General features: G+C 39.5%; 5 protein-coding genes and 2 long non-coding RNA genes across 7 annotated transcripts; 5 read left to right on the forward strand and 2 right to left on the reverse strand.

Annotated features, from left to right (window-relative positions):
* The first annotated feature begins 27,013 nt into the window (after positions 1–27,013).
* LOC134223642 (oxidative stress-induced growth inhibitor 1-like) lies at positions 27,014–137,509 on the forward strand. Its single transcript, XM_062702829.1, has 7 exons — positions 27,014–27,409; positions 82,007–83,129; positions 120,092–120,297; positions 120,381–120,464; positions 133,443–134,200; positions 134,585–136,198; positions 137,256–137,509. Exons 2-6 carry the CDS (start codon positions 83,060–83,062, stop codon positions 135,717–135,719), a joined length of 2,253 nt encoding a protein of 750 aa, XP_062558813.1. The 5' UTR covers positions 27,014–27,409; positions 82,007–83,059; the 3' UTR covers positions 135,720–136,198; positions 137,256–137,509.
* Positions 44,727–47,640, forward strand: LOC134228140 (uncharacterized). Its single transcript, XM_062709916.1, has 3 exons — positions 44,727–45,679; positions 45,882–45,923; positions 45,984–47,640. Exons 1-3 carry the CDS (start codon positions 45,316–45,318, stop codon positions 47,237–47,239), a joined length of 1,662 nt encoding a protein of 553 aa, XP_062565900.1. The 5' UTR covers positions 44,727–45,315; the 3' UTR covers positions 47,240–47,640.
* A 43,549-nt stretch (positions 137,510–181,058) lies between the features above and the next one.
* Positions 181,059–210,804, forward strand: LOC134228145 (uncharacterized). The gene is made up of 3 exons (XM_062709930.1): positions 181,059–181,509; positions 209,758–210,495; positions 210,577–210,804. Exons 1-3 carry the CDS (start codon positions 181,106–181,108, stop codon positions 210,650–210,652), a joined length of 1,218 nt encoding a protein of 405 aa, XP_062565914.1. The 5' UTR covers positions 181,059–181,105; the 3' UTR covers positions 210,653–210,804.
* A 9,665-nt stretch (positions 210,805–220,469) lies between these two features.
* LOC134228148 (uncharacterized) lies at positions 220,470–222,553 on the forward strand. The gene is made up of 3 exons (XR_009983848.1): positions 220,470–220,619; positions 220,723–220,854; positions 221,704–222,553. It is a non-coding gene; the product is annotated as an uncharacterized LOC134228148 (long non-coding RNA).
* Positions 222,554–236,097: 13,544 nt separating this feature from the next.
* LOC134222408 (uncharacterized) lies at positions 236,098–238,225 on the reverse strand. The gene is made up of 4 exons (XM_062701560.1): positions 237,868–238,225; positions 237,436–237,805; positions 236,344–236,644; positions 236,098–236,288 (listed from the first exon to the last, which is right to left on the reverse strand). Exons 2-4 carry the CDS (start codon positions 237,745–237,747, stop codon positions 236,098–236,100), a joined length of 804 nt encoding a protein of 267 aa, XP_062557544.1. The 5' UTR covers positions 237,748–237,805; positions 237,868–238,225.
* Positions 238,226–253,249: 15,024 nt separating this feature from the next.
* Positions 253,250–273,583, forward strand: LOC134223645 (tubulin beta-1 chain). Its single transcript, XM_062702832.1, has 2 exons — positions 253,250–253,587; positions 272,085–273,583. The coding sequence occupies exons 1-2, from the start codon at positions 253,531–253,533 to the stop codon at positions 273,369–273,371; spliced, it is 1,344 nt and encodes a 447-aa protein (XP_062558816.1). The 5' UTR covers positions 253,250–253,530; the 3' UTR covers positions 273,372–273,583.
* LOC134223646 (uncharacterized) lies at positions 273,568–274,967 on the reverse strand. The gene is made up of 2 exons (XR_009982652.1): positions 274,289–274,967; positions 273,568–273,881 (listed from the first exon to the last, which is right to left on the reverse strand). It is a non-coding gene; the product is annotated as an uncharacterized LOC134223646 (long non-coding RNA).
* Between the last annotated feature and the right edge of the window lie 13,391 nt (positions 274,968–288,358).

Raw genomic sequence — 288,358 nt, forward strand, 5'->3', positions numbered from 1 at the left:
ATCTTCGAGTTGTGGGGCTTGCCAGGATGTGGTGGGGGGGACAGTGGCCTTTCCTATAAAACGCTGCATGTATCCGCGAGCTGGCCCTGCCAAAGCGACCGTGTGCCGCTCAAAGCGCATGCCAAGTCCCGTGTGTTAGGGGGACGCAAACAGCCCTGAACGATGGCCCTCCGACGAGACAGGAGGTTTGCGCAGGCCCAAAGCCGCCTGAAAACCAATAATTACGAACAATATAAGAGATAATGAGACTCGATATAATCGACAACGACCAAGGCGAGAAAAAGGATCACGATTGGAAGCTTGGAACATGGAACTGTAGTCGCTAGGCTTCGCAGGTTGCGACAGGATAATCTACGATGAATAACATCCCGCAACTTAGGCGTCGTAGCGCTGCAGGAAATCTGCTGGACAGGACAGAAAGTGTGAAAAGAGCATCGAACCTACCTTCCACCAAAGCTGTGGACCACCAACGAGCTGAGAACGGCTTCATAGTGCTGGGAAAATGCGTCAACGGGTGATTGGGTGGCAGCCAATCAAGGCAAGGATGTGCAAGCTGAGGATAGAAGGCCGATTCTTCAACTATAGCATCATCAACGTACAGCCCACACGAAGGAGAAAGAAGCTTTCTGCATAGCTGAGCAGGCATAGATGGATGTCCACTGCGGGACGTCTAACGTCATCGGTAACATGAACGCTCAGGTAGGAGGAGAATGTATAGACCGGTCATCGGACCGGATAGTCTTCATACCGTATCGAACGACAACGGCCAACAATAGCAAACTTTCAGCCTACCGCGGAATGGTAGTCCGAAGCACTTTCTTCCCCCGCAAGAATATCCACAGGGCCACATGGAAATCGCCTAATCAAGTAACGGAAAGCCAAATCGACCACATTCTAATCGACGGCAAATTCTTCCGACATCACGAACGTTCGCACTTACGCTGCGAATATTGAATCCGACCACACTCGTGCGTATGTCTGCGCTCAAAACTCGACGGAGTCGTCCATCGCGCTAAACATTGGGCGGCCTCAAGACGGAGACTAGCCCAAGACTACGCGCAGCAGCTGGAAGTGGCACTCCCAACGGAAAAGCAGCTAGGCGCAGCATCTCTTGAAGATGGCTGGACAGATATTCGATCCGCTATAGCACCGTAACCGCTGCACTAGGCACGGTGGCCCGGATCAGAGAAACGACTGGTAAGACGGCAAGTGAGCAGTTAGTTGAGGACAAGAATGCAGCATGGGCGAGATTGCTGCAACACCGCACGAGGGCGAACGAGGCACGATACAAACGGGCGCGAAACAAACTCGATTTTTTGGAGGAAAAAGCGCCTGCAGGAAGATCGAGACCATGAAGAGATGGAGCAACCGTACTGCGCTAAAAACGCACGAAAGGTCTATGAGAAGTTAAACCGTTCACGTAGGTCACGGCCAGCCGATATGTGTAAGGACATAAACAGGAACCTTCTTACAAAGAGCGAGGTAACTACAGGTGGCGGCAGCAGCGCCAAGAGCACCTGAATGGCGATGTTGCAGACAACGTGGCGGTATGGTAATGAACCGGACACGCGCGCAGGAATCGACTTCCGGCTGCGAATCTCCAGAAATCCAGGAGGATATCGGCTGAAAACAACAAAGCCCATGGTGTTGACGAACTACCAGGAGAGCTGTTAACACGGGGTGAGGCACTGGTTAGAGCGCTGCACTGGGTAATTACCAAGGTTTGGGAGGACGAGGTTGCCGCAGAGTGGATGGAAGGTGTCGGCCCCATCTACAAAAGGGCGATAAGCTGGATTATATAACTCACCGCTGAACGACGCCTTCAAGGTACTTCCAAATTTATGCCGCGACTAACACCAATGCAAGAGAGTTCGGCGTACCAGACGGATTTATGGATGAACGCTACCACAGACCAGGTGTTCGCGTACGTCAGTATTGCAGAAAAGCCGCGAATACAACGTGCCCACATCATCTATTCATCGACTTCAAAGCCGCGCGATACAATCGATCGGGACCAGCTGGCGAGCTAATGCACGAAAACGGATTTCCGGATAAACGATACGGTTGATCAAGGTGACGATGGATCGGGTGATGTGCATAGTTCGAGTTTCAGGGCATTCGAGTCCTCTGAAACGCGCAGAAGGTTACGACAAGGTGATGGTTTTTCGTGTCTGTTTTCAACATCGCTTTGGAGAGAGTAATACGAAGGGCAGGGATTGACACGTACCATCTATGAAGGGTGCAGATGGCGGACGGTACGTGGAGAGGCGAATGAACCACGAGTTGCATCAGCTGTAGAGAACCATCCATCGTCTACCTGCGAAAATCGAAGACTGCGGTGGGGCACGTAGCCAGAATGTCCGACATAACTCGGTGAAAATGGTTCTCGACAACGATCCAACAGGACAAGAAGGCGAGGTGCACAGGACAAGGTGGATCATCAGGTGGAGGATGATTTGGACCCTCCGCGACTGCGTGGTTGGCGAAGTGCAGCCATGACCGAGCCGAATGGAGAAGACTTTTATGTATTGCACAGGCCACTCCGGCCTTAGTCTGGTAATTAATAAATAACAAGGGCCCTTTTCCAAACTTTTCCTTTGTACTCCCATCTACATTTCTTTCCCTACTGTTTACTTCTGTGGGGGCAATGGTAGAAATCCCCCAAATTGAGGTGAACGTGCCCCTGGAGCCGACTTTCTGAAACCTGAATGCTTTTCAACTTACGACTGATTTGAATCGTTCATGAGTTTCCTAACACTGATCCTGGGTTAACCATGTCAAGAACTGGAGAGTGAACGATAACAACATAGTGACCACTTAGAAATTCGCCATGAGGGCGCCATGACGTACACAGCGTCTCGAGGACTTTAAGGAGGAATCCTCGCCGTAGCCCTTGAGCTAGAGGACAACACCCTAGGGCTAACTGAGGACGACCTTATGCAGTTCTGTCACATTAGATGGCCCAAAGGCATGAAATCCAGAATTTCAAACCTTGCACCCTTAAATGACAGTTTGGGGGTCCCAGCTCTGAAAATTTCAGCTCATTCGGTCCAGTGGTTTGAGCGCAAATGGCTCCAAAGTTTGTATGGAAAAGTGATCCAAATGCTGGGGAAACGCAACCGTTTCAGTTTTTGCTTCTAGGTGGCGCTGTAGTCGACGGATTCCTGTTGTGGACAAATGTAGAACCTTTTTATATAAGGAAGGCTGACGTGAAGACCGGTAAACCCTTTGAAATTGGCCAAGTTATAAGATCCAAAGTCGAGGGTTTCGAATGTCTCCCCAGGGTGTTTAAAATGAGAAACGTACCACCGACCATTGCGGCGGCAATGCAGGCGTATTCGGTGCCAAAGAAATTAAATTCATGATTATCACGCAATCTCGCGAATTTTATCCGATTGGTAAATATTTTCCGTACTCTGTACAGAGTGTAGCTAGAGAGGATGTGGTGAATAGGGGACAAGGGGAGGATCTTTTTAGTAGAAAACACATCCGATATTGTTCCATGTTTAATCTCGCAATTTTCTGGCGTCGATATCTTCGAGCTAAAACGCTAATTACTCAAAATTGACATAAATTGAAGAACCCAAAATTTGGCAAGTTTGTTTATGCTATAGTTTAGAGTTCAATTTTCGAAGCGTGAATGTAAATACACGAAATAAATTAAGTACTTCTTCCATTTATTTTGTTAACCTCAAATAAAAATATACAGTTATCCAGTTCCAACTAAAAAGGCTTCCCAAGCAGCACAACTTGTTTCACTACTAAACATTTCATCGTGTTGCAACTATTCGAGAAGAAACCATCTTTGCGTATGTGCCATAATATAACGCTCTTGCAATCTAAAAGCGCAAGAGGTGGAGCCTACGAAACATCCTTCGTTTGCAGTAAAATTGCAATAAAGTAAAATACTAAAGGGAAAAAATAAAATAAAAATATAAAACTGGATTCGATTTATGGGTCTTGTGATTGATAGTCCTTCACTCTACCAGAACCATTCAACACTTCGAAGGGACTACATGTTGACTCGCAATAAAAACTATACGATTATGAAGTTTGTACTTAGGTTTCCTGTTACTTGATTGCACCATCACAGGAAAAATGAGTTGTCAAACGTTGAACGATGCTAAATTAAACATGAAGACACATTCAACTTATCTGCAATCTAATTTAAAACAAAATAAAATTTTGAAAGACGCATTGAAGTTACATGGTGAAAAATATGCAACTTAATGATTTTGTTTCGTATTTGCAACATGAAGGGCAGTATTCTTTTTTGTTTGTTTCAAATGTCAAACACGTACTGCATTGCAATTTAATGAAACATTGATCACAATTCGAACGTTTTTGACATCTTGATGCAATTTTTCGTGCTTTGATGTTTTTCCAGCGCCTTTAATGAAACGAATAGGAACAAGGAGCTTTAGGAAGATGTTGCGTGTGCTACTTGGATTGTACCTAATCGAGAAGCCCTGACACGAATGCACCTTTCTGGTGTAAAATGTCATAAAAAATAAACAAACAAACTAATCAAGAAGCGGATTGGCAGAGATCTTTTATGGCTGGCGGTAGGCATCATTTAAATCGGCATGGCTTCTATAGATCAATACATTGATGAAAATATGTAGACGAAAACATTATTGAGCAATACGTAACTGAACGAAGCATACTGATCCTTCCTCAGGAATGTACCCGAGCAACACACATGTTGTAAATCAAATTGAAAACGTGCTTGAACTATTTCATATATGATGGAAAACGTGACGCAGCCAATATTCTCGCAGCTGTTATAGATGCCATGCGTATGATTTACAATTCAGATATGTTCAAACCGGATGTTCTAAGTCCTCTAAATCATTCTGTATTTCAGTACAATTGGACTACCAGGTCAACTATGTCCGGAAAAAAAAATCTATAGCAATCCATCATGTCCATTCAAGATTTTTAGGCCATGCGTATGATTTTTGATTTCGAAATAGACGATAATAGCTCATTGACAGTAAAACGTGATATTGATAACAAAACATGATATAAATTTGTTTGAAATAAGAGTAAAAATAACAAGCGAAAACAACAAAAAAAATGCACCGAAATGTCATAAAAATATCAGGCTTTTATATTGACGAGAACTTATCAATATCTTGAGCTATTAGTTTGTTCTTGTTATTATCAGCAGAGCGAGTTTGGTTTTTCGTTGGTTTGGCAAGTGGTTTGGAATACTCAGTCAGCAACCGTTCGAGGATTTCGCCTGAGATTTTGTCTCAAGAAAGTCGGGCAAATCAACAGACTGGTGGTCTCTCGCACGCGAGAGTGGCGCTAAAGCGACCAAAGTAAATAAAAACCTCATACGATTTTGCGAACGGTTACATTTTACGTCAACTCTCAATGTGCATGTACTCTTTGATCTTCCATGCCGCATGATGCTTTTTCCCAAAATTGATCCTTGAACCTGTACTCGGTAAATCCGTATATCGGTTCCAATCGGTTCAAATACTGTCCAGGAAGTACAAAACGATCTGCCATAACTTTTGAAATCATGAAGTTTGATATGCCGCATGATGGGTTGATGGGTTTTACTTATTTCCCAAGATTGTCCCTTGATTCGGTACTCTGTAAATCCGTTTACCGGACCCAATCGGTTGAAATATATTCGATCAATCTCGTTGCGTCCTGAGTTTCATTTTTCTTTGTTGCTTCATGATTGTTTCCCCACTGTGCATTGTTTGTAGCATCATTATCCTGAATATTACACTAAGGTATAAGCCATCTACCTTATAAAACTTTCACAAGTTACATCGACTACTACACTCGCTTACCTTATATCGATTAACGACTGGCAGTTCATTGATTTCAATAGTAAATTCATTCATTAAAGCCGAATCTGGCTCAAGGCCAATTGTGTTCGTGCGACAATTTCCAAACTCGAACAGAGCAAGAAAAATCCCATTAAATTTCTAATTGATCACTTCCGTTCGATTGCCAGCATCCTATACAGTATACGTACATAGAAGAGTAGTAAAAATACTCCATTAAACCTACTGCCGCGTGCACTTTTTCCTGACAGCTAGCCAGTGATTTATGTCTCCATTTCTCCATAGCAATTAGAATCGATTGTGCCAATCTTCGCAGGACTACGTATGAATCACAGGAAAAAAGTACATGAACTCTGAAAGCACTCCCACGGCCACCAGTCTGTTTACGTTGATGTGCGAAGCGGAGAGAAACACTCTGCCAACGGAAACAGATCAGACGTGGAAACCCCTAAAAAATCTTCTGACGCCACCTGCAATATCCATGTCAGCAATCACGCCTCGCCATGCTGCATTGGCACATGCCCTAGTCCTAAGGACTGCATCAATCTGCAGCAGCGCCAAAAACTTTTAGGTTATGACCCAGAAGAAACCACACATGTCCTTCATGAAGTAGATTCCGTCCTAAGGTCAACTAATACGTCTATTGCCGTCTGATTGCGACAGCTAATTATTGCTTAATGAGTATCAAAATGAACTACGTGAGTTATGATGAGCGACGAAAAAATAAATGGTCTGCCATTCCTCACAATGGACCACTTGCATTAATACAAAAGGCAGCTGTGCTCTGCCATAACTATTCTCTAAATCCCCGACATGCACCTCGGGTGCTGCTCTGGTTATAATCGCACTCTCATATGTGACTGTGACAGAAATATGACTAATCTAGCAAGATTTTGGCAAACATAAATTACATTTTGCGCCACACTTACACTCCGCGTCTCATTCTCGCCGTTACCATCTCCATAACCATCATCATTTGGAACACCGAACTAACGGCGACAGTGTCAGCGGTGCAAGGGATATTGGATTTTGAAATTGCGACAATTCAACATGTACGTCATAACCGAACGAATGCTTTGAACGAGTGCCAGAAAAGTCCGGCCCAGCTCCGATCAGCCAGCAGTAGGAGGCAGCCAAAAAACTTCATAAACCATTCATGCAGATCGGCTAAAGTCTGTCGAATGAAACTCGACTGACGTTACGACGACGATGCTGCCGTGCCCCACACCAGCACCATCAAATGCGAACAACCTACACGGGAGCTATATTATTTACTTTTTTTCTCATTTAAATGATGGGTATTTTGGTAACTGAATAATCAACCATCCCGATGTCGTAGATTTACGCCACTCTGACACTTTGATCTAAATTTTAGCAGAATCAGTTGATATGTATGTAACAACGGGAGTTGAAACATGCAAATACTTTTGAGAAAATCCATCAAAATGTATTGAGCATTACTTGGCATCATAATAACCGTCCGGGCGTCTTAACACCCAAACGGTGTCCAGTTTGAAATTCTGGAATGATGGTCCTTACAATGTAAATAATGTATGCAACTCGTTGTAAAACTCGAATTTTTCAGCACTCGTAGTATTTATCCCACTCGGCAAGCACCGTACGAGAGCGAACAAAGCAAACTACAAACGGGCGCGGAATAGACAAAACTCGATTTTCCGGAGGAAAAAGCACCAGCAATGGAGAGCGCAAGGAGGCAGAGCAACTGTACCGCGCTAACAACATACGAAACTTCTATGAGCAGTTGAACCGTTCACGTAAGGTCCATGCAGACACGTGTAGGGACATTTCTTGTGAAACTTCCTACGAATGAGCGTAAGGTGATTTAGAGATGATGGCAGCAGCACCTGAATGGCGATGGGGCAAACAACGATAGCAGTATGGTGACGAACCTGGCAGCACGTACGCAGGACATAGGTTTTCCAGCTCCAAATCTCCAGGAAATCCAGGAGGAGGTTGGCCGACTGAGAACAAAGTCCCTCTCTCAAATTTATGTACCGTCGACTAGCACCAACTGCATGAAAGTTTGAGACCAGATTCTTCTTCTTCTTCTTTGGCATTACATCTCTCACTGGGATATTGTCGCCTCATTAAGCACTTCCACAGTTATTAACTGCGAGGTTTCCAAGCCAAGTAATCATTTCTGCATTCGTATACCATGAGGCTTACACGATGATATTTTTATGCCCAGAGAAGTTCAGATAATTTCCAATCCGGAAATTGCCTAGACCGGCACCGGGAATCGAACCCAGCCACCCTCAGCATGGTCTTGCTTTGTAGCCGCGCATCTTGCCGCACGGCTAAGGATGGTCTTTGAGACCAGCTATGGCAGCTAATGTACGAACACGGCTTTCCGGACAAACTATCATCGGGTGATTTGCGTAGTTCGAGCTTCAAGGACATTCTTGAGTCCCTTGGAAACGCGCATAGTTACGACAATGTGATGGTCTTTCGTGCCTGCCATTTCAAATCGCTTTAGAGGGAGTCACTGTATAGAAACAACTACCTTGTTATTCGTAAGAAAAATGACACTTCAAGAATGACGCATATTTTATCGTCGTTAAGCCCGCAGTCCACTGTTTGTCATATTGACAAATATTTGTCAAGTTTATCCGGACATCTATCAGACTGATTAGAAATCGACATGGATTTCAGGCTGACTTGACAAATATTTGTCATTATGACAAACAGTGTACTGAGGGCTTTAGAGTACAAAAGTAAGCATGCTGAGGCCGTTGAGTATCATCTCGGTTCAGCTTGTGTGAACATAGTACAGGGTGTCTGCAAATTATTCGTACAACAAGACAGGTTTTTAAATATTTTTTTGAAATAAATTAAAGAACCAGCATGCATTGCATGTTATTATAATAGGACTACATAAACCAAGCTGAATTTGTTCACATTAAAATGACCCCTGTATCCTGAGTTGTACGCCTTCGATCGTGTTGGAAAAAAATCACAATGGCCGCACGTTTCTATACAGATACTTTTCACACATTTTTGACGATTGTGACATGATTTCAAATGTCTCGATAATATTTTCGGTGTTTTGATGGCTGTTGATTTCAAGATGGACCATACCGAATGATAAATTCAATCCAAATCGGGTGAGTCGGAAGGCAATTCCTTTTTGTTTTTAAAACCGGGAAAAAAGCATTCACGAAGACTTATTTTTTTTTCATACATGAAATGACGCTCAGTGTTTTTTTAGGGTGATGTCTTTAGGATTGTGATGTCCTCCACTGCAATCCAGTTTATTATTGTTATTATACATCAACAGGCTTGTTGCTGCCCCATTGATGTTATGGATGTAATACAATATAATACAATAGTCATAATAAAAACATACAGATAGTCAAGTCATGGCAACACACATTAATATAGCTAATAAGCTTTATCATTAAAAAACAATAAAATTTACGCCTGAGAACCTCTCGGGACAAATGGGAATCGAACATTTGGGAAACAAACAAACCGCCTAAAGCTCCTTCGTGACCGTAATTCGTTTGATGGTGTCTTGGCCTCAACATTACATAGTTACGAAGCTCTCGGACGGGCGTTCAGGTTGATAAGCTCAAGAAGAACCTTAGAATCAACCCTGCCTTGTACGACGTCAGCAATGGTCAATGCTCTGGTGACGTTCCTTCTAACTTGCAAAGTGTCAAGGTTGATCAGGCGACAGCGGATCTCGTAGCATGGTAACCGGAAATGGTTACTCCAGGGCAGCCTCCGAAGTGCGAACCGAAGAAAACGACGCTGAACGGATTCCAATCGTTCCACACCATTGTTGTAGTATGGGGTCCAAACGGCTGAGCAGTACTCTAGAGTGGGCGCACTAAGAAGCAATATAGCGATTTCAAGCAATATATGTCAGAGAAAGTTTTAGCGATCCGAAACTGAAAGAGCTCTTAAAGCTTTACCGACGACGTATGCGATGTGCTGCTTGTAAGTCAGTTGTGAAGCCCCGAGATCCTTCACATGATTCATGCGCTCGATTTTCGATCCTCTCAATTCATAGTTATACATAATCGGCTCTTTCTTTCGAGAAAAAGTAATAGCGGAGCACTTTGCCGGATTGCTCACCATCCGATTCAATGAACACCAATTTGCGACGGCGTCGAGTTGGCGTTGCAAGTCTACGTAATCTGCATATGAGCGGATCTTCAGATAAATTTTGAGGTCGTCTGCATAGCACAACCGTGGACCTTCGATAACAGAATTCACATTGTTGAAATAGAGCAGAAAGATCAATGGTCCCAGGTGACAGCTCTGCGGAATGCCAGAGGTGGCACTAAACATAGGTGAATAACAGTCTTCTAAAGTAGCCGTTAGTTTCCGATTCGTAAGTTTCCGATCGTCGTAGATTCCGATTCTCTCGAGCTTAGCGATTGCAATCTCATGGTTCACCTTATCGAAGGCAGCAGATAGATCGGTGTAAATAACATCCGTTTAAGCTCGTTCTAGTAAGCTGTCGGTAACATACGAAGTTAGGCACAGTAGATTTGTCGTGGTGGATCGACCGACAATGAACCCATGTTAATCATCGCTCAGGTACTGCTTACAATGGAAAGCATTGGATCCATGACAACCAACTCAAATAATTTTGAAACAGCGCTCAATGAAGTAACTCCCCGGTAGTTATTGACGTCACGCTTGCTGCCTTTTTTGTAGACTGGAAACATTTGCGCCTTTTCCCAGCATGACGGGAACAAACCGGTTGACAGAGAAAGCTGGAAAATGCATCGAAGTGGAGAAAGCAGGGAAACGATGTGTTTCTTGAGTAATGAGGACGGAATCCCATCGGGGCCTGGATGGAATGAGGATTTCAGTCTGGTTGCGGCATTGGAAATTATCGTGTCTGAAACATCCACGCTGCTTAGCGTCTGATTTGTGACCGGAACATTCTCTGCGGCAAGTGAGATGTGATCTGCAGGGAGCTCTTCATTTGAGAAAACGCTGGCAAACTTAGCAGAGAACAGGCTACAGATATCTTGTTGCGTCGAGGCCGATACGTCGTCCAATACCATAGATGAAGGCAATCCTTTCTCCTTGCGTTGCTTATTTACGTAATTCCAAAAGGATTTTGGATGTGATCGGAGCCTAGATTGAATTCCCTGCTCGTATCGGTTATAAGAGGTCTTACTCAAGCGTTTGTATTCGTAGTTAAGCCTGACATATAGTGTTGTTTCAGCGGGAGTGTACGATATTTGGTAAATCTTTTGAGTGCGGCCTTCTTTATTCTTTTTAGCAAACGTAATTCATTTGTCATCCAAGGAACCCGGGAGCCATCGCGAACAATCTTCTTCGGGACATGCCGATCTACCTATAACATAAGCCAAGACGTGCGAGAAAGTTAGTGCAGCGAGATTGACGACGTCTGAAACCAGATTATGCTCCCAATCCAAATTAGACAACACAGCTTCTATACTACGATGGTCTACCTTCCGAAAATCGTACGAAACTGCCGATGAAGTGATGTATCTGCAGATCGGAAGTAATCACCATCTTTGCAGGGTTGCTGTTCGGCATTATTGAAATATGATCTGCCCATCGTACCCTTCCATCTTTAGCTACCTTCTGGGTACTAGGTTCGCCGCAGAGCTGGGCGAGCTTGTGATTCATCCTTCGGCGTCACAAACCATTATCTTGCACAGCGCCAAAGATGGTCCTAAGCACGCATTGCCGTTATTAGAAAAGCGGGATGATGTGGAACGAGCTTTACTAATGGTGTGGGTGCAGTTGAAATGAAAGGGGCAGTGTCGAAGCCGTTAACAAAGCAAAGATCCAAAATGCGATTGTTGTCATTAGTCACGTTGTTGATCTGGAACATATCTGCAGAACTATAGCTGTCAATAAACGTGATGGCTCCAGGATGAAAAGTGGAGAGTGCATGATCTGGACAGAGGAAACCACTATGAATCGGAATCCAAGCGACGCCCGAAAGGTTGAAGTCCCCCAAAATCACAATTTCGTCACAAGGGGCCGCGTTGCTCGACACAGTACTAACTGACCATCGTGTGACCCGTGTGCATCGATGAGATGAAGATCTCGCGAACCGTCTGGAGGAATGTAGTCAGCAGAGTAACAGGTGACGGGTTTTGAGTGCGATGGATACCCAAACCTGCTCGACGGAATTCCAAGCATCATCCACGATGGCTTTCGCCTTTAGTCTCATCCTAACAGCGACAAGCACTCCTCCTTCTATAGCTTTCGCGCTGTTGTTTGAGTTGCGGTCACAGTGGAATACCTCGTACCCGTCCCCGAAAACGTAACCAGAAAGCGTTTTATAATCTAGCCATATCTCAACAAGCACGATGATGTCGTAGCATTGGTCCAGAGCGGCAAAATGATAGTCTTCAATACGATTATTCATCCCTCCAACATTTTGGTAGTATATGTTGAAATCGGAATTCGGATACCCGGATGATGGAGCACTGGAAATCGAAACACTATCAGGTAGGGTAACGATTGCACGCTCGTTGTACTTGCCTGACGATGGAGTTCGGAAGACCTCATCTCCCAACTCAGACGCAGGACCGGGACGGCTGTTGGTCGCTGGCAGGAAGGGCTCGACTGCGCTGAGAGGGATAGAGGCTTCCTCAGAGCTAGCGGCAAGATTGCGTCCCGATGTCCGACTTGAAATTTCCAAGTGATGTTGGCTGAAGGAATGACTGAGAGCGAGAAACTGATCAGAGAGCGGATTGTTCCGTGTACTTGCCTGTAGACGGAAGTCGGAAGACCTCGTCTCCCAACTCAGACGCAGGACCGGGACGGCTATAGGTCGCTGGCAGGATGGGCTCGACTGCGTTGAGAGGGATAGAGGCTTCCTCAGAGCTTGCGGCAAGATTGCGTCCCGATGTTCGACTTGTAAGTTTCAAGTGAGGCTGGGTTGGGTTCGTTTTTTGGGTTGGGTTCGAATGGTCGGAAAGAAATTCCTTCCGGCCAATACCATGAGTCGCTGACTTCACTAGTTGCAGATTTAGGTACAGTCACTTTAAAGGACACGAAAGACAAATCGTTTATGTGCTTTCCACGAGGAACGAGCTTTGTCACTTTTACAACGGATGAACTGGTGTTGGAGATATCCATTACGTACTTTTTCACGTCTTCTTCATTTTGGTCAGGTTTGAAGGGAGTAACGTAGAAGGGCTCCACACCGTCAGTGGCAGCGTCACTGTTCGCCACTTTTAACATCACGCGATTCGCATCATTGTTGATGGAAGATGCAGATCTTACTTGAGCAGTGGAATGCCTAGAAGATGTTCCACCAGCACTCATGTCACTTCCGGCTAACTGAGCAGATCGGCAACCAGGGTTCGAATGAGAGCTCTCATTGTTCTCAGAATATACATCTGTTACAGCCTGCTGAGTTGTTATCCCCATATAGCTACCGATTCAGTCCATTATTGCCTGTTTTTGCTTTGTAGAAGCAAACTATCAAAATATGTACGGATAATTGGCCCACGAAATTTCGAAAGTGGAATGTAGCCTTGAAAGGAGCTCAATTTTAATTATCTTTGAGAGGCAATAATGATATTGTTTTATTTTATAAAATTAAAATGTTCACTCAAGTACATGGAATGCATCGGCCAAAAGTTTTGGTTCACCCACTATTATATGGTGTACCGGTCACAAGTTTGGGGTCATTCTCCTGATGTGAGTTTTAATTCAATTTTGTTCGAATTTTGCCTGAGATACAATTTTCGACGTTATGTTAGGAAACTCATTCTCTTCAATATGTATTTTGCCTGAATTTGAAATGTTTACTTCAAAGATTAACCTTCTTGCTGTTCCCAAAAAATACACTTAGGAGTTTGGGGCATATCGACCTGGATTTTACTTGGCAATATTTTAGGCATTTATCAGCCAAATTAACATGTTTATATACCCAACATAATCGTCAGCACATCAATTGCTCAAAATTGGCCTCAGATTAATGGTCGTTCACCCTTCACTCTGTAATTGACAATGGATGAAAATAGCATAAAACCGCGCATCAACCTTTATATTTTTATTTTTTTTTGTGGAAAACGTGCTAAAATTATTCAACACGTGATGGAAATCGTAACGCAGCCAATATTCTCGAAGCTGTTCTAGATTCTTCAAATCATTCTAGAATTTAATTCCTTTGATCTGATGTATTTTTGGCAAACATGAATCTTGTGGTAGAGTCCACCAAAAGTTTTCTTTGCATTCAACCTGCTCCAGCGATGCACATAATAGAATGCGTTCACAGAATATGTTTTAGGTCATCCAAGAAAACCCTGGAGCTAAGGCCTTTGGGTTCGTGCTTTGGGTCTAGATGCGTAACCAAAGATCAGTCAATTTTCCGCTTATTTGTAAAATTCCTTTTCGGCACATATATCGGAATATCTTGAGTAGTCTAAAATTATGAATTCAAATATACCACCACCTAGCGGCCATGTTCTAAACTAATCAATACCTCATGTCAAAGCACACGCCTTTCTGCATAAGCTTTTTGAAAAGTGCAGTTCAAAGTGGGTAGGATTTTGAGATATAAGTTTAATAATCTTAAAAAATCACTGTTTTTGTACCCTTTTTCATGGAAAACCCCTCCGTGCGAGGTACCCGCCCACCAATAGTTAATCTTTGGTTACGACTCAAAAGACGATAAAATTATCTTTTGAAAAACCAAAAAAAAATCCAAAATTGGCCAAACTATAAAATAGTTATAGAAATTTCTTTTTAGGGTCAATTTGACCCCGGAGCACAGACAACGTATGTTTTTTTTTGAGCGAATACAGAAGGTTATGGAGCTTTACTAATCACCCAAAAAAAATCTTTGACGGTTTGATTTGCATTATGAAAACGTCATCTATTAGACGTGGAGCCTTACATATGATCTGGATTTTGTTTATTTGCGAAGTCTTTTTCATGCTTTACTGCATGACATGTAGCACAATAAAAATATTAAAATTCTATGCCATCTTTTTTCGACCCATGTGTCTATTGATTGTTTTTTCATAAACGGCTAGCCCATCGGGGAACGATGCGAATATTGCCTTGACATGGATAACAATGTATACATGTGAACTATTATGCATAAATGAATACATGGATTGCCTTCAACTGGGAACAACCGATATGGCACTGTTGGAGATGTATGAAACAGAGGTCATGGATGACATTTCAGGCTAAATTTAGGGACCCTTAGTGAATAAACCAGTTAACAAGGTAAAAAAATATTATCATTTCTTCTTCTGATATCGTATCACACATTTTGGATATTGCCGCGTCATATCTTTTATTATTCATTAAGAACTTCCACAGTTGTTAACTGCAAAATTTCTATACCAAGAACCATTTGATGAATTTAAACGTAATACTTAAGTCAATTTGCGTTAAGCAGAGTCAAGTCTTTGTCTTGTAGTAAGTAGAGAAAAGTATTACTTAATCTAACATTTGAAAACACAATCCATCCCATAGTTCGAACAAAATGTGTATTACTGGCGGTGCGAATGATGATAGGAGACGCATCTATTATTCAGGCAACTGCATGTCCATAATTCATGCGTTGCTGAATGAATGCAATTTGCGACATATGGATATCGAATGCAAGTGAAACAATACTGGTGCATCATTTAGAATGGAGTATTCCTTATTGGGGATTTTTTTTTCATTACATAAATCAAAATAATCTTTTTTTTTAATATACTAATATTAGTTTTTGAAATATATTTTTATTTTCAATCTATTTGGTTTGTTTATTTCTTCCGGTTATCAATGAACACTGAACAGTCCATTACGTGCGAGATAATGCTGTAATTTCAAAAGCTATCTTTCACGTAGCTACGGACAATAAATATATAGCAAAAAATATACTCTTGCTAATTTGATAGCTGTGTATTTGGCTTGTCGTGTTGCCATGTTAGTAACAATCTTTGTTTTTGTGGAGACGAATTCGGACATAGGGTGTAAGCCTCAAAGAAAAGCTTAGTCCTATATTTATAGTTGACACTCTCAATTTTATCTTAAAGCATCGAAAATTGAAATTACAAATAATATTATGTCATTATAGATACGGTTGTATGGATATAAGGTATACTAATTTCTCGATCTACCTCAATTTCCAAAATACCTGATCTTGCTTCGATTTTTGTGTGATTTTTTTCGTAAGGTCAACACATTTTTATTAATCTAAAAAATAACCAAAAATAAACCGCGTTAAGCAACCCTAGTGTATTCCTGAATGTTAAGTTTCACTTCATTAATATTATTCCTCGTCAACGTTGTCGCATTACTTAAAAGTATTTTCTACTTCGTCTGTGTTGTTGGCATTATTTATGTTACCATGTCATCCTTACAGGTGACAATCTCATATCGTTTGTTTTGTTTTTGGTAGCCAAACTTCCGAGCTGACGTTGTACCTACTTTAATTTAAAGCAACTCACAATTTTTAGTTCCTTGTGCACCTGGTGTTCACATGTGAACCTTACGCCCATACCTACCGTGTGAAGTGTTATGCCGTCATGAAAAGTACAATTCCCAGCAAGTGGCAGTTTTCCTCTCGTTGGCTGTTTCAACATCATGCTATTCCTGCTACAGCTGGGATTCCACTCCTAACTACTGGTTCCTTCTTCAACGCATTTGGCTAACCACGAGTTTGCTCTTGCTCAACACAGTTTATCCGCTGCGTCGTAAACTGTTGCTCTCTTGGAATTTTCTCTTGCCGTGCACGGTGGGTTTGCGTACTGATACTATTTTACTATTTTCTACATATGTCGTGATGCTATTTCACAATTTCATCTACATAAGCATAATCTTTTTTACATTTTGTGGAAGATATTTATTTGAAAAATGTATTGGAGGGCCCTCTTCCTTAGCCGTGCGGTAAGATGCGCGGCTACAAAGCAAGACCATGCTGAGGGTGGCTGGGTTCGATTCCTGGTGCCGGTCTAGACAATTCTCGGATTGGAGATTGTCTCGACTTCTCTGGGCATAAAAGTATTAGCGTGTTAGCCTCATGATCAGTGTTGTAAAATGTCATTTGCATTCGTGTGTATAATTTTCCCAGAACTTTTTCCAGAAGGTAGTATTAATTCATGATGTACGACGAACTTACAGCGCTTGAATGTGCCTACAACTTTGTCAAACAACACATTGCTGTAAATATGTAATCTGGGGCGTGGGAGGCAAAATGTCATTCAAATGACATTATGTCAAATGACACGTGACATTTTAGAGAGTTTTCACTCTCCAGCCTCAGATGTTATATTTAGAGCAATGAACAAAAATATAGCCCTACTCAAGCGTTATCAGTACATCTAAAATCATGGAATGAATTTGGCTTCTAAAGAAAGTTATGAACAAATCAGTCAAATGACATGCAGATGACATTTTACAAGCCTGCATGATATACGAATGCAAAAACGGTAACTTGGCTTAGAAACCTCGCAGTGGAAGTGGTTAATGAACACTAAGCTGCGAGGAGGCTCTGTCCCAGTGTGGGGATGTAATGCCAATAAGAAGAAGAAGAAGAAGATGTATTGGAGGTAACCACTTTCCACCCTCAGGGTCGTGGGTTCGAGTCCCATCGTAGGGAAAGTGGTTAAGAATTGTTTTTGTACTTATTCTAATCTTTCTTCGTGTGTTATTGAAAATGGAGACAATACAATGCTGCAATATTCCAGTACCGACCTTACATAAGCAAAATATAATGTTTTAATTGTGTATGGGCCATGAAAATTATAGCAGAAACGTTTTATAAAACCCGTCATATTAATTGCTTTATGAACAATGGTCTTGTAGTGGTCGCTGAGCTTTAATTTGAAATCTAAGATAATTCCTTAATCCCTACCTCTATCGCATTTGTCTACAACCTCATTTCCCAATGCCATTGATACCTTGGAAGATGTTCTTTTTCTGGAACAGTAACTTTTGTGGAAAACTGTTCCTCAACGCTGCCTATTAAACTCTTATACTATATGAGTATGTACATTGCATTGGCAACATAGGAATTTTCACAAAGCAACAGTCTTTGTTGCGAAACAATTTGTTGCTTGCAAGAAAAGTTATTAAGGAAATACTGAATCGTGGGAAATTTTAAATTACACGTAAAAGAATAACATCAATATCAATAATGAGCATTTTAGTTTACTTCTTAACTTTCCTTCCAAACGACAGATCGCTTCGCAACAACAACTGGCTTTCAACATAGGAAAGTATTCTATGCAGTCAACGTGTTGATTATATTAAAATACAGTTCATGGGCCAGCTCGATTTTCACAGTAATGTCCATACAAACTTCAAACTGCGCGTGCTTATAAGCCCTAAAGAGGCCGTAAACTCATTTTGAAGAAACTTTGGAAATATAGGTATCAATACTCATGAAATTGTTTCGGAAGCATGATCTCATGAGTAATTAGGCCATATGATGGTTTAACAACGGACCGGTCACCCTGTAATAGGTTCCCGTGGGACCTAAAGTGGCCACATACTCATTCTGAAGAAACCCTGGCAATATGGGTATCAAAATTCACGAAATTGTTTCGGAAGCATGATCTGCTATGTAATTGGACCATAGGATGGTTTGACAATGAACCGGTCATCCTGGAACAGGTTCCCGTGGGGAATAAAGTGGCCACAAACTCATTCTGAAAAAAAAAAACCCTGGCAATGTGGGTATCAAAATTCATGAAATTGTTCTGGAAGCATGATCTGATGATTAATTGGACCATATGATGGTTTGACAACGAACCGGTCATCCTGAAACAGGTTCCCGTGAGGTCTAAGGTGGCCATATTCTTATTCCCAATTTTTAATTTAAAATCGATTTTATTCAATGTTCAGGGGTAAAGTTCATATTTTAGAAAGGCCAGATAATACAGATTTCAAATTGGAACTCAATGCAATTCAATTGTATTCTTTCGAAGAAAAAAAAACGACTTCAAGAATCAAATAATATTCACGTTTTTCTCGGAAGGTAGAGAACCCTTTTGGAATATATGATCGCCGAGTCCGAGAAGAATGGTTCGCTGGCGGTTAAAGTCGGCTTGACTGTTTGCATTGTTTTGAATATGAATTGGGTTTAGACAGTTGCTGGGATTGCATTCAATACCCTAGTGACGAAAGATGGAAGATGCGCAGTAGAATCGTACTGTGCCCATAACCTATTGGATATATGGGAACCCCCTCACAAAGAAAACACAATACTAGATTATCCTCCAACCCATGGCAGGCTACTAATTGATACTTTTGCCAAGAGCTGCAGCTCTTCTCAATCTTGATGTTAATCTTTAATTTATCGTTATCGCCGATAAAGTTAATTGTGTTCAACATAATCGCTTGCTGCGAAAAGATGAATCAACTCAATTATTATGGGGTTAGTTACGCGATTAAAGTTGGTATACAATTTTGGTAGAAGGCGAGAATTGGAAAACGATTGATTGCAGCCTGTTGACCAGAGTTGATTTTGGAAAAAAATAGGCAGAGCATCGGGGTCGGACCACTCGTACTTGCGCATGTGCTGGAAAGTTTGGACATGAATTGGAATGGAAGGACATGAATTGGATCAAGAATTGTTTTGGAGGCAAGAAGCTCAGGAAGACTGACTCAATGTTGGGCGGCGCGAGGAGATTAGCAAGGCGAATATCAGCTAGTGTGCACAGCCTCGCTGTAGACGGGAGATGGGTAGGAAGCAGGCGTCAAATAGATGTAGCTGATCTTGTACTGTAGATACTTGTCGTTTAATTAATAGAGAGCGGTAGCTGCTGGAAAAAGTATCAGTCAGTAGCCCTCCATTTAGTAGTATAGGGGAATCAAATATTTTTTGTGAAGGTGTTTTATTAACTATCTCCGATATTTTCATGTCTGATCCTTTCTTACTAATTTAATAATAAAATGATATCGATTGTGCATCACAAACCACCTTGGCTCCGTATACATGACTGAGCCTACCAAATAAACGAACTTGGAAAAAAATCATGTCTGATGGGAGGTATAAAAATATGATATGAGTTTATCATCTGAGTAAGGTTTCGCGTTCAAAACTTTTGTAACTAAGAAGAAAAATTACACTGTTTGCGAACCGGAAATGAAACAGAATTTTTTGTCCCGGGTATCCCGGGATGTTCGGGATTTTGAAAATAATATCCCGGGAATCGGGAAATCCGGAATTTTCCGGGATTTTTGGTCCCGAGATGTCCCAGAATGGAAAGTAATTGATATAATCAAGGATGTTATCGATCATTTAGTAATTTGCGTTCGATCATTTAGTAGTTTGTCAATAACTCATTCCAGAAGCTGAATGCAAAAATGTGTTGTATGGTGGACTTCTAGTGCGAAGGTATATTTACAACTTTGCCTAATGATTTGTTGTTAGAATTCAACTAATAAGGGAGCTATAGCGCAAGTTGCAGTAGCTTTAACTAAATGATTGTAATTTTGTTATCATTTAGTCTAAGTTACTCAAACTATGGCTATAACTCCGTTACTAGTGGAATTCAAACAGCGAACCATTTGGCAGAGTTGTAGAAAAACCTTCGCACTAGAAGTCCACCATACAACACATTTCGAAATTCAGATTCTGGAATGAGTTATTAACGAACTACTAAATGATCGAACGCAAATTACTAAATGATCGATAACATCCTTGGATATAATATGATCGTTTGACAATGGATGGGAATCAAAATTCATAAAATTGTTTCGGAAGCATGATTTTTTGGGTTATTAGGCCATACATAGGACGGTTTGACAACGGACCGGTCATTCTCAAACAGGTCTCCGTGGGGCCCTTCATTTAGAAGAAACCAGAAGTGTTCTTTATCTCAATGCGGGCTTGTCCTTATTCGACATTGAAGTTATCGAGTGAGAGGGGTAAAATCTACCTGCCCGACTATTTTCAATTACTTTTGCTGGTCTACCGTTTCGATGGCAAACCTTCTTGAAGGCCCATCAGCTTATAAAAGCATGCTTCCGGAACAGTTTCAAAAATGTTGATACTTATACAGTTTTCCACGAGCGATAACGACAGCCAACTAGCCTGAAGGTCAACCACCCCCACTGCTCTGTGCAATCTGAACAATGAGGTAAATAAGAAGCTGTGGATGCAATAGATTAACACTTTCTTGTAAGAAAATTATTTTGAGCTTTTTAGTGGAATGTCTTCACTTGTCATAAGACGGGTTTGTACAATCCCATTTAATTCCACCACTTAATTGTACCTTGACAGATACGTATTTCGACCTCAACAGTAAGGTCGTCTTCAGTGTCTCGTACTTGAAGTCGAGTCAAGTACGAGACACTGAAGACGACCTTACTGTTGAGGTCGAAATACGTATCTGTCAAGGTACAATTAAGTGGTGGAATTAAATGGGATTGTACAAACTCGTCTTATGACAAACACTTTCTTATTTGCTGCATTGCTCAGATTGCTCCTTCTCACTTTTTTCTTCTTTCTTTTTTTCTCTTTTCCTTCCAGCTTCTTCCTTCTTCTCCCTTTAAACTTCTCACTTCTCGCATCTTACTTCTCACTCTTTACTTCTCACTGCTTACTTCTCTCTTCTCACTTCTTACCACAGTAATATCCTGATTTTTTCATCCCCTGAATTTTGGGGTGATAAAATAGAGAATGTGACAAAATCAGATTTTTTTAATTTTCAATTTTTTTAATCCATTTCACAAATTTGAATCAGGGTAGTCAGGCTGCCCTGGGGGCAGCAGGGACTATGTCCAAGGGCTTGACGATCCCTCCCCAGGCCATCTGCGAGTTGTGGGGCCCGCCTAGGATGTGGTGGGGTTTGACAGTGGGCTCTGTTAAACCTCTATAAAAAGCTGCATCTATCCGCAAGTAGGCTCCGCCAAAGCGACCGTGTATCGCTCAAAGCGCACAAGCCCAAGTCCTGGTGTTAGGTGGGACGCTAAACAGCCCTGACACGACGGCCCTCCGACGAGACAGGAGGTTTGCGCAGGCCCAATAAGCCGCCTTTGAAAACAACTATTACGAACGACATAGAAGATAATACGACTCGATACAATCGGCAACGACCTAGGTGACGAATAAAGGATCACGATTGGAAGCTTGGAACATGGAACTGCAAGTCGCTAGGCTTCGCAGGTTGCGACAGGATAATCTACGATGAATTACATCCCCGCAACTTCGATGTCGTAGCGCTGCAGGAAATCTGCTGGACAGGACAGAAAGTGTGGAAAAGCGGGCATCGAGCGGCTACCTTCTACCAAAGCTGTGGCACCACCAACGAGCTGGGAACCGGCTTCATAGTGCTGGGAAAGATGCGCCAACGCGTGATTGGGTGGCAGCCAATCAACGCAAGGATGTGCAAGCTGAGGATAAAACGCCGTTTCTTCAACTATAGCATCATCAACGTGCACTGCCCACACGAAGGGAGATCCGACGACGAGAAAGAAGCGTTCTATGCGCAGCTGGAGCAGACATACGATGGATGCCCACTGCGGGACGTCAAAATCGTCATCGGTGACATGAACGCACAGGTAGGAAGAGAGGAAATGTATAGACCGGTCATCGGACCGGATAGTCTGCATACCGTATCGAACGACAACGGCCAACGATGCATAAACTTTGCAGCCTCCCGCGGAATGGTTGTCTAAAGCACTTTCTTCCCTCGCAAGAATATTCACAAGACCACATGGAAATCACCTAATCAAGTAACGGAAAACCAAATCGACCACGTTCTAATCGACGGTAAATTCTTCTCCGACATCACGAACGTACGCACTTACCGCAGTGCGAATATTGAATCCGACCACTACCTCGTTGCAGTATGTCTGCGCTCAAAACTCTCGACGGTGTACAACACGCGTCGGAGTCGTCCGCCACGGCTAAACATTGGGCGGCTACAAGACGGTAGACTAGCCCAAGACTACGCGCAGCAGCTGGAAGTGGCACTCCCAACGGAAGAGCAGCTAGGCGCAGCATCTCTTGAAGATGGCTGGAGAGATATTCGATCCGCCATTGGAAGCACCGCAACCGCTGCACTAGGCACGGTGGCTCCGGATCAGACTAACGACTGGTATGACGGCGAATGTGAACAGTTAGTTGAGGAGAAGAATGCAGCATGGGCGAGATTGCTGCAACACCGCACGAGGGCGAACGAGGCACGATACAAACGGGCGCGGAACAAACAAAACTCGATTTTTCGGAGCGCCAGCAGGAAGATCGAGACCGTGAAGAGACGGAGCAACTGTACCGCGCTAATAACGCACGAAAGTTCTATGAGAAGTTGAACCGTTCACGTAAGGGCCACGTGCCACAGCCCGATATGTGTAAGGACATAAACGGGAACCTTCTTACAAAGGAGTGTGAGGTGATTCAAAGGTGGCGGCAGCACTACGATGAGCACCTGAATGGCGATATGGCAGACAACGGTGGCGGTATGGTAATTAACCTAGGAGCACCCGCGCAGGACATGCGACTTCCGGCTCCGAATCTCCAGGAAATCCAGGAGGAGATCGGCCGGCTGAAAAACAACAAAGCCCCTGGAGTTGACCAACTACCAGGAGAGCTGTTTAAACACGGTGGTGAGGCACTGTCTAGAGCGCTGCACTGGGTAATTACCAAGGTTTGGGAGGATGAGGTTCTGCCGCAGGAGTGGATGGAAGGTGTCGTGTGTCCCATCTACAAAAAGGGCGATAAGCTGGATTGTAGCAACTACCGCGCAATCACATTGCTAAACGCCGCCTACAAGGTACTCTCCCAAATTTTATGCCGCTGACTAACACCAATTGCAAGAGAGTTCGTGGCGCAGTATCAGGCGGGATTTATGGGTGAACGCTCTACCACTGACCAGGTGTTCGCCGTACGTCAGGTATTGCAGAAATGCCGCGAATACAACGTGCCCACACATCATCTATTTATCGACTTCAAAGCCGCATATGATACAATCTATCGGGACCAGCTATGGCAGCTAATGCACGAAAACGGATTTCCGGATAAACTGACACGGTTGATCAAGGCGACGATGGATCGGGTGATGTGCGTAGTTCGAGTTTCAGGGGCATGCTCGAGTCCCTTCGAAACGCGCAGAGGGATACGGCAAGGTGATGGTCATTCGTCCAGTTATTTGGTTTCGCCGACGACATTGATATCATGGCACGTATTTTTGAGAGGATGGAGGAAGCCTACATAAGACTGAAAAGCGAAGCTAAACGGAATGGACTAGTCATCAACATGTCGAAGACGAAGTACATGATAGGAAGAGGCTCAAGAGAGGTCAATGTAAGCCACCCACCACGAGTTTCTATCGGTGGTGACGAAATCGAGGTGGTTGACGAATTCGTGTACTTGGGCTCACTCGTGACCGCCGATAACGACGCCAGCAGAGAAATTCGGAGACGCATCATGGCAGGAAATCGTACGTACTTTGGTCTTCGCTAAACGCTCCGATCGAATATAGTTCGCCGCCGTACCAAACTGACTAAACGCTCATTAGACCGGTAGTCCTCTAAGGACACGAGACCTGAACGATGCTCGTGGAGGACCAACGCTCACTGGGAGTTTTCGAAAGGAAAGTGCTGCGTACCATCTATGGTGGGGTGCAGATGGCGGACGGTACGTGGAGGAATGAACCACGTACGAATGAACCACGAGTTGTATGAGCTGCTGGAAGAACCATCCATCGTTCACACCGCGAAAATCGGACGACTGCTGTGGGCTGGGCACGTAGCCAGAATGTCGGACAGTAATCCGGTGAAAATGGTTCTTGACAAAGATCCGACGGGAACAAGAAGGCGAGGTGCACAGCGGGCAAGGTGGATCGAACAGGTGGAGGACGATTTGCGGGCCCTCCGCAGACTGCGTGGCTGGCGAAGTACAGCCATGGACCGAGCTGAATGGAGAAGACTCTTATGTACTACACAGGCCACTCCGGCCTTAGTCAGGTAATAAATAAATAAATAAATCAGTTCTAGACCAACATTTGAAGAGGGCGTAACTGTCAAAATTTATTCCTTTTGATTCGTCGTGTACATACAAAGCTATATACATAGACAAAAAACTGGAAGGATCAAATTTTGGCTGTTACGCCCTTTTCAAATATTGGTCTAGATTTTAAAAGACTGGAAAACATCCAAAACAGTCGCGGTCACGAACATTTTCAGAAAATGTAGAATGGATTTCTAGGAAAAAAAATCTACAAAAGATTGTAGTTCTTTTCCGAGCTATCTCCAACCTTACCGTCAAGCTACAACAGTAATAGAAAATTACTAGATTTCAATTTAGTTTATACGTAATTAAAGAAGTTCTCTGGACAGGACTTTATTTTGCTTTCAGTTTTTGAATTGTAACCTTGAAAAGTGACACTGATAGCGCAATTCAGCTGATCGCATCAGTCCAAGTAAAATAATAAATTTTCATTATTGTTATGATTTTTGTAAACTTTGTGTACCTTTTGCTTGCGATTTCTCAAGTTCTTAATTTGTCGGTTATACCAAATTGGGTCTTTATTATTATTATGACGCCGTTTTCGCTTTAGTGGAGTTTGGTGGGTGTCAAATTATTTCAGTTGATGTAAAAAGTGTTAACAGCTGTTTCGACATTTTCTTCATTTCTTAAAACTATTTGCCAGTTTACACTGTTTAATAAAGTGGACCACTCTTATATGAAAAAATCAAAATCATTTTTTCGAAACGTATACCCCTGAAAATTAAGTTTTTTGCTCCCAGAAGCTACTGTAAAAAAATCAGCCAGATCCGTCAAGTCTAAGTGCATGCTCAACGAGCATGAAGTTTATATGGGAAAATAAGATCAAATATATGGAAAAATGCATACTTTTCACTTTTTTTTACCTCTATGTGGCGCTGTAGTCATTCAATTTCGCTCATTAGTGACATTTACAATCTTTACATTATTACGAAAAGGCTCCCGAAAACCGCGAGTGATTTTGTAAAAAAAAATGATTTAGAATTTTTTCATATAAGCCTACCTACCTACCTCGAATATTTTCATAATTTGCCAATTTGTACTCAAAGACATCTTTATGCTCAAAGTCGTTGAGCTTTGTTGGTTATGTATGAATAGCTAGTATTCGATTGGAGTGTGGAACGCTTTATTTTTCTACAATGAATTTAAAGGTTCTGTTACACAAAAATCTTCCTTGTGTCAACAAAAAGTCCAAATGTGCAATTGTTTCTATATGATTAATTTGGTACAAATCTAACCTTGCCGACTTGTCAAAAATTAATTGCAAAGTTTCGGACAGACAGACATTTGCTCATTTCATCGAGCTGAGTCGATTGGTATATTACACCATGCTTGCCCATGATTTCATACTTAACGTAACAACCATTGCACTTTCGCATGTATTTGGAATGATTTAAAGACAAACATCGCAAATATAAAACAATTAAACCCCTAAACACTTAAATGAGGTTTGAAACATGCAACTTATCGATGTTACAGCGGTTGAATTGCCGTAAAAAACGCGCAGTAAGTAAAATTCGCTGAAATTTTGGATGGTTGTCACGTCAACTATGAGATCATGGGCAGGATGGGTCGGTACAACTATATAGTCGTATAGAGAAAGATAAAACATTAATAAAATCGCTCATGCGCGATATTATTGTGCAATTTTCGTTCATATAAAAATAGCAACCGACGATCATTCTTCCGACGACTACAGGATGTAGTTGTGGCCGATCAACAATTTGTTTTTGGACTTTCTGAAAATGTATGAGCTGACAATTATTTTGGGTATATAAACATGCGAATTCAGCTGAGAAATACCTGAGATATTGCCAAGTCAAATCCGGGTCAATATGACCCGAACACCTTAAGTGTGGGTTTTTCAAGCATTGTATAAAGGTTAATATACGTTACTTTTTCTACTGAAAACTAAAAACAAACAGAAAATGGCATCAATACAGTGTTGTTTTTTACTTCAATTCTTGGGTAGCAAATAAAGCAAATTGATTGTATTCACCTGTCATAACACGAATTTAGTCTTAAAATAAATTAACTTGTATCCTACTTCTATAATACTGTATATTTCAATTCTACTTCCACTAACCCCACCGTTCACCTTCACGGTGAGAAACATTAAGTGGGTGGATGGGTTGGAAAACTCGAGAGCATGACACTTTCCTATACCTACACATATTTCGAGCAGCCAGACTGTATTGCGCGAGAGTGCAGAACATCCATGCTGCCTTCTCCTTTGCTGTCGACGTTTTTTCTTGTTTGATCCTCAGTTGGGTGCCGAATGCGCATCAGTGCCGACCGAGGTGGAAGTGCTTGTACCAGTAGCACAATTTTCTAAGTTCTGTGTGTACCGACCGCGACCCAGAAGTGCAGCGTTGGAGCACACTCGAGTGATTAGTTCGGATATTGCTCAGTAAGGTGGTGCAGTCGTGCAGTTTCTAGCAGGGATTGATTTGCATTAGCCCGCTAGCGATTGATGGGAAAACGTACGAGCCGCGTCTTGCAGAGTAGACTGTGTGATTTATTCGAAGTGCTTTCATTAGCTAGTTCTCTAAACATTTTCATTACGTTCGAAGAAGGCGTGTTGCCGAGCGGGAAAATTAATCGATTGCCAATTGCCGAGAGTGTGCTACAAATATGCGGATTTTTCCTCCGGCCATTGCGAGTAAGTGTCGATAATTAATTAGCTCTAGCGGGGTGAAAGGATCCGAAGGTGGGAGATCACAGCGAAATGGTGACATGGGAAATTGATAGACACACGTGCCAGGAAAAGTGCGATGAGTGCACTCCTCTGGTCGTTAAGTTTTCTCGGTATGGGTTTTCTTCCTCCGCCCACAGACCGCCAGACTAGCAGTGGCATGTCGCTCTGCTGTTCGACATTTCTGTGATGCCCAGACACATAGTGTACCAGTTGATATATCTACATAGGGTAAGTGAAGAAACCTGTGTTTATCTCCGGGGTTGCTACGGAGGTCGCCATTCTAACGTGCCGGACGGGTATGTTTTCGAATGACAGTGAAAAACATAAAAGTGAAACATTCCTTTGGCGCACTAGGCACAACGATTGCATGGGGAACGAACAGAGGGAATCAGAAGTGTGAAGCATTCAAGGCGTTTGTTTGTAAGACCTTGTGCAATGGATGTCAAGTAACATAGATTCATAGAGTTATGAGTAGATGAAAACTTTTTATAGAACAGAGTGGTTGAGTGAAATATGTTGTTAACGACTTTTTTGCCACTCTTCTAGACCAATATTTACCGATAGGCGAAAAGATCCCTCCAATTCGAATTTTTATAAATTTTAAAACTATGCATGAGCTGTACAAGTGTTCACTAGAAAATAAATTACAAGTAAATTATGTCCGAAGGACTGATACTAATCGATTAATTGACAATTTTCAATTGGTATTTGTATTTATATGTAAAAAGATCAGACACAAGACGAACAATTCATTATTATTTGAGAAAAAAGTGCGCTATATTAAACATTTTGTATTTCAGTCTCAGCCGTACACTACATCGGTACACTGGTCGGAATATTAAAACTGATGATTTAATTGCTGACAAATTTACTATGAAATTTAAATGATTGCAATGAACGTAATCCTATTTTAATAATCGTAATCGGTTCTACACCTTTCTAATATGATTTATTTTCTTTTAATTAATTTACCTATTTTGAAATATTTGTTACTGATGGGTGTACTGATCCTGGTTTTTCAAGTAACGATGGCGCTACAGCGCATAGAATACATAACTAAAATGGTGACGTAAACCACAGAACATCCGGTTCATTTATTTTTTCTTTTCTTCTCCACTTAGGCTACGTCCATATGATCCATATGGTTAACATTATTTCCTTGTAACTTAATGTTCTTCAATCACTCCTACTGTTGATATGTTTTTAAGTTTTCATGATATTTTTACCATTTGTTAATTCATACATTACGTACTTATCGGTACTCGGTATCGGTACAGTATCATTATTATAACTTATTATTATAATTAGGATGTGTTTGAGTAAAATTCACGACGTTTTCGATTGACACCTTCCATTGACTTACTTACTTACGTAGCGACAATGGTTTTTGATCGTGCGGTCTTAAAACCGGCAGAAGGCAAACGTAGGTAGCAAACGACATTTAGGGGAAACCGCCAGATGTCGGAACTTCCGGAACATTGAGAGTGCACCAGAGGTCAATAAGTGGTGATTACATTGATTTTATTCTCACATTGCTACAACAAACGGTTTAGAAGAAATCGCAGCTATCTGGGTCGAATTACTAGTCAAAAAGCTGAATGCATCGTAGATTCAACATCGATTCGGAGGGGATGATACGAAGGACAGGAATTGACACGAGTAGTACGATTTTCACGAAGTCAGTTCAGCAAACCAAATTTGCCGACGACATTGATATAATTATCAGTGTTTCGATGAGACCAGGTGACTTTCTTAGATGAAATTCCTTTTTTTCGTTTCATCGTTTGTACCTATCACCAGGCTTGTAAATATTCGGCAGTACTGGATGAAAGTGATGTTTTTTATTTCATTTTTTAATTTTCTTCCTTGAAATCGATGTCACATTTCCGAAGAGGGAGTGGAGTAAACAATAGAACTCACACCACCCAGTGCGCCACGAACATAAAGTTCATCACAGTAAAATAAATATACACATTCACCCAGCAAATGACAAAAATTCACCACGTGCTCAAATGGGCCACTCACATTCATGCGGTAACGCACGAATTGATCAGCCTGTCAGAGCGACTTGTGTTGGGATGGTAAATGAATGGTTCGTGCTGGAATGATTTTTTGGCTGACCTACAGTCGCACTCATGACGGTGGCAATGAGATTGACCGGAGAATATGCTGAGATCCATGCTTTTCAATGCATTGACATTGACATATTTCAACCCTGCCTGTTACTCACTTTTCGCAAGAATTATCGTAGAACAATTTTAAAAACTGTATGGCCGCCTCGGTATTCAAACCCAGAGTATTAATAATAATAGCCGTAGGGATGCGCATACTCCAGCCACATTACCACGCTGTCTTCATGTAGGTATTTTATTATTTGTTCCACATTATTTATTTATTTCATCTAACAAAGTAGACTACCGTACAGAACCAAAATCCGTACAGCACCGACATCCGGCCACCTTATGAGACATCAATAAATTTAAAAGGCTTTAAGGTAATTAATTTTTCAAATAATTTATCTTATCTTGTTCATATGCTTGACAGCAAGCTTTTTGGTCATTGCAATAGAAAGTAGGCTTTGAAATAAAAATAATAAAAATTAAAAACAAATCGCTCCCCATCAAACGCGAAGTTTCAGGTGCCATTTGCTCGCTTGTTGTCTTTAATTGTACCAAAAGTATTGCAAATTTTGCGCCGTCTTAGACTCCCGTTCAAACAATATTGTCCCACCAAAATATGTTCCCACCAGTTTCTCCATATATGGATGTCGTCTCAACTGCAAGAAAGGCCTTTTTAGGTTGTGACGAATGATGCAAGAACAATGTTTTGGATTGTGCCTTTGATAATTTCTATACAATTTGACGTGTGCACATTTGTTTTAGTGTCTCAATAAATTTTCACGGTAGTCTATTCTTTGGCGAAAAAGCAATATCTGTGTTCAAATTTCAAATCGCAATGAATAAAGTAAGATCAGCGGAATGAAAAACGAAGACATCGTTTCTCAGGGTGCGTATTGAATTATTGGTAGTAGGAGTTTAGTTAATCGATCCAATTCAATTCGAATAATATATTTAGACAAAAAATAACTGTACACTCAGCGAACTGGACTATCGAAATTCATAACTGGCGTCTTATGAATCTTCGATTGATTATTCCACCAACAGTGCTTCTTATACGCAGTTACCTTCCCGAGTAATCAAGCGTCGATGGGCGTGTGGTCCACATACCGGCCTCCCGACCCCGACGTCCATGGTTCGAATCCAGTATGCCGCACTTCACTTTTTTCAAATGAAAATCATCATTCATAAGGCAACATATTGAAATTCATACCGATTCCTTGTGTCAAATTTTCATAAGGCGTTTGATTAAAAATCATACGTCCATTTTCCTCAGTGTACGGATTTTGATTCTATGATTTAAATTCGTCCACGGTGGACGGATTTCCATTCAGAAGGTGTTGATTTGATTAATTGTTTTATCATGTTTTTTTTGTAGTTTTTTTTGGCGCGAAATGCGGAATGCTTCAAAAGACCTCTACCTTTGTGCACCTGCATAAACGACAAAAGTTTTATTTGCATTCGATTTTCTAAAGCCCATGTACTGAAGTGCTCAAGTGTACGGATTTCGATGCAACACGGTATATACATAATACATAGATGCATAGAGGTCGTTAACAAACCAGGTAGACCGAAATTTCACATCTTCAATCCCCCGGGTCCCCTTTAGTAGACTTTCGTAGACTTTTTCGAAACCCCTTCCCCCCTATGAAGTTTACGTAGACTTTTCCAAATTTCACAAAATATCATATGCGAATAGAAAAATATGGAAATTAACCACGTTTTAAGCAATTCAGCTCTTCAAATCCATTACAGTATGTAAACATTACAATAAAATTCGAAATTTAAACATAACAAAATAAATTTAAAACGAAATAAAATTTAATCCTCTGTCCACAGCTCCTTAAACCAAATCTCAAACCCAATTAATTTAATTTCTGTTGAATTCGATTTCTCCTAGAGGTGTGCGCCACCCCGCCGACACTTTTGCATCGGGGTGCCACTGCTGAAAATCTGTTCCGCATCTGACCTATAATTCTCCGCGCTGGTTCAAATTTGTAGAAAATCGAAGAATTTTTAGAATTTCGAAAAATGTCGACTTGAAATTCCGAGAATGTCAAGTCTACATTCCAATAAGTTTTGAGGAAATTTCGTAGAATTTTCCGATAACCTTTAAAGTTTCTCGGTAATATTCCAAAGAACTCACCGTGCAAAATTCCGATGTTTTTCTTGAAAATTCCATGCAATTGAATAATCATCCGTTGAAATCCCGAGAATTTCCTACTAAATGCCAAAAGTTTTCCCTTTAAAATTCCGAGTAATTTTCCATGAAAATTTAGAATTATTTAGAAAGCTTTCTACAAAAATTGCAAAAAAAAAAAATTTCTCGTGGAAATGTTCAAGAATTTCTTTAGAAATTCCGAAGATTTTCCATCGATAATTCTAAAGAATTTGCATTAGAACTCCATAAGTAAGGAGGTGATGAACTTATTTACAATAAAAAAACACGTTAATATAGAGTAAAAAAATCCATAAGAAATGCTTTATATTTTTCTGAAGAAATTAAAGAGATTATTTCGGTGCACGCTTGCAAAAAATATCCAGAAAAATCCTTAAAAAAATAAAAAAAGTGAACTTCCTACAAAGCTGCTGTATAAATTGTTTTCAAAAACAAATAAATAAAATATGTAAGAAAGTATACGTAGACTTTTGATATACCCCCTCCCTCCGTCCCCTTTCCTAGACTACCGTAGACTTTTTCGAAACACCTCCCCCTCTCAAGAGTCTACGTGGTTTATGGACAGCCCCATATTACATTATCTGTGTTATTGGATGAATATCCTCCATTCATAATTTTCCGGTGTATTTGATGTGCGGCGTGCGCCATTTTGAGAGAACGAAGTGACATTTAGAAAACTCAAACATCCATCTATTAGTTGTACTCACTGAATGAATTTAATTTAATTGTAAAAAAATGTGAAAAATAAAAGAGCAGAGTTTTGCCAATTATGTAGGATAACTCTGGTGCGTACTCTGGTGGTACCTTTTGTCCCGTTCGACGTTGTGTCCTTTTCGACCATTTGTCCCTTCGACCTTTTGTCTTTCGACCTTTTATCTTTTGACCTTATTTCCCTAACCCACAAATTATAACCTTTATTTTTATAATCAGGGTTGTTTTTATTTTTTAGATTTTTTATGGAGGGTTGAGGGCGTTCAAACTGGCCCCTCCTAGAAATGACATTTTTTCGTTTTTTGGGAGAACAGCTTTGCCATATCAAAAGAAGCGTATTTATATACCGTTACAAGACTCTTAAACAGATCTTTGCAATAGGCTTGATAATGTAATAATAGCTCCGTCCAGAATTTAGCTTTTAGTAGTCTAAGACGAATTAAGTACTCTCCATTTAATTCCACCAATTAATTTTCGATATCTTTGCAGATACGTATTTCGACCACAACGGTGTGGTCGTCTTCAGTGTCTCGTACTTGACTCGACTTCGAGTTGTGGTCGAAATACGTATCTGCAAAGATATCGAAAATTATTTGGTGGAATTAAATGGAGAGTACTTAGACGGTTGAATACATTCCACTAAAAGAGCTAAATATATTTTTCTAGCTTTTAGTAGTTTTGTAAAAGCATATTTTACGAAAACTCTAATCTTCTCGCGGTTTTCTGCATAACATTCTGTATAAAATTCTTCAAGATCTGAATGAGTATCATAGTTTTTCATCGTAAGTTGTGCCTGCAACTGCAATTCACTGTTTTTGGATGTTTCTGCATACATTCTTGCATATAAACTTCCAACGAGTTTAGCACCGCCCAAACGTTGACGGATTTGGCTAAAATTTTGTCCAGAGCATCAGGGCATCAAATAGAATCGAATAAGAGGGCGGCCCAACAAAAAAATTGAAGAAGTTTTTCCCATATTAATTTGAGCCACCCTCATGTGTGTTCGTGTGTGTGAATGTCTGTATGTGTGTGAGGAAAAATGATCTTAACTCTTTTTTACGCACTTACCTTGAATGTTGTTCCATTGTTACCTGTCTCAAAAGTCTTGACCAAAATACTTCTTCTTCTTCTTATTGGCATTACATCCCCACGCTGGGACAGAGCCGCCTCGCAGCTTAGTGTTCATTAAGCACTTCCACAGTTATTAACTGCGAGGTGTCTAAGCCAGGTTACCATTTTTGCATTCGTATATCATGAGGCTAGCACGATGATACTTTTATGCCCAGGGAAGTCGAGGCAATTTCCAATCCGAAAATTGTCTAGACCGGCACCGGGAATCGAACCCAGCCACCCTCAGCATGGTCTTGCTTTGTAGCCGCGCGTCTTACCTCACGGCTAAGGAGGGCCCTGACCAAAATACATTTTATGCGAATTTTAGATTTAACCATAACGTGTTGGATGAATAGTGTGTTGAATAACTTCTTGACACAATAGCTTTTTATAATTATCAAAGAAATCTTAATGAAATAAAAAATAAATGAAATTTTATTTCGTTGATGTCACAATATGATGCTAATTGAATTTGTTAGTTTAATAAGTTCTACTCAGTGAGTTTTTAACACCAAAAGCTAATAGTGATTTTTTGATCATTTCATGAAATCTGTGTTGCGTCCATTTGCCTGTGAAACGAATATACCGTTAAAACCTTTATATGACCATTAGTATTTTATCCAGCATCAAACGGGCTTATTGCAAGCCAAAAAGTGACCAAATTCCGTTGGCTTTGTAGAAAATCGAAATTATGCCGAATATTGGTCCCATACCCCATTGAAGTCTCAGAAAAATATTTTTCTTTTCTATCTATGTTTTTTTGATGAGTACCACCATTTATTGCAGAATTCATAATTTTGGCCAAAATATGGATTTAAAGAGCAACCTGTTCAACTACTACATACTATGTAAAAAATATAAGCAGTTCATTTTTGAAGAATATTTTAAGTCTTGGTTTAACGTGGTGTTTAACACCGAGATGTTTTAGTATTGCAAACTGGTGAGGTGATGTCTTTTGTGTGTGTATGTATGTATGTGTACAAATTGTTTTAGACACACTTTTTGGAACTTAACATTGGCCGAATTACTCGCAACAAGTTCCATTCGACGGGGCTTTTGAAAATTGGCCAGATTATTTTATATGCGCAAAACACGCTAAGAACACTCACTCATATTTATTAATATTTTTTCTTTGCTCAAGAAAGGGACGAATACCGCTAGGTGGATTAATCAGGGTTTTTCCATTCAAATTTCTATCGAATTTTATCATATGAAAACTAACTTTCTCGACACCCTGAACAAAGTGTATCCATTGTACGTACCACACAAGATACATAGGGTACATACACTAATTACTTAAGCACTTATGGAGGGAGGAGGGGCCTGTTATTTTCTTAGGTTCCATATAAATAAAAAATGATTTATATGGGAAATATCTTACATAGGGGAAGGGGGGTTGAAAAACACAAAAAAAAATGCTCACCTAAGTAGTGTACGGCACATTATCATATCTAGACCAACATTTGAAAAGGGCGTAACAGCCAAAATTTATTCCTTTTGATTCTTTGTCTACATATATAGCTATATATGGGGACGAAGAATCAAAAGGAATAAATTTTGGCTGTTACGCCCTTTTCAAATGTTGGTCTAGATATGACCTAATCTGCCATCACACGCATATTCGTCCCATATTTGCTGGAATTTCCGATGTACATGGGACAGTTATGCGTGTAACGGTAGTAATGTCTATTCGGCGTCATGTCTAACGACGAAAATTCATTCGACTACTTTTTTTTTACCAAGTGATATAGATTCAATGTGGCCGGTTAAAGGGGTTCGCGGAAGTCAATATCCAGTCGGGAATAATATCGGAATATTCACCGTTTTCATATTACTTATTCTTTTTGTCAACCCATCATTCTTTGGACTATATTGGAATAATAATTATATGACTTTTAGGAACACCACAATAAATCATTTATTTTTAAATTGTTATTGGCTTAAGTTCTTTTTTTTTTTTCAAATATTCATTCAACGGGTCGTCACACTGTGGTCGGATATCATGAAATCATGGCATTAATAAATAACTCCTTAGGGTTGCCTCATAGAAGTTTGGTGTCTTTCACAAAGTATTTGCTTGATAAGTAGGCCTTCATATGGTAATACAAAAATAGTTCAGAACTCTGCCGCTAGGGCAGCGCTTCAGCTAACTTTTTATATGAGCATGACAGGATGGTGGTGTCTTCTGCAAAGTTTTAGAATTTGATATTATGAGCCACTCTTGCGAAGAAACCATCTTTGAAAAGGCTTTTGATTCTGAGATACAATGCCTTTTTTGTATAAAATGTGCTTTTATTCCCAAAATTTGATTGTTTTCAGTTTAATTTGGTATCTATGTATAATATTTATTTTGGCATAAACTTACTGAATCCCAGAGAGTAATATATGGTAGTGTCTGACCCGATTTAACCGACAAAGAACCTAAAAAATGTCTTAATTATTGTAAAATATTTAAAATATATAGAAAAATCGGTTTATTTTCCCACTCCCTCCACATCCCACCGAGATTTTATCTCGGAAAGAATCTTTGGGTTGTAAAGAATGAAACAGAGGGGAATTTGGTTGCAGAAACTTGCCGTAACTCTCAATCGACCTACTTTTATTTGTTCAACTGAATGATTTTGCGCTCAATTTAACATACGCCACGAATTCCTTGGATGTAGTCCTACTATTACTACCATTTATAGTGCCATGCAATAAAAATTTTATGCTGGTACTATATTTTTCTTAAATAATAGTTGTAAATATTTTAATATTTATTTAACGTTGGCATACGAATTGTTTATGCTGAACGTAATATAAATGCAAAATGTTTTGTACATTAATCATCAAAGAACGTAATTATCATTTTCAGAACTAGGAGCTGTTTCACAATTTCCGGTGATGTTTTATGAGAGCCCATCTCAACGATTTAGATATTAAAGACGAAAATAGAATAACGCCAAATATACTGACACCAGATGGTATTTCTGACGAATCTTATCAAATACACATTTTCTAATTTTTATGATTTACACACTCCTCGAATTAGACATAGATTTACGGACAACGTTAATTAATTTACGTTTTGATATGAACTAGTCAGAGCTTGTTAAGAGTATAGTTAAAATCAAACCTTCTTGTTTCGAAATCCGTCCAGAGTGTACAAACTTTAACTTTAAGAGAACCAAATAAGTAGTGCCATATAGTGATTTCTAAGCTAAATTTCCGACTAAATAACCAAAACAAGACACAGAAAGTTTATGTGCTCATTATAATATGAATTTTACGGCCTACTTTGATTGAATAAGTGACAGGTTTCCGTCAAACACATGCGGAACTCAATAAATATTAAGGCACTGTGGAAGATTTACGGCAAATTTCTGCAACCGAATTCGCGTCCGTTACATTCTTTATAACCCAATCTAAGCGGGAAGTGGAGGGAGTAGGAAAACACATCAATTTTTCATCATATTTTTGAATATTTTACAAAAATTAAGGCGTTTTCCAAGTTATTTCATGGTCAAATCAGTCCAGACACTACTATATATTACTTTCCAAGATACAGAAAAATTATGTGAAAATAAATATTTCACATAGATACAAAATTAATCTAAAAGTAATCAAATTTTGGATATAAACTCACATTTTTTACATAAAATGCATTATATCTCAGAATCAATAGCCTTTTCAAAGATAGTTTCTTCACAAGAGTTGCTTATAATACTGAATTCTTGATTTTTGCTGAAGACACCATCATCCTATCATGCTCATATAAAAAGTTAGCTGAAGCGCCGCCCTAGCGGTAGAGTTTCGAACTATGGTTTTATCACCATATGAAGACCTGCTTATCAAGCAACAACTTTGTGGAAGACACCAAACTTCTATGAGGCAACCCTAAGGAGGTATTTATTAATGCCATGATTTCATGATATCCGACCACAGTGCGTCATTAGACTAAATGTACCAACATTATTAATTCGAAAATCCATTTTCGACCAAACGTTATATGACCAAATGTACGAAGATTCTTCTTTCTAAAATCTGATTTCGACCAAATGTCAATTCGACGTAGTGTCCTTTCGACCAAACGTCATTCGACCAAATGTCCTACGTCTCTACTGGATTACAAATTCATTTTCGACTAAATGTCCCTTCGACCAAATGTTCATTCGACGTAATGTCCTTTCGACCAAATGTTATTCGACTAAATGTCGTTCGACGAAATGTCTTTCGATGAAATGGTATAGATTCGCGGACATAGAAAGCTTACAATTAATGGAAATGCTAATAGAATACTAAGTTGAAAATCAGACAAAAGTTCCAGTTGGAATGTAGAGTCATTGACTAGTAAACTAGTAAACTCTTCAAGCGTCATGTACGAAGGAGAATTATTTGTATTTGTCTTTGTCTTAGCCTAGCGTCTTACCAGCAGCTACAAAGCAAGACTATACTGAGGGTGGCTGGGTTCGATTCCCGGTGCCGGTCTAGACAATTTTCGGATTAGAAATTTTCTCGACTACCCTTCTCTGGGCATAAAAGTATCATCGTGTTAGCCTCACGAAATACGAAGGCAAAAAAGGTAACTTGGCTTAGAAACCTCGCGGTTAATAACTGTGGAAGTGCTAAATGAACAAGCTGTGAGGCGGCAAGGTCCCAGTGGGGGATGTAATGCCAATAAGATGAAAAAGAAGGAGAAGAAGACGATATTTTTCATTCTTCCATAAAAGATAATGGGCTTTGTCAACAATGAAATGTTCTGTGTAGTTTGTAAATAATAAATTCAAGTAAATATTTAGTTCTTTACGTGCATGGTTTACTTGGTCCAACCCATATTGACTAGTTTTGTCAAATATTAACGGCAAGGTTTCGTTCTCACCTGTAATAGCAAGCAATATCGATTCATTTTCTTCATATTCCATAAAATTGACTGATGTCCCCGTAGATATGAATTTTATGTTCAGGTTCCATGTCGTTTAGAATTTGGAGATTCTAAATTCCCCCAGGATGTTCTCTTAGATCCTTTTCTCGGGAAAGTCTTTTGAATTTGTGAGATGTTACTTCGATTTACTACGAGAATTCTTCTAGATTTTAATGGAAAATCCTTCAGAAGTCCCTTAAAAAGTAGATAAATTTCCGAAATAAAAAAGAGAAACTGAAAATTTGAGTTTTTTTTAGGGAATTATTTTAGGTGTTTTGTTTTGATTTCCATCGTTTTTGCCTTTCTCGTATACAAAGTATACGTAAAGGCTATATGATCGCTCCAAAAACAAACTTTTTATAGAAGGCCCGGAGACCCATAGTGTTATATACCAATCGACTCAGTTCGACGAATCGAGGTGATGTCTGTGTGTGTGTGTGTGTGTGTGTATGTGTGTGTGTGTGTGTGTGTGTGTGTGTGTGCGCAAAACTACTCAACAAAATGTCACTCATTTTTCGGGCACTTATCCTCAACCGATTTGCTCGCAACAAGTTGCATTCGACGCAGAATCCTGTCCCATTAATTCCTATTTGAAATTGGCCAGATCGGACTATGGGATCGAAAGTTATGGCCAAAATACAAAATCATACGAAAAAATCGCGTAAAAAATGTCACTCATTTTTCGGGCACTTATCCTCAACCGATTTGCTTGCAACAAGTTGCATTCGACGCAAAATCCTGTCCCATTGTTTCTTATTTGAAATTGGCCAGATCAGACTATGGAGTCGAAAGTTATGGCCAAAATACAAAACCCTACGAAAAAAATCGCGTAAAAAATGTCACTCATTTTTCGGGCACTTATCCTCAACCGATTTGCTCGCAACAAGTTGCATTCGACGCAGAATCCTGTCCCATTGATTCCTATTTGAAATTGGCCAGATCGGACTATGGGATCGAAAGTTATGACCAAAATACAAAATCATACGAAAAAATCGCGTAAAAAATGTCACTCATTTTTCGGGCACTTATCCTCAACCGATTTGCTTGCAACAAGTTGCATTCGACGCAAAATCCTGTCCCATTGTTTCCTATTTGAAATTGGCCAGATCGGACTATGGAGTCGAAAGTTATGGCCAAAATACAAAACACTACGAAAAAATCGCGTAAAAAATGTCACTCATTTTTCGGGCACTTATCCTCAACCGATTTGCTCGCAACAAGTTGCATTCGATGCAGAATCCTGTCCCATTGTTTCCTATTTGAAATTGGCCAGATCGGACTATGGGATCGAAAGTTATGGCCAAAATACAAAATCATACGAAAAAACCACGTAAAAAATGTCACTCATTTTTCGGGCACTTATCCTCAACCGATTTGCTCGCAACAAGTTGCATTCGACGCAGAATCCTGTCCCATTATTTCCTATTGAAAATTGGACAGGTCGGACTATGGGATCGGATATTATGACCAAAATACCTTTTTTCATAAAAATCACAAAAAATGTCACCTATTTTTCGGACACCTAACCTTAATCGATTCACACGCAACAAGTTGCATTCGACGCAGAATCCTGTCCCATTGTTTCCTATTGAAAATTGGCTAGATCGGACTATGGGATCGGAAGTTATGGCCGAAACACCATTTTAGCCTTTTTATACGAAAAGGCTGTATGTTCGCTCCAAAAACCAAACTTTTACAGAAGGCCTGGAGACCCATAGTGTTATATACCAATCTGTCTCTCCCACTTCATACGGGAGTTTGACAGAAAGACGGTCATGAGATTTATATCATAACAAATATTGCCCTCCGCTCGCGTGATGGGAATGACATTTTCGTTTTCTTTTTGTGTAGTCGGAGCTTCAGTTCAACTAACATCCAAAAGTGATATCCTTAAAATATATGACTGGGTGAAATAAAACAGGGTTATGTACGTCAAAAAGATTGGAAAAGGAAACAAAAATGTCGAAATTCTTATTAGCATATTGTAGATCAAGCTGAAAACCGAACCGAGGTCCCGCGAAATCGCATTTTCTCGCATTTCCGGATGTTGCAACTGCATCGCGAGTAGTGCGCAACTGTGCCATAGTCGGGCACCACTCGCGATGCAGTTGCGACATCCGGAAATGGGACAAAATATGATTTTCGGTTTTCAACTGGATCTACAATATCTTTGCCATAAATAATCTGATTTTCATAGAACGGACAAAGAAATTTGTCTTTTTTACTCCTAGCCACTAGCTCACCTTTTTTCAAGCACACACATTTTACGAAGGTCGAGAAAGGCACCATCACCGCTAGGTGGATTAATCTGGGTTTTTTATTGAGATTCCACTGGAGATCCGTTTGAACATCTGTGTGAAACTCTTAAATTTTAATGAGACATTATTGTTATTCCAACTACAATTTCTGTTAAACTTCCACGGATTTTTTTGTTTAAATAAGATCGAAATCTCTATCGAGTTTTAGGGGATGAACTTATAACATTATAAAAAATCACAATCACATCACAAATCACAAAAATCTATCGAGTTTTTCTATTATAGATTTTTTAAGATTCTTTGTAATTCAAACTGCTAAATGAAGCAAATTTCGCAAACTCATGCTTGTTCTTAAACTGTATTCAATAAGGAATTTTTAAGACTATTTTCAATAATTAAATCTAAAATTTAAAACTTTTGATGCACATTGTTCAAATTTTCATGGATCAAATCCACATTAAATAAAATGAAATTGCTAAAATACTAAATCAGAATCGGCCTTATGAGGAAATTTGTTATCTAGATTCAGAATTATTCGCTCCTCACAATTTTAATCATTTCTGATTTTACTGTTACTGCGGAAATCTACATCTTTGTACAAGCTCGACCAACAATTGAAAAGGGCGTTATAGGCAAACAATTTTTTTCCAGTTCGCTATTTATGTGTATTAGCTATGTACGTAGATAAGGAAGCGGAAATATCAAGTGTTTTTCTAGATTTATCAACGCGCCGTAGAAGAGGTATTTACGTCTTTTAATTTTTAGCGTCTGGTTAGTCCAAAATTCCTTTTATTGATGTTTCGGTTGACTACTGACTCATTTGGTTATGGTGCTTATTTGCTTCCTCTTGCAACGTCCTACCCGTCCGCCAGTGAATCGACACGCGCTTAGTAGATATGCCTAACAGCACTACAGTACACGCAACAGTACTGAACATGGTGAGAACATATCGATTCCGCCGTCGATAACATGTAGGGTAGACGTTCATCTAGCTGCGCTTTTAAATGGGGTTATTTTTGGAAGACTGGTAAAATGTGAGACTTGGTTTTGATTGATTGTGGCAATTAAAAAGTGCATCACTCTTCCGACTACAAAAAAATCCCCAATCGCAATAACAGGCACATCAACCCTAAAGATATTCACTGCAGCGCTCAATAGCTTACTCCATCAGTCAGGTGTCGAAGTCGAACTCTGCTGTGTATAAACATGCAGTCCAACGCTACTGGATGAACCCTGTATGGCACCCTGTGCGAAGGTGAAGGACACATACTGCATTAAGAGTGGCTCGCGTCTAGATCAAGGCGAGTTTGCCTCTACGAGAGGTGTTATGAGTTGTTCAGTTCGAAAGGAGAGCATTGACATACAAGCTTATTTTATCCGACTATGAAAAATTATAATGACGTTTCTTTTCTAAGAACGGAAGTTTTACGAACTTCATATTGAAAGGAGACACTCCAAATTTTAGGTTCTCCCGCGTTTAACAAAAATGAGCAAAATCTTGTTTAGATAATAAAGATAGTAATACAATGATCGTGTTCAGAATATCTAACATATAACTTTGAATAGAAAAATTATTTAGAGCTTTTAACCCAACAGTAAGGCTTATCAGTATCTGTGAAGTTATAATCAAGTGGTGGAATTAAATGTCTTATGACAAATGATGTTACTTTTGTTAAATCAGTTCACCTTATATGTTTGTATGTAATCTATCTACCCTGGTCTAGATGAAACGAACGATAGTACGAGTAATATAGGTTAATTATACCTGATTACTGTAGCCACTGATTGGAGTGCGCATTATGTGGTAAATAAAAAAGAGATTCGTGAGAGTTTCATGAGTCGTTCCAAATAAATGTTGTTATGGTAAGAACAAAACTTGGTGGAAAATGATGATTTATTAATCTATTACTGTCATGTCGGTGGACTCTATTAAGAAGACCAATTATACTCGAAGCTGGCGTATTGTGGTTGAATTACCGAAAGAACAAGCAAAAACTTTCGTTACGATGCACAATGGTACTGTGTGGCAGTGAAATGGCACTGGGTTTTAATTATGGAAAGTCCAATCCAATAGATTTGACAGTATCGAAGTAGGCTTTATATGAATGACAACGGAGAGCCCCCAAAATATTAATCAAAGCAATCGTGGCAATTTGCCGTCAGTCAAATACATGTGGTGAACCATCGCAGACAGCAGTGATAGTTTTCCAGCAGACTCCCGCTTGCCTATTCCCACAATAAGTTCCACATTTGGCGATCTTGCGGATTTTCACCATTTCTGAGTGTGTATGGACAAAATATAATTGATTTTTTATACGTGGGTGAAAGTGAAAAAAAAATGTTACATAGGTTTTTATGCTGCTGTGTTTTTATGCATCTTTATATAATGGTAACCCAAGTAACATTTTAGGTTTTATAACGCTCTTGAAGACCATAATTTACTCTTCAAGAGTGTTATAAAACCAGCATAAAACTAAAATGTTGCTAGGGAAGTGCATACTAAAATACATATTTTGCGAGAGGTGCAAACTTATTCTTTGAAAAGTCGGATTAGAGAAAAGGCATAGGGCGACATTAGGCTGACTATTTATCAAACGTAACTTTTGTTCATAATCGCATCGTAACTATAGTCCCGGTGTAGGGGGAACATGACCCCAGCTGTTGTAATTTTCTTAGCCGATTTAGGGCACTGCACCCATGGTTTGCAAAGGTTTCTTTTATTCCTTTGTTGCTCATTTGTCTTGTTATTATATTACTCAACTGCTTTTCAATAATGTGTGATTGCATCAACACGATGACTACTTTTGATATCGCATTATAATAATTGTAGAATAAATGAGTGAGGTAGATTGAGGCTTCGTAATCGAGTTGTTTATAAACTGCATTTGGTTCGAGTGTATTTTATTGCAGCATTTTTACGATTTATGCCGAATCATGGGAGGATGTAATGCCAATAAGAAGAAGAAGATGAAATCAGATTAGGATACTTTTCTAGAATTTCGAAATTAGGTTATTTGAAGAAATATAGGTGATTGAGAGTATTATATTATGGTAGAATTTTCTCTACAAAATTCGAAGAGATTGTTAGGACGTTTTCTGAAATAGGAAATCATGAATATTTTATGTAATAAAAAAAAAAAAAAAACTGATAGCTTTTGGGAGTTTTAGAACTCTCTGATCTCTCTGAACTCTAAACTCTCTAAGGAACTCTGACCGTAGTTGACAGTATAATAGAAAAGATATTTACAATTTATCAAACAATAAAGTGAAATCACCAAACCAGAATGCCCACCATACTTGAACTTTACATTGTGCAACGACAAGCTAATACACTGCCGAACAGATAGCCTTAAAAGTCATTCGATTCAATATGTGTGAAATAATGGTGATAAAATTCCAAACCTGAATAAGGAAAAATAAAAATTGTTTTTTTAACTCTCTTTTCAAAATTTCTGAAGGGGGCCACAAGTGGGTCTGGAAAGGGTCAAACCCTCCTGACAACCCTTATATACGCCGATTCTATTAATTGTAGTACCAATTTTCAAACTAGGACTCTATTGGAAAATTACCATCTTCAACATGCAGACTTACTTAGTGTTCCTTGATTTTGTAGTGGTGCTCGCATAAAGTGCTCAGTGCGACCAAGTGTTGCTTGTTTTTTGTTATGAGCGCGAGTGGTGCTCGCATAAAGTGCTCAGTGCGACCAAGTGTTGCTTGTTTTTGTTATGAGCGCGAGTGGTGCTCGCATAAAGTGCTCAGTACAACTTAGCATTGCTTGATTTTGTAATGAGCGAGAGTGGTGCTGAGTACGATTTTTACAATGCACGGGTACGATTCAGCATTCTAGCAGGAGACAGTAGAAACTCTTTGCCTTCTTCGTACAACAAAGTTGTACTGAAAGGCTATCATTTTACTCCAAAATCAAACGTAGGATTACGTCTGTGTTTTCTATATTGGGGTACACTTTGCGAGTGCAAAAATCAGAGTTCGTATCGGAAAGGTGATAGGGTAAGTGATCCCATAGTTAAGGTAGTACCAATAGTTGCGGTACATACCTAAAAAGCAAATATTTGGTTCATTCTATAGCGAGTAGTTGCTCGATACAGTACTCAGAGCGCATATAGTCTACATTTGTATGTTTTAGAGCAACCGTTTCATGCAAATATACATCGTATGGATTTCAAAAAGAGATTTTGTGAAGTTGGCGCACAGGTTCACCTGCCACTAACACTTTTCTTCCACTATGTCTTCAGAATATAACGAAAATACCCATATTAATACGAATGTTTCTAGAAGTTTGAATTCCTCAAGCAGAATGATACATTCTATTACTATTTCAATGATGATACACCGTGTTAAAGCTCAAATAACGTGAAAAACTACTCCTCCACTATTGGTACACACGGCATACTATGTTCCTTTTGTTGCGATATGCATTTCCTATGCATTCTGTGCCGTACTTCAAAAGTAAAAGTTTGAATTTCGCCGCTTTGGAACGTCAACATTTTTCGCGTTGTCGATCAGTTTTCTCTCCAATTCGTCTGTTGATCATTTGAGATATTGAATGTAAGTATAAAATATAATACAAATTAATCATGGCAATGAAGATTTTTCTTTCCAGTATGTCAGGAAAAAAGAATCATGAACCGAAAAATAAGCAAGGCAAGAATCAGCACCATAACGATGAAAGCATTGTGCAGCAATGCATTTTAAATGTGAAAACTGGCCGACAAACTATTTACGGTGCGTCGAAATCTTTTGGTATCCCTGAATCTACCATAAGGTATAGACTGAGTGATAAATGGACCCAGAAAACTCGAAAAGGTCCGTCAACAGTTTTGTCGAGTGAAGAGGAAGAAAAACTTGTGGCTTGGTTGAAAGATAGACAACAGAGGGGGATTCCAGTCGTCAAAGAAACGCTGTATTCGAAAGTGAAATCCTTTTTTGATGCTAAAGCCTGTCCACGTTAAATTTCGGACACCCATCTTCCTATGCGATTTTTAACATTTTTTACAAACCACTGAGACAATCCATTGACATGGCAGCTAAATGTTTTTGGTTTATGTGCTGCTTTCAGCATGTTTTGGTACTCGTACAAATTGAAGAAATCGTGAAAAATCATTCAAACACTATCTTAGTGTCCGAAATTTAACGTGGACAGGTTTTACGCCCAAACCCAATCCATTTCGAAACAATCGTCCCGGTTAGACAAGCTCTTTCTTCTTACTTCAAATGAATCTAATATCTTGTAAACTTGTTTTAGGCCGTAAGTGGTTCAACAGTTTTCTAAAAAGAAACAAATCCATCACACTACGAACACCAGAAGCAGTGTCTGCAGCGAGTGCAAAAGTCTCCGAAGCTGACATCCGTGGCTGGTTCGATAAAGTATATACGTATTTTGAAGAACGTGGACTTTCGGAAATCCTTCAAGATCCGTCAAGGGTATACAACGGCGATGAAACATCCTTTTTTCTTCATCCAAAAACCAAAGCTGTACTGGCGGCCAGAGAAAGTCGCAATGTATACGAAGTGGAACATGCCAACAGTCATTTGAACATAACGGTCATGTTCAGTTTTGCTGCTGATGGATCAATTGTTCCACCTGATGTAATATTACCGATGAAAAGACTTCGCACGGACTTGTTACGGACATTTCCGGCAGATTGGGGCGTTGGTAAAAGTGCAAAAGGATGGATGGATGCAGATAATTTTGCATTATATATACAAAAAGTATTCTATCACTTTTTGTTGAAGAAAGGTGTAACATTCCCTGTCATATATTTTGTTGATGGGCATTCTTCGCACATGGCTGCAGAAGTGGCAGATTTATGCCTTGAATTGGAGATATTTCTTGTTGTTCTGTACCCTAATACCACAAGAATCACTCAACCCGCTGATGTAGGCATTTTCAAACCGTTGAAAAATGCTTGGAAAGCAGCTGTATCAGAATGGCATGACACACATAATGGAGAAATCCTCTCCTTGGATCATTTCGGCCCAGTCCTTCAAGAGGCAATGAAGCGTGGAATCCTTGCGAGCAGTGTCATTAACGGCTTCAGAGCTTGCGGTTTATATCCTTTCAACGCAGACAATATCGATTACTCTAAATGCATTGCAAAGTCAGCAGCATCCGCGATTAACCAAGAAGTTTCGGTCGAAACGCCGGTGCCAATCGCCTCACCCTCTTCCACGAGCCTACCGGCACAAGTCAGTGATAATTTGATAGCGCACCCTTCCTATATTACAGACTCCGTCATCATCCCTTTCACAACAATTAAGCAAGTTTTGAAAGATATTGGAGAAGAGCGGTTAAGAAAGATAACCACTTGTTTGGAGCTGAACAGCGATGAAATTGTTATTAAAACCATTTTTGAAAAATTATTAAGACCCTTCCACAGCCGATTATCACACATGACTCAACCTCACGACGATGTATCCGTTCCAGTGAATCTTTCCGATTATGATGACAATCAGCCGTCACTTACTGCTGAACAAATACAGAACATGCCAGGTAATTAGTTCAAAATTAGTTAAATTATAAGTTACACTTCATTTTCGTTTTTTAGTCGACCTTGCATCATCAGACGGAAATTTCCATGACATCTCGAATGATGACTCATCTCAGGAAGATTTTGAAGAAGTTTTATTACTTCCAAACAGCGATCTTTGGAACACGCCTCTCGTAACTGTCGGTTGCCCAAGCAGCTCTCGTTTGGACGAAAGTATGGATTCTTCTTCTAATTTGATGAACATCTCTGTATATCATACAGATGTTACACCAGGTGAATCACGCGATATTAGATCATTTCAATTTTTATAGCTAATGCTCATTGTAATTACAGTTGAAATAATACCTCCTGATTCTGAATTTCAAAAAGAAAATGCGTCGAATGGCTCAGAATTACTTGACCATGAACCGCTGAATCAGTTGTTGCGAGTTTCAGAACAATTGGATATTTATTTATTTATTTATTTATTTATTTATTATAATTCATCTGATCTGATCTGATCTTAATGAATAACGTGAAACGTTACTAATCTATATGTAGTCTTCTTATCCGATTAACAAATTGAGATGTAGTCAATCCAAAATCAAACACAGATTCAACTGATTTGAAAGCTCGTATCATCGCGCAAATGGGCTGGTTATATGCATAACGAGTTCGGTGAAATCCATGCTGCATCAAAGTGTGTTGCCTTAAAAGTCTTCCTGATGCACGAAAGTTCAGCAAAGATAAAAGATGCGGGCAGTCGACGTCTCCGTTGAGTAATTTGACGATGAACGATGCTTGCTGAATCTTGCGCCGCCGATCGAGAGTTTCGAGACCAAGTAGTTGGCATCTATCGGGATAAGCTGGTAGGTTCAATGGGTCACGCCATGGTAGACTCCTCAAAGCAAGCCGCACAAACCGTTTTTGGACTCGCTCAATTCGCAAATTCCATGCCACGTCATTTGGAGCCCACACAATTGCAGCATTTTCCAGGATGGGTCGTACAAGCGAGCAATAAAGCGCCTTGAGGCAGTGCGGGTCTGTAAATTCTCTGGCGATTTTAGAGATGAAACCGAGCTGACGGTTTGCCTTGCTAATTATTGCAGCATAATGCGAGTTGAAGGAAAGTTTTGTGTCCAATGTAACGCCAAGATCTATTGCTTGATCAACTCTGCTTAGTAGAATGTTATCTATGTAATATTCAAAAATAATCGGGTTCTTCAAACGATGAAAAGTCATTACTTCACATTTACCGACGCTGATCATACGCTTATTTTTGCTACACCAGTTGACAAACATGATCAGTGCTATAGTCGAACCTGAGGAAACAGTGACCTGTGAACAGAGGAGCCAGAAAAGAAAGATGAGTATCTCTGCATTTCTTGATAAACATCGTTGCAGTTGCAAACATCGGAATTACAAACGAACATTCTATCCAGTTCTTACCGCTGGTGAACGTCTTCAAGAGCTTCGTAGAATTGAAGAAGAAAAGCAGGGCAAAATAAGGCAACGAAAAGAAAATGCTGAAAAGCGGGCCGCGAAGAAAATAGAAGTGGAAAGGTTAAAGGCAGTGTCCCGGGAGCAGAAAAAAGAGAAGTCCGAAAAACGAGCCCAAAAGAAAATTGAAGCTGAGCAGTTCAAAGCAAAAATGCGCGAGCAGCGACGGAAGGAATTAGAACTTAGAAAACTGGAACGAGAGAATTTACGTAAAGCCAAACGAGAACAAAGTATAACTTCAAAGCGTGAGAAAATTAACTTGTTTAAGGCATTACGACTTTCAAATACAGTTCATGAATAGAGGAGTTGTGCTTTTCATATTATGCTAGTATAAGATTAGATTAGACGAAGTGTACTTTTGAAATGGATAAAATATATTAATTAAATGTAATGTAACGAGGATTTACTTATTTTGAAACATAAATTGATAGTGGAAGAAAACATAAACCCGATTTGACCAGAATTCCAATGGATCATAACATAAGTTTGCTTGAATTTCACTTTCTGATCAGACTCGAATACAGTGAAATTATAGCTAAACACTATGGGATCGTTCACAAATTACGCAACGCAAATTTGGGCATGTTTAGACTTCCTCCCTCCCCTTCGTAATGTTTTTTGTATGGATGATTTAATTTATTCATATCAACCATAACACTTTACCTGACCCCCTCCTTCCCCTTATAGGATTACGTTATTTTTGAAAGGTCCCTATTACATTTTGGTCTTCCAGCACCTAGATCTAGGTTGCCAACAGATACATCAGCCATTATACTATACATTAAGATCAGCATTCAATTTGATTCACGGTGCTGTTATTTTAAATATCATCCACCGAGTTTTTTTCTTGTTCAGAACATAGCACTTGGTTAAATTCATATATCATTTTGCAGTGCCATGTAAGGGATGGTACACGTATTACGCAAGCAATTTGTCTGGGTTTTTCGGTCCCCTTCGCCCATTTGAGATTTCTTCTATACAAATGATTTTTCATTGATAAGGTGCGTAAGAAAAAGACAAGCTCCCCTCCCCCAATATGTGCTTACGTAATATGTGTATGGACCCTAATTATTGATTACCCATATATGCACAGTTATATACCGCTATTACGATATAATCGCAATAGCTTGTGTATGTCTGTTGATCGTTTAGAGGTAAAACATATTACCCCACAACTATTGGAACACTCATACGCAACTATAGGAACACTATCGCAACTATAGGAACAATATCATGCTGAATTATTCATGATATTTAGCGAAGTAAATGCACATTTTCTTTGTACATCAATATTTAGGATGATGCACAAGGCCTCATGAAATCTGGATGCTATCAAAAGTACATTAGTTTGTATTATTTTCATCAGAAATGACGCTAATTATGAGATTGATATGCTTAAGTCCTCCACTATTGGGTCATTTACCCTAGTATGGCGATGATTTTGTAGAAGAACTAGACGAACCTGCCCGATCTCGCTCATGATTTTTTTTTCATCTAACTGTCAATCGTTTGTTTGATTGTAGCGTCGCACTCTAGATCAATTTCGATTTTAGCTGATGGCTTTCTCCAGAACTCATGAAAATACAATGCTTTTGACAAATTCAGAAGAATTTCCCGTGGAAAATCAAAAGAACTATGCTTTACTTTTACTCAAATTCAGAATAGTTTTAAATTACCCTTCGAAGTTCTTATGAATTTCCATCGATATAATTCATTTTTATTGAAAACTCTCCTGAACTTTCATGGGAATCTATACAAATTCGAATTTCCAAGAAAAGCTGTATCAAAATTCTATTAAATTTCCATTGATTTTTCAGTGCAGTTAGCTGTGATACGGTGTTGATTAATGTAGGGGATAACGGTCCAAAATGCACCCCTTAAGCTTTTTCGCCCATATGAACAAAAATACCCAACCATTTCAACGTATATGTGCAAAATTTACAAACCCAGCTACATTTCACAATGTAGGAGATCATTAAAATAATAAGGTTTTCATGACTTTCTAAAGCATTTAAGAAATGTTTTAAAAATAGGCCTGGGCCAAAACGCTCGAATGATGGTCAAAAATGACTCAATTGCATGTAAAATGATGGTGAACCCATGGTTGTTTGTTTTTTCTTAAGGTGACACGGGAAGCACGAACAATCATCAAATAGTCATCATTTTCATCATTGAATGCTTAATTAATTATCTACAACAAATATGATTTTGAAAAAGTATCACCGGCGCGTGCTTACTCGCGATCTACATTCTGATACATTTACAGTTTCATTAATCAACTGAAAACCAAAATACGCCACTCCAAAGTTACGAGGTGACAATGCTAGAAAGAGACAAAAGATAGGAAAAATAACACGGTGTTTAGTGCCTCCCCGAGTCACCTTAATGGATTGAAGTACAATCTTACAGATGTGGTTGAAGAATATCAAATCGGTAAATTTGAATGAATATGAAGGGATTTTGCTAAATTTTTCTAATGGAGCTCAATGATGGATAACTAATTATGAATTGTAATGGTAATATTCGTTCATAAATGTACTACAACAGATTATATGAGTGGTTTTATGAGTGAGGCCATTTTACCCCAGGGGTGCATTTTGGACCATTCTCCCCTATACCGTTACAAACTTTAACCGGCGTAAGAAATTACAGTTCAGCAGCGTGAAGAATTTTGAACGGTGGCCCGCCAATACAAACAAATATTGGCAGCGGTGTGTTGCCAAAAATTGTAATTGGTGGTAAAACACCAAAATCAACCATGCGTCTCCACGCACGTGGGATGCCTCTATTGTGGATGGTTTTTGCATATGTTTATTATGTACTCGGGAAATCGAAAATGCTACGCACCTAAAGAGCATCCTAAAATTGAACCATGCTTACAGAGCTACCTGGAGACCCCGAATATAACTGACTATAATTAGAATATTATGAGAGAGATATTTTTTTAAGCGATGCATTCAAAATGTGTTGGTAACAAATTTTCTGAAAACATGACTTTAGGATATTTTTATCAACTTGATTTCAAGCAACCCAAAACTCTGACATCATAACGAAATCATAATTTATTTTCAAACTTTTATCTTCATGATTGATTATTTCTTTTTCGATTATGTTTTGCTGTGAATATCTAAACTGTATGATAAGACATAACTACATAATTACATAACACTAATAACTAATTTCGTTATCGCTTTTATATCCATATCAGTTATCAATTTACTCTCAGTCACTGTAAGATATGCATGCTGATAACGTTACCCGTTATCAACCTGAGTAATCCAAATCAGTGACGTCACAATAACAAAACAAGTTATCGATTTGATCTCAAGCTGTGCTCGGGCACCGGATTGCAAAACTGTTGGGAATTCCGCACATACGAAAATTCTATATAATTCTTTGCACATCGTAGCGTGCAGATAACATACCCGTCCACTGACAATACCTATAGGTTCCAACATACTGAAGGTCAATTGGTGTTTATTGCTGTGTGTAGAGCAGACCGTCTAGTTGCTACCGAGTGATGTCTGGTTGAAAAGGTCATCGTTGTCTAACAGCAATTTTAATTACATGGTTGTTGGTTCCGTAACGACAATGCGGTGGGACATCGCGGACAGCTGACGTACATACATATGTGTATCCGACATGGTTGGGGACAATTAATTGCATGAATGATTTTTGCGGTAACAGGTTGGGCTGCTTTGAAAAGCTTTGACGTTTTCGTTGTATAAATATTTGAAATTCCTTTGCTTACATCCTTTTTTACAATCGCCTGATTACACTCAGACATTAACTCTGCCTATTTTTATTGTAAACTAGACGAACCTGCCCATTTTGATATATAGAGATATTTTTATATTATTAATTGTGTACACGTCAATAATTGCTATTCTGAATTTCCACTTGTAGGAACCCAAACTACATCTACATTCACTTCATAATATTTTATTATTTTTTCATTATGTTTGCAGTGCATTGAAGAACACACTTTCTTTGTTACTGCCATCCCACTTGAAATAGATCTGACAATCGAACAGTTTTCGCCAGGGCGATAATCGTCAGAGTAGGTGCCTATTTAAGTACCACCAACAGAAAGAACCGTACAACTAAATAGATGGATATAGATAGACTGTTAGAGCGACTGACCTTAGTTTCATTAACCCTATATGTATGTCCATTGAATCGCTGCACTTCAATTAGATATAGCTTGAATCGCAGAGCTATAACGAAACCTTTCGCAGGAGTCGACGTTTGTAATTTCCATATTTTTCACTGTCTTGTGCAATGCTTTTCTTATGTTTGTTTCCGTTCATTGATGATTTACATGTTTGCAGAACTTGTCACCACTCTAACCTTCATATTTCGGTCTGCATCATTCAACCTTTGCTCAGCAAAACTTCTATCATTTTTGCAAGTCATTTTGTAGAATGATGACATTTGTGTAATAAAAATCACTTGATTGAAATATGTGCAAACAATAGGGGTCAAGGTTGAGAATAGCGGTGCTGCCCTAATAGATATTCTGCCTATATGCAAAGCCACTGGCTATTTATGGAAGACTAGTAATCTTGTCCGAATACAAATTAGATAGTCGATAACGGGTTTCTCATGCCTTGGGGTTTTAACCTTTTTGTTTTGTGAACAACATGTTCATACACAGGTAATACAGCTTCGTACACGTACACTTAGCAAAAAGACTATTTAGTCTTTTCCATAAAGTTTTGCACTTCTTATCAAAACGGTGATAGCTTTCACCTATCCCGGCGACAAATAGGTTTATCGTCTATTAAGATTACGATTTTGTATATTATAAAGAGTTACTTGATGCCAATGATCATTCAATCAATTTTGTATTTACACTTTCTCATATTCTGAATAGGATAGGCTCTGTGCTTCGTATTTCCTTTCTCTGGAACACCATACAGTATATCTACGGTGATATTGCATGTGGTAGAATATTTTAGGGGGGTCTCCAGTAACCTTGCGGTCAAAGGCGTAGGATTGCCAATCCGGAGATGGCAAGTTCGATTCTCGGTCCGGTCTAGGATGTTTTCGGATGGAAAATATTCTCGACTTGAACTTGCCATACAAGATACATACTCATGCAATGGCGGGCAAAGAAAAGCTTTTAATAACCTAGGAAATGCTCATAGAATACTAAGTTGAAAAACATGCCAAGTTCCAGTTGGAATGTAGAGCCAGTGAAAAGCATGAGCATGAGCATTATTGACCGTCCACGGTTGCTACTCCGTTATTGCCAGGTCAGCTGTAATTACACAGAAAACCAACAGATGAAGTTTGGGACTAACAGCTCGTTTAGAGCCTTCTTAACCTTGTCCAGCGTTGGTGATTCCACAGCCTGACCGTCGCCGACTATGTCCATCCTGCTCCTATACACCTTCATTTTCACCGTTCAACAAATCTTCGAAGTGCTTCTTCCACCTGGCTGCCACCATAGTCTTGTCTGTCAGCAAATTCCCCTCTCGGTCATTGCACATGGCGGGCACTGGCGCAGTCTTATGCCGCGCGCCATTGACAGTTACGTAAATCCTCCGCATATCGTTTCTATCCATGTTCTCCTGCGCTTCAGCTATCACACTCACTTCGTGTTGCCTTTTTCTTCTGCGGTGGATTCATTTCTCTTCTGCCCTTGATACACTGTACCGCTCTCTGTTGAAACGGGTACGAGCCACTAGCATTCGACTCCTAGCAACATTTTTCTCGTCCGTCACTCGCTGGCACTCCTCATAAAACCAACCATTTCGTTGGCGTCGCTGTGCAGTGTCTAACACTTCCTGCGCTGTTGTAAGCACAGTTTCGTGGATATGTTCCCACAATCTGTTGACGTCGCCAGATCCGGTGGCATCTCCTATCCGCTCGTCCAGCTTCTGGCGGTACTGTTCAGTAACTCCTTCAACTGACAAGCGTTGGATATTGAAATGCATCGTTCTGTTGTTTCGTGAATTCGCTGGAAAGTCGCGCCCGAATTTTCGCAACTACAAGATAGTGATCCGAGTCGACGTTCGGACCTCTGAAAGATCTTACATCTATAACATCGGAGAAATTTCGTCCGTCGACCAGCACGTGGTCTATCTGTGAGCAAGTGTCTCCACTCGGGTGTTGCCAGATGTGTTTGCGGATATTCTTACGTACGAAGTAGGTACTGCTTATTGCCATCCCTCTAGCAGCAGCAAAGGTTACAATTCGTATACCATTATCGTTGGTAGCGGAATGAAGGCTTTCCGTACCAATGACAGGGCGAAAGAAAAATGATACAAAAATGGAAAAGCAACGCGGGTCTAACGTATTTTCTCGAAGGCTGATTCGATATCTTAACTACTTCGCGACGACTAATACATGCACTGCACTTGCTTGCTCGATGACAACTGCAAACTTAATAACTGAGGAAACGCTAATAGATTCACTTGTCATAAGACGAGTTTGTACAATACCATTGAATTCCACCACTTAATTGTATCTTGACAGATACATATTTCGACGTCAACAGTAAGGCCGTCTTCAGTGTCTCGTACTTGACTCCTTACTGTTGAGGTCGAAATACGTATCTGTCAAGATACAATTAAGTGGTGGAATTCAATGGGATTGTACAAACTCGTCTTATGACAAGTGAAGACATTCCACTAAAAAGCTCAAAATAATTTTCTTAAGCTAATAGATTACTAAGTAGGGCCCTCCTTAGCCGTGCGGTAAGACGCGCGGCTACAAAGCAAGACCATGCTGAGGGTGGCTGGGTTCGATTCCCGGTGCCGGTCTAGACAATTTTCGGATTGGAAATTATCTCGACTTCCCTGGGCATAAAAGTATCATCGTGCTAGCCTCATGATATACAAATGCAAAAATGGTAACTTGGCTTAGAAACCTCGCAATTAATAACTGTGGAAGTGCTTAATCAACACTAAGCTGCGAGGCGGCTCTGTCCCAGTGTGGGGATGTAATGCCAATAAGAAGAAGAAGAAGAAGAATAAGAAGAAGAAGAAGAAGGAAATTACTAAGTTGAAAAGCAGGCCTAGTTCCAGTTGGAATGTAGAGTCAGTGAAGAAGAAGAATATGTTTTAGGGGGAGGCTGTTTGTGCTTTTCATTACCAAGTCTTTGCCTTTGGCCTTGTCTCTTGCACTATTGGCTGATCTCCGGTACCCGATTGCTGATGGTCCCTTCATTTCCGCTGCAGATCTGACATGATCTGGTTGGTTGCTTTGAGAACGGATTTGTGTCTGGCCAGCTAGAGGTGAATCTTTCATTCGGAATCATATTGAACCTTGGACAATGGACAGTCGGATACTACATCTTTGGGTGTCTCCTCAATTGTATACACTCTGTGCTCTGAACATATTTTCGACTTTATTGTATGGTTCAACCTGTTATGATTTCTATCGTTGCCTTGATAGAAACTGCTTCATATGAAATCTCGCGTCTCCATGAGATCCATTTAGCCATATCGATTAGATTTGTTCACCATTTTCAAAAGTATTCCAGATTCAAAGTGCCACCCCTCCATTTCAATCAGTCTTAGATTGAGTCTCCTGACCAAATTGTAGCATCCATGGAGATTTAGAGGTGCATCGAACTAGATTTGTGATTTTTAAGACTTTTTCATAGAAATGTCTGATTGTGATCAATTTTACTCCACATAAATAATAGAAGCATTAGTCGTTAATAGCTTTTTTAGTCTACCGTGGACCCCCGATAGTTTGAACTCTGGCTCATTTTTTTATTTGAACTTCTGGTTGCTCTATGGGCATCAGATAAAACGGTTTCTGGCTAGGGGAAGAGGCACCAAAACAACACACCCACTGATTCTGCGTTCCGTTTCACGATGATCCATTTTTTTTCTCCAAACCACGTGCTAAATGACGTATGGACACTTTTTAATTCGAACGATGTTCAAATCAACCGGGGTTCAAATTAAAACTTTTCAGTAAAACGGCATGCGTGGCATATGGTTCTGAAAAACTCAATACTGTAACTCTTTAGATTTCTGCAGGATTTGCTTATAGGTTGGCCAAACTCACTTGACGATATGTGACACCAATAAACGATAAACGGCACCAGTATAACCAAATTTGTAACTGTCATTTACTACCCATCGGGACCGATGCCAGGTTTACCACCTGAAGGTGGTCATTCTCACTTAAGAGTTTGGCACCAATATGCTCGACTTCTTAACTGTCCTTTTTAGGTCCGCACTATAGGTTGGCCCAAGATGAATACACAGCCACTTGAAGGCGATAAAACTGACTAGGAAGTATTTGGCATGAGTTTCATTCGCTCTTAGGGAAACATCTGGAATTTTGAGTATCCGAACAGCACCAATATGCTCGATTCCGTTACTGCCCCTTTAGATCCTCACCGGGACCCGTTCCAGATTGGCCGCCTGAAATTGACTTTCGGGACGCCAATACGTTCATGTTTTGGAGTGTCCACTTAAGGTTCTTACCGGAACCGATATCAAGCAGCTATGTACTCGAAAACAACATATCTACTTATGCGATAATTTTACTTATGGTAGTTTCTTCATAATCGGTTCCGATCGTAGGTTTTAAAAGACTGAAATAAAAATTTCCTCCTGCACAATTAAAAAAAATCATAAAAAATAAGAAATTTCAAATATAGAAATCAGAGTAGAAGCAATTAATGATTAATGAACATAACATTACTATGAACATTGTAAAATTTGTCATAAGACGAGCTTGTATTACTCCATTTAATTCCACTAGTTTATTGTACCTTTGACAGATACGTATTTCGATTTTCTAGTCTAGACAGTCTATACATACACAGCCATCAGTCGGAAGAATCTTGGAAAATGATTGAATTGACTATTTCTATCATTAGTCTTGTCATTGTCTTTATTAATGTTTGAAGCACATAAAAGCTGCCAGCCTGGTCAATACTGTGCAGCGTTGTTGATTTTTTTTTCTGTAAATCAATACTTCACTTGAATTCACATTTCAGACATCGAACGGGGACATCTCATTCCATACATTATTAAGTGGTAAATAATCAGTCGTTGGGAGTGATTTATGTAGAGAATTAATGTACACCTGAGTGGTGAGAAAAGAATCGATTTGGTTGTCAAACTGAAGTCAACATTTTCTATTGTGCCGGACATTGAAGATCTAATATTGAGAAGTTTTGTTATTATTTGGGGAAAAAATGAAACAAACTTAGTTTGAGTTTTATATTCTTTGTAATAAACATTTTCACATTATATTTCGAGTGGAAATTTGGCTCCACACCTGTACCACGAATGCCAATACCCCGAATGCAATTACCCCAAAGGCTACCACCCCGAATGATATAGTACCCCGAAATCCATTACCCTATAAAACCATTACCCCGAATACATTTCGAATCTGTAGTTTTCCATCATTTTTTTACACCCATAGATACCGATGAATTGTAGAATGACAATCTCCGAAAAGAATTTATTCAGAATAAAATTATACACTACTTAGAGTTACTTAGAGAAACGCAATAAAGGTTCTGTTTAACCAACATTTGTGATTTTTCGTCTAATTAACTTAAACTATCATTCTACGCTATTATTACCTGGGAAAGTCTATTCTATGAAATGGAGTAAATGAGGAGATAACACCTTCTTTTAATTAATATAAGGCGTACAGTGAAAAAAAATGCCTTCTTCAAATGAACGCTAACAGTTTAAAGCAAACAGATGATATAATGCCTTTTTTAAATGAACTAGTATAAGGCAAACATAAGAGATAATGCCTTCTTCAGATAAACGGGTCTGCCCCATATAACGCAGAAAAAAGAGATAACGCATGCTTAAAATAAACGTATTTGCCCGGTTTAAGGCAAACAGAGGAGATATTGCCTTCTTTGAATGAACGCATTTGCCCGATATAAGCAAATGTAGGAAATGACGCCTTCTTTGGGTGAACGCATTCTGTATAAGGTGAATATAGGAGATAATGCCTTTTCGAACGCGTTTGCCCGGTTTAAAGCGAACATATGAGGTAATGCCTTCTTTAAGTGAACGAGTTTGCTCGGTTTAAGGCGGACAGAAGAGATAACACCTCTTTCAAATGATCGCGTTTGCGAGGTATAACGAAACTATGCCTGTTCCTTTCTAAAGGAGGAACAAGCATATTTGATGAACAGAAGAGATCCTTTCATTCTAGGGTCTTGTCGTCATGCCCTTCTTGTCACAGTAAGGTTTACCGCCGGCTTTCCGCAAACTTCAGAAGCAACATTTCCACGCCTTTATTCTGTTGAAATACATGTTCGCGAGCCGTCTCAAGCCCAGTCGACGTGGGCTGAAATTTCCACCATGAGAACGTGCTGCGACATTATCACCTTAGCTTTAACAGTTTTCAAAGATAGCACATGATATGTAACGGGATTTTATGGACCGAGAATTCGTTCTATACTGTTTCCAAATATTTCTAGTTTAATATCTAGGCTGTGCATATGCACAGCACATGTTTCGAATAATTAACAATGTGAAGACTGGACAAATCAAGCATCCGGAAGATATTCAATTTGCAAAAAAAGAGCTAACCGCGGTGGAGGTTGGTACTCGGATTCTGATGGCTTTTCCGCAAACGTGACCTTTAAGTGGTCTTGTTGTGTAGGGGTTATCACGCGTGAGTACTAGAGAGTACGAGGTTGGATTCTTTATACGTGGATTCTTTTTCGCAAATTTCATATCAATTTGTCCATTTCGAAACATGTGCTGTGCATATGCACAGCCAAGATATTTAACAAAAAATTGTTTTCGTACGGCCGAGTTGCCGAATAATATGCAATTAATTGTTAGTTCTAGTTTGATAAAACGATTCGCGAGTCCAACACGGTGAGCCTTGTCAAAGGGCTATCGGCTCGAAAAATAAGTACGGAGCAAATTTTCCTTGTGTAAATTGTTTAATTTACTTAACTGGAGTCGCCCTGCTATTGAATAAGTCCTAGAACAAGTAGAACATTCTTATGAATGATCCCTTTAGGGGTGATGGCATTCAGGGTAGTGACTCATTCGGGGTAATGGCACTCGGGGTAGTGGCCATCGGGGTAATGGCATTATGGGTAGTGTCGTAGACTCGGAAAATTAGTAGGAATGCAACTAAAAAGCACTTGTTACGAAATTTTACGAGATTCTGCAGCTGGTTGGAGCTGGAATGTATGTAAACCATATAAAAGCCATCTGCAGTCTCGCGCATTTGTGCGCCCTCACGCAGCATTGAAAAAGAAATTCGAAAACCTGGAAATGTTTGACAGCCAAATACTGCAAAATAATTTTGCTTATGGGAGTGATTTCAAAATATCCCTCTACTCGCTAGAGAGCAGAGAAGCGGCTCTATCCGCAACACCCAGATGTACACTCCATGGGTCTTCCTTTTTTCAAACTTTATTTCTGTGATTTTAATTATAAGTTATATATTAACATCATATATCAGAGATCTTCGATATCTTGTATGGGACCTAGTTTTTAGTCTAGTCCCCTGGCTCTTACTGCCCATAAATCCATTACAGTCCCATGAAGATAGGAAATTAAGCAAACATGGGACTGTTATGAATTTATGGGCAGTTTACAACATTTACACACATAATGCAGCGTACACACGGTCAAGCAGTTTGACCATCTCCCTACAAATCGACGTATTATTTACCCGTAATGCTGGGTAGACACCTTTACGTGGTGTGTTACGGGGTAAGATCTACCACGGTTACATTGCCAGTTACAGGAAAATCCTGACCCAACGAATACCTTCCTCATTATCCAACTCCGTAGTACTTATGAGGGTGTCGCTAAGTCGGTGGCCTCTCGTTAAGTAAGTACTACATCAACACTTCCCTCCTCTCCCTAGTTACGGTGAAGATGGGTGTGGCCAGGAGTAGTAATCCTCATGCTTTTGTTATTTTTGTTTAAGACTGGAATCAAGGACCACTCCCCTTCTTGATTTCTGATAGTATTCTAGATAAGGATCTCAAAAGTAAAACATGAGTATCACTAGTGTCCAATCTACGAATTACACCGTTTTTTGTTGTTATCTCGAAATTGTGTAAAATGGATATCAGTTTCTCAAACAAATGATTCATTTATATTTTTTAATTTTTTTTCGCCATTTTTTTGTATGGGTGACTAAAGAGGGATCAAGTGTACTCATATTGAGGCAATAACTTCAAATCCAAATATCCTAAAACTTTGATGGAATGTTGACATTTTCATAAGTACAGATCATTAAGCATATTTAGGGCTTTGTGCTGTGAGAAAACGAAAGCATTTGGTCATTGTTATGAAAAGTTGTTCAAATTTTGCGTGGCCAATAAAACATCTTTAAGAAGGTCAAAACATACATAATAAATCTCTGCATAATAAATAAGGTTGTTAATCCAAAAAAAAATAACTCACCACATAAAGGTCTATACTAAAAAATACGCTAGAACAAAACTACTTTAGTTTTCGTTATAACAGGGGGTGATCAAGTCTCCCCGGGGATCAAGTCTCCCCACTTTCCCCTACTGTATGCGATTTCGGGCAGTAGGAGCAGTAAGTATTACCAGTAACACGTATCATTGTTTTGATGTAATTTATTTATTTCATAATGTCAGAAGTAATTCATTTTTATTTATTTCATAATTTCAGAAGTAATTCATTTTTATTTATTTCATAATGTCAGAAGTAATTCATGTATTCCTAAGTTAATCAAACAAACAAAACGTGCCTAGTTATGCATCCATACATGACCAATTCCAAGTTAATGTAAAATCAGATACAGTAATGTGTTTTCCAAAGTATTTCATCATTACTGATTTGCCAGTGACTTTCATAAATAGTCGAAATCAACTCGCAGTTCATCACGTACGCATTATCAAAGCAATCACGTGATGATCATGTCCACAATAGTCGCTTCAGATGACAATATAAATAACAGGAATTCGCCAAGATAGACATGTACGTACAGTAAGCTTTTTTTTTTAGTAATTATCATTATTTTATTCGTTAGACTCATATGTCATTAGGTGTTATGAAGTCGACATTAGTGGCTTGCTCAGAGGATGTAACTTGATTCTTATACAATAATGTCCCATTTTTTGGAAACTCGCAATTGCGTCGAAGTTTGGGAATATCCAGCGGATTTTTTTTATCTTTATTAAAATGAAATTTATTTTTTTTTCAAGTTCTTCGCTATAAAATTTATTTTTTCTAAAAGCGTTTTGCCGAGGATCCTCAATCGGATCCAGCGTTTATTTATTAAACATTATTAAGAAGGCCTTCCTTCTTTCAACTAATTCTAAGAAATATAGTTAAAACTCCAAAATAGAATCAGTTGTCCAAACTAATCCCATCACCCTATACCTACTCGTCGATCATTTCGTATCAAATTGTATTGATAATAAGTTCGTCTAAAGCTAAAGGCAAGACAAGTGTCGATGTAGTTTTGTTTCCACAGAATTAGTAAACAGTTTGCTATAGGTTACACTTGAATGAGTGCGTGTGAAACGTGAATGATTCGCGATTTCACACACAGAGTGATAATTGCTTCTAAACCCTGCGAGGCAGCTTTTCAGAACTGAAGATTTAGACTAGCAACGTGGTAACTAACCGAGCGGACGCGGGCTGTTAACGGCGCTAGAACTATCACTAGAGTCGTAAACGTGACGTTATGGGTTTCGCGAATGTAAATGAAATATCTTTAATATATAACCCCCTACGAAATGCTTTTAGGATATAAAAAAAGTTAATTGCTCTCATTATGATTCCATCCATCGTTTATTATGTATTCTAGACAAAACTGGATTGGAAATCATCAAAAATGAATCCCATTTAATAGTAAAAATGCGAGGTAGAGCGCTTTGTGGAGTTTAGCAAAATTGAAAAATGAACCTTTAACACCATTTGATACCAAAAGCGAAAAGACACTCAAGGATGGTTCCGCTGTTTTAGTCCGATTAGCAAATATCTCTTTCTTGAGGCTAAATTTTGAAATGTGTACAAATACATAATGGTTTTAAATTTCAATAGTGTAGTGTAAGTCAGTGTAACTAGCGTTTCAGCTTCGTATACAGTGTAATTTAATGAATAGCAAAGCAATTGAAGTAAAATACAGTGCCACAGGTCCACCATATGACCCAAAGGCTATCATTGCCCTTCGTCTCTTATTTCCCATCGATAGGTAATAATGTTATGAGTGCATTACCATCGGTTGAAATAAAATCCATAGGCGATCAATAAAAATTGCGACTAATTCTGTTGAAATTAGCAGACGTCACTTTTCTCACAGTTGGATGTAACATTTGTCGTGAGCTTCTTATAATATATTCCCTTTTCTACTGTCAATCACATATTTCAAAAACCGGTTCCCCATGTGATGATTGCCACCATTCATCGGTGCACATGCAAGTTGAAAAACCCCTCGATGCAGGTATAATGCATTAATAAATTTTTGCACTCAGTATCAAAGCTCAAACCGATCGCCGTACTGACACAGAACACAACTGTTGATGAGTTCGGTATTATCCGGCTTGTCGGTTTACATCTTTTATTCTCAATGAATGCACCAGGCCTGATAAGGGACGTTTGCGGTTGCTATTTGTTTTGAGCCGGCTTTTTAATGGGTATACATTGCGAACTTTTTTTTGTTGTTATTGATAGATTCGGTACAGTATCAGCTTCCAGAATTACGTCGAAGATACTATTACGACACGACCTATTTTTAAATTGTTAAATTCTGATGGTTTTGTTTCTGTAAATTTTATATTTCTTGGTATAAATTTTCTTCATCCGTTAGTGCTTTCACATGTACAAGAAATAATATTTTATTGCAGTTTGGGATGGATCATTATCAAATTCTCGTAGAAAAATGAGGTATTCTTCTTCTTCTTCTTCTTATTGGCATTACATCCCCACACTGGGACAGAGCCGCCTCGCAGCTTAGTGTTCATTAAGCACTTCCACAGTTATTAACTGCGAGGTTTCTAAGCCAGGTTACCATTTTTGCATTCGTATATCATGAGGCTAACACGATGATACTTTTATGCCCAGGGAAGTCGAGACAATTTCCAATCCGAAAATTGCCTAGACCGGCACCGGGAATCGAACCCAGCCACCCTCAGCATGGTCTTGCTTTGTAGCCGCGCGTCTTACTGCACGGCTAAGGAGGGCCGGCTAAGGAGGAAAAATAAGGTATTATAAAAGTATAATCTGGGGAAGTAACCCGAGAAACTATAAACCTCTGCCTTCTCCTCTGACATTACATCCTCCAGTGAAACATTGCCGCCTCGCCGTTAATATCTGCGAAGTTTCTAAGCCAAGTTACTATTTTTGCATTCGAATGTATATCACAATGTTAGCGTGGTGATACTCTTATGCCAGTGAAGTTTAGAAAATTTCCAACCCGAAAATTTCCACCCTTTTCAAGCATGGTCTTGCTTTGTAAATGCGCATCTAACCTCTGGACTAAAGAGGATCCTTGCATTAAATAAATTTTATCTGCTAGAAAAATACATCAAGGATTGACCTTCTGCGGAAATACAGTTCTGCCACCTTTGCAAATGTTTTTTTTTTTTTAATCTTGCTTTTATTCAGAAGGCTCATTTGGCGTTACGGAGCCGGAAATATGTTTTTTTTTTTGTACAATTTATTTTACAATTCTTGTGATTCTTACAACTAGAGTTAGTTTGGGTAGCCGACGTACACGCGACTGACTCGAGGTTAGGGATCACAAATACACAATAGGAATAGGAGGGGGTAGGGTTTTAAAATTATTGATTGCGATGTTGTTGCTTTGGTTTGATGGTGGTTTTTGCATTGATCTGTAATGGAAGCGAAACAAAAAAAAGGAAAAAAGAGACAACGGAAAGAAGAGGACACTTTTAAGGGTAAATGCTACATACAGGGGACTCACAAAGATTCAAATTCTAACATCAATCTTTTTCAAAAACAGATAGATAAGGTTCATATACTCTAAATCAAGGCCCGCCAACTTTGCAAATGTTCGGCCAACAATATCCATGTTGTTCGTGAAACAAATAAATTGACTGGATCTGTTAAAAATCATACCCCAGCTGTTACACCTGGCTCTCCACATGACACCTTCTAGCGCAATGTTGAACAACAGCCCATCACCTTGTCTCAATGCTCGGCGTGATTCGAACGACATGAAGTGTTCGCCCGAAATCTTAACACAGTTTGGCAAACCAACCACCTTTGTTTTGATCAGACTGGTGAGCATATGACCCATTTCTTCCACTCATCCGGTAGCTGTTCAGTTTCCCAGATTTCGACTATCAGTTTGTGCAGGCAAGTGGCCAACTTTTCAAGGCCCATCTTGATGAGCTCAGCTCCGATACCATCCTCACCAGCTGCTTCATTGATCTTCAGCTGTTGGGTGGTATCCTTAACGTTCTTCAAGATGCTGGCTGGTTGGCTTCCATCGGCCGCTGATCTGACGTAGTCGAGTAAAATTGTTCTTAAGGTGAAGGTGGGTTGAGTACCAAAACAAAGCTTTGATAGTATTGGTACAATAAAAACTTTCATATACTGTAGTAGTATTGGTGTCGTATTTATAGAAAAACAAAGAATATTAGTAGGGTGGTTCAAAAAACGACCCAGCACCACTCACTCGATTCCGTCCCTCGATTCCGTCCCATGCTCCGAGTGTCCTCAAAAAACCGATTTGAACAAAAACTGGTTGAGCGCAAGCCGGTTCAAGTTTGTATGAAAACTAGTATGGGAAACTAAACCTTTTATTACACTGGCTACGGCGCCTCCCCTCCAAACGCTGGCGAAAAGATAACCCACATGGCTGAAAGCAACATTCCAGAGACTTCAGTGAACGAAAACCGCACCGCAGGAAAAATCCATTGATTACGTAACGCAAATATAGCATTTTATACTCCACTCACCCTTATGTCACACTTTTTGTATGAAGTATCTGCCCCTGGTACGATAGTGTAGACTAGACTAGACTGGAAGTATCTGCCCCTGGTGCGATAGATATCACAGACAAATTCTGGGAATTTTGTTGAATTGCACGTTTCACTGATGCCTTCTGAGAAGCCTAATTATCATGCGAAAAAATCGCTACCTCGATTAAAATCGACTCCCAACTATTGGAACGACCATTCAATATGGATTGTCTACGGAGTTGAAGCTCTTAAATATTTCATCCAGTCATATGGTCTCCCCCCTCGCCATCGCCCAGTGACGGAGTGCCAGAATCAGTATAATGTTAAATTCAACCTCGCCATATCAACTGTCATACAAACCTGAAACGACCTGCGCACGGTAAGCCTCTATTCAAACCAGCCCAAACCATTGGATGACACCCAAATTATAAATCATAATCAACTGAGCGTGGCGAAGCAAAATTATTTTTTGAACCACCCTACTTATTAGTTTGCTGCTGCCGGTGCCGGTGCACCGCGGTGTTTACATTCGCTCCGCGATCAGTTTTTAATCGTTTTTTTCGGGCAAAACTAGCAGTTTATACTAAGTTTTCGGTTCAAATAAGTGACTGATTTCAAAAAGTGGTGTTTAATTTGCATTCTATCAACATTTCGGGCTGCTCATGTGCGGAGCAGTGAGTAAAAACTTGATTTTTCCAATGCCCTTTGAGAAGAAGTGAAGTGCAGTGATGAACCCACCAAATCGCGAACGGCTATTAAATTGGCACGAAACTGCAGATTTATGCTACAATTCGAGCCGGAATACATAGGATTCATTGAAGAAACATGTTCATTATCACGGGAAGTAAGGAAATATGCTGTAAACAGGTTAGTAATTTGAATATTAAACTTTTGTTCGATGCTGTTCGATGCATTCGAATGTTGGTGGGAGAGGAGTGCGGAAGGTGTGGGGTTGGCCCGTGGAAGGTCCGGTGCCATATTGGCTGCCATCGTGGTACTCTTTCAACTATGTCCTTAAAGTCTAAAAAGGAATTCAACAAATTTTCTGTGGGAATTCTAAACAATTGGCTATGAAACTTACGAAATATACCCGTTGGAAATTCCTAATGATTTCCAGTAGATAAACAGTAGATAATGAAATCGGCGGGAAAGATTCTCCTTGCAGCAGTGTAATCCAACAGATGAATCATGATATTCGAAATACTTGTTGGGCTTTTCAAGGGATGGTTTCTTTAAAGAAGGGCGCGTCAAATACATTACAACTGTGCGGGTAAGTACCCATCTTAATGATGCCCATGTAATATGACCAGTGTTGTGCTGAATCATTTTCAGACGATAATGATTGTAATTTTCATGTGAAAAACAGTAGGTAGGCGAGTTGTCGCCGGCGACCACTTCCCAAATTTTGTGCTCAAACGATAATAAACACAGAATTTTCATTCAAACATTAATCTTTACTAATATCAGCTAATTGTCAATAGTCCCGTTATTATATCTATTTGGCGTTATGGTTTCATGATAGTTAATGAAAAGAGTTCAAAATGTAACGGTAAATGCTTCAAATCAAGATATGATTTTCAAACGATTCTTAATTGCAGGCGAGCTTTTATCACTTGATAATTTAAAAGTAAGATCGCGAGTAAGTTTGATCATCCTCGATTTTGAAAATTTGATTTTTCCCATCCCTGAATATAACATTTATTTATATAATGCAATATAATACGTAAAATATTAAACGATAGAAAGATGTATATAAATAAATATGATGGAATATTTATTATTTAAGCAGTGATGAACTTTATACCTAATTATTTAAAAAATCACTCTAAAAAAGAAATTAAAGAAATAGTTTTTTATTTACTGTTCTGCATATCCTTTTGCAATTAGGAATGTATTTGGAAGCGGAATCAAAATCAAGTTATTATGGGATGTCCTCATGCGTGTATTGCGGTAATGATAATTTTGTATATATGAATAACTAAATTAATCATTTACTATATGAAAAAATGTGATCATCGCCTTGTTTCATGGCATTGAATTCCTTGAAACAATAAAATGTTCTAGTCATCTAGGTTCAAATAAAAATATGATTTATACAAGATTTTATTATTATTTTAATTCGTTCGATCACCCTCATCTGACCTACGTTTTAATATAATATGATATAAAATAATAATTAGCATATAATATAATACAAGATTTTATAAGATGTGCTAAATCTGTAAAGAAATGTCAAATCCATTACAAGTTTGAAGCAGGATGTTACAGGTTACATGCTAACGTCTTCCGATTGCAACTTCAGTTCACCCACCCAACTCAATTATATTCATATATACATATTAGGTACACTGGGGGAAGTGGAAAAGGAAAAATCGATAGTGCATGTTTGAATTAGTATAAAACCAGTTTAAATGATCTAAATGCGTTCAATCAAAATGGGCTATCAAAAACAGTCAATTTTGCACCAGCTGTGCGGTAATTCATATCATTTTGGTCGCTTGAAATCTATGGAAATAGATTTTAAAATTAGGAGTTGTTTTTCCACTTACCCTAGTGGGATGGGGTAAGTGGAAAACCCATGTTACCTTGACCTTCAATAGTGATGAGTAGTTACATATAATTAAAATCAATACGATAATTGCTCTGAGTATCTTTTGTGGAATAATTTCATTACCTTAACGGAATAGATCCTCAAGGAATTCTCGTAATAGCTAGGGGAGGGCTGGCTTTGCCTTCTCGAACACTAAGTGTACGTAAAATCTATATGTTCGCCAAAAAGATGAACTTTTTCAAGAAAAAATGGGACTTTCAAACTAATCAACTTAGTTTAATGAATTGAGATGATGTCTTTATGTGCGTATTTGTATGTAAGTGTGTGCGCAAAGCACGTACAAAATTATCAGCTATTCTTAAGCACTTGTCCTTAACCAATTTGTTCACAAAAAAATTGCATTTAACGGCGAAACTTGTTATGAATAAAAATTAATGTGAATTATACAATATATTTACCTATCAGTGCTATTTTAACTTTCTTATAAATTTTTTTTTCATATGTAAAACATGTGAAAGGTATCAACACCGATAGGTGGATTAATCAGGCATTTTCTCATTTATATTAGTCCAATCACCACTGGAATCACAATGATAACAAAGAAGGAACATATTTAGATTCACAGCTATCGAAATAAACCCTGGAGGGAAGAAAAAAATTGCGTAATTAGAATATTATCCACTTCCCCCACAGTGTTTAATACCTGGGGTAAGTGTAAAATCTTTGAATTATTTGCTTTCTTGGTACAAACCACTACCAATTGAATGGGATAAGTTTAATTGTATTATAATGGTCACCTGTGATATAAATTCACTTGAAAAAAGGACAATTGGTGCAAATAAGAATTGATTTTATGAATATAAAAATCAACTTTTCGCGAAACCTTAAATTACAGTTCAAGCGTTAACCGTGTTAGTGTATGTATTATAAAAATTTCAACATAGTTGAGCATCAAAGTATATTGTTGCATAATGTTATGAAGTGGTTAAAACTGTAAAGTATGTAAAATTCAAGTTTTTCCGAGTCGATTTTTACACTTACCACCTTTTTCCACTTCCCCCAGTGTACCTTACACAATATACACCTGTGTTCAGAATAATAGCAGCAGAAGCTGTTTTTCATACAAAATATGTGTCTGTGGTTCACTGGTCAAGTTCACCCTTTTTGTCCTTGAGCTAAACCACCCGTCGCGGACGATCGAGCAGGTGCAGGTGCCTCTGTGATATTTTACCGGATGCCACCAAATGTCGCTTCAGGACTTGCGCAAAAAACACGATGTCTTCGAGCAGACGCACAGTGCTTTGTCCCTTGGACAAAAATGGAAAAATCAATTCTCGTATTTAGTCGAAACAAGTAGACCATGCGCATTAGTATCTTTGTGACGTGACTGGGACGATCAAAACAATTCATGTTTGTAAATATTTCCATCGCTGAAAATGGATGATTTAGCCTGTTAGCACCTGTTAGTAAAAAACATCTTTTGCATTGCCTTAGTTTTCGAACGGTACCTTTCACTGTGAAAATTGATATGGAAAGCGTAAAATCAAGTAAGTAAGATCCAATTTAATGTATTTCAGTTGGACATATTTCGATCATTGTGATAAGTAAAGCTTCCAAGTCATGAGCATGAAGTTATATAGGAAGAAATAATCTACAACTTCAAACAGCTTTTCAAAAAAGGACATCAAACCTCATCTCTGAAAATCACACCAGAGCTCACTTACAGTATTTTTAAGAGAATGGAAGTGATTCCAGCTGCTCTTATTTGCTCTATTAATAGCTGTTAACGATTTTCTAGGTGATACTCTTGTGCTCAATAACATAGATATATACAAACAATAGCTTTCCATTGATCCGTCCCAACGAACAGCTCATTAAGGGTATGCGATAACACACTTTTTCCTAACGAAACGAAACGAAACGAAATTTAAAATGTCTATGTTGATTCGGATCGAAACGAAACGAATTATAGATTTCTTTCGAGACTTTGAAACGATACGAAATCAAGGTTCATTCAATTCGAAATTTTTCGAAACGAAACGAAATTTTGATTTTTTTTCCGCGGAATTTTTATTGAATTGGTTTTACATTATGTACGCAATTCTGATTCCACCTTTTCAAAGTCAAATAACTGTTTTGCGACCAAAAGAGTTATAATAACCGAAGAACAATGTATCCACATCTGCCAGGCGTATACGCAGTTATAGAATTGATATTACTAGATCAACATTTGAAAAGGGCGTATCTGCCAAAATTTATTCCTTCTTATTCTTCGTCTACACTGCCGCTAACCGCAAGTCGAGCACATCTGTATATGGACGCCATATACAGATGTGCTCGACTTGCGGTTAGCGGCAGTACATATATAGCATACATTTGCTCACTAGAAGAATCCTGTGCACCTTTCTACAATGCACAAAGATATGTATTTCAGATTGAATTTCACAGACCCATACTGCCGCAAACCGCAAGTCGAGCACATCTGTATATGGGCGTCCATATACAGATGTGCTCGACTAGCGGTTAGCGGCAGCATAGTCTTATATACAATCAGCTGCAATGTTCCTCACATATTGTGCAAATAGTCAAAGAAGAGCTTATTAGCTTAATTATCTGTACTCATCATAGTTGCTAATCATGATTGGCCGAGAAACAGCAAATATGCCAATTAAATAATATTCTTGTGATACAAAAAATTATTCTTATTGTATACTTGCTTAGGAGTTTCCAATTCATGACCAATAACGATGCTGGTCACGTGCTTATAGTCAATTTAGGATTAGGAGAGGAAAATTAGTTTAAAACTCATTGTTTTAAGAGAACGAGGAATGCTCAGCACCTCCGTAAGCGCTACGGAAAAGGAATCGTTGGTTGAGAAGGTAATTCATGTGAAACCCCTTGGTAAGTGACACAATATTTATTGAAAACGAAATTATTTTGAAAACAAGAAGACGAAAACTGTGTTTCTAATCAATCCAACGCAAGATCAATGTGTTTCGTATAATAATCTTCTACAACACGATTGATTCTGCACCAAATAATTTTGAGCTCTTCGATGCAGACATTAGTTTTATCACTTCGCGTTCTCCCACACTAGCTGGCGTGATCAGCACAGCATCAACACGATCGATTTTTCAAATTTCTGCTACGCGAGGTAGATTTTTTTTCATTTCGCGTTCTCCCGGACTAACTGCCGTCCCATGACCAGCAGCAACACGATCGATTTCGCATTCATATTGTGCAAATAGTAACAAAATATCACAAAATTTAAATCATGGAAACACTGAAGATGTTTTATAAAAAAAACTACTTACGTATTTGTCGACTAAGAATGGAGTTATGTAGTAAGCGTTAATAGAAAAAAATGTATAACCTAAAGATTTGAAAACAACTTAATGATTTTGTTCAGCGGCGCAGCCAAAAATTTTTATAATATAAAGTGTGGATTAGTTTAAATTTGTTTCGAAATTCCGCGGAATTCCGTTAAATTTCGTTAGAAGCTAGTTTTTTCTAGCGAAATTTTTGTAATTTTACGAAACGAAACGAAATCAAGAAATCAGATTTCGCCATGCTTAAATTCCGCGAAATTCCGCGGAATTTCGTTTCGAACCACCTGAAACGAAATTTTTCGAAATACCGCATATGCTTACAGCTCATGTGTTGAAGTTTCTGTCGGATTTATATAACCCAGATAATTTTTCCGAGGAACTTGAAAAAGAACTAAAGCAGTTTTGCAAATTCTTTTGTTTGAGAATTGATCAAAAATCGTCACAGAGCATTTGATCATCCGAGAAATTCGAGAAGCATAACTCTCGCTGGTTGTCTTCGTTTGTAAGTCATCCTCGCTATCCGAATACAAATATTGAAAGAATTGCCGAGTATTCATTCAACATCGCGAAGGGAAGACCTCAAAAACCGTTTCAGGAATGTTCAAATAAAACAAAGAAACAACATGCTGAAGACCTCATCAATAATAATGAACCTGAGGATTGCGGCCAATATATCAAGTAGCTCAATCGCAAATCAGGAAAAGGTTATGACAGTGGCACAAGCACTGGCGTTGTACATTGACTTGGATTTATTGGAGAGAAAGTACAATCTGCATTTTATTAAAAAACGGCTACTCAGTCTAAATTTAGTAAAACGAGTATGTTATTTACCCAACGTTTCGACACGGGGATTGTGTCTTCCTCAGGGGGAAAATATTTTCTGCTTCGAAGTACTTTAAACGAGGTACATGCAAATCTGCTTCCTAGTCTTTACGCGTTGAAACGTCCGCTGAGGTTGATTTACAAGACCTAATGAATTGTATCTCGCTAAGGATTATGCAGTAACTTTTGGTAGAGATCTCAAGGACGGTAAAACTTGTATGCAAATGGGCTTTTGATGGAAGCTCAGGACATAGCACCTACACACAAAAATTGTCGAAGGCTGAGAGCTCAGATGAGAGCCTGCTTGTCGTGGCTCTAGTTCCATTAAAAAGTATAGACATTTTAAAACAACACTATCCTCTGATCAAATCCGCGGCCATGTCCGACATCCTTCATTTTCTGGCCATCCGGAAAATGCTCCCAATTGAACCATGCCTCGAGCACGACGACTCGCCACATCAGGTATCAGGTATCAGAACGTCGGCTCAGGAGGCACGTTCCCCTCAATTTGGGAGATTTGTGCCATCGCCTTCACTGGCCTTTCTCATCATTTACCTGACGGAAAAGGAAGTGAAAAGGGGAAAGGAAGAGGAAGTGAAGTTGGAAAGGAGAATGGAACCATCTATAGGAAAGCCAATTATGTAGACTCACACGCATTCAGCTAGGGACTAAAGAGAGGTGTCACAAAAACATAGAGGATGTGACAATGGACGAACGTCAAAGACGAAACACAGAGTGCACTGTGAAAAACGTATAATGCGAATCCTTATAGGTAACATACATAAAGTACATTGTAAAAAACGCATAATGCGAATCCATATAGGTGACAATTTGTTGAAAACTAAGTAAAACACATATCCATAACCCCACTGTTGGCGACATTCGAGCCATTGCGGTACCTTCTGTGGTATGTACGCTGATCTGCCAGGAAATATACGAGGAAAAAGGTGAAAGCTGAGTCGTGAGTAATTGGAATATGCGTGACCAGTCTACAGCTGTAGGAGACGTCGTTGATAATATGCGATGTAAACAAAAACAGATAGATGGAACGACATAGCAGAAAATGTGTGATATAGAGAACGATCAATTTAATTGTATTCGAGGCCTAGCTGGATTATTTTTATTAGTGCGCTAAGATGACTAGAATCCGGGATCGCTGTATAAGGGCAAGAAGCAACTATCTCTTGCGAGTAAATATTTATTGTTCTTATTCTCATGATTATATATGAAATACATTCTAGTTTAAGTACGCCGCAAAGCTACTATGAAAATCTAGTGAGTCTCTTCTAATTCCGAACAATCTTAAAAAGAGATATACGGATGTGACCTCCAAAAACGATGTCGGATGCTCAAGATAGGACGATGAAGGTCTGTGGCGCCTGTGGAACAACTTCCGAAGTGGATGTGGAGATAATCGAATGCGAAAGCTGTGACAATTGGTTCCATATAAGATGTGTGAACGTTTTGAGAGACGAAAGGGTAAACAAGTGGTATTGTCCAGCCACTAAGTGTCAGCAGTGTTATGGTGAGCATCTCAGAATGGTAGAAAAGGAAGAAAGTAAGAAAAAGATCAGTAAGAAAACAGTAAGAGATGAGCCAGAAAGGGCTAGTAATAAGTCTAGAATTAAACCTGGTCGGGATCTAGGATCCTTTTTAGAGGAGCGTATGAAAGAGCTAGAAGAGGAACACAGCATAAAGGAAAGAGAAATGGAAGTCGAAATGATTGTTCTAGAGAAACAAATAGAAATGGAATTATCATTAAAAGAAAAAAGATTGCGGTTACAGAACGCTATCAAGGTTAAGCAGATAGAAGAAGAGAGAGCGTTTCTGGAAAAATGTCTGGAAAACGAGAAGAAACACTTAAATACTTTATTGAAGATGCGAAACTCATTCAAAGTAAAAATAAGTAGGGTGCGAACGCAAATTAGGCAAATGGAGAACAAAGAAAAGCAGAAGATGAATGTCTTATGTAAACTTGATAAACTGAAGAAAAAGAAGAAGCCAGAGAAATATTGTTTTGAACTAGGGTCAGAAGATAACGACGAAAGTGATGAAGAAGATGAGGAAGAGGAGGAATTCGAAGAAGAAACGGAAGAAGAAAATGAACAAGAATCCGAAGAAGATACAGAAGAAGATGAGTTAGCAGATGGATGTGAGGAAGAAGAGAAAAAGGAGAAACCAAAACAGAAGAAAACAGCTTCAAACGGGCTGGGGCAGAAGCGATGTGGTCCAACGAAGACACAGTTAGCAGCGAGAAACGGAGTAACGAAGAAGTTACCTGTGTTCACAGGTCGACCGGAAGAATGGCCACTGTTTATTGGATCGTACGAAGCTTCTAATGAAGCATGCGGTTTCACTGAAGTCGAAAACCTAGTACGTCTGCAGGACAGCTTGAAGGGTCAAGCGTTAGAGAGTGTTCAAGGTCAGCTTTTCTATCCAAAGTCGGTCCCGAAGGTCATCAGCAAGCTGCGACAGCTATATGGTCGACCAGAGCAGTTATTGCAGTGCCACTTGGAGAAGGTGCGAAAATTGGATGCTCCGAAAGCAGAGAAATTAGCAACATTCATTCCGTTCGTAACAGCAGTGGAGCAGCTATGCGAGCATTTGGAAGCCGCTGGGTTGAAGCAGCATCTGGTAAATCCGACGTTGGTGCAGGACTTGGTGGACAAACTTCCGACGAGCGATAAGCGTGCGTGGGTCCGATACAAGAGGAGGAAGAAGAATGTCACGCTGAGCACGTTCAAGAACTTTTTGTCTAGGATTGTTGCAGAAGCTTGCGAAGCTAACATGTCGGTCGACTTTAGAAGTGAAATGAAACCAGCAAATTATAATTGTAAAGGGAGAAATGTAGAATTTGCACGTAACTACAACTGTAGAGGATTAGAGACAGTTGCTACTTTAAAAACAACTGAACCAAGAGCATGCATAGTCTGCAAGCGTACTGATCATCGATTAAGATTCTGCCAAGATTTCAAGAACATGACTCCAGCTGATCGTATCGAAGTTGTGCGGGACTGGGAATTATGTGAGATATGTCTTAATTATCATGGAGAAGAAATTTGTAGGATGAAGACGCGGTGTCCGATTGATGGGTGTATGGAGAGACACAATCCGCTGCTGCATGAGTTCCCCGGGTAGTAGTGATGAATGCTCATATTCGATTGAACAGCTATACGATGTTTCGAATTCTGCCGGTGACGCTAAGCTTCCGTGGTAATTGCATTACTACGTTAGCATTTTTAGATGAAGGAGCTTCTGTCACTATGATTGAGAGTTCATTGGCCGAGCAATTGAGAGCCGATGGTGTCCGCCAGAGGTTAGAGATTCGATGGACCGGAGACGTTGCACGCATAGAGAAGGATTCTAAGCGAATCAGCTTAAAAATAGCAGCACTAGAAGGAACAGAACAGATGCTGATGAATGATGTTTGTACTGTACAGAAGTTGGCACTACCAGAGCAAGAGGTAAATGCACAAGAAATAGCAGCGCGGTACGCGCATCTTCGACACATCCCTATTTCTTCATATAGCATGGGTCGCCCGCGAATCTTGATAGGATTGAATAACCTTCATACGATTGCGCCTTTAGATGCGCGAGTAGGTCGACCCGGAGAACCTATTGCAGTGAAATCACCACTAGGATGGTCAGTATACGGACCGAATCGTGGAGCAACGGCATCTCTTTAAAAATTTGTTAGTGTTCACTGTGGAGACAAGTAGATGATGAACAACTGGAGATAATTCCGGAGTACCCGCTGTACGGCTACCGGAGTTACGGGCTGGGGATTGTTGGCGACATTCGAGCCATTGCGGTACCTTCTGTGGTATGTACGCTGATCTGCCAGGAAATATACGAGGAAAAAGGTGAAACCTGAGTCGTGAGTAATTGGAATATGCGTAATTCCTAATGAATAATTAGTTCCTGGTTCAGGTTCGCGTCCGTTTTATTTCGCAACTTGCTTGGATTTTGTCCAGCCATATTTGCATTATTACAGCATAAAACAACCACTTTTCTTTGAAATCCCATCGGAAGGGCTGGTAGCGATCAATGCTGTTCAAAATAATGACTTTAGTGACCAACGCTGACGAAAAAAGAGAGCACATAGTGACTTTCAGTCGGTGTCAAGTGACCTCAAAACTCGTATACGATTTGTATCAAGACAAAATCTTACATGATTCTAATCATACAAATGACTTACCATAGGGTTTTTTTTAATGTATGTTTGCCTCGATTGATTTTTCGGTAAATGAGTGAAACGAAGCGATTTTGCATGAAAAAGTCATGCTCTTTCAAAATTGCAGGCCTGGAAGCGGGTCATTTTTTATTGACTTGGCCACTTTTTTCGGACTCAAGTCACTAAAGTCACTTTTTCTCGCGAAAAGTCACTATTTTCAACTATTTTGAAATTATTGACTTAGATTTTTTTTTAAATAGCTTTGTGTACCCGTCCGTTCATGGCAGAAATGATGTTACGGATCTTGAAAAATGATCGCTCTGAAAGTGCGCCAGCCATTAAACTTGCTGCTCTTATTGGCATTTCACCACTAGCTAATTGAAGGTGTTTTACGTCACAATTTATAATTTGGCATACAGTCATGCAAGCAGGAGATCAGCCGATTCAAAAAAATTAACTCAAACTTTATACTAGAGGAGAGGGGAGGTGAGGAGACTTGATTTCTTGGGAGACTTGACCCCTTGGGCCCCTCTCACCTATTTTTCCGAGAGCTAAAGTAGTATTGTTATAGCGTATTTTTATAATAGATCCTCTAGACAAATTATTTTTTTTATTGACAACCTTATTTACTCTATTATTTACTGTGTTTTGTTCCTCCTAAGGATGGTTTTTAGTGGCAACGCAAAATTTGAACAACTTCTCACAACTATGACCAAATACTATCATTTTTTCACAGAACAAAGCCATAAATATTCTAAATGATCTTCACTGATAAAAATGCAAACATTCCACCACAATTCCAGGTTATTGGATTTTGAGTTGTTGCCTTATGTGAGGAGACTTGATCCCTCATTAGTCATCCATACAAAAATTTGGCGAAAAAAATCATTTTTTTTAATTGATCTCAAGCGGCTATTTTTTTGTATATTTGACAGATGTAATGGAGGGTTTGCTAAAAAAATATTTATTGAGCAGATATTCTATGATCAAGTCTCCCCAATTTTGAAGATTGCATGCGCTGTCAAATTCAATAGCAAAAATCGTTCATAAAGCAAATCGGAAAATCTGCGTATTTTGGAGGAAAAATATTTAAAAATTAAGAGAGCATGGTCCTCCATTATAAGCATGGGGGCCGAGCATTCAATCCCAGGCTCGTTGTACCTGAACTGTCATAATTTTTGTTTCGTTTTCTACCAAAACGATCCGTACTGTTGTTAAGTACTTTCTTAAGTAGGCTAACTAACTAACTCAGTTAATCCAGTCATCGTAATTTTCAATTTTCATGGGATAAAAAGAAAGGGCAATACAATTTTACTTAGTCACTGAGTAGTTTCAAGTTAGCGTGTACGATTTTCGTTTCTCTTCTGAGTTCGTTCTAAGAGAAAATAGTGATAAGTGAATCTTCCGCCATAAATTACTAAACAAGATTCTCCTTCGACCCAAAAACGCTTGATTTCGTTTTATCGAACTTGCAACTGAAACTGAAAGTCAACAATTTGTTCTCTTTTTTCGTCAGCTTTGGTAACTTAGTTACTATTTTGAGCGACATCGGTTGCTACCAGCCCTGAAATTGAAAACATTTTTACTCGCGCGTGGGAACTTTATGAATAAGTTTTGGAATGATTTTACCAGTAACAATTGTTTTTCGTATTTATATGAAGTTAATAACTAGGCAGTGAGTTACAAATTGTTACACATAATAATATCTTAAACTTAAGCAAAAGTTTTTCAACAAATCCTACATTATTGTGGGAAGTAATGTTTTGTATGATTTCGTACTTTTCCCTGCAACATCTGTATATGAAAATGCCTTTTTATGTTTGAAAATTATGTAAATAATTGCTAACTATCGAATCATTTCGATAAGTTTAGACAAAGCTTTAAAATCTAAAATAGGTCTCTCTGTTGGTTTGAAAAGCTTTGAAAAATTGAAAAAATACTGCCATTTAGAAAATAATGATAATCAAAGAGCGTAGTAACAAATTTAAATTTTTTTTTTTTTTTTGAGATTTAAGGCTCGAAATATGATGAATCTCCTATACTCAATATAGGAATTTTAGTAAACTTACCACAGATTTTGCTGGCTAAAGATGTATTTTTAACCTAAATTGGTTCGTTCGTTCAGGCTTCTAAAACTCTTTATTAACATGAAGTTTCTTTGTAAAATCAAACGCAAGTATTATCAGAATATATTTTGTGAAATTCCCAAGAACTGATCGTTTGATCATTTGCGCAATTCCTCGCTCACTTTTGGTTTCTTTTAAACACCAGGAAGTTCGTGTAGAATTAAAAAGGTTCAATATGATTAAGGACCCTAATAGTTTTGTTTTAAAAAAATATCACATTCTACTTACCTCACAGTATAAATATTCATGAATAGTGACATAGAATCTGTCCATTAAAAGGTTGGCCAAGTTTTAGTGGGTTTGAAGGCAAAAAGGATTTTTTTTGTGTCTTTTTTAAGGAGACTTTTAGCCCGGGGCTGGCTCGTCTCCGCCTTGTCAAAAAGAAGTTAGGAGCGACTTTCGGGCTAACAAGCCTTAGGAGTTGGTTTTCTGTACATCCATCAGTTTATTATAACACAACTTTATCGACGATTGCCATTGCCATTGCCCTAACTTTTAATTTTGATCAAAATAGTCGAAAATAGTGACTTTTTGCAAGAAAAAGCGACTTTAGTGACTTGAGCTCGAAAAAAAAAGAGACCTTTTAGGGGCTTACCAGAAAAAAGTTTGGTCACTAAAAAGTAACCTGTTACCAGGCCAGCATCATGAGCACCTACCTTACATTTTAATGATTTGATTACATGCATTGGAAATGCTATGGAAAGTAAAAATATATGTATTTTTTGCAATTTTGTAAAAAAAAAACAAACACGAGAGTCCATTACTGCCGTAACCTGAGAAAGTGACGTATGCGCCAAATTACAACATGCATGTTTTCCATTTTTCTGTTAAAGAGCTCGATGAGTACTATTCGTTAACACCATTTTTGGAATATTTCGTATACGTCACCTTTGCAGATTACGGCAGATTATAAGAATATGAAGGAAACATCCCGAAACGGAACTGGCGAATTCAATCAGACTATGAAATATTAATTTCAAAGAATAGCGTCGTGTATTTGAGTGTTTTATGTATGCATCGTAAAGGGAAGATGCAGAGCCTAATATTAGATCACGCGAATTTATTACATTGAAAATTTCAACTTCTTATGGCAGGATTCCACTACTAGAGGGTCCACTATTGGGCATTTTACCCTATACAAATCACAGAACTACAATAGCACAATAAACGATATGGACTTGGGGGAAATGTTAATTATATTTGACATATTTTCCTAATCTTAGCTCTGGTGGTGGATGCCTTTTCAGCCCATGAAAGTTTTGTACATTATTCACTATGAATCGTTTGTATAATCTGTAAGGTAGGCAATTATGACGTGATGCTTCAAATGAAAATCGTATGCTGAAATTTAGCAACAAGTGCTCCTAATATTGTCCCAAAAAAATTGGTTGATCGTGTCGCTATACTAATGAAAGAGGTGAATTTAATATGAATGCAAAAAAGTGGGATTGTTATCCGTTAATGTAATGTGCGAAAATAGGTAAATCCATTCAGAAAACTACTTTATTGGCCAAAGAGAAAAATAAATTGCAGGGTCTACCTGCACGAGTGGCTGCTAAAAAACGAGTGAAGGTGATTTTCAGGCAAATTTATTGCGTTTATCAATTGAAAAAGTGCGAAAATCTAGTGTCATGTAACTAAAATACACTTTACACTATAGATAGTAGAATCTATAGATGAGAAAGCATGGCTGAGTTGTTTTTTTTGACCGTGCACAGGCGCATATGACATCACAGCCCTTAACATTTTCATTGAAAACGTGATATCATGCTCGTTTGGAGACCCGTTTGACTGTTCGTTTGGTGACAGAGGATTTATCTTCGCTTATCTATATATGCCACTATCTATACTTTACACTAGATACACTAGATATTCAGTGATAAGTGATAAGCAGTGATAAATATCTCTTTACAAAACGATGTATTATCGCTGAATAATGAATCGACTGCTTTGAGTGTGCTTACAGCGGCACACTAGGAGTTAACTTTATGAAATCAGTATGGCGAAAGGCATCTAAGGTTCGATTTCTCAAAATTAAGCACTTTAATCGAAAAAATATTTGGTAGGCGTAGTAGCGGACACCATCCCTCATAACCGGTACCAAATAGTTTTTCATTAAAAGTTCCTAATTTTGAGAAAACCAGCGTTAGATGTCTTTCGCCATACAAATTTCTGGCGGTTAACTCTTGCTGGCTATTTTGTGCATATACTATAGCGCCTGGATGTGGCTGCGGCGAGTAGAAAATCAGCCACTGCCAATAATTCATTGATTAATTTGCGTGATGAGCCAACGTTACATCCTAGGCTAACATTACCTCGCGTTACCCTACATAAAAACTGTACACGCGCATCAGGATACAGACATTTTACAGTCGTAATCAGTGTCTAATTTACAACAAAATAAGTTTTCAGTCATGTCATACAATTTTGAAATCTTCAGCAAAACCAGATTAAAAAAATATGTAATCAATCGTGAAGATTGAAATTTGTAAACAAATAATGATTTCAATTTGATGTCAACATCAAAATATGTTTACTACTTGCTTTTGTTATGATGCAAGGCTTTGCTCGGGCACGGCTTTCATTAAGCCCTCTCCTTTAACAGAACATAGAACTTGCTGGGTGGGGTAGCTGAATATTCCAAAACACCGAAAAAGGAGGCAAGCCTAAAACGAAATTAAACGCGTTCACAATCATGGCACAATGGGATCTTTTTCGTAACAGTTTTCCGTTTCTGCCACACTTTCTTCAAAAGTGTGATGAAAACTGCCTGTTAACACTAAACTTACAATCACTTTGCCAGATTACGACAGTATGGAGGCCAAATTTCCATAGAATCTACGAAGAATATACTATTCACAAGCCTGTCGAGCACGTGATGTGTAACTGTTCCTTATGTCAACGTCCCAGAGAACTTTATGGAATTCCCTCTAGCATTCGTGACGTGTTCGTGAATGATCCCGCAGTGGTGGCTCATCAGTTTCATCAAGGGCGGGAGGCAGTATTCTGTAAAGTTACCTGCCACCTTACTTGCCATGCAGAGATCGGCAGGCAATAATTTCATTTTTGTTTTTTTTTTCTTCGTGGGAAAACCCCCCGGCGTTCTGTTTCATTTCAAGAATTCGAGCTCTTAGTTGGCGATCTGTAGTACACTATTTCCCTGCCAATATCAGTCCTCGGCTTTTTAGGACTTGCGATCAGCACGAGTGACCACATTGAAAAACCAATTTCGGTATATCTTGATAATTAAAATTAAAGTTAAATCGTAATAAATAACTCCCAAAAAGTTGGGTTGGTCTGGACTATAGTGTATTTTTTATCTATTTGATGAATGAAGCTTTCCAATCATTTAACAAAATGTGATAAAAATTATGATTGATTATATTTTTTACTTCTTCTCTATTCCAGATTACTAGGAATGTAGTACCAAAGTTTTATCTGTGACCGGCTTTCCTGTATGAATCAAATGCATATTCTGCCCGTCATCCTACGTCATCAACTGTAGAATTGCGTTCAGCGAATTATATGAGTTTGTAGAAGAGCAGAATACTCAAAGTTATCAACTGGAGTGGCACCCACCATGCGATATGCATAAATAGAACCATCGATTCTTATCTCGACAATATCGATCAGTGATTCAGTGACACCGAAGTGATATATGCCCAGTGCTCTTATCCGTATCAAAACGAACCATCGGGAACGCTAGCGCTCTTCTCTCCGCGTCGGCGGAGTGGTGCGTTGCTCTCTCTCCTAGAGGTCGTCGCGTCGTGACTACGGAATCTCTCATCGTGGAACCGCAGGCTGCCGGGCCAGGCCGGGGCGGTTGTGTATATTTGTACAACCACTGCTAAAGTGGCCCCCTCGGGTGCTGGTCGCGCTTCGACTTGCTCCATTGAAGCTCCCCAAAACGCGGAACGAACGTGTGTGATGGTGTGTGAGTGTGGACGCGACGCCCGCGTAAATAAATATATACGGGATCCAAACGCCACGAGCCAATCAGTCCAGTGCCGGCCGCGAATGAATACAGTCGCAAGGTGAACTCGGGAAACACCACACAACTCGGAAGTAAACCACATGCTGATTTGTTGTATCAAGTCTGTTCCGAGTGATATAACTGCAAGCGAATAGCTTCAGCACATTCAATTCCCTTCTTTCTCTTTTCTGTTTGTTGTAAATCATCGCAAAAGGAGACTTCACTCCGCAAAAGGCAAAAGTGCAGGAAAAGATCTAGACGACGACGCGTTGAAAAGTCGCCTGTTTGTAAACCCTTCGTATACGAAAAGAGTTGCAATACGTTGTCCAAAGTTGCTTCCTTGTTTTTTTTTCGGGGAACCATTAGTGTTTTATGTAGTGTATAAGTTTTAATTAGTGAGTGTTTTACATCAGTTCGATTTCAACGTTCTGCGATCCAAAACTGGAGTGGTTTTCACACAGAATATCGCGAAATCGTAGAGGTTCAAAATGAAGGATATCATCGGTAATAGGAACTTAATCAATAAGGATACAATCTACAAAGAAGTTGTTGTCATCGGTGAGTATGTCTGAAACATGGTTTGAACATTCATCTATTTCAATATATAATACACGATAATCTTATAGGATATTTGAAATTTACCACATGGTTGTCAGTGGGGAACGGTCTGTCAGAGTAGAATTTGCCTGTCATTGCCAATGGAACACGTTCATTCATGACGCCTTTTACTGGGGGTAGCCCCGCCGAAAGGGTAATACGATCTAATGGTTTACGCTACCTACAGTCTCTAATTCAACACACTGATACCGATACTTGCTCGGCTACACAGTGGCGAGCGTAATTTCATCTATGCGAGATTTTGTTTCTCGCAATAAAAAAAGATGTGGTAAATCTTTCTAAAACAGTTGATTAGCATGGAAGTACAAAAGGAATATCTGGGATACCTATCACGATTTTTAACAGATACATTTTTCAATTACTTACAGATAGACATAATATTTTTGTGCGATAGGAAAAAGCTGGCAGGTTGACCTAATTTTCCATTGGAATATTCAGAGAATGATTGAAACATTGATTGGCGGCTGCAGAACGAAAAATATCCCATAATTGAGTACCTATTTCGATTTACCGAAGATTTAGGTTTTTTTCGTGGCACATTATATTATAATGATGCAAACAAAATTTGTCTTTACGCGATAGCAATTAAGTCTACTTGTATTGGGATCACTGACTCTGTAGATGGTAATGAAAAAGTCAATTTGCTGGCTCGACTATACGATGATCGTGCCAGTTTATAGGTCCGAAACCTTTTTGCGGCTTATCTACTTCTCCTCCTTGCATGGGTCTGGTTGTAAGTATTACAAACAATCTATGAAAGTAGGTGTCAGTTTCAGCCCCACAGCTAAGCAATCGAAGCGTAAAATTAGTAAAATTTTAGAATGATTCTTGGAGCTAAAATCTAGCACATTCGTGTATTTCATTGCAGGTTCAAGCCGATGTCATTTGAAGCTTAGGAAACACTGTAAACGTGCTGTTGTCCTTCCTATTTTTTTTCAAACCATATACGTTAGTTCTTTATCGAAAGGCTGATAAAAACCTCAGAAATTGGGTTACAAATCCTTAATCGGCGGTACAGCCTGCTTGGAAAGGTTTCAGATACATGATTGATGAGAAAAATATGTCTTGAGATTGTCTCATTCTTGAGGTCGAAAGACTGTAATGAAACATTTAAAAATGTCAACCCCTGGACATAGTGTATCATTTAAAACATAATTACCGTAAGAATAAAACATTATCTTGAGATAACATACTTTTGTTCGATACTGTAGTACAATAATAAAAGAAATCGATATGAAAGGGTCCGGTTGACGTAAAACCATCAGGAGGTTGTGGTTTGCTTCTAAGGCCTAATAAAGTGGCGCAGAACTCAGGAACAATCGTTTAAAGCAGTGCTAAGATTTATCTAGCACACAAGATAGCCTAGTACGGGTTTATACGTTTACCACTCAACTTTTTTTTCACTGGTGATAAGGCATAAGAAGCCTGCGGAGCTGTTATTGCTAAAGATTTATGGCTTTGGTCAATAGAATTAGTAAACATAAAAAAAACCACGTTGTTGAAATAGTTTATGATTTAATACTGAGAAAAATTTCATCATCAATATTTTTATGATAAATAATGTAATTGTCATCATTATGCAGTCAAAATTTTGGCACATCATGGATTTTCAAACTTATCAGCATGTTATCTTTAAAACTAGCTTAATGTACCCGGCCTTGATTGGAAATAGGGTATTCGTTCCGTTGTTAATAACATGCTTATATATCAATAACATTCGCTTTTCGGTCAATTTAGGCTCAGTTTGTGTTGTTTTTTGTTGTTATCTGTGCTCACTGCTGAAAAATAACAAAAATAAGAGAAAAACAATTTGCGCTCCAATTTTTTGTTTTCGATTGTTAGACGAGCTCGGTGGTCTAGTGGCTACCGCTTCTGCCTTATAAGCAGGAGGTCGTGGGTTCCATTCCAGGCTCGTCCCTTTCCTACTTCGAATTTCTATCTTAGTTCTTTCTTTGTTTCACGTTCTACCAAACCGATTCCTACTGTTATAACCTTTCACACAAACCCAAAACCTCCCGTGGCATCTATGAGAGGTCGTAGAGTTCTCTACATCTTTCTTAAGTAGGTGTCCAACAAACCATCCTTCCCTTCCTCAGCATTCGCAAGGACGTGGCCAGGACAGATCTCGACTATTGGAAAGTGCATTGCTTCCACCTAAGAGATAGTGGTTAGTCCCAAATCAATATCTGTGGTAACGGATGAAAATAATGCTACTCTCATACCATAGTCTTGGCTTGTACCACCTACGAATTTGTGCGAATTGCTCAAAGCTAAAGCTAAGCTAAAGCTATTTTTTTGTTTTCGATTGTTATTGATTTGGGTACATGGTATAAAAGTAACAGTAACCCTATCAAATCTATTTTGTGGCTCAAATGTAAACGTGTTAACAAGAAACTCGAGGTTTTTTAAATTTTTATTTTTTCATTTAAATATTTATTTTTTATCATCCCCCTTGACCTTTCGGAGACCAGTAGAACATAATTTGGTTTGCGTGGGAGTTGAAAACTTAATGAATGCCAATCGTTACAAATTTTGACCGATTCCCAAATGAAAGCAGCATCGAAAAAAAAGAAAATGATGTCAGACGTAAGCGTATGCTGGCGAAGGATTTTTTATTTTTTTAATTCTATATTACCGTGATATGCCCTATTACCGTGTGGTTAAGAACGTGTCCACAATAAATTCGCTACATAAATTTCATTTTGCAATCTTGAAATCTATGTCGCTTAAATCAATAATAAATGCATTTGAATTGAAAAACACTATCGACATTTGACTTGTGAATATGCCTAATACCGCGTACATTCAGAAGACGACTCCAAATACCGTGCAGAAAATTGCCTAATACTTACTTACTTATGAACTTAAGTGCACATAATAAAACATGTAAATAATTGAATCATATACATATTTGAATCATATACATATTTCAATTGAATTATTAGGTCATACTAAAGAAAAACTTAAGAAAATTATTTTGAGCTTTTTAGTGGAATGTCTTCACTTGTCATAAGACGAGTTTGTACAATCCCATTGAATTCCACAACTTAATTGTACCTTGACGGATACGTATTTCGACCTCAACAGTAAGGTCGTCTTCATAACAAAAATGGTCGGTCTAAAGGTAGAAATACGTATCTGTCAAGGTACAATTACGTGGTGGAATTAAATTGGAAACTCTTATGACAAGTCTTATGACAAGTGAAGACAACGTCATTTAAAATTACTTTTTTTTACAACGATACCTACTGGAAAAAGAACCATTTTCTTTGGAAAGTGCAACGCTTTAGAAGTGTTTATCGATTTATCAAATAATTTACTCCACACTCCACATTTATTTAGATTTTAGATAGGGTAAAACGACCTATTATGGAGGGCTTAAGCCGCATTGAAACAAAATTAATTTCGAAAATTCTTTAAAAATTAACTATTTATCTTTTTTCATATTGCAGTAGTCAAATAGGATGCTGGTTAACTCTAGTTTCGTAAATATTACGTCAATTGTGCTATACTTATGTTGTTTTGATTTTATCACAATAAAAACAAAATACCGCAATAATAGGACGCAATTGCCTATTGTTGCGGTATTTTTTGAAGGTCAGTCCTATTGTTGCGGTATTGCCTGTATTTCTTATGGAGAGCGATACCACAACAATAGGACCTTAGCACTACCGCAATAATAGGCTCAAAGGAAGCAATTTTTTAATGGAAAACGTTGATTTTACATCATTTTGAACGGAATTTTGTCAAACAAAAGGTGTTCTAGAGGTTGATTCGAAGAGTTTTAGCGGATCCATAATTGTTTTTGATGCTATTATATCCAGGATGGACTATTTAAACACTACCGCAACATTAGGACATACCACAACAATGGGACGTTTTACCCTAGGTGATATCCAGTTTCTACATTGATTTAAAAGCAATGGTACATTTGTATGCAGATGCAGAATACTCTACTTTTATATAAGAAACTGTACAGGATTTTTATTAAAATATTGACGTTAATAGTCTGTGGTAAATATCGCAGAAATGATATCGTACTCTTATGTGCCGAACGACATAATGAAGACGTTTTGTGTGTTCATTAGATGTTTATTATCTTCAAGTCTTCTTCAAGAAGTTTATCTTTAGCGTAGTACTGGAATAATACTTATTGGTATATGTAATTCATTTGGATGATGCTTCCCTTGTTATACGCATAAAATGTCTTAGCAGCAGTTTTGATATAATTTTTGAATATATTATTTTTACGATCTCATTAGTTGAAAGATTCGCTATTGTTCGTAGTAATTGTTTGAATAGTAAAAATGCTAGCATCAATTTGTTTTTCAGGCAAATTTAATACATTTTTGTAAAAAAAAAATGCTTTATTAGAAAAACTACGGCTGGGGCAAGTGTGCACAGCACTTTTGGGGAAAGTGTGCAGATTGAAGCAATAAAACGTTTTTGAATTGCCAACTTTACGGGTGTCAACCAACCATCATGAAAATAATTTCAATAAGTACAAGGGGAGGAATCTAGCTGGGCATAACCTTGACCTGAATGGCTGAATGGTTCATGAATAGTTGTTTTTTTTAACATTATTGCAAACGGAATGAAAATTGTCACAATAATTATGAACAATCAGCTAATTTTTCCCGTGCGCACACATAGCCCAAGCAATGCGCACACATACCCCTAACACGGGGTAAATATACGCATTTGTTTCTTTCCATATAACACTCTTTTACTCAAATTCAAATGGAATATATCAGAAAGCTAGTAAGAAGTTTCGAATACAATAACATAGGGAACATACTGGTTGTTTAGTCCAACTCATATCAAAAGTTATTCTAAGGCAATAGTTAGGTGTTGATGCTGAAAAGACAAGTAAAGAGTGGAGATTTTTACGTACCAATCTACACATTACACTACTCTTTTACGCTTATTAACATTTTTCATTGATAACCGTAACCGTGCTGTGCAGTGGCGTAGCCAGAAAATTGGTCTGGGGATGGGGTTTTTTTTCTGAACATTTTTTTAATTTCGAGAAGGTTCGAAAAAAAAATTTCTTCTAAAAATTTTGTCGGGGGGGGGGGGGGGTTTATGTCCAAAACCACCCCCGTGGCTACGCCACTGGTGCTGTGCTATTATTTACATTTTTAATTGGTACATTTGACGTGTTTCACTTATTTCAACAGCCCTGGGGTTGGTTGGCCGATTTTTCCGACGCATTTGTTTTTTTTTATAAGTAGTTTTTTTTTAATCTTTATTTAGGTGTTTTATAAGTAGTGAGAATTTCGAGAAAAGTGATAAATTACTCTGTATTTCATTTCTCTTTGTTTTCCTTATTCTTTCTTTCTTCTAAGAACTTCTTTCTTTTCTTGCTTCCTTTTTCCATGTTCTTTCATCCTTGTTCCTTTTTCCATCTTTTTTCATTCCTCTTCATTTTTTTGCATTATTTTTCCTTTGTTCTTCATTCTTTCATTTTCTTGCTTTCTTCTTCTTTCTTTTTACGTTTCTTCCATTTCCTCCTTTATTCTTTATCCTTTAGTCTTTCCTAATCCGTTTGTTTTCTTCCTCTATTCTTATTACTTCTGTTTATTCCTTTTTCTTTCTTCCTTTTTTTTCATTAGTTTTTTTTCTCCTTTTTTGTCCTTCCTTTTTTCCTCTTTTCTTCTTTTTTCCTTGTACCTTCTTCCTTCTTTATTCTTCCTTCTTCTTTTTAATTCTTTCTTCCTTTTTTTCCTTCTTTTCTCCTTTCCCTTTTTCTTTTCCTTCTTTGTTATGTTTTTACCTGTCTTGTATAGAAAGTATACGTAAAGGTTATAGGAAGTTGAGCCTACCAAATAAACGAACTTGAAAAAAAAGGCTAAAGGAACACTCTAAAAACGAACTTTTTATAGATAGCTCGGAGGCCCATAGTGTTACAAACCAATCAGTCTCAACGAATTGAGATGATGTCTGTATGTGTGTATGTGTACACAAATGTGAGATACATTTTTTGGTACTTAGCATTATCCGATTTCGCGGAATACGGTCTAGTTGTTGCCTATTAAAAATTGACTCAATCGCCCATTGCGTTCCGAAAAAAAACCCAAAATCGAGAAAAAAATACATTTTCACAAAAACTACTGCAATGCACTATGAACGCAAATAGAATTGAATTAATGGAATTGAGTGCATCAAATGCAAAGGAGTGTAAGTGACAAAAAGTTAGCTTTGAGAAAAATTGGTGCAAAGTTTTTCAATATTTTTTCGCTTTATACAAATTATATGAAAGTTAAAAAAAAAACACTAATTTTCTGTGAACTTTCACATTTTTTATAAACATCGTACAAACTATATCAACATATTGCCTCAAAGTTAGAGAACCAAACCTTTTTTGCTGTAGTCAACTCAATTTTGACCAAAATGTCAACTACACCCCTCTGCTTCTATCTATCCCCCTAAAGCGCTATTTCTACCTCTCTCATGCATTGTTCTTATTTTTATAATGCACAAGAAAGGCTCCACCAACGCTAGGTGTATTAATCTGAGTTTACTTATTGTTTCTTTTTTCTTCTGTCTTTTTCTATCTTTTTCTTCCTTCTTCTTTCTTTCATCTTCCTTCTCTCTTCTTTCTCCTTCTCAATTTTTCTTCCTTTTATCTTCATTATCTTAATTCTTCTTCCTTTATCCATCTTCCTTTATTTTTATACTTTTTCTTCCTTCTTCCTCCTTTCTTTTTCTTTTTTCTTTCATCCTTCTTCATTTGATTTATCTAAGGATATAGAAAGGCTATAAAATCATTTCAAAACCAAACTTTTGTCAGATGACTCAAGATCCATAGTGTTATATACCAACCGACTGAGCTCGACAAATTGAGGTGATGTCTGTATGTGTGTATGTATGTGCACAAAAACATTAGATACATTTTTAAGTATTTATCATTGTTCAATTTGCTCGCAACAAACTACGGAAAGCGGTCTTGTTGTTTCCTTGTTCTTTTTTCATTGCGGGCCGAAGTTTTAAAAAAAATCATTATTATTTTCGAGGACCCTTTAAAAAATTCAAAATCGATTTTTTTTTAGAAATTGCTGCAATGCATTTAAGTTAACGCGAATAGCTTTCTTTTTATTCTTTCATTTTTTCTTTCTGCCGTCGCCAAGCGATTCTGTTTTACACTTTGAAGGAAATTCATTTCGGATCAACCTTTTTCTAGTATAAAATGATGGTCCTGAAAAGAACCGATTTATTTACTACAGCCCTTCTTTGCAATCCTTAACAGTAACAAAACCAAATCTAGTTGGAAATTTTCACTTTTCGCTAACGACAGCTGATTCGATGAAGACGACACCATATTGAGTACATTTTCTGGGGCAACCACCCAACGCTCGTACTGATACTGGAGCCATCGAGTTTTATTTAGGCAACATGCGAATAAACTTATTGCATAATCTCGCTCCGACGCGTGCTTGTGATTCTGCTATTGATGCTATCAATCGCTATTCGTAAAATCGTAAAATCTCGTTCTAAAATTATGTCCGTCAATGAATGAACCGTTTGTTTGAGAAACTGCATATGTAACATTTTTGACCAAAATGAGATTTTTATATATTCTGAATCCTTGTTTAAAAATACGTATTCTGACAAAAAATACGAAAAAAAAATTGTTCATGAATGTAGGGTAAAGTGCCCAATAGTGGACCCCCAACCAATAGACACTCCAGCCATTTTTCATTATTATATCACAATAGAAACATTTTGCTATGAAATTCCATTGGGAGAACCTACCTTACAGTGCTATGATTTGATTACATGCATTGGAAATGCTATGGAAAGTAAAATTAGATGATTTTTTACAGTTCTATAAAAAATAAACACGTGAGTGTCCATTATAGGAATATTTTGGGGGGTCCATAAAAGAGAAGAAGAACGTCCCGAAACGACACATGAAAATCAAATGAAGTGTCGACTATAGGGAAGTAATTTCCTATTATGGACACCCAGGGGGTCTACTATAGGGCGAATTCAGTCCGACTTTACAATGTTAATTTCAAAGAATAACGCCGAGTATTTGAGTGTTTTATGTATGTATCGTGAAGAGAAGATGCAGAGCTTGATGTTAGATATCACTCAAAATTAATATTTTGAAAATTTCCACTCCTTATGCTAGGAAGAGCAAAATTTCGCTACTAGGGGGTCCACTATTGGGCATTTTACCCTATGATTTGTTTTTCGTTTGTTTGAGAAACTACATATGTCCAGTGTCCACGCACTTTGAAGAGAAATTATGGAGTACTGCTTACAGTTATCGCACCGGAAGTGCCCCAGGGTGTTGAGTATTGCCGAAAATTATTGAGCTGTATCGAAGAAATCGAAAGATTCGGTGCCAATTTGTTCAAAACCAGTTTTTTGATGTTAAATATCCTGGCTGTGCATATGCACAGCACATGTTTCGAAATGGACAAATTGATATGAAATTTGCGAAAAAGAATCCACGTGTCTTGGAGGGATGTTTTCTGATGTTTTCTCGAAATTGTGTAAAATGGATATATGCAGTTTCTCAAACAAATGATTCAAATGTTCTGAATGCATGAACGAGATTGATTGGTTATGAATTTTTTAGTGGGCTTGTCAAGAATTGCATTTTTTTCAGTTTAACTGACAAACAGAACACCATTCTATTAGAGAAGGCATCTTCTTCTTCTTCGATGGCTCTACATTCTAACTGGAACTTGGCCTGCTTTTCAACTTAGTATTCTATTAGCATTTCCTCAGTTATTAATTGAAAGCTTTTCTATGCCCGCCATTGCATGAGTATGTATCTTGTGTGACAAGTACAATGGATACACTATGCCCAGGGTGTCGAGAAAGTTTCCAACCCGGACCGAGAATCGAACTCGCCATCTCCGGATTGGCAATCCTACGCCTTTGCTCGCAAGGCTTCTGGAGACCCTTTTAGAGAGGGCATACAGCACGAGTTTTCTTCAAAATTAAAACATCCACACATTTAGCCATATGGATGGCGGTCTTAAAAAGCCCATTGCAGTTTCAAAGTTCAAAGAGGCCAAATACTAACACTAATTGCGTAAAGGTTTAGAGCTATTATTGTCTTATGCTTCATATAAAACAGGGGAAAGTTTAAAAACCCGAAAAATTCCTTACGTATTTTGTGTTTAGAATCAAGCCGAGGGGTAAAAAGTAGTCACACTCTGTAGTATATGTTATTTTGTTCCTTTCTTAATGTAGTCATGATCTTACGACTTGGAAAATATCAACAGCAACGACATAGATAGAGCCAAGGCCTGTGTTGTAAAATGTCATTTGCATTCGTTTGTATAATTTTTCCAGAACTTTTTTCAGAAGTTGTCTATTGATTATTGATTTATGACGAACTTATAGCTCTTAAATGTGCCTACAACTTTGTCTAACAAGACATTGCTGTAAATATGTAATCTGGGGCGTAGGAGGCAAAATGTCATTCAAATGACATTATGTCAAATGACACGTGACATTTTGGAGAGTTTTCACTCTCCAGCCTTAGATGTTATATTTAGAGCAATGTACCCTGGAACAAAAATATAGCCCTACTCAAGCGTTATGAGTACTTCTAAAATTATGATGTGAATTTTGCTTCTGAAGAAAGTTATTAACAAATTAGTCAAATGACATGCAGATGACATTTTACAAGCCTGGCCTAAGGCACGCTGAATTGACGTACAGGCATGCTTACTACCACTCAACCAACAGCACCACAACTATAATTTTACATCTGCATTGCCAGAATTCTTCGGATCGTGAATGAAAAACAATAAGCAATCAATACGTACTTGGCTTGATAAAACATCCCTCGTCTCGCCTTGAAACCAGTTACCTTGAGCATGATCTGCTTTGTATCAATGCATAATTTTGCTAAGCTATGGAAGGAACATAGAAATATCATAATCTCTATTTCTCAATTGACCTTTCCCGTCAAAAAATGTATCTCGTTTTATTGTCTCAGTCGATTCTTTGGCTTATTTAAGGTTAACTTTCCCAAAGAACCCATATTTTTTTAAGCCTCTAACTATTTAAAAAATCGAAAACAAAAACCGAAAAAGTGCTGCACATGTGAACCGGCCTGAAAAATTCACCCGATGTTCGTACAAAATTGGGCAAAAGTTAGGCCAATCTTGAAAACAGCACTTTTTCGTTTTTTTTGTTATTTTTTTAAATATTTGGATGCGTCAAAAAATATAAGTTCTTTGGGAAAGCCGTTCATTCGGAAAGTAAAATGAAGAATCGATTAGGCAAACAAAAATTTTTGACGGGAAAGGTCAATTAAGGTCCCAAGAATCTTAATTCTGGAAAGCTCCATCAAATACTCCTATAATTTTTCTGAGGACATCAAATTTCTTAACAACTGACACCTAGTAATATTCCTAGAAAGGTCTGAAGAGGTACCACTAAAGGAAAGGGTTGATAACCGTTGATGTACATTAGGCATACATTTATTTGATGGTTAATGATAATAAAGTTTTTTCTTGAAATAATCCGTGAGAAGCTATTTTTGATGCTTATTAAATTTCTAGTCGCATGTAATAATCATTATCAATAAATCTAAGTTCGTAATTTTTAAAATTATTTTCAATTCCAATTCCATTTCTTTAACTATACTTTTCTTTTGATGACAGCGTTCATTCGGTTCTCCATACATTTGAACTCGTGCATTACTCTATTGCCTGAATCCGGAATTGAACTTTAGTTGGGTAAATCGAGCATAATAGTAGGTACTTTTTTAACTTTGGTGTGAAGACCATTTCGCCTATTTGGCTTTCCGCACGCAAATATATTTTTCGAAACAAATCTTTCACATCCTATACATATGCACATCGAGTTTTCAAACATTGTAATTAGAATTTAAAACTGATGTTTACAAATTTACATTCTAGATTTGAGTTCATATGCAATCCATATGGCAGTAAGACTTACATTTCTTCGCCCAACGACTCGCACAACCTATCTTTGTGTGATGGTTCACTTTGATGCAGCAGTTTCACCCGCCAGACCCGTACTATAACTACAATGCCTGGTGGATCACGGGAAAAATACGTTATTTTGTTGATAATCAAATTGCAAACATCACATACCTTGCTGGGAGTACTGCGCAAATACTATACCAAGCGCAGTAAAGTATGCGCTAGCACAAACCTTCTTTTATTGATCGATGGAATTGGAACACAGTTTTATTTTTTTGTATTCCTGTCATTAGAGTCTTATTAATCATTTAGACATTCTGGCCGGTACGTAGAAAACAATAAAGCCGGAAAATACACGTCTGGGGGGTTCGAAATGTCATGTAAATTCATCCTTCCCCTCGACCATAAGCGATTCGATGTCACTAGCGATAAGATAAGCAGCGGCAGTTCAGTAGGGGGCTATTCCTGGAGCTACAATGGCTGGAATTCAATAAACTATGTTTCCTTTTCTCTCGTGGTTGTATATTCCTACTGATACTTGACCTGCCTTTCAACTTTATGTATCTATGTGTGAGATTACCACCCCCAACGATCCTAATCAAGGATGTTATTGGTAATAAAACGCTTTTACTCGCCAGGCCAGATGAAAACCACCCATATATTATTAAACTTAAATATGATTAATAAAAGATCGTTATAGTTCCATTGATTTACCATCGGAATCGTAGACTAGGTAGCTATTAATGGTGCCCTATTTGTATATATATACATACAATATTACTCCTATGGGAAGTTGGTTAATCAATCATTCATGATCTATAACGGCGAGCTTGATCTGAAGTTTCGGATGATTATAAATATTTAATCCGTGGTTTAGTGATTGACGCGCAATATATTTTGTCTATCTATGAATTGGTACTTATTTTTAACCCGCCAGTTGTTATGATTGAATTATCGCCGACAAAACCAATTCAAACTGACCATCATTATCATTTTTGCCTTTCTCGTACAACAAAGTTGTACCGAGAAGGCTATCATTTCACTCCGAAAACGAACTTTTTATAGAGGACTCGTAGACCCATAGTGTTATATACCAATCGACTCAGTTCGACGAACTGAGCAAATGTCTGTCTGTCCGTGTGTGTGTCCGTGTGTGTGTGTGTGCGTATGTGTGTGCACACTGAAACATTAGCCAACTTTTCTAGTACTAAACCTTATTCAATTTTACCGCAGCAAGTTGCATTCGATGGAGAATGTTTTCTTTTTGTTCACTATTGAATTTCAAAACGGTTGAACTTCGCAAAAAATAGTAAATATTCAAATAGTTATAACATATGATGATTTCGGTATGAAATGCTCTCGGATGAAAAGGTTATGCTCTCCCAAGACGCACAATTCGAAACTGACAGCATTCAGTTTTATAACAAGTTCAGGCTCAGCATCATGATGTCACATGAAAAGGCCTTTTCCATCGTACACGGAAGAATAAGTAGCTACACAGAAAAACATAAACCCATAATGAGATAAAAAATACCCATTTTAAGGTTTTATACACATTAAAATTGGAATACTAATTTTCGGAGTACTTTTAAATTAATTTGGAGAATATTGCTCATACCTGAAAAATACGATCCTTTATATTTATTATTACCGAGGGGTATTTTTCACGTTTTCGAAATTGTATATACTTGACAAATGCATAAAAAGTAGCCTTTTGCGAAGGAAGACATTTCCAGTCTCGTGTCATTGCCAAAATGGGATTTCACAATTGTTCTTAATTTAATGAACTTAAAATGTCTAATGTTCACTCAGATTTCCCTGAATTTTCCGAAGCATTTTTCATTTACACTAATAGAAATCCACACATTTTTATTGGCAAAAATCTAAAGAAATTTACAACTAAATTTGATGTGTGCGTTAATAACCACCCGCTATTGGAAAATCCACATAAAGGTTATTAGTTAACAAGGTTTATGAGTGTTTCCACATATATGCTATGCAAACTCATATAGCCGTTATGTGGGAAATGCTATAGTCAAAATTTATGTGTGCTAGGGTCTGTTCACAAATTACGTAACGCTTTTGGAGGTAGGGGGAGGTCCAACTTGCGTTATACTTTGTTACACTAAAAGGTGGGGGAGGGGGTGGGTACTACCAAATGTTACGCATAACGCGAATGAAAATCTATTTGAATGTTTTGCCTTTCTCGTACAACAAAGTTGTACTTAAAGGCTTTCATTTCACTCCCAAAACGTACTTTTTATAGAGCGCTTGTAGACCCATAGTATTATATACCATTCGATTCAGCTCGACAAACTGAGCAAATGTCTGTCTGTCCGTGTGTGTGTGTGCGTATGTGTGTGCACATTGAAACATTAGACAATTTTCTAGTACTAAACCTGAATCGATTTTGCTACAACAAGTTGCATTCGATGGGGAATGTTTTCTTCTTGTTCGCTATTGAATTTCATAATGATGGCACGGCGCAAAAATAGTAAATATTCAAAGAGTTATGAGACATCATTATTTCGTAACAAATAAGCTATCGATTTTCTAGGTTATGTTCTCCCAAGACACAATTTATTTATACACGGAAGAAAAAAAAATTCACAAAGAAACATAGAAACCCATTAATGAGTTAAAAAGTACCTATTTTAAGATTTCATGTATACACTGAAAATTCTAGTTTATTTTTTCAAAATGACCTAAGAAACATATTTTCATGAATGAATTTTAATATTGCGATCAACAGACCAATATGATAGCTTTTGATTGCGGTACACAAATTAATTTATGAAAAAAGGTGACATATGTTCTTTTTAAAAGTTAAGCGTCATTTCTGCCATTTCTTTCCCCTATGGGCCGATGTGAGCAGTGAGAAGTGAAAAGTGAGACGTGAGAAGTGCGAAGTGAGGAGTGAAAAGTAAGAAGTAAGAAATGAGAAATGAAAAATCACCAGATGATCCGAAATGAAAACAAAAATGTTTTTCCAAATTTAATCTAGACTATCCTTTGAAAAGAGCTGAAATTTTTTTGCTAATATTTTCAAATGGATATAATAGAAAAACGACGCATCCCACAAAAAAGTGTTGTATGGGTGACCATCGCAAAATCAGTCAAAATTTCTAGTGAAAATATCGGAAACAATCCAAATTGAGCCCTACACTGAAAAAAATCAGTTTAAAAATTTTAAAGTCGATTTTCTTTTTTATTTAAATGAAATTTTGTCTCAAGATAGGTGATTATGTTCCCTACCAACCGTCCATACATCGCAAGCTGGGCACTCTTAAGGAAAAAAAGTTTTTCTAACAAAAACTTTTTCTTGTCGGAATTATTTTCAGTGTATTTTCATCTGAAACTAAACCAATGAAAGCCATCGTTATAGAACCCCAAGCAAATCTATTTTTATGATACATTGTCTAATTTAGTCACTAAATATAGTTTGTTTTAAATTAAGAGTAATATTAAAAGGGTTTATATCTTCAAAAAAATATTATATTCCATTATTAGCTTCTTTAGTTGCGACCAGTTACGACCAAAACATTGTACTCTGCCTGACTGTACAGGAATACTTAATAAGAGTATATATGTATACATATGTTAAATCCACCCTTAAAGACACTGAAAAATCAATTCCGTCAAGAAAAGTTTTTGTTAGAAAAACTTTTTTCCCTTAAAAGTGCCCGGCTTGCGATGTATGGACGGTTGGTAGGGAATATAATCACCTATCTTGAGACAAAATTTCTTCCAAATCAAAAAGAGCGTTTTTTTGCAAATTGACTTTTATTTTTTTTAAATTGATTTTTTTAGTGTAGGGTTCTATTTAGAGTTTTTCAAAAAGTTTTATTAGAAAGTTTGAATGATTTTGCGACAGTCACCCATACAACACTTTTTTGTAGGAAGCGTCGTTTATCGATTATATACATTTTGAAAACATCAGTAAAAACAAGTTTGACCCTTTTCAAAAGATAGTCTGCATCAGATTTGGAAAACCTAAGTATGCACTTTTCTTTTTACAGCACCTTTTAAGTATTGACCAATAAATTGACAAAAAGTCAACTTAACAATAAGAACACTTGCAAGATCCCAAAAGTCCTATTTGGCTTCATGCATTTCTATTACATTTCTCGCATAACTTTTCAAAAGGATCTAAGCAAAATTTTTCATGAATTCTCGCTTAACTTTTCAAAGCACCTAAGTAACATTTTTCATGAATTAATTTGAACACTGCAATCAATAGTTTTCATGTTGTTCTGTTGATTGCAGTACTCAAATTAATTCATTAAAAATGTTACTTAGGCCTTTTGAAAAGTTATGCGAGATTTATAGTACAGCAAAAAGCCATCTAGTAGAAAATCTAGATGGATTATTCCATTGCTGACAAACGTTCATTTCGAACCAAACACCGCAAGTTGCTGGTTGATTTTTTGTCATATACTCTGTCTCGCTCAAACCAACAGCGAATAATCTAACGACTACTTTCACGAACACTTTATTGTCAGATTTTCTGGATATGATACACTGCGCGGCGTTTGTAATGTTCCCAAATGGGTACTTGCACAAAACTTCACGCGGCGAATGACTGTAGAAAGGTACGGCCGCGACAAACGATACACCGCAATGCTATTCATCCATAAGAATCAAGTAAACAGGGTGCAGAAAGCGCGGCGGTACCTTTCATGAAAGGTTCGCCGCGTGCAATTTTGAGAAAATCAGGCAATAAGGACCAGCCACTTTAACCGACCGTGTCCATTTAGCAAGTATGGTGTTGAAGTTGAATATAATCTGTAGATTAAAAAAACAGTTTAATAAAGTAAAAAAAACTCAGCAAGTAACCGCACAATATTGAGTAAAACAAATTAAGTGTGTAGCATTTCCACATTCAATGAATAAATTTCGCACCGTGTATACTGACAGCATTAAAGTTTGTGTTGCTTCTTTCGTGCTTTATTGATGATGCTAACCTCTCAAGCAAAGCTTTCCAAAGCTTCAAATGTGGAACACGAAAACTAACACACGCGCTATAGAGACCGAAGCCGATGACTTTATCCGCTCGCATCAACACAGTTGTAAAAATTTCATCGTTGGAAATAAAAATCGCATTCGTACATGCTTTCTCGTGCGCTCGTTACGTTTGCTGCCATTTTTTCCTGCTTTGGAAGGAAAGAAGAGGCGTGTCATTGAGGCTAACTGCTTATTGGGTTGGGTGGTTTGGGTGGAATGATGGTGTAGTTTGGGCATTTGGGTGATTTGAACATAACATTCGTTTTCATACACCTCATTATTTCCATATTATGCGGCTTTTTCCATTGATATTTATGTGAATTGTGTTGTTAATTTTCACAAATGTACTTGTACAATTATTACACAAAGGCATGCAAAATCAATGAATGACATACAACTAGTTTTATTGAACTTTAATATTACATTGGTGAAAAAACACTACGTGGTAATCGGCTCTAAAACAATTGTAGACGCGCTGTCTGGACAGTTAATCCATATTGTATTTTATAATGTATTTTTTAAAACGTGCCGCTGCGCTAATTATTGTACTATTTACCCACGATCGCATATTTGTAACATATGCATTTTTTCCTTTCTCGTACAACAAAGTTGTACCGAAAGGCTATATGATTGCTCCAAAAAAACTTTTGATAGAAGGCCCGGAGACCCATAGTCTTATATACCGATCTACTCAGCTCGACAAACTGAGGTGATGTCTGTTTTTTTTTGTGTATGTATGTGTATGTGTACAAATTTTGTAGACACACGTTTTAGAACTTAGAATTATCCGATTTACTCACAACAAGTTGCATTCGACAGGAATTGTTTGCTATTGAAAATGGGCCCGATCATTGCTTTTCGGAATTATTGAAAAATCATTGTTTTTTCCCACAGGTCCCCCTTGGAAAAAAAATCAAAAAACAATTGTTTTTGAATGGTGGCAAGGCAAAAATATTAAAAATGATCGAAAAAAATGTGATCTATTCACCCAAAGAGCTTTTTTGACCTTTTTAAAGTGATTTTTTCAATATATTTTATAATGCACGAGAAAGGCATCATCACTGCTAGGTGGATTAATCTGGGTTTTGTTGATAATAATGGGAAAAGACACTCTGTTCTTCCAAGCACCGGTTTGTGTCACTTACGTTGAGTCATACCAGAACGGCTTTTTTCCCCGCCGACACGAACTTTCAGGATAGTACATGTACGAATTTCCAAACTAAATAAGCACCCTAACTAACAGTCACCCCTCAATTACTAATTCATATCCAGTGGTTTACTGAGAAGTAAGCGTGAATTACTGTGCACTGTATCGCCGCATTAACTGATAACAACCTTAAGGTGATACGGAATGGTTCCCTGTAGCAGGTTCCTGCCTTTGTCTTTGCGAACTGATTTTTACCTCCGCCTTGGGTGCTTTCGCTGAATTCGATGATGCAATTACCAACTAATGAAATGATTGTTCATGAATGGAAATGTGGTTGAATGTGCCATGGCCACCCGCCCTGTTCCCTTAAATGGGCTGGAAATTACCGCCGTGACGCAGCGCAAAACGCGACTATAAATCGGCGTTATCAGCAGCAGCGGTGCATATCACGAGATGGGAGGGCATCATCACGTTGCTTGATTACGATTCGATATCTTTCGCTGCGCAGCGGGATTCTGGTTGCTTCTGTCTTGCTGGGTGTATCAATTTCTACGAACGTAATTCGTTTAGCAGAATGCCATAATAATTGGTGAGTTTATAAAATTTGATGCTGATAACACCGTTTGTGATATGGGTTGAGACGTTGTGGTTTGCATGTAGACATCACATGTGCCTCGGTGTTAGCTGGGCGGGATTTGAAAGCTTAACAGTAAGATAAAGTGGTTTTTAATATAGACAGATATCGATTTCTAAGTTGCCACACATTTTCCTCGTCAATCTTTTCATGAAAGATTTCCTCTGTGGTGATATTTTTATTCACCTTTAAAATGATGATCCTTTTCTAAAGATAAGGGCGTTCGCTCAACCATTCTGTTATTCTGTCTGAACACTATCGCTCAAGAAGCGGGCGATTGCTGTTTTTAAACAACGCACTTTTTATTCCAGATGTACAAGCATCTATGACAACCCGGATGAACTTTGAAATTAGGCGCGAGGTGCTTTTAGGTGTATCCGTATCCGTTCAATATCAACTTGAACCACGGCGTCTGGAATTTCGGTATCATTTGGAATTTCCCAAGGAAAAACAAACTCTATCAAACATGAACTCGATTTTGATCTAAAATAGCAATGTGTTTCTGGCGTCAACTTGTTAATTTTACGTGTTTACCGTCAATTATCACAGTTATACTTAAATCGCACATCCACTCTTTATTGATTAATTTGCACCTTTCTTAGAATCATTCTGTAATCATAAGCACGTTTTTATATTAAAAAACCCAGATTAATCCACCTCCAGTGAGATTTTGACCCTTCCTTAGTTATAAGGAAATTTTTTACAGACTCCGGTATTTAAAACGAGATAAAACTACTCAGCTTCCCACGGCGATTTACCGTGAAAGTAACAAAATAATTGCCTACCCAAAGGCGGATGTCATGGGTTGAGTGACAACTCAACGCACTGTACTTCATGCTGCCTATCTATAAGGCGCTGGTCGGATTGAATAGCGATTGTGACATGTTTAGTAACTATCGTAACGCTGGTTGCATATATTGTACTCGTAATTTCCAGAGACCTCGATATTAATTAATCCAGAACTAACTTAATCAGTCATTGATCTGAGCGAAACTCAATAGCGTTCAATAATAACATATATTTCGCCTTATGGATGCCTAATTTGGTTAAACTAAATTTGTTAAATACCTTAAAAATGAGTGAGATTTATATGGTAGTAAATTTCAGAATTTGCACACATACGCACACATACATGCATACAAGTGGTCTATTAGTATCTTAAAACATGCTCACATTTGCTATCTAGCTTCCACTGAAGAAATTTTTGAAATCCCTTTCAATTTTTACGTTTTTGCTTTTCTGGGAAGATTTTTTTGTACATGCTTCTATATGTATGTCCCGCAATTAAAATCAATTGTTTATTAGAAACAAATCAGAAAAATAGGCATATTTCCATGTCATATCATTTGCTATAATTATACTTTCAATATCAAAGTGAATTTGTTTCAAATACCATACATTTTATTTAATAATTCACGAGATTTCTTGATAGATTAATACGTAACACACCTGCGTAACGCATACAAAGTGAAGTTATAGACACTTCCGAAGGAAGGGTCAAAAAATCATTGAGAACATACATAAGTCTATAAGCGATCCTTGAATCGTTGAAAAGCAGAGATAAAAGATATTTTTTAAAGTCTTGCGAGATGCTGAGTTCGATTTTCGGTCCAGTCAAGGATGTATTCAAATGAGAAACATTCTCAACTCCCTGAGCATAGTGAATCGACTGTGTTTCCCATACAAGATCATACAAGCTCATATGCAATAGCAGCCATCGAAAAGCCTTCAGTAAATAACTAAGGAAATACCAATATTATACAAAGTTGAAAAGCAGTCCAAGTTTCAGTTGGAATATAGAGCTGTTGAAGAAGAAAAGGCTTTTTTGGAAAAAGAGGAGCTAGTTTAGCACAAATATTTATTTTGAACTCACAATTTAAGTTTCAATATTTGCTCTGGGATTCGATTTTATTCGGCAGAGAGCAAACGTCAAAACTTTTTTTTCCTCATGCCAAATTGGGTTCCATTTACTTGATTAGTTCTCAAGTTATGCAGAAATGTGTGTTTCCTTTGTATGAGAGCCCTTTTTCTAGAGCGAATATTTTGTGTTTTCTAAATACTCCGCATGCCAAATTTGGTGCCATTTACTTGATTAGTTCCCTAGTTATGCAGAAATTTGCGTTTCGTTCGTATAGGAGCCCACCTTTCCAGAGCGGTAAGAAATCTCGAACCATCTTAAGATCCTTCCCCGGCCCCAAAAACCCCTGCACCACAAACTTGCACGCCTATCGGTTCAGTAGTTTCTGAGTCTGTACGGATCAGACAGACCGAAATTTATTTTTGAGTATATAGAGGAAGAAGAACAACCATATAGTAAGAGAGGATATCGGGTTGGACTATCGAGTCAACCCTCCATCAAATCTGTCAAATCGGCAAAAAATAGAGGCCTGAGAACCATTCCGTATTTTTTTTTTCAATTTTTCGGCCAAATTTTTGTACGGGTTACTAATAAGGGATCAAGTATTCCCATATTGATACAACAACTTTAAATACAAATATCCTAAAATTGTGAAGAATGTTGTTTTTTTGGAGTTATTCAAACTTTGCGTGGCCACTAAAAAAAATCTCTAGCAGGGCCAAAACACACAAATTGTCCTGAAAAACAAATACGGTTGCCAATCTAAAAAATAACTCACCATCAAGTCTTTCCGCCATCCCCTTGGATATTCAATCCATTATTAATGACTTTGTTTCTATATAAATCGTTGGTTTCATGCGTGATCATGCGTTTCAATTTGTTTTCGATTGTGATTGATGAGGGTACTTGAGTCTGATAATTTTAAACCCTAGAATTTTCAAGTTTATTGCTAACTAGTAGACCCGGCAGACGTTGTTCTGCATAGTAGGCGAAATGTGTTCTGTGAAATGCACATGCGAAATTTCCAAGCGAATCTTAATTTTAGTTTTTTACGATTTATCAATCTTTACCTGTGAGTTTTGCATGAGGAGATATTATATAAACCCGTCGGAAAGTATAACACCCTACCCGTAATGCTGGGTAGATACCTCTACGTGGTGTGTTACGGGGTAAGATCTACCACGGTTACATTGCCAGCTACAGGCAAATCCTGACCCAACGAATACCTTTCTCATTATCCAACTCCGTGGTACTTATGAGGGTGTCGCTAAGTCGGTGGCCTCTCGTTAAGTAAGTACTACATCAACACTTCCTTCCTCTCCCTAGTTACGGTGAAGATGGGCGTGGCCAGGAGTAGTAATCCTCATGCTTTTGTTATTTTTGTTTAAGACTGGAATCAAGGACCACTCCCCTTCTTGATTTCTGATAGCATTCTAGATAAGGATCTCAAAAGTAAAACATGAGTATCACTAGTGTCCAATCTACGAATTACACCGTAACAATGCTAATGCTAATGCTAAACCCGTCGGAAACTATAACGAACGTTTCCTCTGAAAAAAAGAAGAAAATTCACTGTTGGACACGATTCATGTATTATTGACCGATGCCTTATCGTTTGCAGCCATAAGGTTGGACTTTAGGACCCAATTGGTTGGCTGAGAGGGATTCCACTGAACTAGATCGATAGATGGGATTATGGCGTTGAGTTTTAAGGCAGAAAGGCTCAATTTAGATTCTCAAACAGATGGCATCGGTGATTCTATGAAAAGATTGAGTTTTTGCGGCTTGAACGATGAAGAAGGAATAACTCGCCGGTTCTGAGAAGCACCTTTTGTTCATCCTGTCAGGGACATATCTTGGTCCGCTGGGAGCATTATTGTAGTCGTCGCGAAGTTAAGCGCTAAGTGTGAATTGAAGCCTTACAATTTCCACCACCGTCGTCAACGTGCCTCCTTTACGTTCTACGCCTACAAGTTCACCCATCCCGACCAGTAGATAGTAACAGATTTCTATCAGACCTTGTTATTCTGTTACAGCAGTTTTTCATAACAGCGGTTGTTATAAAACATGTACCAATAGTAGTTAAAATAACAAAAAAATCTAACAAAATCTCTTCTAGTTTTAACAAAAATATTACTAAATGTGTTATTTATTGAACAAAAATATAACTCGTTGTGTTACATAAATAGAGGTGAAAATCGCTTATACTATAACAAATTATGTTCTTGAAAAGATTATGAATATCCATAATGTAGGCAATTAAATTTGTTCAGCTGGCTTTGAATGTAGGTTCAAGTTATACTGTAGGTGGTACCTTTCTTTTTCCAATTCACATCTACCAAAAATGTAGGCAATTTTTTTTTCGGTAGAAATAAACATAACACATTATGTTAGAATCATGTTATGACGATCATGAAATTTTCTTTTCTCCATCGTTAGTAGAGAATTTATAACAAAGTTATTGCAAGTTTTGTTATTTGTAACACATATTGATATAATTGTGATAAAATTTTGTTATGACTTACTGGTCGGGATATTTTTGTTTACGTACGAACGCGCTTTCGAACGAAAGTTGAAGCGCATTCTCGTTTACGCCAGCAAAATCAAATGGAGAAACGGTTCGAACGAATCGCATTCGTTCGAAAGTATCGTTCGTCCGTAAACAAGAATAAGGGTGGTTATGTGGAAAATTTCTTCGAACTATTACAGCGGCTGATTCCTTTTTGACGCGTACGGATTCTGATAAGCACGGATCAGCTGGACCCGATCCTAAATAATTCTTGATTTCATGACTTTTCGGTTTGGGCATCTTACCAATGTACCGCAAGACGTTCATCGAACGATAATGACGTCATTCACCAATTTATCCGGACGTCGGTGTATGTCACTTTTTTTATCCCCCAACTCTAGAGAATAATGTCATATGGAACTAAAAGATGAATATTGCGCTATAAACAAATCAGCAACAACAATAGCCTCAAATTTAGCACAAGTAAAAATAAAGCTAATATCAAAATTCGAAAAAAAGCCAATTTTAGAGCAATTAAAGAATAGGGGCCTTGGGCTGAAAGTCTCTTTAATAAAGATAAAAAAAAAAAAAAAAAAAGCAATTAAAGAAAAAAATGTAAATATTTACATCCACTTCTTATCACAGCACACTACAATCAATCACGAGCAAATCAGTTAAGGATAAGCCACGTAATCTAACTTCTGTGGAATACAACAAAAAACTCTGACTTGTTTATTCGCCCTGAGACTCAGCACCACAAAAGATGTCTTGAGTGCCCACTATCAGATTCGTCAAATCGATGTCTGAAACTTTGTTTACAAAAGCATATAAGTCGTTTTGAAAATTTGGATCCTGTACACCCTGAGTGGTGCTGCAAAGCTCCAACTTAGAAAATCTCCATCGTGAGCGATCCAGATTAAATTTTGGTGTACTTTTTTATTTCTTTATTGAGGCTGCGCCGCCGTAACCCTCTGGGCCTGCCTCTACTGCGTTGTCCCGCTGGGTTCCAGTCTAATGCCTGTTTACAGATTTCGTTTCCGCCCCTACGTAAGGTGTGGCCGACCCAGCCCCACTTTAGATCCCGAATTTCAGTTGCTATCATCCTCTGGTGACAACGACAGTTGAGCTCGTTGTTTGAGATCCATTTGTCTGCACAGGTTTCACGTTAGAGTTGAAAATTCGGATTTTGGTGCTTTCACTTATCTGCCTGTTTTTTTTTTAATATTTGGTTAACTCACGAAGGCAGCCATTACTTTCTTGATCCGTTACTTATTGAAACGTTCAACTTTGTCCACTGTTTGTCTGGCTACTGTGAAACTTGAAGGGATCGCCGTGTTTACATTCAATGATTTGGTTTTGTTGACGTTGATGACTAAATCTGTCGAAGAGGAGGTCGTAGAGCTTACTCTGCATATCAGAGCGCCGTTGAGCTAGGGGTGCAACGACATCTGTCAATTAGAAGTCGGTCTGGTTATAGGTTATAGGCTACCAAAGCAGCCCGCAGTTTGTTTATGGTCAACCGCACCTACCAGAATCTCGTGATGAAGAACATTAGTGGTGATAGAATACATCCTTGCCTCACATCGGCTACGACTTGGACGGGGTCGGACAAGACCTCGTTTTTTCGATAATTTTCTAAGGAACCCACTTGCATCTCAGGGTGCCCTACACATGCTCGTGATTGAGACGGTCGAAAGCTTTTTCGTAGTCGAAGAATACCAAGGAAACGGACTCTTGGAATTCGTTGACTTTCTCCAGAATTATACGGAGTGTGACAATATGATCCACACATATGACTTCCGTCACGAAATCCGGCATGCTGCCGCCGGCCGGAAAGTCGCATCGATCTTCTCCTGAATCCGGGCTAGGATAACGTTGCTGGTTTCGTAGCTAATAAAATTCAAACAACGACCTGTTTATCAGAGTTGTAGAAAAATCATCGCGTTTAAAGTCCGCCATACCACACATTTTTTGAATTGTATTACTTTAAACTTCTAAATGATCTATATTACTGAATGATTGAAACCATTATTACTGTGTTCCATTAGTGTTAAATCTAAATATATCAAAACTGAGGTGCTTGGGCCTATCATTTATCAAGTACCAGTAGCGGAATAACCTGCTCGCGCTGCTAAAACTCAATACAGATACGTTAACCTGGGTAATCAAGTTGGTAACTGGAATGGAAGACTAGCGAAGTTGGATTTAACTCTCCATCCGTCCATCAAAACCTAACTTCACCAATATAGGGTTGTTAAGACTACGCGTATTTCGCGTATTTGGCGCATAACGATTCTAAGATTTCGTTTCACATATGATTCTTCACTACTTGTCTATCATGTGTTATCCACTAGCCTTACACGTTAATACAAAGTGTATTATCCAAGTTTGATTGATAAAGCTTCTCATATCGATGTAACGTGTTTGATAATTGAAATTGATAGTTAAAATTGACAGATGTCATAGCCATTCATATTGGAAATTCAAATGTAATTGTCATGAAATTCAAAGTGAAACAATTTTGAAATCTATCATCTTATTTCCAACCACAACATTAAAAAGGGCGTAAGTAGCAAACAACACAGGAAATGATTTACACAAAAACATTTTGGTGTTTTAGCACTTCAATTTAACTTATTTATTACAGCATCTGGTTTGTTTTTGTCTGACTGTAGTATTCTTTGTAACTTCAGCATTGGCTTCGGTTTCCAATTCCAAGCTATTTACCGCTGACGATTGATTCATGCTTTCTTCAGTTGCAGGTCCATCAGCTATTAGTAATTATTAGAATATGTGACTTGAGCCGAAAATGAAAAACCACACGCACACACTCATTACCTCTACTTTCAAGTTCAGCAATCGTGATGACTGCGGCGCCAGAATTGACTCTTCCTGGGAATTTCCGAGCTGTGAAAGAAATGAACCTATCAGGCGTCAGCAAATTGTACACCATATCCTGGAATTATATGTAATTAATATAGCTACTAAAACCAAAAAAGTATATAAAACTTACGGTTGAGCAGATTAACTAGATCCACAGACAAGTTTATTTCGTCACTTCTTGAGTTCTTGACGTGAATTTTCCATCTCTCGTTGTCTGTCAGCCATTTTGAATGAAAGAAAAAAGATGACTGCAGTTTGTTGCAACATTCAAACGTCAAACCCGTTCGAACAATGTGGCGCTACATTTGGTCGAAATTCGTTACAATTTTACTTGAATTCGTTACAATTTTTATGAACGGCGGCAAAATAGAGTTGTTCACAAATTTAATGTGAATTACATTAGGATATGTAGGTAAACATTCGAATAACGTGGGAAACTATATAAATAATCAAATGTTGATATCAAATAAATTTAACGAATAGGAACATTAGGGTAGAACGTGTGGATTATTTTCAGTGTGCGACCAGCAAGCATCACACGGTGCCCCCAGACGCGATTATTATCGCACTTTCATGAATCTCCGTGGTTTTCTCACGAAAAGAAAGCTTAGAGTACCAGGAAAAGGATACGGGGTGTTTTAAAATCTATCATCGGTGAAATTTAAAAATTGTTTGGTTTTTCCCATATACATACATGTTAGCTGCAAAATATAAACATATAGTGCTTTCCTTTTCAATAGTAATTAAATCAAGTTTTATTGATATGCCAGTAGCAATACGAAATCTTCCAAATAAATTAATGTTCTCCGACATTCGGTTAATGTGCCCAGCCCAAGTGAGTCTGTCATACATTAAGATTGGTCGAACTATGAATCTGATGGAACAACAACAGTGCTGAACGCGTTAGTTTTTGCTCTTAATTGCACAGTTTACTTTCCAGATTAGACAATCCAATGTTTTAATGGTAATAAAACCATATGTCAAGACATGATATAATATTGAGTAAGTGATATGTGCATTGCATGGGAATTGGGTGCAGACATATTTGGATACATCTATGTAATTATGAAATTACCCCAAAGGAGAAAAGACGATGAAGAAATCTAAAAAAGGAAAATACTGCGGAAGGTTCAAAACAAGAGTCCTTATGGAGAGAACAGATTGTGATACCCAATGTTTTAAAAAAAACACCCTTTTTCCAAGTATGGAATTTGTCTTCTGGCATCTGTCTTTGAACACAAATGACAATTCTTTTTCTTCATGGCCATGTCAAAGTTGCCAGAGCATTAGCATTGTTAAGGTGTAATTCGTAGATTGGACACTAGCTATTATTATTATTATCAGACTAAGGCCGGAGTGGCCTGTGCTGCACATAAAAGTCTTCTCCATTCAGCTCGGTCCATGGCTGCACTTCGCCAACCACGCAGTCTGCGGAGGGTCCGCAAATCGTCCTCCACCTGATCGATCCACCTTGCCCGCTGTGCACCTCGCCTTCTTGTTCCCGTCGGATCGTTGTCGAGAACCATGTTTACCGGATTACTGTCCAACATTCTAGCTACGTGCTCGGCCCACCGCAGTCTTCCAATTTTCGCGGTGTGAACGATGGATGGCTCTCTCAACAGCTGATGCAACTCGTGGTTCATTCGCCTCCTCCACGTACCGTTCGCCATCTGCACCCCACCATAGATGGTACGCAACACTTTCCTTTGGAAAACTCCCAGTACGCGTTAGTCCTCCACGAGCATCGTCCAGGTCTCGTGTCCGTAGAGAACTACCGGTCTTATAAGCGTTTGGTAGATAGTCAGTTTGGTACGGCGGCGAACTCTATTCGATCGCAGCGTCTTGCGGAGTCCAAAGTACGTACAATTTCCAGCCACTATGCGTCTCCGAATTTCTGTGCTGGTATCGTTATCGGCGGTCACCAGTGAGCCCAAGTACACGAATTCTTCTACCACCTCGATTTCGTCACCACCTATGCTAACTCGTGGTGGATGGCTTACATTGACCTCTCTTGAGCCTCTTCCTATCATGTACTTCGTCTTCGACGTGTTGACGACTAGTCCAATCCGTTTAGCTTCGTTTTTCAGTCTGATGTAGGCTTCCTCTCAAAGCTACGTGCCATGATATCAATGCCGTTGGCGAAACCAAGTAACTGGACGGATTTCGTGAAAATCGTACCACTCGTGTCAATCCCTGCCCTTCGTATTACTCCCTCCAAAGCGATGTTGAGTAGCAGACACGAAAGACCATCACTTTGCTTCGCGAAAAGTGAGTGAGAGGTAAAAATACCATGGGGATCACTCTAACTTTCACTTACTCAGAGACTGAGTAAAATTGTATTGCTATCTCTTTTTTTCTCATGGAAATTTTACTCAGTTTCCATCAAAAGCGGGACTACTCATAGCTATGAGTAGTCCTGCTTTTGGCGGAAACTGAGTAAAATTTCCGTGAGAAGAAAAGAAAGGGCAATACAATTTTATTCAGTCACTGAGTAAGTGAAAGTTAGCGTGATGGAAATCCATACAGCACCGCAATCCGTCCACTTCGTGAGATATCAATATATTAAAAGGGGTTTGAAGGAATTAATTTATGAATCATTTATCTTATCATCATTTTATACTCCACAGGAAGCTTTCTGGGCAATAAAATGGGAAGTAGGCTCTGAAATTGAAATAAATAATATAATTAAAAAACAAATCACCACCCCGCAAACCCCGCAAACCAGTAGTTTCAGCTTCCATATTGTTCGCGTGTTTGACGCAATTGTTCCGAAAGTGAGTGTGTTTGAATTGCAAATCGCAATTAATAAAGCAAGATCAGCTTCTCAAGGTGCGTATAGGGCACTGCACGGACTGCTTTGTCTCTTTCTCGCTGCAAAGAAATTAGAAAACAACAAGGCCAGTAAACGTCAAAATTTATGAGGAACGAAAGAGAAAAAGATGTTTCCGTGCAGTGCCCTATTACGCTAATGTGACCATACGTCCCGCATTTTCACTATTTGTCCCGCGCTAAAAAGCGTCCCGCGAAACGTCCCGCATTTAACTTATTTCTAGATAATGTCCCGCGAAATACAGAAATTTCGAATACATTATTAGCTATTACTTAGTACTTTAAAAGAAATTATTAGATTTTTTAAATTTATAATTTTGACTAAGACTAACGTTTTGTAAGGCAATCCCATGGATCATAGAAATCAAAATTAAAATGTTCTCCTGTGACTCAATATCTCTATAGTTTGTTTTACCCAAGCCTTATACCCTGGGAATCTAGTAAGCAGATTTTGCTTCTATGTATTTCCTGCAAAATTTCAAAATTTCCACTCCATTTTAATGCCATGCGGACCAAAATCTAGCGAAAAATTTACCCATAAAAATTACCCCTAAATCTAACTGCAGTTAGAAAACGACCTTTACTGTATTGTTATTGGGCAAAACTCAAATTCTTAAATCTTTACCAACATTTAAATCAAACGCGAGTCAAACACCACCCAACTCATAGCACAGAGAATCGCTCATGATTCGACTCGCGGTTTGCATCATTGCTTGATTATTCTTGTTATTATATTCTTCGTGTTATTCTCCGTTGAATTAATCGAATTTACTTTTTTGTTTAAAACAATGGAAAATAAATCCATAGGTAACATAAAATACGCTTTTATATGGGTTTTGGTGCTTTTTGTAGCGAAATCCTTTTTGACGAATAAGCGGAACGATGCGATTCTGTATGCAAAACTCAAGCACGATACTCTCGATCGCAAGCGATCTGAAATGAGACGGAATTTCTGATTTTTGAGCAGATATCTATTCAGTCTCACCTGTTTGAAAATAAATTGGAACAAAAGTTGTGGACCATATTCCGGAAGGCGGAAGCTTCAACGATGTGTAATTCCACATCGCACATATGAATCACCCATCATGTTTACATTGCTTGCACTCGCGACTCACCTCGTGATGAAGGAGGAATTGACTGACTGCGAATGTGTCTCTTGCATGCGATGGCTGCTACGATCTGTCATGCGACTGAATAACAGTATATTAGACTTGTTCATGTTTATAGGCCTGTCCAATGCCACACATCTCCCCTCTTCTCTAAAAAAAATAGCGGCTGGCATCTATGTTTAAAGAAAAAAATATCTTTACCGATATGATGGGGATACTCTCTCACAATGATAAAAGGCATCTTGAACCAAACGATCACTTCCGGCGCATTATTGTACAGCGAGCATCTAATTTCGTAATCGAAAAACACTATGGATAAACCATGATTATGGTTGCCCAACTTATATGGAAAATCATTCTCAAGACTTTCCCGTGAAGTGGTAACTCACAATGGAAACACTATTTTTGATAACTCTTTTGCTTCTAGTAAAAAATCATCAGTACTAATACTACCTTTACTTTCTTTGAGCACACGTCTATTTCAAAATGTGTAACTATAAATGTCAAACAACCAACAACAAAATCTAGAAACCGAATCGGAATTGTACGATAAACTGTTCTTAACTATAGGCAGATATCTTTTCTCAATGCAATCAATCTCCACGAGCACCTTACAAATCCACGATAATATCCTAATTCTTGTGGGCGTTCTACCATTGAGGAGAAATAAAAATCTTGCCTGCGGACGTTCTACTGCAGAGTTCTCACCATTCCGGTCTGTAGTAATACTATTCTTCTTGCGGGCGTCCCACCAACGCAGAGGAAGAATCTACTGAATGCGGGCGTCCCACCACGCTGAATTGTGATCATTCCGATCCACAATAACACCATTCTTCTTGCGGGCGTCCCACCAACGCAGATGAAGAATCTACTGAATGCGGGCGTCCCACCACGCTGAATTGTGATCATTCCGATCCACAATAACACCATTCTTCTTGCGGGCGTCCCACCAACGCAGAGGAAGAATCTACTGAATGCGGGCGTCCCACCACGCTGAATTGTGATCATTCCGATCCACAATAACACCATTCTTCTTGCGGGCGTCCCACCAACGCAGAGGAAGAATCTACTGAATGCGGGCGTCCCACCACGCTGAATTGTGATCATTCCGATCCACAATAACACCATTCTTCTTGCGGGCGTCCCACCAACGCAGAGGAAAAAACACTTGAACGAGGGTGTCTTTTCACGCTTAATTAAAACAGTAAAACTCTCTTTATTGAACTCCTCGCTGAGCTAGCATCCTTAATTTTGTCAACAGAAAGATCAACAACATTCAAAAAGTAGTTTTTACGAATTTTAGCAACACAGGCCACCAACAAAATTCACTTAATCGAAATATTGCTTTCTAAGTACGATACGTCTAATCCACGTGGTATTGCAGATATTTTATGTCACAGTATCATCCGATTTCACTACACTCAGATACAAGGAGCATTGCGATAGCATGTTTTCGATAAATTCAACTATTGCAATCAAGAAGAAAATTTTGAAAGCAACAACTTCAAACATAACACATAGTTAACACGAGGTTAATCATCTTTCACTCATCGCAAACTTGGAATAATCCATCAACAAACAAGTCCTACCGGCGGGATCAGATTCAATAAACTACTCTATTTAACTAATCTAAAGAAAGCCTTATGAAAGTTACTCTGTTTTACATACCAATCAAAGAGTATGAACCATAAAATGCCAGCACATAAACGTCCCAAACATCCGATGTTTTTCAAATGTCCAAGAACTGCACCCAAAAGCTGGGTCGGTGGATAAAATCAAAACGATTGTCAGAAAATCTCCATAGTGAGCTGTAAAAAAGTATTCTTCACCTAGATGTGAGCATAATGAACGCAGTTGAGAGAGTACACGTGAAAATAAACTCATACTATTGAGGTTTTCATCATTATCATTGCTAACAAAGCATTTCTTTGTTTTCTGTTAGAAATGTCAGTTTTACCTGTTTGCTGCTAGATTATTCATGTCATTACATTCTAGGCATAAAATGCTGAGGAAAACATTTATAAAAAGTAAAACGTTACAAACGTAATTTTGTGTTCGGATCTACCGGAATGTTCAAGCAGAATCTTATCAAAACAAAACCTTAAATGTAAATAATCGGGCTGCCGCTATACTTCTCATAAAACATCTTATAGCTAACTACCAATAAAACTCAATAAGTGAACGGTATGAATTAATTTTACATTCTACACAATCACTTATGCAATGCAGCAAATCAAAGAAATAGTTGTAACTTATTTAAAAAAGACAACACAATGACAATTCCACGTGAAAAAAAAATCGCAATTTGTGCACTTAAAGAAAAGTTGCGGGTCTGAAGGAAAACATTTTGAAAATTAGAATCTCTCAAGTCCGCGGCTCCCAGCACGAGAACGGCATCCACACAAATATTATGAAACCATTACTCCTTACCTATGCAAAAAAAAGCTTCGCCGCTCCAACCTCTTTTCGGCTTCCCGTGAAGTTCGTTCAAAGCACACATCTGTACATAACATGATGGGTGATTCCACAAGCAACGCCAGCACACACTCCTGGCAGGATCGCCAAATGTGTAATTCAACATCGCACATATGAATCACCCATCATGTTTACATTGCTTGCACTCGCGACTCACCTCGTGATGAAGGAGGAATTGACTGACTGCGAATGTGTCTCTTGCATGCGATGGCTGCTACGATCTGTCATGCGACTGAATAACAGTATATTAGACTTGTTCATGTTTATAGGCCTGTCCAATGCCACACAAACGAGAATAGACTTTTAGAAAAATATGATCTAATTATTTCATAACCACAGTATCTACTTGTGTTAGGTATTTTAGAAAGAGTTATTTAAATTATTCGGAAAATAATTTTCAAGGTTCGATATAATTGCTTTGTTCTTATGCAAACTTTGGATATTGCATTGCAATATCCTGAACGAACTATTTGTTTTTGGGGTGAAAATAACTACAAAATAGTTTTAGCTAAATCGAAACACTCCTTCGAGATAGCTTTGAACTTCTCTTGTAGGTCCTCTGGCATATCCTCTTCTATGAACATCGAATAAAATTTCATCACTTTTTCTTGGAAACCGATGTTAGCCGTCTCCAATGCCTTTTGTCTCACTTCGGTGATCATCTTATCTAGCCTCTCTTTCTCGGTAGCCCGGTGTGGGTTGTTGAGTCCTGCTCCATTTTCTCTGTTGTCGTTTTGTTGATCATTGCTGATCGGACAGGGAACCGCTAAACAAAATTATACGAAGCTCCATGGTAGCTACATTGAGCTGCACATTCAACGTTTGAAGAAAGCTTTGACTTCTAAAATGAGTTGCCGTTTATCCAACAGTTAGCCAACTAAACCTTGGTAACAAATAAAAAACTGAAAGATTTAATTTAAGGGTATTACCACAGACAAACAGACATAATACTCGAGATTCTTCCATCGTTCACTGATTTATCGGTCAATTCAAATAATCATTAGTTGGTCAATTGACCGACCGCGGCGCACCAATCGGTTTTACTCGAGTTTGACGTTTGCTCACTACCGCCACCTGATTCGTGATTTGCCTAAGTCGATGTAAACAACAGATGTCGCGCGACGATTAATTTGATCAAGAAATATTCAATGTGTTATGTCTGTTTATCTGTGGTATTACTAAACCACATGAATCTACACGGTTAGAAAAAAGTACCTAATATTAGGTAGTTTTCACTCAAATCGGGGGTTCAGTGTGGGAACCCAAAATTAAGTAATTTTTTCATTCACTTAATATTAAGTAAAATATATTTAATTTTAAATAGAAACTAACCAAAAGTTAGGTAAATTTCACTCAACTTTTGTAAACATGAGATTACTTAACGTTGGGTTCCCACACTTTAATGCCCTTGTTGAGTGGTTTTGCTCTTCATTTTATGACAACAAAGGGAAGAGGGAGGGAGATGCAAGAGAAAAAAAGTACCTAAAATTAGGTACTTTTTTCTAACCGTGTATGAACTTTTTTTTGTCCCGCGCTCACACAAAATTTATCTGGTCACATTATATTACGCTATTTACAGTGTTAGGGACTAGCCAGAGTAAACGCGACGAGCGATGCGACGCGACTCAGGCAAAAGAAAAAAACAATCATTATCAACAGACTGTCAGATAACACTGTCGCGTCGCGTTTACTCTGGCTTGCCCCTTAGTCTGATCAATTAGTCTGCTTTAATTTAAATATTTTGTTAGAAAATATTTGTACGGATTATGATCCTATGATTAGAAATCCGTCTACGGTGGACACATTATTATTCAACATTATTTTCATTGCAATACAGTATAGCACACAAAAAATAGAGGCCCTCTTACAGTTAGATCAATGACGAACGTTCTATTTGCATTCGATTTCTATTTTCTAGAGACTTTTTTATATCCTGAAGTGCTTAACGGGCTTCGATGCAACACGGTAGGAAAGATTTTCTAGTGAAAAGCTGTATGGGTGAAAGATGATCCTCAACATAAACAAAAACGCTTGCTTAGGTCTTATTTAAACGAAAAGTAGAAACCCTCGTTAAAATTCTTCTCTGGTTTAAAAGTTTATATATAAATTTTATCAGAGGCGCAGGACATGGGTAGTCATGGGTAAGACAAACAGGAAATTCCAGTTTGAGCAACAGTTCTGGTATTGGCATTTGGCTTTAAGCGATTCGCAAAAAATGTGGGTGTTACAATCCTAGACTATGAGAGTAGCATAACTTCAACCAGTTACCATATAGAGATCTGCATCTGTTACCACAGAGATGCAGAGAACCCTACACGCAAGAAAGTGTTCATGAATACGTGAACTAACGAGTTCACGGCAACGTTCACGGTGTATTTTTTCGGAAACAACAGTCGAGGATTCGGGAATTTAGTCACGTTTTCTGGAACGTTCTGGAAAACGTGACTGGTGTCCCCGAATCCATGAGTTGAATCACGGTGTATTATTGCTGGTTCACGAATTCGGGAACGCTTTTTTTGCGTGTACGACCTTTCATAGGTGCCACAGGAGGTTTTGGAGCTGTTAGTGTGGAATGGAGGGTATAGAAATAGGAATCGTATTGTTAGATCGTGGAACACAGAAAGAACTAAGGCATACAGCATAGGAAAGGGACGAGCATGCTATCAAACCCATGACCTCCTGCTTATAGGCAGAAGTGGTAGCCACTAGATCACCGAGCTAAGAAGCATGACATACATTATTTAAACTCTTATGATTATCGAACTTTTTACAAGCTTCCAGCAGAAGTCATGGATAACAGATATTTGTGTAAATCTTCAATGGTTTCAATCAATTATTGCTAACTCCTTTGATTTTCATTAAGGTTCAGAAAGTGTTATCAAAGGCTAATTTTGTCGCCTATTGTTGAACTTCCATAAGAAATGCATATATTCAGCTCATAAAGGGATCAATTCCCCCCAAATTCAAGTCTCCTGCAAGTTTTAAAATGACCAAATTTTCTATCTTTCGGATAAATTGATTTTTAGATATCTTTCATAAACAAAAATTTATTCCAATGTTGTTTTTGAATAACTAATTGAATTGTTCATCAATGATTAATAATTATTGAGCGTCTTAGGGGAAAATGTTACAAGGCTAAAATACTTCACTATTTCATTTACTTCTGCTATATTCCATTTGTATCAACACATACATATTTCGTTTTCTAGAGTTTCCAAGAAGTTTTCAAGTAGAAAACGAAATACGTATCTGTTGATACAAAGTGAATATAGCGGAAGTAAATGGGATAGTGAAGTATTTTAACCTTGTTGTTCATCAAGTTAATCTTAAATCGAATAAATTTAAGCATTTTACAACGAGAAACATCCGAAACTAAAAGTGAGGATCATGTGTGTCCAGTTTACAGTAGTTGTTATTTCTTTTTGATATTTGACTTGGCATTGTTTATTACTTTTCCGATCAAACTTTATATTTTAAAAAGCACATGTAAAAAATAACCATACAAAAGTGGTAGGTAAACATGCAAATAAGTGGTAGCAAAAGCAATTAAAGCCTCTCTTTACCTGTAAAGGTCCTATATCGAATACTTACTAAATGTTCAGATCCTAATAAAATTGTCGATTTGAATTAATTTGCAATTGGTTGGGTTTTCGCTTTATATCGGGTGTTCAATAATATGAACATTGGGAGCTGTTGGAACAGAGGTTTGCATCTCGAAATTAAAAAGAAAGCTTAATTGCTTTTAAATTACATCGTATCACGTTAAGTGTTATTCACCTTACCAGTTCTCTTTTTATTTCCTATATTTTTTTGTTTATTTTTTTTAATCTAAGCATTTTTTCCATAGTTACACATTACAACCCTATTAGGATCTACAATAATCATTGCAGAAGCCATACTCTTCAAATATAATACAACAATACCCACGGAAACAACGATTAGATCATCACCCACTTGCAATCTCGCGTCTCATCATTTATTGCCAGCGTTATCGGCGCACGGTGGCGTGGGGGCCAACCGCCATCGTTCTATTTATACTAACCAATACCAGTTTGCCAACGTCAACAGGATCCCCCAGCTATTGACCCCTTTCGTAAGCGGCAAAAAATGTCGACTTTGAACCAGCTTGCAGCGTCGGCGACGGCTTCGCTTGTTCACGAGACGCTCGTTGTGTATGAATCAACCGGGCTCACACCGACACATTCGCGTGCGCATCCGCTGATAACGCAAGGCAAGACGGAACGGAGGTGGATCACCGCACCACGTCTTCACTGGTCGTTTGTAGACAAGGTAGAGAGTAGCTACGCGAATGGTCGTCCGGTCGCTTGGACGTGTAAGATTAATTGGCAGTCATGCTCCGAGGGAGATAAGTGTGTTTCGGCTTAAGTAAATAGCTCGGAACTTCTTCCTACTGAATTGATTTCCTTCCTATTTAATGTCTCTACTCGAATATACCAAAATGAACCGAAAGGTTATATGATCACACCGAAGAAGAGGTTTTGATGGATGAGCTGGATGCGCTAACGCTATTATTTAAAGTTGATTAAGCACGTTGCTTTCTTGGTGGAGACAGCACCTTTTAAAAACCCAAAAAACAAATCATATAATGATTGTATAAAATCTGGCATATATAATTCTTTAAGGTTTAAATACAAGAAATGTATACTTTTGTATACAGATACTGTACCAAAATAATATAAAAATGAAAGATTCTAGTACAATAGCTGTATTAAAATTTTCCGAAATTGTATATGCCAAAATTTTATACTGTTTTTGTATATGATTCTCATGCAGAACTGTACCTTCTAAAATTTGCCATCCGCTGGTTGGCATTCATTGACATCATTTCATTATTCTAATTCTTACTAGTTACATTTTTTCACACGGTTCAGCATTTCATAATTGCTCGAAAAAAACTCATTAATCCATACGTGGATTAATCTGCGTGTTTCTTTGTTGGAACGTGAGATAATCCCTCTAGCAGGTCGAATCCGTAGAGATTGCGCAATCGTGTATTGTTGTTGTCGACCGGAGGAGACTTCTCGACAGCAGGCTTGCTAACTGCGTGATACGGGACACGCGAACTCAAATTCCTTAGATGCGTTCTATGTGTTACCAACTCAAGCCCCTTGCGGGTCGAATTTAATCAACCTAACAGATTGTAAAATGGCTTGGCGCAATTTATTAATAACTCATTCGTCACTTCGGATTTTGAAAACAATTTAGCTCCCAGTGACACAGCGATGGCAATTTGCAGAATACTGAATACGTAAGACTGCACTTTGTAAATTGCATCCAATTAAAATCGTAAGCAAATTGGCCGCATCTGAAGCACTTGATGCAAATTGAATATCTACGTTAGTGCGGGTATAACGTGCTCAACTGAACTTTTACTTTTGAAGGCTCACCCAGCAAACTGCTAGCCGGTTATAAACAATGCTCCCCATTGACAACAAAAGTGATTCAATTATAGACAGCATTATACTCATAGCTAACATTCTCTTCCGCGTGTTTCTCCTTTCCCTATTACAGGCAATGGACCGAGCGGAATATCGTTATCCTACATGTTGGCAGGCAATTGGCCATATTGGTCACCGGACAAAATCCAAAGGCATCCGGACGAGTTGCTGCGAGCACGGCTCAACTATTACGACTCGCAGAAGAGCCTGGCAGAGCATGATCTTTTCAGTCTGGCAGACGGACTAGAGGGTCGAAGCACTAATCCAGTGTCATTGTTGGTAGGTTCAGTCAAATTAGCAACAACAAAAAATGCCTCTCGGGGCAGATAACGTAACGGCATTGTGCTTCGTGTCTTTCGCAGCTGGACAGTCTGCAGCATCCTTGCGCTGACCTTGGAATGGAACTACCCTGCATGGTGGAATACAAATTTCACCCGGAGAAAGAAGTAAGTATTCGCGTCGCGTTGATAACAACGAAACCGTGTAGGGTCTAGCTGAATAAAACGGGACCAACTCGGATCGCCTTATCTCAACGCCTTTGGGTATTGACAATAAATGTCCGTTGTCTTGTCGGGCACGTGATTCAGCGAAATTCTAGCTGCGGCGGAGATTCAGAACGTTCCGAATGAACTTGAAATGTGCTCAAATTTATGCATTAGAAGGGGATTTGTGCATCCTGTTCGGTGTGACCTAGATTTGTTGCGGTAGTATGAATGAAGTATAGAATGTTTGCTTTTCTTGTCATGAGTTTCTAACAGACATTCTCCTACAATGATGGATGGATTTATTATGTTCAGCTGATAAGTTATCAATCAATATTCGACTGCTGTTCGGTTCGTGCGAATCTTAATTATTATTTTAGTAAAATATTTTTGCCTTTTTCGTACACTTAAGGCTGTTGTAGCATCATTTCAAACACGAACTTTTGATAGAAGGCGCCGAGATTCAGAGAGTATTGACGTATTGATATGATGTGTGTATGTTTTGTGCAAAAACATGAGCCACATTTTAAGTATTCAAAACTTAGCATCATTATTACTGCTCAAAAACAGTTGCAATAGATGAGAATTTTTGTCATTTATTTTAAAATTTGTATTGTAATATCATACTGTTTGCAATCGTTCAAAAATAATGTTTAGAAGGAGCTGATGGTCATAAATCGAGAAATAACCGCTTATCCTACATTCTGCAAATCTATCAAAACCGTAGTCTATGAATAGCTACGCAGTCCTTGAGGGTTCTGTTTGATTATTTACTTAGATAAGCAATCAATTGTACCACTTGTTTGTAGAAAGCAGTGTTATCGAATCGAAATTGCATAAATGATTTATTCAAACACTCTATAGGTTTTTATCAAACATCAGCTGATAAAATAGTCAATAGGTGCTTTGCTGTTGATGCACCATTTTCACCTAAAGTGCTTAGGTTTACCGAATGCTTTTCCCCCGCAATGAGTCACGATGGTTTCCGCGAAACTCCTTTAACTGTTGTGCCAACAAACATCGGAATGGACTGGTCAGCCTGTTTCAATTTGCATCATAGTCACCACCCACCAAGTCCATTTTCATTTCATTGGTACGTAGGGTCGATGGCCTAAAATCCCGGTAAATTTCATCAGAAATCAACAAAGGCAAAATTAAGCTATAACATTGTTCTAGTCACTTATCTAATTGTGCCATGCATTGAATTTGTTCCAGAATTCGCCGTATTGCAATGACAAGTGTTGGTATATTTGGTTGCCATATCGAATTATCAATGTTTGCATAAAATTTCAATTTAATTTAGATCAATTTTACGATACCATCATTCGTAGATTAGCTTATTCAACCTCTTACAACGATCTCATCGATGATGGTTAAAAATCCAACATTATATCCAGAACCAACAGCACATTCCATCACCCTTTCATACGTAAAGTGTCGAACGGAATTTCCTATGCTGTTGCGTAAATGGGGCATGAATATTATCTCCCTTTGTTTGTCACATCCGATAATTAAGTATGCAGGCAGGCACTGAAGTGCCATTTTCGCATGGTACATGTAGCACTACCGTGTTCACTATCAGTCCCTATTGTGCCAATAATCCACATTCGATTAAACATCTCAATCCCACCAGCCTAGCGTTTTTATTCAGCATATATAATGTGATATATATCCAGTTATAGCTATGGGAGGAGTAGATTGGTCGATTGATAATAATGAAATCGTGTTGCAGAATATAAAGCATTGCTTACTCTGCAGCAATCCCTCAAACAAACAATAATTTATTGTTTCCATAAAACACTTATTCGAGAAATGCAATGTTGAACAAAATATTTGCAACTATGGTTTTCTGTCTGTCTGACTCTTCATAGACTCGGAAACTACTGAACCTATCGGCGTGAACAGAGGTTTGTGGGACCGGGGAAAGTTCTTATAGAGCTGATTGGGATTTATATAAGCAAGTTGTAGGGTATAGACGAGGAAGACCAAAAATATGTTTCAAACAACGATTCTGCAGTGTCTGGATTCTTTTGAGTTTTGATTTGCAAGCATTACCCCAGACGATGTTAAGGTACTGTAACAAAGAATGAATACATGCATAATAGTACACACTTAAAAAATATGACCGAACTCGGTTCATATTTCTACCGAAACAACTCGGTTATTATTAAAGAATCGAATAATTCGTTTTAAAATAATTATTCAGTCACATGTTCTCAAATCGAAACCGAACAATCGGTTACATCAGAAAATATTTGACAGAGAACACGTCAAATGAACTGAAATATTCGATAAAACATTTTTGTGTACTTATTCGGTACGAGATAACCGAGAAAACTCGGTACAATAAATTAATAAGGACCAATCCTAGCAATTTTTTTTGTAAGCCATGAGGTAACGATACAGTTGACATTTTTGATCACTACAGCTGTTTTTTCAAGTTTCACATATTTTCTGTGTTATTCGAATTGTGTAAAATATAAATTTATAAACATTGTGCGTGAAAAATCACGAGAAATGAACAAATAGTTTCATTAAACGATCATTGTTTTTATTTTCAGATTGAACAAACCTCGTCCAATCCCCCGGAGTACATCCAGCTTAGTATTTCATTTCGATATGCGCTCTTGTCCAACTTCTTGCAACGGATTGAAACAATCGCAAGCCGCTGTAATTTATCCTGTATCCTTCTTATTTGAAATAGAACAATAATTCTCGCATAAAAGTTAGTTATCAGTTTTATTTTTCCTCATGAAAAACATTTTCATGGTGAATGATTGATTTTGAACATTCGAATCGAACTACGTAACTGTTTTACAGTATGTTCGGTTCACTTGACAGCTCTCGGTAACACTATATAACCGAGCTTCGGTTATCCTATGAAAAGCAAACCAAGTTATTTCGGTTACTTTTGACAACAGGAGCTTGACAGAATGGTTACCGAGCGCTCGGTTATTCTTTAATGAACCGAACAGAGAACCGAGCGTTCAGCAGATAAAAACTCGGTTCAAATTCAACCGAGTTCGGTATTTTATTTTAAGTGTGTAGTTTAGAAGAACCTTTTGTGATACAAACAATTTTACTTTTCGTATGGCACCGCATAGCACGGAAATTTTTTTCTCAATTTTCATGATATGATTATTCCAAGTAAAAGTTGGATCAAGCATAATTCCCAAGTATTTAAACTCATGCCTTGTTCAATGTAAACATCATTAAGTTTAGGATGGATTCTAGTTACTGTTTTTTCCTCGGCGAATGGAAAAACATGTATTTAGTTTTTGTCAAATTGAGCGAAAGAAGGTTTGCACTAAAATAGTTACTGGTATACCACGATTATATGGACCCTCGATTATATGGACTTCGATTATATGGACTTTTTACCTCGATTATGTGGACATTTTTTTTCAGCTCAATTTTTTTCGTGTTTTGGGAGTTTGAAAAGCTGTTGAATATTCCACGTCATATCTAGACCAACATTTGAAAAGGGCGTAACAGCCAAAATTTATTCCTTCTGATTCTTTATCCACGTATATAGCTATATATGTAGACAAAGAATCAGAAGGAATAAATTTTGGCTGTTACGCCCTTTTCAAATGTTGGTCTAGATATTTTACATTGATTCTATATTTATTAAGGTGCACTGGGGTAAATTAGGGCCAGTATGGCATGTTTTCGAAGCTATATATAAAAACGCATACTAAATCATATCGTCCGCTGCTTAGATTGATTCACCATTTATACATTGCAACTTTCATTGTAATTGTGTATTTCATTCATCAACAAAAGCCATGGCCACTTCCTTACAAATCTGTGGGGGGGGGGGGGGATAACACGTATTTTAGGTGATATCTGATATAAGAAAACGTGAACGGGCTTGTCAGTATGACAGTATGGGTAGCTAGTGACGAAATGAGATTGCCGTATTTAGCTGTTAGACCTTTGCTTCCATTATTTTTCTGCCTTTGGTGCGTGGAATTGAGAATAATGGAGAAAAACGGATGACATTACTATCCAGCAAATCTAATCCACTGAGATTGATTTTTTTTAGCAGTATGGCCTGGAAACTGAAAGAGTTTTTTTTAATGACTGCTACCAGCGATTGTAGTTCTCACTTATACTCACAAGCAGAAGATGCTCACTCATACACTCATATTTTCGCCGAGAAATTATTTTGCGGGAAAGAAAAAAGGCCTGGTGAGAGCGCCGCGAAAATCTACTAGACTTTCAAAAAAAGTTAGCGAATATCCCGGTATTTATGTTCGTTCAGCACAAAGCTTGCGGATTATACTGATGCTGAAAGGCAGGCAGAGAAATTGAATATCGGGAACGTAAGTTAGCAGTTCTTAAATGAATGGCTGTTTAAAGAAGATTACTAATGGTGCAGTCAGCAAGAATTATTTCAATTTAATGATGAATTTACATTGATAGGAAGGATTAAATTGCGACAATATAATCAAGAATATGCTCAGTTAGATTTTCCAATCATTATAACCGTGACTTCTGGTTACGGTGTCCAGTTCTTCATTCCGTTGTTCAGTTAGAAATCGACTGCCAATAATAAAAGCAACCAGGTACATAGTCCAAAATATAAACCTTGATATCCACTTTGAAGGTGTGGATGCAATTGACACTGGTAAAAAATGTCACTGATAGGCGAATGAGAATCCTTATTTACATGCATTTAAATTAATTGTATGAATCCCCATCAACCGCAACTTGTTGGAAGCAGATCGGTTTAAAAGTGTCAGACAAGAGTGATTGTTTATAGGCGTGTTTTTTACATATAAAGTATTTAGGCCATAACATCAGAGCCCATAATCCGATCCGACCAATTTCCAATAGGAGACAATGGGAAAAAATCTCCGCCGAATTCAATTTGCTGCGATCAAAACGATTATGAATAAGTGCCAGCGCTTCCATATAAAATTGTTTTTTTTTGAAGCGATCATATATAGCTTTCCGTACATTTAGTGTTTACTTCGTTTGCTAAAACAGGTAGGCACTGTATTTAGAGTTTTTAAACAAGTGTAACTTTGTGTCCACAATAAGCTTGATGAAGTCTTCATTACTTCTGTTTCTCTGTACCGTGTACCACGAAGCTCTGGCCATCCAAAAGATGCTCCCTGACAAACCAAAATCGAGCGTGACGCCACGCAAAACTGTTTTCAACGTCAAACACCCGGATGAGCATACTTGAGAATTGTGGCTCCGCAAATTGTCACACACGACTGAGCCTAACAAATCAATGAACTGGTTAAAAAAAAGTCATCATTACTAACGTAATCTTAGAACGGTATGCAAACTAGCGACTGAAAAACGGTTTAGATAAAAAATCAAAATTTTCTGAATCATCATAAAATGGACCCAAACATGCAGATTACACTGTAAGGCAATAAATAGATATTTTTTTTCTATTGTATTAAAACTATTTTCATAGTTTAAAAAATATTTTGAGATTTTTTGTTTTTGGTTCGATTATATGGAAAATTCGATTCTATGGACTGCTTTGCATCAAAAAAGTCCATATAATCGAGGTATGCCTGTACTTAGAACGCGAAGAAATTTTTTTTGTAAATTTCAAATTAGAATGGCCGCTCTTTAAAGGGTAAGGAAGATAAATTATTATACTTCCTAACAGTTAAATGTGCACATTGCCATTATAACTGAAACGTATTTATAACCATCAGGACTCTTCAATAAAAGAGATCCAAATTACTATATTTATCGAAATGATTGTCTTGACAGCGTCTGTAATGGGGTTGCGATTGCCATTAATAGACGTAACAAACATGAATTATATTCTTCATTTGAAACCAAAGTTTTCGAAACCTTGCGAGTTTCTGTTGGCACAAATTTTGGACAATTCTGCTTTATTGCTGCCTACTTGCCTTTCCAGTGCAATGGGCTGCAAAGAAACTTGTTGAGAGCTGATCTTCAAATTCTAACTCGCAACAAATCCAAATTTTTCATAATTGATGACTTCAATGCCAAACACCGTTCATGGAATAATGCTCAATTGTTCTGCGGGATATTATACTATTCAATATCCCAATGGATCAACTTGTTTTTCTTCCAGTCGAAATCCTTCGACAATTGATTTAGTTTTAACTGATTCAAGTCAGCTGGGTGGCCAATTGGTAACTCATGCTGACTTTGACTCTGACCACCTTCCTGTAACGTTTGAAATCTCACAAGAAGTCAATCATAATCCAATCAGCCCTATCTTATTATCATATGGGAAATATGCCAATTGAAAACATTTGTTAAATAAATTATCCAAAAAGGATAAAAAGCTCTCAGGAAGTTTTTTGATCAGTATGTAGAAAATACCATCATCACCCGGGGCTTTTATATTTTCAAATTTTCTAGTTCATCCAAATTAGTTCCCAACGAAGGGTCAAAAACATTCTCTTGATTGAAAATATCTTCGAAGCTCCGTGTAACCTGATCCCCAATTGGACTAGTGAGACCTAGACTAAAATTATGGGCACTCTCAAACTGCTGAGCAAGTTTTTGAGCCTTTTCGCCATTTGTTAATAAAATTTAATTTCTCACTTTAAGCGCTGAAATTGGATTTTGAGGTTTTTTAAAGAATTTTCGTTAATTTCCAAAAGGGTTTCGAACTGGGATCCAACTTTGAGACATTATACTCAAAGTTGGTATTTCTCAGAATAGCGAAACGTTTTTTAATTTCATTTTGCCAAATAACTTTCAACGCGGGATCCGCGAGTTCTTTGGTATTGCCTTCGCCTCACATTTTTAAGACGTATCAGTAGCTGAAGATCGTCGTCAATAATAATGGAGTTGAATTTAATTTCCCATTCATAAATTGCAATGCCTCTGGCTTCGACAATTAAATTTGTCAAAGATACGAGAGCATTATCAATATAACTTTTGGTATCGATTTAAATTCATATCGATCGATATATGTTTTATATACATACCAACACAAATCATAAAATTATTCCTATTCGTGGATTATGTGAACTTCAAACCTGCATTTTTGTACACGATATAATTCACAATGAACATATACATACCAACTTGCCTATAACATTGAACAGTCAAGTACATAACACGCGTCAAGCGCATAATTTAATCCGAACTCAAGCCAAGACAAATCTTGGTCAAAAAAGAATTACATTCCTTGGTCCAAAATTGTACAACTCATTGCCAAATGAATTGAAAACAATCAGCAATAGAAACATCTTCAAAACCAAATTGAAACTGCATCTCAAAACTAAAATAAATGAATTCCTTTAAAATAATTATTCACCATGAACTAACTAATTTATCTTATATTCTCTAATATTTCCAAACTAACAAATCGAGTCCCTTCAAAGGATTTAAAATCCACTGGGGCTCATAGCTCAAATATTTTGTTTTATTTGCTTTTGTTAACTGCTCCCTTTGCTTTTTTTAGTTCTTGCTTTTGTAAACAAAAATAGATCAAATAAACTAAATTCATCTTACCTTTGTAAATTTATTATAAAATCTATTAATACGATGTCCGTTACCAGGGGGCTCTTATGAGCTCTTATGAGCTGGTGTGGGTGTGGTGTGGGGGTAGTTGGTGGGCCATTTAAAAAAAAAAGAAAATAAATCCTTCATCGTCGGTAAATTTTCGATCTTTATTTCTGACTTCATCACGACCTATGCTTCGATTCACGATCTCCCAACGATTCTCGATGGGCTTGAGGTCCCCATGTCAATTTTGACTGAAGTGGCTAAAATAAAAATTTCTTTTTTTTTTATGGGTCGCCCACTTTTTCTATTCTATTTGATGACCTGATGCTCTGAACAAAATTGCAGGCAAATCGGTCAGCGTTTTGCCGGTGACTCATTGGAAGTTTAAAAAAAAGGTTTGGAGAAACATCGAAAAACAGTCATTTGAAGCTAGACGATTTTCGATGAAGAACTATGATGCTCGTTCAGTTCCTGCAGAATTTTATTAATATCTTTATTAAAGAGGTTTTCGGCCCTGGGCCGGTTCACCACGTATTTCCTGCAGAATTAAATACAGTCTTAAACTGAAAGCCGCGAGAAGATTAAAGTTTATCAGCATTTTACTGGCCTTAAAAAAATCGTTCAAAAACGAACGAACGCTTCGACTTTGGCAGTTGGCTGAAATTTTCCCAGAGTCCAGAGCATCAGGAAATCAAATAGAACGGAAAACGGGCGGACCATCAAAGAATTTGAAACAAGTTTTTTGTAAAGGGGTCGTTCAATAATGATGTCACAGATTTTAGGGGGGGGGGGTCTAAGATTTTGTGACAGTTCATATAATAGGTATACAAAAAAGCGCGACAGAGGGGGGAGGGGAAGGTCTAGGAATCTAAAAAAATAGTGGACGTCATATTTGAACCACCCCATACTAATTTGAGCCACCCCATAGTAGAAAATAGGAGGTTTTTTTTAGCCGGAACTATAGTTCCGATAGGATTCGAATCCTGTAATAAATGGTGGCATGAAAGCATACATACATAGATAAGCAACACATTTTTCTATGGCTTCCATGTGGTATGGAGCCACTTTTCGGCATAGTATCGATTTTTTCATACACTAACGGAAATTGCTCACTTTTTGCTTGATATAAGCCCGCGTGACTTGCCTGTTTCAATAGGTTATTCAAGTCACAGACAAATGGACACAACAAAGATTTTCTCAAATGACCAAGAAAGCACTATTAGAACGTCGGCTCCAGGGGCACGTTCACCTCAATTCGGGAGATTTGTGCCAATTTCAAAAAGTGTCATATTGTAACATCAACGAAATCGAATTTTATTTATTCAATATTATCGGAAAATACCCAGCTTTCCCCGGGTGTTTATGTTGCATATGTCACATACTGAGCTATCTGCAGCATCGCACCCTAGATCAATTTCATTCAGCCATTTTTTGTTTATACAAACATTGCGGACCCCAGAACGAATAGATTAGGGAAAAAAGCTTGCAAATCGGTCAATCCGTGCGTGAGGCAAATCGTCAGGAATCTCAACTCATTTTTATTTAAATAGGTAGATCTTATTAATCCCTATCGGCCTAAATGAAAGAAAAAAAAATCACTTTGCTGCCATTTCGTCAATTTATGTCGTATTGGCCTGGTTTTATCACTGTTCTGCTCGTATGGATCCTAGAATTCAGAATATATATTGGGACTCGTGATGTGGTGCTCCTATCCGAAGTTATTCTTGTGAGTCAATGGATCAGATGCAGTTAATTTGATCACAACATCTTTTTTTCGCGATATAGGTCCAACAAAATGATGCCTTTTTCGTCCCTTTTTTTAGCATTTCGAAAGCCTGAAGTTTTTCGTTTCGGCCAAGCCCGTTTCGATCAATTATACGGACTCTACGTTCCGAGTCGTTCGGTCTAAGCAAGGGGCGAAAGAGTGAGACCCCGATTTTGTGCCGGCGTACTGTAAGAGCCGTAGCAAGGTTTAGGTCGGTTGGGAGCATAATTGAAGCGACCACTGAAGACTTTCTTTTATCGCAACTGATGCCTATGGCCTTTCGCCGCCCTCGCCATCATACAACATTCGCCACCATCGTTCCACGTTTACACGCAATCTTTCAAGCTAACGACACGACATATTCCAAAGCAACTACGCGCCATCTTCGAAGCCAACCTTCCACCATTAGTTGGCCACTTAATCATCGAAGTAAGCCACATTTCCAATACCCGCCAACCCCTAATCAAAGCTGCGTGCGAGCAGCAACCTCCATCCCAACGGAGTGGGCAAGCAAGTCCGCGACGAAAGAACACGGCCTTAACCCACCACCATCACCAAGAAGGCCATTTAAACCGCTTACACGTGAGTAGTTCTATTGTGTTAGGATCCCGAAATTCGAACACTCACAAGCGCTAAGACTCGAAACCAAAAGAGGTCTTCCGCACCCACTCGGGGGGTTGTCTCAGGCTCTGTACCTGCAGCCTGGGGTTTTCTCCTGAAATCGGATTTTGAGGTTCCGAGGTCAAACAGAGGCCTTATAAGGTCATTTTGCCGACAATGCCGTTCTGCCGAAATAGTCGTTTGGAAGAAAAGGTCATTTGGTCGAAAATATCATTTGTTGAACGGGTAATAATGGTTTGACCACGAAATTTCAACGGGAATATTTTCGGAATTTCAAAGGATATTCTTTGGATTTCAACCTGGAAAGCTTCAGAATTCAGTAGAAATATAAAGATAGCAATTGAGGAATTCTTATATTAGGGAAGTTCTTACCGATATCTACTTATATCTATCAAATGGCACGTTTGATATGAGCGGATTTCACATCATTTTATAGATAGTCTCATTTATGAAAAAGTAATTAGAAATTGACGTCAAGTGTTGATGAATCGTTTAGAATAGAAGATTCCTGCGCTTTAAATTCTTAGGAAACATTGTCACGGACAGAGAATTCAGAAACAAATCGTTTATTTTTCTAAAATTATTATTAAATTACATGGAATTTTGTACAAACATCGAAAAGAATCTTGAATTAAGAGATGAACCGGTGCCAGCGGAAGTGGTATATGTCATATTGAGTAAATGTTACAGAAGACGCATTTTCACCTAAACCTCAAATAATGAATTCATTTCGATAATTTCTTGCAACTCAATGATGCTAACATACACTCTAAAAAATCATCACGTCATATTCGCGTGAAAAATCACGTAACTCGTCTGTCTTGGACAAACGACGATTGTTACGTGACGTTAGTAATGCTCACCTGAAATTCACGTAACTTTTACTAAAAATCTTGGCGAATATGACTGTATACCCACGTAAACAATTTAAGTGAGATTGTGTTAGTGTGATTGCAGCTTCGGCATTTGCGTAAGACCTGCATTGTAAACAAGAACACAGATAGAAAAAGTTGTTGAAATTTACACGAAAGTAATGCACGTAAAGGGAATGCCAAAAAGAGCGTAAATCTAAACGATATTTTCACCTGAATGTATGCAATTTGTATTGCATTATGTCACTTTTTATACGAATAAGTGTCATAATGTTATGCAAATTGCATACATCTAGGGCGAACTTGTTGGAAAAGATTCATGTACGCCCAGGATAGTGTAATTTTCCACGTCTTCAATATTTACGCGCTGATTACTTTTCATTATTTTTTTTCTGTGAATGATTGATACATAACCTAAACATAATGAGGCTTCGCGGAGGTAAGTGATATTTCAGGTGCATCTAGGCGGATATTTTCCGTGCCTGCATTTTTCCTCCTTGGAAAAAAAATCAACGGAGGTTGGATAAAATTTATTAGATTCGTTGAAAAATGATGTGGAAGAAAAGGAAGCTGCATGGAAGTCTAGAACTACAGTTTTCCGGTCGCGTTAGTATAAAATTTGTAGTCTTTGTTCAAGTAGTTTTTGGTTAATTAACAGCGGAAATATTAGCAATTTTCGAGCAAGTAACTGGTTTTAAAATTCTCAGCGATTCTCATTGACATCATTTCTCAACAAATTTGATAAATTCCATTCAACATCCATTGGACCTCTTCATGTTTTCAAAAAGTATCAGAAATTCAACCGGTCAGCCCTGAATTACAATTTTTATGCTAAAATAAGCCTTCTGTCCGATTTTCAGCTGATTCTGATAAAATTTCAATGTGGCTTATGTGGATTTAGCGCTTTTGGAATATTTTCTAAAACTTCTAACGCAAAATATAAACGTCGGAAAACATCACAAAAACCTTCAAACGAAAGCTTTTTATGAGCTCTACAAGTCTTATGAATAGTTCCGTTGGGCAGCTTTGATCAGATTCTGGCCACGTTTTAGTGATTTTCAAGTTTTTAAGTGCTTGTTCTACAAAATTCTCGTATTTGTTATCAATTCTATTTCATTATTATGCCTTGTTCTTTCCTGGACGTTTTTGTAATATAATTGCTTATTATGTACATCAGATACTGAACATTTGTCATAAATTTGCTTGTTAGGATTTCTTGAAACAAATTTTTAGAACATAGTAACTTTCCTTTCCGATGGTTACTACAAGCGATTCCCAAATTTGGTTTATTGCATTATAGGCATTTTCGCTGTTTCGTCATAGTCTCGAAAATCAATACAAGAGGCACTTTTTTGCCAAACTCATCCGTACCAAATCGTAAGCTCAGGAAAAACATTCTGCTATAGTGGAGTTCTAGCAAATGGACGTTGCTTTTAACGTTGGTTTTAACCCCTACGACGATGGACGAAAGTACCTGCCGTGTCCCTATGTCTGATTTCTTTTGCCATCGAATGCATCTTAGTAATGAAAATGTTTATAATCGGCAATCGCATCTTACCACCAGGCCGAGGAACTACCAATTTTTTGAACCCAGGTTTTTTTACACGGTTTGGTTTTAGTCGTTTGAGATCTTCAGCGTCAATGAAATAATGAGTTAACCCACGAAAAAAATCACAAAAAATCAAAGAAAATTCAGGTGGTATTCAAAAAGCTGTGAAAGTTCGGGTTAACCGCGAAATTAATGAATTCCAACCGTGTAAAAAAAACCTGGGTGTACCTTAATGTTCGCTGTCGGGGACCTTCCTTAGCTGGGCGGTAAAATGCGTGACTACAAAGCAGGACCATGCTGAAGGTGGCTGGATTCAATTCCCGGCCTGGTCTTGAAAATTTTCTTGACATTTTTACAATAAAAGTTTATTCCAACCATTGGAAAAGCTATTCATTTTTTCATGCGCACTAATATGTTTTTCCTTGAAGTTAAAACAAACGAAGTAGTGTTATTGTTATACAATAACATTACTTTGGATCACGTTATAAAAGAGAGGATGAGGTGGGGTTTTTTGTAGGTTCGTTTAAGTTTTACAAAAAAAAGTAATTTAAGAACGATTTCCAGATCGTCTGATAATAATTCGTTTTCACAAACTATGCTAAAAGAGACCCTTATGTATGAGCGTACGATCCTATCTAATTGACGATTTTTTTCCCCAATATCCGCAGATCGATCATCTAGTCCTGGGTCGAGGCCCCCCGGGAGGTTCCTGGCATCGGATGGATCCGAACTTGCGCACCCTCTCGCTAGCCGCGTGGATGTCCCTGCCTGGATTGCCCTTCTCCGAGTGGGAACAGACCCACCCGCCGACGATCGAACCCGTAGAGCTGAACATCGACGGCTCACCCCTAAGCAATAGCCACCACCCGTACCTGCCGCCAGTTGGAACCGAGGAAGGCGTTAAAATCCTCAAATCAAATAATCACCACGGTGCTAGCATTAATCGTAATAGGAAGATACTTATCGGTAGCAGTAGCATTAGTGCGAGTTCTGCCCATATCAATGGCTCGTGTGATAGATGTAATGAACTGAATCGACAGCAGCAGCAGCAAAAAGTGCCCTTAATGTGCCGTCGGTGTCGCATCCATAGTAGTAACAACAATAACAACCCTCCCGCGGAAAATCAAAACATCTTACGACAGCAGAACAACAGTATTGCCTACGAAGAACGCAACGGTAAAGTCAACATCAAGTTGTGCCCACCGAGGCGAAATCTGTCGCTAAAGCGGCAACTTTCGAAGGAGGTGGAAACGAGGGCACTTATTTCACGTGTTGCGCAGTACTACGAGAGCTATGTGGACGAAATGAATCTGTCCAAGTACTTCATGAATGATACCATTGTGACCACGGTCCTGCCGCTGGACTTCTCGGCCGTCAGTAGCCCGGTGCCGGAGCGGTTGCGCAGAGGACGGTGGATTATATCAGGGTAGGTGTTTTAGGGATAATGAAGAACTAATTAAACGACCGACATCCACCTTGACAAACAAAATTTCAATCATTTGGTTTAAGTTACTGCAACTAGTGCTGTAACTCCATTATAACATCTTTGAATTAGAAGTACTGCACCAAACAAGATATTTAAAAATTCAGACTTTACAATGAGTTATTGACAAGCTACTAAATGATCGAACCCAGATCACTAACTGAACGATAACATCCTTGAGATACTATTCTTGTAGTTTTTTTTTAAAGAAGTCGTTTTATTATTGACTGTGAGGGCAATCCGTTTTGATTGAAATCCAAGACCTACCACGTCATACAAGTTTATTTTGTTCTAACACTGTATTAATTATTTCTTCATTCATTTTAGATTTGACCGCCTAACCAACAATCAATTTACCGTGGTTTGCAAGAACTTGGTACTGGCAAACGGAGCCTCGGACCTGGCAAATCGGCTGGGCGTCAAGGGCGAAGGTCTAGAGATGCCTTGGGTGAAGTACGAGCTGCCGCAGTTGGAGCGTGCGCTGGAAAAGATCGACGACTCGGCGCGGTCCCACTTGAAACCGGTGCTGATTGTGGGTGCTGGTTTGAGTGCCGCCGATGCCGTCACCATATGCCGATCTTCAGGCATTCCGGTTATCCACGTGTACCGGAATAGAACTGCCGGTCTGGATAAAATGCTGCCGGGTAATGTGTATCCGGAGTATCACGAGGTGCACAAGATGATGAAGGATTCGAACCGGAGTTACGATTTGTACACGCCGCTGCCCGAACATACGATTGCGGACTTGACGCAGTCGGTGAACAGTGGGAAATCTAACTCGTATCGAGTTACCGTGCAACATTTGAAGACGGGTGAAAAACGGGAACTGGAAGTGTCCTTCTGTGCTATTTTGATCGGATCACGACCGGATCTAAGGTTCATAGCGGGACTTACGAAGAAGCCAACGCCGCAAAATGGTCAAGAATTTAGCTTTCTGAATAGGAATGCCAATAACAAAGAGAGCTCGGATGAAATAGTTTGTCAGAATAGAAATTTGCAACCGGTAGCTATTTGGTCGATAACAGAGCAGCTTTTATCCACAAGATTGGGGCGAAAACTCTTCTGGTTTAAGAATATTTGCGCCAAGTGTCGCCATTTGAACGTATGTGAACGCGGTCGCTATAAACACTATCAACAGGCAGGAACAGGAGATAACAACAAGTCCATAAACTGCAGCCACACCGTTAGTAAAAACTGTGAATGTACGATACCAGTAGCAAGCAGTATTAGTGACCACAATGCTAGCAATGCTGGATTAGGTTTGGGAGAGGATCCTACAAAACCAATAGACTGTAAGAGCAATCCGATCGATGTAGACAAGTACACAAACATGGTGCTGCGGTCACCATACAAGGGATTGTACGCCATGGGACCGCTGGTAGGTGATAACTTTGTTCGCTTCATCCCTGGTGGTGCCCTCAGCATCACCTCGGCACTGCACAAACTGACTGAGAATGATTGATGATGCCTTCATGGTGGTGCAGTGCGGGTGCTCTTTGTTTGAGGTGCAGGATTTCTGGGATATGGAATTGTACCTCTTAGTTGACCGTTTGTTCTCTCGACCCATGGGGTCAGGAATATAAGGAATTTGTTTGGTTGAGCTGTTTCGCTCCACACGGAACTTGGAGCTTCAAAATTTGGGAAACAGTGATTTTGCGTTACGCAGCGTTAGGTTCAATTCACATTTAATAGCGTTGAGCGTTATAGTTGTCCGAGACACAAACCTTTGACCAGCGTCGTAACGCGCGGTGTCTAGTAGGGATGTTCAGAAGTGTTTTATCCCTTGATGGCTTGCATGATCAATCTTTTTTCGTAGTTCGCATTAACATTCGCAGCTTTGTTAAAATTATTGCCCTGTAAATGAGTGTTTCATGAGAAGTCATTTTATTTTAGATCCCGAAACATTCCTATCATTTTATAATCGAGTGCGCGTTTAAATGGGTCTACTACGAAAGGCCGAATCACAAAAGGCCGAATCACGAATGGCCGAATTACAAAAGGCCGAAAGCAAAAAAGGCCGAATGCACAAAAGGCCGAAACCACAAAAGGCCGAAAGCACAAAAGGCCGAATAAACTCGGCAGACCAACAAAGTGGACCGGAGCAAGCGCGCGCTCGCTCCGGTCCACTTTGTTGGTCTGCCGAGTGTATTCGGACTTTTTTTATTCAAATAGAGTAATCCGCCAAATGTTGCACGGCTAATTTCTTAATAATAATTACTTAATTACTTAATATAGATTATTCAGATTATTTTGTGATTTCTTGCCAAAAGTCAGTTTCTCTTAAATTAGGAAAAAATGAAATACAACTTTTAGTTAAAAACGTAATATTTGGAGAAAAGTTGATTTTGTTTAGTCTCTGATGTTGCAATTAGATAGTGAGTAGTGTGCATCATGAAGCGCACAACTCCTACATTTATGCGAATCGGAGATTCGATTATGTGGTTTTGTGAGCCATGAATCCGGTGGATTTTAACTCGGGCTCTTGCATTACTTTACGTTGCATTACTTTACGTTGACGTTGAACTGACGTTAAATACCTTAACTGAATAAGATTAATTACATCGCTGCTAGTAGTTGCAAAACACGTGGACAAGTTTTTCTTTATGGGGCAGCATAGTCGAGTCAAGTACGAGACACTGAAGACGGCCTTACATTTGAGGTCGAAATACGTATCTGTCAAGATACAATTAAGTGGTGGAATTCAATGGGATTGTACTAACTCGTCTTATGACAAGTGAGCATAATAAAAGTAAACGTTAATTTTTGAGTATTCCAAGTTATCTTGGTTGGAAGATTGAAACATTTGTAATGATTCGGCCTTTTGTGTTATTCGGCCTTTTGAGATTCGGCCTTTTGTATCATTCGGCCTTTCGTGGTTCGGCCTTCTGGGTTTTCGGCCTTTTGTGGTATGCTAGAACATTTTCGGCCTTTTGTGATTCGGCCTTCTGTGGTTCGGCCTTTTGTGATTCGGCCTTGTGTACTGATCCCGTTTAAATAGTGTTTCAGACACTCATATTTATTTAATTGCTTATTAAATTTAAACATATTTGTACAATGTAATATTTTCTAGCACAAAAAGCGAAGATTGTTATAAACGTAGTTGTTTTATATACGATAAACAAAAAATCAGCTTTGTATTGGACCAGAATCCAAGAAAACTCTTGCTAAAACCTGCTCGAAATTGAAAAGTGATTCAAAAACACATTTTTTATGTCCATTTGTTAATGTATGTTTAAGTACAAAAAAAAACAATATCAATCAGCTTAATTAATATTTCCCGTCAAAAACTCCTTCTTTTTTATTTTTTTGTCGATTCTTTGACTCATTTAGGGTCTAATTTCCCATATTTTTGAAGCACCCATTTCTTCAAAATCGAAGGAAAAAATTAAAAGAGCGTAGTTTTAATCGGCTTTAAGAATTGGTATATTATTGGACAAATGTTGGTTCAAAATTGTATTATAAAACTTCTCTATTTTTTCAACTTTAAAAATATGAGAGAGAGTAAAAATATCTTGCAGAAAGTTGACCATGAAATAATTTAAGTGATTAAGCGAATACAAATTTTGAAGGAAAAGGTCACGCCTATCCAGCGTGTTTTTGTATATGTAGATGGGAAATATACTGCCGTGAATCGCATGTCTGTCCCATCTTTGCTGGGTTTCCTATTCATATGGGACAAATATGCGATTCACGGCAGTATAGGGCTTTTATTTAAAATTTAAAACATGTTGCTCCTATCTTTGATCAATAACTGGAACTCAAATTCATATTGCAAATCAAAATGCAATTGGGAGAAAACTAAATGGCCTTCAATCTATTTGTCTAACTTAGTAATTGATTTCTGATTTTCTTAAAAGCCCAATTGTAGAAACATTAATTAGATTAAGTAAATAACTATTTTCCTTGCTGAAATATTTTAATGAAAGGACATAAAACTTGTATTTTGGAGATTAGTGTCCCGGTTTGGGGTTGAATTACCCAGAGAACAGTTCTTATAATCCCAAATGCACATTCTAATGAATCCCGTCGGAACGGATTCCTTTCCGAGCCTTCTCAACCATTCCCTCGTACAACAACCCTCCATCAGTATAACCCAATAAGTGTTAACAATGCCATACCGATCAAAATACGCCAAGTACATGTTTAATAGTATCAATTAATCTATACCTTCTACATAACATAAAAGTTCCAACCACAGATTGTCCTCAGTTCAATAATGTATTGAAACCCGGCAGTTCGCTCTGCCGATATCGTCGTACTAATTATATTAAAAATTACGGAACCGAACAGAGACTGATTTGTATATCTGCGAATAGCTAGCTCCTTAGGAAGTGAAATGGCGAAATGGACAGTGCGCAATTTGGATAGACCATCAAAACACGAAAAGCTCCTGTATTTTCTCTCTCTATTACGAAGTACACTGTGTAGTGTGTAATGTGATTCTTTTGAAAAGGCGCTCATCAAAGTCCATTTTCTCATCGTTACTAGTACCTTAATGAATGTTTCAAATCTGCTTGTTCAACAAGTGATCTATTCTATCGTAATTTATGAAAGAGTGTTTTTGCGATCATAGGTTAGTAAGCATACATGATAATACTTAATATTCTGTCGTTTTGTAACCTTAAATATACATCTTCCACTGGGCGTTTGGATGAGACAATTAATTCAATGATAAATCAAAGCCTCATCCTCATGCTTAGTGCGAGTTTGGGTTTGTTTTTGGAGTTTCAGGATTAAATTCAATTGAAAGAATAGAATACAACCATAATATATCGAGGCAATTAAACCGAATTATACAGGGTAGACTTGAAGTCGAATAAAACAAGTTCAATTTTAGCATCTAGTGAAAAGCAGTACCGTTATATTTTGTTCGTTAGTTAGGCAACCTAAAGTTGTTCTACTTTTTCTGTGGATTGAAAAGTGTATTAAACTGTTCGTATTTGATACAAGTTTTACGATTGTTATATTTTGTGTCCTGCAATATACTTTACTGTTGTAATTTATTTAAAAAAATGTTTCAATTATTATCCGAAAAGTCCATTCCATCAACCGTGCACTATTCAAATAATATAGGATTCAAAGTATCAAATAGAATGTAAAATTCGACGTATCTCAGATAGATAAGGTGGGACAAAGAGGTTATGCACGTTACATTCGTCTTATTTTTCATTTCATTTCATTTATTTCATTGTTTTGCTGATTATATGAGGTAAGCTATGGTCAAACATTGAGATATGGATAACCTTTCAACAGCTGCCTAATGCTTTAAAAAACAATTCTTTTCAATAGTGTAATATTGAGCGATACAAGGGAAAATGTTACAAAAAAAACCCTCGGAAATTACAAAAGGACTTTTAGCTGTTTAACCTGTGATATTAGACAGGTTAAACAGCTATAAGTACTCAAGCAAAGGGTTTGCTGAAGCTATACAACTATTCCAAAACTTTGGTAAAACTTGATGGAATCAGTCGTTGAGTTCTTCCATTTTAGCCATCATGTGGCCGTCCTCAAGTGTAGACCTGTGCGCCGATATACTTTGAGCCGGCGGCGGCGTGACTGCAATTTGCTAACGGCGGCGGCGTTAATTATCCTTCAAACATTTCGTCGGTGGGTGACGAAAATACCTTCTTTAAATATTTGGTCTTCGTGCTCTAATCGCAATTATACCTATTATATTGTTTATATTGTACATAAGCTGTAAAGTACTCCTTAGGAAATACCATGAGAAGAATCACCCAAGGTTCCTTCAAAATTCTCTCAAACTTTCTTCAGGAATTTCTTTACGGTTTCCTCCAGTGATTTATCCAGATATTTTTCTTGAATTTTATTCATTTTTAATTCTTCAATAGTTCGTCCAGGAGGGTTTTTTAGTACTTCCCTGTGTCTATGAGGATAATCGTTTTAGTTTCCTTAGTCTACTTAGAGACCTTATAATTAATAACTGTGGAAATTCTTAATAAACACTAAGCTTCAACATGGCAATGTTCAAATGGGGAATGCAATGCTAACCAAAAAGTTCAGATGAGAAAATGTCAGCAGGACATACGTGAGAATCCTAAAGAAATTTTCTGAGAACTTTTCCAGATGTTTCTTATCCAGAAAATCAAAGTAATTTTTGTGTAAGAAACTTTTTAGAAGTCAAGTCGGAGGAATTTCCTATCATTTATAGTAGAATATTTCTTCATAATTCGTGAGGGAGAAATTCCTTAGAGTTATCAGAGAGAAGAATTATCTGGCCGATGGTGCGAAATTCACCAGGAACATAAGAGGATATATTTTTCCAAATTCCTGAAGGAGAAATTCCTCTTAATTTCTGGGGAAGAGATTTTTTTCAAATTCTAGCTGGAGGGATTGGCATGATCTTTTGGAAGGGCCATTCCCCAAAACTTCTCAATGAGTATTCCGAAAATCTTCGTAGCAGAAATTCTTGTAAGATGAAATTCTCTGAGTTCTGAAGACTAAATTCTCTAAAAATTCTAAAGCAGAAATATATCACAATTCTTGTATATCGAGCTCCTATAATTCCTAAAGAAGAATATTTGGTTTGAGGTGAGAAGGTAGGCTGTAGTCCTTCATTTTTTTTGTGGAATAATTTCCCATAATTCCGGATGGGGTAAGTTCTTAGAACTACTGAGGAGGAATTTTTGGATATGGAAAAACCAAAGAAATTGGAGAATCAATTTCCCAGAATTCATGGAACAGGAATTTTCTTGAATTCCTGAGGAAGAATTTGTACGGAATTCAAAGAATAAATTATGGTCTGATGGAGTCCAAAGTTCCCAAAAATCCTTGCAGGAAGAATTCTCCATACTAATTCACAAGAAGGCATAAAAAACCCTGTGTTCTAGTCAAGGACGGAAATCTTCGTTTTACTATCAGTTGCATCGATGCTCAGGAGGCAGCTTCGTCATTGATTCGTGTTTGTTTTGATCAGACGCTCGGCAATGCACGAACGAACATCTCGCAGCATGCTGTCAAACTTCCATACCAAATTTACCACCCGATCCTCAATAGCCGATTGATAATCGAGCGTAAAAAACGAATATCTTTTTTTTTTTTTTTTTTTTTCTTGGGCAAGGGTAAACGGAAATCTGCAACCAGACACCTGAGGAGGTACTCAGGTAGTGTGGGGATGGGTATGTCATGTAACTCTTACCCGACCCACTAAAACCAAAACCCTTTCGCCAGTCCGTACCCCCGGCCCGCAATTAAGCAATACATCAGGGGGGGACTATTGAGAACGCTCACGCCTATGCTAACGCACTTGACGTCAATACACACAACATCGACAACATCGACGAATATCTACCGGGGCTGAAATGAATATTTTGAATTGCGGTTGATTTGCACCGATAAATGATGATTATTTTACTTTATATACTAAACAGATGCATATATTTTAAGAATCTGACTTCAAAATGTTGAATCCATGCACCGCAGTATGAAATGATATTCATATTTTGAGATTTCAAATTGAATATCAATGTGCCAAGCTGAAGATTCATTTTGACACCGCACAAAACAACGCTGACACCGAGAGTCGACGCTTGCTGCTATTCGTTCACATGCCGTCCTATTCATTCGCACATTCAAATTCGGGAAGGACTAGCAACTTGATTGTGTGTTGGATGTCAGCTGTTTGAGTGTAGTTGAACTGACTTTTTCTGTCCCTGGTTCTAGTAATATGAGCTTCCCAGAATCCCTGAAGAAGAAGTTTCGCAGCATTCCTGGGGGAGGATTTCTAGCTCTTCTATGTGAAATGGTTCAATTTTGGTTTTGACATTGCCAGAAAAGCAATGCTGATCAACGTAGCGCAACGTATCTGATAGCACATTACATATCTGTCATCAGTAATTAAATCAGATTTCTTTAAAAAAGATACCATATCCGGTGAATTAGTGGCATAGCGAGAAAATTTTCTTGTGGGAGAGGCAGGAACTCTTGCAAGAGTTTGATGTATTGAGTTTGATCAAACAATCGACGATCGACATTGTGACCTGGCTCACAATCTTTTCGTTTCCTTAGCTTCTTCCGAGCAAATAAAACAATAAACACAAAGTACCGTTCCCCAATTTTTACGAATAATTTGAAAAGACTCGCCCCTACCGACATAGAATAAAAATGGATATTTTTCCAACATTTATTGCATCCCAGTTCATATAAGAATTCCCAGAAATACAGGTCTTGACCTCCTGCGGAGCTGCTAGCTTTTCTAAATCGTTGATTGTGTTATTTTTTAGTTGAATTGGATGAACGTTCAACAATGTTTCCATTTCAGTTCATCCACCAATTCACTGGATTTTAGGCCTTAAAGTCTGCACGGGTAGGGGAGACCGGGGTTTTCTTTTCGGAATGTCTGTACTAATTCTGGTTCGACTTTTCAAAAAATGGTTTTCACTGTCATAAATATAGAAGTCTTGGGCAGATTTGTGACATATTCTCATCGATGAACACAAATTGAGGAAAAAGTTATAACAAAACAAATGCGGCGGAAAAATTCGGCCAACCAACCCTAGGGCTGGGGTAGGTTGGCCGAGTTTGTTAAAATATGTTAAACACATCAAATCAATCAGTAAGTAATGTTTTGAAGTTGGAAATTGTAGTGTTTATAGTTTTGTAATTTTTAGGCACGTAAAAAAATCTTTACTCTTTACTTTTTAGTCTTTTTAAAATATTTTTAGTGAACTGTCTACAACTCTCGCTACTTTTATTTCCTCTGCCAGAGTATATTTGCATTTGATATAATTTTCTCGAGCATTTTTTTTTCCTTCAATGGGGAATCGGTGAAAAATTGTGTCGATTGGTATTTACTAAGTTTCTAACTTGGCCTAACAGACAACACCTACCCCACGAGATGTAATAATCACACAATAATCACAAATAATCACAATTTACAAATACAAAAGTGAGGTTACCCTAGAAACATTTATACCATTTTGTAGGATTTTTAATGCCCTCTCCAGCGTACCACGTTTTAAGAAATCAATGTGCCTTGTAATCTATAGAACCAAATTGGATATGCCCTCAAAAAGTATATTTTTCCAGATCCTCTGAGATATTCCTTGGAGTATAATACGCTCTATTGGTTACTTTTTTTTTCTCTAAAGATGGTTCATGCTCTATATGATCTGGTCTAGAAAACTTTTTTGTTTTCTCAACTTTCCTTAGCATGAAAGTATTATCGTCTCAGCCTCATATACGAATTCAAAAATGGTAACTTGGCTTAGAAACCTCGAAGTTAACAAATGTGGACGTGCTTGATAAATACTAAGCTGCGAGTTGGTAATGCCCCAGTGAGATCTTCTTCTTCGTCTTCTTCTTCTTCTTCTTATTGGCATTACCCATTGGCAGGCCCCAGTGAGATATGTAATGCTAATTAGAAGATCACTAACCGCATGTTCATTTCTGAAAAATGCAAATAAAACTTTATGCGTATTGGCCTTTAGACCTGGACTCCAATTCTAGAGAATATTGGCTTGGATTTGAATGGAACAGGAATTCAATTGACCTTTTCTTAAGTGTCGTTTTTATTGTTTCAGTCGATTCTTTGACTTATTTAAGATCCCAAGAACTTTCATTTTCCCAAGAACTCACATTTTTTAACCTTTTAACTATTTAAAAAATTGAAACTAAAAGATCAAAAAGTGCTTCACGTATGAACCGGCCTGAAGAATTGAACTGATGTTGGTTCCAGATCGGGCAAATGCTAGGCCAAACTTGAAAAACAGCATTTTTCCCGATTTTTGTTTTATTTTTAAAAAATAGTTAAAAATGGATTCTTTGGAAAAGTTGATCTTAAATAAATTAAAGAATCGATTAACCAAATAAAAATATTTACCGAAAAGCTCAATTCATATATAATTTGATTTAAATGATGAACATGTTCCATATCTAAAAGGAGCTGATAGATATTTCGTTACGTGTATTGACTTCAAGGTCTGTACTTCAATTCTTGGACTTCTTGGATTTCTTGGAATGAAACAAAAGCCAATTTGATTCAAACGATCACTAATCACATTCTGGAGCAGGTCAACGAATTCCAAGAGTCCCTTTACTTGGTATTCATTGACTACGAAAAAGCTTTCGACCGTCTCAATCACGAGAATATGTGGGGAGCCCTGAGACGCAAGGGAGTTCCTGAGAAAATCATCGGCCTCATCGAAGCACAGTACGAGGCCTTTTCGTGTAGAGTGCTGCACAATGGGGTCCTGTCCGACCCTATCCGGGTCGTAGCTGGTGTGAGGCAAGGATGTATCCTATCACCGTTACTGTTCCTCATCGTAATCGATGAGATTCTGGTAGGTGCGATTGACCGTGAACCAAACCGCGGGCTGTTATGGCAGCCTATAACCATGGAGCATCTAAACGACTTCGAATTGGCTGATGACGTTGCACTCCTCGCGTAACGGCGCTCTGATATGCAGAGTAAGCTCAACGACCTTGCCGAGCGCTCCTCTTCGGCAGGTTTAGTCATCAACGTCAACAAAACCAAATCGTTGGATGTAAACACGGCGACTCCTTCCAGTTTCACAGTAGCCGGGCAACCAGTGGGGAATGTTGAAAGCTTCCAATATCTTGGTAGCCAAATGGCGTCGGACGGCGGTACCAAGATCGACATAGGCGCACGGATCAAGAAAGCAAGGGCTGCCTTTGCGAGTTTAAGAAATATCTGGAAAAACAGGCAGATAAGTGAACGCACCAAAATACGAATTTTCAACTCTAACGTGAAATCTGTGCTGTTATACGCTAGCGAAACATGGTGTGTATCAGTGGAGAACACTCAACGGCTGCAGGTGTTCATTAACAGATGCCTGCGGTATATAATTCGGGCCTGGTGGCCTCACAACTGGATCTCAAACAATGAGCTCCATCGTCGTTGTCACCAGAGGCCGATAGCAACAGAAATTCAGGATCGGAAGTGGGGCTGGGTCGGCCACACTCTACGTAGGGGCGGAAACGAAATCTGTAAACAAGCATTAGACTGGAACCCAGCGGGACATCGCAGCAGAGGCAGACCCAGAGGCTCATGGCGGCGAAGCCTCAATAAAGAAATAAAAGAAGTCGACCGAAATCTAACCTGGCAACAGGTTAAAGCGATAACCGGGCAACGCTCAGGATGGAGATCTTTCAAGTCGGCCCTTTGCACCACCGGAGGTGTACAGGATCCGTAAGTAAGATCACTAAGAGCATGTTTCATTTCTAGAAGGAGTTAATTGATCTTTCGTTATGCGTATAGACGATAAGGCCTATACTTCAGGGATTTCTTGGGTTATCTTAAATGAAATATATTAGCGATAACATATTCACCACAAAAGTTCAACTAGTGGACGTAGTATCATATTTAAAAGAATCCAAAGATCCATACATTAAGTGAAAAACAAGTAAAATTAACCAAAATTCTTTCCTCATCATTATTCGTTTTACATAAAGTACATAAGTATAGTACATAAAAAGGAGTTCCAATTAAATATTGTAATGAAGTGCATCAGAACATAACAAGATTATGAGTGATGCTTGATCGATAGCACTTTTTTTATTTTGGAGAGAGAGGTGGATGTGTGGGTGTGAAAGAGCTCTTACATTCTAGTGTACAATGTGCTTAATATTTGCTACTCACTACAGCGTGTTCGGCACTCACCTCGAGTGCGATCGTAGCAGGCTCGTCCAGACACCAAGTCAATCTGTCACATTCGACAGCAAACCAACGGACAGGTAAGACGCGTTGCATCTGGATAGGTGGTTCCTTTCCAGCTTATTTCCGATTCTCACAATCCTCCCAATAAATGACGTAAAAAGAGGTTTGATGTACTGTACATGTTATTTCAGCGGCGCAGCCGAAATTTTTCAAACGTGTAAGGGTTTGAACGGATTTTTTCTTCTAACAAATCGAGGGACATGAACTCCCAAGGCCAAATTATTTCATAGGCTCGCCTAAAATTCACCGGCGGCTCGGTCAAAAAATTGCAGCGGCGCGCCGGTCAAAAATGGTGGCGGCGGCGGCGCTTAAAAATCGTCGGCGGCCGCGGCACACAGCTCTACTCAAGTGGATGATATGGGACCATTTTTTTTCTTTTTTCTTTTTTTAGTAGTGTAGGAGTTTGGAATTGGTGTCTTAAAGCGCGCGTCTGTTGATCACTGGGTAAAGCATTTTAGTCAGCTTGTTACACACCTTGTGGGACACCATAGGAAACCTCATGCTGATCTGAACTTTGGCCGTTTACGAGAAAGACCTGTAGACCTCTAGCGTAATATCGTCAGCGAAGCCGACGATTACCACGCCTACCAGGAACTTCAACCTCAAGACACCGTCGTACATAACGTTCCATAACACCGGACCCAGTATGGAACCTTGCGGAACCCCTGAGGTTATGTCAACGCACTTCCTTCCCACATCCGTGTCGTATATCAATACTCGATTCTGGAAGTAGCTTCCGAGAATCTTTTACAAGTACCGTCAACTGGGGGGAAGATGATCATTTTTAAGACAAAACATGCAATAACAATGTGTGTTTATATTTTAAATCGAAACAAATATTTTCAAAACATGTACTGCTATACGTTGCAATAATCAACAACTTTAGTTTTCTGAAATGCATTCGCATTTATTAAAATAAATTAAATTATCACACATTTTTTGAGTAATCTGGTTTGGGGTGAAGTTGATCAAGACAGCTCTACTAAAATAATTATGACCTAGTATTCAAAATACACTAGGTTATTTGTATGAATGTTGAATTTACTACGTAAAGAAGTCTACGAAGTCAATATTTGAAACGAAAATAGCGTCATTTATGACTATCTCTCTCTTTCTTCCAAAAAATACATTTTCATGATTATAATCGAAAAGCTCGGATTTCTACCTAATGGTAACATTACTTGAACGCAGAATATTGTTGACTAACGTTTCATAAAAAAATTTGGCACTTTTGTCTGACACATCACATGATCATCTTCACCTCAATAATCATCTTCCCCCCAGTTGACGGTACTCGGAAATTCCAAGACGCAGGAGCGCATCTGCAATAGCTGCCCAACTGGCACTATTGAGTGCATTCCTCACGTCGAGAGTCACTACTGCACAATAGCAAACTTCCCTCCTCTTACGCTGGATAGCTATCTCCGCGGATTTGGTAACCGATAAGATCGCGTCTACGGTCGACTTACCCTTTCGGAAGCCAAACTGGTTACTCGATAGACCATCCGCACCCTCCGTGCGTATCAACAACCTGTTGAGGATGATCTTCTCGAGCACCTTCCCCGCCGTATCAAGCAGGCATATTGGTCTATATACCGACGGATCCCCTGGTGGTTTTCCCGCCTTTTGCAATAGGACCAAGCTCTGCCTTTTCCATACTTCAGGGAAGACTCCCTCGTCCATGCATCTCTGCATGACAGATCTGAACATCTCGGGAGCCTCATCAATGGCCGCTTTGATGGCCAGGTTCGGAATACCATCCGGTCTTGGCGCCTTACCTACACTAAGGGACTGTGCAATCCCCGCAAGTTCCGCCACAGTTTCTCTTCCCTCGTCGGACACCCTGGCCCCTGGCAGCTGACATAGAAGTACGATGCCTTCCACATACGAGGGCTAGGCCTCGCCCCTTCTTCCGTCCGCTGAATGCTGGTCGTATAGTCGATACTGTAGCGTACCGCCAGGTGGTCGCTGTGAGTGTAGCCATCATCTACCCTCCAGTTCGAACTACTCGTTTGGCCAGGGCTCCAGAACGTAACGTCGATAATCGACTCGGCCCCGTTCCAGCTGAAGGTACTTTTGGTACCGACATTAGCCAAGTCCACATCCATTTCAGCAGGATCTGCCCCCGTTGATTCGTTGATCGGCTTCCCCATTCCACGGCCCAAGCGTTGAAGTCCCCCGCTATCACCACCGGCCTACGCCCCATCAAGTTAGCCGCCAAACAATCCAGCATACGACCGAACTGCTCGATCGACCATCGAGGAGGCGCATAGCAGCTGCAGAAGAAGACCCCGTTGACTTTGGCAATGACGAAGCCCTCGTGTGTCGATGACACCAACTCTTGGACTGGGTATTTCCCCGTTGTCCATATCGCCGCCATTTTAGACCCATCGGTGACCCAATTACCGTTCCTGGCGGGTACCCGGTAAGGATCTGCTATGATGGCGATATCCGCCCCCCATTCAGCAACTGTCTGACACAGTAGTTGCTGGGCTGCATCATAGTGGTTCAGGTTTAGCTGCGTTACCTACACTGTGATTTTGCAGCACGCTTAAACGCAGGGCACTTCAAACCCCCCATGAAGTGCTTGCTGTTCAAAGCTTTTCTGGAACAAATCAAACAATTGGGAGGGTTCGTGCAACATTGTGCCTTATGACCCTCAAATCCGCAGCGTCGGCAGAGATTGCTTCTGTCAGGGCCTTTGCAGTCCCATTGCTTGTGCCCCGGTTCCAGGCACTTAAAGCAAACTTCGAGTTGCTTGTATATGCCTACAGGGCACACCGACCATCACACCTTGACGCTCCCTAACTTGACTACCTTGGACCTACCCTAACCTGCCGGACCTTTCCGTAGCCGAACGGCTGCGGTGGGCGTCTTCACTTCACACTGTCGCCGCAGTGCCGTGACGAGCTCTTCGACATCGGTGATCTCGTCCAGGTCTTTAACTTTAAGATTCACCTCCGTCGTGAGTGCCCTCACCTTGACCGCCTCGCCTAGGACCGTGGACGCTAGGACTTCTTCCGCCAACTTCTTGTAGGCGGCACCCTTTTGCGAGACGCCCCGCTTCAGTTCGAGGATCATCTCGCCCGTCCGGGCACGTCTTATTCGACGTACGTCGGCGCCGAGTTCACCGAGCTTGACGTCACTCCTCATCGCCTTCAAGACGTCCAAGTACTTAGTCTCGTCCGTCTTGATGACTAGGGAATCGCTCCTGGAGCGATTATCGCCTACCCTAGACTTCTTGCTACCCTCATTCGCCTGGGCCTTCTTTTCGGCCCTTGACGTCTTCGGTTTCCTCTTATTCTTGACCATGGTCTAGGAGGCGTCATCCCCCTCTATTTCCCGGGTCTGGGGCGGTTCAGTCTGCCGTAACCCCTTACCACCGTCCTTCCTGGGTGGACGGACCTTTCCAGGTCCTTCCACTGTGTGGGGTTTTGGAAATTACCCCCAGGCCTGCGGAAATGTTCCCATGTAACACGGACATGGGACATAATACAGGCCTTTTCCAAACTTTTCATATTATTTAGTTCATTTTTGTTAAAGTGAACTAAATGAAATTCTTGAGAAATACCCCTCTGGGATGTACCAGAGCGAAATTTCTTTTTCATTTAATTACTTAGACTGGTGAAAATCCAAGTAATTGAGAAATTTCAATTTTAATCTCATCCAGTGATTTATCATCACTGGGGAGACCTTTCAAGACGACTTTGAACAATCGCTCAGTTTTGTCGTCGTATGTGAAGAATTTATGGCGCTTCTCAGTTAAATACTGAAGAAGACGTTTGCGATCATCAAAGGATCCCGGCAAAACGCGGCGGTGGCTCTTCCTGGCAATCTGAAATGAAACTTTGATCCCCTGAAGGTTACTCAAAATCTCATTCCGGAAGCCAGAAAACTTGGCAACAGATACCACAATTGGTGAAATCCTTTGCTTTTTCGCATGGTCCGAATCACCTGGGCTAGAGGTAGATTCGATTTGCTCAATTTCGTCATTAATCAAATCGAACTGCTGGCTCAGTTCGATAGGAGAAGAATTGTTTAGAATGTGTTGGAAGGAATATCTGAAGTCTCCAGCTTCCTTCTATATTTTTCCGCGCTTTGGCAGGGCGGTCTTTAAACCTTGTTTCTTAGAAGGAAGTGGAGAATTCAGAGATTCCCCCTTCCTCTTATTTTTATTAATGCTCATTGCTGAACGTGAAGACGTGACCTTCTCAGAGGTTTTTCACAGAACGGTGTCCCTGCAGGATTACCACCGCTTGTCGTAATTTTACTTCCACAAATGGGTCCAACGTAAAACGAAGGCACGGGTCCTTGCAAAGATCGTAACGTGATCAGTGGATACAAATAGCGCTGAGAAGCACTGTTGAAATTAAAATAGCTTCGGGTAGTATTAAAAACTTCCTTCGGCACGAAAGCACAATGCGGTCTGAGAACACATTCCTATAGACTTGTTTTGCAAGACCATGGAGTTTGACACGTATTGTAGCAAAAGTACTCCTGAAAAACTTTGTCGAAGACACCAAGTTCGTAATTTCATTACATATGGAGAGTTATTGCTTTTTATGCCAACAAGTTTTGAACATGTTCGATGTATAAGCATACAAGCATATGGAGACGCATGGTGCATTGGTTCATCAACTCCTTGTGTAATGTGTGATGGGTGATTGATTTCTAACCTGCACAGTAGGAAATGGTTCTTGAAACATTCCTTGCATTCGTTTACAACTCTACAGTTCAGGTATTAATTTAAAGTACATTACTTGTACTTTGTTATGCCACAATTTGCCCGTTGTTTTTGTCAATTTGTCAAGTAGCAGTTAAATCAAATATGACTAAATAATCTAAGAAAAGTGTTACCGTAATCCGGGGGTACATTGATCACCGGGGTAACATTGATCAGTTTCCCCACTTTCAAGAAATGAATAAAAGATTGTTTCCTGTTATCACAATTACTTATTGTGAGTAAGGTAGGGGTAATGACGGCTTTGGCAGGTTTTGTTCTATTATTGTCAGGGGGGTTTTTTATGAATGATTATGCTCAAATTTGGCCCAAACATTCTTTGCATATCAAAGAATATTGTGGCCAAATTCCATAAAATTCGGTCGACAAAAACCCCCGGCCAATAATAGAACAAAACCTGCCAAAGCCGTCATTCCCTCATGTATTGTTGAAAAACCAGATAATTCCACTAGCGGTGATGATGTCTTTCTCGAAACAATCGATGCACATCGCTTCAGCGTAAGAGATTTCAACTATAATTGCCTACCTTAAGGCGTTTGCATACGCTTTCTCTATAGATAAATGATTGATCAAAGTTACCCCAAACTCGACAAAAAACATTTTTGACCCTTCCTTCGGAAGTGTCTATAATTTCACTTTGTATGCGTTACGCAAGCGTGTTACGTATTAATCTATTAATTAATCTCTTAAATTATGAAATAAAATGCATGGTATTTGAAACAAATTTACTTTAGTATTGAAAATATAATTATAACAAATGGTTTGATATGAAAATATGCTTATTATTTTGAATTGTTTCAAAGAAACAATTGATTTTAATTGAGGAACAGATAGAAACATGCACCAAAGAATCTTCTCAGAAAAGCAAAAACGTGAAAATTTGAAGGAATTTCAAAAATTTCTTCAGTGGAAGCTAGATAGCAAATGTGAGCATGTTTTGAGACACTAATAGACCACTTTTATGCATGTATGTGTGCGTATGTATGAAAATTCTGAAATTTACTACCATATAAATCTCACTCATTTTTAAGGAACTAAACAAGATTAGTTTTACAAAATTAGGCCTCCATAAGGCAGAATACATGCTATTTTTGAACGCTATTGAGTTTCGTTCCGATCAATGACTGATTTAATTAGTTCTGGATGAATTAATATCGAGGTCTCTGGAAATTACGAGTACAATACATGCTACCAGCGTTACGATAGTTACTAATCATGTCACAATAGCTATTCAATCGGACGAGCGCCTGATAGATATGCAGCAGGACGTACAGCGCGTTATCAATAGTTTTGTTGTCACTCAACCCATAGCATCCGCCTTTGGGTAGGCAATTATTTTGCCACTTAACACGGTTGATCGCAGTGGGAATCTGAGCAGTTTTATCTCGTTTTAAATACTAGAGTCTGGAAATATTTCCTATTGCCTAAGGAAGGGTCAAAATCTCACTGTAGGTGGATTAATCTGGGTTTTAAATAAGTTTTAAATTATCAAATGATCAAGAGCAACAACCTTATACGTTCTACATGTAGCTGTACTCATTTTAAAAATATAAATAAAGCTAGAATTTTACTTACGGGGGAAATATTTACAAAACATTCAAAAAAATGATCAATGATCCCCCGGATTACGGTATAACTTTTTTATTTTCTAAGTTTTTAAGTCACGATAGCCACCAAACGGAGTTTTTTTATATTATCTAAAACTTTCTAGAGCATGCAAAAAATATAGAAATAAAAATGAAAAAGATATGATGCAAAACCCATTTTTAAGGGGTTGTTAGAATAAATCGTAAAAAATCTCCAAAAGTAACGGAATTATGAGCTTGGTGTCTTCGACAAAATTTGTCAGGAGAACTTTTGCTACAACTTTTATGAAGAATCATACCTCAACATATAAGGTATGATTAAGTGGAAAACATAAATTGTTCATCTCACTTTTAGGGGGACTGGTCAGTAAGGGTTTGTTCACAAATTACGTAACGCAAAAATCGGAGTTTTTTACCCCCTCCCTACCCCTTGTAACAAAAAGTAACATTTTTTTATACTCCCCCTCCCCCATGTAACGCGTAACTGTGAAAAATTTTAAGGTAGATTTTTTTTCTCTTTTGTGTCGCATATGAGGATATGTACGTTATGTGGAAGATGTTGATTTGGAAAATGTATTGGAGGTAACCACTTTCCCTTCGATGGGACTCGAACCCATGACCCTACAGTACGCTAGACTGGTGCTTTAACCAACTAAGCTACGAAGGACCTCCGTCGGCCTTCGCAACCTAGCAGCTACTGAACGAGCTCGAGATTCCCAAATTGGACGCATAGTCAAATCACTCGCAATCCATTTCTCAAGCCATCACTTCCACACGTGTATGGTACACGTCCACATTAGAGAAGCGTGAGTATTTAGAATGTCTGGCGGCTGTACACATTCTTCATCAGCAACTGTACTGATCAAGTGAGGTTGTGTAAGCTATTTGCCAGTCGCTCGTCAAGCTCAGACCCGACCGCATCTCGAGCTCGTTCAGTAGCTGCTAGGTTGCGAAGGCCGACGGAGGTCCTTCGTAGCTTAGTTGGTTAAAGCACCAATCTAGCGTACTGTAGGGTCATGGGTTCGAGTCCCATCGAAGGGAAAGTGGTTACCTCCAATACATTTTCCAAATCAACATCTTCCACATAACGTACATATCCACATATGAGTTTCCATAACATTGTAAATTAACGCCCAAGTCGGGTGGTTTAATCCCCGGAAATAGGTAATTAACTTTGATTGAACCCGCATATGAGTTTTTGTATGAACACTCCTAGGTATAGCAACAGACATTCTTAAGACATGATCAAACACCAAACTGGTAAAGAAATATTATTCTCTGACATTCAAAAAAAAAAGATAACAATGCGCTAGTTGTAATATGATAGGATAGGATGTCCGAAAGCCGAACAGCCTGTCGGGAATATTTGTCCGTTTCTTATGGGTCATGGAATCCAATATTGCTTACAAATCTTGAAAGCTCCATCAAAGATTTTTTCGACGATTTTCAGCTCTTATGCAAATATTTAAAAAACGAAGTTTAATTTCCCTTTTCAAAGTCCGGTGAATTCCAACATTTAAAAAACACATAGGAAAAAAATTGATGTAAAAATATTTCAGCTTTCTTCTATCAGATGAGGGTATTACTTCTGGTGAAAAACGTTTGTGGGGTCTAGAATTTTCCATTGCTGGATTCTACCAGGTAGGCTTTTTAGGAACATTGGTTCACAAAATTGATATAAATACTCTTTCAATTAAAATCATGCTAATTTTTCATTGGGAAATTGAATTTGCAATCATAGTTTAGTTGGACAGTTCTGCTGAGAAATACAATATTCGTTTGGTATTTTTTACGCAAATCAGTCTTGTTATGTACTCGATTTTGTTCATGTTGTTAAAAGAGTTCGAAAAATTTACATAAAATTTACATGCTTTGAGATAAAAAGTCAAAATCTACAAAGACTAATATGTGGCAATTATGCATATAAAAATAATGAAGATGTTAGATGGATTCGGATTCATCGTCTTGATCAGCATATGTCAGCAATTGCTTCAGTCGTTCAAAAATCTTAATAAATTTTCATTCGTGTTACGCGTAACACTTGGTAGTACCCACCCCCTCCCCCACCTATTAGTGTAACAAAGTATAACGCAAGGTAGACCTCCCTCCTCCCCCCAAACGCGTTACGTAATTTGTGAACAGACCCTAAGCTGAATAACTCCAAAGAAGCGCATTATCTTACTGATAAAATGTCTCGAAGACACCATAACGCTAAATTGCATAATAAAGGAAGTATTGAATAAACGCGCTAGAAACCCGATTTTAGCCACTGTGGACTGCTGATATCCATCATTTCGAATGTTTAGTTTTCCATGAAACTGACGGTCAGGTACGTAAGTGTAAGAGTGCTTGATCAGGAAAAGTCGAAAAAAATTTCAAGCCAGTTTGACCGAAAAAACATCAAATACTACTTATTCAAAAGGAGGTATGTGATTTTGTAAACAAAGATTCCATTTTGACATATGAGAAAATTTAACTCTTTATCACTAACAAATATTACTATTTGCATTACGAATTTGAACTGATCTTAAAATAGGTACATGTGAAAAACCAATAGCATGAAATTCAAATTCCCTGCAGACGTCTTGTTTCATAGGAATCAAATTATAGCAACTCATAAATCATCCAGAAAATTTTAAATTATTAGGTGTAGCTTAATTTAGAATGTATTTCCATGCACATATATTATAGCACTCCCACGCAAACTATCACCAAAGGTAGGTAAGGGGATACTTCGGCTACCTGTGGGTGGTGTTGGTTTGCGTGGGAGTGCCATAAGATTTGACAAATCGACGTTTGAATCTTTGTTTACAAAATCACATACGTCCTTTTGAATAAGTACCCCTGAAATGGAGAAAATGAGGAATAAACTTCAAGCCTACTTGTCCCATATTGAAAATGACCGCATATGAGTCCCTTTTTGCCTTTCTCGTACAACAAAGTTGTACCGAAAGGCTATCATTTCACTCCAAAATCGAACTTTTTATATAGAAGTCTCGGAGACCCATGATGTTATATACCAATCGACTCAGCTCGTCGAACTGAACAAATGTCTGTCCGTGTGTATGTGTGTGTGTGCACACGAAAACCGAAAAACATTAGGCACTTTTTCGTATAGTAATTCTTAACCGATTTTCTGGCAACAAGTTGCATTCGACAGGGAACAAAGCCTTGTTGATCACTATTTAATTTGATAACGATCGACCATTTCGTTTACAAGTTATTAATAAAATGGAATCGAACTATATAAGCGCCATATAAGGTTGGTATCTTGGCTAAATGCGAGAAAGGCAGCCACCACAGCCACCACCACTCAGTGAAATAAGTTGGGTTTCTTTGATAACACCATTCTTTAAGGTGATTATAGAATGAAGCCCGTGATGAATTTCAAATTCACCACACGTTTATCTACATACATTTCCAAAAGCCCATATCTGGCGTAATAGTTTTCGTTCAGTGCCGAAACTCAAATTATGATTGTTCAGCATAACTAAGCAAACGGTCTACCATTATTTCCAGGTATCTGGCAACCCCAATCCTACCCACTACGTTTGACAATAGCCAACATCTTTGAGTTTCCCATTGTTCTATTGAAATTGGGTTTCCCACTGACAATTCTATTTTGTAAACAAACCACTATTCCGAAGTGATTTTTTCCGAATGGACGTAATTATTTTTCATCATTTTTCAAAAACTTGTGCGAAAGTATGAATGCGAGGTTCTATTTCAACAAGAATATTGATGCCTTTAATAATTTTTTATATTTCAATCGGCACCAAGCGCTCTACCTCGCCAAAATATCACGATATTCAAAATACATTTTCAATGACAGGTTTCAACAATTATGATTACGCCTTCGTATTGAATTGATCGATGATTTTGATGCTGGCATCAGAAACATGGCCGCTTCGCAGACTCCTGATTATTTCAGCCGCATACGCGTTATGGTTCTTTCATTTCGTGCTATTGAAAAAAATATTGGAAAAGCACGTGGTTTACAAAATGGCCGATTTCTGGCTTTATTGTATAACCACCTTAAAGATCTCGGAAAATTAAAAGAGCTTTGAAAAATTTAATAATTAAAATTATTTAGATTATTCTGTGAAACTTTGTTTATTGCAGGCAAATTTAGGCTTTTGTTTGGTTCAAGCAAACCGGCAAACAACTCAGGCCATTTCGTTTCAGGGTGTCGTCGGTGGACCGCGCTTCCATAATTGGAAACTCAACTTTTTGCTTTTATGATGTAGCCAGCCACAGTGTCAGTTGGTTCGCGCAGGCGATGGAGTATGACGATATCGCCTAAAGCAGATCACACCCCCACGCATCTTCCCGGAGCAATGGCTTCACTGGATTCTCGTTTGCCGATTTTGGTCACAAAATTTTGACCGAAACTGACTAAACGAATCCTACGCACCAAAGTACTTCAAGCTGAGTCTGGATTGTCGTCGATTTTATGCAATTATTAACAATAAGATAATCAATCGATTAGACTTAATACTAATATGAGGCATGTGTGATCAATTTATTTTAGGCATTAGGTTTTATTTCGAACCATGAGAGGCTTATACAGCAAAACATGTTGGAAATTCATCAACATGTAAGAAAAGCAGCTTTTCTTAGCAAACTAGTAAACATACGATTGTTGATTGATTAGATGTTACGTTTATCTGTGCATATCGCATACGGAATTACATATGTGCATGGGAATACATTCAAAATTCAACTGTGACTAATAGTTTAAAATTTTAGGATGATTCATGAGTTGTTATAATTCGATTCCTATGAAACAAGCCGTCTGTAGGGAATTTGAATTTCATGCTATTGGCTTTTCTCATGTACCTATTTTAAGATCAGTTCAAATTCATAATGCAAATAGTAATATTTTTTAGTTATAAAGAGTTAAACTTTCTCATAAGTGTCAAAACGGCATCAACTACTACAATTAATCATAGTTTTCTTGTTCGGTGACTTTATTCACAGTAATAAATCTGTGGATTGTGGAAAATGCTGAGTAGGGGAAATATGGCCAATATGAGCCGTTCCAAACTATTCATTCGAAACATTTTATTTCCCAAGTATTTGAATATAGTCAAACATATCAGTTGCTACCTATATGGTCCAAAAGTTTTCATGAAAAATCAGTAATATTGCAAGAGAACGATTATATTCCCAAAATGTGTTCATTTCCATCTAAAAATGATATACGAAATATGCCAAAATAAATATTTCACTAGGTATCGTAGTGCTGCAGGAGGTTTGTTGAAAGGGGTCAATGGTGCGAATGTTTAGAGGTAATCATACCAGAGCTGCGACAACAAACTTGAGCTGGGAACAGCTTTCATAGTGATGGTAGATATGCAAGGCGCGTGATCGGTTGATGGCCGATCAACGAGAGAATTTGCAGGTTGAGGATTATCGGGCGGTTCTTCAACTTTCACAAAATCAGCGTCCATAGCATCGTCCGTCCATAGGAGTGTGAATCACTGATGATGATAAGGACGCATTCTACGCACAGCTGGAATGTGATCATAGGAGATTTGGACGCGCAGGTTGGCCAAGAGGAGAAGCTTAGACCGACTATTGAAAAGTTCAGCGCTTACCGGCTGACGGACAAAAACGGCGTAAGACTAATTGATTTCGCTGCCTCTAAGAATATGACCATTTGCAGCACCTACTTCCAACACAGCCTTCCGTATCGGTACACCTGGAGATCACCACTGCAGACAGAATCTCAAATCGACCAGGTTCTTATTGATGGACGACACTTCTCCGACATGATTGAGGTCAAGATATATCGTGGTGTTAACATCGACTATGACCATTATTTGGTGATGTTCAAACTGTGCCCGAAACTATTCGTCATCAACTATGTTCGGTACTGACGGCCTTCGCGGTACGACCTAGACCGACTGAAGCAACCTGATGTCGCCACTGCATACGCGCAGCATCTCGAGGCGGCGTTGCCGGAAGAGGAATTTTTTAAACAAGTCTATCATTCTTATTTGCTGATACATAACAGCGGTCTCGTGCAGTACTGGCCTGGCATTACTCAAAAATTTTCGTTTCTGACAAAGCTCGGAAAATGGAATGAAGTTTCACTTGACAAAAAAACCCAATAAACCACAATAAATCTAAAGTTATGCGTTTTTTAAGATTTGACAAATTTTCTAAAAATAATATAATTTCCTAGTTACAGAAAATCCATTTTTTAAGTTTCTTGTTGAATTGAAACACACAAAACTGATCCATTTTTATCAACACTTGCAGGAAGATCGGTAAAACCCAAAATAATCACAAAAATGTAGATTTTTTTGGTCAAAAATTATAAACGTCGTTTCTGGACATTTGTAGCTTTTAAGTTGTGCCTGCATGAATATATCTCTCTATATATAATAGTAGTTTGTGCAACTAATATCAATAATCATTGCGATCCTTAAATATGGAGAAAACAAAGCAACTCAATATACGCAATTGTCAATTGAAGGTATCTAGTTGAAATGATAATCTGAATCATTTCAATGTATTATTCACATTTGTATAGAACCATGGATGATAAAGATTGGCCACTACAAGCTTTCAACGAGGCAGTCTATTCTTCAGACCTTCGTAGAGAATGGGAGGAATGGCATCGCTCATTCGAGCTCATTCTTGAGATGAAACGTATCGAATCGCAGCACGAAAAGCTCATCTTACTGCTTGCTCGCGGAGGGCGTGGATTACAACGGATTTTTTTTATGATTTGCGCCCCGTTTCAGAGGAGGTTTATCCGGAACCGGTTCGGGTCCCATTGAAACCAAAAGAAATTCCTGAATACGACAACGCGGTGCTAAGGTTGAGCAATTTTTGACGTAAACTACGTCTAAGGGGAAGCCTCAGATACAGGGTGCAAAATGAAAATTTCCAAATTGGGGACCGTCACGAAATCATGTAAGATTTCAAACAGTAATAGCGTCTTTATCTTTCGATGGATTTTCGACATTTGCTTATCAATCGATTCGGAAACTCTCCAGCAATTTGCCAATTCTATTGATACTATTGGTTATCAACGTTAAACTATTGAAAATGTTATTTCTTTCCAAACCGGGTGAAAAATTCAATCCCGTTCATAAATCCCCAACACGGACATCAGATTGCAGTAACGTACGGGCCTTTTGATCCACTGCTTCGTTTTCCCTGTGTATAAAAAGCCCCGTGTTTCGCGTGCGCGCGTCATTTTCATTCTGCATGTCACGGAGAACGGACGATTTCGTTCACACGGGAGGGCTCGGCTCGTTGATTGAGATTTATGAGTCATGATGCGGATGAAATTTTTCGTCAGGTGGTGGTGGCGGTCGTGGCAACAGCAGTACATCTTTTCATCCGTGTTCCCCAACAGCATCGTTGAATCTGGCAATCAACGTCGTGCTGTTGATAAGGCACATAAGTGGAAATTAATCGGTTCTTTTCAGGACCACCATTATGTTTGGGAGGAAGGTTAAGTTGAAATAATTTTTTGACGTAAACTACGTCTAAGGGGAAGACTCAGATACAGGGTGTAAAACGGAAATTTCCAAATTCGTAACCGTCGTGAAATTGGGATAGATTTCAAACACGAATAGCGTCTTTATCTTTCGATGCATTTTTAATCACTTACTCTGCAGGAGTCGAATGATGGATTGAATCTTATGAATTTTCGCGTTACTGCTGCCGATTTATTGCAACAATCTCATGAATTTACTCTCAGTCAAACCAAATTCCTCCAATGAAAAATTTAATACCCTGAAAAGGACATATTTTAGATCATGCGAATTTCTAATCACACAACAGCAACCATTCGATAATCAGAATATCACAAGAGTATTTCACTCAAATGCAGATGCTGGCTCTATGGTTCTACCGCTACACTGCAACAGATTGCCATCGTTGGATTCTCTGTCGCAACGATCCTGTTACGAGCGCTACCTACGCCATCGGTGGGAACGAAGAGCGTGCGTCAGAAGGCGAAGCTTCAAAAATGTATTTGCATGGATGGAAATTAAACCTGAAACAAGTAGCAGTCTATCTACTAAAATAATAATCTCGAGAGGAAATTTCACTGGTATTGATGCAATCCATGCGAATAAATTTTTGTAGCGTCCCTGACGCACGGTCATGATTCCGCCACCGACGGAAACTATCAGCCATCACCAAGCGATTAATATGAACTTTGATCAAAATTCGTCTCGCCTCAAATTATGGCTTAAGAGCTGCTTTCACTGATGACACTTCAGACGCAACCGTTGCAGAAATAAACACCACCATAGCCGCCGTCGTAGAGACACGCAAGAAAATTCCATCTGAGTGCTGTTGATGCTGACGACGACGACCGCCCGGCCCACACCATCGCCGGGAATAAAATTTCCGGTAGGAGCTCCGCCGATGCCGAAGGTGGTAGCATGGTCTGGTCTCCGCGACATCTCGAACGAAATGGCTCCCGCGCGCGGAAGAGCTGCTTTCTTGTAATCAATAAAGTTGAACCTGTAGCCACGCCCCTTTGGTAAGTGCTTGACGGTTACACAATATTGGCAGTCATACCGGACAACAAAGAGGCGGGACTAATGAGCCATCTTTATTGGTTATAAGAAAACTGCTCTCCCCCGCGCGCGTGGCGCAATCAGTCTCATTCCAAATCAAGCAGCAGCACGTACGGACGTGTTCTTTGCTCGCACATTTTTGACGTAAACTCTACGTCTAAGGGGAAGACTCAGATACAGGGTGTAAAACCGAAATTTCCAAATTCGAAACTGTGACGAAATTAGGATAGATTTTAAACGCTAATAGCGTCTTTACCTTTCGATGGATTTTCAAGATTTGCTTATCAATAGATTCGGAAACTCTCCAGCAATTTGCCAATTCTATTGATACTATTGATTATCAACGTTAAACTATTGAAAATGTTATTTCTTTCCAAACCGGGTGAAAAATTCAATTCCGTTCATAAATCCCCAACACGGACATCAGATTGCAGTAACGTACGGGCCATTTGATCCACTGCTTCGTTTTCCCTGTGTATAAAAAGCCCCATGTTTCGCGTGCGCGCGTCATTTTTATTCTGGATGTCACGGAGAACGGACCAGCGCGGTTCCAGCGATAACGCCTGTGGTTTGGTCTGTTGTGGTAAAAACTCATGGACGATTCAAATTAAGCCCAACTCAGCACGTAAAAACTCATGGATGAGTTGAATCATCGTATGTTTTCTGTATGTACGTAGAATCACGAGCGCGCGTCAAACGGAGAAGCTGCAAAAATGTATTCGCATGGATGACTTTTTACTAAAATTATAAGTCTTTCTCTGAATCGTGCTCTCGTGATTCTACTACCGACGGAAAATAATCTGCCATCAACAAGCAATTAAGTTTTACTTTGATCAAAATTCATCTCTCCTCAAGTTGTGACTTAAGAGCTGGTAGCCAATCGTTAGTAGGGGAAATTACGGCTTTGGGAGGTTTTGTTCTATTATTGTCAGGGGGGTTTTCTGTAACTAATTATGCTCAAATTTGGCCTTAACATTCTTTGCATATCAAAGAATATTGTGGCCAAATTTCATAAAATATGGCCAACAAAAACCCCCTGACAATAATAGAACAAAACCTGCCAAAGCCGTCATTCCCCCTACCTCATAAAAGAAAATTCAATCTGAGCGCTGCTAATGTTAATGACGACGACCGCACCCACACCATCGCCGGGTATAAAATTTCCGGTAGGAGCTCCGCCGATGCCGAAGGTGGTATCATGGTCTGCTCTCCGCGACATCTCGAACGAAATGGCTCGCGCGCGCGGGAGAGCTGCTTTCTTGTAATCAATAAAGTTGAATCTGTAGCCACGCCCCTTTGGTGAGTGTGAGACGGTTACACAATATTGGCAGTCATACCGGACGACAAAGAGGCGGGACTAATGAGCCATCTTTATTGATGATAAGAAAACTGCTCTCCCCCGCGCGCGTGGCATTTCATTAGAAATGTCGCGGGCGGCGGTCCCAGCATCGGCCGAGTTGCTGAACGAATCAATCGGTTCTTCTCAGGGCCACCATCCTATGCAAAGGAAGAGGTGAGGCGAATATTGTTCAAAGAGCAAATTAAGCACTTGGCGACGCCATAGCAGAATCACGAGTGCCGTCCGTAGCAGAATCACGAGTGCGCCCCGGTAGGAGATGCCACAATTATGAATTCGTATGAATGGCATCAGTGGCAGCCAGGTGAAATTTTCTCAAGATCTTATTTGATTTTGTTGCAGCTTGTGATTGGGAAGGCGGATTATTAACAATCAATCGAAAGATGGAGATGGAGACAGTTCAATCGAAATGATGCCGTCAGTAGCGAAATCACGAGTGCGCTTTGACGCGTGGTCTTTGCAAAAACATGTGTGCGTCTTCAGTGATTTGACGGTAGTTATCCTCATTTCTAAAGTTTTAACGGTTAAATACAGTAAAAAGTGCAATTAAACTTGATGAATTGAAATTTAGAAATACCCAAGTTTAGTAAAGCTCATTTAGAATATTTTTCGAAAAATTCGAAAAAGAGCAATGAATTGAATTTAAACAAACAAAACTAAACTACTCATATTATACAAAACTCGGAAATTCAATAAATTTGTTTTAATTACATAAATATATTAGTTCCTTTTAAAATGTAAATTTCATAAGAAATCCAAAGAGTAATTTTGTAATACTCATGGATAATGGCACTAGATTCTTCATTTTACCAAACTGTTTCACGTAGTTTACGTTGGGCGGTCGTGTCTTGTACACAACCCTTATGATTTTTTTTATTGGCAAGCGTAATGTCCGAATCGAACTTGAATTATTCCGTACGCTCAAACAAGCATCATCTGAACCCTTAACTCAGTTTTTGCTACGGCTGCGTACACAGGCTATCCGATGCGATTTTCAAGAGCGTGAAGAAATCGAGATTCTGCAGCAAGTGACTATGGGGGCGTTTGATGAACGAGTGCGCGACGAAGGATTGGATGGAACGTTGGACCGTCAAAAATTATGCTATGAACAGAGAAATGCTCCTCAAACAGAAAGAAAAAGCGAAAGCATTGGCTGGAGAATCTGCAGTAGTTGCTACGGTGAAACAAGAGTGGAGATCAGCAGCTACTCGTGGTAGATTCAGTGCAAGACCGTCCCAATTTGGTCTTAGGCGAACAAGAAACGAGTGCAATCGTTGCGGATCATACCGTCATTCAAGCGAAGATCCAAGTTGTCCTGCACGACGGGCACGATGCAACAGTTGCGGGAAAATCGGTCACTTTGGCAGGAAGTGTTGTACTGGTACCATTAAGCGGTTTGGTCGGGGAGAAAACTGGAAGTCTACAAAGAAAGCAGCAAATATAATCACTTCGAGGAATGGAATGAGGATTTTCCTCGCCGTCCAGTTCCAGAGGATATTCAGCAGGTAAAATAAAATATGTGTTTCCCAAAGTTTCTCTGAGGGTTTGTAGGATGGAAATGAAAATGAAAATAAAATATTGTAAAAAAATGAAAATAAATATTCATAACATGTTTCATCAACACATTTCCCATCGAATTCCTCATCGACTCTGGAGCGGCAATCAACACAATCTCCAAGGAGGTTTGGCTGGATCTTCAGAGGAACAAAGTCGAAGTCTTTAAACGAAACGTCAGATGTAATCGTCAATTCTCTTCGTATGCTAGTCAGAAACCTCTTCGCGTTCTTGCCAGCTTTGAGTCCAAAATTTCTGTTAACTTATCAAAACCCACAACTTTCGCAGAGTTTTTCGTTATTGATGGTGCCAACAAATCCCTGTTGAGCAAAATAACTGCTGAAGAGCTGAATGTCTTGAAAGTTGGCTTAGATGTTCACCAGGTAGAGGAATCAGTAGCCCCTTTTCCGAAATTCCCAAATGTGCAGGTGAAACTCTCGGTTGATCTGTCTGTTCCACCCAAGAAAATAGCATATCTCAGGATTCCGGAGCGCTTGAAACATAAAGTTGACGAAAAGATTCAGGATATGCTTCGACAGGATATCATAGAGCCGGTTAGGGGAGCGCCTGATTAGATTTCACCATTGGTGGTCGTTCCAAATGGTAGAGGAGACATTCGGCTCTGCGTAAATATGAAGCTCCCGAATGAGGCAATTCAACGAGAACATTTCCCGATTCCTGTGATTGACAGTTTTTTGAATGAGCTTCGAGGAGCAACCAATTTTTCGAAACTGGACATGAACTCGGCTTACTACCATCTGGAACTTCATCCAGATTCACGTAACGTTACAATATTCATGACAAATCGGGGCAAGATGAATACACCACTAGGTGTTCCAATCTGCCAAATTCACGATTCAGCCATCTTGGATTTGGGAATTGGGAAGATTGAAACACCTAGCTGTGTATTCATCTTGAATCGGGGGTTGATGCGGTTCAAACGACTCATGTTCGGGATCAACTGTGCCCCGGAAATATTTCAACGTTTGATGACGGAAATGTTTTCGGGGATCATAGTCTACATAGGGGGTCGTAGTCTACATAGATGACGTTGTAGTAGCAGGAAGCACGCGGGAGGAACATGACCTCAGATTACAGCAAGTACTTGCGTCTTAAAAAGCAACAATGCGAAATTGAATCTAGAGAAATGTGTATTGGAGGGACCGAGCTGAATATACTGGGATTCAAAGTTAGCGCTCTTGGAATATGACCATCGGAGGAAAAGATTACAGCTATACGGGACTTCCAGATGCCGGAAACAAAAGAGGAAGTTCGGAGCTTTTTGGGCTCGTAAACTTCGTAGGTCTCTTTATTCCAGACCTATCCACTCGCACCGAGCCGCTTTGGGAATTTAACCTTGGGGAAGTTGAGATTTTCGGAAAAACATAGCAAGATGCCTTCTACGACCTTCGACAAGAGCTGACAACCAAAGTAAGGAAGCTAGGATTCTTCGTTCCTAAGGATACAACAGAACTTTTCGTAGATGCCTCTCCTGTAGGCTTGGGAGCGGTGCTCATCCAACGCGATGACGCAGGTTGGCCTAGGATCATTAGCTTCGCATCAAAAGGCCTGACAGATGCTGAACGAATTTATCCTCAGACACAGCGGAAGGCACTGGCCGTAGTCTGGGCAGTGGAGAAATGTTATTCGTACTTATACGGCTTACATTTCACGATCTTCACCGACCATAAAACGCTCGAATACATCTTCGAAGGAAAGTACAGAGACGGAGTAACATCTAACAAATAATAATAATGCACGTTCTCTCCTGGTGCCCTGAGAGAGACGGCTAGGTCTGTGTCTGGAACAAACTTGGGACAAATCACAACTAAACATTTTATTGCCTATTTTTAGGCTTCTCTTTTGAGTCCAGACACAGAACCAACAAATAAAACAGACACAATATAGCACAAATGAAACAGACTTGATCGAATATTTACAACTATGCGAACCAAATAAAACCAACCGTAACAACGGTAAGCAAGCTTGTTCCCGAGTGCAAGGTTGGGCCTTACGCCTCCAGCCTAACGACTTCCAAATAAAGCATATTGAAGGAACTAAGAACATATCAGATGTATTGTCACGCTTGTGCACTAAGGAAGATGCGCCATTTGATGAAAATACACAGTACTTCCTCTGTGCAATCGGTGAATCGCCAGCAGCCATTACTCTGGAAGAGATACGTAACGAGACATTGCATGATTCGACTCTGAGCGGGGTTATTGGTTTACAGGATGGTGCCATATCCGATCCATCAGGCCATCCAGAGAAGCGAGCAAAACCAGCAGATGTCGACTCGAAACGATGCCGAAACACAAACGGCCGATGAGAACAAGAAAAATTCCTAAACGATTCACTTGATTTTTTATTCACATATATTTGTGAAAAAGCTGTGATTTTTTTTTGTAGTGTAGAAGAGGGATGTAGTGTGGCGAATAAAGGTAGAGAGAAAGTGTGTTAGTGTGAGTTATGAGTGTTATGAGTTTAGTGAAATACTGGTAATGAACTTGTAAATTGAAACAGAGAGTCAGTTTAAAATATAGTATTGTACGAAGCGGACGTAAACGGTCGTTTTATTGCGTTACATTGAAATCCCGGGGTCGAGATCCTACAGTTGCAAAAAGATGCTTTTTTTTCTAACAAGTGCAACGAGGCTTGCAGAGTTGGATAAATACTACGAGTACTGGAAAAATCTAGTTTTGCAACGAGTTGCACACGATATTTTTTGCAATGACGAAAAATGATTTTAATATGATAAATCTGTTCCAAAATTATATATATGATCATTCTTGCGAATGAATTATGTTGCTGCAGAAAACAATTGGATTCCATGTTATCGTGCCACATTGCATAGCTCGACCAGTCTTGAAGCAATAGATGAGCTTACCTTTGGAAAATTCTGATGTCATGTCCATCAAACTATTTTATTTATTACGAGACGCAGAGAATACACTATTTGAACACTTATCCAAGCTAATTCAGTAAAAAGTAGTCATGTAACGACTGTTCTGATGTTGGTTTTTCATTATAGCAAACAAATGAGTACTTTAATGGATTTAAGGAACTCATTTGAGTTGCATAATTTTAATTAAAGCACCCTTCGTTTGTATAAAAAAGTAGGCCGTTTTATCACTCAAATACGAACTGTAAACCAGGTACAATGATCAGGAATTGCAAAAAAAAAACGAGTTCACATTTCCTTTGAGGTGATATAACTCACGAACGGTTGGACCGATTTGCTAGATTTCCTCACTAATCGATTCGTCTTGGGATTAGCTGTGTTTATATATATATATATATATATATATATATATATATATATATGAATATTTATATTCAAAAATGAACATATGCAAAATACTACGTTTTTATAAGTTCTGTTGAAAACTAAACTCAAATCAAAACAAAATTCAAACTGAAATCGATCTAGAGTGCGGCGATACAATCAACGAAATGATTGAAAGTAAAAAAAAACCTGAGCTTGATCGGGCAAATACGCCTAGATATGTAACAGAAACCCCACCTCAGAGAAATGACAAAATTCCATCCTGCCATTTCTATTGTTACGATCAAACTCTAAAAATCAGATTATGCTCATAGTGCAGAAACGCTGGTTACGGATTTTGAATAAAAAATATAAATGCGAATTTAATGTTATTGTTGCCCCAATTTTTTTTCCGCGAATCACGGCATTGCTTAAAGAAACGTATAATACCTTTTTGCCATGATGCAACCCAACCTTTAAAAGGTTAAAAGTCTTGATAATAAAGAGAAAACCATCTTTCTTGCCCGAATTGCGCAACTACGATAGTCGGCGACCAATTTCTTATGGATCCCGACCAATGGATCGGCGACCAATAGATGCTCATAACCATGTGTAGATTTCAAGTTCATGGTTACTCGCGATGAAGACCTCTTGATATTTGTTTTGTATCCACAGGTTCAAGCAAAATCATGCTGATAGATTTCGAAGTGAAGAACCACTCTGAAAAAGGAAGGAAGCTTCAACCGCTTCAACACATGGCAATGATTACATTCAAACTGGCAATTAAATTTTAGGTAAGACGGGGCCATTGGGGCCTATCATTGCTAGTCCAGATGGACTGTATTGGAATACACACAAAGCAAGATAAATTTAATCTCGAAAACAATGTGAGAATGTTTGAATGAATGAAGGTTCCACATCACTTGGAATTTTTCATTTGGTCACACCCCCAAACATGATGTGATATGACTCCGCTACAAAACTGCACTTGTACAAACAGCAAATTGTAACCATTTCATCTGTTCCTCGCTTGCCCCGTGGTACCTTATGACTTCTTTTGTGCATGTGTCACTGTTGTCGACAGAGCACCAATTAGTGATAAAAAAGACACACTAAAACCTTACTGTTTTTCGAATGAAACAGAGAAGCATTGTATTTTCGTGTTTGGACGGTGTTGATGCAGTTATGCTAATGATCCATTCAATAGTTATAACGGTGGTTCGCATGAGTCATTCCGTTCGATGTTGCTCACCTTGAGATGGTTCCAGCTGATGATACGTATTTACTAAACCGGTGGCATAGTAGATGAGTTATCTAACTCCGATTAATGTTATACACTTCCATGGCAGAGGAAAACTATTGAAATTGCTTTTGAAAATAGTGCATTACTCCATTTCACTACGCTTCTAATGAGCGACTAAGGAGAAACAAATGTTTTAAGCATTTAATTTATAATTTTGAGCAAGTGAGTATTGTGAAAAATATACTTAAATCTCAACAATTGAGCCCTTATAGACAAGAAGTTCACTCTCAGTTCTGCACGGCAGCATCATATTTGAGCTTTTCACCAAAAATCTCTTGCTCTCACTCGGCATGCTACACTAAAATCATGAATAACAATGTTTACATATGTACAGCTTGTATTTAACAGTTAAATAATAAAAGATAACATAAATGAACCTCACACGGAAACAAAGTATTCATATTGAATTGATAAAAACGCTTAGGCTTGATTATTATCTGAATCGAGAGAAAAAAGACATCGTCAAATAGAAAGCAAAATCTAAGTTATTTTAACATGTGATTTCATAGTTTGAATGTATGGAAGTACACGCTAACTTTCACCAACTCAGTAACTGAGTAAAATTGTATTGCTCTCTCTTTCTATCCCACAGAAATTTTACTCAATTTCCGCCAAAAGCAGGACAACTCAAAACTATGAGTAATCCTGGTTTTGACGGAAATTGAGTAAAATTTCCGTGGGAAGAAAAAAGATGGCAATACAATTTTACTCAGTCACTGAGTAGGTGAAAGTTAGAGTGTAAATAGCATCTTCAATGGGAAACATAAATTTGTTTGTAAAGACCAGATGCAGTCTTCACGAAACAATGAACCGCGTTTAAACAAGTGCAGTTTTCCCGTGTGCAAGTTCAGAACCGAATTCATCATTGACGTGACCGGTCATAGTCACTCACCGTTGCATCAACAACATAAATGTTGTTGATGTTCATCGACGCTCCGATTAGCCGAGGAAGTTGCCACCCACTACTCGGCATCGGAACGGATGCTCGCTGCTAACTCCGATGAGACATTCCGATATTGGCAGAGGGCGGTGCCACCCGCTTACTAACCATCCACTCCTGTGGATCCTGAGATGGGCCACCTTGGCCCGTCGACGGTCCTGCTGCTGGATGTGCTTCAACACATCGGCCAAAATTCGAATCGTTTGAACCATTTTACTCATATCTATGGACATATGAGACATGGTTCGTTAGTGATGAGTTAACACTCCATTCGTGCCATTCATACTCTGTTGCCATATTTTACCATTAATGTCTTCAAGTTCATTAGGTGCAATATAATAATTACCTTCTTTTAGCGAATTATCAGTAATACGCATTGAGCTTTCATAACTTGTTACATTGCATGTTCAAGAATTTGTGACATCCGCAGATTTACAATAAGTGCCTTGTATGTACTTTTTTTGTCAGTACATTTAAATAATATTATTTTTTTTAACTTTAATTTCTTTTTTTTTTTTTTTGAATAAACTCATTACTATCACTACAGTCATAAACCGAACCAAACATGGAAGTTCAAACATCAGTTTACACATAGCATGCTGTTCAACTGTTCATATTGGTCAAGTGGTTTCTCTTCTTGAGTAGCTGTGATGGCCCAGTGGTAACTCGTTTGGCGTTCACTTAGGGCACTAGTGTTTGAATCCTTGTCTGGATTTTTTTTAGAAATGGCACATGAATAGTTTTAGTTTTATAAATGCCACTTTTCAGCCCTTGTCAGGTGGTAGAATAAAACTGAATAAGATACCTAACCGCCTACCCACAGTTTGCGCTTGGTCCGATATCTCAATATCACAACAATTTTTCACTCAACATTTTGCATAAAATCTTCAGATATTATCCTTAATGTTCATAACAACTGAATATTTTGTGCATTTTCCCGGTAAGACAACCGGCAGCCTCCAATGTAATGATTATTTAAAGTATCCTTGAGTTTATGTTCTAAACGAGGTAAAATACATAAGTCCCTGTTCGTCTGTCTAAAATGTAGCCCCTAATTATTTATATCCGTTACATATGCAAGCATGCATTTTGTTTTGTTAGATACGATGGGATTTGGATATCGTGAATAAAATATAGATGTTGATTCCAAAAAGTTCTAAGACACACTTTTAGTGGGGGAGGGTGGTTGTGAACCAAAAATTCTAATTGATAGAAATTTAAAAAGATAGTAGGAGGTCTGTTCATAATGTATTATATATTGATATGTATAAATAATACGCCGATGACATTATGCAATACAAAGAAAATTCACAAACGATGGAGCTCCAGGTCAGAAATGAGCCCACAAATCCTTAAACATAAAAGTCTTATAAACTACATGGCTCTCATAAAAGATAAAATCTCCAATTATTATAATCTAAAAAATTACGAGACTGAAATTAAAGCCTTGTTGATTATAAGGTTCTTCAAAAAGGTCGAAACCCCTCTCTCCCCGGAATAAAGAAATCTCTATACAACCCAGAACTTCGCTTCAGATTCTCGGTATATTTATCAAGTACCACCGCAAAGTAAGTAGAATAAATTATCCCATTATAAACGTGTCAGAAAAATCTTATCCCAAAATTTTAGAAATATGAACTAATCGGTTTTTTGTTGGTTGCAGAATCTCGAAATCCTAAGATATCTATCTTCTTCTATCTTCTATATTATAAAAATAAGTTGAGATTTCCTTCCTGACGATTTAACTCGCGAACGGGTTGACCGATTTGCAAGATTTTTTCTCTTATCGGTTCGTTTTGGGATCCACAAGGTTTGTATATTCAACAAGTTGGTGAATTTAACGGGGAAATGTAAAAAAATCATTAGAATACAATTTGGGTTTGCTGTTGAGGAAAACAAAACAAACCCACGGAAATTGATCTAGAGTGCGGTGCTGAAAATAGTTCATTGTGACATTTGTAACACCCTGGCAAAGCTGGGTTTCTTTCGCTAGTGCAAAATACAACGCTTTTTAAAACAACAATTTTCTTATTGTTTTGCCCTCCCCTCGGATATGTGATCTTGCCGCGATGGATGGGCTTACGCCATTAGCACTGATATGGCAACCAAAGACATATCCTGTCGTGGTGGTATCACATGTTGACTGTTTTTGTTTGGTGCCGCATTACATATCTGTCATTGACGCACTAATTTAACGTATGTGCATTTGATCCAACGGACATCGTGTCTTGGAGCCTTGAATGGTACTGCAGTCAGGCAGAGGTCTTTTTCATCAGTGATAATGATGTGATATCTCTTCTTTTCGGTTATACTTTTCTGATGCGTTCCCTGTGTCGATGAGTCGTAGCCACGCTTATATTTAGCTAGCTAAGTATTTATTGATAAACAATGTATTCAAGACATTCGTAGGGAATTGACTGCTGAATTCACTGAATAAAAGTTTTTCTTTTTTCTATATAATAAAAACAAAATGGTCTGTGTTCGTATCCGCATAACTCGAAAACGGCTGGATGGATTATCTTCATCCCTTCAGCAGTTAAGTTCGATATAGTTTCCGACGGGTTTATATGATATTTCCTCATGCAAAAATCATTAGAAAAGTTGGGTAAATCGTGAAAAACTAAAATAAAGATTTGTATGGAAAATACGCATAGGCAGTTCAAAACGCAAATTTTGGCCTACTATGCAGGACAACATCTGCCGGGTCGACTAGTTTTAAATAGAAATAAAAAATACTACACATATTAATGATGGTATATGAACAATCTTATGACGGCTTCATTCTCGATATTTTTTACTAATAGTTAGGGAATAGGCGTGATGAAGCTCTACTTTGCCACCGAAAAGTGAATCTTATAGCTGACTCTTAACTAATCATTAGCTCATTATAGATAATGACAATTAGTTTGGAATCCAATAAGCTACTTATTATAGTCTTAGACTACCTTTGCAAAGCAATGACAAAAAAACTGACTAAATGTACGAACAGTTTCCACTTTTTACAAGATATAACATACATTGTATTTGATAGTATTGACATAGAACAAAAACCATGAAGAACCAATAACTTAGGCATACAAAGTAATTCAAGGAACGCATACTTCATTCATACCTTCTGACCATGAAGACAAGAATGACATCGTACAGATCAATCTATATGATTAAGAATGAGATAATGGGAGAGAATATTTATTGAAGTTGTAAATATAATGTCTTTTGAGCCTGTTCAACAGTGTCTTAATGGACGACATGATCCTTGTACGGCTGGAAAACTGCTATTAACTTGTCATTTTTATAAATCGGGGATTGAACACTTTCTTATATTTGATAAAAGGAAAACTTCCGACTCAGTTTCTACGATGAAGCATTGGGCAACATGCTCCATGTGAGTCGAAAAAACTGCTTCGGTCGATTTTGAGCGCGTACATTGACAATAGACGGTAAAATAGCATAAAAACTGACAAAATAATTTGACTATGACAAAAAAATGACTTCAAACTATTACGATGTTAGTTAACATGAGACCTGTCTGACTATTTATGAACGTAATACCCTCTGATACAGTTGCAACAGCGTCTTCTTGGACGACATGTTCCGTGTACGGCTGGCAAACTGCTTCGAAAGGAATTATGCAACGGTATCATCAATGGCCTGGTGCAGAGGTTTCTACTCTATTCATAGTCCTCTCTGAACTCTGAAACTCTTGTTGAATTTACATAAAATATTATTGGATTTACAAGAGTTTTTTTCTGCGTGTAGTTCTTTGCAACTTTGTGAACTGAGATTTGCGAATACGCGTGCGGACGCTGCACGATAGAGTAGCAAGAACAAAAACCCAATCTCGTTTTTCGATTTTTTTTCATGGTAGGGTAAACTGCCCAATAGTGGACACCCAACCAATAGTGGACCCTCCAGCCATTTTTGCATTATTACAGCACAATGTAAACATTTTGCTATGAGATTCCATCGGGACAACCTACCTTACAGTCCTATGATTTGATTACATGCATTGGAAATGCTATGGAAAGTAATATTAGATGATTTTTTGCAATTCTATAAAAAATAAACACAAGAGTGTCCATTATAAGAATTTTTTGGGGGGTCCATAATAGGGAAGAAGAACGTCCCGAAGCGGAACATAAAAATCAAATGAAGTGTCGACTATAGGAAAGCAATTTCCTATTATAGACCCCCAGGGGGTCTACTATAGGGCGAATTCAGTCAGACTTTAAAATGTTAATTTCACAGAATAACGTCGAGTATTTGAGTGTTTTATGTATGTATCGTAAAGAGGAGATGCAGAGCTTGATATTAGATATCACGATAAATTTATATTTTGAAAATTTCCACTCCTTATGCCAGGAAGAGCAAAATTTCGCTACTAGGGGGTCCACTATTGGGCATTTTACCCTATTACATTTTTGGGGAAGGGTCATTTGGCTGAAACCCATTCGGCCGAAAGTTGTTTGGCCGAACAGACCATTAGGCCGAAAGTGATTTGGCCGAAAAGGTCATTTGGTCGAAAGGGTCGTTTGGCCGAAAGGGTCATTTGGCCGATAAAATCATTTGGCCGAAAGGGTCATTTGGCCGAAAAGGTAATTTGGCCGAAAGTGTCATTTGGCCGAAAGCGTCATTTGGCCGAAAGGGTCGTTTGGTCGAAAGGGTCATTTAACCGAATGGGCCATTTGGCCGAATAGGTCATTTAGCTGAATAAAACATTTGGCCGAATAGGTCATTTAGCCGAAAAGTTCATTTGAAAAGTGAGAAATTAGGAATGAGAAGAGAGACGTTCCACTTCTCACTCCTCATTTTTCTCTTCCCACTGTCAAAAGTGAGAAGCGCGAAGTGAGTAATTCTCACTGTAAAAAAGAGGAGCGCGAAGTGAGTAGTGAGACATCTCACTACTCACTTCGCGCTTCTCACTTTTGACAGCGAGAAGTGAGAAGAAACGAGTGGAGAAGTGAGACGTCTCACTACTCACTTCGCGCTCATGAAATGAGAAATTATTTCTCACTTCTCACTGTTAAAAATTACTAGTGCGAAGTGGGTAGTGAGACGTCTCACTACTCATTTTGCGCTTCACACTTTTTACAGTGAGAAGCGAAAAATGAAGAGTGAGAAATGAGACAACTCTCTTCTCATTCCTAATTTCTCACTTTTCAAATGAACTATTCGGCTTTCGGCCAAATGACTCTTTCGGCCAAACGACCCTTTCAGCCAAATGACCATTTCGGCCAAATAACCCTTCCGGCCTAATGACCCAATCAGCCAAATGAACTCTTCGGCCAAATGACCCATTCGCCCAAACGATCCTTTCGGTCAAACGACTCTTCCGGTCAACTGACCCTTTCGGGCAAAGAACCCTTTCGGCCTAATGTCAAATGAACCATTTGCCAAATTACCCATTCGGCCAAACGACCCTTTCGGCCAAATGACTTTCGACCAGATGGGTTTCGGCCTAAAGGTTTGTTCGGCCTAGTGGCATTCGGACAAATGGCTTTCGGCCGAATGGGTTTCGGCCAAATGACCCTTCCCCCTTGGGAAATATTTGGCTTCGCAGTCTTGGAGGGAATTGAAAACAATGTTTTTAATCTTTTCCCGACGTTTCGGTCCATTTAGGGCCTTTTTCAAGGGGTCGATTTGTTAAAGTTTCTTCGTCAAATATATAAAAAAGCCAAATATTTCCCAAGCAAGCTTAATACTACAGTCGAGCGAAAACGAAAATTAAGCAGATTGTACTAATCATCACCACGTCGAAGACGAAGTACATGATTGGAAGAAGCTCAAGAGAGTACAAGCCAAGCTACCCACCACTAGTTTGTTATGATCGACGAAATCGAGGTGGTTGAAGAAATCGTGTACTTGTGCTCACTGGTGCCCTCCAATAACGATACCAGCAGAGAAATTCGGAGTCGCATCATGGTAGGAAATCGTACGTACTTTGGACTCCGCAAAACGCTCTGATCGAGTACAGTTCGCCGCCATATCAAACTGACTATCTACAAAACGCTTATTAGACCGGTAGTTCTCTACGGACACGAGACCACGATGCTCGTGGAGATCCAACACGCACTTGGAGTTTTCGAAAGGAAAGTGCTGCGTATCATCTAAGGTGGGGTACAGATGGCGGACGGTACGTGGAGGAAGTGAATGTACAACAAATGGTGGGACGGGCACGTAGCCAGAATGTCGGACAGTAATCCGGTTAAAATGGTTATCGACAACGATCCGATGGAAACAAGAAGGCGAGGTGCACAGGGAGCAAGGTGGATCGATCAGGTGGAGGACGATTTGCGGACCCTCTGCAGATTGTGTGGTTGGTGACGTGCTGTCATGGACCGAGCTGAATGGAGAAGACTTTTATGTACAGCACAGGCCACTCCGTCCTTGGTCTATCACAGTGGTCCCCAGCATGCTTACTATCAAGGGACGCATTGCAATTTTGAACTGTTGATGCGGGTCGCAGTAGGGTTTCTTACCCCATTCCCGGCCTAACATGCGTACGACTGCATTATTTAATTGATATTTATGACAGGAAGCATAAAAAAACCATTTCCCGGCCTAAGCAAAATTTCACTCAATCTCTCAACATTTTACTCTCATTCTCTCTCGGGACGGTAGAAAATGCGACGTAAACAAAAATATGCACGTTCCACGACAACAAGATGCCAGATGGTACTATTCATAATCATTTTTATTTGGTTGAGAAGATATATTTACTCATCCAAATTTGTTCCAAATACTTAAAAACAATATTTTTTTCACCTTTTGAAATCGAGAGAATTATAAATAACATGATAGCGTCAACGTATTAGACAATTTTCCTATTAACAATGAAAGATTTTTTTTCATAATCGTGGCCTTTTGGCAGCACGGTGCGGCTAGAAGTTCTTATGCCGAGGTGAATTTTTGTTCGGTTTGAGAATACATTTTAAAATGTATTCTAATATGTTTTAATAAGTTTTAGTGAAACGAACAAATAAGAAAAATTGAAGTGCGTGTGTTTAGAATTATGGTGTGGTGATTAACAGCTTCTAGCAATGGTCGTATCGAGCACTGTGACGATTTTCAGGTAGGTGTTTATTCGATGATACCGTTTTGTAAAAGTGGAAAGAATCACTCCGGCTCAGTGGTGTGGCATCGGAGAGCGAAATTTTGAAATCTACATTTTTATTTTCTACAATTGGATCAATTAGGAGTGAAACAAGTGATTGAAAAATGTTGAGTATTGTGAAAAATAAATGAAAAACTTTTAAAAAATTATCAACCATATACCTGCGGCTTCCAAACAGTATAAATCATTAGTTTTCTGTGCAGTGAGCCGGGAACCGGGTCCATAGGCCCAAGTAGTGATTTACCCTATATTTTCAATATTTGTTTTTCATTTCAAAGAACATTACAAATGTTTGATGATGTTTTATATCAAAAATAAAATTTTGACAGAATATTTTATTCCTATAAATAAATATTTTTGTAAAACATATTTGTAAAGGCACTTAATTCTGAAGGTTTTATCGCCGTAGTTGACTATAAGACAATACTCTTTCAGACGTGACAGGAGATAATTTTTTTTGCATCGCCATATTTCGGATCAGTTGGCAGAAAGTATTCTAAGCTACTTTCCAAATGATCATATGAATGGGGTCTGCCTTGGTGCGGAAGTGCCATCGGGAATAACCCAATTTTTCGCAAAAATTGTTGCGGTTGTAATTGTTTACAAAAGGCAGAACTATTACTTGTATTAGTTATCGAAGGTATTTTTTTTTATCAAATAAGCACAAACATAAAGCCTGTCCACGTTAAATTTCGGACACTTAGCTAATGTCCAATCGATCTGTCGTCATTTAATAAATTTTGGCGTGTTTAAAACATGCTGAAAGCAGCACATAAAGAAGACAGATTCAGCTGTCATGTAAACTGATCGTCTCAGTGGTTTGTGAAAATTTTCAAAAATCGTTCTACACGATGGGTGTCCGAAATTTAACGTGGACAGGCTTTAGATACGAATATTATTTTGTGTTGTTATGTATTTATTTTTAAGGATTGTTGTCCACTATAAGTTGTCGCGTAAATAACGACAGCGTGTTTCAAAAGTTTTTGAAGCCTGGTGAACATGTCATAGAACTTGAGTAAATATTCATTGAATATTCTGATACCATCTCTTCATCAATATCAGAGCATGGACAAAATCTTGATTTCGTTCAATATTCTCCGTACTTTTACGTTGACATGGTCAACGTGTTTCCTGGAGTCAATTATCCAGCAATTCTTTCAGTTGAATTTCATCGAGCCCTTACATATTTGTTTCAATAAAAGCATCCTTATTATGGAGCACTCTGAAGTAGCATTATTCTTACATAAAGCTCAACATTAAGCTCGTTTAAATACGCGAAGGAAAAAAATTGCAATTTTTATAGCCCGAGGCAATAACATCGATGTATGTTTGCTGTTAACCTACATAATATTTATGAAATGATGAATTTCATTAATCATGATGATAACACGATTCATGCTGACGCTTCAACAACATAATAGTGCAAACTTGATACATTTATTGAATTCAACTAAATGGGCACAATGAAAAGCTTTTCTAGTCATGTATGATGCCTAACAATGGGCCACATGTATTGTATTCTCTGAAATCCTTCGCGGGACGCAGGAAAAGGCTTGGAGGGCCGAATGCGGCCCGCGGGCCGCACTTTGGCGATCACTGGTCTATCAGATAAATAAATAAAATGACATTTGCAACACAAACACCCAGGCAAGGCTGGCATTTTTTCGCTAGTATAGTACTTACGCAGATATGTTTTATGTGAAAAAAGAAAAGATTATTAACAATTTCCATACAGTTTTGAAAAATATGTACATTTTCCATAGGTGAGTCGCAAAGACTATATTATTCTGCAGAGGTGGGTCCCACACCCAAAAGTTTGGGAGGCTCTGGTATAGAGGACTGAATGCGTTGAATCCCTGAATTACCACAACTTATTGCGTTAGCTCTGAAAATGGATTAAGATAGGGCTCGGTTTGGTGGATCTTACACCGTAAAACACTACGCAAAGGTGATCTACCAGCTTTACGGGAAAGATGAGAGTTTCTACCTTTTAAACTAACAAAGTTATTTAAGTTTTTATATTATTCTTAGGTAAACTTTTACCTTGAGTAACTCCTTCCAGCACAAAATGGCGCAGTTGTTTTAGGTGGCATCTGTGAGTCCTAGCTTTCTTCTATAAGGTACACTGGGGGAAGTGGAAAAAGGGGGTAAGTTTAAAAATCGACTCGAAAAAATGGAATTGTACATACTTTACAGTTTTTACCACATCATAGCATTATGCAATGTTATACTTCGATGCTCACAGTAATACTATGTTGGAATTTGTATAAGACATACACTAACACGGTTAACGCTTGAACTGTTATTTTAGGTTTCGCGAAAAATTGATATTTTCATTCATAAAATCAATTCTTATTTGCACCAATTGTTCTTTTTTCAAGTGAATTTATATCACAGGAGACCATTATAATACAATTAAACTAATCCCATTCAATTGGTAGTGGTTTGTACCAAGAAAGCAAATAATTCAAAGATTTTACACTTACCCCAGGTATCAGGCGGGGGAAGTGGATAATGTTCTAATTACGCATTTTTTTCTTCCCTCCAGGGTTTATTTCGATAGCTGTAAATCTTAATATGTTCCTTCTTTGTTATCATTGTGATTCCAGTGGTGATTAGACTCATATAAATAAGAAAATGCATGATAAATCCACCTATCGGCATTGATGCCTTTCACATGTTTTACATATGAAAAAAATGTATAAGAAAGTTAAAAATAGCACTTATAGGTATATAACAATAACATATTGTTATTGGTAACATATTGTATAATTCACATTAATTTTTATTCATAACAAGTTTCGCCGTTGAATGCAATTTTTTTGCGAACAAATTGGTTAAGGACAAGTGCTAAAGAATAGCTGATAATTTTGTACGTGCTTTGCGCACACACATACATACAAATACGCACACACAGATATCATCTCAATTCGTTAAACTAAGTTGATTAGTTTATAACCCTGTAAGTGCCATTTTTCCTTTAAAAAGTTCATCTTTGGGGCGAACATATAGACTTTACGTACACTTAGTGTTCAAGAAGGCAAAACCAACCCTCCCCTAGCTATTACGAGAATTCCTTGAGGATCTATTCCGTTAAGGTAATGAAATTATTCCACAAAAGATACTCAGAGAAATTATCGTATTGATTTTAGTTATATATAACTACTCATCACTATTGAAGGTCAAGGCAACATGGGTTTTGCACTTACCCCATCCCACTAGGGTAAGTGGAAAAACAACTCCTAATTTTAAAATCTATTTCCATAAATTTCAAGCGACCAAAATGGTATGAATTACCAAACAGTTGGTGGAAAATTGACTGTTTTTGATAGCCCATTTTGATTGAACGCATTTAAATCATTTACACTAATTCAAACATGCGCTATCGATTTTTCCTTTTCCACTTCCCCCAGTGTACCTTAACTGACATGTGAAACCACTTGTAGGCTAAGAGTGGATAGGGTATATTACATTCAGAAGAAGTGTCGAATGTATTGGAGCACGAAAAGCTCGATTTCACCATCAAAATTGCACAACTTTTAATCCATTCAATTTAAAGCTTCGGTTTCTTTTAAGAGTTTTTGATTTTTGAAATGATTATTATTTCCTAGAAATGAGTTGAATAATTTCATTACGCCAAAAAATTAAATGTTTCCAGTGAAGCTGTAGGAAATTCCATTGCGAAAAACTGCAGCGTATAGCAAAGCTCTATCTGATCAAAGTTTTAAGATATGAAAAGTTTTTACATGTGTCCTTTAAAACAGTTTTTTAAACCTTTTTAAGATGAATTTCTACATTTTTATGATCTTCTCCAGGGTTGTTGATTATGTTTGCGGTAGCGTAGACAACTAGTGTTGAGCAGTCCAATCGCGCAGTAATTGAAGCAACCTCGAACTTTTTTTTTTCATATTTTTTCAATATTTATAGTTTTTATTCATTTTATTTTCAATCATAGGAAATTGAACAAAATTTATTCCATTCTTTCGGCTGACTGGTGAAATATTGAGATATGGATAAATGATTTTATCTGTAGATTCTCGCAAGGCTAGTTGTAAATGTTTTTTTAATTTCCAGATAATAAAAATAGTTGTGCTAGAAATCTAGCTTTTTAAAGTTGTGTAAGTACAATTCCAGTTGGAATGCGAAGCTAGTGAAAAGGTATCCTTTTTCTACCTTTAACTGAAATACTTTTAGTTTAACGTATAGTAACTAGTAAGACAATTCACTATAATGCTCTTACACTGTTCTTACTATCTTACTTACTATACTTACTATACTTACTTATATCTGAATTCAATTAAATCATCTGTATCCGATAAATAATCAGTGGGGGTCAAATAATAGGGTCAAGCAGCACAAAGCTGAATATTTCGATCTGAATATTTCAACCAGAAAACATGAAATATTTAATATGCGTCTGTAGAATATGAAAGTTTAGAATCACATTTCGAAAAATATGTATCACACCTGCACAACCGAATAAAAATATCATTCATAACCTGTAGTTTTCTGGAAACAGAAAAAGATCGCAGCCGCCCTTTAGGTGTATTCATTCAGCTTTTTGGCACTGCGTGATCGAACTTCACGAGTAGATAAAGGGGAACTGTTGTGTTAAAATATGGTCCTCCATTGAGTGAAATTCGCGCTGCCACTACCGAACGCTTAAGCACCAACAAAACCGAAGTCGATTGAGACTCGCTTTTGGTGATACTGAGTTGGTGTAGAATAGTCACCATCGAAGATGCTACGATCGAAGTCGATACTTTTGGTGGTTCTTGTTGTGGCGTGCTGCGGTTCTGCCGTGACTACGATTCGCGTGTTGGATCGCTTCAAGAGTCGCGTCGATCTGAGGGTGGTTCGCCGGCACCGTTTGCGTGAATTGCGTGAGTTGACCGGATTTGGTTTCACACCCACGTTCCGCCTGTTGGACCCCGACAGTGGTAGTAACGAACTCTTCCAGTTGGGAAGCACAAGCAATGCCACCAGCACAAATCATATCCAAAACGGGACGGACCAGGCGAGTGAGGACTTTGCCGAAATGGAGATAAGTGAAAGTGATCTGGCGGAGGCCTCCGTGGGACAGGAACGAACGCCGATTATAAGCTCGATTTTTGAGCAGCATGTGATCTTTCGGTTCTATCATGGGTAACCAAATGATTCTGTCGTGATGGTGAAGGCAATCGACTACATTATGTGGTGGTTGGTGTATTATTTGTGTTGGGTGAGCGGGAAATAGAGAACATATTTTATCATTTAGCAATTTATATTTTTTCGGTAGGCTAGCGTAGTGAATAATCTATTCTTATAATATTCTTAGAATATCGATTAACGTTCAATATGAGATCTGAGAATAGAATGCATTCAGATTCACTCCGTTGTTTAAAAAAAAAATCTAAAATGTATATATTCTCACCTGATCAATAATTTGATTTCAAAGACGCATACTTGTTTTCTTGAATTGAGGTTTTTATAGTAAACATGCAGAATTAAAAATATGTATTTTTGTAAATAAATTTAAAAAAATACCTACTCTTATTTGGAGTGGGACGCATCATATCAATTTTTCTACATTCTTCAGATTTTCAACATTGGACGTTTTTTCATATTTCTATTCGTCTTCTGAATCACCGTTATAAAAATATTTCTCATATTTAATATTGATTAACTAAAAAATATAAAGATATTTCAATTTGAAATACTCTTCTTGTAGAGCTCAAGCTCATTTACCATAATAAATAGTACACCCAAACAGCGGATAATCGATTTTCATACTATTCTGTATAAGAACTGGAATTATGCGAAATTGCTAGATTCTTAAACAAGCATTGTATAAATATAACTCAATTATTTCTGTTGTGATACTTTTCAGTTGGCTCTTAAATATTATTTGCTTAAAAATATGTATACTACTCAGTAGCACCAAACTGGCCCAAACATTGAAGATGCGAAACAACAAAAATTATGTGGGGCCATGGGGTGCACAAACTGGATGGAAGGGAAACAAAAACACTTTGGCTTCCTTAATTGGCGCTTTCGATACTACATGTTTTATAGCAATCCAATAACAAAAGCTTCATTGATTTGGATGCCAATCAATGGGGTGTAATTTTTGACGTACAGTATTGTGTGCCTAACCGGAAATTGGAATCAAAATAGCGGTAGGATGGTAATTCTCCATAGATGCGTGTGCTCGAAGGGTTGGTATGAAACGAAGTAGAGCCATAGCTAGCTGTTTACCGATCGGCAACATTTGATTATTCAAGCATGATGCAATCGAGAAAAAGTCACACATGCTAAGTGGTAAGCTTCTAAAGAACCTGAATAGTCAAATTAATTATTATTCCTTTGTGCTAAGCATATTATTGACGCATGTCATGTGTTTTATGTTGTGGTCCTGTGTGTTTATGACAATAACACCCCAATGGAAAAATTCTACATATTGGCCTACTATTGGAAGCAGTTTGGTTTTCAATCAACTCAAAACCAGAAATATGATAACCTATCAAGGTTAGTCTGGAATTCAATTAAGTAGGGTAAATGATTCAATAGTGGAGGAACTAAGCACGCCCCAACACTATTCAATCGTTTATAATTTACAGATACCTCATTCCACTAACCTGACAGATTATTTCCAAACCTCTTTCGCTCCTCTTTGCTGTGAGAATACATCGGTTCCTCCAGAATGCGAATGTTTCACCTAAAATTAGTCCTCCAAGTATTGGTACATTGCTCCCATAGTTGCGGTAGTTTTTAATTTGCGTTCCTATAGTTGCGAATCCCATTGTTTTCTCATGGAGCTCGCAACTATAGGAACACTACCGCAACTATTGGTGCAAAGGTGATAAAATAATAAAGTAATATAATGATATTTACCGATTTATATCGAATTTCACGTCTGCAATTTGTTGTTTTGAGTTATGGTATGTCAATAAATTTATCAACGAAGCAGGTTGCTGCGTTAAAACAGCATTTTTTGCGTAAAGTGCACTACCGCAACTATTGGTACACCCACAACCATCGGACCGTTTACCCTAATGGATTCTACCAAAGACTTTGATTCTACCTAGCTCGTACATTTCTACTTGCACTAACGAAAGCATAAATACTAGTAGTATTTTTATCCCGGCCAATAGATGTTGTTGTCGTGGGAGTGATCGTGATCATCCTTATGAACTTGTTTTGAATACGTTGTAGATTCCGATGATGAGTTTTTGCCCAGATCTTTCAGATCGGTATGCCATGTTCAATTACTGGGAAGATGATTTGCCTATAGACAACAGGGTAGGACGATTTGCTTATTGACTCAGAGACAATGACGATTCATGGTCGGCAAACATCGTTCTTGTCGAGTCAGATTTCAACATTGACTGGAATAACAGAGGATAGTGGTATAGGGGAACTGCTCCCATTTCAATCTTACTGAACATATATTTATTAGGGCGGACCTTATTTTATTTTCATTTCCAGCTAGACATGTGCACCGTTTAAGTTTGGGCCGGCGGAGTGAATAAAACTTTTCCTAAAGCATACACGTTTTTAAATGTTTGCATTCCTCGTGAGCTTATGGCGGTAAGCATCAATGAAAATAATACAGTTTTTATTAATACATTTCAATTGCCTTCGGGAGTTAAGAATTTTCCTCTGGTTTAATTCAAACCATGTAGGAATTACAATGGTTTAAACTTATACTGAACTTAACCTAATTGAAACTAAGGGTACAATGAGCTGATCGTTGCAATAGAAGCTTGCAATGATTTTTGTCTAAAATTGGAAATTATTTTATTGGACATTTGTTGCAATGTCTCAATATTAGAATTTCTATGAAGTTCATTGCTACTATACCATATTGAATCGTCTGAAGTGCATTTTTTCCGGTATTGCAGCAACAAGTCATTATTGGCACTGCATACAAAATGGCTGGCCTGATTTTTTTGTGAATCAAAAACTTATCCTTAAGACAAAGTTTTGATTTTCTATTTCTAAGTGGATTGGATTTAAACACTGAATATACTTGTTACATATGGCTTGAATGCCTTCAATGTGTTTTTGAAAAGCTAATTTTTGATCTACCAGAAGTCCTAAATATTTTGCTTCGCTAGACCAATTTATTGGAATTCCATTCACAGTGACAATATATCTGCTAGAAGGTTTCAAATATGAAGCTCTTGGCCTCTGTGGGAAAATTATAGGCTGAGTTTTGGGGAGCATTCGGGGAAGTTTTCCATTTTTGCAAGTAAGTGGAGAAAACATCCAAACTTTTTTGCAATCTACTACAAATGACACGAAGGCTTTGCCCTTTGGCTGTAAGGCCCGTGTCATTTGCAAACAAAGATTTTTGACACCCTGGTGGTAAAACAGGTGAGTCAGAAGTAAAAATGTTATACAATATGGGCCCCAGTATGCTGCCTTGGGGAACACCAGCTCTTACAGGTAATCTATCAAATTTCGAATTCTGATAGTTCACCTGCAGTGAGCGATCTGATAAATAATTTTGGATCAGTTCAATAACGTACAGAGGAAAATTAAAATTCATCACTTTTACAATCAAACCTTCATGCCAAACACTGTCAAATGCTTTCCTTATATCAGCCACTGCAGATTTGAAGACATGTCTTCAGTTTGAAGACATTTTAAAATCTGTGAAGGCATTTATTTTGTGAAGACATTTTGAATACTTTTCAAAACATTTGAAGCTATATCTACTTGTTTAAAGACACTTGAAGACAACCCAGGTAACCAATAAGCACTATAGTAGCATTATGGCACGGCAAATGCTGGGTAAAGCGTACCATTGGTACTTCGCGTACCTGAAGGAATAAAATAGACCCCATCTCGCGGTCCTTAGCCTCTTATCCAGCAACTCCTATCCCTACATCCCCGCGGTGCTGGCCGGGATACGAGCAACCTTAGGGAAGATCGGGTAACCAACCTCGGTGGGAACTATGGTCGTATGCTGACAGGGAAGGGGGTTTGCTCCTCTCCGGAGGTGCAAATCTTATTGAGCGTCTGTTCTCCATGTCAGGATCGGCTCACAACAGCGTCTGTTCTGCATGTTAGGGCGGAAAAAAAAACTCACGCAACGTACAATCAACAAGAGAGTACGGACCGGAACCATCGGCGAAGACAACTGCGATGAAAAGGGACTAGCGATTGGAAACTCGGTTCGTGGAACTGCAAATCTCTCAACTTCATCGGGAGCACACGCATACTTGCCGATGTGCTCAAGGACCGTGGATTCGGCATCGTAGCATTGCAGGAGGTTTGTTGGAAGGGATCAATGGTGCGAACGTTTAGAGGTAATCATACCATCTACCAGAGCTGCGGCAACACACACGAGCTGGGAACAGCTTTCATAGTGATGGGCGATATGCAAAGGCGCGTGATCGGGTGGTGGCCGATCAATGAAAGAATGTGCAGGTTGAGGATCAAAGGCCGGTTCTTCAACTTCAGGAACGTGAGTACGACAGCTGCCCAAGCCACGACGTTAAAATCATCATAGGAGATTTGAACGCTCAAGTTGGCCAAGAGGAGGAGTTTAGACCGACTATTGGGAAGTTTAGCGCTCACCGGCTCACCGCCGCCTCCAAGAATATGGCCATTCGCAGCACCTACTTCCAACACAGCCTTCCGTATCGGTACACCTGGAGATCACCACTGCAGACAGAATCACAAATCGACCACGTTCTGATTGATGGACGGCACTTCTCCGACATTATCGAAGTCAGAACATATCGTGGCGCCAACATCGACTCTGACCACTATCTGGTGATGGTTAAACTGCGCCCAAAAAGAAAAAGGTCGCAGCAAGCATTGCGCGTGGACGCATGCATCTTAAAGTTGCTGTCATTTTTTTTCATTTTATGTTTCCGTTTTTCTTTCGATATGTTTTAGTTAATTTGAAAGTTTGTGTTAAATGTAGTTCGGCAATTGAAGCAAAAAATAGTAGATTAGTAGGTTCAAGTGGTGCCGGTGAATATTTTTAAGCCATAAGTGTCGTGTGTGATTTGAAAAAAGAAGCCAAATTATATGAAGATCCCGTTACCAAGATAAGTTTTTACCTCTTAATATTTTCATTTTCTTTGTTCAATGAAATGCTTTGTATGAAATGATCAAAAATCCCATATTATTAACACCATAATGGAATACATTAGTTCACGAGATCCAAATTAAGAATATTACTACCTCTGAACTGTTGATCCGATTTTCTGCTTAATTATTACAAGCAGATACAACTCCATTTCCAGATAAAACATATGTATTCTGTTGTCGTAATTTACTTCACAACAAATAAAGTGAATTCCGTTTCACGATAAATCAAATTATACTTTAAAAAATTTCATATAGATTGATATAGGTTTGAAATTCACAACTTCTTAAATAATCCAAACTGTTTTCATGGCTTACAGTATTTTTATTTCTTAAGTGTTATCAACCTACAGTTTTATTTTAAAAAAAAGTTGAATACATTTCCTTTGAAAAATTCACCTCATTTTTGTAAAATAAGGTGTTTCAAAAAGATAAGACATGGCGAACATAAAATTGAACGATTAAGTAGAAAAACTACAACAAAATTTGGTATTGTATATTTTTATAATTCATTCAATAATACAAAATATTGAAGAATTCGGTAACACTGCAAAAATATCGTTGCATATACATACGAGTAATATTGTACGGATTTTTTGTAGAAAATAGTGTTATTAATATAGGTACAGGCATGGGATTAACTATTTTTTAATGTTATTAAAATATGTGCATGGTGCTGAAGGTGTTTTTTTAGCTGATTTCTTAAAAAGTGTGAAATTAATGAAATTTTGGTTGTCATAAAATGGTTTTCGATTCAAAATTAAGTTAGGTGAGCATAATTTTGTTCATGATTCTTGATGTTTGGGTGAGAAATCAATGTATTTCATGTACACATTGCCTTGTTACTGACATGGGAACAGATATAAGAACTGTGTTTGAACAATATTGGGCCATAAGATCAGGGTTGGTTCGCTCTGAGGAGTATTCAAGAGAAGGTGTAAAAACTTCTCTTTTCTCGATCTGTTATCCGAGTGTATTGTGCAGAAATACACTTTATCTTTGTATGAAGGAGCGTGCGTAGTATCCACTCTTCGTCGCACAAGTCCACAAGTGTAAAGAGTACAGGAAAATGGTAATTTGCTGTTTACCAAAATGCATACATTTAGGCTATATCCTAAATGTTCCATGTAAATACGCTGTTGTGAGCGCCTAAACATAGACCATTTTGTACACAATATCAAAACACACGCGACCGAAAATATTCTCACTCTTTATCGATCATGTTTCTCTTGGCTTCAATCACACCTACGTGTGAACGCTCTCGAGTGTGAATCAATACACTTCTCTTTATTTGTAAAATCTCTACACATTTCAAGACGAAGTGTGAGAAATGACCAACCCTGCATAAGATAACGAACAATATTTAGTGAGTTTGTATGAAATTCGATATTTTGTAATTTTAACGTCTAAAAAGGCGTTTACAATAGATATATGTACAATGGTACATATAGGGAAATTGGCGATCCATAATGAGCTGAGCAACATAACATCGTATGTTCAAGCCCAATCTTCAATCTATGTGTATCATTTAGTTAAAGGTTACCTATTATTGTATATGTTTTACTAATAATTTTGAAATTGCATAACTTTAACGGGGATTTCATTTGCACAAAATGATCCACATTAACGCGTTGGAACTTTACGTAATCATTTTAAGCAACTGAATTATTGTTTGAATCAAGAATTCAATTCAAGCGTAGTGAATAGGTTTTTTGTAATCAGATTTAACCATTCAAAATTATATACTTATCATGAAACCTTATTGCTTATTAGACTATATTTATTAGAACTCAGTGGAATACGTATTGCATTGATTGTGTTTATATTATACATTACATTTCACTGTTCCTACCTATGTGAGCTTTTATTGTAGCGGACTAAACTGGTCAATATAAGTGTGATTCAACACATGCTGTCGATGTACATATTTAACAATTTTGTTATAGGAACCTTGTAGATAAGCTGGATCAGTAAATTAGGTTATATGTTCCCTAGATCGGATTTTCTCGATGATCACCTATGTCAACCGGTAGGTACCGGTATACTATATCGTATCTCCTACTGAATTTTACTTTCTGCAGCAATCTTCTACTGTTTTGTGCTATTTATAGAGATCAAAATCATTATCATATCAGGGGGGAAGGGGAATTTAATTTCTTTTTGCTCTTTTTTCGTTTCAGAGAGCGAGCAAAGGCGCTTAAACCTAGGCTATTAGCCAGGGCAAGGCTAATACCTTCGCCCCATCCGAGGAAAATCATCGGCAAGGATAATGGAGTGACATAAATTTCTTAGCAAAGTTACTCCCAACGTATTTCCACAAATTTTCTATCATTTGCTTATAATGATACTCCTAAACCACATACCCTACCCACCATCCAATTCCTTGACATCTATGAGGGCGCCGGTGAGTCGCTGGCCTCTCGTTAAGTAGATGTCATATCATCATTTCCTTCCCTTTCCTAGTAACGGAGAAGATGGGCGTGGCCGGCAATGATAGCTTTCATGTTTTATCATTTTGGACCCCCAATTGGATTTCCATTGAATCCCAAATGGAATTCCATAAGCAATTGGGGTAAGAAAGGTAAAGAATATACATGACAACTATCAGTATGCAATCTACGAAATAGTCCGTTACAACGCAACGCAACGCAATGGTTAAACTGCGCCCAAAAGCAAAACTATCCGTCATCAACAATGTTCGGTACCGACGACCGCCGCGGTACGACCTAGAGCTACTGAAGCAACCTGATGTCGCCACTGCATACGCGCAGTTTCTCGAGGCAGCGTTGCCGGAAGAGGGCGAGCTCGATATGGAATACTACTGGAATACAGTTAAAGCAGCCATTAACGACGCAGCGGAAAACAACGTCGGGTATATGGGACGAAGTCGACGGAACGATTGGTTCGTCGAAGAGTGCAAACAGATTTTGGAGCAGAAGGACGCAGTGCGGGCGGTCGCGCTGCAGCAAGGTACCCGGCAGAACGTGGAACGTTATAGGCGGAAGCGGAGACAGCAGACCCGCCTTTTCAGGAGAAGAAACGCCGCCTGGAAGAAGCGGAGTGTGAGGAGATGGAACAGCTGTGCCGTTCTCAAGAAACACGCAAGTTATACCAGAAGCTCAACGCATCCCGCAAAGGCTTCGTGCCGCGAGCCGAAATGTGCCGGGATAAGGATGGGAGCATCTTGACGGACGAACGTGTGGTGATCGAAAGGTGGAAGCAGCACTACGAGGAACATCTGAATGGCGCTGAGAGTACAGGCAGTGAAAGTGTAGGCAGCGGAGGAGATGACTACGTCAGTCCAGCGGATGATGGAAGCCAACCAGCCCCCACCTTGAGGGAAGTTAAGGATGCCATCCATCAGGTAAAGACCAATAAAGCAGCTGGTAAGGATGGTATCGGAGCTGAGCTCATCAAGATGGGTCCGGAAAAGCTAGCCACCTGCCTACACAAATTGATAGTCAGAATCTGGGAAACTGAACAGCTACCGGAGGAATGGAAGAAAGGGGTTATACGCCCCATCTACAAGAAAGGCGACAAGCTGGAGTGTGAGAACTTTCGAGTGATCACCATCCTTAATGCCGCCTACAAAGTGATATCCCAGATCATCTTCCGTCGTCTTTCACCACTAGTGAATGAGTTCGTGGGAAGTTGTCAAGCCGGCTTCGTTGACGGCCGCTCGACAACGGACCAGATCTTTACTGTACGGCAAATCCTTCAAAAATGCCGTGAATACCAGGTCCCAACGCACCATCTGTTCGTTGATTTCAAGGCGGCATACGACAGTATAGACCGCGTAGAGCTATGGAAAATTATGGACGAGAACAGCTTCCCTGGGAAGCTTACCAGACTGATCAAAGCAACGGTGGATGGTGTGCAAAACTGTGTAAAGATTTCGGGCGAACACTCCAGTTCGTTCGAATCGCGCCGGGGACTAAGACAAGGTGATGGATTTTCGTGCCTGTTGTTTAACATTGCGCTAGAAGGTGTCATGCGGAGAGCCGGGTGTAACAGCCGGGGTACGATTTTTAACAGATCCAGTCAATTTATTTGTTTCGCGGATGACATGGACATTGTCGGTCGAATATTTGCAAAGGTGGCAGAACTGTACACCCGCCTGAAACGTGAAGCAACAAAAGTTGGACTGGTGGTGAATGCGTCAAAGACAAAGTACATGCTTGTGGGCGGAACAGAGCGCGACAGGGTTCGCCTGGGAAGCAGTGTTATGGTCGAGGTGGTCGAGGAATTTGCTAACGGCTGATAACAATGTCAGTCGTGAAATACGAAGGCGAATCATCTGTGGAAGTCGGGCCTACTACGGGCTCCAGAAGAAACTGCGTTCAAAAAAATCGCCACCACGCCAAATGTGTCATGTTCAAGACGCTTATAAGACCGGTTGTCCTCTACGGACATGAAACATTGACAATGCTCGAGGAGGACTTGCAAGCACTCGGAGTATTTGAGAGACGGGTGCTTAGGACCATCTTTGGCGGTGTGCAAGAAGACGGTGTGTGGCGGCGAAGAATGAACCATTAGCTCGCCCAGCTCTACGGCGAACCCATTATCCAGAAGGTAGCTAAAGCCGGAAGGGTACGATGGGCAGGGCATGTTGCAAGAATGCCAGACAGCAACCCTGCAAAGATGGTGTTCGCTTCCGATCCGGCAGGTACGAGACGACGTGGAGCGCAGCGAGCGAGATGAGCAGAAATAAAAATAAGCATTCCTAAATTAATCTTAAGAGGCATAGTCTTATAATAGCATTTTGAGTTCACAATGTTGTTTTTCGTTAAGTGCAATAGAGCAGCTACACTAGTGCCGCTTTAAGGCCTGTAGTGTTCATACGTCAAACGTTTTCCAATATGGAACCATATAGCGGGGACCTGCGGGGACTATTTGTCCAATGAACTTACATTTGAGAGTAGAAACCGGTAAGTGCAGAATGTTTTTTCCATTCCGACCATTGACAGGAGTACTTGTCGTTAACCTAATCCTATCACTAATTACATAATTTAGCTACATTTAATTATTTCATTGCACTATTTTTGATGAATGCATTAAAGCAGCACTACTGTAGCTGTTTCATTGCAACTGGGTATGACGTTTGTGACGATAAAGTAGGATTAAGCTCATAAGAAGCCAAATATTGGGCCAAAACCTGCATTAAAATAGCATTAAAGGCGACTATATGGCTTATTGGCATTTAATGTTTTGCAGTAAAGGCGCATATAATGCCACTTAAATGCGTTATATAATGCTTACTGGTTACCTGGGAAACAATAAGCAAGCGAAAAGAAAATACAATTTTATTACCCCTCAAAAAAATTCTGCAACTTTTATATGCAAATTGTATAAATATCACAAAACATATAATAGGCTTAGTCTCGGGCCTAAAATCTCAAACATAAAAATACATTTACACTGCAACGCATATTAAACGTCAAACGCACTTTACATTGAGATTAGTGCTGGTTAAAAAAATCCCCATTAGTTTATATTTTCCTGGGTGGCGGAGGCGTTTTTGACGTGTCTGTAAAAAGGTATTTCCGATCATTACATTGGAAACGCAATGACATTTATTACTTACTTGTGGGGTCCTGTACATCTTCAGTAATACAAAGCGACGACTTGAAAGATCTCCATCCTGAGCGATGTCCAGCGTTTTCTTTATTGAGGCTCCGCCGCCATGAGCCTCTGAGTCTGCCTCTGCTGGGATGTCCCGCTGTGTTCCAGTCTAATGCTTGTTAGCAGATTTCGTTTCCGCGCCTACGTAGCGTGTGGCTGACCCAGCCCCACTTCCGATCCCGAATTTCTGTTGCTATCGGCCTTCGGTGACAACGACGATGGAGCTCGTTGTTTGAGATCCAGTTGTGAGACCACCTGGCCAAATTATATAGGGGAGAACGGTCCAAAATGCACCCCTTAAGCTTTTTCGATGTTTTCGCCCATATAAACAAAAATACCCAACGATTTCAACGTATAGGTGCAAAATTTACAAACCCAGCTACATTTCACAATGATCTCTTATTCAAAACAATAAGGGTTTCATTACTTTCTAACCCATTTAAAAAATGTTTGAAAAATAGACCTGGGGCAAAACGCCCGAATGGTGGTCTAAAATGACTCAATTGCATGTAAAATGATGGTGAACGCATGGTTGTTTGTTTTTTCTTAATGCTTTGAACTAAAATCTTACGGATGTGGAGGAAGAATAGCAAATCGATAAATTTGAGTGAATATAAAGGGATTTTGCTTAATTTTTCCAATAGAGCTCAATGATGGATAACTAATTATGAATTGTAATGGTAATATTTGTTCATAAATGTACTACAACAGATTATATAAGTGGTTTTATGAGTGAGGCCATTTTGCCCCAAGGGTGCATTTTGGACCATTCTCCCCTACCGCAGGCATCTGTTGATGAACACCTGCAGCCGTCGAGTGTTCACCACTGATATACACCATGTTTCGCTAGCGTATCACAGCACAGATTTCACGTTTGAGTTGAAAATTCGTATTTTGGTGCGTTCACTTATCTGCCTGTTTTTCCAGATATTTCTTAAACTCGCAAAGACAGCCCTTGCTTTCTTGATCCGTGCGCCTATGTCGATCTAAGTACCACCGTCTGACGCCATTTGGTTACCAAGATATTGGAAGCTTTCAACATTTTCCACTGGTTTCCCGGCTACTGTGAAATTGGAAGTGGTCACCGTGTTTACATCCAACGGTTTGGTTTTGTTTACGTTGATGACTAAACCTGCCGAAGAGGTGATCGGCAAGGTCGTTGAGCTTAGGTTGAGCTTACTCTGCATATCAAAGGACCGTTGAGCGAGGAGTGCAACGTCATCAGCCAATTCGAAGTCGTTTAGAGATTCAAGAGATTCATGGAATTCGTTAACCTGCTCCAGAATGATACGGAGCGTGACAGTATGGTCCACACATGATCTTCCGGCACGAAATCCGGCCTGCTGCCACCGAAGAGTCGCATCGATCTTCTCCTGAATAGGATAACTTTGCATAGAACATTGAGAACGGTACACAGTCACATAATACCTCGCCAGTTATCGCATACAGTCAGATCACCCTTTTTGGGCACCTTTACTAAGATACCTTACATCTAGTCGACCAGGAAAGTTGCGGTGTCCAAGATATTACGAAATGATATTAGAAGGTAAACTAATTTTATTATTCTGAAAAAAAAAATATTGGAATTTCTACAGTAATGCTACTAAAATAAACGATAGTAGGAGGTTATTTGCATCTCCAAGAATACAATTTAACCCTGTGATTCTTGAACTGGACTCTGAGTACCTCCAGAGCTACGGAAGGTCCCGAATACTCTTAGGAATCTAGGTAAATTTCGAAAATCCAAAAACAAAACAGATTTTTCTCGAAATTCTTCATCAAAGAGGTGTGCGAGTTTTAGTTATCCTAATACCTGATGCACATTACAACAACATCGGAATTTCCGAATTGAAGAAAATTTAATTCCCATTCAGTTTGATTTCTAATCAGATTAAATTCCTTTTTTGTTCATCTTCAAAAATCAGTTTTGAGTTATATAAGGTTTTATTTTTATGTTTTGCTATATGAAAAAAACCACGTGGTCGTATGGAAGGGTGTGGGTGGTTCACCAAATGACCACGATAAACCACTTGGAGGGAGTGGGGTTGAAAATCTTGAAAAATATAACCACGTGGTTTCTGGATGGCCCACAGCACATTCAATGTCAGCTGGATTTTGTAGACTATGTTGCCAATTAGCTCCATTCAATTTTTGCTAAACGTTGTCAAAATTTGCATTTTTATAATCGAGAATGTGTTAGAAATCATAGCCGTAAGGATCATTGTTCCGATGCATAAATACAGAATATTCAATTGCTGCGTTAAATACTTCATTTTTTCATAAGGGCTATAGAGACTCATTTACACGGAAATCATTGAGAGTGTTTGTGAATCAAAAGTCCAAATAACAATTTTGTCGATTTTTCACATGATTAATTTAATTCAGACCTAAACATGCAGTTTTTTCATAAATAAATTGTAAAGTCTCATTTTCACTGACAACTGGTAGCAAAATAATTTCATTCTCAGAATCTGAAATAACGCTGGTTGAAATCCCGGTAAATGTCAACTTTGAATTTAAGAGGTAAATTGGGAATAATTTCGTCAGCATTTTGGAAGAACTTTTCATAAGATGATTTACAAGCTGGATATGAAGGAAAGTCTTCTTCTTCTTATTGGCATAACATCCCCACACTGGGACAGAGCCGCCTCGCCTTCCTCCAATGAGTGTGTTAGGTTGACCGGAAGCACTATTTGTTTGTCGTATTCTGAATCTCCTGACTACGTCAATTCCTTTAAAAACCCGTCTGTTGACAGGAGCACGAAGCACAGTGATTTGTGAATGAACTCCTTAGCGCCGATCCAAATGCCCAATTGGGAGATGATGAACTATCTTGACTAGGGTTTGTAACTACCAATGACGCCCATGCGTCTGTGGCATGGACGTCCTTACGTCCCGAGCCAGCTCACCTCTTATAACCTCTCAGGGTCGGCACAACGTGCTGGGGAAAGACTCACCTGTATAAATTTTCGCTCTCAACCTGAAAATAACTTTTCTTTCGGCGCATGCAATAACTTAATCGTTAAATTTGAGATTAACACCAAACCCAAGAAAAAGCTATATTTATTCTCAATCTAGTGATTTTATTTAAGAAAAGAACTAATTCGACTCACTCACTGCCCGAAGATTTCACCTACTTGTATCGTTGTCGTCGTCACCAAGACTGTCACGGTTCCGGCCATCGTTCTTCCGTCGCGCTCTGGAACACTGCTTCTCTGGATCGCTTCACCCGTCGCAGGGCTGGTGTTCGATTATCGAACTTGGTGGTGCCAGGTCGTTTGTTAACGTACGACCAGTTCAGCGCATCTGGGAAGGCTTCACAATTCACTTCACTTTTCTTCGGGAGGAATTAAACCTAGCATGCAGTGCGACACCTTGTCTAACCGGTCAAAACTCGCGGACCATTCCCACTCGTGTCGACTTAAACGTACAAACCGGAAGACGACCTCTTCGACTAACTGGCCTCAACGTTAGCTATTAGGAGGACCAGGAATGCCACTAGGTGGCCACTAAAAGCACAACTTGCACTACACTTTTAATGTCTGTGGCATGCTAGGTATTTTAGAAGTAGTCACACTACTAAAACGTCTTTTGTGAATCTACCGTGTGATATATTTCACTATCGGATAAAACTTTCCGAGCGAGTAAACGTGGGTCAATAATCACCGGTAAAGAAAACGGATTCACACTTGCTGAACACTGTATATTAAAATACTTGGCACCGTATATCTTGGCTTCCCAGGATCTAAGAGACCCATGTGGGGACGCTTGTCCCTTATATAGCTTCTAGGTACCACTATCAGCTCATCAGTAACGATCATGCGATTTTTGGGTTCTTTCCATCCATATCATTTTGGGTAGGGTGTGATAGTGAGGCGCGTGAGCTTGCCTCCACGAATACTCTCGTGGTCCAGTGGGGTGGCTGTGCTTGGATACATATCGAGCAGTGGAGCCTATCTACGAGAGCAATATTCAATCTTCTCTAACGATATCTCTCAATCTAGTACTTCAATTAAATTCTGGTTAGGGTCGTTGGTGAAATTGTGGCAATAAAGCAAAATTTTATTATATAATACAAGTGTAGTTATTGCATGTAATTTACATTTACTGTCACTAGTATATTTCTTTAGGCAAAACTTACACCAAAATGAAGTATTTTGGGTTGTAGCATTTGAAAATGTTACAATGTTCCCTCTTCAAATAAAAATTCACATATTGTTAGATATGGGAATTTTTCAATCGATCTGAACTGATTATTGATTCCAATATAAAGTTCTATCCTTTGGGTAGTAGGTCCGGATCATTTATTTAGGATTCTATTGTTAACGAGTTACTTTGATACTCTTCTTTTTTAAACCATCAGGGTTAACGATTCAATTACCGATTTTATTCATTCTTTACTTTCAAGAAAACATCTCTCTCGTAATGTAACTTTTATTTATACTCCCTCAACTTGTGAGGGAAAACATAACTTTGGTGGGCTTCCGTAGGCCTTGTTTTTATTTAACTCATTCATACTATCATTCACCTAACTCTCAAGCGGGATCCCTCAATATTATTTCATTCACATTCATTCAGTCAATATTCACACACACCCTTCAACTTACTACTAGCTGTACAGTAAATTTAAGCTATTTACAAAACCTATACCTATCCTCCTATTCTATTGCTATTAAATACCGTAGACGTAACTGTCTACCGGCCAAACCTAATCATTTGTCTAATTAAGTATGCTTTGTGCTTAGTTTAAGCCTGACTAGATAAGTGCCTTGGTGTTCGGGGTCATATACTTTCATTGTCCGAGGACTCAGTATCTATTTAGAAGGTTATACCTTTTACTGACCATCAGCGGCTATTAGTCTCCGGTCTCCAGCGAAATGCGAAGAACACTTTCTATTCTGCCTAAACCAGCCTGAATTTATTTAAAGAGAAATCTCTATCTGTGCTAAATTCGATCGTAGACACATGTTTGAGATGTGAGCCGATTTCAAATTTCGAAAACACTACTCGATTCGATGGCGAATGTCAAATACTATCAACAATAAGTTATCGCAGCATCGCATAAAATTTCATCAGGGAGGAAAATCGTGAAAATATCTATTGTTTGAAACTAGATTATCACGATTTTCGAACATATGTAATTATCTTTTTTCTATCGTTTTAGCTAATTTGGTGACGTACTAGAAGAGCTATACAGAACCAATGATTCAGACGTCGGCAGTGTTTACCAATGATAACGAAGTATCAGTGTTTACTTACGATCAACTGTCTGGAGATAATCTTATCGAATTGGGAAGAAAAAAACGTTATTTTTAGTCTACGTACGCGCTCTGGATTTAAGAATACAATGTTTATGCTGGTTTCATGTGACTTGCATGCCAAATCCCTAATGATTTACCAAAGGAATCCTCAACCTCATATGACGATGAACCCAGTTTAGACCTAACCCGTCCTGGTAGATACATTGCGCCATACTTTGCATTGTAATTATGCACCGCGCTAGACTGTTTCATGTTGCGATAATAGATTTGTTGCCCTATTTCGAAACTCTTAGCATGCTGACGATGTCTAAGATTGTAACGGTGTTTCCCTACTTCGTGAGCTTGTTTTAGATTTTTCTCCACAACTTCGTAGATTTTATCGAAAAGTTGTTTTTGTGATTCAGAACGATCTTGAACAGTTTGGTCGTGTTCTGAAGGAAGATGCTTGTGATCTGATCCTTTCACGAATAGCTCATGACCGTGCGTTATAAAAAAAGGGGTCAATTTGGTAACGGAATGTACTGAACAATTCAATATCGTCTCTATTTCCGATAATTTGGAATCCCATAGTCTTTGGTCTTCTCTTACATAAGTCCTTATTGCAGCGTTCACGGTTCGATTGACCCGTTCTACTGGGTTTGCTTGGCAATGATACTTAGCATTTAGCCAGTGTCGTATCTGAAAACGCTCTAAAAAAGATTTGAATTCCTTTGAAAGGAAGCATGAAGCGTTATCAGTTATGATAACTTCAGGAGTTGAGTTTCTAAAGAACCATTGATCACGAACAATGGCACATAAGGATACGCTGTCGATCTTACGCACGGGGGTTAGCATAATCCATTTGCTATATAGATCAAGCACAACAAGTATATGCTGATGTCCTTTCTTGCTACGGGGTAAGGGACCAATAAAGTCCATTGCAATTATTTGCCATGGGTGTTTAGTAATCCTTTGATCACCCATTAAGGGGACAACAGGGACTGAAGATCCTTTGACTTCTTTACATGTTGTGCATTTCCTAATGAATTCGCGGACTTCAGCGGCTAATTTTGGCCAATAGTAGCGCTGCTTTATTCGGTCAATGGTCTTATCTGCTCCAAGATGCATTGACCCGTCGTGATTGTAGCGGATAATTTCCTCCCTATCTGTCACCGGTGGGACCAACTTCCATTCGTACCGATGATCGTATGGTAAATTTGGAGTGGAAACAAATTTATAAAGATTCCCATTTTCGACTCGGAAGTCTACATATTCGTCTGGGTTTTCCTTGACTTCCTGTATGGTTTTCTCGTACCAAGACGAGGATGAACGGGTTGTCACTATCGCAACGGCCCTGGATAGGGCATCGGGTACTATGTTATCCCGTCCCTTCCTATGTATTATGCTCATGCTGTACTGTTGCAGGGTTAAACACCATCTGCTACAACGTGATGCAGTTTTCCACTTTGTGGTCATTATGTGTGATAACGCGGACGAGTCGGTGATTAAGGTAAAGTGGGCTCCTTCCACATACCCGCGGAATGCCTCAATAGCCAACAATGCCGCTAGTGTTTCTTTTTCACACGCATGGTAATTGCGTTGTGGGGTCGTTAATTTGTGTGAAAAATAGGCGATGACCCTTTCAGAGCCATCTTGCTCCTGCGTAAGTATACCGGCCACAGCTACATCGCTGGCGTCGGTTTGTATGCAGAATTCCTTGGTAAAGTCAGGACACATGAGAATGGGAGCGGTGATAAGCTTTTCTTTAATATCACTAAAAGCTTCTTCGGCCCTCTCATTCCATCCTAGAACTTTACTCTTGGTTTTGAGCAGGTCTGTCAGTGGGGCTGTTACACCACTGAAGTCCTGTATAAACCTCCGGTAATAGTTACACATGCCCAGAAATCTGCGTAACTTTGTTACCGTCGTCGGGCGCTCATAATCTACCACGGCTCTGACCTTTTCATGGTTCGGTTTTAAACCTTGGATAGATAGTAAATAACCTAAAAATGGAAGTTCTTCGACTCCAAATTTGGACTTATCTAAATTGATTGCCAAGTTAGCAGCTCGTAACCGACGTGCTACCTCCTTAAGTAGTTTGACATGTTCTTCGAATGTTTCACTTACGATAACTATGTCATCTAAATATACAAAAACGCGAGGTTCCAGTTCACCGTGTCCCAAGACTTGATCCATCAGACGGGACAATGTCGCCGGACTGTTGACCAAGCCAAAGGGAAGCCGGGTGAACTGGAACATGCCTTTGCTTTGTACACTAAATGCTGTGTACCGGCGAGAGGATGCTTCGAGGGGAATTTGTAAGAAAGCTTCTGAGAGGTCTATGGTGCTCAAGTACTTGGCTTTCGGTAATTGGCCTAAAATTCTACCGGGGTGTGGTAGAGGATACGCGTCCCTCACGGTGCGCTCATTAATTTTCCGCGCATCGAGGCATAATCGGACTTTTCCGGTTGGTTTTATCACCGGGACGACATTTAGCGACCAATCAGAATGACATCTTTCAATTATTCCCACTCGAAGCATCCTGTCCAGCTCTTCCGTTACCTTTTCTTGGACTTTAGGAGAGATGGTGTAAGGATATTGACGAATGGCTGGTTTGCCTTTCCACCCTTCTTGGATATCTATCCGGTGGGTAATAAGGGGAGTGGATGATATTTCACCCGGAACAGCAATTTTAAATAGTTTCCTGACGGTTTCCAATTGTTCCAATTCGGGTTTGGTTAACGAAGTTTTGGGTTCTTCAGGGTTCGGGTTCTTTTCTTCTTCTACTAAAGCACATCGCTTTATGGATGGAGAAATTTTGAATTTTTTCCAAAAATCCATGCCTAAGATGCAATCTAGAATCAGATTCTCGATCACCATGGTGGAAATTATTCTAAGCTGATTATCGAATGTAATCGGAATGTACAGTTTACCAAGTACTTTCAACTTTGTGCCACTAGCTGATCTTATGTCCAATGGATCAATCAAAGGATGTAATTTGGGTTTATTCAATTTATGATAAATTCTATCACTGATTAAAGTTAAATTACTGCCTGAGTCAAGTAATCCCTTTACTATATTCCCATAGAGTTTAACTTTGGCGTATGGTCTGTTGTCGTTTGGTACGGAATTTAATATTACTTGTACATCTGGGTCCGTTTTAGAATACATTCCCTCTAAAGTAGGTTCCCAAAATTCAAACGGAGTAATAGAATTTTGAAGACTATTTACGCGGATGACGTCGACGACCTGCGACTTTTGGTCGTCTGAAATCCGTTTTTTAAGCAATAAGGACAGTTCTGGGTATCAAACCCTTTGAAGCCGCACATCCTGCAAAACAATCCTTTACTGGATCGACATTGGTCGACGGTGTGGTTCGTAAATCGGCAATAAATGCATTGATCCATTTGAGGAGGTTTGTGTGCTGCTACCAAACTATCCAAAGAACGAATATTATTATGATTTCCTTCCTGTGGGTTCTCCTTTCCTACTTGAGGTCTGGAAGGCGAATCAGTAGAAATAGGTTTCTTCTGATTTTGCAATGGTTTAGTTTGTTCCTTTATTGGTTTGTTCGGAACTTTTCAAAGGTTTTTGATTTTTGATTATTGTTAGACCATTTTTTCATTTGGTCGTGGGTTCTGAGGTTTTATTTCATGTTTGTTCGAATGAATTTCGTTTACGATGTTGGCGGATTTTTCCGAGCCGAACATTTTATTGTAGAGAGAAAAATTTGATGCATCAATCAAACGACCAGCTTCGACTAATTGCTGTAAAGTCGTTGTTGGCTTCCATAGAAGGTATTTCTTGTAGTCGCCACGCATATTACGCTTCACTACATCCAACTTCTCGGTATCATTCATCTGCACCGTCATTGACCTAAACAGTTTTTCCATGTCGTAATAGTAATCTTGAAACGACTCGTTTCTTTGCTGACGACGTTGATAAACTTTTGAGCGAACCAGAGAATCTAATTCTGGATGTACGAATGACTTCCTCAATTCCTCCACCATATGGTCCCAATCTCTTAATAAGCCTTTGGAACTCATTGACATGAACCAGTTCAAAGCAGGCCCCGTAAATAAATGGAATGCAGAGTCAAACAATTCTTGCTCTGAGATTCTCTCAGCGAGCGACAATTGTTGCACCAATACCAGGAACTCATTCAAGCTACTGCCTTGATCGGTACCGGCATATTTTTCCAGCTTCCACTTCGAGACAGGCAATGATTTATGGCTGTACGACGCATTTATAGGTACGTTCGACAGATGAGACTGAGTGGGAATAGACGCTACCTGTGGCACCAATGGGTTTGGAGCGACAGAGCTGAAAGTCGAAATAGGTGGTATGATCGAAACTACCGGCATGGGTACTGAGTTTGGGATGTGCTGAGGCAAGTATGAAATAGCTGGAAGATTTTGATATCCCCCTAGGTTATTACCGTACACATTTGGATACCATCCAGTTGGAATCATGGAAGAAGCATTCATTCCTGAAAATGCGCCTGTATACGGCGTAGGATAACCATACGCTGACGATGAATAAGGGACACCGCCATAGAGATGAGGTACTGAGTAATGATTAGAAGCATTAGGAATTGAGACATTAGTCTGATGAAATGAGCTGAGTGACGGTGGTGAAGGTACACTGACTGATGGTGTTACCTTGGGAGAAGAAAGAGAATTGACCACTGTCGTGTTTAAATTTGATATTCTAGTGCTATTCGATGTTACGTGAACCGAGTGTGTAACGGATGTAGGCACGTTACATCTTACATTTTCTCGCGCTTGCGATGTCTGTTTGTACTTTCGTAATAAGTACAACTCATGTTCGAATGTGAGCATGGCATCACGGATATCTCTCTTCTGATCACCCGAGCTTGAAGCTGGGTCTAAGCACCCTAATCTTTGCAAACACTGAATTAAATCGTTATCGACTGGATCCAGTCCCGGAACGCTTTCGCTTTGGTTCGTTACAGAATTTTGAGGTACTTTTAGTAAATCACCAACCAAAAAATCACTATCAACGCTATCTGTCCTCTGATTTTCCCTTTTCTGATAGAAGAAACAATTAAGCCATTCGATAATTTGATCGAGAAACGTTTTCAGAAAATTCTGCTTTGTCTCATCTACATAATGCATCAATCTACCAATCCTAGTGCCTAAATGTAACATAGTAGATTGGCATCGCGGTGGTGACGTTTTCGCACCATCCAAGCTATCCAGCAGAGCATTATATTTATCCACACAACACGCATAATCTATTTCTGGATCAAGTTCGTATTTGATTTCTAATTTAACAACCGATTCTCGATCCCGCTTGAGAACTTCTCTTAGATTTCCGCGCTTGCGAACCATTTGGGCGCCTTCTTCGCAACTGATTCCCCTGATTCGCAACTCATAATCAAGTTCGTCTTCGTTCAGAAAATCGACTCGAAGGTCACCAATGTGTGCCTCCAAGTCTTCTACATTCGCTATTACCCTGCTACCTACTTGTGTCATCCTATGATGAATTGCTGCCCAAAAGAAACCCAATAAAAACTGCTAATAATGCTGCTAGAACCTAGAAACGCACCAAAGCAAACTCAAAACTGTTTCAAATCGCGACAAACAACTTCAACAATAGATGCATTCGGCCCAAAAGAATGATAAGATGAGCAATCGTTTCGAACCGCGTGGTTTACCCTTTTTTAGAGACTCGTTCAACCCGCAAACAATAGATGTTTGTGCAGCTTGCTATTCAGGTAGCTAATCTTTTGCCGCTTTGCACTAGATCAAACGGACTGTCCTACCACTTAGATAATCGCAAATACTGAAATCAAAATCAATTCAATCACGAAGAGCTATGAAAGAGGAATAGTGAGTCTCCCCCAAGCACAGTAAAATTGTTTGGTTGACCATACAATTTGATTATTTTCCGAGGATCGCCAATTGTAACTACCAATGACGCCCATGCGTCTGTGGCATGGACGTCCTTACGTCCCGAGCCAGCTCACCTCTTATAACCTCTCAGGGTCGGCACAACGTGCTGGGGAAAGACTCACCTGTATAAATTTTCGCTCTCAACCTGAAAATAACTTTTCTTTCGGCGCATGCAATAACTTAATCGTTAAATTTGAGATTAACACCAAACCCAAGAAAAGCTATATTTATTCTCAATCTAGTGATTTTATTTAAGAAAAGAACTAATTCGACTCACTCACTGCCCGAAGATTTCACCTACTTGTATCGTTGTCGTCGTCACCAAGACTGTCACGGTTCCGGCCATCGTTCTTCCGTCGCGCTCTGGAACACTGCTTCTCTGGATCGCTTCACCCGTCGCAGGGCTGGTGTTCGATTATCGAACTTGGTGGTGCCAGGTCGTTTGTTAACGTACGACCAGTTCAGCGCATCTGGGAAGGCTTCACAATTCACTTCACTTTTCTTCGGGAGGAATTAAACCTAGCATGCAGTGCGACACCTTGTCTAACCGGTCAAAACTCGCGGACCATTCCCACTCGTGTCGACTTAAACGTACAAACCGGAAGACGACCTCTTCGACTAACTGGCCTCAACGTTAGCTATTAGGAGGACCAGGAATGCCACTAGGTGGCCACTAAAAGCACAACTTGCACTACACTTTTTAATGTCTGTGGCATGCTAGGTATTTTAGAAGTAGTCACACTACTAAAACGTCTTTTGTGAATCTACCGTGTGATATATTTCACTATCGGATAAAACTTTCCGAGCGAGTAAACGTGGGTCAATAATCACCGGTAAAGAAAACGGATTCACACTTGCTGAACACTGTATATTAAAATACTTGGCACCGTATATCTTGGCTTCCCAGGATCTAAGAGACCCATGTGGGGGACGCTTGTCCCTTATATAGCTTCTAGGTACCACTATCAGCTCATCAGTAACGATCATGCGATCATGTGTTCTTTCCATCCATATCATTTTGGGTAGGGTGTGATAGTGAGGCGCGTGAGCTTGCCTCCACGAATACTCTCGTGGTCCAGTGGGGTGGCTGTGCTTGGATACATATCGAGCAGTGGAGCCTATCTACGAGAGCAATATTCAATCTTCTCTAACGATATCTCTCAATCTAGTACTTCAATTAAATTCTGGTTAGGGTCGTTGGTGAAATTGTGGCAATAAAGCAAAATTTTATTATATAATACAAGTGTAGTTATTGCATGTAATTTACATTTACTGTCACTAGTATATTTCTTTAGGCAAAACTTACACCAAAATGAAGTATTTTGGGTTGTAGCATTTTGAAAATGTTACAGGTTCAGCGTTGAAAATTTATGCCGCGGTTTTCAACTAGTCACGAAATCATGGCTTTTTGCTGCTGCAAGCAGATTCTTATCCGGGGAAGATATCCAGTACGATTTTGCTTAGCTCGGTTGATGTTGTAGACAATTTAAAAGATGGACACTTTATCTAACGCTGTAGCTACTACTCCCAAAATTGTACCTTTTAAATTCGTTCTACAAACCGTTATAAACAAGTAAATAACACTAAGAAATCGTAAAATTTTTAAGGAATCTGCTTTACCCAGGCGGGTGCTAAGCTGTCAAATTTTTGTTGCCACCAATCGAGCGAATGCCGACGGCACTAACACCAAGCCGTAGTCTATGAGAAATAAACACTGCAGTGAGTGAGAATGTTCTGAAACGCACAAAGTTTGGATAATGTAAGAAACAACTGTTTCTGCTCAGCACAGAGTTTTTTCTACCAACATAATTATTTATTTGCATATTTCGCGTAAGGAATAAAGTGAAAACACTACATATTTACGGATTTGGTGTATTTTTGTTCGTTGCGATATTTAATCTAATATGTGCTTTCGACACCACTCTCTCTTGTAAAAATGGTAAACAATACAAATTTTTACAAATACCACCACAATTTATAATAGTATATGAGCATTTTGACATTGGAGTATAAATTTATGCGCCAAAAAAGAGGGTACTGTCATACTTGCCAAACTCCATATGAAAAAAAATCCGTTGTCCTCCCTCTGGTTTTACCCTCTTGTACAATGAATCGCCTACTTTGAGCGACACACTAGGAGTTAACTTTCTGAAATCAGTATGGCGAAAGGCATCTAAGGTTCGATTTCTCAATATTAAGCACCTTCATCGAAAAAATATTTGGAAGGCGTAGTGTCTGCTACCTTCCTACATATTTATTAATTATTAGTTATTCAGACTCAGGCCGAAGTGGCCTGTGAGGTATATAAAAGTCTTCTCCATTCGGCTCGGTCCATGGCTACACGTCGCCAACCATGCAGTCTACGGAGGGTCCGCAAGTCATCTTCCACCTGATCGATCCACCTTGCCCGCTGCGCACCTCGCCTTCTTGTGCCCATCGGATCGATGTCGAGAACCATTTTCACCGGGTTACTGTCCGACATTCTGGCTACGTGCCCGGCCCACCGCAGTCGTCCGATTTTCGCGGTGTGAACGGTGGATGGTTCTCCCAGCAGCTCATGCAACTCGTGGGTCATTCGCCTCCTCCACGTACCATCCGCCATCTGCACCCCATCATAGATGGTATGCAGCAATTTCTTTCGAAAACTCCAAGTGCGCGTTGGTCCTCCACGAGCATCATCTAGGTCTCGTGTCCGTAGAGGACTACCGGTCTCATGAGCGTTTTGTAGATAGTCAGTTTGGTACGGCGGCGAGCTCTATTCGATCGGAGCGTCTTGCGGAGTCCAAAGTACGTACGATTTCCAGCCACTATGCGTCTCCGAATTTTTCTGCTGGTATCATTTTCGGCAGTCACCTGAGCCCAAGTACACAAATTCTTCTACCACCTCGATTTCGTCACCACCTATGCAAACTCGCGGTGGGTGGCTCACATTGTCTTTTCTTGGACCTCTTCCTATCATGTACTTCGTCTTCGACGTGTTGATGACTAGTCAGATCCGTTTAGCTTCCCTCTTCAGTCTGATGTAGGCTTCCTCCATCTTCTCAAAGTTACGTGCCATAATATCTATGTCGTCGGCGAAGCCAAATAGCTGGACGGACTTATTGAAAATTGTACCACTCGTGTTAATCCCTGCTCTTCGTATTACCCCTTCCAAAGTGATTTTGAATAGCAGACACGAAAGAACTTGCCGTAACCCTCTGCGGGTTTCGAAGGGACTCGAGAATGCCCCTGAAACTCGAACTACGCACATCACCCGATCCATCGTCGTTTTGATCAACCGTGTCAGTTTATCCAGAAATCCGTGTTCGTGCATTAACTGCCATAGCAGATCCCGCTCGTTCTCCCAGGTCCATCACCATACTGCCATCTTCGTCTGCCACATCGCTATTCAGGTGTTCTCCGTAGTGCTGCCGCCACCTTTGGATCACCTCACGCTCGTTCGTAAGAAGGTTCCCGTTTATGTCCTTACACATATCGGGCTGTGGCACGTTGCCTTTACGTGAATGGTTTAACTTCTCATAGAACTTTCGTGTGTTATTAGCGCGGTACAGTTGCTCTGTCTCTTCACGGTCCACACAACTGCCCACATCCGCCGTCATACCAGTCGTTTCTCTGATCCGGAGGCACCGTGCCAAGTGCAGTGGCGGATCGAATATCTCTCGGCGGATCGAATATATCTCCAGCCATCTTCAAGAGACACTGCGTCTAGCTGCTCTTCCGTTGGGAGTGCCACTTCCAGCTGCTGCGTATATTCTTGGGCTAGTCTACCGTCTTGTAGTCGCCCAATATTAAGCCGCGGCGTCCGACTTCGACGCGTGTTGTACACCGTCGAGAGTTTTGAGCGCAGGCATACTGCAACGAGGTAGTGGTCGGATTCAATATTCGCACTGCGGTAAGTGCGGACGTTCGTGATGTCGGAGAAGAATTTACCGTCGATTAGAACGTGGTCGATTTGGTTTTCCGTTTCTTGATTAGGTGATCTCCATGTGGCCTTGTGGATATTTTTGCGGGGAAAGAAGGTGCTTCGGACTACCATTCCGCGGGAGGCTGCGAAGTTTATGCATCGTTGGCCGTTGTCATTCGATACGGTGTGCAGACTATCCGGTCCGATGACCGGTCTGTACATTTCCTCCCTTCCTACCTGTGCGTTCATGTCACCGATGACGATTTTGACGTCCCGCAGTGGGCATCCATCGTATGTCTGCTCCAGCTGTGCGTAGAACGCTTCTTTCTCGTCGTCGGGTCTCCCTTCGTGTGGGCAGTGCACGTTGATGATGCTATAGTTGAAGAAACGGCCTTTTATCCTCAGTTTGCACATCCTTGCGTTGATTGGATGCCACCCAATCACACGATGGCGGATCTTACCCAGCACTATGAAGCCGGTTCCCAGCTTTCGTGCATAACCCGTACCAAACAGTTTTGCATGAAAAGTTCATAATGTTGAGAAAACCCGCGTTAGATGTATTTCGCCAAACAAATTTCAGGTGGTTAAGGTCACTCCTGACGGAATCCAAGATTAAAAGTGTTCGCGTTTTCGGGGGCACACCACTCGATACGGAAGCAACGCACAACTGTCATTTTTATTATTTCACGCATGCTGCGACGCAGCAAAGCTAAATCAACAAAAATGACAGTTGTGCGCTGCCTAGTCTTATATATAAAAATGAAATGGTCTGTGTTCGTATCCGCATAACTAGGAAATGGCTGGACGGATTTTCTTCATTCCTTCAGCAGATATGTTCGTTATCGTTTCCGACGGGTTTATATTATAATTCCTCATGAAAAAATCACGAGTTAGGTTGAGTAAATCGTGAAAAACTAAAATTTAGATTTGTATGGAAATTTTGCATGGGCAGCTCACAACGCGAATTTTCGCCTACTATGCAGGACAACGTCTGCCGCGACAACTAGTCTGGAATAATTTTTGACTCGCTGCACGAAACACCATGAAATTTATACCACAGAAAGTGGGCGCCTAGGTGGACATATCGCTGTAAAATAATTCTTGCAGCGGTCACTTTCCGTGCCGCTGCAATATAATAAATTCATTAACTTGTACCGAAAGGCTATAGGATTTCTCTAAAATAGAACTTTTGATAGAAGGCCCGGAGACCCATAGTGTTATATACCAATCGACGAACTAATATGTGTGTGTATGTGTACGAATTTCGAATTTCGAAGCATCACCTGATTTACTCACAACAAGTTGCATTCGACAGGGAATGCGGGCCCATTGTTTGCTATTTAATATTGGCCCGATCGAACATTGCATTTCGGAATAATATCACTTTGTTAAAAAATCATAATCAAAAAAAATGTTTTTCAAAAATTATGGCAATGCATATTAATGAATCAGATACGGTGGTTGATTTCCTACCCGCCACTGCCATATCCTGGCGCTAACGGATATGTAAAAATAGCCAGCAAGAGTTAACCACCTGAAGTTTGTTTGGCGAAAGACATCTAACGCGGGTTTTCTCAACAGTAGGAACTTTTCACGAAAAACTATTTGGTACCAGTTATGTAGGAAGGTGTCCGCTACTACGCCTACCAAATATTTTTTCGATTAAGGTGCTTATTTTCTATATATTAAACATTAGATGCCTTTTGCCCTACTGATTTTCAAAAGTAAACTCCTAGTGTGCCGCTGTAAGCACGCCCAAAGCAGGCGATTCATTAATGCAAAAGCATGCAAATGATAGAAAAAATGCGATATATTCCCTTCAAGTGCTTTTTGACCTATCTAATGTGTTTTTTTTTCAATACATTTCATGAAGCACGAGAAAGGCATCATTGCCGATAGGTGGATTAATCTGGGCTTTTTGTATATATCAGAGAAAATCTTAAACTAACGGGCTTGGTGGTCATATGGCTACCGCTTCTACCTCATACGCAGGAGGTCGTGGGTTCAATCCCAGGCCCGTTCCATTCTCCTACTTTGTATCTTTTCATAAATTTCTCATGTTCTAGCAATCGCTAGAACTGGAAATGGGCTTTCATGCCATTTCTATCTTCTATCCCCCTATAACTACAAGTGGATTAGTTAGTTCTAACAGGTAACTGTTAGAATTCGAAATGAGCGAAAAAGTTCGTTTCGGTATCGAATTAGAATACTACCACCACCCTTTGATTACTATCACATTGGCAACCCGTTAACCAAGACGAACCTCTGCCATAAAACCCCTAACCCCCAGATTCCAATAAAATTCCGAAGGAACTCGTGGCGAGGTTTTCTCGGCTTGCAGTGGGCGAGTGACTGCATCATCAATTCCTTCCCATCCCCGATAACCGTGAGGACGTGGCCAGCGCCGTTATCGACCTTCCAAAATACTAGAGCTCTCGGACTGTGCACATTGAGGTTGGAGTGCAAGTCCCATGCTTCCATCCATTGGTTCCCTGTGCAATTGCGATTGTTCTGGTCGATCACGGAGTAGCAACTACGAAATGCACGGTCATCATGCTCATGCTCATGCTCATATCAGAGAAAATCTTAAACTACCTACTGATTTATTTCAATATTGTTCCAGAAACAACTTGACCAAAACCATCACTCTTCGTAGCACCCCACTCCTGACCAGCACCGAATGCTCAACAAAGGAAAAGTTTTCCATCATCGTACATGGGTGGCACGAAAACTGCTACGAAACCTTCTGGGTGAAAGATCTGCGACGCAATCTGGACGTTTACCGTGGAGGGTGCGTCATTTGTATGGATTATTCCACTTTTTCGAGCGGTGGCTATCCTTATTTGTTCAGGAGATTCAACGATATTGGCTCAGTTTTGTTAAAATTCATACGAATCCTACAATACGAAGGCATGCAGCTGGACAACTTGTTCATGTTCGGCTTCAGCTTCGGAGGTCAACTGGTGCTGGACGCGGGCAATCAGGTCGGGTTCAACGCAATCGAGGCCATCGACACCTGCGACATGGCAGGCCCCGGGTTCGATCAGGATCGGTTCTTCAAAGGAGTCCACTTCCGGAATGCAGCGAAAAATGTGCAGTGCATTCACACCAGTATCGACAAAGGTACGAAACTGATGAACAAGTGTCACCAAGATTGGCGAATGGGTCAATGCGGATTTAGACAGCCCGCTTCCGGTAAACCTCCACTGGGTTCGCATGGACTGTGTCCGGTTTTCTACAATTTGGCTTTCGAAGAAAATTTCTACGCTGAGTTGAAGCCACTAGATTGTATTACGCTAAGGGATCCTGTAGCAGATTATCCAAGTGGCTACAAGATGGGATATTTGGAACACCGAAAAAGGTAAGTTGTTTTCTAGAATTTCAATCAAATCGATGTTTTGAAAAATAGTTGTGCTTATAAATATATCTGTTTTTATTTTAGTCAAGTCCGAGGAGAGCTATACGCACAAACAGCAGAACAGTTTCCGTACATTGTTTCCCAACAACCGGAAGCCTAAATATATTGATATGAATGTTCCAGCTAAATGACCCTAGTGACTGAATGCATATATTTTTATACCAGTGATAAAACCTGTAACCTGTTTCTTTTGAAGCATTTTCGCCATTAATTTATTATTTACATTTTTAGAATATATATTGAATAGGATAATATAGCTTCTATTGATTTTCCAAATTGCGTTTGGAATATGTTCTTACCAATTATTCAAGCCTACGCTTGGAATATCAATATCTAAGGGACATGTTACATATAGCTTAAAATAGTATGAAGGGGGAGTTTCGATGTTTATTCTCAGGAAACGGAAAGAACGACCCTCGATCTGTGAAGCAATATTTCGTCCGCTAGGACGGGAGGTAATTGATGAAAGTTTGATCAATACTATCAAAATTGTGTTTCCATTCTTTCTGGCATATGGCAGACGCGGTAAGACATATGAAATACAACCTAGACCTCTCAACATGTGCCGAAAATGAAAGTAACAAGCATGTTTCCGGTGGGTGACCTTCTGCAGCGAATTTGCATTTTTTAACTCGTAGCACGTGCGTTGATGGCTACAACTTGATGATGGTAGCAAGATCGATTAGCAAAAAGTTTTAATTATTTACCGTGCCATATTTCTTATTTCGACGGGTGCCTAATATTCGAAACGAAGCGAACTTGAACGGTTTTGGGCAATACGCGAGGTTTGGTTTGTAGAGTAAATTGGGGCAGAGTATCGGTGACGGCGGGTAAGTGTAAATGAAAATAAAAAGCAATCCTTTTTTTATTGAATTTATTTATTTACTTTTATAGGCAAACTTTGTTATAATCAGATGCAGCCCATTTGATATATCTGTAGTGGAGATTTGAGGATATTCATGTTCTAGTTTCTTTAACAAATAATTGTTCTTGGAAACAGAGTATTGTTTTCCCTTTAACATGAAAATCATTAATTATACTGTTTTTAATAAAATGCTGTACCAGCATAGCATAAACCATAGACTGGCACAGCCAAGTATGGGGTGAAAAAAAAGTTGTCAAATTCTACGGGGCACCCCTCAGGATTTTCAGCTCAATCGGTTTTTGCATAGGCTGCCGCACGAAATAAACAATCAACTAAATTAATGAAATATTGAATCAACGAATGGACGAAATAGCTAATAAGGGAATAAACTAACTAATGAATTAAATCACTACCAAAATAACAATCACTTTAATCAATTAACAATTATCGAATTTACGAATTATCGAATAGAGGAGCTAATGAATCGGCGAATCAACAAATTAACGAAATAATGAATTGACGAAATAAACGAATTAACAAAATAATAAATTTATTATTTTTGTTAATTAGTACATTAACGAGTTAGGAGATGTCCATATATCACCTGGACAGGTTTTGATCAGTTAGATACTCCCCTCTCCCAGCGTGAACAATTGCTCATACAAATTTTAAAAATTTTGTATGAGCCGTGGACATTCGCCATAACCCCCCTCCCACGTGGTATATGGACAGCCCCTTAACAAACCCATGAATTCACAAACCAACGAGTAAGGGAATTCACTTGCTTTTACCAGTTCGTTTATTAAGGTGGATCAATTGTTTAACAAAAACACTCTACGGAGCCGAAAACTTTGGATATAATATAACAAATTATTCCGAAGAAAAATCAGATGTCTCTGAGGGATGTTTTCTTTGGTGGGGATCGGTCTCGCGGCCTGCGATAGTTTCTTCTATCTCCTGGGATTTGCGGACGATATCGATATTATCGGGATTGATCACCGTGCTGTGGAAGAAGCTTTTGTACCTTTTAAGAGGGAGACAGCGAGGATTGGACTCACAATCATTACCAGCAAAACGAAGTACATGGTCGCTGGTAATCAACGTGAGTTCATTAGTGGTGGTGGTAGTGAAATGGTGCTGGATGGTGAAAAATTTGAAGTGGTGGAAGAATTTGCGTATCTTGAAACATTAGTGATGTGCGATAATGATGTTACCCGCGAGGTGAAAAGGCGTATTGCAGCTGCAAATAGGGCTTATTACGGACTTCGTAACCAGCTTAAGTCCCGTAGTCTGTAAACGAAAACAAAACTCGCGCTGTATACTACTCTGATTCTTTCGGTGGATTTACACGGTCATGAAACATGGACGTTAAAGGAGGCTGATCGGAGAGCTTTCGGAGTGTTATGGCGTAAGGTGCTGCGGACAATACTCAACGGTAAACATGAGAACGTTATCTGGCGGCGTCGCATGAATCACGAATTGTTCCAGGTGTATAAAGGGTTGGATATTATTAAGCTTTTTCAACACGGCAGACTAAGGTGGACTGGTCACGTTGATCGTATTCCGGAAGAACGTCAAGCGAAGATAACATTTAGTAGAAACCCCGGAAGAGGCCGCCGGTTTCGTGGAAGGCCGCGTACACGATGGCTTTTTGCAGTTGAAGAGGACCTGAGGGCGCTCAATGTTTAGGGCGACTGGAAGCGATTGACCCAGGATCGAGTCCAGTGGAGAAGGATACTCCATTCGGCGTAGGTTCATCGAAGAGCTGTACCCCATCAAGTATCAAGTATCAAGTGAGTGGACTAAGAATCAGAAGGAACAAATTTTGGTTCACTTGTCATAAGACGAGTTTGGACAATTCCATTTAATTCCACCACTTAGGGTCTGTCTCATTTGAAGAATTAAACTTAAAAGTGACAGTTCGAAAATTAAAAAATCACCCCGTTATAAGACTGGCCGGTGCTACCCAGCAATTCCAATAGGACATCGATGGAAAATGATTCGATATCTGTCAAAAATAATCTTGCTCTGCGAGCAGGGTTATTTGATAATTATTGAAATGTCACTTTTAAGTATAATTTCAGTTTAATTATCCAATTGAGACAGACCCTTAATTGTACCTTGACAGATACGTATTTCGACATCAACAGTAAGGTCGTCTTCAGTGTATCGTACTTGACTCGGATCAGAGGCGCATCCACGTTTCGAGTCGTGGGTAGGACAATTAGGAAACGCTAATTTGAGCACAAAAAACTGATATTAACACCAGCATTAAGCGATTCGCATAAATTTTTAGGCGTTACAACCCTAGACTATTGTATGAGAGTAGCATCTCCGTTGGAATCCGTTACCACAGAGGCACCAACAGTCCAACAGTCGAGATCTGTCCTGACCACATGCTTGCGAATATGTTAGGGGAAAGAATTGACATTGTTAGGGGAAAGAAATGTACCGAGGAGAACTCTATGACGTCCCATAGGTGTCACAAGAGGTTTTACAACTGTTAGAAAGGTATAACAGTAGGAATCGTTTTGGTGGATTACGAAAAACAGAAAAAAGACATGCAGAATAGGAAAAAACGAACCTGTGATCCAGCCCACAACTCCTCCTGCTTATAGTGAGCTTCGTGGCCGTGTGGTTAGCGATCACCGAGGATGTGTCCGATTTGGGAAACCCTTCTGGTGATGAGAAATCGATGCACATTAGACCTATACTGCCGATGGAAGCATATCCGGTCCATGTTGATATGAAATCTATTTCAATGAAGACCAGTTTGCTTGCGGTGGCATATAATGAATTCTAAAATATTTAATTTGAACTTGAAAAGTTCTTGCAGAGAATACTCACATAATTTGAGATTCAATTTTCAGGGCAAACATTGCTTTTCCAAGTTTATTAAGGTCTTTCAAGAAACTGACATGCAGGAATTCTTACGATTATCAAATATCTTTACGAACTTTCTGCTGAAGTCACGAATCAGATAAATTTGTATAAATCATCAATGGTTTCAATCAATTATTACTAACTGCAAGAATTTTATACTAACTTCTTGAAATGGTTATGGATCTAGCGATTGAAAGCAAACTACCAAGAAATCGCATGATTGTCAATTTTTTTTGGGAGCTCAGAAATCTTTACGGATCAGGTTTCAAATGGGAATTGGGATTTTGGAATTGGGATGGACTTATTAAAAGCCATTTAAACAGCAACCTGCGCTTAAACTCCGGTTTTGGTGGAATTCAAACAACTTGATCAAACTGATTTTTCAAAGAGACATCGAGCTCATGTGTGGTCTCGAATTAGCAACTATTTAATTTATGTGGGGCTCTATATTGATTATATTAGGGTGGAGCTATTGCAAAAATCTATAACGGCGACAAATATATCTTATACAGATATTTTTGGCAGTGTAGTATTAAAAGTAGTAACAGAAGTAGTAGTAATAGAAGAAGTAGTAATAGAAGTAGTAGTTGAAGTTGTAGAAGTAGTTGTAGTAGCAGTAGAAGTTGATATTGTAGAAGTAGTAGTAGTAAAGGTAGTAGTAGAAGTAGTAGATAAAAAGTAGTAGTAGAAAATGTAATAGTAATAGAAGAAGTAGTAGTATAAGTAGGAGTGGTAGAAGAAGTAGTAGTAGAAAATGTAGAAGTAGTTGAAATAGTAGAAGGTAGTTGAAGTTATCGAATTAGTGTTAATATAAGTAGTAGAAGTAGTTGCAGTCGTTGTAGTAGAAGTAGTAGTAGAAGTAGTGGAAGTAATAGTAGTATTTGTAGAAGTAGTAGTAGAATTAGTAGTAGAAGTAGTAGTAGAAGCAGAAGTAGAAGTAGTAGTATTAAAAGTAGTAGTAAATATAGAAGTAGTAGTAGTATGGCACGGCAAATGCTGGGTAAAGCGTACCATTGGTACTTCACGTACCTGAAGGAATAAAATAGACCCCATCTCGCAGTCTTCAGCCTTTTACCCTGCAACTCCTATCCCTACCTCCTCGTGGTGCTGGCCGGGATACGAGTAACCTTAGGGAAGATCGGGTAACCAACCCCAGTGGAAACTATGGTCGTATGCCGACAGGGAAGGGGGGGTTTGCTCCTCTCCAGAGGTGCAAATCTTCCTGAGTGTCTGTCTTCCATGTTAAGAGCGGCTTACAATAGCTTTTGTTCTCCATGTTAGGGGCGGCTGATCTTTGCCCGAGTGCCAGCGAGGGACTCTAAGTGAAACTGTGCACCATGGTCCACCGGAAATAAGGAGGAATGGTCCCCTGGAAATTTCCGGGGTTTGGTGTCAGGTCCTGCAAGCCAGCCTTTAAAAAACCACTGCGACGAAAAGGGACTAGCGATTGGAAACTCGGTTCGTGGGTCTGCAAATCTAACTTCATTCTACGCGCAGCTGGAACGTGAATGCTGTCGTTATTTGCGCGACAACTTATAGCGGACAATAATCCCTAGAAATAAATGCTTATATGATCATCAGGAAAAATAGTCTGGATAACTTTTTGCCTACTGAACCGAAAAGATGGTGTTGCAAAAGATTTTTTTCTTGTCAAGTCTGAAAAAGCGGAAATAGTAATATCGACTCACAGTCAGCTACAAAATTAAATTAAATGCAGAAAAAAATTGAATGCAAAAATTCAGAGGAGTAAAATATTTTGTTGAAATTTTATTTAATTTTTTGTACTATGCTTTAAAATTAAATTTAAAATGAAAGACAAATATTGAAAATATACTGCGCCCGCTTCAACAGTTCAAAATTGCAATGCAATCGATAGTAAGCATGCTGGAGATCACTGCTTTAGATTGTAGATTTCAGTTAAGAAGTATTCCCTTAACATATCATTCAACATTTTTTGTCTCGATCGTCGTTTTGTATTTTTGACCTTTTGCCCTACAGCCTCTCATACACTGTGTTCGTTGTGGAAAGCAAGATTAACTAGGCTTTTTTTAAATTTAATTTCTTCATTTCAGGAGCAGGGAAAAGCCCCTGGGAGTGGAGTTCCTTTCAAGCACCTTCTCCCAGAGGCATAAAACCTCCTCATCTTTTCAATCATACATACAATATTTGGTACCTCCAGTGAGAATTTTTTCTCTTTAAAGAAGGTACTTCATAGTTTTGCTACATTAGATATAACACAATTTAAATCCAGTTGACCGAGTTACAATTGATGGTAATGGAAAGCTGCGACGATTTAATTTATTAATCGTCATGCCATGCATATTATATACTACACAAAATCTTAGAATCAAAAATTAAACAAATTTCAAAAGTGTTATTGATAAACTTTTATTGGAATTGTAGTACGTCCGCCATTACGTATTTTTGTTCGAGGTACCCCCTGGGTCCAGCGAAGGTACCCCCAGGGGTACATGTACCCCAGGTTGAGAACCGCTGACATAGACGATTGCACAATTGAGTTGTCAACAACAACTTTAAATAAAAATTTGTACTTCTACTTGTACCAAATGACGCCACGCTGCATCCGTAATAGAAAAGTTGATTATCTTGGAATCGTCTCTACAATCATTGAAATTAATCCAAAAACTTTCCCTTTGCCAGTCAGATATATACAAGTTCATATATTGCAAATTTCTCCCGAAACGCGAAATGCAAAGATCTTGCAAGAAGTTTCCAACCAAAATGCAATCAGCGAGCTGTCAACTTTTTGGTGTCAAATCATATCCTTCCTATGAGCTTGAAAGAGAAGGACGATTAGACGTCAGCTGAAAGCTGTATGTTTGTTTTCGTCGAGCTTTTTATTTCGAAGCGCGCCAAAAACAGTGATGCCAGACTTTCAGGAATGACTTTAATTGTATAATTACGGCAATCAAAACATATGTTTTTGAAGTGAAATTCGTCGTGTTTTACCAAGTATTTTACTGTTTTGGAAATTGTATGTTTCTTGGAATATAGTCTGGCTGAAAACCAAAGATTTTATTTGACTCCTCCAAGACTGTAAAAAATGTTTTTGCGAAGTTTTATTTTCATTGCCAACAACACTGGTTGCAAGATTTTCAGGCGTTCCTCAACATTTGCTAGCCAGATTCCATGCATTTTGACATTCCACTGCAACCTGCAATATTAGGATTAAGGTACCCCGGGGCAAGTGAAAATACGGGGTAAGTGAGTACTATGACTGCAGATGAATCGATGAACGTTTTTAATGGCAACAATGTTCTAGAAAGATGAAGCAGAACTATAAACGAATTCACCCGACACAAAAATATTTGGAATCAAAACCATTTGATGCACCATACTAATGCTATTGCTTGATCATGACTTTAAACTGCCGGGAAAATCTACTACTTTTATTTTAATTCAATGGATTTCCAACTAAATAGTCGTTTCTAAATTTATCATTGATGTGTAAAGTGAATATTTTGAGCAACTAAATAATTGTGTGACATCGAAAACGACTTAAATTTTTTAATTAAAGCCAAAATCTGCCATTTTCATTTGCCCTTGAATTTTAACATACATGGAACATGGGGCAAGTGGGACATATTTGAATAACATTTTCATCCATGATCTGAAAATACTAATACTCAGAAATAATATGATCAGTATATCTACATTCCTCAAATTAGTTTCGTTCGACAGTAGAAAACAGAATAGGTCCCACTTGCCCCGTTTGAAGGGGTAAGTGGGTCCTGAAGGTAAATTTATTTCTTGCATTACCAATATTTTTGTAATTGAATAAATGGTTTCCAACACCTCTACACTTCTACAATGGAAGCATATAATGATGTATCCGTGGTTAATGTTTTGAAATAAGTATGCGTTAACAATTTAGCTGAACTAGCGTTTTTTTAGGTCCCACTTGCCCCGGAGTACCTTATTAAAATGCGAACTACGGACAAAACGTTCGTTACCAGGACGATAGCAAAAAAATGTCTTATTAGGCAGTGGCGTCTCGTAGCCTTCCCCCTTTTTTTTTCGTTCAACGACAAAATTATATTTAAAAATATATATATATATATATCGTCATCTAATAAAACAGGACAGGAAATAAAATAATCAGAGTCGATTAAGCTGATCAAAATCTACTGATTTCATGCATTTATACGTCTCAAATTTGGATTCGTTGATCAGGTAGATTGAAATTAAGGAATTGCCACTGTTTTTAGGTTTCGAAGGCTTCGTTTTATGGAATAGGTAAACATAGTCGAGTGGCCTTCAAATTTAAATATCCCGTGCATTTTGAAAGCAGAAGGAATAATCTTGGCCAACATTTTGATTGAAATAGATCGAGCTGGGATCATTATCGAGACATATAAATTTGAAAAATTTTGCAGAATAAAAGCACCAAGAAAATTATCGGCAAATAGAGAGATATGTTTTTGCAACATAGCAAATCGAGATATAAAAATCGACTGTTAACTCATTACACATTCATACTACATCAGACTTTCTAGGTATCGTTCATGTACTCATTTTATTCTTTCACATCAACTAAGGCCGATGTTTTCATTCAACATTATTTCATGTTCAATATATACATGTTCTACTGCATTAGCACACATATGTGAAGTTTTTGCACAACGTGGATTAAATCTTACTTTCCATTTCTTGGCTGATTATCGAACCACAGAAGAGACGACAGACAGCGGACCAAACCGCGCACTTTTTTTAGCCAAGAGACAATTCCAGCAGGTTGCAAATCATACCTACCTATCATTGGTTACGCAGAGATACCTACCACTGACGCAGAGAGGGAAAATGGTCGAAAAGACACTCACTTATTGTTATTCACGTGTTCAAGCAATGTGTGTCCGTTTTATATTCTCTGGGTTAAAGAGCCTATTGCTTATGACACATTAGCTCATTGTTTTCCCTCAATCTTCCAAAAGCTTCATTGGCTGGGGTCTCTGATGCAGCTGTCAAATTAAAATATAATAACCAAGTTGATATTCGATTTTAAATCTTATGTACCTCTGTGGTAAGTTGCTGCTTCAATCGAAACACGATATTATTCTGAAAATATGCTCCAGGATCAGAACGTTGCGGAAGATATCGACTTTATTGCAATCGCTCACGAGACACGACGGTAAATAGTAGAGATTTTTGTTTCATTAATGAAAGAGATGCCAAGAATAGATTTGATCATTTTTTTTGTATCAGGATATAATATTTGGTTGCAGGCAGAGCCCGAACCAGACCCGGTGGTGCTGAGATAGTGCTTGGGCTTTCAGAAACTTTTGAAGTTTCAAGCTGAAGGTTCTGCGTGCCATACTAGGTGGGACACTTGAACATGCATTGTGACGCAAACGCACAGAGTTTAGTAGGCTTAGTCGGAAGAAATTATATTAAATAGCAAAACAATATTCAACATAGATCTAGATAGAGCGATTTCGTAAAAGGTTAATAACACGAAGACTGTAAGCGGTGGGAGCGGGTCTGCGTCCCAAAATGTTTGACGGTACTGAAGGGACTACAGTACGCCGGGTAATTTTATAGCGACGACGTAGCCTACCTGGTATCTAAAGGTGTTTTGCTATAAAAAAACAGGTCGTAAAATGAAAAGTAAATTCATTCAACGGATAAATAAAAGTAAAATAGATAACACATCATCTAAAGCATGTTTTTCAAACCATTCGCCCAAAGCAAATCTCCAGAAGCTATTGCAAATTGTTTACCGTTACCCCAGCGTGGAGCATTTTAAGCCACGTTTCCTCATGTACAACCAGCAGCATAAATTTAACGATGAAAGTTAGAAATAAGCTGCCTCTCGTAACGGGGCCACTGCTGATGGTTGCCGATTGTACGCATGTGTAAGTTCCAATGTCCAGTTCAGCGCGGCGAATTGGTTCGGTAGCAGCATTCTCTTCAGTTACAGACTGTCATCGCACAATCATGCTATGAGGATGTGAGGTTTTCAATGTCGTATCACCTGCTGATGCCTGATGTTTTTTTCATTTAATGAAATTTGATGATGAGATGATAATCATTGCCACATGGAAAAAGCTTGGCTTTAATTGTGTTACTGACACATTCAGCCACATTTTCGGTTAAAAACATGATCGTTGAACAATGAATGGTCCCTAAAAATCGTATAATGCTAAGACCTACTGTATTACATGGTATCTATGGCATCCCTGAAGGTATGGCTTGCCATCTTGCGCGATAAAACGTGTAACTCTCAGATGAGGCTTAGCCATCAGTGATTTCGGGTGAAAAGTTGGTTTTGCAGTGTACCGCATGTAAGATTTGGTTGGAGGTAAGTTTAGCGAAATTTCGGTTTAATTAAAAAAATGCAATTCAACAACTTACATATAATAAACTATTGACATTTTTCTAAATCGGTATTATCGTTATTGTAGATCTTACATGGTACGGCTGATAGATAAAATGGATGAGTAACGGTAAAGTTAATCATCACCAAAATCAAACTGTCAATTATGATGAATTTCACAATATCGTCCGCATGTGCCATTCTGAGCTGGCAGTTACAGGTAACTATGATGAGAATTTTTTTTTATAATTTATAATTTTTATGAGAACTGATGAACTAAAAATTAGTGAAAGCACCTAATTAGAATACTACGAAGAATTAGTGGTAGTAAGTAAGTATCAAATAGATGAAATAGATAATGACGTAACTAGTGCATGTCATCGTGCAACCGGATTTGCACTTATTCGCGTTTCCTTGTAAACTATTTTCAGTTATGCTTATTTACATCCCAATTCATAATTAAAATGATAACTATTTGTGCTTTTCAAAGTATTTTTCTTTAATGATACTTTACTCCAACTGAAACTTGGCAAACTTTTGAACTGTAGATTTAACATGAGAGATTTAACGAAAAGAAACTTGTCAAAATATGAGGCTGAATTTTCGATTTAGGTTATGTTTTTGCTTAGAGTTTTTCTTGTATGATTTATTTGTTTTTTTAATGCACTACAACACCAGCATGTACGTTATGTACTAAACGCAGACAATATTTCATAAATGCTGCAGTTCTGGAACCATGCTACCACTAGAAAGGAAAATAGCTCTTGGAAACTTCCACTGAACCTAATAAACCAGTTCCCCCAGGCAGCAACCATCATTCGCGTCTCTGATTTTTATTACCCAGTCGCGTTTCAAACAAATGGCATGATATTTTGTCTTTCATAAAATCTACAAATACTAAGCTAAAGTCGAGTAAGTTAGTTGAAATAGGACTGGATAGTAAACGTTAGGGATAGGAACGAGAATTCTGTCCAAAAGGATCCTCCCCTTATATGGTACCGTACTGGAGAAAGTATAAGCAAGCAACAAATTAGACAACGCGTTTTTAAAGCCCAATACTTTTTCACAGATGGCGAAAAAGCTGAACACCCGAGCGATTGCTCGATTTGAATGAGAATATTTCTACCGCCAGGATGGAACTGATGACAGTACGGATCATGACATTAAATACTCAACATAAGCTTGGTGACGGGCCCGGCGCTTATTATTGGTAGATCCTAAAATGTATGATGATTGCTGGCATGGCGAGGTTTGTTGGCCAACCACTACGAATCTCGCCAGGATAGTGAATGAAGTAAGGCATTTAAAAAAAAAGAACAAAATAATCAGTTTGAGATAATTTCATTTTAATTTAAAATGTAACGGATTTAAAATACTATCACTAGAATAATGTTGGATTGTGGATTTTTAAATCGTATTAGGATACCAAAAACATTCAACTATTTTGTAACTCTAATATTAAAATAGACCTTCTTATTGCTACGGATTGTTGAGAAATGTGGAACTAAGATAATCAATGTGCAAACCAATCAATATATGACCAACAACCCAAATGATTTTTTTCCACGCGAATAATGCCGAAGAATAGCAAGATGAGCGCAATACAGAATAATAGGCACGCGATGGAGCAACATCAATCACCTGAGAATTTTCATGTTTTACGATCACGTGTATCCCAAATCTAATTAAATAACTTCATTAGATGATTTGAAGTAGCGTGATTGATGACAACTAGCATTAGTAGCATTCATCAGGGTTAAGGGGTTAGAATATGGGACAGGCATTTTGGTAGATCGTAGGATGATGAAAAATTACACTTGGTATTAGTTTTAGAAAGTTTTCGATGGAAATTAAAATGGTATTATTATGATGTTAAGATGTTTTGCAACCCCCTCGGAATAAATACTCATTGTTGTTTAGGAGCATATTATACATATTCTTTCATCCGAAATTCCTTCACACTAATGAAAACATCGTTGGAAAATACTTCAATTAGTTCGCTATCTCAGGTTCGCTATTGCGTGGTCTAGAAAAGTCAGATTGATTCCCCTAGCGGCAGTAATTTCTGGTGTATTAGCAAAGGTATAAGGCCAATGCAGAACACCTCCAAACACCGAACACTTCTTAAAGGTCTTGCAGAGGTCTCTCCATTATCTTGTGAATGGTAGGTATTTAAAAGTCTTGCATGGAACATCAGATCTTCACATTTGTGGGGTTTTAGTAAGTTACTTTCAGCGTGTGATTATACATTAACATCTCAGTGTGTCAATTGGTGAGCAGCAAGCCATGACTCGGCCTTTTTCTTGTCAGATCTCGGTGACGTGCATACGCACCCACGGAGATCTGCTGTCATAACATTTTACGCCGGCCATTTGGGGCCACACATCCTGCGATGGGGCCTTTGGGTCCTGACGCTGACTTCCAAAGGTGAGTTGTATTCAAAGGGTTAATGTGCTAATTATTAAAATATTTGATGGTTAACAAAATCATAAGTCTGGAAGACCGCTGGAAAAAGGATTGTGGTTTAAAAAATCAAAAAGCGCGGCGGGACGTACGCTGGAAAACGAATTGGAAATGGTTTGGAAAATCACGGAGCGCGTCTGGAAGACCGCTGGATAAAGGATTCTAGTTTGGATGAGAAAGCGCGTCTGGAAGACTGCTGGAAAACGATTTGTGGTTTGGAATATCACAAAGCCTGTTTGGAAGACAGCTGGAAAGTGAATTGTGGTTTGGAAAATTACAAATTGTGTCCGCTTGAAAACGGATTGTGGCGTGGAAAATCACAAAGAGTGTCTGGAAGACCGCTTGATAACGGATTGTGGTTTGGAAAATCACAAAGCGCGTCTGGAAGACCGCTATGAAATGGTTTATGGTTTGGAAAATCACAAACCGCGTCTGGAAAACCGCAGGACAATCGGTTGTAGATTGGAAAATCACAAAGCGCGTCTGAAAGACCGATGAAAATCGACTGGGATACCACAAGATACGTATGGGAGACTTTCGAGAATCTAGAAAATCCCAAGGTGTGTCCTGATTTTGGTTAAAATTAATTTGGTTTGATATTTATACGTTTGACAGCAAATAACATAGGAAGAAGCCATGACTCGACCTTTTTCTTGTCAGATCTCGGTGGCGTGCACGGAGAGCAGCTGTCATAACATTTTGCTCCGGCCATTTAGGGTCACACAACAATGTGAGCTTTAATTAAAAACTGAGATTAATTGATTGATTGAGATTATTTTAGCAGATTTGAATCACCAATACAGTAATATCCCGATTTTATCAATCCCTGGTGAATTTTGGGGTTATAAAATAGGAAATATGACAATACCGAAAAAGTCAAAATATTTTTAATTTTTTTAAATTCATTTCACAAATATGAATAAGTTTATGACTTGGAAAGGCAAAAGGCATGATTGGTATCCATTATTTTTTGTTTGTTTTGTTTTGTCATTTTTTGTTTTGTTTCCACAAAAACTAACATGGTACAGATATGCGTAGAAGGACAGTGTAGGGAGAAGGGGTTACGATGGTGTCCAAAATCTCCAAACTCACCTTTACGTAATTTATGAATGAAACCTTTCTTATGAATATTGATTACATTGGAATAAAAAAAAAATTTTTTGAAGAACATCAGGCAAGCTACGCCATAAACTATTTGTATGCCGATATAATAAGTTGCAGGTTATGTTAAAAGAGTATAACAAACAACTTACATGTTAGCACGTAGCACGCAATTATAAGCAGCATGAATTACTTAAAGTGAACTCCGAGAATAGAGGAATGAGACATTTCTCACATTTCGTAAGAAATAGCCGTGAGAAGTGAGAAAGAGACATGAAAAGTGAAAAGTAAAAAAAAGAAGTGAGAAGTGAGAAGTAAGGAATGAGATGTGAGAAATGAGAAATGAAAAGTGAGAAGTGAAAAGTGTGAAGTGAGACGTGAAAATGGTAATTGAGGAGTGAAAATGAGGAATGTGAAGTAGGAATTAGGAAGTGTGAAGCGAGTTGTAAAAAGCGAGATCTGGGAAATGAGAAATAAGAAGCGAGAAGTGAGAAATGAGAAGTAAAAAATGAGAAGTGAGCAACGATAAGTGAGAAATGGGAAGTGAAAAGTGAGAAGTGAAAAATAAGAAACAAGAAAAGAAAAATAAATAAAATCTTTTTTCTGTTTTCTTTATTTATTTTTTCCTTTTTTTCTTAGTTTTTTTTCCTTCATCTTTCTACTTCTTCATTATTTCTTCTCCCTTCGTGCTTTGTTCTTCCTTCTTTCTACTCCCGTCTCCCTTCTTCTTCCTTACTTTTTTCTGCTTTTTGTTCCTCTTTTTTTCCGCTTATTCCTTCTTCACTATTCCTTATTCCTTTTTTTCTCTTTTCCTTCTTTCTTCTTCATCCTTTTCCATTTTCCATTTTTTTCTTCCACATTCCTTTTTCTTTTTCCTTCTTCCTTCTTCCTTCTCCATTTATCATTCTCTTCTTCTTTTTTCCTTCTTCCTTCTTCCTGCTACCTTCTTCTATCTCCTGTCTGTCATACATTGTAGTCCACGAGTCTCTAGCCACCTTAGGAGAAACATGGAGGGATGAGAGCGGCAGTTGTTATAATTGGTATCAGCATAGGTCATCGGGTAACCTACCCCGGCGGGAACTATGGTCATATGCTGACAGGGAAGGGGGGGTTTGCTCCTCTCCGGAGGTGCAAATCTTATTGAGCGTCTGTTCTCCATGTCAGGGTCGGCTCACATCAGCGTCTGTTCTCCATGTTAGGGGCGGCTGATCATCGCCCGAGTGCCAGCGAGGGACTCTAAGTGAAACTGTGCATCATGGTCCACCGGAATTAAGGAGGAATGGTCCTCCGGAAATTTAGGGGGTTTGGTGTCAGGCCCTGCAAGCCAGCAAAAAAAAATTACGCAACGAACAATCAACAAGAGAGTACGGACCGGAACCATCGGCGAAGACCACTGCGACGAAAATGTGGAACTGCAAATCTCTCAACTTCATCGGGAGCACACGCATACTCGCCGATGTGCTCAAGGACCGTGGATTCAGCATCGGAGCGCTGCAGGAGGTTTGTTGGAAGGGATCAACGGTGCGAACGTTTTAAGAACGTTTTAATGATACCATGTACCAGAGCACGACAACACACACGAGCTGGGAACAGCTTTCATAGTGATGGGCGATATGCAAAGGTGCGTGATCGGGTGGTGGCCGATCAACGAGGGAATGTGCAAGTTGAGGATCAAAGGCCGGTTCTTCAACTTCAGCATAATCAACGTCCATAGCCCACACTTCGGAAGCACTGATGATGATAAGGACGCATCTTACGCGCAGCTGGAACGTGAGTACGACAGCTGCCCAAGCCACGACGTCAAAATCATCATAGGAGATTTGAATGCTCAGGTTGGCCAAGAGGAGGAGTTTAGACCGACTATTGGAAAGTTCAGCGCTCACCGACTGACGAACGAAAACGGCCTACGACTAATTGGTTTCGCCGCCTCCAAGAATATGACCATTTGCAGCTCCTACTTCCAACACAGCCTCCCGTATCGGTACACCTGAAGATCACCACACCACAGACAGAATCACAAATCAACCGTTCTGATTGATAGACGGCACTTCTCCGACATTATCGACGTCAGGACATATCGTGGCGCTAACATCGATTCTGACCACTATCTGGTGATGGTTATATTGCGCTCAAAACTATCCGTCATCAACAATGTTCGGTACCGACGACCGCCGCGGTACGACCTAGAGCGACTGAAGCAACCTGATGTCGCCACTGCATACGCGCAGCATCTCGAGGCAGCGTTGCCGGAAGAGGGTGAGCTCGAAGGGGCCCCTCTTGAGGACTGCTGGTATACAGTCAAAGCAGCCATTAACGACGCAGCGGAGAACAACGTCGGGTAATGGGTCGAAGTCGACGGAACGATTGGTTCGACGAAGAGTGCAGACAGATTCTGTAGGAGAAGGACGCAGCGCGGGCGGTCGCGCTGCAACAAGGTACCCGGCAGAACGTGGAACGTTATAGACGGAAGCGGAGACAGCAGACCCGCCTTTTTCAGGAGAAGAAACGCTGTCAGTCAGAATCTGGGAAACTGAACAGCTACCGGAGCGGTAGAAGGAAGGGGTTATAGGCCCCATCTACAAGAAAGGCGACAAGCTGGAGTGTGAGAACTTTCGAGCGATCACCATCCTTAATGCCGCCTACAAAGTGATATCCCAGATTATCTTCCGCCGTCTGTCACCATTAGTGAATGAGTTCGTGGGAAGTTATCAAGCCGGCTTCGTTGACGGCCGCTCGACAACGGACCAGATTTTTATTGTACGGCAAATCCTTCAAAAATGCCGTGAATACCAGGTCCCAACGCACCATCTGTTCGTTGATTTCAAGGCGGCATAGACAGTATAGACCGTGTAGAGCTATGGAAGATTATGGACGAGAACAGCTTCCCTGGGAAGCTTACTAGACTGATCAAAGCAACGGTGGATGGTGTGCAAAACTGTGTGAAGATTTCGGGCGAACACTCCAGTTCGTTCGAATCGCGCCGGGGACTAACACAAGGTGATGGACTTTCGTGCTTGTTGTTCAACATTGCGCTAGAAGGTGTCATGCGGAGAGCCGGGTGTAATAGCCGGAGTACGATTTTCAACAGATCCAGTCAATTTATTTGTTTCGCGAGTGACATGGACATTGTCGGCCGAACATATGCAAAGGTGGCAGAACTGTACACCCGCCTGAAACGTGAAGCAACAAAAGTTGGACTGGTGGTGAATGCGTCAAAAACAAAGTACATGCTTGTGGGTGGAACCGAGCGCGACAGGGCCCGCCTGGGAAGCAGTGTTACGATAGACGGGGATACCTTCGAGGTGGTCGAGGAATTCGTCTACCTCGGATCCTTGCTAACGGCTGACAACAACGTTAGTCGTGAAATACGAAGGCGCATCATCTGTGGAAGTCGGGCTTACTACGGGCTCCAGAAGAAACTGCGGTCAAAAAAATCCACCGCACCAAATGTGTCGTCTGCAAGACGCTAATAAGACCGGTTGTCCTCTACGGACATGAATCATGGACAATGCTCGAGGAGGACTTGCAAGCACTCGGAGTATTCGAGAGACGGGTGCTTAGGACCATCTTTGGCGGTGTGCAAGAAGACGGTGTGTGGCGGCGAAGAATGAACCATGAGCTCGCCCATCTCTACGGCGAACCCAGTATCCAGAACGATGGGCAGGGCATGTTGCAAGAATGCCGGACAGCAACCCTGCAAAGATGGTGTTTGCTTTCGATCCGGCAGGGACGAGACGACGTGGAGCGCAGCGAGCGAGATGGGCAGACCAGGTGCAAAACGACTTGGCGAGCGTGGGGCGTATTCGAGGATGGAGAGATGCGGCCTCGAACCGTGTATTGTGGCGTCAAATTGTTGATTCAGTGTTATCTGTTTAGATGTAGACTAAATAAATGAAAAATGAATGAATAGGTTATGGTAAGTATGCCATGACCTATGGTGAGACTCCCGGAATCAATGGCCTCAGGGTCGATACGCTCACCTAAAGCTACTCGCGGACAGGGAACTCTCACAATCAAAATGCAGGGAAAACCACGGAACTTCACATTGCGACACTTTATTCTTCGTCAATCTTTCACTTCCTTGAAGCTAGCCAACCTGTCTTCGAGGCCCCTTTTCCTAGCAGCACTCCACTACTCCACTTCTTCCTTCTTCAACTCCGATCCTTCCGCGTCCTCTACCTTCCTTGCAAGGGCATTCACGCCGTCGACGGCGGCTTTATTTCAACTCGCTACGAAACCGCGACTTGCTTCGCCCTTTTTCTCGCGACCTTCTTCCTCCTCACTAACTTTCCTCCTTCAGAGGTTGAGTCACCCTGGTCTTTCGTGTCTGATATCCAACACCGATCTGGAGGTAGTAATACGAAGGGCAGGGATTGACACGAGTGGTACGATTTTCACGAAGTCCGTCCAGTTAGTTGGTTTCGCCGACGACATTGATATTATGGCACGTAACTTTGAGAGGATGGAGGAAGCCTACATAAGACTGAAAAGCGAAGCTAAATGGATTGGACTAGTCATCAACACTAAGAAGACGAAGTACATGATAGGAAGAGGCTCAAGAGAAAACAGCGTAAGTCACCCACCACGAGTTTGTATTTGTGGTGACGAAATTCAGAGACGCATCATTGCAGGAAATCGTGCGTACTTTGGAATCCGCAAAACGCTCCGATCGAATAGAGTTCGCCACCGTACCAAAACCAAACTGACTATCTACAAAACGTTTATTAGACCGGTAGTTTTCTACAGACACGAGACCTGGACGATGCTCGTGGAAAACGAACGCGCATAGGGAGTTTTCGAAAGGAAAGTACTGCATACCATCTATGGTGGGGTCGCAGATGGCGGATGGTACGTGGATGAGGCAATTAAGCCACGAGTTGCATCAGCTGTTGGGAGAACCATCAATCGTTCACACCGCTAAAAACTGGAGACTGTGGTGGGCACGGGAAAAATGGTGGCGATTACAGAACGCCATCAACGTCAAGTAGATAGAAGAAGAGAAAACTTTTCTAGAGAAATCTCTTGGAAACGAGAAGAACACTTAGACTTGAGACTTTATTGAAGATTCGAAACTCGTTCGGAATAAAAATAAGTAGGGTGCAAAGGCAAATTAGCAAACGGAGGAGAATAACAAAGAAAGTTATAGGGAGAATGTGTAAAGACTGACATTGCTGCATGAAGTTGACAAACCGCAGAAAAAGAAAAATGCAAAGAAATGTTGTTCTGATATGAAAACGACAAAAGCGACGAAGAGGATGAAGAGGGGAAAGAGGAGGAATTCTAAGAAGAAACGGAAGAATAAAATGAAACAGTATCCGAAGAAGATAGCGAAGAGGTAGAGTTTGCAGAAGGAAGTGAGAAAGAAGAAACCAAAACAGAAGAAAATAGCCTCAAACGGGTTGGTGTACCAGTGAGGTGGTCCAACGAAGACTCAGATGGCAGCGAGAAACGGAGTAACGAAGAAGTTACCTGTGTTCACAGGTCGACCGGAAGAATGGCCGAAATTGAAAAAAAAGGTCAGCTTTTATTACCGAAGTTGGTCCCGAAGGTCATCAGCAAACTGCGGCAACTATATGGTCGAACAGAGCAGTTATTACAGTGCCACTTGAATAAAGTGCGAATATTGGAACCATCAAAAACAGAAAAATCATCAAAATTCATTTCGTTTTTTAACTCCATGATTGTATAACTTCATTATTCATCTGAATTTAAAAATGAAATTTGATTTAAAAATCTTCACGAAAGTTGAAACGAATGCTATTTAGCTTGATAATAGTTGCATCAATATTTTGTATGTAGAAAATATAAAATCAGAACATCAATTTCACTCACCCAACCGGTCATTGTTAATTTTTTTAACAATTCTATATGAGAGCCTACCGAAACCTGTATAAGAACTGGGCATATGAGAAAATGCTAGATTCTTATACAATAGGGTGGCTCAAATTAATATGGCAAAAACTTTTTTCAATTTTTTTTATGGGCCGCCTTCGTATTCGGTTGTATTTGATGCCCTGATGCTCTGGACAAAATTTCAGCCAAATCGGTCAACGTTTGGGCGGTGCTAAACTCGTTGGAAATTTATATGCAAAAATGTATGCAGAAACATCCAAAAACAGTGAATTGCAGTTGGACGGCACAACTTACGATGAAGAACTATGATACTCAATCAGATCTTGAAGAATTTAATACAGAATATTATGCAGAAAACCACGAGAAGATTAGAGTTTGCTCGGCTAAGTTATTAGCATTTCTCTGAAGTGAGATTTGAGCAAATTTCGTTTCTTTTACCTTTGAAAAGAAATAAATGCACCCCTACAACACTTCAGTAAAATGCTAATATCTTTGCCTAATAAACTCCAATCTTCTCGCAGTTTTCAGCATAATATTCTGTATTTAATTCTACAAGAGCTGAATGAGTATCATAGTTCTTCATCGTAAGTTGTGCCGTCCAACTGCAATTCACTGTTTTTGGATGTTTCTGCATACATTTTTGCATATAAACTTCCAACGAGTTTAGCACTGCCCAAACGTTGACCGATTTGGCTGAAATTTTGTCCAAATCATCAGGGCATCAAATAGAACCGATTAAGGAGGCGGCCAATCAAAAAATTTGAAAAAGTGTTTTTTGAGCCACTTTATTATACAAACATTGTATGAGACCTTAAAATTTTGCAAGCTTTTCTATTTTCTTTCTGTTTGTGAGCATACATTTTTCCCAACAAACAACGGCAAGCTACAAATAAGCATCTAAGTTGAATTATTGTTTATTTGTAATCTTCATAGCTGAATAAAATGGATGCTGAATAATTCGCTAGACAGATTTCATCTCAGCATTTGATCCAACTAATATTCGGCTTGACCTATTTATTTGTTTACCACCTTTATTTGAGGTCGAACTAACGTTTTAGTTTTATCAAATTTCAGCACATTGGGGAAGTTCATCAATGTGCTGAACTAATGATTTTCAAAATTCTCTGTTCGACTATGATGCAAGCATTAGACATCATTCTTAACCGTTGTCCTTCTTTACCATTGGATTTCACCTTTACCGGATCTATCGCATAGTGGGAGAAAACATCATAATAGTTTATGCTTTTTCCGTTTGATAGAAAATCGTGATGGCTTGAATTGATGATATTTGGATAGGAAAATAATAATTTATTTTCAAGACATTGTTGGATTCATTGTCAAGAACACTCAGGCTTTTTATATTCATGGGGCAATGCATAATTGTTTCGTGATACATAATTAATTTCTGATCTAGGATAAAGCCGTTGGAAATAATAACGAACAAAATTGCTGCAATGAAGAAAGTTCATGTAGTTGTTGTAAAGTTGAAAAGGAAACGAACACAAACAAATTCATAAAAAAATCGACCATATTGCATGTCTGTTACAGATTTCCTATGTACTAGTTATTTTTTTATATGTAAATTACTTTAATTATATTTTTCAATATAATCGTCTGTTGTCTGAGATTTTTTCATCAAATGCTGTGTCTGGTTGTCTCTAAGGTTGGCTGGTTTTCTGCATCTGATAGTAAAAAAGAATTAAAGTGTCAAACTTTTTTTTATGTGAGAATGTGAGACAAACAGGGATATATATATATATATATATATATATATATATATATATATATATATTTATTTTATTATATTTATGATAAATGTCGATATGTGTATAGTTATTTACTCGCTGCATGTGTGGTATTGATGGCAGAATAATATCGCAAGTTGTTATTCAGAGTATCCGAGAAAGGTCGAACATAAACCCCATCATTGGAGACGAATTTTATTTAATCGTTTTGACATTATTTTCTTATATTTTTTCCCAGCGTTGAATGGTTATAACTGGCTGAACAATGGTTGAAATAAAAATCTTGTACAGTAATTAACAAACTGATAGTTTGACAGATTGACTTGTTGATTAAGAGTCCAATTATGATTCATATTCAGCCATACGATTATTAATGTTGTGCATTGAGTAAGCCATAACTTACAAATCAAGGATGGCGCGGGTGGCAACGTTACCGGCGGATGATCAAATGTCAGCAGTTCGAGACCCGATTTAGGAAAATTTTAAAATGATTATATGGAAACAGAAATTGCAATACGTTCAATGCAGATCTTCATCATGTTACTTTCAATGCATTATTATTTTCGAAGAATTTACATGTAGCTGAATTAAGGCTAAGTAAAATGCTTATTAAAGGTTTCACGAATCAGGTAATAAAGTTGTTTTTCAAAATGAGATGTAGCTATATAACTTCTCCAAAATTGTGTGAACAAAGCCTGAACAGAAGTTGCGATAAGAAATAGTACAGACATAATTCAACACAGTGCTGAACTGAATCATCACACTGATGTTAGTTACACTAGTGAACATTTCTCGCTTAGCTTTTCAAAATGACCTAAGTAACATTTTTTTCATGAATTAATTTGAGTACTGCAATCGAAAGCTTTCATGTTTTTCTGTTGATTGCGCTATTCAAATTAATTCATCAAAAAAATGTTACTTAGGTCCTTTAGAAAAGTTAAGCGAGATTTGTTGGGTTTGTATAAGAATCTAACATTTTCGCATATGCCCAGTTCTTATAGCGGTACTGGTAGATTCTTATACAGAATTCTTAGAAAATGTAACAGTCGCTTGTTGGGTGTAGATTTTTATTTGCATAATTCATGAACATTTGATTCGTAAAACAATAATTATATACATTGTCAAAGCAAATCATAAGTGTCGTAATTCGTAAATATTATTTTTCCTTGCAGATAAAACACTGATAAATACTTACTAAGGGATTACATAATTTATTATTCATTCAAAAAGCAATCTAATAAAAGCTGTGAAATCCTCATAGTGTTGCAAACACGAATACGTTTTACCTTCAACCGTCGAGTTTACAAAGTATGACAACACTTGTAAGCATCGCGAAACTCAACTCCAAGACTTAAAGTCAAGCCAGTTTTGCAGACGTTTTGCGTAGGACTTTCGTTTGGGGGTGTTTTACCGAGTGGCTGGCTGACTGGCGGCATATGGAAATGGAACCCGTTCTCGTAGAGGTGTAGATTCATGGACAAGTTTGGCGATGAATCAGGGAAGTTGAGTCTGAATCTAAAGCAGTCAACGAGAGAGTAGAATAAAAACCGATGCTGTTTTCAATTTGGTACATACGCAGCCGGATGAGGCTAGGTGGACTGTGAATCAGCCCAGCTGTCGTTGATGTTACACCCACGCTCGAAGCACAGAGCTTGATCATAGTTGAGAATTCAATTTTCTGTGATTTGGATTGAATTGCAATGCAAATATTGAAAACAAATGTTGAGGTTCGATGGTGAATACTTTAATTAATCGGTAAATTAGTTTTGTATCATGCCTTGTACCATACTTATTCCTTTAGTGACTGATTGTAGCTAGTTTATCAATTATAATAACGGTATTGTAAAACATTTTAAAAGAAGATTACAAACCTGAGATCTAGGATTTTTTTAACAATATTAGGATTAGGACAAATTCAAAATTCGTCATACACATATTGTATGTTTCTCTACATTCAAACTAGGACCGAAATGGCCTCTGTAGTACATACAAGTTGTATCTATCCTGCTGAGTTCTAAGCTGCAGTTTGTCAATTATGCAGTCTAAGGAGGGTCCACAAACCATCTTTCACCTGATCGATTGTTTGCCTTGCCTTCTTGTAGTAGTCGTCGTATCTCTTTCGCCATAGAGCTGGGCAAGCTCGGGGTTTATCTTTCACCGCCAATCACAGGCTTCTTGCATACCGCCAAAAATGGCCCTAAGCACCCGTCTCTCGAATACTCCGAGTGCTTGCAAGTCCTTCTGGAACATTGTCCAAGTTTCATTTCCGTAGAGGACTACCGGTCTCATCAGCGTTTTGTACATGACACATTTGGTGCGGTGGTGAATCTTTTTTGACCGCAGTTTCTTCTGGAGCCCGTAGTAGGCCCGACTTCTACAGATGGCCTCCTAGTATCACGACTAACATTATTATCAGCCGTTAGCAAGGATGTTGAAAAGTTAAAAAGGGGACCCGGCTCTCTGCATGACACCTACTAGCGAAATGTTGAACAACACCCAAGTAACAACCAAGGTTGTATAGGGGTTTAATAGCGTACTTCATAGCCTAATCTCAAAACCTCCCATGTAGACTTCCCAGTTCTCACATCCTTTTGTAGAACGCTATACAACCATGTCACGGGCAGTTGGCCTAGTTTTATTGCAATCATTAAAACCCGATATGCGTTCCAGTTCAGGAGCAACGATTTTATATTACACTTCCAGTTTCACATAAAACATGCTAAATAAAACATCCTCCAGACTTGGCGGTTTTGAGAACCAAAACCGTAATCCAGTTTTTTACGCTAGCCATAAATTAAGGTGAAGCGCTTTACAGGCCATTGGAGAAAATGCATTGGTATTGGTGCAGTTGTATCTTTGTATGTATGTGTGAATACCGAATCTCTCACTATTACTAATGCAAGTCAATCTGTCAAACATTATTTTTGTTTGGGATTATAAATCGATCCACCTATGGAAACTGATAAATTGTCGATTGTTGACTTTCGATTAATTTTAGCTCAGCTTAACTGACTACATGTCTATGGTTGCTACTTCGTGATTGATGATGATGATGATGATGCTACTTCGTGACTGATCAGAGATGGTGTAAATTACACTATGATTCATGTGAATAGAGGTTGGGATTTACCTCCTATTATCGAAGTACACGTTTCAGCTGTTTACAAATCTAGATCAATAACGGCGCCGACCAAGTCCTTTCAGTAGGAGGTGGAGGGGAATGTTAGTGTGTGGTAATTATTGCTACTAGAGATCGAGAATACATCTGCCCACAATACACGGAAAATATGTTTTGTGAACGCATAAATCAAGGATCTACCAAGGAAAGTGATATAGCCCAGGCTATATTTTTTGTTTAGTAATGCGAGCCTGGGATTGAACTCTCGACCTCCTGCTTGCAAGGCAGAAGCGGTAGTCACCGAGCTCGTCAATGTTGACTTTAGATTAACCTGATCTTTATTTGGCAGATAATTGCACTGACAATAGTTGAACATGCTCACTTTTCGATTGAGAATGAACGGTGTTAAATAAGAGGCATAAACCTCTGAAAACAAATCAATCGCAACCAAAAATGCGAAAAACAAAATCTGGAAAGCAGTCCCTACTGACAAACAGTAATAAAACGGTTCGTTCTCACCCAATTTCTTTTTAAGACTATATTTTTAAAGCTTTGTAAAACAAGTTAAAACGCATCATCAGTACCGGTGTCCCGTATACATTTAAAATTATAAATTTACCGATTACCGAGAATCCAACAGCCGAGATATTGGCAATAATTTCAACGAATTTCGGTAGAAATATTACCGAGATTTCGGTACACTTTACCGAGACCACGGCAAAAAACCAAATTGCCGAGTTTCGGTAAATATTGATGAAATTTCGCTGAATTTCGGTAGAAAAAATTACCGAGATCTTGGCTACTCCTGGATTCTCGGTAAAAATGTCGCTGAGGTCGACAAAATAATTTATGTGCATAAATTCCCCGAATTAGTTCATTATCATCACAGCCCACGGTTTGCTACATATTGTGAATATATACCGATATTTCACTAGGATATTGTTCTAAAAATATGAAATACATAAGTTCACTTGATTTATGGTTATAATATATTTAAAAAAATCTTATAAAACTCAATAATAATTAGCATTTAATATCTATAGCATTTTCAACAACTTTTTTACTCAGAAAAGTTTGAAAAATTCTGCGATTTTTTCTACAACATGTTTTTGAAAAAAATCGTCATCATATTCAACCATACTTTGGATATTATCCATATGATCACTTCCATTCACGAAACAAATTAAACATTTTTAATTTTTGCGGTATGTAGTAAAGATTGCACCTCAATGTTCAAATTCTTCCCGATTACTAGTTTTCCATCCTTCATTCTGCATCCAAATTTATTCGAACACTTCTGAATCGTTTTTAAAACTGTTTCCTTAGTGTCATGTTTCTTTATCAGAAGAACAGTAGTGCCATCCTCAGAAATAGCTATAAAATAGAAGAAATAAGGTTTTCTGAATTTTGTTGCATGATGTCATATTACCGTCCGCCACACAACATAGATATTGGTGACATGTATCGACAAACATTTTGCATTCTCCCATATTTACACCATGCTGTTCCTTCAACGAACGGAGTACAAGTCCCACTATAGCTCTTTTACTTTTCAGATAATTCCATGTCGTCGTGGCTTGTAAAATCATATCGCATTTCTTCCATTTATTAGACTCCTTACAGCCTATGATCTCCGGAACAAACTTCGTAAGGATCCGTCCCATAGTTATTTCCTCCATGTCTGTTATCGATGTACTGGAACTCAATTGTTCTCTTGTGGCTTCCGTTACCTTAATAATAAATTTTTAAATGAGATTTATATTTGAAATCCACATATATAAAAAAAAAGACACACACACACACACACACACACACACACACACACACACACACACACACACACACACACACACACACACACACACACACACACACACAGACACACACAGAACATAGAGAGTGGTAAGGCCACCTGGAAAGCCGGCAATGCGCTGGCACGATACCATGGTGTTCTTCTAAAAAAGCGAGTCACGATGTTTGGTGCTGCAAGGACACGCAGCTAACCTCGAGGGTGCGTTGTGCACTAGCCCCCCTTTGAAGCATTACTTTCTGGTTATACCGAAGGGACGATGGGCTTGGCGGCAATGGAAACGGTTTTGCGGGTCGGGGAAAACAGTCCTGCCTCCCTCGTTTGCTGTTGGAGGTAGTCCCTAACCCCACACTTCCTTGACGTCTGTTTAGGACCCAGCAAGTCTGTTGAGCAGATTCCCCCTCCATTTCTTAGAAGAACAAAAAACACACACACACACACATACACACAAATACATACACACAGACACACACACACACATTCAACAAAAAATTCGCTTTTGCAGCAAAAACAAGCTTATTCAGCTTAAATTGTTAGTTGTGATACCACACACACATACGCATACACAGATACGCACACTTCACACACACCTACATGCACATACTCACACAACGCGCGCACATTACCGTACATCTCGCATTGAGCTAAGAAGTTAGGTATTAGCACGCATTAGTGTTACGTATGAGTCTCTGGCCAAACAAAATATATTACCTTATATTTGGATTCAATCGTGGTACAATCGTGAGTTACATCTTCCGACTCTTCCATAGCGGTTACTGCTTCTTCGCCATAATCATGCTCTACTTCGATGCATTGTGTGACTTTTCGACGACAATAACCAGGTTTATTCCTCGCCTTTTTCATTCGAAGAGAAGACATAGTTTTTTCTTGAATCATTTTCTGCATGAAAAATCCAGGATCATCCCCAGTAAAGGCACGCATATGTTGCTCTTGCCAAGTATATCCGTCGTTATGCTGTAGCACTGTTATGAACACCCTTCGTTGATACGAACCTCGGCTCATAGTGTCCACCCTTTTGCCAACATTGTACTTACTTAACCTACAGTATAAATTTTCAACCCTAGGAACAAAAAAAAAGTGTTGCTGATAGCTTGCTATTAACTTGAGGATGTAAGTACTTACAAATTACTTGTTCTGTTTTCATTAATGAATTCTGCCTTAGCAGCTGTCTTCTCTATCACTACAAGTATTTTATTCCAAATCCCAGCTTGATCCAAACTTGAAATTAAGTTGTCACAGTCATCGTTCTCCCCTTCTTTGATAGTGCAAAAATAATCACGACAGTTGAGATGACTCCCAAATGCATGGAATGGAGCATTACGGATGTCATGTCGCAAACCTTCTACATCCAAGCCATCAGTATTTTCAGCACAATACTTAATAGCGGCCCTAATTCCTCTGGTGGTTCTATCGATGCATTTGCTCACAACCACCGCAAATTGCTTTGGGCACTTAATCTACACACAAAAAATATATAAAAAAAAAACATTAAATAGTTTATTATTTAACGAAACGGAATAATTAATTCTTGAACAGTACATATAGGGGTGAATTGAATTTGACATATTCTGTGTACACAATTTTTAATAGCATCTTAGTTGCCATGGATTATGGTCTTCCCACAGGTCTGTCATATTAATAGAAGCATAAGTACTAGAACGTTAGTGGCACTGTAGTCATTTAAATTATTTTGTCAAATTATGCTTCAACAAGCTTCAATTGGCCATAATTTATGCATCATGTTGTAGTGCATGTTTAGTTTCATCACCAACATCGGATTGACACTTGTAGTACCGGTACTTTGGCTGCCAGGACAGGGCCGGATTTAGTCGGAAGGGGGCCCCGGGGTCGACAGCTTGTGGGGCCCCCAAAATGTACAAAATAGGTTGGTTTTAGTACATAAAATTTGTGGGGACCCGGGGCCAATGCTGAATGATATTTTTTTAATACGCTTGAGCGCGCTCATTTGACCCTATGTGACCATACAGCCCATACAATTATCCAAAATAATCGATACAATTGTTTTACTATGTTTTGTCCTAGAGTAGTTTCGATTTTTCTTATAACAATTTAATAAAATAGGCAGAGCAATTGTAACGTTTATTGAGTTCAGATTGTCAGTGTAAAGTGAAGTGAAAATGTTATACAAACAATGTGTTTCTCACACCAAAAAATTATGAATATTACAGGTGGTGTATTTCAATAAAATGACACAAAACCACATGACATAAACAGAATCGTATATTTTTCAATGTCAGATGATTTAAAATTACATGACACGGAACCTAAACACAGCACCCGCTGCAACGCACCTAACGCACAAGCAGTTAATGACTTGATGCAGTGAAATACTTGTTCAGTGCAAATCGTGGAACCAGTTTTACTTCGATCATACCTCTTTCAAGAAACGAAGATAGCTGAGTGGTAGCGTGCCGGGCTCTCACTCAGCGGACTTATGTTCGATTCTCGTTCTGATCAATCAATTTTTAAAGTTGTGATCGAGGTTGTGATGTAAAATTAAAGTACCACCTAATTTTACGTCAAAAATGACGCTCGTAGATGTCGGTGTCACAGCACCTAAAATTACATGATTATTTTTAGGTGTGTACGATATGTTTCTTCAGTTGTTGCCAAGACTGTTGTTGCCATTTAACACTCTCACTCAAACGAATAAACCTAACTTAAGCCTCAGTGCTTCAAAAGGTCCTCGAGACAGTGCTTTTGTAAATATATCAGCAACTTGATCTTCAGTTCGATCAATCTTGAAGAGACCTCCCTGAATTTTCTAACGGATGAAATTATTCCGAATATCAACGTGTTTCATTTGCTTGTGATCCTGGAGCTCTTCAGCTATTTTAATGCACGATTGGTAATCCTCAAATAGCTCCACCGGGGAATTCATAGAAATGTCGAACTCAATTAACAAGATCCTCAACCAAATTGCTTCGCAGATTGCTTGACTGAGTGAAATGTATTCCGCTTCGGTAGATAAAAGCGCCACAGTAGATTGCTTCCACGTTGTTCACGACACTGTTGAACCGAGTTGCCGAGTTGAAATTGACTTGCGATCGTCCATGTCGTTACCCCAACCAGCATCAGCATATCCAACTAACGGTTGTGCTTTCTTACTTGGATTATAAATCAGCCCATAGTCGACAGTTCCACGTAGGTATCGAAATACACGCTTCAAGTGACTCCAATGAACATCCGTTGAGACAGCTTAGAATCTATTGAAGTAGTTCACGGCAGCATTATTGTCCGGCCTGGATGTTAAAGTTAGAAAAGTCAGACATCCAATCAACTTTCATCACGCTTAATCCTAAACACCCGCTTGTAGTCAATGACGTTCTTCTTCAGTGGCTTTGATACAAGCTCCCATGTTTTGTTCTTGTTTAAGGACTCCTAATTCGTTTTTGATAGCTCTCACAGTGCCCCCAGACGCGAATATTGTCGAACTTTCATGAACCTCCGTGGTTTTCTCACGAAAAGGAAGCTTAGAGCACCAAAAAGTAGAAGGTTGTATCCGAGACACGACCGCCAATTGGACGTAGGATTACGTGAAGTGTAAAAGATTTTATTTTGAAACTCTGAATATGTTCCCTGGGGCTGATTTTCAAAATTTGGGCTGTAAATTCAATCTGGGTTGGAATATCCTCGGCATGTTCGCATATCCTGAAAATAAATGGGCAAAAACCTGTGCTGCTATAAACTCATTTCGGTTTATAACTATAAGCACCGTAAGAAAGAAACAGAAGATCAGTAAACAACAACCTTGATAACAAATTCCTCCATGAATATTTGGTGGCACTGAAAAGGGCCGTTTGTTTATGTTTTTTTCTTCCTAAGCAATGGAGGGGGAATCTGCTCAACAGACATCCTGGGTTGTCCAGGAAGTGCGGGGTTAGGGATCACCTCCAACAACAAACGAGGGAGGCAGGACTACATCCCCGACCCGCTAAACCGTTTCCATTGCCGCCAAGCCCATAGTCCCTTCGGTACAACCAGAAAGTAATGCTTCAAAGGGGGTCCAGTGCACAACGCACCCTCGAGGTTAGCTGCGTGTCCTTGCAGCACCGAACATCGTAACTCGCTTTTTTAGAAGAACACCATGGTATCGTGCCAGCGCGTTGCCGGCTTTCCAGGTGGCCTTACCACGCCCTATGTCCTCGGAAGGTGGGAAGGGTCGACTTCGCGCCTGCTTCCCTCTGCACGACTGGTATCAAGAATGATGATGCCGCATGCACCCCAAATTGACCTTTCTGCGATAGGGCCTATTCGCCAGCACTCAGAGGGACTTGCCGACGCGGTGCCTACGCCTGCCCCAGCCTTGACGAGGACCCCTTTCCGTCCTCGGGCTCGGAACCCGCCCGGTTGACCAACGCCGCTAAAGCGACGATACCATGTTGTTCTTCACGCGGCCACTTGTTCGATAAAAGGATCGAGTTCGACCACAGAGCATGACCACCGGTATGACCCATGAAGCCGACTCCGATCCCTTGGACCACCTCTTATTTGCGCCTGAACTAGCCATCCTTGAGTCCACGCGCCACCTTCTGTGTAGCTCCGAGACGATTTGGGCGATAGTCGATAAAACGGCGTTCCAGCCAACTTCATCTTTACACATCCTCTGAACTCGGTTGTCCGGGGTAGTGTCCAGACCACATGTGGCAAGCATGTGGTCACGCATTGCGCGAAAACGTGAGCACATGAACAACACGTGTTCCGCCGTTTCCTCTAAACCTGCGCACACCAAACACTCGGGCGAGGCCGAGCAAGCCAGCTGCGTTACCTGCACTATGATTTTGCAGCACGCTTAAACGCCGGGCACATCGGACCTCCCATGGGGTGCTTGCTGTTCACAGCTTTGCTGGAACAAATCAAACAATTGGGAGAGTTCGTGCAGCATTGTGCCTTATGTCCCTCCAATCCGCAGCGTCGGCAGAGATTGCTTCTGTCAGGGCCTTTGCAGTCCCATTGCTTGTGCCCCGGTTCCAGGCACTTGAAGCAAACTTCGGGTTGCTTGTATATGCCCACAGGGCATACCGACCATCCCACCTTGACGCTCCCTAACTTGACCACCTTGGAGGCGTCCGCTGCAGATAGCCGAACCAATGCTACCTGCGTCCCTGCCGGACCTTTCCGTAGCCGAACGGCTGCGGTGGGCGTCTCCACTTCACACTGTCGCCGCAGTGCCGTGACGAGCTCTTTGACTTCGGTGATCTCGTCCAGGTCTTTAACCCTCAGATTCACCTCCGTCGTGAGTGCCCTCACCTTGACCGTCTCGCCTAGGACTTTCTCCGCCAACTTCTTCTAGGCGGCGCCCTTTTGCGAGACGCCCCGCTTCAGCTCGAGGATCATATCGCCCATCCGGGTACGTTATATTCGACGTTCGTCGGCGCCGAGTTCACCGAGCTTGACGTCACTCCTCATCGCCTTCAAGACGTCCGAGTACTTAGCCTCGTCCGTCTTGATGACTAGTGCATCGCCCCTGGAGCGATTGGCGCCTACCCTAGACTTCTTGCTACCTCATTCGCCTGGGCCTTCTTTTCGGCCCTTGACGTCTTCGGTTTCCTCTTGTTCTTGACCAGGGTCCAGGAAGCGTCACCCCCCTCTATTTCCCTGGTCTGGTGCGGCTGAGAGCTCTCAGCCTGCCGTAACCCCTTACCACCGTCTTTCCTGGGTGGACGAACCTTTCCGTTTTGGAGCGGCCCCCAGAGATCTCGGTTGGAGCAGTCACCCCCGACGTACCAACAAATACTTGAGCCTCAGTCTGGGTAGACTTTGGTACCACCGTCTTCGCTGGCACGCCTTCGGTCGATTCGATCTTGCCCGAGTCCGCGAATCCTTGGGCCTCCGTCTGGGTAGACCTCGACTCCACGGATTTCATGGGTTTACGCTTGGCCGTCCCGACCGCCCTCTCCAGCTTGGCGTTCAGCATCGACTTTCGAACAACCCCCATTTTTTATTGTAATAGTCCCATTTATCATTCATTTTATCGTGGAAAACCATTATTTCTCATGTGATTTTATTGTCAAAATTCCATTATATTCAATGGTAAAAACTTTGTTTTAAATGGTGCTGGAACAATAAAAATTATGATATTTTAATGATATTTTTTATCCGGGGCCCTTATCCGGTAGCCGACGACACACTACCTTTGGCCGCTTTCAACTTGGCCCGATAACTCCGTGCACGATCAGCGTCCGTCCTTGGAAGCTTTGTGGGTGCGTCCGATTGTTGATCCCTTTCACGCTTCCTGGAATCGCATTTATACTTCGCTGCCAGGTATTGCGACATCGCACTGTATTCACTAGTATCGAATAAACTTCTTCTAAGTACAACTAATGTTTGTCACTTCACCGTTGTGATACGAGACACTAACTGTATATCGAAAAAAAACCTGAAAATTGCATCATGTTAGCAATCGAAAGTGATGTCTGTGCTAGAGAATGCATGCATATAGAATGCCAGTCTAATTAGAAGGAATAATTTTTGGCTGTTACGCCCTTTTCAAATGTTGGTCTAGATTTGCACTTTGAAGAAGCAAAAGAAGAAGAAGAAGGGAAGAAGAGGCCCTGGTTATGTACGAAAGCACTGGCATCAAACGAACGATAGGCGGAGCAAGCAACCCGATGCCAATGTGCGGCTCCCAAAGGGGCTGGGCCTCGGACTCCATGCAAACATTCCAGTTCGAGACAGCAACACGTACGGACGTGTTTTTTGCTCGCGCATTTTTTCGAAGTATTTTTTCTCGTTCTTTCGCTGTTTACGTTTTCGCTTGTCGCGTTGGCGTTATTTTCTCCCGGACCCGTCATGGGAGACTCGGTGGCCGATTCGGTCGCTGGAAAAGTGCCTAAGCGCACTGCTCTTGGAGGCGCGGGTAACCCCTCCAAGCAGCTTTTGCAGAGCAACGTGTTCTCGCCGTTGCCGCTTGATGACGCCGGCAATCAGCCGAAAAAGAGGAAGAAGCAGCAATCGCAGCTGCCGCAGGTGCAACCGGAGCGGAAGGAGAAGTGCCCGCCCGTGTTTGTGAAGGGCGATCCGCCGGATTTACGACCAAAAATTCGCCAGCTGATCGCTAAGGGGCTGAAATGTACTTTTCGGCTCTGCAGCGAGGGCGTGAAAGTGATGCCGGCCAACAGGGACCATCATCAATCCGTCGTGGAGTTCCTTGAGGTCCACAAGTATGAGTACTACACTCATGACCACCCCAGCACGAAGCCGCTCAAGGCCTTGCTGCGAGGACTTCACGACATGAAGGAGGAAGAGCTCCAAGCAGAGCTTGAAAGTTGCGGACTGAAGCCAGTAGCCGTCCACAAGATCGCTCGTCACGACAAGGCGAGGAAATATCGCGACCAGCTTTACCTGATCCATCTGGAGCACGGTTCCACTACCTGGAAGGACCTGAAGCTGGTTGGCGTTATAAATTACACCGTCGTTGACTGGGAGCGATATCGGCCAGTGCACCGCGATGTCACGCAATGCACCAACTGCTTCAATTTCGGGCACGGCACCAGGAACTGCCGCATGAAGCCGCGCTGCAACAAGTGTGGCGAACCCCATCCGACTGACGAGTGCGACAAAATGGAGGTGGCCGATCCCAAATGCGCCAACTGTGGCGACAAACATCGGGCCACCACAAAGGGCTGCCCAAAGCGAGCCGAGTTCCTGGAAATCCGGAAGAAGGCTTCCACCAGGACCATTCCGAAGAAGAACCGTGTTCCTGTAATCAACGAGGTGAACTTTCCAGCTATCCCGGCTCCCCGTCGTGTGATTCCAATACTCCCACCGCTACAGCCGCACAAGCGACTGGCAGCGGCAGCTGCATCGGTCCAAGCTCCAGCATCGTCGGCACCATCCACCAGCGAATTACCCCCGCTTCCTCCTCCTGGGTTCCGTCGGCAGTCGGAGAACGAAGCCGTCCCACCGGAAGAATCTGCCCCGCTGTACACTCCGGAGCAACTGATGCCGATCTTCGCGCAGCTCGCCACTCGACTGCGCGGCTGCAAAACCCGATTCGACCAGGTCTTCACACTTGGCATGTTCATCATTGAAAATGGCTGCTAGGGTGGGCCTGGTCAACTGGAACGCTTGCTCGCTAAAGAGCAAAACAATCGAGCTGAAGGATTTCCTTGAGGAGAAGGAAATAGACGTGGCGTTCATCACCGAAACGCACCTAAAACCGGAGGTGAACATCAACATCCCGGACTTTCGCATCGTGCGACTCGACCGGCCGACCAGGGGAGGTGGTGTGGCCATCGCTCTTCGCTACAACATCAACTGTCGTCTGCTTCCAAGTTTCCAGCTCAGTGTCATTGAGGCCATCGGTGTCGAAATCACCACTTCGGTCGGCACAATCGCGCTCATCGCGGCGTACTGTCCAACGCAAGCCAAAGCCGGCGATGGATCATCGGCTGCCCTTCGGAGGGACATCGTCAAGCTGATGCGGAGGCAAGGCCAGTATATCATTGCCGGCGACTTGAATGCCAAACATCAAGCCTGGGGCAACAGTCGCGGCAATCGAAATGGCACCATCTGGAGCAACGACATGGAGGAAGGCCACTACACGATCCTGAGCCCGGATTCCCCCACTCGGCTGAGTCGGTCCGGTGCCCACGCAACGCTCGACCTCTACGTAACAAACCTGAGTGACCACGTCTCGCAGCCGGTTGTATACCAGGAGCTCAGTTCGGATCACTATCCGGTGGTGGCGGAACTGGGCTCCTCGGTCAATCGGCACCAGCAGTTACGGCGGAACTACCACCGAGTGAACTGGCAGCGTTTCCAGCAGTGCGTCGATAACACCGTCGACTACGAGGTGCGTCCGGAGACGCCGGAAAGTATCGACCGCCAGCTGTGCGCTATCGAGGAGGCGATCACGGCGGCCCGAGAGCAACACGTACCGACGGCTCGGCAGGTAAGCAACTCCTTAAACATCGATACACTCACCAAAGATTTGATTCGATTGCGGAATGTCACTCGCAGGCAGTTTCAGCGTACTGGACTGCCTGAGCTTAAGGCACGCTGCAATCGAATCACTAAAATTATCAAGGCCAGAATGGTGGACCTCAAAAATAACGACTTCTCGAATAAGATCCGCACTCTCCCAGATTATGCTAAGCCGTTCTGGAAAATGACCAAAATTCTAAAATCCAAGCCTCGGCCCATTCCACCTTTGATCCCACTAGACAATAATGGCTCAAAGGATCGCTTGATAACTCCTGCAGAGAAGGTCGCTGAAATAGGTCGTCACTTCGTCAGCTCACACAATCTTGGGCAGAACATCGTCAGTCCACACGAAGCAGCCGTCAACGAGCATGCTAACAACATCCATTTGATTCCCAACGACTTCTCGGAGGAGTTGGAGATCTCAGCTGACGAATTGACGGCCTATATCAAATCGTCGAAGAACATGAAGGCCCCAGGCTTCGACAGCATCCTGAATCTCGAGCTCAAACACATGAGTGCTCCGTTCTTTGAGCACCTCTCGCTGATCTTTAATCAGTGTCTCCGGCTTAGCTACTTCCCATCGTCCTGGAAGTCAGCGAAAGTCATCCCCATCCGGAAGCCTGGGAAGGATCCTTCCTCCCACAAAAGTTATCGACCCATCAGCCTTCTCTCAGGGTTATCCAAGCTATTCGAAAAAGCTATTCATCATCGGTTACTTGAGTCTGCCGAAAATCTCAACATCTTGCTCGAGGAACAGTTTGGTTTCCGACGCGGTCGGTCAACTGTATACCAACTGACCCGAGTTACCAACGTCCTCAGACGGAACAAGTTTGTCTCGAAAACATCCGCCATGGCCTTACTCGATGTCGAGAAGGCATTTGACAATGTATGGCATGATGGCCTGGTGTACAAACTACAACGCTACAATCTTCCCAGCTACCTGGTGAAAATCATCAACAATTACCTGTCGGCAAGGACATTCCGGGTCTCAATCAGCGGAGCGAGTTCCAACGCGCACAACATCGTCGCAGGCGTTCCCCAGGGCAGTATCCTCGGGCCCCTGCTTTTCAATCTGTTCACCTCCGACATGCCAGAACCTCCAGAAGGCGGCATTCTGTCTCTGTTCGCAGATGACACATCCATCGTCTACAACGGTAGAGTGATCAGAGCGCTAGTGGCAAAACTCCAACGAGGCCTGGATGCCCTGACAGAGTACCTCACCAGCTGGAAGATCTGTATCAACGCGGCGAAGACCCAGGTCATCATTTTCCCCACTCCAAATCCCTAAACTTGTTCCGCCTGGGGACTGTAAAATCATCCTCAATGGCACGACCGTGGAATGGGCCAATGAGGCCGGCTACCTTGGCTTGACCCTCGACAGCAAGCTTATTTTCAGGCAACAGGTTGACAAAACGGTGACAAAGTGTAACGTCTTGTTGAAACTACTGTACCCTTTGATCAACCGCCGGTCGTCATTGTCCCTGAAAAATAAGCTTGCTGTCTACAAGCAAATCATCCTCCCTGTGATCGAATATGGCATGCCGGTCTGGGAGAGCTGCGCTAAAACCCACCACCTCAAACTTCAACGGGTCCAAAACAAATTCCTGAGGATGATCCTCAACACCCCTCCCAGGACAAGAACTTCCGAGGTCCACCGTCGGGCCGGAATAAAACCTTACATGAACGCTTTGGTGAGTGTAAAGAAAGTTTAGGGTCCGTTGCTTGCATTCGGATCAGGCTCCAATTAGGGCGCTAGTTCCAATCTAGGTTATCAAATTTCTTATTGTAAATATTAGTGTACATAGTAGTTAGGTTATCAAATTTAAAAAAACACACCAGCGCCTCCTAAAGGCCGTCATGATATATCATATTAACACTTAAATAACAATGTAAACATAAAAATTTAAAATTGAAGTTGGAGGGCCAAGCCGGCCGAGCACTGTACATGTAAAAAATAATTGTAGAACAGAAAATGAAACAATAAAGAAGAATTTTACTACTACTACTACTCCATGCAAACGTATGCTTGCCAGCCGAAGTCTGGTTTTCTCGACAGAATCGGCAGGACAATTGCATCGCAGTGCCAAACCAGACATCACCGGCGGTGGAAAGGCTGCGGAAAAGGCAACAGCGATGATAGTTGCTACGGCAGCGATGTTGATTGCTACAAGCGGCGGCAGCAAGGCTCAGAGAAACATTATCAAGGGCTTCTCATCGAAGGCGTTGAGCATTATAAAGAACCTCATAAACGACATCTTCGTGCGTATCGAGCTGGACAAGCCCGCCGTCTCAGAGCGTTTCAAAGTCGTCACCAAGTAAGTCAGTTCCTTGTGAATGAACGAGGACGTAGCTCTACTTGAAACGGCCCTTTTCAGGGCCACAGTCCCACTCAAAGAGGAGAGGAGATTTCGTAACGCGCACGCCGGAAATCAAAATTTTGATATAAATTTCCACTTCACTGCTACTGATGCCACTGTCAGGTAATTTATGATTTGACGCTGGAACACGATAGACGTCATCCATTCTAATACATTGTTTTGCGACGTCTCCCTGCAAGGAGCGCATAGGCTGCTACCGACAAAGAATTTCGCCCGTCACCAAGTTATTATGATTTGCATTTTTTTTGCAAATTTTTGTCTCGGCTCAACCTCTCTCGTGTAAAATTACGATTTTGTTTCCAATTTCTAATAATAAACAGCAAGAATACCGAAATCAGAATCTTGGGAAAATCTCATTTGACTGTTAACGCAACTCAATGATGTGAGTCGTCATTATTGCACATAAATTTGGAGTGTTTACTTCCCGCGCTTTTACTGCTACCTATTCCAGCTTTCTACCGTCGCCAAGCGGTTGGGATTTCTACTTTGAAGATAATATTTCGGCTCTACCTTCTCTTGCGTACAATGGTAGATTTGACAAGAATCGATTTTGATCCACAATGCGTCTTCCTAATCTCTCGTAGCAAACAAACGATAGTCCGTACCTTGCGTAAAAATTTCACTTGACTTCTGCTGCTGTTGGACAGTCATTTGGTAATTTTCTGCTAAGTAGCCACTATTAAGAAAACATTTTTAGTGACGCCACTGGTATCCGGGGACCGTAATCGACGCCATTTTTACAATCAACCCTTTCTTTTCATAAAATTTTGGTCCTAAGAAGAACCGATTTTCTTTTCACAATGCGCCACTAACAGTAACTAGGAGTGATAAGAAAATTATTTTGAGCTTTTTAGTGGAATGTCTTCACTTGTCATAAGACGAGTTAATACAATCCCATTGAATTCCACCACTTAATTGTATCTTGACAGATACGTATTTCGACCTCAACAGTAAGGCCGTCTTCAGTGCCTCGTACTTGACTCGACTTAACTAACTAGGTAACTAGGAGATATTCCGCAGATTGCTGCTTTTGACGATGGCCTCTCGATCCGCTTTCTGCTGAGACTGCTGCTACGGGCATTATCGTTGTGTCCGCTCTCCGAGAAAACTTAAATGAACTGAGGATTAGAGTCGAGCCCGTAAGTCCCAACAAACATTCACTAGTTGAACTAACATCAGTGTGATGATTTAATTCAGCGCTGTGTTGAATTATGTCTGTACTATTTCTTATCACAACTTCTGTTAAAGCTTTGTTCACACAATTTTGGCGAAGTTATACAATCACAACATCTTATTTTGAAAAACAACTTTATTAACTGATTCGTTAAGCCTTCAATAAGCATTTTACTAAGCCTCAATTTAGCTACATGTGAATTCTTCCAAAATAATAACGCATAGAAGGTAACATCAGTAAGATCTCCAATGAACGTATTTTGAAGTAATTTCTATTTTCATATAATAATTTTAAAATTTTCCTAAATCGGGTCTCGAACTGCTGTCATTTGATCATCCGCCGGTAACTTTGTCATCCGCGCCATCCTTGATTTGTTAGATAGGATTCACTCAATGCATAACATAAATAATCTTATTGCTGAATATGAATCATAATCGGACTCTTATTCAATAAGTCGATCTGTCAAAATACAGTTTTTTAATAACTGTACAAGATTTTTATTTCAACCATTGTTCAGCAAATCATAACCATCGCACTTTAGGAAAAATACGTAAAAATAATGTCGATAAACGATAAAATAAAATCCGTCCCCAATACTATTTATGAATTTATGAAAATAAAATCAATGTATATTCGGCCTACCTCAGAATCTCTTAATAATCGGTTGCGATATGAATGTCAAATGCTAAGATTATTCCAATTTCGTCGCAATAAAGATCAACATCCATGCGATAATATTGGGATTCCACGCATCAAAGATTCAATAATTTTCCGATGTTATTCAACGGCGTTATGTCCGGCTTTTAGTAAATTTAGTTCCGCATGAATGCATGATTTTTTTATTGCTTTATTGCAGTTTTGTTCGTTATAATCTCCGACAGCTTAATAAATCACGAATATAAAAAGCATGTCTTGAAAATAAATCATTATTTTCCATATAAATCAAATTTCCCAGATCTATAGTATCCATATTTTCTCTCAAACTTAAAAAGCATTATGTTTTTTCCCACTGTGCGATAGATCAGATAAATGTGAAATCCAATGGTTAAGAAGGACAAAGGTTAAGAAGGATGTCAAATGCCTGCTTATTAACTTACTATTCAAACTCAATTCGACCACCCTTTCAAAGCATCACATCATAGTCGAACAGAGAACTTTAAAAATCATTAGTTCAGCACATTGTTAAACTTCCCCAATGTGCTGAAATGTGATAAAACGAAAACGTAAGTTCGACTCCAATTAAAGGTAGTAAACAAATAAATAGGCCATGTCGAATATTAGTTAGATTAAATGCTGAAATGAAATCTGTCTAGCAAATTATTCAGCATCCATTTTATTCAGCTACAAAGATCACAAATAAACAATAATTCAACCTAGATGCTTATTCGTAGCTTGTCGTTGTTTGTTGGGGTTGCACGATTTTGATGTCTGTGCTTGCGATGCACATACGCGATTGGTTGGTTTACCGATTTTTCAGTGCCTGGTAAAATTCATTTTTTCAATAGTTTAGCACCTTGAATGCATTTTTTCGATAGTTGAGCAAAATCTTAAAAAGTTCATCGATCGATTAATACCAAAATATTTAAAATCGGTTGAAAGACGGCTGAGTTATTAGCCCATACTTCCTGACCACTTTTCGTGACAGTCTCAGATTTGAATCTACAGAATGACCCCCCTATCTTCCTGAAGGACGTTATCCTACGTCAAACAAACTCAAAAAACCACGTGGTTCTGGAGCTACACCCCCCGCCCCTCACCCATGTGGCTTATCGTCCTAATTTTCCAGACTCCCCCTCCCCCATATATAACCACATGGTTTCTGGACGGTCCCTAACTGATTCCTGATTATTATTGAATTTGATAACGATCAGAAATTGCGTTCAAAAGTTATGGAGAAAAATGATGGATCCAACCAACCGGTTGGTTTATTGGCGAGAAAGGCAGTGTTATTTATTACTAGGTGAATTTTATTTCGGTTTTTATTGATCAATCTGAAATCCTCCAATATTAATATTTTCAGAGCTTTTAAGTTTCAAGCGGATTTTCCTCACTTTCCCACCCACTTCGAACTTATCATTGAACGAGAACAGCCTCCAGCATCAGCGACCATCATCAAACGAACAAGCTTGGAAAGCTTTTTATTTATACACCTCTACACACCTATGTATTGCAATGCGGTTCGGGCATTTTACTCTCAGCGCTCTTACGGCATCGATTGTCGAAAATCACATACACAAAGACTATAGGGGAAAGTAGAAAAAACGGACGTTGCGCAAAATGCATTAGCGATCCGATAACTGCAAGATTGTTGCAATTATCGAATTGTAGTTAAAAAGCATTGCAGTTAAATGACTTGCAGTTATCGAAACGTCTACTGTAACAGCCAAGATGTGTGTGAGTCTTCTGCAGCCCATTGATGAAAAGTTCTGCAAATTTATTGTATTTGAAAAACGGGTATGAAATGCAGCAACTCAATTTATTTGAAAATGGTCATTGATCGTTGGTCTGAGATCACCTAATAATGTCAACCATTATGCACCAGCAATTGGAAACCTCTGGTCCGTGAAAATACTCATAATCGTATTGGTATAGGGCGCTGCAGTCTCGCATATTATGTCGTTTGAGACTTGATTCGTCCCGATGGCAAACTCATCCCCCAGACCCCCATACGTGGTTCATCAGAAAATACAGTGCGCCTACAAGGTGCGGCAGTCGCCGCGTCAGACAGGCCCATTTTTGGATATATGGCTCCCGGCACCCCCACTGCACCATCGGTGAGGTTCCTCTTTACGCAGTAGGCAATGACATCATCGGAAGCCGTTCAGGAATATTCATTAGCGAATGGAGAATCGCAACAAATCGTATTCAAAGTGATGATGATTTTCTTAAATGATATTGGGGTTAAAAATCCTTACATCCCGTGACTGAGGGAGGTGGGTGTAATGCAATAATTGAATCAGGGTCCACGGCAGAATTGGTAAGCTGGTTAGCATTAATTTATGTGCTTTACCCGATGACGTCTTTGCTTTCCTTATTTTTACGGAAGCTTCCAGCTGTTGGTGTATGAGTGAAAAGTAAAAAAATGAAGAGAGATCTGTGAACATATCAAAAGCATATGGCTGTAGGATGAAACGCTTACACAGAAAAGCATTTTATTCTATTTATTATTATTTTTATCTCCAAAGGCTAAATTTCCATCAATTTGATTTATGAATAGGTATGTGCTAGAAGGGGTCATCCAGACATCTGTGGACATATTTTCTACGATTCTCAAACCTCACTCCCCTCTGCAGTTCTTAAGCTTTAAGCACATATGATATTTTTGTATGAATAATTTATAAAATTTGTTAAAACAGGTGGACTCATTTCTGTAATAACCACATGTTAATTTTGTTCTCATATATTTCTACATTCTACATCGACCATGTAGAACATCCTAGATACGAATAAACATACTATTATTGTCTATCCGGAATAAATATATACCGCTTTTTATACCGAAGTTGGATTTTTCTCCAGATACAGGCAACTTTCCCAACTTCGGAAGTAGTGCGCTGGATTCGCCTGAAGATGCGCTAAACAACGCATCAATTAGTTTGACAAATAAAACTCCGGAAAAAGTTCGGTTCGGAAGTCCCGACTCCGAATTCTAACTTGGTGCTACGCCGACAATATACGAAATTTAGGTGTACAAAATTCTGTTACTATTTTGTATGGCAAGTTTTGGTTAGCTACCCTATTCTGTAAAGCATGCCGGCTCACCACCACCACACATTTGTATGAGCTTTTGCATCATGATGGCGGTGCGCGACTCTCTCGGCTCTCTCGCCACCAAACGCCGCGCGCGCGGCGGCTGCCGCATCGTTCGATCATCGATCCGCGAAAACCCGAATCACCACCCGGCGGCATCAGCGTGTTGGTGGTGGAGACCGTCCGTGATCCCGACTGTGTTGGTGTGTGCGAACTTCATAAAACCCGAACCCAGGGGCGTTGTCGGCAAGAGAGCAAAAAGCGACTAGTCCACTTCAGAGCAGCTCATTTAGTGTGTGATCGTCAAGGAGTACAGCTGTCTCGGCGTTCTTTGTGTCTTTCTGTGCTCTGAAGAAAGAAGCAGCAGAAAAAATAAGAGTGAAGTGTTTTAAGAAAAAAACAGCTAAAAAGACAAGGTTTTCGCGTTTTCGTGAAAAACCCGCAAGTTTTAAAAACTCGAATCTAAGCAGCCCTCGCCAAAGGCTACCCAGTTTTCTCAGTTTTATTTGTTAAGAAACAAAACCCTATTTCAAAATGAGAGAAATCGTCCACATCCAAGCCGGCCAGTGCGGAAACCAAATTGGAGCCAAGGTGAGTGCGATTAGTTTCGATTCCGGAACCGAATTTGCTCCATCGAGAAGACAATGGATGTGACTATGTTTTGGGACATTTTTAACTTCGGGCGAAAACGTGGATGAAAAGTGCCAAGTGTCGGACCTAACGGGTGTTGGAATTCCATTGTGTGAACTGCCCGTGTTCCAAAATGGCTTCCCACCGAACGATTGAAGATGGACATTTTTTTGTTTCAAAGGTGTTGAATTCCAACATGGAATCGATTTTGTGTGGATCTGCAAGAAATACGTGGCCCGAAGAGAAGGAGCTTCGTACTTCAGAGTGAGATACTTTTTTCATGTTCGGGAAGACGTCCGGTTGAATCGCTGATTTTATGTGGCGTGGCGTGACGCAAGCGCATTGCGAAAGTGGAACGAAATTTGCAGTTCCCCAAGTCCGGTGCCGTCGAAAGTATCGAGCAAATCGATTCCGGTCCGGCAGATTATGGGGAAAGTTCTAACAGATTTTTTTTCCTGCTTGTTCTCCGAATGGTGTCGATCAGAGCCGGTTTGTGGAATTAATGCCGCACCATCCATCGCACCACTACCACACTATCCTCTAGTGCGATATAGCGCGGGTAGAGTGTACCCCGGCTTTTTTGAATTCGACGGTTGGCCGAACGGTGCGGGAAAACGCTATTTGGTGTGCGAGAGAAGCGCGCGCGGCTTTTCAATTTAATCCTCCCCTGATGGTAGCCCTGTTTGAATGCTTTCCAACGGTGCAAAGCCTACTGCTACTATACTCTTGGTAGGCGAAAAAAGGAGGTTAGAGGTACGGGAATTTGAGGCGGTTGTGTTCGAATTGCACAAATACAATCGTCGTTGGCTTGCGGGGGAAATTTCCGTTAACAAACGATATTTTTGCATGAAAACACGCGCGCCTGGTGATAATCGCCGTGTAAGCGACTCCAGATAAAATCGCAACTTGATTGATGATTATATCGGTGTTATGATAAATATCCCCAAAAAATCACAAAATTTGTAGTCATTTCGTGTTTTTAAATTGATGGTGTTGGTTTGATTGTTGGGGGAAATATTGTCAATATGCGCTTCTCAAAAAAACTTCTTAATTTAACGGTGAGTTCATCCGAAAACATGTATTTTCGTAATGTTTATCAATATTCTAACATATCAGTCATATGGTTCAAAAAAATTCCTTGCTAAGAAACAATTTTATTTTAAAATTATGTTTTCATTCGTAAATAAACAATGCTGGGTAATATGCACCACAAAAATGATAATTATAATACAGTATTGACAAGATTTTATCTACCCCCGAATTTATCACGTTTTCTACCCGATTTTATCACGTTCCACGTTTTCGACCCATTTTCATCCCAAAAAGTTAGTCGTTATTTATGTAAATATTGCGACATTTATCCCAAATAAATGATTGTCACAGTCGAATTTCGCACAAGATTTTGCATTCCGTCAAGGTTAAAGGGTATCTAACTTTTCCGTACAATGTTAAATCCGATTTTGTTACATTTTCTATTTTATCATTCCAAAATTCTCCTGGGGTGATAAAATCGAGATATTTCACTGTATGCCAATATATTTCACTAAATAAATTGTCACACTCTTCTGCGTAAGAATAGTGCCTCTATCTTGACATAAGACGTTTTGTAAAAATCATCCAAGATAAGTAGTAGGGTGAAATACGATCACAGCAATTCAGAAAAATAATAAATTTCAGATATGCAAAATCTGTTGTAGTATATCTTCTTCTTCTTCTTTATATAAAAATTAGTTTGCATTTCCTTTGAGGCAATATAACTCACACACAGATGAACCGATTTGTAAGGTTTTCTCACTAATCGATTCGTCTTGGGATCCACAGTGTTTATATGTACAAAAAGTGGGCAAATTTAACGGGAAAAGTTGAAAAAACCATCAAAATACAACATCAGGGCAAGTTGTAAAGAAATCCAACGCGATTGCACAAAAAACGATTCTGGAGTGCGGCGTTGCAATCAACTCTGAAAATGACATTTTGATCGAAAAACATAAATACAAATCCGAGCAACGCAGAATATCTTCTGCTGGTACTAAAATGAATTTGCAAGTCCTCCAAGCCATTTAACTCACGGACGGATTGACCGTTTGGAAGATTGTCTTACCAAGCGATTCATCTTGGGATTCTCAGTAAAGTTCAGTTGATCAACGATTTCATGAGTTTTGAAGAAAGCAACCAAGCTCGAACTGAAATCGATCTAGAGTGCGACTTGTGCGACGCTGCAATCAACTAAACGATTGACAGTTAGATCGAAAATAAAATCCGTGCGAGATCGGGTTCGTCAGGTTCGTCCAGTCTAGAACGGAGTTTGCATTTCTTTTGAAGCCATAAAACTTAAGAACGGGTTGACCGATTTGCAAGATAGTCATTTCAATCGATTCATATTTGGACCAGCACTCCAATTTATATAAAAAGTTGATGAATTTGATGAGGAAAGTTGAAAAATTGTCAAAATACTAACAGGACGCGTTGTGAAGAAGCAACGCGATCACACAAAAAATTGATCTGTCAAATAAGATCGTTTCTTTTTGTTGTCAAAAAAGTACGAGCAGCAGGGGAGAAACTTCGAGCGAGTTCAACTTCTTATTAGACATGACTCTGGATCACAAAACGTAGATCCCTACTTGACAAACAAACGTTTTTCAGCTAGATTTTATCAAACTAGATAAAACTTAACAGATTTATTATTGTCATAGGAAAGATTGTCCTCATTTTCTAAAAAACAGTTACGTTTACTCGGCATTAGCGCCCCAGTTATTTAAGAAAGAATGCACCTGAATCCCAAAAAAAAATATATTCGCACTGTGTATAAAACTCGTTTTTAAATTTCAGTTCTCACCAATAATGTTGAAAGTTGATTTCGGAATGTTATGCAAATCAGGAACAAGATAAACAGCTACAGTAGAATTCAAAATAAATATCGAACTGGATTTTAATTCCAATCGTTCCGTTTTGCATAATTATTGGAATTTCGCTAACTATAAACAGGAACCGAAATGGCGTGCCATAACTTAAAGTTCATCTGATAAATTTGATTTTTTTCAAAAACGAGTTTCTTTAAATTGGTATTTATGTTCTCAAACCAGCCATGATGATCCCGACGACCCAACAGCTATTGACGTTGTAGAAAAGGAATACCGTGCAAACTCAAACTTCGGACGCTTAAGCACTTTCTGATGTACAATCATCCTGTTAACTCACATTTTCAATCACACCGTTTAAATCACCATTGCAATCACTAAGTACAGTATTCATCTTTTAAATACGTGTTTAGTATGTGCAAGATATTGCGATGAATGTTTGCAATTTATGAAAATGTCCGGCTTCTGTTTGATTCAAACCTCGGACACCGGCGAGGTTGTATTCATATTTCGGACACAAAGATTCAAACTTCGGACACCTAATTACACCGTACCGGGATAAATAATTGAAAACAATTTTCACTGCACAGTTCAGACTGTCTTTCAATCATTTCATCGCATTGATTTAACATGTCTTATTAAAATGTAACTATATACTAAAACAAGCGAAAACTATTAGACTTTCCGATTCAGCTTCACGAAACATTTCGATGAAATATTTCAGAAAATTTCCCATACGAATTGAAGCGTCCGAAGTTTGAGTGTGTCCGAATTTTGATTATCCACGGTACAAAAATTGCTTCGCACGTGTCTTCTTCTTTTTGCCCATCATTTACCTTTGCTGCTGAATCCATTTACATTCAAATTGTTGCAAAGTCTCTGTTTCTCTTTCCCACTTTCCACCTTCTATGCTATACCGGTGGTGAATGAGAGTGGAATTCCAAATGGGCCTTATCTGTGGTCTCTGGGTATCATGTTTCTTTATTTGCTTGCGCAAACAACGAGCTAAAAGACCCCAAAAAGAAGTGAAACGACGAAAAAGTACGTTAAAGTGCTTACGTTGCTGTAATGCGACAAGCTGACAGAAGGGCGTGCAGGTGACGCGCGACGCATCCGTTGAGCCCCGGTATGAAGTTTTTGAATTTCGAGTGTTGTTGTGGTTCCCTTTTCTAGCAGTTTCTACTCGGAGGGCGCTTCTATCGGGACGGATGACAACAGCTGTGGCAGATGTTTTCGAATTCGTTTTGGCGTTTCTCGTGTTAGGACATGAAATGAGTTTTGCTGTCGGTTTGGGTAATTGTTTTTGTTTTTGTGTTTCAAATTGACTTGAAATAGGTAAAATTGGGAAGGAAAGGACACTTTTGACTGATACGTAACCCAACTTAATTCACCGAGTGCTGATACTGCCTTTCTCGCATTCAGCCAAGACACCAACCTTATATGGCGCTTATATAGTTTGATTCCATTTTCTTAATAACTTTCAAACGCAATGGTCGATCGTTATTAAATTCAATAGTGATCAACAAGGCTTTGTCCCCTGTCAAATGCAACTTGTTGCGAGAAAATCGGTTAAGAATTACTATATGAAAAAGTGGCTAATGTTTTTTCACACATACACACGGACAGACAGACATTTGTTCAGTTTGATGAGCTGAGTCGATTGCTATATAACATCATGGGTCTCCGAGACATCATGGGTCTCCGAGATTTTATAAGATAGTAGTATAGGAGCACTCGTTGTCAAACTACAGCTTACGATTTTCATTTGAATAAGAGGTTGTGCACAATTATTGTTGTATGTGACTACTTGGCGTAATAACCGAAAGTGAGCAAGTCGCCTGGTGACATAATTTTGGTTAGAGCATCTCTATATTAAGATCTACAACGATACATGTTCTCAACCACAGCATATTAGGCTAAGGTTTGTGCCATATACCCTATAAAAATATTGTGAAACCAAATTTCTATGAAAAAGTTGAAAAAATAAGAAAAAAAAAGGTTCTACGTTATTAGTTTATCGCATTTATGCAATTGAACATATAAAATCTTGTACTTAGAATGAAAGAATCTTAAGAAAAAAAAAGTTTAAAAAAGTCTTTCTTTTTAATGATTTTCTAGAAAATTATCTTGAACAGTAATAGGGAATATAAATGACGTCTTTGGCATATTTTGTTCCTCTCTGCAGGAATTCCTTGTCCCATGACTTGATCAATCTTGTTTTCAAATTTCAAATAATTAGTTTGATATCATTGAAAATCGCTGAAAAAATCATATCGTTATTTTCCCAATTCGGTAGTCGCATCAAAATATTTTTCTGCGTCTCCAATGCTATTTTCTGTTCATATTCAATTATCGATAAAGCTTTTAGGGACCGTCGTTAACGCTAGTTTCTAATTTTCAACACTAAACCCATCAACACCCGCATAAAAATCATAAAAAAGCGATTAAAACTTCCAACCTTACCGAACGTCAACTGACACACCATTTCGAGGCTCTAGTCTCGTTTCTATGCAGACGACGGGACACATGGTAGAAATCTCCCCCAAAAAATCCGAACCACATGCCGTTCTTGAAGAAATCCAGATCGGGTAACCGCGATACCGACCGACTGCGACGACGACGACAACGACGATGCTGATGGAAGGTATCGTTGTCGCGGGGGTCTCTAAAATTAGCACCTTTTTTGGGACGCTTCAGTGCTAGATAAATGTGCGACATCGGCAACAGCCTTAGAGCGGTGGCGGCCTCGAAACGTTTTTCGTCCCTCCTTTTTGATTCCGTTGTGGAAATCGATCTCAATAAGGGAAACAGACATTAGAATGAACACCACTCTCGATTGAGCAGAGTTGAAGAAAGAAAACCCAATTCCGTTGGCGGCCGTTCAGCATAGTTGCGGCCCCGGCTTCCATACAGTTACTTTTTCTGTTACTTCAATCGAAGAGGCCGTTGTTGTTGTTGGTTGGACGTCTGACGGTGATAGAAGCAGCTGCGAAGATGTGATGACTGCAGCACGCTGGAATGCGCCGCTTCGTAGCCAATCTCGGCAAAGTGGGATGAAAAAGATAACTGTACTCGTCGTCGTTGGCCAAAGCGCGGTGCTGAATGCCATCGCCGTTGAGTTTCTGACTCAACTTGTTCGGCCGGCACGTTCTGCGCGTCGCCTGGCATTTGTGGTCGGTTCGGGGTCGGTTTCTTGAAACCTGCCCAATGACATGACATAAAATGACAACTGCGCCGCCGTTCCGTATTAAGATGACGGAGGCTGCAGCACCGTCTTTGGTCATAGTGGAGGACTATAAATGGAAGGTTGAACGAAAAATTATACGTACTCAACCTTCTCCTCAGAAAAGCGCAAGGGCTGACAACTCTGGCCATTTTGAGTTGAATGTGTTGTGGGGTCGGCCTCGCGCAGATTGGATCCGTCGAGAAATGTTGTTATTAAAAATGTTTAGCCGGCTCATTGGCCCCCTTTCGGCTTGTTATGATTTATGTTTGTGCCTGGATCGGCCCGTAGGGATTGGTCTCCTTTTCAGGTTGGTCCGATCCGGCTGGGGAAATCCATTGTTCGTTCCGTACGGCTGAAATCGTGGGAACAGCACTGAGGAATGTTGTCAGTTTTGTTGACGTGAGCCTTTCACCGAGCGCAAATCGAATTGCGATCATGCAGCCCTATTCCGTATTTGATCCCGTTCATAAGCGCTATTAATAAGCGCCGGGGACGGTCTACCGCGAAAGCGATTCCCTTTCCATACCATCCGGTGGGGATTCATCACTTTCAATTTATTTCCTCTCGCTCACGTTAGGATAGTGTCGTGGATTAATTAGAGCATTAATGCTAACAACCTAAGTACGAGATTGATTGGTACTGTTAGCGGGCGTGCCCCTTCTTTTTCGTGCCGCTCACTGCACGTCATCGATGCCGTTGGCAGAGTCATTAAAACGAAATTTTACAGACTCAAATTTTACACTCCAATACCCTCGCTTTCGAAGGCGAAGGCGCCGCTCGAATGGAGAGGAACGATCGGTGATCGGACCCTGTGTGCGCGGCATTCACTCCTATAAGGTTAACTCTCGTTGATCACTTCTTCTTGGGAAGTGATTGTCGGATTTATTTTCAGATAATGGTTTCATTCATGAGACAGCGTCGCGCTCCTCTGAATGAGTCAGAGAAATTTCTGGGAGTGAGCGACGTGCATCGATGCGATCATATCTTTTAAAATAAATATCGGAGCGATCACGTTTCCGTACAAAACACATCTCAAAGTGCAGGCAAAGATTTTTCCCTAAGGGGGGGCGCACATAACATAAACTTCCGAAATTCAAGAGCTACATCGTCTTTCCATTTTCGAACGGAATGCTGCTGCACTTTTTCGGCAGTGGAGACCCGCAGAAAAGAGAAAGTTTTGTTATGGGTTCCATGGCGCGTGAAATGATCTCACTAATAGGGGTGGAAGGTCGACGAGGGTCGGTGATCTTACCGTCGAACCTTTCGGTTTCTTTCACCGATCGAGCGCTTCAAAGTAAACGCGGAGAGAGGTTTCGTTTATGAACCGCGCATTGCACACATTCCAAAAATATCCATTTTCCCTATCTGTTTGGCTCGAAACAACTCTTCCGGACTGCAATGCAGCAGATTGTTGTTGTTTTTAGTCGGTGCGGTAGGAAAAAAATGCGGACAATTTGGTTTCCGTCACGTTTTTTCTCACTTTTCTTTTGAGAAAATTCGCTGGTCAAGCGCCTGTTTCCGAGCGGTGTTCGTGTATTGGCGATCAACTGCAAAGACCGGCTTCGCAGCGTTGATTTTTTTTCTATATTTTGCCACGCGGCATCTTCCCAATTCGGTTGTGGGAAATTCGCAAGTGAAATTCACCCGCCACTGAATTATGCATTATCGGCGTTGTAGACCACGGATATCTTTCCGGTTGTTGAAAAAGCTGTCAGATTGTTCCCACGATCGGTCTCGATCTACGCGTAGGATTCTGTTTGCTCCAATAATGTAACCAAGTATGAAATACGACTTAGTAAAATAATATATGACACGATACTAGGATCGTGATCTTTGGGCAACTTCCATAAACGTCGAATTGGGCTTCACTCTGGCACAGTATAGTCGCTACGCCCACATCCAGAGAACTAGTTTTCCCATGGTCGTCGGCTTCCATGCAATAAACTATCTTAAAGTTGAAAGCATTTAGGCGTAAACCCACGGGCAGTTTGTTTTTTCTCCTTCGAGGAGCTCAGCTCTCTTTTGACGGCTGGCGTTGGCGGTGTGGCGACTTGAAGTATAATTCAAGCCTCCTCCTACTCACGTGCGCTGATTTGAATCCGGTCCGCTTGCAGCGCGGAGTCGGTAGTCGGGCTATAAACAGTTAATTCTAGCCTTTCGGTTGTTGTAACACGGCTCAGCTCAACCATGAAAGGAATGAATATTAGTCGATTATCTGCCGTCGTTCCACGCCGGCTCTCATCGGAAGGAACGAAGCCATAAAAGATGGATGCAGTCTCGAAGACTCCGCCGATCGTTATTACTTTTTTTTTCCCTCGTAGGTACGGACGGGCACAAGTCCGTGAATTGTGTAGTTTCTACTTGATCAAGCAGCCCACGCCACACCCTGATGGAATTGGCTGCTCGGTGCGTCTCATGGCTTGGAATGGGATTAAGTCGACGGAGACGACGACGACGACGACGTGGCTTCTTTTTGATCATCTGAGACCGCTCCTGAAATCAGAGCAAAGTCATCAGCCCGTGACCGGCTGATGAGCGGAGCGATCTAATAATCTTTCAAGCAAATTTGACTGCCTTAAATTTCGACGCAAGCGACACTGCCGTTTGTGGGGAATTTTCGATCGTTCATCAGCTCATAAGTAAAGAGAAATTCCGGCCCATGTAATCCACTCCGGACTGATGACAGTAATTTATCAGTTTTCGCAATCTGCTGCTGCAGTGCCGAGGCACCTGTTGAAAGCCCCAGTTGTTGTTGGTCACCGAAACAACTTTCCCATGTTCCGATTTTTTTTCTCGTTTCACCATTCGCGAATCGGTGGATAACTATCGAGCGAGACACATTTTGTGTAATGCTCTCCTCCATGCGTATATTGGAGGTTGGTTCGACGGTCCGACGGACGTGTGTATATCGAAAGAATTCGGTGGACCGTCAACTATACTAAAATTAATTGATAAATGAAAGTGATTGAACGGACAGAGAGAAAAGCCGAGGTACTTAAGGTCGGACTGCACTTTCTTTTCGTTTAAGATCTCACATCTTTTGATTCAGAAGGCGATCAAGTTTCGATTTCGTTTATAGTTTAATCATCGGTTTAATAAACCATATTATGTATGTATAGTGGAAATGGAAGCGTTGGCAAGGTGTTGGTAGGTTTCGACCTATGATTTGTAGGGGGTCTTATAACACCGATTGCGTTCATATTTGTTCCACAGGATCTTTGCAAGTCAAAGGACACTGAAGCGGAGACGCCTGTCGGAGTCGTAATTTATCCTAATTGTTTGTTTCAATTTTAGTAACAGGAAAACCAGGCATGATTGGAAACTGCAGTCTATGCTTAGTAGAAACATAAGCATGTACCGTGTCAGCACCATATTCTGCCAAGTGCAAACATGAGGCCTTATTCTGTACACTTTTGGTAGCTTACGAACATTTAAATATTGATAGTGGTTCCTGATAGCCCTCATGCGTGAGTAAAAAAAATTATTGGACAAATGTCGAATATAATAAATTTGAAGATAAATAAATTGTACGCTGAGGCTACTTTTTACACAATCCAATCTCTTTTCCGGTGGTTTATTCCCGATCTCGTTCATGTCTCGACATCGAGGAACATTCATTACTCGTCAACAGATGATCCCAGGGGCAAAACTGACTCGTTTCGCCTCGTTTTGCTTATTTGGGGACAGCTCGATATTTGTACCAGGATCGAAGTGCTTACGCGTTATCTGGCCTCGTATCAACCGATCCGTAACAGCAGACCTCCTGGTCCATGTCCTTTCTATACTAGAAGTAACCCGGTTCAGGATGTATCTTCAATGGTTTTACATTCTCCATTTTGAACCTTCGAACGAGCTTTCATATGTACGCTACTTGATTTATTTTGTAACCGGCATCGCACTTTTCTACCTCGATTTTCAGGAAATGGCGAATGTCACCGAAGTTTGATCCGGTGAAAGACTTCAGAAAATTGATTTGAACCTACTCCTCGGTCTGCATAACGTTCAGCATATTCTAGATGTAAATGATGATGTACTTCATCTTGTCGTTGGATGGGTTGGCTTTGAAAACGGTTCCACACGAGAGAGGACTGTTTCAATCCGTTGTTACCGGTAGCGTACTCCTCTGGCTGCTTCATGTAGATGATGTCCTTCAGTTACTCCATTTAGTTACGCCGGTTAAACTTCTGCATGCCTTACTATGGACTTTCTCCGGTCACTAAAGTCCGGAACGTCACGTGTTTTGACACCGGAACGAAAACGATTCTCGCCTTAAGCCGCACAATAGCTCCTTACACCTAATTTTTTTTTACCGGGATCTCAGCAAAATGGTCAACTTTTACCGAGATTCGCACAGCCGTGCCCCAGCAAACATGTTTTTTGCCGAGATTTCTGTCAAAATTGCTGGAAATCAGCAAATAATTTGCCGAAAATCAGCTAACAAACATTATTTTTGCCGGAATTTCAGTTTTTTTTATTTTGCTGGCGCACGGCTGTGGGGATTTTTGCCGAGCTGCAGAAATAAAAGCTAAGTGTGCTTGCTCGTTGACCTTCGTAACAGCCATTTACGTCAAATGGGTGTTATATTCAGAGGAACTAGAACTAGCGTGAAACTCGTCATCCATGGCAGCCTGTTACTGTTTCGCATCGGTACTTGGCATTGCTTATGCCGGTGTCCGAGGATCATCGGACCATCTGTAAGAATATGTGCTCACTTTCAAACGTCACCACGTGACACTAAGACCGAATTGGTCCACCAGATTGGTGGAAACGGATGTGACTGTGCGCTGTTGGTCCTGGTCTTAACACCTCACGTGACATCGGTGGATATGAAGGTTGTCGCTAGGGGAACATATTGATCATGTTTCATGTCTCGTCTGAACCTTGAAGGAAATCTTCGCCGCCGCTTAGGTATATCAACTTGCGAAAACTCAGTGGCGTCGCGTAACCTCACTTTTTACCTGTGCACTGATACAAAAAATGAAAATTTGGATATTTCTCAAGCCCGAATGGAAAATAAAATGATAAGAGTTGTTTGAACTAATCGAAATCTAGTTACTCTATACATTTTCGCACGAAAATTCCTTAAATTTAAGTCCAGTGCACAGGTAGATTGAGGTTAGGGAAACGCCACTGCGAAAACTATTCCATGTCTGACTCGCCTTCAGCTCCAGGTCATCGGCTTCATGAACATGCATTTATTCGCCAGCTACGGCCGCTTTATTGGAACCCTTACATCAGGATCGTGATTCAGGTTGACGTTGGATCGTTGACGTTGACGTCAAAGGATCTGATAAATAGATGTAAAAAAAAATTATCCGCAGTAGAAAAAGCACGTTCTATCAAACAATTCACCACGTAACGGCCGAATTTTTGAACATATCAAAGTAGCCTTTTCTCTGTTTGAATGTTTATCTTAGGAGACTATCTGGCGTTCATTTTTTATTAATAATTATTTGCGAGCGTCTTAGGGGAAAATGTTACACAGGAAGATAATTTTTTTAAAACAGTGCTCATTTTTTGTTGCGATTCAAAATAAGTGGAGGAGTAGTTTTTTACGCACGGCACAATACCCAATAGTGGAGGAACTAAGCCAGTTCAACACTTATTTTCTAAAGTAGTACACATCTAAAAGTTTAAGGCGTCTATTTCACATCAATTCAAAAGTGTTTTAGACACACTGAAAAACCGCTGCTCTTTCCTTAAAATATCTCTCCTAAATCCTTGGTACCCTGTACCAATAGTTGTGATGTTTATTTAATTCTGTTTCGTTAGTTGCATATCCCATGGGTTTCACATGGGATATTCAACTATAAGAACACTACCGCAACTTTTGATGTAATGATGATGTAATGACAATAAAATAATAATGAATATTGATGCTACATCAGGATGTCCAGAAATCTTTCTCAATAGAGAACGAACAGAACGAACAACGATGAAAAAGAGGCAAAATCCTCTTTGAATCATTATGTATGGACCATGTAAACAAGTTCGAGAAGCTATACGCTTCGTTCTCGCTCAATTTTCGTTGGGGACCATATTTTTTCGCAAAGGCTGTGAAAACAAGTTTAAATGCTCTCTTAACCTTCTCCCGCCCATGGTGTCTGCAGAGCACCATCAAATTTTGCACCTTTATCGAATTGTTTCAATAACAAAAAGCAACATTTGGCACATCTTTATGGTTCTTTTAGACTGCAAATATAATCAATTTTGAGTACAAATAGTTAAACTATTGAAAACAATCAATTAACTATTGATTTACAATCAAAAAACTTTTTTCGTTTCGTTTTCCGCTAATTTAGGCAATGCTAAATAACGTTTGTTCTAGCATTTTTCTCAAAGATGATTGCTTCCTATTTGAAACTTTGAAAAAAGTCGTTGGTGGAAAAGGGTTAAAAGTAATTTATTATTAGTTCATTATCATAACAGCTGGCAAAAAAAACGTCTCTCATGGTATGCTACATTGCTACATATCGTTCTTTGATGACGCACTCCCGCCCTCCTCTAAGGGGCTGTAAACTTATTACGTAAGGATTTATTTGGCCTTTTCACCTCCTTATGTAAGATTTTTTTTTAAAATAAACACTAATTTTAACTTATAAGCCTAAGATAATGACAGCCATTAGTGCTTACCTATATTGGTTTACATATTGATAATCCGTACCGATGTCCGTTCCTAATATTTCTTACTTTTCGGTTAAGTCGACGCGCTCCGTCTTGCCTTGAACTTTGTGTATTCTTTAAAGTCTTGATTCGTTTTTTTAATAATGCAGGGGGCACCTTCCTCGTCGCATCGTCTATAAATAGTCATCACGAAACAACTCCCACCTAATCGTGGAACTTCTATTGTCCCACCCACGTGGTTTGTTACGGAGTACAATCGAACACTTCGGCTGGATTCGAAGCTGTCGACATGAATCTCCAAGCACCAGTGCTGCACTCATCAATTAGGAATGAAGCGGGTATGCATTAGTGGATCTGCTGAACACGCTGACTGATTGGAGTGCTGTGTAAAGATGAGATTTAAAAATGCTAAACGCAATGAAATCAGATCTCTGTACGAAAACCAATTTGTATATGGAGAATCGAAAATATGTTTGAACTCGTTCGTTAACGTTCCTCAGAAAATCAATTTATGTGTCACCGCCGTTATTTTGAAGTGTATTATGCAACTTCTTCCGAGTTTCTTTAGTAGTTTTCGCATTCAAAACGTGACTGTAGTTCGTAGAAGCCAACGATCGCATTGTAGCTACCATTTCTACATTTTCATTCGTTTCCAGGCAATCGTGAATCATCGCGAATGAGTGACATTCACGTGGCAAAAGCCCAGGTATACTGCCGCTCTACGCATAGTTGTCCCATGTTGCCTTTGATTGAGAAATTCAAACTCGAATCAATTAATCCCATTAGTTGTAGAATCGAATAGATCTGAAAAGTTTCCCAATATTTTTGGAATCTTTTAAGCAAAGAAAACTCGCTTAACTTTTCAAAAGGACCTAAGTAACATTTTTTTCATGAATTAATTTGAATAGCGCAATCAACATAACAACATGAAAGCTGTTGATTGCAGTATTCAAATTAAATCATGAAAAAAAATGTTACTTAGGTCCTTTTGAAAAGTTAAGCGAGAAAACATTTTCCTGGAACATTAAATGGATCACACTTTATGTAGACGTTTTCCAGCCTACATTATTGTTAGCTGATCATTTTTTGTGGGACAAGTTCGGGGTTTTTCAACAGTTCCAACACAGACAAAGTTCCAACATGGGGCAATTATTCGTAGAAGGGCAGTAATAGTTCTCACAAACTTTTGGTAATCAGCAATCGGTAAGCCAATTCCGCTGTTCAGAGAGCCTCTAGCAGCTACTGATCATAGAATTCTTCCGTCATTGTCTTCACCAATGTGGCCGCTACCAGTAGGCAATTCGCTGTTAATAGTTCTGCTCAAATTGTGGCTTAATTATGGGCCCATAACCAGGTTAATAAAAGAACGTCTGTGTTCTACTTGATCGATAGATAAAAAGTGAAAAAGAGACAATTTATTCCAACAAACTCTAATTACGTTACTAAACATGTAAGAATCGCTGGTTATTGTGTTTCATCAACGTAAACATTAGCAAAAAAATTGTTCTACAGAAGATAGATCTGGGATTTGTTGACTACCGACTATCAAGTTGCGTAATCGACAAATGCATGATCTCAATTGACAAACACAAAAAGATAGATTTTTATTTTTTTCGATGATCCAATTCTATCAATAACTAACGTTTGGGTTTGGATTTCCACCCGTCTGTCGCGTCTATGCGTTAAAGCAGGTCTTTTTGTGAATCGTTTCGTCTGTGGTGACCTTTCTTGACCACAGTTGGGGATTTTATTTCCTCCATTGGAAGTCCATCCATTCAACAGAGCTAATGGCCTGTTCAGATTACGCCGTTTGTTTATCATACAGTCGCTTCCATATCTCGATATTGAAGGGACCATGAAGATACGGAAGAGATCGAGAAATGGAAGGAAAATTGAAATGGTTACTAGATTCAAAAAAGTTCGTTGTTGTGAAAAACGACAACAAAACAAAATTTAATGTCGTTTCCCATGTGGCGTCGCGTAATCTCACTTTTTGCCTGTGCACTGATACGAAAAACGATAATTTTGATATTTTTACAGCCCAAATTAAAAATCAAAATTATCAGAGCCGTTTAAGCTAATCAAAATCTAGTGATTCGATGCATTTCGGCACAAAAATTCCTCAAATTTCAAACCAGTACACAGGTAGATTGAGGATAGGGAAACGCCACTGTCGTTTCCTGTTGTTCATGTTTTTGTTATTGCCCAAAGATGGTTTAGCAGTCCAAAAAACTGAACATATCGGCATAAAAAGAGTGATTCCTGAACAAAATATGATCAGAACCCATTGAGATAATTAGGGAGATGTCGAGATAGAGAGGATATCGAGATGTGGAAAGCCCAAATATATGTGAATTGAAGGGACTGATGAAACCATCGACATAGGGATTGAGATCAAGTTACGCTTCATCATGATTTTTATTATAATTAATGGCGTAATCTGAATAGGCTATAAGTCTGTCGGGAAAGACACTCTAAAATTTGCTATGAATCCGCAATATTTTTTCTTAATTTGTGACTGGGCTCGCTATTTAATTATTTTATTACTATGAAGACTCATGTACAATATGACTACCCTTCGGCTAGAGGATGAACTTAAAATAAATCACATTACTCTTTGACAGTGTTGCAAGACACGTTGGGTAGTCGGAAACTTTCAAACTAAATTGTTAGATCATAAATGTCACGAACTGAATAAGAATAATTTATCGTGCCTATTTTGGTTTAAACCAAATAAATATCAGCGTAAACATCATATTTCCTTATCTTTCGCGGACGAGACTGCATAAAAAAGCTGTAAGCCGCTGTTGCACCGAACATTGACCTAACTGGGGCTTTTTATCTAAAGTAAGCAACAATATCCGCTGATGGACCATGAACATGTGTTTTTCCGCTGTTCACGCTGTTTGCAAATTTTTAGCCACATGAACTGCATCGATACACCTACATTTTTGATGTTTACACTTCTTATCAGCAAATGCGAGGACCAAGCGACCCATCCATCCAGCCCGGTCGTCCGGTGCTGATAATATTGAGTAACACCTTCTAAATAAATACATCGTCGCCGGAATGTTTGGCCCCATCAGCTGCGTGTGCTATTTGCTGGTCAAACAGCAGCAGTTCCATAATGATGTCGTCGATGATATCATAGTCGTTTTCTCGAAATGAACTTTTCAACAATATTATTCTCGGCTGATAGATTGTAATAGCCGAGTGCGGTTGCTGCACCGCTGAACAGAACGAGAATTAAGGTCAAATCATTAGGGAGGCTATTTTTCTCAATGAGCGTTTCTGCCGTCACCATCGGTTAATTTGACACCGGGAGCGCTTGGTCGACAAATCGTTCGCGCTGGCGACGGCCACATATGGTTCTCTCGTGGCGGCAGTAATTAACATTTTTTATTTTAGTTTCTGCATGCTGTCCTAAGCGACAAATCGCGTTTGCATCAAGTCAGGTTCCATTCTCGCGCGCCGGACTGACGTAATAAAAGAATTGCTAATAAAATTGTATCACTCACGCCGTTTTGTTTGTCGGAATATTGTGTCATTCACGGGCAGGTAATATGGCTGCGTGCGCGCGTGTGCGAATCCGCGTAGAATGACATCATCCGCCGCGCCACCATTTGTGTCAGTATTGACCCTCACGGTTGTGGGCCCAGGTGTGGGGGCGGCTGGCGGCGACGGCGGGCTCGCTCCAATGCAAATTCTTCTCATTTCCTCCATTTATGGTTATGGATGTGAGTGAATTTATTGCCACGAGCTGCTAGCTCATTCGTTTGTGCACTTTAGGCAGCTCCGCCGTGGGGGAAGATCGCTAAGGGTTGGGTTGGGGGTAGCGGCCGGAGCGCAGGGGCGAGACATCGATATCTCATCGAGTAGCCGTGTCCTCGTGAAGCGGGTTTTCAAGTGCCCTGGATACCGCATAGTGGTTCGTGTGGGTGACGTGGCTTGCCCACCTGTGTCTTGTTGGCTGGGGCTAGTGGGCAGGCATGTTCCTTCCCCTAGCAGTCAGCCCACACACCTGGCGATGATGATGGCATAAGGGAGCGAAACAAGCTTTCCAATCATGGTCGTAGTTTCACCATCTTTCTCCATCACCAATTCTCCTCTTCTTCTAGTTGGGCCTTTCGCCGAACAGCCACCACTCTTCAAGCATCGAAAACAATTTTCTCCATTTTATCGACCTGTTCGAACTGTACAAGAAACCATGGCGAGAAAGTCGGAGCAAACAAATCCCCAACCGGCGCGGTTGCTACTAGAATATAATTACCAAGTGTTGATTCGAAGGAAACGACCCCGTGTGGTCCGATTTTTCCTTCTGCTGGGCGACCCATCCCAGAGATCTCGTGACGGTGATGATGGTAATATGACGCTGATGACTCACCGCATCCTGATGGGAGGTTCAACGGCCCATTTTTTCCGCACTCACAAAAAACTTCGCATTATATTCATGAGTTCACACATGGATTTTTGCAATGGGGGTAGCAAAATGGATTCCATAGTTTCGACACATACATTCCATGCGCCCACATGCATTGCATGAGTGTTCACACATAGTATCCATGTGGGTCATAGTATCCATGTGTGAATTTGTATGCAATTAAGTATGTGCCGACACATGATATGCATATTTCAAAATACATGGATTTTTGCCATAAAGTATGTGTCGATTTTCCTGAGTGCGTACTGTGGTCCGACATGGCAACAGCGAGAACGATGACCGACTGCAGGGTCTTTTCTGTGCCGTGAGTTTGCGCACTGCAGCAGGACGTTTGGTCGGTTTCGTCCTCTCTTGGGTGGAAACAACGATTAGATCGCACGAACACGCTCTCTTGCGACATTTATCGACCAAACGGAATCCTTTTCTTCGGTGGAAATGGAACACGGGAATCGAAGAGGGGGAGGGGCGCGACATGGAAAATTCATGACTCACCGTGTTCAGTAAATCCTGACCCCACCGTTTACTGTTGGGTGTTAGCTTGTCCCCGTTACGGTCTGGCGATGCCATTCTGCTCAATTGGAAAGAGGTTAACGTCTATGTGCCTGCCTATCGCGTGTCTCCTCGGCATATTCATGGAACTGCGAAAAAAGGACGATGTCGATGAGTCATGCACCTATCACGGGTTGAAGTGCTTTGTGAAGCACGCCGGTGGCGACTATTCTCAGACAACTGCACTAAAATGAATGAAAAGGAGTTTATTATCTTTTTGTCGTTTTGGAGGGCAAAGCTATTAAATCAAATTATTGGTTGTTTATGACGCTAATAAAGCTTTTAATGGTTGCAATAATTTTATTCAAAACTGATGATAGAAGTTTTTTATGTTCTGAGAGATAAGGAGTCTCAAAAACTAAATTCGGTTTAAATTTCAGATCAACATTAGATTTACTTCGATTTTCGTATCGGATAATTTCGAAATATAAAATCTTTACAACGTACGTAAGCTTTTGTGTTATCGAGTGCTAAAAATTCCCATTCTTAAGTCTTAAAACCCTTCAAAGCGGATGGATTACATTCCAGACTGGAGACACCATAACTTAAATTGATTTTTTTATATTTAACCGAAGAAAAATTCTGATGCATGTATTTCAACTGACTGCAAATTTGTCATCCCAGGGTGAAACTTGATTTGTTTGCATCATCCAGCATAGTCACTTCTCTAGCCTACTCTCAACGCGCATTCAATTCTATCCTCTGCTACAAAGATGACTCATCACCATTATTTTCTCTCTTCTCTCCCCCCCCACAACAGTTTTGGGAAATCATCTCCGACGAGCATGGAATCGACGCCACCGGAGCATACCACGGCGACTCAGACCTGCAGCTGGAACGCATCAACGTGTACTACAATGAAGCCTCCGGCGGCAAATACGTGCCACGCGCCGTGCTAGTCGATCTGGAACCCGGTACCATGGACTCCGTCCGCTCGGGACCATTCGGACAGATCTTCCGCCCGGACAACTTCGTCTTCGGACAGTCCGGTGCCGGTAACAACTGGGCCAAGGGACACTACACCGAGGGCGCCGAACTGGTCGATTCAGTGTTAGATGTCGTCCGCAAGGAAGCCGAATCGTGCGATTGCCTGCAGGGATTCCAGCTGACCCACTCGCTCGGCGGTGGTACCGGTTCCGGTATGGGCACACTGTTGATCTCGAAAATCCGTGAAGAATACCCCGACAGAATCATGAACACATACTCAGTTGTCCCCTCGCCAAAAGTATCAGACACAGTCGTAGAACCCTACAACGCCACCCTCTCAGTTCACCAGCTGGTCGAAAACACCGACGAGACGTACTGTATCGACAATGAAGCCCTGTACGACATCTGCTTCCGCACCCTAAAACTCACAACCCCAACCTACGGTGATCTGAACCATCTCGTGTCTCTAACCATGTCTGGAGTAACCACCTGTCTGCGATTCCCCGGTCAGCTGAATGCCGATCTGCGAAAACTGGCCGTCAACATGGTTCCCTTCCCACGTCTGCACTTCTTCATGCCAGGATTCGCCCCACTGACCTCCCGCGGATCGCAACAGTACCGTGCCCTGACCGTTCCAGAACTGACCCAGCAGATGTTCGATGCCAAGAACATGATGGCTGCCTGCGACCCACGACACGGACGTTACCTGACAGTCGCCGCCGTTTTCCGTGGCCGCATGTCGATGAAGGAAGTCGATGAACAGATGCTGAACATCCAAAACAAGAACAGCAGCTACTTCGTTGAATGGATCCCCAACAACGTCAAGACCGCCGTCTGTGATATTCCTCCCCGAGGACTGAAGATGTCCGCCACCTTCATCGGCAACTCGACCGCCATCCAGGAACTGTTCAAGCGTATCTCCGAACAATTCACCGCTATGTTCCGTCGTAAGGCTTTCTTGCATTGGTACACTGGCGAGGGTATGGATGAGATGGAATTCACTGAAGCCGAGAGCAACATGAACGATCTGGTGTCCGAATATCAGCAGTACCAGGAAGCCACCGCCGACGAGGATGCTGAATTCGACGAAGAACAGGAAGCTGAGGTTGACGAAAACTAAGCTAATTGAGCTCTCACTCACACACACACGAACCTGCCTCTCCTCCTGTACCAATTTCCCCCTCCCCTCAAAAAGGGAAACTCTACTCTCTCATTCCAAACAAATTTCCTCTATCTGCGCCACTTCTACTAATCCTAAAAAGTACCATCTCAAAGAGAATGCAACGTTCTTTTTTCGAAAAGAAAAAACGAAAAAGTATCGATCAGGGAGAAGTCACATCATCATCAAGCGAAAACAACAGCAGAAATTGTAAAGAAACGCAGCAGCAGTAACACCAACAAAAAGCCAGCGCAGCAAACAAAAAATCCTACAAACAACTAAAAAGTCGAACAATAGCAAGAGAAAAGTCGCAAAATTAGTAACCACTGCCAGCTCAGCAAAAAAGAGAAGAATAAAAGTGAAGTAATTTCAAAAAACGGAAAAACAACTAAAATCAATTTCCTCTTGTTTGATTTACTCTCCTTCACTTTACATTTTTTTGCTTCCCACTTCCCCCAATAAAAAAAGAAACTGCCATTATGCTACGTACACACCAGTCAAGCAGTTCGACGAACATTGACTCCACCCCCAAGAAAACGCTTCGGTTGCTGCTTTGTTGGAACGTGTGTGAAGTTGTTCGAACAACCATTTGACAGTTGGCAGCTCGGTTGGAAAAAATTAAAACGGTTTGATTTTGGTTTGAGTTGTCGGGGGTGGAGTCAAGGTTCGCCGAACATGTTTGAGCATTTGTAGTGAAGTTGCACAAACCCCCATATATTTTTTGATGGTTGGTGCTCGAGTTGGTGCTTCGGTCGTTCGTGTGTGATATTGTTGGTCGAATAAATTGATTGTTCGTGTCGGTGTTGATAAAAATTGATGAATGTTTGAATAAACGGGAGGTGGAGTCAATGTTGGTCGAACTGCTTGACCGTGTGTACGTTCCATTACGTTCGCTCGGTTGTTGCGAGTGCCCATTCCACCAACCAACCAACCCGATCAATCGCTCATCCACCTCACCAACTGATTTGTGTTTTTTCGTGTTTGCATTTTTCTCCCCATTCCCCACAATCTCTTTGGAAACAAGAAGAAAAAAAACCGTGTTCGTCTCTCTTCACAGGCTTGTGTGCAAAAGAGATGCAAGATCGTTATAATCGTATAGCAGAAAGTATATTACTTTTCTTTTACAATTATCGAAGCGCTAATCTTCTTTTATTGCTAATTAAGGAAATTGAATATTTAAATCTTAACTTTAACCTAATTATCGATTGGAGCCAGACAAAAATTTAATAAAAATTAAAAAAATGCTTTAACTATTGTTATTTACACACAAAGGAGGAAAACAACTAACTTGAAAGGGAAAAAAAAGACGAAAGATCAAATCGTTCGTTCCAATAATTGGAAATACCCAACGGATCAGCAGCAGCAAAGGAAAGGCGTGAAAATAACGGCTAACTCCATATAGCGGAATGTTGTGTGCGGTGCTGCTGGTTGGTACAAAGTTACGATAGTTCCGTTTTTTTTTTTGCGTGAGGAAGAAGTTATGAAGAAAAAGGGCGGTCACTTCATGGTGACCCAGGCAGCCAGAAACAGGCGGAAAGTAATAAAAGAAAAATCAAATCATAATCTTTATTCTTTTTTATTGGCGGTCACCACGTGACCCCAAAAACGCGAGGCTGAAATATGATGACGATCTTTAGTTTGTATTGCTTTTTGTTGGATGTCGGCTCTCGTTAACCTCCTCCTCCGTTAGATCGATTGCATGTTCCGCTTGGTTGAATTACGAAGGTTTACTTTCCGCTAGTTGTCCTTCCTCTGTTTTTATAAGCTCCAATTGCGATGAATGAAAAAAATATTGATGAGTTGAAATCCAAGAAATTACCAGTTAGAGAATGTTATCTTCGATCCAAAGAAATCGTACGAGTGAGGTAAGTAGGGGTAATCGGGGCAATATGGGCAACCTAAGAAAATCGTTCCTAATAGCGCTGAAAACTGAAAAAATGATCATTTAAATGTAGTTGACTTATACTAGGGAGCGCAGGGCTGGTAGCAGGTCATTTGTAGAGTGGCTTGGTCATTATTTTGAGCAACGTTAAACGACAATCTGCAAACAGAAACCTAAGGAGAATAACTCAAGTAGTGTGGGGCTAGGTGTTATACAAAACACTTTCGTCTTACCCTTACCCCCCGGCCCGCAAAAGCCATACTTCAGGGAAGACTATTGAGAACGTTCACAATTATACTAACGCACAAGGCAAAACGCAAGCCATGACAGTAACCTAACGGTCTCTATCAGTAACTCACGTAGGAGACGAGCACCCCGGCAACAACAATCGCGCATGGACCGCAATTACCTCTATATTCTCATGCTGAGGTCCTCGCACTTCGCAGCCCACCCGCGACTTGTTGGTTGCCGGTGTCGATATTCCACAGTATCGGTCCGAGGATCGATCCCTGCGGAACATCTACTGACACCTCATTCGACCGCTGACCGGCACCGGTATCATACAACAAGATCCTATTCTGAAAATAGCTTTTCAAAATCCTACACAGATAATCCGGAACTTGCAAGCGGTGTAGTGAGTCAGCAATAGCTGCCCAGCTTGTGTAAGGTACTGTGGGGCAAGTGGGTAAAGGAACTTGTATTGTTTAAGTTATCACTCCTCCGACCTTACTTACACGAACGACCCAGCCTCGAAAAAAGTCGGAACGCTATCCTCAAATGGCTATATCTCAGCCTTTAGTGAACTGATTTGAACAATTTTGGGACTCACAAATTATCCCGTCCTCCAAGATTTGTCCAAGATGTTGAAACTTTCGATCGGACCAATCGGGACCTGTAAATGTTGAAGCAAGTGATTTTCATCCAAATTGCGCGGTTGCTGCTCACGGTGTTCATGTTGTTATAAGTAAGAGATTTTGGATTGCGTAAGATATTGAAAGTTGCAATCTGCCACAAATTTGTTCAGGGTAAGGCAGAGATGGCATACTCCCCAGTGCGTATCAAGAGCAAGAGATTTCGCGCACACACGCTTAAAATCAATAACACAGAGATGTGTTTGCATCACACAAAACGGACCTAATGCGGAACATCCCCTAGATGAGCGATAGTTACACAGCCACAAAAATAGCTCGTGTGGTGTTATTGAAGCTTGGATTTCAATATTTTCTACAGTATTTGGTTCCTCATGAAACAAGGAATCTGTACAAACGTTGACATGTTGAAAAGGACCGTTATCAAGACCGTACGAGGCATTTTTGTGCCTGTGTAACTGTCGCTCATCTAGGGGATGTTCCGCATTAGGTCCGTTTTGTGTGATGCAAACACATCTCTGTGTTATTGATTTTAAGCGTGCAGCACACGCTTAAAATCAATAACACAGAGATGTGTTTGCATCACACAAAACGGACCTAATGTGGAACATCCCCTAGATGAGCGAAAGTTACACAGCCACAAAAATAGCTCGTGTGGTTTTATTGAAGCTTGGATTTCAATATTTTCAACAGTATTTGGTCCCTCATGAAACAAGGAATCTGTACAAACGTTTACATGTTGAAAAGGACCGTTATCACGACCGTACGAGGCATTTTTGTGCCTGTGTAACTGTCGCTCATCTAGGGGATGTTCCACATTAGGTCCGTTTTGTGTGATGCAAACACATCTCTGTGTTATTGATTTTAAGCGTGCACACATTTACTTTCAGTGAGAGAGAGAGTGCGCGCTGTTATGTTTCTCCACTCAAACGATACGCACGATCCTGGCTATTCCACACAGCTCGCATCGAATGTGTGCGAAAGCAAAAGTGAGAAGTAGTCAAAAGAGCACAGTTAAGCGCGCAGCGCTGTGTGCGCAGAGCTACGTACGCAGATCACACTGCGCTTAGCTATGTTTGAGATAAAGAGTGGAGTTCGTTCATTGCAGAAGACGGAAGATGTCTAATGAAGTCACCGCGATAATGAAATGTTATATGAATGAAAGTTAAATAAGCTCCAAAACGGTGGATTTGGTGTTACACGGTTATACGACTTTACATATTAGGAGCTGTTCACAAATTACGTAACGGGGAGAGGGGATAAGGGGAGAGATCACACCGAGCATTACGATTAAAAAAAAAATGAAACCACCCGCACAAAAAGTGCTACGAAGGGAGGGTCTGGTCAAAATTGCCAAATTTAGCCTTACGTAATTTGTGAACGAACCCTTAGAGGTTAAAGCTCACGTCGAAAGTGAAATAAGTTAAATTTGAATTGATAAAACCTTGGTACTCTCCAATTTTGTGCATTTTACTTAAATTTGGCTTTTTCCACGATAAAGGCAGATTCAAATAAAAGAAACTTAAAATTGAGTTGATTTGCGGTTCCGTTAGGGAATAATAATTCCCAAAAGAATCAAGTAAATAGGGTACAGAAAGCGTAATATTTCGATTTTTTTTAATACTTTATTAATGTGTTTTTTGATTCTAGATTAAGCTCGATGCCGCATGATATTTTGAGCTAATAAAACAATACCGCTCATAAAAGACGCATTTCATGACACAGGAGTGAAATCAATATATCAAAAGAAAGTAATTTTTATTTGTAATCGATTATCAGCATCGTACAAATGAGAAACAGTTTTAAATAGTTAACATAGCAACATTAATACAAGGTAAAAACTGATCATGGTTGGAAATAAAATGTATCGTGGTTTGAACTTGTAAATGCAGCCATGTTCTACTGCTGTCCGCTAGGAGTGCTGCATGCGCCTGGCTGGAGCATTTGGTTTACATTTCGCATATCGATATTACATTTTCATATCTAGGGTAAAACGACCTATTATGGAGGGGTTAAGCACCGTGTCAAAACAGAATTGATTACAAAAATTCTTCAAAAACTACCTGTTGATCGATTTCCACATTGTAGTAGCTGAATAGGATGCTCGTTAACTATAGTTTCGTAAATATTACGTTAATTGTGCTTTACTTACGTTGTTTTGTTTTTATCACAATAAAAACAAACTACCGCAATAATAGGACGCAGTTGCCTATCGTTGCGATATTTTTTGAAGGTCAGTCCTATTGTTGCGGTATTGCGTGTAATTCTTATGGGGAGCGATACCGCAACAATAGGACCTTAGCACTACCGCAAATAGGCTCGAAGGATTCAAATTTTTAACGAAAAATGTTGATTTTTCATCATTTTGAACGGAATTTTGTCAAACAAAAGCTGTTCTAGTCGTTAATCCGAAGAGTTTTAGCGTACCCACAATTGTTTTCAATGGTATTATATCCAGAATGGACTACTTTAACACTACCGCAACATTAGGGCATACCACAACGATAGGACGTTTTACATCATATCGATAATTTAGACGATTTTCACAAATTTCGAGTTACTAATCTAAGGGTGAGAAGATGGATAGTAAAACAAATTTGCTTCTCTATAAGTTTCCTCAGTGTTTCATGCATGTAATTAGTATTATATTCAGGAGCTGCTGCCAGAAGTACAAACCATGGTACGAATTTAGTTCAAACCATGAACGGTGTAGTTGAAACCATGGAACATGAAACCGAAAAAACTTAATAATTACAAAACCAAAGTTATGTAATTATTAAGTTTTATTAATGAAACTTAGCTTAAATATGTGAACCCAGGATGTTTTCAGAAAGATAATGAACTAAGCTTCTATATAAACTAGAGTTCGCAGTTGTGACATATCTTTATAATGAAATAAATTAACTTTGTTCTGACGGCTCATCTCATGCCTGCCATTTGGTTCAAACCATGATTGGTTACCCACGTTTCTATATGCATACTACGAGTGCTTAAATGGACTTTATGCAACCCATTTGAGTTCCATAATATTTACCCGTAATGCTGGGTAGACACCTTTACGTGGTGTGTTACGGGGTAAGATCTACCACGGTTACATTGCCAGCTACAGGCAAATCCTGACCCAACGAATACCTTCCTTATTATCCAAGTCCGTGGTACTTATGAATGTGTCGCTAAGTCGGTGGCTTCTCGTTAAGTAAGTACTACATCAACACTTCCTTCGTCTCCCTAGTTACGGTGAAGATGGGCGTGGCCAGGAGTAGTAATCCTCATGCTTTTGTTATTTTTGTTTAAGACTGGAATCAAGGATCACTCCCCTTTTTGATTTCTGATAGCATTCTAGATAAGGATCTCAAAAGTAAAACATGAGTATCACTAGTGTCCAATCTACGATTTACAGCGTAACAATGCTAATGCTAATGCCATTTGAGTTCCATAATATTAATTAAAGCACCCATTTCAATGGTATGGAAATGTAGGCCGTTTCATAACTCATGCATGATTGAAATCAAGTATTATGATCTGGAATTGCAAAAAACTAATTTCAATTAGCTGCCTGGTCTCAAGCAGCCTAAACAATTTTGATCATTTGAATAGTTAAAATACTCCTTCTGAAACGTGTCACAAGGGGACTAACTGATAAAAACCCTAACCATCCACTGAGCAGCGATGGTGTCTCTCTCATGTATTATAACAAGCAATTCGTCAACATCTTCTGATACCATAGTCCGATCTGGCCGTTAGTTAGATACGGTTCCGTTAGGATACGGCAGGCATGAAGAATATTTTTATATAAGTCGATTTGAAAGCGAGCGGAGGGAAATATTTGTGATGGCACATATCGCACGACCTTCCTTCTGCCAAACTCCCGTATGGAGGGGGAGGGAAGAATATCAGTGTGGAAGCTGATATATCTTCACTGGCTTCCACAGCTTCCACACTGATATTCTGCATTGCATTAATAACTATGCATTGCCACTATTCCTGAAGAAAAAAAAAATTCTATCTTCAATTTTTTTTCCAGGGACTCTTGGAAAAAAACAATGATTTTTCAATATTTCCTAAATGCAATGTCCGATCGGGCCAATTTTCAATAGCAAACTGACTTGTTGCGAGTAAATCGGGTAATGCCAAGTTCCCAAGTTCCAAAAAGTATATCTACAAAATTTGTACACATACACACAGCATTAATATTTACTGAAAACCAGTACTCACCATTATTTTACTGGTAAGCACATTTTATATGTCACTTTATGGCACTTAACTGGAATCCCAGCAAATGTTAATTAAACACCGTTAATCAGAAATACTCAGTTGCTGAATTCATATCAGCAATTCCTCTTTGCTGGAATTCTGTAAATTAGAACTGTCATTATTTCTTTTGGTTTACTTGGTACACACTTTTTTCACAGCCTTTTTCCAATTTACTTGTAGAGGAAGGTGGTCGGTTGTCGGCACCTTTTTGTTTTTGGTCCATAACTTTCGCCCAATTGCACAATGTGGTGTTATTTGCATGCTAATGGAAGCCAATAGGCATCAGCTAAAAACTGGTGAAGAGATTGTTTTATCTATTGGAAAAAATGTATTAACAATTTTGTTAAGCGTTGATTTTATGCCATTTCGAAAAAGGTGGTCGGTCGGCACCCTAAAAAAACACTCACAATGAAAAACCATGAAGTGAGGGCGTTATGGTTGACAAGATCAAGATTTATTGTGTCAATAGCAATGAAATTTATTGCATTTAAGTACATTATACAGAATTTAAAAAATGGTAGAATTGCTAACAACCTTGCTTATAGCCTGAAATTGGGCAATAAACTGATCATTTCTCCTGATAATCACCTTAGTGCCGACAACCGAAATAAGTAATCCTTTTGAAAAATGAAAATAATAGTTAAACTGCGACCGCTACGATGGCATTCAATTATTAATCACAAAATAGAAAAAATTTGCTTTGTAAGTACGTAATGCGCTCACCATTTTGATCGTTTTACTTCGGTTTATAATACTAAGCAAATGACCAAAAAAACTTGAAGAGGGTTTTCACTTGACAAAAAACCGGCAACCGACCACCTTCGCCTTCGAACGTTGAAGTTCGAACCTTTTAAAGAAATCTATAAAATTTTCAAAGATTTTTGGGTAAGTAGGTATTTATCACATTTGTTACTTATTAGAAAAGGTTTCGAACTAAATCTGTCTTTATTCTAAATTCAGTGGAAACACCACACCTCCAGATAAATTATGCTGGATTGTACCTATAATTTGATCTAGAATTTTATACGTCAAGGGAAGAACAACTAAAACTGAGCAACTGAAACAAGTCACGCAAACATCAATTCATTTTCTTTGTTAAAAAAAATGAAAATGTGCGAATAAACTACCAGTATTTATTTCTCGTGAAATTATTACTCACACCAATCATATATACGAATAAAATAATCTTTTTGCTGGAAATACATTACTAATAAACCAGCTACCTACTTGATATTCCTTATTGCTGAAGGTTCAACAATCAAACTGTCATTTATTTAGATTCAGCTTTGTTGGTTGATTTTTTTGCTGCAAAAATTGCTAGATTGCACAAACAAAATCAGCAAGATTTTGTTGGATTTCAGCAATAAAAAAAATAGTGTGAGGCTTTTTTAAAAAAGTTGAGCGAAAGTTGTTGAACGAAATATAGTGCCAAAGAGAATGAATGCGCGTTGTGAACAGCACATGCAAAATTTCCATACGCATCAGAATTTTAGTCTTGGGCAAAACTGTCGGTTTTAGCCGTGATTTTCACATGATAAAATAACCTATGAACCTAGATATCTATCGGAGGTTACAACTAACAGAACAGAAGGAATGAAGAAAATCCATCTTGCCATTTTGAGGATACAAACGCAGATCAACTCATTTCTATATAGAAGAAAAAGAAGAAGATAATTTTTGTGTCTCCACATTATACTTCTAGAAAATTTGACGGCATTCAACCTTTTCGTCACGTTTAAAATTAAATAAGTTTTAACCAAAAGTCAAAATTATTATTTACAGAAAAACTGTAAAAGCGCAAATTTTGTCCGTTCCTTCAACGTTTATAATAGTTCTCATATCATTTCTAATTCAAGAACAAACTAAAAAAAAAGCAAATGTCCTATACCTGCATTACAATATAAAGACATTTCTTAAACCACCCCAACTTTCAATATCTTGGGCATATGAAAAATAAAAAAAAAAATAACCATGTTTTCTGCACCCGCATATGTGGGACTTTCACCTTCACGAAAATAATCACTACGAGGCGAACCGGTCCAGGGCCGAAAACCTCATTAATAAAGATATTAATAATAATAATAACGAAAATAATCCATTGTCAAAGACACCAAACAAGCAAACCAACGATGCTCATATACTGCACTAGCACGCCGATGATTCATTAGCATTTTGCTTAACACTGCGAGAGCACAGAAAAGTGCACGCAGCAGTGTACGCGCAGCGCTGCGGCACTGAGCCATCATTTGCTCCCGCTCGGATACGACGCAGAACCGAAAGCAGCCACTCGCAACGCAGTAGCTCTCACATAAAATCTTTAGTTTCTCACGCAAACCTTTTGTCGCGCAGCGTCATGGTGCTTGGAGGTGAGTGGCTGGTTTTGTTCGCAGTAGTGTGAAAGAGCGCTCTACACACAAATTGTTGGAAGATGTGTGCTCTGCGTGGATCGTGCGTGCGCTATGCCAACTCTGGGGTAAGGTGACCATATGAAAATTTTCCAATGGAGGACAATTCCTTCAAATCGTGCCAAAAAGGAGGACATTTTATTGAAAAAGGAGGACATATGAAAGAAATTACCATCTCGAAAATTTCCTGGATTTGACATTAAATTGACTTATTTTTCGGGGCGTCAAGTCAAATACGACACACAAATTTATTTTAAAAAAAAAAGAAAGAACGAACTCACCATCTTTATAGTGAGATTCTATTAAACAAGCTTCACTCTATCTGAATAATGGTACACAAATGTTTGGTGTATCAATATGCTGGCAGCAATGCACAGAATTTTAGCAAGAAAATCTGGAATAATATTATTTTTCGAATGACTTAACCATCGCATACATCGCAACGTTGAGCAATAGACAACTGATTGTATATTACTTAAGACACCCAAAAGACCAGCGGAGATTATTCCTTGAATACCAACAAGTTCATGGCATGCGAATGCATCTAGACGGCGTGCACCATGACCACGATGCTTTCAATAGTTGTTCATAGAAATTCAAAAATGTTTTCAGGCTGGATACAAGTACGGAGATTTTCATGACGATTTTGAAGCTTTGCGAGGTATTATTTTCAGATGAATTCAAGAAAGATTACAATTAATTTTTCATTTACTGTAAATTAGGAACTTTATGTTTGATTAGAGAACATCGTTGACTAGGGAATATATGTTTGCACCCGTCTTTGAAATGGGGTCATAAGTTTGAGTCCCATGTTTCCTCCAACACATTTTATCAAGCTCTTTTAGTGAAATGTCTTTACCTGTTATGGGACCATTATGCGGTTGAATTTAATGGAATAGTACAAAACTCGACTCATGACAAGTGACCATTTTTAGATTTCTAGATTTATTTTTAGGACACGTTCCATGTGCTACGATCGAAATAAGATTCAATCAACCAATGTATGCTTTCTCGCAGCACAGCTTGAGAAGCGTTTGAATCATTTTATTCTTAGCCCATTATTCATAATTTCGGGAAATTATCAAACTCTTATTTCAAATCATTTTTTTGACATCTTCTAATACACTTCACTAATGTTTGGTATTAACATTGATTTTAATCGAAAGCAAGATGGAAAGGGTTCCAAGTTGGAAACGAATTAAACGCAAATGTATATTTACAACCGAAATTAATGTCTAGCATTGTCAATTGTTTCCTCAAAATGTACAAAAAGGAGGACATTTCAGCTCAAAAGGAGGACATCCGATTTTTATCGAAAAAGGAGGACATGTCCTCCTTTAGGATACCATATGGTCACCCTAGTTCAGGGGATCAACATTTTCGCAGATCATATTATTTTGGAACTCTTCTGCTTGGTGAAATTTGTAAGATTTGAAAAGTTGCCGTCTTCTATAAATTTGTTGAGGTCAAAACCAAAACAAAAATGTTGCAGATCATTTTCTAGTTTCCATCCGAGTATTGTACGCAGCACTTCACTCGAAAACCCTTAAAGCTCTCCGGTTCGTCTCTTTCAACGTCCATGCTTCATGTCCAAAAGGGCACGCCCAACAAACAAAGCTGAAAAAGGCTATTTTTGGTTGAATCGCCGCTCTATTATTAGCTACCAATGTTTGTTGGGAGATTTCGTCGATCAAAATTGAAAATCTTTCAAACTGTTGGTTTTGGACATTTGGAATCTTCTACAAAGTGTTTATACATGGAAAGAAGCATCCTTTGATGTTATTTGTTTGATGATTAATTCACCTAGAAGTGAGAAATTTTCTTTTCACCAAAAACATAATTAGTAAATTGGTTTCTTAAAAAAAAAAAAAAAATGTAGAAATGAGTCCAGTTAGGCCGGATTTAGAGGGGGCCGAGGGGTCCATGGGTCCACAATTTGGGGCCCACACAAGCTGTCGGCCCCGGGGCCCCCTATCAGCTAAATCCGGCCCTGAGTCCAGTATTATGAGAAACTTTGTAGAAAGCTCTATCTATTAAAGGTATCGAAATATGAGCGTTATCCGAGGATAACTACCTCAAAACCAGTTTTTTCAATATAACTTTTCAAACCTATTTTTACATTTTCGTGAATCGGGCCAACAAAATACGCGTTTTGATTATAGAGGATTTCCAGGATCAATTTCTGGAATATTTTAGGAGGACTTTCTTGGATGAATTTACGGATGATCTCCAGGGGAAACTGCTTTTGGAGCATTATTAGGAGGGGTTGCGAGGATTTTCCGATAAATAAAACATTTTGCAAGCCTGGTGGATTTTTATTACAAGCTGCTGAGTGATTTTCAAGGAGAAAAAACACTCTTGCAGGAATATTGATTGGAATTCCATGATGAATTCCTATAGAATAAGAAATCTGTTAGGTGAACACCATACGAAATTCTTGGTAAAAAAAAAAGTGCACAGAATAATAGAATACCATTATACACATATTGTAGATCCAGTTGAAAACCGAACTGAGCTCTCATCGCATTTTCTTCCATTTCTAAATGTCGCAACTGCATCGCGAGTGGTGCGCATGATTTTGCACGGCTATGGCATAAATGCGCACTACTCGCGATGCAGTTGCGACATCCGGAAAAGAAAGAAAATGCGATTGTCGCGAGAGCTCAGTTCGGTTTCCAACAGAATCTACAATATATCCAGTAGACCTGTGCGCCGATTGAGAATTTGTCGTCGGCGGTGTGATAGATCATTTTCAGCCAGCGGCGGCGTGGGTCGCTGTTAGCTTATTTCAAGCAATAGTGTCTCCGAGATTCTTCCACAAAATCCTCCGTTAATTCCACCAAGAAGTGCTCTGAAAATTTCGCCAGGAGTTCCTCCAAGAATTCGTCCGCAAGTTCCCCCAGGAATTCTTCCGAAAGTTGTTTCAGGAACTCCTCCGGAAGTTCCTGTAACAGTTCCTCCGGAAGATTTTCCAGAATTATTTATTCATTATTTATTCAGACTAAGGCTGAAGTGGCCTGTGTGCTATATAAGAGTCTTCTCCATTCGGCTCGGTCCATAGCTACACGTCGCCAACCACGCAGTCTACGACGGGTCCGCAAGTCATCTTCCACCTGATCGATCCACCTTGTCCGCTACGCACCTCGCCTCTTTGTGCCCGTCGGGTCGTTGTCGAGAACCATTTTCACCGGGTTACTGTCCGACATTCTGGCTACGTGCCCGGCCCACCGCAGTCATCCGATTTTCGCGGTGTGAACGATGGATGGTTCTCCCAGCAGATCATCAACTCGTGGATCATTCGCCTCCTCCACGTACCGTCCGCCATCTGCACCCCACCATAGATGGTGCGCAGCACTTTCCTTTCGAAAACTCCAAGTGCGCGTTGGTCCTCCACGAGCATCGTCCAGGTCTCGTGTCCGTAGAGGACTACCGGTCTAATGAGCGTTTTGTAGATTGTCAGTTTGGTCGATCGGAGCGTCTTGCGGAGTCCAAAGTGTGGGGAATAAAGTGAGCCTGAGAAAAGCATTTGCAGTTATTGGTTACATTGATAAATAAAATAGAATTTAAATAAAATAAAATGATAACTAATTTGAAAGTCTATCGTAGTAGGCATTTGAAATGCCAGCATACTAAGAAGCTAATGAGAAGAAATTTGAAATTGAATCTCAGTAGGCTGACAGGGAATTCTAGATTGTTAGAAGGGGACAAAGAAAATAAATGAAGATCATTCAGTGTTCGTTTCTTGAGGCGTGAACACGCCATTTGTTTGCAAGTGTCCAACGCTTATTTTCAACAAAAAACAAGTTGGAGAACGGATTTGCTCGGCTACGACAATGACGTGGTCGTTGCTCCCACGAATGGTAAGATAAGTTAGCAGGCGATTGAAAAGTTAAGAAATCAGGCAAAAAAATGGTAAGCCTAGGACGCAGGAAAATATGACAAAAAAAAAAAAATAATGATAAGCCATGAGGTCTGAAAGGTAAAAAAATAAAGGTAAGCCTCAGCTGGAAAATAAAATGGCAAAAAATAATGGTGAGCCATAATATGTGGAGCAAAAAAAATTGTAAGCCTCAAAGCGGCAACAAAAATGGCAAAAAATTATGGTGAGCCATGCCTGGCAAAAGAAAATGGTAAGCCAGATAAAAGAAAACGATATGGCAAAAAACAATGGTAAGCCATGTAGACAAGTTCATAGATAAATCAGCAAAAGAAGGGTATGCCAATTTAGTTGGTAGACAAAGAAATAAAAACGAGCGATCGCAGATGAAACAAACAAAAATCAAGCGATTTGCAAAATTAGCGTCTTCTACAAAGTTGTCTAGAATATTAGAACCATCGAGTGGGTGTTCAACATAATTTGAAATTCATTCTATTGGCAGTTAGGTTGAATATTTCGGAATATGTGGGGCTTGGAAAGCTAGTGCTTTCTACAAAATTGCCCAGGAAGACAAAATCATAAAAGAGAGATATTAGTTTGTAATGCATGCACTTGGTGCCGATGGTGTGCTAGTGAATGTAAGTTGAATTAGAAGACAAGGAAAAATCGGCCAAATGAAAATGGTAAGCCTTTAATATGAGAAGTGAAAATGGCAAATAAATAAAAATAATGGTAAGCCATGGAGCAAATTTTATGGAGAAATATATTTATGGAGAAAGCTTCATTGAGAAAAGCAAACAAAAATGAAACATCGTGAATTTAATAGTTTAGAAGTTTATCCGCCATCTGGAATTTGAAAAGTGAAATATAACTGGACGTATAAAAATTCAAGGGCTATTGATCGAAAGATCGTGAACTCGACTCCCAGAGATGTGAGATTCGGCGAGTAGCCGTTTCCTATAATGTTGTTTACATCAGAAGTTCCCAAACTTTTTGGATAAGTCTGACAGACCTGACAGAATGCTATATTTTTGCGACTTACCAGGTACCAAATGCATTGATCCTTAGCAATAGGATAAAAATTCATGCCCCTCCATTGAATTTGGATTGGATTTGGTTTAGATTTGGATTTGTGTTGGATTTGTTTTGGATTTGGATAGGATTTGGATTGGATTTGGATTGGATTTGGATTGGATTTGGATTGGATTTGGATTGGATTTGGATTGGAATGAATTTGGATGGTATTTGGATTGGATTTGGAATGGATTTGGATTCGATTTAGATTCGATTTGGATTGGATTTGGATTGGATTTGGATTGGATTTGGATTGGATTTGGATTGGATTTGGATTGGATTGGATTTGGATTGGATTTGGATTGGATTTGGATTGGATTTGGATTGGATTTGGATTGGATTTGGGTTGGATTTGGATTGGATTTGGATTGGATTTGGATTGGAATTGGATTGGTTTGGATTGGATTTGGATTGGTTTGATTGATTTGATTAGATTTGGATTGGTTTGATTGGTTTGGATTGGTTTGGATTGGTTTGGATTGGTTTGATTGATTGGATTTGATTGGTTTGGATTGGTTGATTTGATTGGTTTGGATTGGTTTGATTGGATTTGGATTGGTTTGGATTGGTTTGGATTGGTTTGATTG

Source organism: Armigeres subalbatus, chromosome 3 (assembly GCF_024139115.2).
Source record: "Armigeres subalbatus isolate Guangzhou_Male chromosome 3, GZ_Asu_2, whole genome shotgun sequence".
Classification (NCBI taxonomy): domain Eukaryota; kingdom Metazoa; phylum Arthropoda; class Insecta; order Diptera; family Culicidae; genus Armigeres; species Armigeres subalbatus.

Excerpts from the sequence above, each read along its gene's own strand:
- LOC134223642 (XM_062702829.1), top strand. The coding sequence starts at position 83,060 with ATGAAGGATATCATCGGTAATAGGAACTTAATCAATAAGGATACAATC. Across the intron at positions 83,130-120,091 it reads CAAAGAAGTTGTTGTCATCG|GCAATGGACCGAGCGGAATA; the intron begins GTGAGTATGTCT and ends TCCCTATTACAG. Across the intron at positions 120,465-133,442 it reads AATTTCACCCGGAGAAAGAA|ATCGATCATCTAGTCCTGGG; the intron begins GTAAGTATTCGC and ends CAATATCCGCAG.
- LOC134222408 (XM_062701560.1), bottom strand. The coding sequence starts at position 237,747 with ATGAGCCGAGGTTCGTATCAACGAAGGGTGTTCATAACAGTGCTACAG. Across the intron at positions 236,645-237,435 it reads CGATTGAATCCAAATATAAG|GTAACGGAAGCCACAAGAGA; the intron begins GTAATATATTTT and ends TTTATTATTAAG. Across the intron at positions 236,289-236,343 it reads TCTATGTTGTGTGGCGGACG|CTATTTCTGAGGATGGCACT; the intron begins GTAATATGACAT and ends TCTATTTTATAG.
- LOC134223645 (XM_062702832.1), top strand. The coding sequence starts at position 253,531 with ATGAGAGAAATCGTCCACATCCAAGCCGGCCAGTGCGGAAACCAAATT. Across the intron at positions 253,588-272,084 it reads GAAACCAAATTGGAGCCAAG|TTTTGGGAAATCATCTCCGA; the intron begins GTGAGTGCGATT and ends CCCCCACAACAG.
- LOC134228140 (XM_062709916.1), top strand. The coding sequence starts at position 45,316 with ATGGCAATGAAGATTTTTCTTTCCAGTATGTCAGGAAAAAAGAATCAT. Across the intron at positions 45,680-45,881 it reads CTTTTTTGATGCTAAAGCCT|GTTTTACGCCCAAACCCAAT; the intron begins GTCCACGTTAAA and ends TAACGTGGACAG. Across the intron at positions 45,924-45,983 it reads ATTTCGAAACAATCGTCCCG|GCCGTAAGTGGTTCAACAGT; the intron begins GTTAGACAAGCT and ends AACTTGTTTTAG.
- LOC134228145 (XM_062709930.1), top strand. The coding sequence starts at position 181,106 with ATGCTACGATCGAAGTCGATACTTTTGGTGGTTCTTGTTGTGGCGTGC. Across the intron at positions 181,510-209,757 it reads ATCTTTCGGTTCTATCATGG|AAACAACTTGACCAAAACCA; the intron begins GTAACCAAATGA and ends ATATTGTTCCAG. Across the intron at positions 210,496-210,576 it reads TATTTGGAACACCGAAAAAG|TCAAGTCCGAGGAGAGCTAT; the intron begins GTAAGTTGTTTT and ends TTTTTATTTTAG.